The sequence below is a fragment of the Platalea leucorodia genome (assembly GCF_965183815.1).
Source record: "Platalea leucorodia genome assembly, chromosome: 14".
NCBI classification, from domain to species: domain Eukaryota; kingdom Metazoa; phylum Chordata; class Aves; order Pelecaniformes; family Threskiornithidae; genus Platalea; species Platalea leucorodia.
Window position 1 is genome coordinate 11,805,770 of NC_138836.1, and position 245,932 is coordinate 12,051,701.

The 245,932-nt window shown below is 52.0% G+C and overlaps 2 protein-coding genes across 7 annotated transcripts; one reads left to right on the forward strand and one right to left on the reverse strand.

The window, feature by feature from the left end:
* The first annotated feature begins 5,067 nt into the window (after positions 1–5,067).
* Positions 5,068–112,661, forward strand: STX8 (syntaxin 8). 6 transcript variants are annotated; one of them, XM_082326672.1, is made up of 8 exons: positions 5,068–5,120; positions 5,560–5,659; positions 9,219–9,313; positions 11,032–11,142; positions 21,189–21,313; positions 22,800–22,892; positions 72,795–72,896; positions 111,665–112,661. In XM_082326672.1, exons 1-8 carry the CDS (start codon positions 5,104–5,106, stop codon positions 111,730–111,732), a joined length of 711 nt encoding a protein of 236 aa, XP_082182798.1. In that variant the 5' UTR covers positions 5,068–5,103; the 3' UTR covers positions 111,733–112,661. The 6 variants fall into 6 exon arrangements, with proteins under 6 accessions (XP_082182798.1, XP_082182797.1, XP_082182796.1 ...); XM_082326671.1 differs by lacking the exons at positions 72,795–72,896; positions 111,665–112,661 and adding an exon at positions 64,044–65,269; XM_082326670.1 differs by lacking the exons at positions 72,795–72,896; positions 111,665–112,661 and adding an exon at positions 50,670–52,371.
* Positions 112,662–119,904: 7,243 nt separating this feature from the next.
* Positions 119,905–225,849, reverse strand: NTN1 (netrin 1; the record flags this gene model as incomplete). The annotated part of the gene is made up of 6 exons (XM_082326521.1): positions 119,905–120,233; positions 129,544–129,618; positions 149,794–149,847; positions 153,067–153,216; positions 170,022–170,210; positions 224,826–225,849. 6 exons carry the CDS (start codon positions 225,847–225,849, stop codon positions 119,905–119,907), a joined length of 1,821 nt encoding a protein of 606 aa, XP_082182647.1.
* Between the last annotated feature and the right edge of the window lie 20,083 nt (positions 225,850–245,932).

Genomic DNA, 245,932 nt, shown 5'->3' on the forward strand with positions numbered 1-245,932 from the left:
GTCCCCTCTTTGAAATGGTTGTTATTGATTGCCTTTTACCTCAAAACCCTTTGCGGAATTACAAACTGACCTCGTACTTGCAGGCAAAACAGCTGAGTTGGAGGAGAAGCACCCTCCAACAGCTGAGAGATGCTCCCAGCAACATCGCACCCATCTGACACTGCTACCTGGAGAACTCACGGTTCAGGCTGCACTTAAAAGAGGGCACTTTTATGGGCATCTTAAAATTATTTAAGATTTTTTTTTCCTTAAAAAAATCTGTTTTTTTCTCCTGTGCTAACAGCAACCGCGGGTTGTTCCTGCCTTGCCTCCCTGCCTGCGGGCTCTGCCTGCTCCTGCAGCGCATCCCTGAGCATCCGCCGGCACCACCGGTCTCGGGGCATCGGCCGCCGAGCAAGAGCAAACCCTCTCCTTTCTGGATGAAGCACCTCCTCCGTGCCGTGCCAAAATCTGAGGGGAGCGGCACGGCTGCCCTGTCGTCCCTCTCCTCCCTTTGCTTGGGGCAAGCCGGGGGCCCAAGGGAGCGGGGGCGAGGGGCTGTGCCGGCGAGGGGCCCCCCAGGGTGCTCTGCTGGGCGGGTGGGAGGCGAGGGGCTGTCCCGCAGCGGGGGGCTCCCGCTCCGCACCCGCAGCCCGTCCGTGCGCCGTGGGCCGCTCTGCTCCACGCGCCGCACCCGGAGGGGCGGGCGATGGCCTCCAGCTCTGCTCCTGGGGCCCTGGGGGTCCCCACGCTGCACCCTGCTCCGCTTCCCAGTGCCGAGGGGTCGCTTATGCTCTCTCCAACTCAAACCCTTTGGCCCGGGCTCTTACAGCAGCGGGTCCTGCTGCCTTTCCCCAGGACCTTGCCGGCTGCCTTCTCCTCGGTTCCTTTTTCTGGGACAGCGGACGCCTCTCCCTGCCAGACTGAAGCAGCTCTGAATCCTCCCGCAGCCCCCCCGTCCGACGCTGTGCTCCGCGCCGAGAGAGGAGATGGAAGTGAATTAGGGACGGTGCGAAACGGATCATCGCTTCATGCGTTTTTAATGGCAAAAAAATTAAATATGTAGAGGCCGCGCCAGCTCCAGATGAGCAGCGCAGCTGAAGGCCATAAATGTTTCATGCTAACCGCCTGCGAGAGGAGCCAGCCCGATTCGGATGTGCAAAGAGACAAGGGGTCACCCCGGGGCTGGAGCCCGCACCGGGGGGCTGCCAGGGCCGGCGGGGCTCCCCGAGCCGCCCCACGCCGCTTGGCTTCGTGCCCGGGACACTCGGGGCACGTGGGTCCTCCTCGGCCGTGCCTTCGCGGTCCCGAGTGCCCACCTGGAGAGCAGCGGTCCCGGCGCGCCTGCGGCAGCCCCGGGCTGTCCCCCTGCTCGCCACCCCGGCGCGTCCCCTCGCCCTGCAAAACGGGACACGGGGGGCGGCCGGGGGTGCTCCGTGCCGCCCCGAGGCAGCCCGGGGGTGGCATCGCTCCGCCGGCGCTTGCCCCCGTTGCACGTGTGGCTCCTCTTGCTCCTCGCTCGGAAGCCGCCCCAGCCCCAGCCCCGGCCAAACGGGCTCCCAGTGTCCCAGCGCCCACTGGGAGCACAGCGGCCGTTGCAGCCGCCTGTAAATATGGAATCACAGAATCACAGAATCGTTAAGGTTGGAAAAGACCCATAAGATCATCGAGTCCAACTGCTAACCCAGCACTGCCACGGCCACCACTAACCCATGTCCTCCAGCACCACGTCTACCCAGCTTTTAAATCCCTCCAGGTATACGGCTGCGCTCACTCTGGCGGCACGCCCCAGCAGCGCGGTGGCACCCCCGCATTACGAGGGCAGGAAAACATCGCTACCAGTGCCTTGCTGCTGCTTTTCGGGCACCCGTACCGGCGTTCGCATCTGCATTGATTTGCGTCGTCAATCACACCCGAGAAAAAGAGGGGAGGCCAAATCCTGGCGGATCAGGTGTGGGAAAGGCTCCCGGGGCTCGGACGGAGGCTGCTGCAAAAGCGAGGGCCTGCGCCCGCTGGCCGGTGGCCGCAGAGCCCTTCGCAGCCACAGCACTGACGGTGGCAACACCGCCCAGCGTCAGGGCGGCCTCCCCGCAGCCCGGCCCTGCCTGCTGCTGCTGGCAGGGGGCCAGGGGCCAGGGGCCAGGGACGAGGGGGCCAGGGCCAGGGGGCCAGGGGGACCTGGGCGAGGGGGACAGGGACGAGGGGGCCAGGGCCAGGGGGCCAGGGGGACCTGGGCGAGGGGGACAGGGACGAGGGGGCCAGGGCCAGGGGGCCAGCGCGGCGGCAGCGCAGGAGTGTCATAAAGCGACCCTGGGACATCAGGAGCTGCAGCCCAGGGTGGGAAAGGGACGGGGGGACCCGCGCTTGGCCCTGGGCTCGTGTGGCGGCGGGGAGGGGAGGGAGGGAGGGGAAGAAGGGAGGAGGGAGAGAGGAAGCAGGAAGGATGGAGGGAGGAACAAGGGCGGAAGGAGGGAGGAAGGAGGGTGGAAGAAGGAAGGAAGGAGGAAAGGAGGGCGGAAGGAGGAAGGGGGAAGGAGGAAGAGAGGAAGGAAGGAGGAAAGGAGGGAGAAGGAAGGGAGGAGGGTGGGAGGAAGGGAGGGAGGGAGGAAGGGAGGAAGAAGAAAGGAAGGGAGGAAGGGAAGGAGGGAAAGCAAGAGGAAAAGAGGGAGGAGGAAGAAAGGAGGAAGGGAGAAGGAAGGGAGGGAGGGAGGAAGGAAGGTGGGAAGGGAGGGAGGGAAAGGGAGGAAAAGAGGGAGGAGGAAGGGAGGAGGAAGAAAGGAGGAAGGGAGAAGGAAGGAAGGGAGGGAGGAAGGAAGGAGGCAGGAAGGGAGGAGAGAGACAGGAGGGAGGCAGCAGGAAGGAAGCGGGGGGAAGGCGGGAGGAAGGGGCCGGGGCGCTGCGGAGAGGTGCTAACCGGGCAGGCAGCCCCTGGGAAGACGCGGCACGGGGACACGGGGACACGGGGACATGGGGACACAGGGACATGGGGACACAGGGACATGGGGACACAGGGACATGGGGACGCGTCCCGCACAGGGCAGGACAGCGCGTCTGCGGGCTCGGCCCCAGGAGCGACCCCGCGGGACGTCAGGCGCGGGGGCTCCCTGTCCTCTTCTGTTACACTGGTATTTAACGCTGGCACAAAACCCCTGAATAAGCAACAAAACAACTTTTTTCCATAAAAGACTCCCCTCCTTTCGTAACTTGCAAATCACTGTAGTGGGTCCTGGCGTGCAATCACACAGGGTAACGCTGCTGGGATGCAGAGCATTGATTCCCGCTTCCCAGCCCTCGTCTGGTCCCTCTGGACTCCACCGCTCAGCAAGGAACTGCTCTGACACGCAGAGCTGTTATTTCAGAGTTACAGAGGCCGGGAAAATTGCCTAAGCACTGAGCAGCTGGTCCTTGCGTTGGGCTGGATCTTCGCATCTTCCAGGGCACTTTGTGCTCCTCTGGAAGATGAAAAAGAGCTCCTGGAAAATCAGGAAGAAGCAATGGGCTCGGACACGGCTTTGCCGCTGACCCAAGCATCCTCCTGCCGTTCCCAGGTCCCCGAGGACGCGGGGGTACCCAGGCGTGGGGGACACCGGCTGCGTCCCCGCGCTTTCTCTGCCTCCTGGTTTTCTCTGTCCTTGTCCAACCCACTGTACCAAAGCTCCCTGGGCACAGTTTGGGCTTAAGGCTCCCCTGCTGCTGTGCTTATAGCTGTACATTTTAATCCAGACCATTTATTATTACCGCAATAGCAAGATACAGGTGCCCCGGTGGCATCAACGCACCTGAGTTGGGTGCAAGCTGCACGAAGAGTCTCTCGGTGCCCCGAGGAGCTGCCGCTGCGTTCAGAGCTCACCGTCGACACACAAAATTGAAATATAAAGGATTTCCTTCTTCCTCAGCAGCGGAGGCCGGAGGCGTGCAACACCCCGGGCCCGGCCTGACACACGATCCTTCGTCCCTCCCCATGCAGCAGCGTCGCAGAGCGCACGCTGCAAAAATCCCAAATCCCCCCTGGGCTTTAGGAAAAGCATCCAATACTCTGGGGTCCCAGCAGCACCCCAGACATTACAAAGGTTTCCAAAGGTTAAATGCGATGCTATGGAGATACGGCCAGTGGAGGAGACGGCTGGGGGCGAGGGGTTTCAGTTGCCCCAGGCCTGTGAGGGCTCTACCCCTCCTGCCCGGCCCGCGGTGGCCTCGGCCCACGGCGTGGGCAGCCGAACCCAGTGCCGCAGCTGAGCTCGGGGCTGGCAGCAGCCCCAACTCTGCTACCACGTCCAGCAGGGCCATGCCAGCGCCCAGGCCCCTGCAGACGGAGAGGGAGGGCTGGGGCAGAGGTGGGGACACCCATGGGTGTGCACCTCTGCAGTGCTATGCCCTGCACCTATGCACCCTGCACCCATGCACCTCTGCACTCCTGCACTGCGCACCCTGCACCACGTACTGCATTCCTAGCACCTCTGCATCCTACACTTCTGCACCCTGCACTGTGCATCCTACACTTCTGCACCTTGTACTGCACAACTGGTACCTCTGCACTCCTGCACTCTGCATGCTACGCCGCTGCGCTGTGCACTTCTGCACCCTGCACTTCTCACCCATGCACCTCTGTACCCATGCACCTCTGCAGCCCTCACTGTGCACCTCTGCACCATGCACCCTGCACTTCTGCACCCTGCACTTCTCACCCATGCACCTCTGTACCCATGCACCTCTGCACTGCTGCACTGCGCACCCTGCACCTTGTACCGCACACCTAGCACCTCTGCACCTTGTACTGCACCGTCTGTACCTCTGCACCCGTGGACCTCTGCACCCTGTACTGTGCACCTTGCACTCTACACCCTGCACCTCTGCACCGCTGCGGTGTGCGCTCCTGCGCCCTGCACTTCTGCGCCCTGTATCTCCGCACTGTCCGCCCCCGCGCCCTGCACCCCCGCGCCCCGCACCCTGCACCCCCGCGCCCCGCACCCTGCACCCCCGCACCGTGCACCCCCGCCCCCCGCGCCCTGCACCCGCTCCGCTCCGCCCGGCGCCTGCGCGGGGCGGGGTTTGGGCCTCGGCGGGCGCCGTCGTCAGCTGACCCGGGCCGGAAGCGCGGGGCTCTTCCGGGCGGCGGCGGCGGCGATGGCTCCGGACCCCTGGTGAGCGCCGGGCCGGGCCCTTCGCGGCTCCCCCGGGCCGGGCGCCGCCGCCGCCCTCCCGCCCCCGCCCGGGGCCCCCGGGCCCGGCCTCGCGGTGCTGGGCCGCCCCCGAGCCCCCCGTGCCCGGCAGCCTGCGGGCCCGCGGGCGGCTGTGGAGACCCCGGCGGCGCGGCCAGGGCCGGCTCTGCGCCCTTGGCGGGGGTGTGGGGGGGTACCCTTTCCCTACAGAGTGCTTTTTTCCCCAAAAAGCTCCTTTTGGGTCAATCTACAGAGCAGGTGGTGATGTGCCGCTGGCTCTGCCGCACGCTGGGGTGAAGCACAGGCGGTCTCCCCACCGAGCCAGGCCAGAGCAGCGTGGCCAGAGCACCACAGCCGGGGCCGGGAGGGCGAGGGCCCGGGGCGGGTGGCGGGGACTCAGCCGCTCCTCTCCCCTCGGCAGGCTCTCGCTGTACGATGCCGCTTGCCAGATCGCCCAGGAGATCGCTGAGAAAATCCAGGAGCGTAACCGGTACCAAAGGAACGGGGAGAGTTCGGCCAAGGTACTCTGCTGCCGACTGCACCGGGGCCGTGAGCGTGGCTATTTTTAGCTAGGTTTTGCTTTTAGCCGTTCTAAATACTGGTTAAGCATTAAATCTGCAGGAGCCAGCTGTGTCCAGGAAGCTGTCAGTGCTGGATTTCCTCCCTTGCCAGCTGCAGAGGGACGTGGGTGCTGCCGGGGACGGCGGTCGGCCAGGCGATGTGGCCGGGCGCGCTGCGGTGATGGGGTGCCTTCGCCCAGGGGCCGGGCTGTGCCAGGCCATCGCTGCTGCCAGCTGGCAATCTGCGGGTTAAAAGTTGTGTTTAGTGGCAGGAACTTAATATTGGCGGTGTGTTCTTGAAGATAGCCATAAAGAAAACAAGAATATGATTTCTAAATTAACGGCAGCTTTTCAGTGTCACAAAAATAATCTTGGATTTAACAGTAATGAATCTTTTATGCATGCACTAACGCTGGTTTTACAAAAAGAGCAAAGGAGAGGCCGCGGGAGCGTTGGGCACACGCTGCTGGCTGCTCAGGGCTGTCGCAGCCAGGACCAGAACTGTTGTCAGAGATCCTGAACCGAAAAGATGTTGGGATGCACGGCAGCTTCTGCGTACTCCGTTCTGTGTAAATATTGAATAGGTATTTTTTCCTCGCAAGGCTGGCTTGCTTCCTTTCTGTAGTGGCTGTAGATCAGATGAGATATGAATTTTTCAACCTTTTTTCGCTACGTTTCTAACAAACTATAAGATCAGAGTTAAATATGAATGAGAAGCAGCAGTTGGAGCTTACCCAGGAATATTACGTTCTCCGCCTTTTCACACTTCCTGTTTAAAAAATAAAATAAAATAAAAAGATTCTCAGGAGGCTGCTTTCTTTAGGGCTAAAAGCCTCGTCGTTTCCTTCGAGAAGCGGAGGAGCCTGCCTGATCGCACGCCCCAGGGATCGTGCCATTAACTTCTCCCTTGGCTGCGTTAAGATGAAAATGCGTGCAAGCCCTTGAGTTAGTCTTGTATAATAATTTGCATAATTAAAACCCCACTGATGTGTTTTGTAGGCTCTGCCCCTCTTTATAGCAGGGTTGTGATGCGATGCGTGATCACTGAATCTTCTTTGCCAGCCTCTTTGCTGATAGCCTTTACAATAAAATGTCATTTTTGAAATGTTTCCTTTGAAGAAATGTTGAAGAAAACTGTGTAGGCTTTGTACAGTAATCAGTGCTTTTTAATGAATGACTCAAATTTGGCATGAATTGAAAAGAGGTTTCAGAAGGCCCAAATAAGTGGGATTTGAGAGAAATATTTTCTCTAGCTGTAGAATTGAGAGGAGCGTTTAGAGGTGGTGCTTACACTCCCTGCTTTCAGGGCAATAAAGTATCAGAAATTGTACAGATATATACTCAAGCAATAGAAGGCTAATAAAAAGATTGCTGCTTAATCCATCTGTATTTATAGAGGACAAAGTTCTCTATTTGCATCAGTGCAATCTGTGATGTGTTCCAAAAATCCCCAACAAAGCGTTGTGTTAGTGTTGTTTGGAGCCCTTCTTGTACCGTGGCTCTCCGAGGCTGTGTTTTATGGAAACATTACACACTTGACTTATTTCTTCATAAAATCATTTGTTCCGTGCCCTGTGTTTTCCAAGCGCAATTTCCCTTTAATCCATTAACAGTTAAAGAGGAATATTTGGCAGTGTTTGATTCTACTATAAACAAGTTTCCAACAATGAGAGAGTTGTTTTCATAACAGAAATGCATGTTGAGAAATCCACGGCTGAGCGGTCATGTATCCTATGACTCCTGAATGTTTTAACGGAGAAAAAGTCTTTGTACAATATTTCCTGGGTAGGGAGAATGTAAACAAGTTTTTTATTTTTATAGTATTTTGCCATTAGCATGGCTAAAAAAACTTATTGCTTATTGCTGAGTAAAAAATAGAGCATAAAATTTAAAATGGAAAAAAAAAAAAAGCCCTGTAGGGAAAGATTTCAAGCCAGCACTTACAATCTGTGAACTCTGCTCTATTGAGCTGATCTTCAAACTTCCACTGGTTTCTTTTTTACTTTTTTTCTTTAATGGAAGTGAAATCTTTTGTGATAGCGCTGCAGCTTCTGGCCAGAGGAGCAGAGGGAGTCTGTACGTTAGATGACTTGGACGTGTATACCTCTGCGTTACTTTGCTGTTCGGGGCCGATGAAATGCAGCGTTCTCCACCTGGACACGAGTGCGGGAAATGGGCACGTGAAATGAAAAGACCTTTTATTACCTAATTGCAGAGCTAGAGGCTATGCAGCGGCTTGAACTTTCCTAAAAGCATTTATACCCCATCCTGGCTTTGGAAACGTTGCCGCAGTGTTCGGCGGCTTTGGGTCTGAAGGTGGATTTTGCAGCTCTTTGCTCGGCTCCGTACTCTCAAGACTGCCTCAGCGTGGTTGCATCTGCTCTCTGTCCTCGTATTTGGTAGTGTTTGAGAACAAGTCTCGTTGAGTCAGAGAGATTTAAACTTCTGGGGCTACCAGGTGGGGTTTTTTGGGGGAACTCCTGCTCCATCCCTCTGCAGATACCGAGTGCAGTTTAGCTCTAGGCAGCCCAGCGATCAGTCAGTGAGACGTTGGTGTCTGGCTGCTGCCTCTGTGTCTTCAAGAACGCAGGAATCGGAGTCAAAGCAAATCTTCCTCCTCTGTTACTAGCTCATCACACAGAGCATCTGAGGTTGCTAACCATTGTAACCCACAGCGGGGCTAATATCTTGTAAACAAGAAGCACATAAAGTCTTAATTAGGATGACTTGCACAGTTAATTGCAGTTACAGCGTTTTTTCCTAGTGTGTTCTACATCACTGGAATGAAAAGAAATAACATTTAAGGAGGAAAAACCCAGAGGAGAATGTCAGCCTAACTTGGGAAGGGGTGGGGAGAGAGGGATTCCCGCAAACCTCGGGCTTGCTTGCAGCAGGGAAGAATGCGAACAAACTAACTACATTTTTAGTAAGAACAGACGCGTCTGAATCTGGGGCAGGTCGGCTGTGAGAAAGGGTCGGGAGTCAGGGGTGCTGCTGAGAGGGGAAATGGAGGAAATCTGAATTTCTCTGGGATCTTTAGTTTGAAGTCTGGGGGAATTCAATGGAGGGAATGTCTGAACCTGTAGCAGCCTTCCCTCTAATCCTGGGAGCTGGGAAAGAAACCTGGTGGCAGAAGCAGCTGGCGCCTGTAGTTGTATTAAAGATCAGAGGAAAGAACTGGAAAATGAACTGGAAAATATTAAAATGTGCTGAAATGTTTTGCCCATATAAAGGAGTGTGTTTATAAAGACTTGAAAGAAAGCTCTCCGTATTAAACAGCATTAATGCATTAGAATTGTGTTTGCGAAACTAGTGTTATTTATCTCATTATTTTGTAAGCATTCCAAACCAGTTAACTGTATCGTTCCCTTTGCGGCTCTGAGGCAGGCCGCCTTGGTTCAGAACGGAGTCCTTCACACCAGTATAGCTGAAGCTAAATATGTTGTCAGCTGCATGTAGTATTAAATTTTATGCAACTATAACTCAGACTGAAAAAAACCCCTCTTTTCTTCCCCTTCAGCTCAATGTGATTATCAGATCGTCGTTGCAGAATCTGAGAGAGAAGATCGATCAGCTGAAGGACTTACTGCTTCGGGCTGTATCAACACGCCAAATGTATCTGTGTAAACATCAACTCGCTGACCTTTCTGTATTGTGGGAGAGAGTGGAAAAATGTGCTATAATTGCTCTGCCACGCAGTTAGGGTTTTTCCCTCCTTCCATTTTTAGATGACTTTGTCACTAGAACTTTGTTCATGCTGCTGTTTAATATTTTCATTGCAGCTGTAGTGCAGGAAGAGTTGGGAGCCCAGGCATCTCCAGTGTGGTGGGCACGAGGCTGGCCTTGGTTACGTCTGCGTCAGAGAGAAGCTTAACAAGGTGGTCTGAATAATCTCAGAGCTGCCATCGCCTTGTCTGTGCGCTGTGCCGACGCCGCTGGTGGAGTGGCTGGTTATGAGCTAAGACTGCTCCTCTAGCAGAAAACTCGCTAATCTGTTATTTTCCCTTGGCTCAGTCGCCGGCTGCGCGAGTGCAAAGGGAAGGAGGAAGCCTTGTTCGGGGTGTGGGCAGGGATGTGGCAGCCCCGACTTGGACTGACTGAAGGAGCAATGGAACTGCGTCTTCAGAATGATGCCAAAATGCTTTAAAATATGCCATAGGAAGAAACCACAGGTTTTCTTCTAGGAGCATTACCCTGTGGCCTGGCTTGGATTTGCTGCTCTTTCCATATGCTGGGATAGTCAGGCTTAAAGAGTCAAAGTATGTCCGTTTCCCTGAAGATATCTATCAGCAATCTGATTTAATGAATGAATATTTAATTTCAGGCTTACTATAGCAGAAATCCCTTCTAAGCACGGGCCCCCTGAGTGCTGTGCTGATGGCCAGGAGTCAACTTTCCTGTCCAGTCAGTGCTTGAGAGCAGATGAATGCTACTGCTGTGGCAGAAAACATAGACAAACCAGTTCAGCTATTGCATAATCTACTGAAGAGTGCTTGGAAGAGGGTTAGTAGTCCTTCAAAATGTCACTAAGATTAATTAAAAAAAGCAAACACGTCCTCTGTCGAAGCTGCAGCGCTTCAGGGCGTCTTGTCTTTCAGAGATACTGCATGAATTGTTTTTCTGCTGCGTGAGTGTCTGTTGGGGTGTTCTGCTGATGAATTGCAAATGGAAACAGATGCTCAAAGTAAATTTGTGGTTGTTCCCTGATCACTTGGCTGGGAGCTACTCACCTGGTCTGCGTTACGAGCCTCCAGTGATACAAGATGTGAAGTACCCTGCTGATTTTAAAAGCTCTATTGGGTTTGGACCTGCCCTGTTTATATCATAACAGTATAAGTTGGGGCTCTTTTAAGAAGACTCATCCTTTCCTGAGCTTAACTCCTGCGGTCCTGTTATACACTGTCAGTGTTCTGGAAGAGATCAACTGCGTAGGACTTAGTAATAAGTGAAAGAAGAACTATGTTGGATTTTGGAGGGGGAAATGCTATTCTTAATACTTATGCTAATTTGGCAGGAAATAGCCTTCCGGTTCTCTTCTTACTTTGAGATGATGACCTGAAGGTCACTCTGTGGTCACTGTATAAAACTTTTCTTTGAGATATGTAAACTTAACAAACACATTTAGAGTAACAGCGGATTTCATTCAGAAACGTGACCTATCCTTCTCTTAGATGTTACAGCCTTTTCTTGAGTTACAGTAGTTACTCTAATTAATTTTCATGATCAGGAGGTCTGATTTATTTTAAGAATAAATATTTATTTTAAGAATTTTATATAATAAAATTCAAGTTTTTCAGTGTTTTTAAGTTTGGTCCTTAACCAAGTATCATCAGCACGCAGCTGGAGGGAGACAGGAGGCAGAACTTGGTGGATGACCTTCTCACACGACAGAAGCAACTTCAGGCATCGTATAAGAATGAAGGCCCAGAACCCGACGTGATAAGGTATGGCATTGCCACCTCAAATGAGCAACGTGATTTGTGCTTTGAGTATGTCTGAAGATAATGTTAAAGGCATCCATTGAACTCATTTATGTGTAGCAAACTGCGGTTTCATTTGCTTAGAAATCATGTTTTTTTGGTGCCAGTATCATGTATGTCTGCAAAGCTGGGGAGCGTGAGGGCCTGGAGAGTTGCTCGGAAGAGGTCGTGCTGAGTAAGCGATCTAGCAGAGCCGGTCACTGCGTTGGACTGATGGGTGCCGCCGTACTCCGCGAATTGTTGGAAACAAAACGGTCAGGATGAGGCTTAAGCTTCAGATGGTGCCCAGTGATCGTACTGTGCAGCAGTCTGTGGGGGCCTTCAAATTTAAATTTCAATTTTGTTATGTCCTTCACAGCTGGGAAAAATAATTATGGTTAATAGCCTGCAAGATGTGCTCTCCTTAGGTGGTTCTTCCCTTTCTAGTGGAAGGAGTTGTATTTGTCATCTCTAACGTGTTCTTCGAAAGAATCCATCCCTGGTGGTCTCTGATCCGGGAGAAAGGCAGGGCCTTTTCTTGAAGTGTGACTTTCAGGCCTCTTGCCTGAGTGAATAAATTATTAGCAGTGCATGAGTTGGGTTTGGTGGGAGTCACACAGGTGCTGTGTCCATAACACACAAACCGTGTTAGGCACAGACTTGGTCCTAGTTGCATAAAAAGACAGCTTTTACTGCAGATGTTGCAGTCCTGCAAACTCAACGTGCAGTGGAATAAGGAAGGATGGGCTGTTTCTAGTGCTTTGTTAATGGCCTTTTGGATTTTATCCGTTTCTAGTTAGGTCAGCACCAGCTTTTGCCTATGGAATTCCACTTGGGAGTATTTGCTCCCCTTGGCTGTACTCCAGAGTTTTTGGTAGCTTCAGTTCCTGCATGAGCATGCATGTGGCTTGCTGAGGAGCTCCTTGCAGCTACTTTACATCCAGGAGCTTTTACATCTCACTAAAATACTGAGTTAAAAATGCTTGCTGAGCAGCAGAATGGAGAGATTCCTGTGAATTTGTTACCCTTCCCTTTCCCAGTTCAAATAGCGTAACCCACCCTCCCTTTTCTCCTTCCTCCTCTTCCCCCCTGTGTTTTCAGTGACATCCCCGCCGGTCGAGAGGGAGTATCCTGGGTTCAGCCTGGAGCTCTACACGTGCTACAGATGGTCTAAAGGCTCTGCTAACGAGGCTCTGTCTCTTCTGCCTCTTCATCTGTGTTGTAAAAGCCGATTTTTCTTTGAGACTCCTTTTTCTTTCAATGTGTTTAAACTGCCCAATGAATGAATTGCTGGAGGAGAGAGAGGAGAAAAGGGGTAGCAATAAATAAGCCTTGTTCCTAAGCTGGTAGCCAGACAGCAAAATGGAGCTGCCGTTTCCTCCTCCTCTGCAAGCACATGGGCAGTAGGTCTGCCACCTTCGCACAGGATCAGGGCGGTGATGTGTCAGAACTGAAGTGGCATGTGTTGAGGGACAGCGTCAGAAGGGTCCTCGTGATTCACGGGGTGATATGCTTTGATCTCTATTAGCCCTGAGCCAACATTCATGCAAAGAATGAAAAGCCCCGCTATCCAAGAGCGTGACTTACCTGTCTCCTGACCCCCTCACTGAATACTGCTCTGTGTGAGAGTTACCATTTTGGCTAAATTCCAGCGCAGGTAACTGCATTTGCTCTCCCTAATTTTTCCTTTGCAGATTCTGGTAATCTCTCCTGCAAAATGGCGCAGAAGAGAAGCGGAGCTGCAGACTCTTGAGTTTGCAGAGCGTGTTCTATTTCCATGGTCAGTGAAATTATTCTGGAGTGTAGACTGTAATTGGTAAAACTTTGTTTTAAAGCCTCATACTTTCAAAAAAAGTGTACATATGTTCTCAGGAGTTTTATCCAAATCACAGCTGTTGGGCCCAGGCACGTATTTTGTTGATGAGTGAGAAGCTTGAATGCAGCAGACGCAGACTTGTTAGGCCGGCTGTGGGTCACGCACGGGGCCGCGAGCCCTGCGAGCCCTGCACACGCTGCCAGTGTGGTCTGGGTCGCACGCCGTGGCCGAGCAGAGCTCCCTCAATTCTGCTGCCCCGCGGTGCAGTGACGTCTGCCTCTGAAGAGCGCAACTGTGCTTCTCCAATACGGACATGCGATAGAAATACATAATTTTAAAATTTTTAGCTTGTGTTTCTAAGCAGCAGGCATTTTCTAATGCACTACGTTTACTGAACCTTTTCTGTAGCAAATACGCGGCATTGCATTTTATACCTGCACATGTAAGGTTACTTGTGGGAGGGAGCACGTTAGAGCCCTCCCGAGAGAGTTTCTCACCTTTCTGCAATATGTCAGCCCTCACTCTTAGAACAAAACTTCATACACGTTTAATTCCTCACACTTTTGAAGAAATCTGTGAGCCTTTTTGCTGATGTTCTTTGAGAACCAGTCCCTTTTCAGCACTCTGCTCTTGAAAAAGGCAGAGACGGTTTCGAAGCTATTGTATAGTAAAAAATTGGGTGCCAATGCGAGCATTGTGTCCTACCATAACTGTTGAAAGTAAGATTTTTTTTTTTTTTTTTTTTTCCTAGCTTGTTGACTTTGTGTGTCTTGGAGCAGGTATAAGAGATACTCAAAGCTTAACTGATAGTTTCCTGTATTCACGTTTCGTGAGGGTTTGCTCATGGTGTAGAGGTTGGTTTCTGCTTGCTTTTGTTCTCCGGTGCGGTGTTTGGTACAGCCAAAGCACGTGATTCACTTCATGGTTTGTTGTCTTTGCGTAACCAGACGTTGTCAATGCAACAGCTGCTGCGGGTGGTAAAGCTGTAGACTTTGATCGAATCCGTGAAATTGTTCTAGGTTTGGCATTCTCCAGAGCACAGTGCAAACGCAGCTGATGCACTGCTCCTGGCTTTTACACCTATCGCCGAGTCAACTGAAACATGTCAAATAGCAAGAAGGCAAAACGTCTGCGGGGACTGGCGGCGTGGGAAGGCTCCTGCGTGTCGCCCGCTCGGAGCAGCCCATGAGCTGACGTGACCTCCTGAAGCGTGGCCGTCCCCGCCGCGGCGGGGCAGCACGGGGGGCACGTTTCTGCCATGGAGCAGAGGGCGAGGATTCAACCTAGAGCTGGCCTGAAGGTGTCGAGGCAGATGGGAGGAAAATATCGAAATCCCATGATAATTTCAAGCTCCGTTAGAAATGATCAGGGAAACCAGTATTTTCCAGCACAAGATAACATCAGAGACAGTATTTATTTGCAACACTTGCTAGTGTTGCAAGGCTTGAAGTTTTATAGTTCTCTTTTAACTTCTTTAATTAAAAATGGGTAAAACTATGCCAGCTATTCCCTGCCTGGTGAATTCACACCCCTTCCATATTCTCTCTTGTAGGTCTTGTTTTCAGTGGTGTGGGCAGAGACGTAGCCAGGGCCTGAATCTCGTGCCAATGAGTCAAACCGTTCTCTCTTGCCGGAGCCTGGCCCGCACGCGGGTCGGCAGGGAAGGAGCTCGTCTCCCCTGCCTGCCATACTGCTCGTAGGCACAGAAGACGACAGCTTCTGGGAGGGTTAAGCTGCTATTTACAGCACTGGGTTTCTCTAAAATTGTTGCAGGCTTCTGGAACAGCCTGCTTTGGATTTCAGTAGGTGGCAAAGGCCGCTCTTCAGCGTGCCTGAAGCCTGAAAGTCAGCTTTTCCCGCTGCATTAGAAAAATCAGCACATGTTGTTTGATTAAGTTCTAGCAGTGACACTTTTCTCTGGTTTTGTATTGGTTTTCTGTATCTAATCCATCCCTGATGTGACAGCACACATTTTCAGAAGTCTTTTTCTTTCCAGCAGTCATTCCTTTCATTAACCTTCTTGCACCACTGATCACATATTTATTGTCCCCATGGCCTATAGCTGTGAAGGTTTTACTAGAATTAATCTTCGTTTATATTTGGTCACCATTCAGTGAGTTTTACATCCTTTGAAAACTGCTGTAAAGCTATTTCTGGTTGTGAAGTACAGTGGCCTTAATGCTCTTGGTATTTATCCTAACTGACAACTTGGGCCAGAACACAGGGCAGGACGCTACATTACTCCGGTATAGCATGAGTTTACCTTCCGGCACTGTCGGCCTTAATTAAGATGCAACTGGAATTTTCCAGGGGGAAGGTTGCGCTGTTTACGTGACTCCGCTTGAGCAGGGTCAGTTAAATTTTCTTTAATTGGTTTTCAATAGGCGATTTCAGTATCTTCTCCCCTCTTTTCGCCTTGGAGAGAGAGCTGTGCAGGGTGTTCTAACAGAGACTTTAATGGAGTAGAAATCCCTGTGGTTTCACGCTATTTGAAAGCGAGAAGTGAACAAAGCAACTAGAATTGTTGACTTTCTGGAAATCACAATATCAGAATTTTGTGAGTCTTTAAACATTTGTGGAGGCAAAGGAATCAAGAATATTCCTCCTCTTGCCTGACCAGGTAGTCAGTATGTAGAAGTATGTGTCGATCAGCAGTGAATAAATACATTGTGTGTACTTCAACATGCCTTTCTTGGTTTCTCTTTGAATTTCTCAAAAATATAGAAAACTTTTGATAGCTGTGGGACACAAAACACCTTAAGTAATAGCTACCCTAGATAATTTTTAGAAGAGTCCATTTTTTTTTAATGTGGGTTACCATTTTTTCTGCTTAAATACTTTTCTGTCAGATGTAGGGCATTTAGGGCTTATTCCAAACATTTGCCTAATGCCAAATAGGCACCGAGTGTCCGACTTCCATCAACGAGCCATTAGGTGCTTAAATGCTTTGGTGAATCTGGTTGTTGTTTATGGAGGAGCAAATGCTCTTTGGAAAATAAGATTAAAAACAGTTGTTTAGGTGCATTTAAAACTCCTTCCTGCTGTCCTTCCTCCCTGCCAGTAACTGGTGGAAGCCCTCCCAGCTGCAGCTACGGCGTTCCAACGTCGGATGCGATTATCCTTGTGTCTAGGAGATCGATGGACAGGGTGGAGGAAGAGGTGTCCATCCAGAAACCCATGCTCGAGAACGCCTGAGGCTTGAGTCATAAGATCAAATCTAGGAGCTGGGGCAGGATTTTCCAGGATTAACGTGTCCTTGGCCACGTAGTCACGACCCAACGTGGTTGTCATTGTCTCAACACCCTCCTCGTCCACTAAGCCGTGGCTCTGTACCCGGGTCGCCTCCCGTCGTACCGCTCGTCGCCTGGAAGCACCCTGTAGGTTACCGCGTGTGCAGCCGTCAGTGTGCCCTCAGGCAAGCAGCAGGTACAGCGCCTGGTAAAAACAGGGAGTTCTTGTGCCCACCCCAAATTTAAGGACGATTCCAGTACGATAGTGAAGTCTCCTTGGTTTAGTCTGTGTTCAAGGGACAGGTTGCATGTCCCTTCGGTCAGAGCATACCAGAGGTTCCTTGAGGACCTCGCTGAAGTCAGGACCGTGGTTATGAGAAAACTGCATATACTTGTATTTATAAGGAATAACAAAGAACAGATATTTAAACACAACTGAGAAAAGTAAGTCAAACCCCGTAATTTTAGGCATTGTGCTTCAGGTTGTGCCTGCATGCCTGTTATTAAAGCTTATCGCTCATTAGCCTCAGGAAAAAATGCCAGTAGGAGGGCAGCTTTCAAGGCTGAGCTCCATCCTTTATGTTTTGCCTTCTAAGTTTGCTCAAAACTACCAGAAGTTTCCTGCCCAAGGTTGTTTCTGTACCAGCAGCGTCCCTGGGTTCTTCTGGCACGGGCGTGCTGGGGCTGTAGGGAGAGCAAATGCCAAGCTGAGACCTGCCTGGAGGCTCGCGTTCCTGTTGCTCGTGGCCAGGCAGAGTTCAGCCGCCGCGTGGGGAGCGAAGGTTCAGGCCTGAGCCTAGAGCTGCGTCTCGTCGCGACAGCGGCCCTCTGAACGGCACCGAGGGGGAGTCCATCGCCGCGGGCGCAGGGACGCGGGTTGCAGGTGATGGAGTTGTTGAGCGTTTTGTGAACAGGACAAATAGTCTCACAGGAGTAGATTTCTCCCTTCACCTTTTCTCTGGGTGTAATTATACAAGATGCAGAAAGAATTCTCCTTTCTAGAAAGAATTCTCCTTTCTTATAATTCTCTCACTCCTGAGGAGTGCAAGTGAGCTGTAGAGGCAAGACTGTTTCGATGAGGACGATATAAGATGGTTTACAATATATTTAGTATTGTGCTGTGTCCAATCTTGCATAGAAAGTAAGGGATGCTGTAGAAAGAAGACGATAATATTTGACAGCAAGATTAATCTCTGATGGAAATGTTTATCGTGGTATATATTTTGAGGGTTTGTATAGGAAAGTGAGACTGCTGTGAAATAAAATGTGAGTGTAAATGTTGTTATAAGGGCAGCTTCCCTGGGGACGCTTACCCTCGTGTAGGGGTATCTCCTCTGCGTAGTTTCTTGCCACAGCACCACCATCCAGACACTCAGCGTTTGGAGTGGGTGTGTTATTCCAAGGTGAGGGCGCCCGTACAACTGTGCAGCACCCTTCCAGCTTGTTGCTTGCTCTGTGCTGTCACTCTGTGGGCACCTGCTGTCCCGTACGAGCGCGGGGTGGCTGGGAGCCGCTTGTTCCGCGGTGCGAAGCTGCCGTGCCTACGTCGTGGGCAGGAGTTAGTGATCCTGGTGGTGCCGCAAAGTAGCCGCGTTCTGCAAATCGGCCGCCCGGCATCCCGTGTGGCAGCTGGCTGGTGCAGCTTCCAGTCGTTGAAACCAGTGGGACCAGTTAACTGAACCGCAGGGAAGTGGTGTCAAGAGCAACACGGCATTTCCTTGAAGATGAGATAGGCTGCTCTTGGTTCTTGTGCTGGTGGAGCTGGGGGGTCCTCTGCCAGCTGCGGGGAATGCTGCCCCTCCTGTAGGCTTCCCGTCCGGAGCGGTTCTTGTGGGGAGGTCACCTGGGAAGGTACCTGGCGGGGATTTGGAAGTGCTTGTGCTCATGTAGCTTCCCCTGGAATTTTTTGGAGGGGGAGAGAGCTTTTGTTTTGTATGTTAAAATTATACTTGTTTTATTTACTAGCTTGGAGCTTCCTAAAACACACAGCCTGCCGGTGGGAGCAATTAGATTGTAAGTGAGAGAATACCCCCACTTCTTCGCCATTGCCTTGGCGATTGACCTGCGAAGCCAAGCTGAGGTGCTCTGGCCACTTCAAAGAGCCCCACCGTACAACTGTATCGTTAAGGGAATGTCCAAGTGATCATCCAACCAATTGTCATATGACCCAGGTTTTGTTTGAAATTCAGTCTTGCTGATCAGTCTTCTAAAGCCGTAAGCCGTGATGTGTGGCCTTGGTCTAAAGTAAGTGCTGGTTGACTAATCTAAGTTACTTGGGAAGTTTTATAGGAATTATCGGTGAAACAATGCCTTCTGGAAGATAAGCCCTCCCTTGTTAAGCAGTGACATAGCTCCCTGATTTTAAACCCCATCATCTTTTATACTTGGGTGCATTGCTAAGCCTCGTAATTAGTTAAATCTGCTCCTATAATCAAAAGCTATCCGCACACTCCACTGCTCTGTGACGGTTTCAAAGATTTACGTGATTAACTTGGCGGAGGCAGTGGGTGGCTAATTGGATAAGCTTTAATCTTCACACCACCAAAGCGAAACATGGTAAGATCAGAGGAAGTAGGAAGTTATGCGGTGTTGTGTGGGAAGGTAGTTACCAAACATGTCAAAAAGATTATTGTAACGAGCAGGCCAGTTGTCATGACCCAACCTACAGAACAGGGCAGATTATTAGGGGGGAGGGAGAGAGCGAGCGGTGCAAATTATTTCAAAGTTGCTTGCCTTGGCTTTTTTATTTTAACAGGCAGAAATAGTTGTGCTCTTTTCAGCAAGCAGAACGCCTTATGTTCCATTTGCTTTATTTAAGCAATTTTGTCAGATGTTGTTAACCCTAGGTTTTGCGTGCTTGCTAATTGAACTGCTGAACGGGGTGAACTGTAATGATCTGTGCATCTTCAGAAGTCTGGCGCTGCCATTGTGGTTAGGTTTGTGAAACTGGTAGAGTGGCTGTGAGGCTAGAAAATACAAGGGTGTGTTTAATCCCCCAAAGCAATGACGGAAGTTGGTAATGTGTAAAACTGTATTTCAGGTGTGTGCATCTTTGTCTAATCAAGCCTGATTCCCTGCCTCGATAAATATGTGTAAGTTTTAATGGAGGTGCAAAGGACTGGAATACAGAAGAATCCCAGCCCCTCTCTTTCTGAGGTTGCCCTGGAGGTTGCCCTGGAGGTTGCCCTGGAGGTTGCCCTGGAGGTTGCCCTGGAGGTTGCCCGTGAGGGCCAGCTGGTTGGCGGCTGGTCGTTCTCCTCTGGAGTGGTGTTCCAGCATCGGCAGGGTGGTTAAGGGAGATGTTGTGATTTACAATAAGCGCTTTTTAGTCCTGTAGCAAAAGAATTCTTTGTTTTGGTTCTGACAAATCCATTACCTTGAGATGAAGTTGAAAGAATATGTTAAAATTTTACATGAGAAGAAGGTAAGCGTTCTCCAATTTGAGTGGCTGTGAATGCGATATGAAGTGCGAAGTGGGCTGCACACGGACGAGGGCGTATGTGCCTGTAATTTATGGATGGCCCGAACCTCACGTGGGGGAGATGAATTATTTTTCAGCAGCGTTGATTCATCTCACGGCCAGGAGATGTCTCTAGTTCACCACAATTCCTCCAGGAACTCCTAGACACAAGTTCTGGATTTCGCTTGGATACCCTTGCTGTAAGACTTCAGTCCTCCCTCCGCGGAGCTGAGCCCCGCATCGGCCGGGTGCGTTAACTGCTCCTAGCTCCACTGATGCTTGTGCAGAATTAACTTCTTTTGATACGGGGTTTTGACCACAAAATGATTTTGAGCAGATGTGTGTACCGTACAGCGTTGCAGTAGATCGCATAGAGAATGGACCGGGGCTGAATTTAAAAAAAAAAAAAAAAAAAAAATTTAGGTCTTAGTGTAATTAAAAAATTTTGAGAATTTGAGAGATCCTAAAAATACTCTCTGTTCTTGTTTTGTTTGTGGAAGTGCTTTGGGAAAGAACAGGGCAAAGGTAAAATGAGAATAAAATACAGAGTTTACAAAAAGCAAAGCCGAAAGCGAAACCTCTTACTTCTGTACTGCTCTTGAGGAACCCATCCTGTGATGACTCTTACCCCAAATCTGAGTTGCAGTTGTGGGTTCCAGTGGCTCACAGTCTGTCATATAATGGTTTTCTTGCAGGAGAAACCAATGAAAAGCTGAAAGGCAGAAACCAGAAATCTGGTATTGAGAAAAATATTTAAGTGGCATTTCACTTTACTGCTCGAATTTGTGCCCTGGACATGAAAAACTTGTTTTCCGTTGTAAGTGGGGAAGTGTCTATAACGTGAACAACCTCAAGTCGTAATTCTTTTAAAAGAAAACCCATAACGTGATTACTCTTTCATTTAAGAGCGTGTGTACTTGGCCTCTTGTTCGTGTTGATGCCAGGTGAGGAAATGCACGAGAGTAACGGCGTGACTTCCACCTACAGTTTTTGAAAAGCAGAAATGTTCCCTTGTAGATTTGATCAAGGTTGCAGAAAATTAGTAGTCTTGTCTGATTTGCATCTGTATTCATGTGTTGATCCTTTTACTGTTGGAAGCTTCCAGACTGTACTTCAGTGTTTTTGCATTTTGATCGCATAGCAAATACATGAATAACGTGTATTCCCAGTAACCCTGTTCTTTTTGTAGCAGCGTTGAATGCTGTGTCTTGTACTTGCAAACAACATTTAATATGGATATATTATACAATGTATGATACACATTTCACCATGTAGCCTAACAGTTCACTGCAAAATTAATTCTCTCCCTGCTTTACCACTTCTAGGCAGTGGTATGGAGCCTGCGAGATGTATTTGTTATTGGAGATCGTTGGATTCTTTTTGGCTAATTCCCTCTGTGATTGCAGAGAATCACATGGAGTGCAACAAATACATACGCTTCTGTCGCTGTCAGCCAGTCTTGCAAGCACAAATGATACGATGAGTGGGTTTTGTGTTGAAAATTATTTACTGAAGTTATTTTCAGATCCAGCCTAATGACGGGAGGGGTCAAACGAGGCGTAACCAACCCGTGGCTCATGGAAGAATCTGAGGAAACCCGAGGGCTTGGCTTTGACGATCTCAGGCAGCAGCAGCGAAGGATCATAGAAGGTACAAGAGTCTTTCTGTTTTTTATAAGCATCGCCAAGATTCTGAGAGGAGCCCTTGTTAGAAAGTCAATACAATAACCTGTGCTGAAGTTTTATTATCTGAAGAGGTCAAACATAATAGCTCTAGGTGGTTGTTTTATGTATTTGCAGGAGCAGTATTGTGCTTGCAATATTCTTAACTGGCAGCATCTTCTTAAATCAAATTCTCAAAGACCTTACAGGGCATCCCTGGTTTTGACTGTATTCATGGTTTTGGTTTGCAGTGGAGATCTCATCATTTGCACTGAGCGTAGTGGTATTACTGCCGTGCTTCAGGCTGGGGTGCGTTGGATGTGTTGTTGAATTGGAAGGAGCTAAGAATTAACTAATCTAAAAAGGGTCTTTAGATGTTGGCCCTCGGCATCCATAAGGAGTCTCTAACTTTGGAAGTGTTGGAGAACCTCAGCCTGAGGACGTCAGGTGGTTAATGAGGTAGTTTCTATGCAATTAAGGCATTGGAAGTGATCAAATGAAATCAGTCTCCAGATAAGGCCCGCTTCAGTCCGCATCTGAAACAGCATTTAGAGCTACAGCGCAGGAGAATGGTAGGAACTGTTTGGATGGTCCAGGAGAGACCTCAAGCTCCGGTTTTTGATGACACCATAGGTATCCCTTGGGGAGGCTGAAAGAGGTGTTGGGGGCCAGACCTTCGCCCTGTTGAAGGGAAGGGGGTTCTGCCCATCCTGTGTAATTTCTGGCTCCCAGACCGCAGCCGGCTGGCAGTCTTGCTCTGAGCACCATCACTGCCTTGCAGTTTGTCAGACCGCTGACAGTCCAGCCTCCAGCATCTTCTTGTTCTACTTCTTGACGACTTGGGGCAAGGAGAGCTGCACGTTTTGGGTAAGGTGCTTACGAAGGACTGCGTGGTACCTGCAAGCTGGAATAGCAGAGGTGATACGGATCTTAATAAAGGAGCGTCGGCAGAGCTGATGGGAACACGTCAAACTTTAGCTGCCCCCGCTGTCCCCGCTGTGACTCAGGCTCTCTTCCATGCGCTCTGTATCCTCTTGCAGCTTTAAAAATCTATTTGAATTCTTTGCTGTTTGCATCACCTGTTTGTCTTTTATTCATGTTAAAAGTTTCTTGGAAAATTTAAAAAGGCTAATCAGGGATCTCTATGCGTGTGCCAGAAAATCTCCTGCATTTATGATTGAGTAACAGCTGAATGTTGAATTCTTGAATTTTTTTTTTTGGGGGGGGGGGGGGGACGGACCCTCAGCTGAATGTCCCAGCCAGAGCAGACAAATTAATTACCCATCATTCACATTATTTTGAGTGCTGTTGACATAAGGATTCATTTTCATGTCGTGTTGATGTATTTTTCTCAATACATTTTAACTCTTTAAGCACAGAGTAGATCTGTTTGTTCACTTCTACATCTTGTACAGTACATAGCCTGGCATATCAGCAAATTTTTTCATGTATTTTTATATATCTTTATGGTGCAGAGCAAGATGCTGGACTCGATGCTCTTTCTTCAATCATATCCCGGCAAAAGCAAATGGGGCAGGAAATTGGGAACGAGCTGGATGAACAGAATGGTAAGAACAAGACTCATAGAGGCTCATTTTGCCTCATTTTTATGTAAGATTGTGATTTTTTTTTTTTTTTTTTTCACTCCTCATGCAACTGCACTGTTTTTTGCCCACCAACTAACAAGACAATACTGTAAGGGTTTATGTACGAACAATCACTATGGATTCTCTCCGTTCATGACCTGGTTGTTTTATTGTGTTTCACTACCTTCCCTGTTGTGCGTGTACAATGTATAACACTCGGTATATTTTTATCAAGCCTGCCTTTTGAAAGAAAAGATTGGTGATTCTTTGTACGTAGTACAAAATTAATTTTGTACTCGATCTTCTGCATTTTTCAGTTTATGGCAGTTTTTATGGTAAGCTGTTATGTGTTGCTGGGCTTCACTTGAGCATTCTTATTCTTTGTCGTTCCTTTTTAACTAAATGGAAAAGTCTTGAGCCAGCGACTAAAGGAGAAGCGTTGCATTGTTTGCTACAAATGATTTGGATTTTGAAGGTTTCATGGCATTGAATGTAGGATCAAATTAAGTGCAATATTGAACTAGAAGAGTACCTCTTTTCTTTAAAATGAGCCACTATCCAAACGGTGGAATTGCTCTCCTGTTAAATATGCTTTGTTACTCACTTAATTGTTCGCATGACATAAACTGTCCCTAGGAGAGCAGATCCTCCAGCCCTTCTGACTTTTTCATTTCTTACAATATGGTAATAGTTCAATTAGAGCCGTGGAACCCTGCCAGCTTTCTCCCTTGCACAAAGACTTGAGCCATATGGTTTATCCTTGGGTTGTGTTGTGCTTAACCACTGAGAAGGTAAATGTCCTTTTACTTGCTAATAAATGATATGCTTAAATCGGCTTCTTCCCGGACCTGTGGGTTTTTTCCCCTTGTGTTTCTCTGCATGCCTGCTCAGAGCGAGGGGGTTCCCGTGTTCACGCTCACGTAACGTGAAGTACTACTCGGGAGCTCCGTTCCAGCTGAGAGTGAAGCAAGAGGACGGCTTTCTCATGTTTGCCTTGCATACATGGCTAAATCCAGGAGGGATGTGAAATGTCTAGAATATGTCTTTGTTTATTAATCTTAAGATTGTTAAGAAATGGTTTGCGCAGCTGCGAGAAACTATGCTTAGTGGTCTTGTCATATTTTGATCCTCTGCCTCGTGTGAGTAAAGACATTTTCAATTAGAAATCTCAGTTTCCTAAGTTTCTTCTATTAACCATTGTTTAAAAAGTCATATTAATTGCTTTTTTGCTCTAAATAGAAAACAGGTGGGAAGCATGAGCATGTTTACTAATTCTCTGTGAAACCTTGGTTTCTCATCAGGAAAATATATGATCTGTGTCCCATTTGCCTCTGTTGGGGGTAGGGGAAGGTTCCCCAAATCCTTATGTTTTTGGGACCCTCAACGTAATGTGTATTGTACCGTTGCATTTCTGCGTGACCACGCCAGACTTTTTCTAGCAACGAAGCCTTGAAACATCTGTGAAATTGGGAATGCATTTAACCCTCCTTTTCACAAATAACGCAAAATAATGCCAGTTTTGTTTGACTTGCTTGTCTTACAGATAGTTACAAAGACTAGAGCAAAATTCTTAATGTTTTCTTGTGAGCTCTTTTTTGAGCTACAGGCAACTCTTTCTCAAAAGATGGAAACTTTCCCGAGCACTCTGAGTAAAAAGTGGCGAGGATTGCCTGTTGCTGACTGCGGGCCAGATCCTGGGGGAAGAGAAAACGCTGAGTTGCTTCTGCTTCTCACTGCCCTAGAATCAGGAGAATAAAACCTGCCAGCCATGTAGAGTGCGTCGTTTGTAGATCTTTAAGCAGCCTGAAAAAGGTGGGAAATAGTCCGATTCTCACAGACGGGAGACCGGATCTCTCAGCACTTGGCTTCGTCACTACCAAGCAAGTGGAACTCCCATGCTTTCTCTGACTTTATGCAATCCTTTTTTCTTTTTGCGGATATAGGGCGATTTTTTTGTTTGTTTTTGTGGATACAAGGGCATATGTTCTGGTGTCTCGTTGCCACTGGCACACTGGAAAAGCTGAAATCCCTAGCAATATTTTCCAGGGGCTACTTTCCCTTTACGCATCTTATTTTATGCCCTGTGCTTAACTATCTCCAGACTTCTCAGGCACGCTGCCAATCTCGTGTCACTGCTCCGCAGTCAGGTTGATGAGGATAACTGCCTTGTAATTTCCCCTTACTGGGAATCTCTTTCCTTCCTAGTGCTGAGTGATAATGGCATGGTCTGTATCGTGGGGCGGCAGGCGAAGTTCATCTTCATTAAGTGCTGCATCAATGTGTCTTTTTATTCAAGTCAAATTTTCCATCAAATTGCCCGTTTCTGCGGGAAGCTTGACTTCCACTTCCCCGACCTGCTTTGGACGTTCCCACCTTCTGCAACTAATCAGGTGCCTTTAGCTGCTGCTGGTGTTATGAGAAAACATGGCTTAATTCAGGAGTAGCTGATAATATCTGATAGTTAATGAAACGGACTTTAGGGAGCTGAGTAACTGTACTTATTTTCCAGACAGCTTGTTCTTCAGGCCTGCTTTTTTCCTTCCCTAGCAGCTCAGGCTGTGTTCAGTTGAGGTATTTGCACTTCCCAGCTCTTTGAGGTGGCCTGAGGCATTTTCCCTTGGGTGCCAGTTGGTGTAGCTGTGCATTTGCAGATGCACAAGTATCAGAGGCATCCCGATTAATTATGCAAAGTTTACTTCTCGAGTAGAGTTGGTACGTGTAAATTCTTTTGTGTTTGTTAAATGACTGAAAAATGATTAAACTTCGCTTTTAGAAGGGTAGTTACTTGGCGGTATCTATTTTTACTTCACTGGTGGGCTGACAGGCAGTGCCGAGGAGTAATGTTTGAGGTTTGCAAGAGGGCATCCCGCAGACGGGCCCGGCTGCGGTGGCTGCTGTGCTCTGCAGGAGAGCCGGTCCTTCTCCGGTCCTTCCCCTCGGGCAGTCGCTTGCCTCCGCGTCCCTGCAGCGCCCGTCCTTCGGCCGATCTCTCCGAGCTTCCGCCGCAGCCAGCAGGGATTGCTCAGGAGCGATCCCTCCAGCCTGCCTCCGTCCACCTCGGGGCAGGCACAGCGTGTCCTGGAAAAGCCCATTTTTCCCCACTAACGGCAAAGCGAGCCTGGGCCCGGATGGAGGTGGCTGCTTGGCAGACGTCTGCCCTGAGCAGATGAGTCCCATCCTTTGATTTGGTTGTGATGCGTCCAAGTTTTAATTGGAGTCTCATGTCGTTCTTTACTCAGATTTTCAGTATAGCTCTGTCCTTGCGATTTTATGGCTCTGCTCAAAGCCGAGGGTCCTTTTCAAACCTCCTGAGCGCAGTATTTTGCACTGATGAGCAAAGTAGAAGCAGGGTACCAGCAGACATTGGTTTTTTCCAGCCTCAGGAGTCTGCTAGCAGTGGGAGAGATGGGGGATTAGCAAAAGAATTTTCCCATCATTAATTCCAAATTTGGCCCCAGAAAACTTTCTGTAATCCTTTCATCTGTTACATTAAAAAAAAAAAAAAAAAGAAAATAGTGTAAAGGGCCTCTGGCCCTGTTGATGAGGCAATCTAATCTAATGCAATAATTCTGGAAGAATGCTTTCAGAAATTCTGAATGCTGTTTATTTTACCCTTATAGAGATGATGTTTTCTCATTGTGGCATGCTTGCATGAGAATATAGTACTCTGTGACAGATGGTAAATATTGGTAGCTTGCAAAATTTGTAGTGTTTGGCATTTGTACCATGTTGCTCTCCATTTGGTGTACACCATCCAGGATGGATTCTTTTGCTTCCGACTCCTTTAAAATTTATGTCAGAGCATAAATATGTTCATAAATAGATAAGCTGCAAACCCAGACCACTGTTTACGTCCTTTTACTGGTCAAGAGAATGCTGTATACAGAGTGAATATCCGGGGCGCTCTTAACCAAAATGGCTCCTTTCAAGTAAACGATCTGTCATAATGATGCTTTAATTACAGGGTTATGTAACATTTTTAATTTCTTGTCAAAATCAAATTTCTAAAACCAACCAAAAATTGAAGCATTGTGTATTTTTATTTTATTAGCTTTGCAAAGCAAGGTTGCTGTGTCACCTCTGGTCATCGTGGGTGGCACGCAAGCCTCCGAGGTGAACGCAGCTCAGCCTTTCCTTTGGTGCCAGTTCAACGCTCGAAGCCTGGTGTATGATTTTTGTTAACCTGACAACGCTCCCATCAAATTGCAATTTAGAGACTCCACCCGAGACCGGAGCCCTGTTCTAGCTGTTGCTCTGTACACACACAGAGAAGTATTCTTGTAAAATCAGAGAAAGTGAGTGAAAGTGGTCTTGATGATGCAGAGACTCGTTGAAAATAACATCGGAAATGATAGTGCAGCAGGGATGTGATTCATCTCTCCTAGGGCAATGTTCAACCACAAGCCCATCTCTTACAGCCCAGTAGGTATACGTACAGTAAAAAACTTCTCCTAAAGATTGTTTTACGTGGCTATTGCATAATCAGAAAGGAACCCTGAAGTCGTTTCACATTTCTGTTTATTAAGAACATTTTTTGCTCTAATACAAACTAATTAGCCTTGTGCAGGGAATATGTTTGAGTTATGAACCTAAACCCAATGGGGCTGTGGATATATTACCTCATTGTTAGGATTAGTTTGTAAATAAGAAATGATTAAAGATTAAATTTTAAATTTTAAAAAAGGTTCATCATCTTGTCTAAACAATATATGTTTTCATCATATAGAGTTACAATCCTGCACGCTTTGACCCCCTTCTGAGATGGCTCAGGTCCTCTGCTTGCTGGGATTTGAAGGTGTTCAGCATTCCTTGAGAGATGCTGAGCGCCAGCAGGTTCAAGTTTTCTAAAAACCTCTACAGAGAAGTATGTTTTTAATATTCAGATGTAAAATAACCATCCGTAGCCTGACTGACCTCATACTATGCAGACAGATTTTTATTTTGCTTCCCGAGCTTATTGTATGGAATAGAAACGACTTCAGTTTTATTCTAGAAATGTTCTGTCTTTATTGCATGCTGTTTAGCTGGAGTTGACCCTTCTTAGGGGAAAAATTAACAGCCGCGTTAAAACGTTGCTTTTTGTCACGAGCAATCTGAACAGTGGAATACTTAGTCTGAATATGGACACTCAGAAGTTGGGGAATGCCAAAATGGAGGTTAGATGGCCCTTCTTGCCTGTGTTTCTAGGCTGGAAGCAATGGCACGTTCTTTTCTGCAGGTCCTGCCTTGTTTTTTGCACAGGACTCGATCTCTTCTGGGGTTGAATTGAGTACACGTGGTGACAGAAACTATTTGTAAGGTCTCTGCCTCGTTTCTTTCAGGTGTGGGAAAATGCTTAGTGAGTGAGACAAGGGTTGTGAGAGGTTTTTGTGGTGGCAGCAACAGCTAAATGTTGCCTTGGAGCATAAGACGATCTCTGCTCTTGCCCAGGAGCTCCGTGTGACGGTGGTTAACCCATCGTAACCAAGCTTTTTCAGAAGCGATTCCCTTCTGTGTGTCTGACCCGGCATCGTAGGGTCTGGTTTGCAGAGGTTTTGAGCATTGGCACTTAACAAAAATTGGTGCGGGCTGTGCGCTGGGTGTAATGAATCACGGGATGGTTTGGGTTGGAGGGGACCTTTAAAGATTATCTGGTCCATCCCCCATGAGGTACTGGGGAATACGAAGTAGTGTTTGGAAGGAGAGATGAGGCTCGGTTTATATGTGGCTTTTTAAAAAGAGGTTCAAACCCTCTTTTACTGAACATCCAAAATAAACCTTAACTATTAATTTTCTTATTTTTCCTTCTGACTTGGGGATGATAGTGTTTCATCTCCCGAGGAAGCTGTCAAAATCAAAATACCCTCGTACTTACTGTCAGGAGGGCCATCGATGGAAGGCCTGGGAGGAAGCTTTTAACTCTTGAGAGCAGAGTTGGGGTTGTATGCAGCCCGTAAGGAGTGCAGCCTTGTGCTGGGTGATGAGGATAAAACAAAATATTCGGTATCTGTCAAGGAGGGAAGCGCTGCCTGTGCTGCCTGCTGAAGGAGCCGTGTAATGAAAACCAAGGTTATGCTGCGTTTGCATTGGATTGAAAAAATGTATCTACACAAAATAGTATTATTTATAGCATTTCCTAACCTTTTAAGTACATGACTTTGCTGCTTCAGTGTTTCCAGTGTTTATTTATCTGTAAATTTTCCTGGTATTCTTAAAAAGAAAACTGAAAAAACCAGAGAAGCCACTGCAGTATGGATCTGTCTCCAAGGCTGGGTCAGCAGCCAGATGAGAACACCTACACAGGGACCTCTGCAGCGTAGGCTGACAGGGTAATTTTACCGGTGTTGGGTGATGGGGAGCAGCATGAGAGAGGTGAGACGTCTTTCTTGTAGGCTTCATGGATGGTTGCTGACAGCAGAGGTTAAGAATAAGGAGTAAGCATCTTTGTGCTCCCTTTCGGGCTCTGGTGGGATGGGTTTCTAGCAGTCAGACGCTGCTGGGAGAACTCCGGTACAACAAAACAAACTATTTGTAAGTATTGATGAGATGACAAGTCTGCAGTGGCTCTCACGTAAGTCCTTGTTAAGAGTCACTTGTGTGAAATGAATTTGGACTTACTCTGCGGAAGAGCCTTACGAGTAGGGGAAAAAAATTAGATGTCATTTTGATGTAAGAATGGCTTTGATACTGTCTCCTCAGACTTTCTTATAAGTAGTCTATGGAAGCATGGGTTCAAATGAATAATGTTCAATAGATCTGACGTTGATTGGAAAATTCTACTCAGAAATTAGGAATTCATAGTTGGAATAGCAGGATGTATTGAGTTGGGCTGTGTAGGTCTATCTGGTTCTGTTAGCATTTTTGCTAAGGAGATGGATGATGAAGTACACGCTGTACTTTTGCAACTCCCGTGTAATACAAAAATGGGAAAGACCGCAGCGAGATTGGGAGTAATGCTAGAACTCCTCCAAATGATCTTGACAAACTAGAGGGCCATTCAGTCAGGCTACCTGCAAGGGGTGGCTCTTCTGTAAGGGTTAATCAAATTACAGATGAGCCCTGCATCCAGCCCGGGGGTCCTCAGCACGGGAAGGACATGGAGCTGTGGGAGCGGGGCCAGGGGAGGCCACCGAAATGCTCCGAGGGTGGCCCAGCTCTGCTGTGAGGCCAGGCTGAGAGTGGGGGTGCTCAGCCTGGGGAGGAGGGGGCTGCGGGGAGACCTCACTGCGGCCTTGCCGTGCTTAAAGGGGCTCAGAAGAAAGATGGGGGCAGACTTTTTAGCAGGGCCAGTAGCGATAGGGCAAGGGGGAATGGTTTTAAACTAAAGGAGGGGAGATTCAGACTGGATATAAGGAAGAAATTTGTTACGCTGAGGGTGGTGAGACACTGGCAGGGGTTGCCCAGAGAGGTGGGAGCTGCCCCATCCCTGGAAACGTTCAAGGCCAGGCTGGCCGGGGCTGTGAGCACCCTGCTCTGGGTGAAGATGTCCCTGCCCATGGCAGGGGGATGGACGGGATGGGCTTGAAAGGTCCCTGCCAGCCCAAAGCGTTCTGTGATTCTGTAACGTATAGGGTCAACCCTTAAACATGACTGGATAGTGTGATTTTGTGGAAAAGGCTCTGTACAAGGCAGTGTTGTCTGGAGAATATGCGATCCGTCGTTACGCTTGGGACCACGCAGGTTGGGCCAGAACTCTTGAAGATAACGTGGACCTGGGGAGAGGGCCCAGAGGGGAGGCAAAAGCATGATTTAAAGCAGGGAGGCGTGACACACCAAGAAAGATGGGTTAGCTGGGGTAGCCGAGTTTAAAGAGGAGAAGGCTGAGGTGGGAACACGAGGTTCTTGAAGAAGGAAACAAGCTGGTTCGAGAGGGGAGGGAGAAGGTAATGGGATCGAGTCAAGAATCAGAAGGAGCAGGAGAGTCATTCCAGGAGCAGTGAAGTGGCCCATGTCAGGAGGCTGGGAAGTCCCTGTCCTGGGACGTCTTTAAGAACGTGCATTGTTCCTGACAGCTTGAGCGGAGTGAGAGCAGGGGATGGGCTAGACAACTCCTTATTCTCTGTTGTGACCTTCTCTAGCTTGCTCTTTCCTATCTCTTCTACAGCTTGGCTTCCTTAAGCCTCCTCATTCTGCTGCTTTTATTGAGTTGATCTTTAATCTCCTCTTCTGAATGTCTAATCCTCACTTTTGAAACTGCCCGTCAGTATTCCAGCATTCTTGCTCAACTGGTTCCCCTTCTGGGTCCTTTTCCATCTCCCTCTCGCTTCTGTGTGTCTTAATGTGAAAGCGTTGGGGTACTGTAGCTCCTGACGCCGCTGGAGAGTCTTAACATGGAAAAAACAGCATTGTTCTGAAATGGCTGAGATATTTTGGCTGAAACTTGAGTTTATTTTTTTTTTTTTAAAAATTCATCTGGAAGCAGACATCCAAGTTGGGAATCTTGAGCCTGAGTCGTTAAAGTTTTTCATCGTTTTTAGCAACCGAAAATAGGGCCTTCTCATGGGAAGCAACTAATGGCCTTAATAGCGGGTCATGCTACCGAGCCCGCGTGTGTATTTTGGTTACGCTTTATGTACACATAATACTGGGAGATGATACTTTTTCTTTCAGTATTTTTTTACAGCTTGACGCAGCGCTTACAGAAACAGATAAAGCAGCAAGGCACAACCTGGATGAGGATGAAAGCGTTGCACTTCTGCGATCTGACTGGGCTCCTACATAGTCGCACACACACACAATGAGTCTGGCTGGCCTCTTGGCACGCTTAGCGTTTTTCCTTGAATAGTTCAAGCCGTAAAATAACTGTTCAACATTTGTCTTCTCAATTATGTGGATTTTTCCACAGTTAGTCAATCCCTACCTCACCCACACCGCGGTGGGGAGGGGGGAAGCTGTCTTCCTTCATCCGTCTTCACGGTGATCAGAAACGCTGGAGAAATTACTGCTGAGGAAAAATGAGCGTCTAACTTTTTTGAAGCCTTTCCTGATTTCTCGATAAGAATTACGATCTTAAACATCTTGTTTGTTAAGGCTCGTCTTTAGTTTTCTAGCAGGGCTTATGGAAAGCTCGAATAGGCATATAAGCCTCAACTTTTAGCAAAAGAGAGTTCTTTTTCCCATCTGTTTCTCCAGCCATTTGATTTAAACTGTTTAAAAAGAAAACAAAACCTAGCTGTAACTGTAGATATTTCAACACTCTGATGATTTTTTTCCGTGTTAATTTAGCTTTTCCCCCCTGTTCAAAAAAATCTCAAATTGAGACCATAGAGAAGGGGATTTATTTTCCTAGCCTGCTTTCCTGCTTTCTGCGGGTGGCTGGCTGTCATGCCTCGTAAAGAAGCAGAACGGCACAAGCCCGGTCTATTCTCCTTTACAGCCCCTTTTTGGTAAATCACAGAGCTGTCTGCGAGCAGCTGAAATTATAGATCCTGACCTTACAGTTGCTGCTTGCAGAAAATAACGGCAGGAAATAAATTGTCCTGTGCAGAACAGCCTTTGCTGGAAGATCTAGGAAACTGTTGCGGGAGTTTCTGTATAATTTTATTTATTTTACCCTCGTAGATAATACCAAGGCATTATATCTGGCTCCTTCTCCTTGAGTACTGCCCCTCTGGTTTTTGGCTGAACCAGGGAAGGTTTTAATTGCATTTTGGAGACAGGGTCCCAAGCGCTTTCTCGCTTGCTCCCTGTGAGCTGGTCTTCAGTGTGAACAGGACACGTCTGCTTCAGCGCTTTCAGATGCTGACATATCGCTGTCTCTGGGCAATATTTTATTCTCGAATCATTAAGCACCACTTAGGCTAAAAATAATGTTTTATTTTTAAATATTTGCTATTTGTGGCAATGAAATGCGGCTTGAGAGTTGATACTTCAGTTTATACTTCAAAAGACACTAACTTTAGTGCTTCCTCTGTTCCTTCCCCTTCTCAGAGGATTTTTGGAGGATTTATGGGGGGGAACGTAGGTGGCTGCTCTGTCCCGCCTCACTTGATGACTTGCTTGCCTAGGCATTATTGGAAAGAAGGTGATGTTCAGCCTTTCTTTTAAGTCATGCTTGGTAGGAACCATATGCTCTTGCGTCATGGTGATTTCGGTGAGTGGGCTGTTGGATGCTTAATAGGCTTTTAATAGACTTCCCAGAAAACTTGTAGGGTTGAAACCTGAACGGTTACAACACAAGAGAGAATAAGAAACCCATGTTTCTGGGCACGTTATTATCGTGAGGTATTGCTGGAATCCGAAGAGTGCTTTGAACTGGATTTATTCACCACCGAGTGGGTTGGTGAGCGCGCTCTAGCAGATTCTCCTGGTTTTCCCATTACCTCCGAGCGTGCTTCCAGCTCGTCTCCTCCTGTCCGTGCACGGAGATACGGCCCTCGCTGTTTCTCTCCCGTTCTCCTAGGCACTGAGTAGAACATGTTGCTTCTCCGATGCTTATGTCTTAGAGTCCTTTGGTGATTATGGCTTATGGTGCCTGAAATCACTGCTGCTGACTTGTTAAATATTATACTGGTGTCCAACACAACTCGAAATATCAAGCAGTGTTCGCTGCTCCCGACGACGCTGGGCACAGCTCGTAGGTGCGGCACTGTGGGCGGGTTTGCCTTGCAGTTTTTAAGTGTTGGATGTTGGGTTTCTAAGAAAGTTTAAGTGCCAGAGTTTTGCCTATAGGGTTTGCGGGAGCTGGGTTTTTACAGAAGGATTTTAGCCTCTACTGTGTTGGACCTTCTTTAATGCCAGGGAGCTACAGTGTGAAAAGCAGTTTGGATACAGTGGTATGGAGTTGAGGTGAGGTGGTAGAGCGGGATATACTGTTAGTTATAGAATCATAGAATTGGTTAGGTTGGAAAAGACCCTTAAGATCGAGTCCAACCGTCAACCTATCACTGCCAAGCCCACCACTAAACCATGTCCTTGAGCACCACGTCTGCCCTTCTTTTAAATCCCTCCAGGGATGGGGACTCAGCCCCTGCCCTGGGCAGCCTGGGCCAGGGCCTGACAGCCCTTTCGGGGAAGAATTTTTTCCTAATACCCAACCCAAACCTGCCCTGGCGCAGCTTGAGGCCGTTCCCTCTCGTCCCATCGCTTGTTCCTGGGGAGAAGAGACCGACCCCCCCGGCTCCAGCCTCCTTTCAGGCCGTTGCAGAGAGCGATGAGGGCTCCCCTCAGCCTCCTCTTCTCCAGGCTGAGCCCCCCCAGCTCCCCCAGCCGCTCCTGGTAATTACGAGAGCTCAAGTTCTGAGTTGGGTTGAGATCAGGGCAACCTCCCGTGGCCTTGGAGGGGCTGCACGTGATGTGCAGTGAAACGCTCCAAGCGCGTGCAGCAGCAGGAGAGAGCGCGGATGGATGCGGCGAGGAGGCTGATGCCATCCGCTCCCAGCGGTGCCGGGAAAATCCCTTCAGACTGGTGCTGAGGCCGCTCCAGCCCCGCTTACTGAGCAGTCCTGAAACACAGATCTACTTGGCGCACCTGTATTGAAAATTGATAGACCCTGGCACATTTATCAGTCGCCAGGCAGTTTCAGTTCTTTGCTGATCTGTTCTGCAATAAATAAACTTAACATATGGAATTGCTTTGGTAATCAGCACCTCTCAGAACCAGAAAATGAAATGCAACATCTTGCAATGCTCTGACCATAGCAAGAACAGAAAGCAGGATAAAGCTGGTTGCTCTAAGTGCTTGCGTGCAGACGGATTTCTATTGTGCAGTATTTGAATGGGAACCATGGCTTTCTTGCTTGTTTAAATACTGCTTAGATATTTGTAAAATCTGCTGTTAGATCCAGCCTGGAAGTGGCAGGTGATACTTGGCTACGCTCAGATGTTGAAATCGGCCCCAGGGCTACCCGTTTGTAGGATGCGTGTACATGGATCATCCCTACTGGAAGGAAGCAGAAATAAGAGTGGTGGGAGCAATTGCTTGCTCAAAGCTGTGTTTCGGTCATAAACATAACTAATGTGACATGAACATGGGATGCTTTTAAAATGGTGAAGTTGATACCTTAAAGCATCCTGAGATCACTTAAAAACGAATAAAATGATTGTACTATAATTATTATTATTATAAATAAAAAATGAAATAATAACTTCCTTGCAAGCTTGGGTAGAATAAGTCTTATGAGCGTAACCTTTTTTTTTTTACTTGCTGATGTATTAAAATGTATTTTATCCCTATGCATCCCTAAAAAGATAAGATGATATAGGTATTATCCTGTTTGTGCCGTGTATTGTGAACAGTATTCTGCCTCGCTGCCTGACCCTGGTCCTTTTCTATTGCCCCGCAGGCCTCTGGGCGGGGATGTGATCTGCTTGTTGCCCCCATGAACTGCTTTTGTTGTTAGGCATCAAGAACCAGAATAATCCTCCAGTGCGACAGTAGGACAGGTCTTAGACATGGAAGCAGGCAAGATTCCTCTTTACTCTCTCCCGACAGAGCTTTGTAAGAAACACTTTAGCATGGAGTAAATCACATACTTGAAAAAAAGATGCCGTAATATGAACCGGCTGGCGTGAAAGTGCAGGGGCACTATCAGCTATGTCCTTTTGGCTACATAGATTGCATTGTTCTGAAATAACTCCAGCGGTGTTTGATCTCAAAATTTTGTTGGAAATTTTCTCATAGAATCAAGTTTTGCTGAAAAATGCTGGTTTGAGTCCAGTCTTTAGTCTGAAACATCTGGGCCTGACGGCTTTTTTTCCAAGCTCAGGGCAGGATTTCAAGGGATACCTTTGTCTGTGATAAAGTGATGAGTTTGGCCCTGGGACAGCGAGGCCGCGGGGCTCCCAGTTCTGAAGCGGGATGCCTGATGGATTGACCCGGGGACCAGAGACTCCGGGGTTCCCCGCGGCCACCGGGCTGCATCTGCCTCCCTTTGGAGTTAACAGAAACGCTGGAAGGAATATTGGTTTCAAGTACTGCCAGCGATTTGAGAGGGTTGGGTTTGGTCTGGTTTGGGCAGACCCTGCGTAAAAGTAAGATAACATTTGGCATAAACTCCCAAAATGTTTTTCTCTGTATAACTCTGACCCTTGTGTTTATAGTGCCGCATTGAAACGAGAGACAACAGCGACTCAAGACGACCAGCTGCCGTTGACAGAGCCGGCACCTGAGTGCAAAGGCACGTGGTCGTGACGGCCTGCAGCAGCGCTGGGGAGAGGCGATCGGTGTCCAGGCCCTACCTTCGCAAAGGCTGCAGAGCAAAGTCATACTTTGGGGGGTAGAGAGGAGAGAAGATTTTTTGTTTCTTACTGGTTGCTTGTCCTTTTTTTTTTTTTATGCAAGAGAATTGTAGCGGGGAAAAAAATGGTGATTTTGGGAAGAAACTTGTGAATGATTTATCTTACTGTGTTGAAGCTCTTCTAATTGGTTTTATGTTGCAGAGGTCTAGTATCTCTGCTGCAGCATAGAGATGTAGTGCTGGAGGGGACGGATGCTAGCCTTTGAGATGGTCCTTAGTTTAAGCAAAAAAACCTGTCGTGACTTGGCTGAGCTGGACCTCTGAAATCTCCTTGAAGACGCTCTGACAGAGACCTATTCGGTTGTCCGCTTAGTCCAGCTAATGTTTCCCTGAGCAAACCTTGCCTTGGGCTTGCAGGGGTAAGTAGCACTTCACCCTTTTCCGGGGTTCAGAGGCCGGGGTAGGGCCCTCCACGTGGAGGGAAAGCAGGAGATGCCCGTCGGCACCGCGGCGGTGGGCAGGAATGAGCTGCGAGCCAGGACAGCATCTCGGAGAGGAGGGATCATTCCAGGCTGGAGGTGTCCGGGACAGTGCCCCAAGCAAGCCGGGGCACTGGGGTGGCACCTCTTAATTTTGCTGTTCCTTGCCTCTTGAACTCCTGCATCCCACCCGAGTATCTTACTGATGTAGCTCTGCGTGCAGTTGGGAAGTAGCTCTGTTACCTGCTGTTATTTTGGAATATCAACATTTTCCATATCCCTGTGTTATCCAGTTGCTATGCAACAGGGTGTGGGTATCACATTACTGTAATTGAGTTTTCAACCAATGTTTGTAGATAACGTGGGTTTTTGCCAAAGAAAATTAGCAGTGTGAATTGAACTCTAAGGTGGCCTTCCGAAACACGATATTTTAAATGAATAGAAAATCAGATAAGCTGGGAGGAAAGCTTCCTTCTGGTTGAGCTTAGGACATAGACTACTTTTTATGTAATAGTTCCCATTATAAATAAGTATTTTCACTTGGAAATTATTATTGGGACCAAGCTGCCTCAGGGCACCAGCCTGTGGATAGAGAGAGAGGACTGCAGCATGGTCCACATTCATGTGCTAATGATGAAAGAGCTTGTGCAAATTTGGGCTGGATTATGCATTTGCTGGTACTGGTGCATCTGGGTGGCAGCTGGGGTCAGTGCTGACCAGTTGGGTTTTCCCCGCTGTTTTATGGTACGTCACTAATGATAGGTAATTGTAGTGGTGCTTGAACTTGAATAAAGCCTGTTTAGCTGAAGTGTAGTACTTTCCGCTAGTTAAGCTGTTGTGACTTCACTTCTTACGGAAAAACTCCATTTGATGCTTTGTTACAATAGGAACTATAATAGTTTTGCTTATGGGTAATGTGGGTGGTGTGTTTTCAATGAAAGGAAAATTACTTTCATAGTTGGAGACCACAGGACTTTCGTAAGGGAAGGTCTGAAGGTTTGTGTGTGAAATCAGTGTATTCCTCCTTTTTGTTACAGGGCTGCACCTTCATCCACAATCGTTTGTGCTTACTCTTAAAGCAGAGAGGTTGAATATTCAGTGATGTTGAGCATGGAGGAGGTAGAAGAGCGCAGATAGGAGAGGTTCTTCACATCTGGGTGTTGTGTGGACTGAAAATGACTTTTAGTAAATGACTCTTAGTAACCTCCTGTTCTTCCCGAGCTCATTGTCATTCCGGAGACTCGTCTAATCCCTCCCCTCTGGTTCTGTTCTCCGCTTTCTGAAACTTGTTTTCAAAGTTTTCTTGCGCTGGACCAGGACTAGAGACAACAGATTTAACCTGACGGTTGGTTTCCCATCCTGAGCTCTGTATTGCTTCCCGCCAGGCCAGGCCGGGCGATGGTAGGGTCTTTACTCGGCACCCGTTTGTTGAAATCCCGGCCTGCCGATGTGTAGGTGCGGCAGGACTCGGGCGGGGTGGGCGGCTGCAGGGCGCACGGTGACGTCTGTTGGGAAGGGTGCTCTGGTGCTGCCTGTTGAGTGTCGGCACGTGGCGAGGAGAAGCCTGCTGGGGCTTCTCCTGGCGCGGCACTTGACAGCCCGCTGGGCTCGCTGCGCCTCTGGGCTGCTGCTGGCAGAAAATGGGCTCGTTTTGCTCGCCGTGGGGCCGCTTGCGTGATGGGGCGCAGAAGGCAGATGGGAGAGACCGACGTCTGAGTCGGGGACCGATTCCACCTTCCCTTAACGCTTGAAACAGATTTGATCTTTCAGGCAAGGTGCGGGAGAAGGGAAACCAGTGTATCGAGTCGCCTCCTGCGCTGACCCGTGTCCGCGTTCGGGGCGGAATACCTCCTGATCTGCCTCCCCACGCTGCAGCGGGGTGTTGAAGAGGCACGTTTCTTTTTCACTTCCTAGCATAAGGGAACTCTTTGAAATGGAAAACCCAAATCTGCTGTGTGCTTCCTAACCGGCTCTGTATCAAACCGGAATTCACGTTGGAAGAGAATGGCAAGAGAGGTTTTCAGTGGTGGAAGGTTGCACCCCTCAGAAGCAAGCATAAATCAGAAACATAATAATCAAAGCTGATTTAAAAGAAATCGTATTGCCTTACTATAAGCATAAGACAAATTTCTCACTCTGCTTTCTGTTGAGCAGTCACAGTGCAACTGTGATGGCATCTCAAACAAGATGTCCAGGGCTGAGGGCTCTCCTTATAACAGGCTGCCCTTGCAGGAGAAGTGCTGGGCCAGCCCGCGCGACACTGAAACGGTCCGTGCTCGGGGCGGCTGTGCTAGTTCGCCGCTTGCAGCAGGACCTGCCTCGTCGCCCAGCCGCGGCTGCGGGTTCCTCCGTTGCCTGTCGTGGTACGCAGGCTGCCGATCAGCGGCAACCGGCAGCTCTTCAATATCTGCGTGTCCCTGTAATAAGGTAATATTCGTTCCTCCGTCCCTGCTGAAAGACAAGGCTTTGGGTTTTTGTGAATAATGGAGAAAAAATGTTAATACGGGGGAGGGAAGCCTCTTAAAGAGAGCATATGCCAGGCTTGCTCTACTTCACACTGTTTTCAGCTTGATAACAAGCTGAACTGGCTCATTTGGGGTGTGTGTGGAGTTTTGCCTGTTTGATATTTTTAAAGGTGGCTATGTTTATTTCGATCATAAAAATCTGTATGTATTTAATGTGAAACTGAATCGAAGGATGATCGACGTTCTTACCCACAAAGGCAAAATGCAGGTGTGAACCTGGCCCTGTCAGACAGCTACAGGAATCATCCCTATAGGAAGGTAAAGTTCCAGGTACAGAATGCCCAGGAACTGTTTTCTGTTCTGCTCTACAAGTCCCGGTGGACGTTTGCTAACATCATCTGCTTGGTGAAGAGGACCTTAATTAGTAGATACGAATTATAAATACTGGCTGCAGATGCCCGGCTGTTCTGCGGGACTCGGGGACGCTTGATCTGCCAGAGCGCGTCAGGAGACCTTGTGCGAACGGCGACCGAGGGAAGTGGTGTGGGACCCCCGCCGTTTTGTGGCCTGGCTTCTTGTCCAGCTCATTAACGTCGTCCACGCTGTTAAACTGTGGCAGCTGAACAGTTTATCCTCTGAAATTAGTAGGAAGATTAAGAAAAATAGTTTCAGAGTTGCCAGGAGCCTTTATAAGGAATATGTTTTAAGCAAGGCTCCCAATACAATGTTTAAAAAAATTTGAAGGGGAAAAACAGTCTTAACAGGGATTAAGTAGAGCAGCTGGGCACTCAAAGCAGCAGATATTGTCTGGCTGAAGTCCTACGAACGTACTGACGTCGCCAAAGCACAAGCGCAGCAGAAAAGCTGTTCGTAGTTGTGGGACAGAAACGTTTCATAAACTGACTGGCACCATTGACTTCGGCAAGAGATTTGTTTTCTGAAAGGGGGGAAGCTTTCCAATAGTTCTCGCTAGCGGTTATTATATGAAAACAAGCTGCCGGCACTGCTCGGCTGCAGGCCTGCCCAGCCCTCCTCGATAGCTCGGGCTGTTGATCGCTGCTCCGCTGAAGCTCCCATCAGATCCTCTGGTGTTTTCGAATCAAAGCAGGGGTGGTAACCGCTGACATTTCCAATCTTAGCTTTGCTCGGAAGATCCGAGGTAAATTAGGAAGATGTATCATTGCTGGCAGCGGCTGTCAGCCGCCGCTTCTCCTCTTTCTGCCCGAAGCTGAAAACCGATTAGCTGCCAATACCGACGGCCTAGAGCTGTCGCGAGTGCTGCAGCGATCGCTCAAGTACCAGTCTGCTTTCGTGTTTCTTCCCGCGGAGGGGCCGATGCTCTCGTTCTTGTACTCCGAAATGAATTTTTTTTTTTTTTTTTAATGCCAGCAAAAGGAGCTGGGGGTCGAGCTGGATCGCTGCTGTGAGCGTACGGCAACTTCTGTACGGTGAACGGGGGTTCAGAGGGGTAAATGAATTCAGTGCTGGCTGATGCTATTCACATGCAGGCTGCTTTTTTGATCTGTTTTAGGGATTGGAAGCCTCCCTTCTTCTGGAAAAAAGGGGGAGGAGTGGGGGAAGAGAAATCCAACAATTTAATACATTTCCATGTTCCTGTGTGCCTTTCCCCACATCCTAAACATGAAAAATATCAGTAAGTTTCCCTTTGGCCCTGGGGGAAGAAAAAAGGAGTCTCCAGCTGGAATTCATGAAACTTTGTTGAACAAATGAGCGGTGTCATGGGTTTGTGGCAATCTCGCTAGAGCACAAGTGGCGTGCTGAGAGCGAACAGCCGTTTCATGCACACTTAAACTGTCCTGAACCACTACCCTCCCCAGTAATTCTTCATCCTTTCCATGTGGGAGAGAAGCACAGAATAAACCGTTTAAAGAGGAGAGTTAGAAATCAAAAGGTATATTTTATCCCTTGTAAAAAGAAGGCACTGCTTTTCTTCTTGCTTTTAATATTGCCTGAAATAATGTGTATATGTCATTTCCGAGGCGCTTTTTAAGCGTGGGGTCAGCAAGTGGCTACAGGTTTGATGATCCTGCAGTCCGGTGCCTGGCAGTGATGCTGTTTCAGAGGAATGTGTTTTTTCTCCTCCTAGACTTCTCCTTACAACAATTGCCCAACTGTTTAAAAAAAAAAAAAAAAAGTGCCATGTGAAGGGGAGGAGGAGATGGAAGTGTTCCTTCCCAACCGCAGGGCTGCGCGGCAGCGGCCTCGGCAGGTCGGGCCCATCCAGCTGCTGGGCAGGGAGGAGTCGCTCCCCTCCGGCCTCGTCCCGGGAGCAGGGTCCCTGCCTCCTGGGTCTCCTTCTCCATCCCGGCCATGAGAAGCACTGAACGCACCTCGGGCGTGTTTTGCAAGGTGCCGAGCCACAGTTCTGGCATCGCTGTAAGGCTCGCGTCTCTCTCCAGCACTGTGGCTCAGCTCCTCCAGAAGCGAGACTCTGCTCGTTTGATGCCCTCGCTCCTGAAAATGGCCCCGAGTGCTGTGTTTTTTTCCTTAGGTTGACTTAAGGCTGTCGCCGATGAATTCTTCTCCAATGAGAAAACGCAAGAAAGTAAATAAGGGAAGGCCTAATGTTCTGCATCCAGGTCTTCTCATTTAACCTGCTCTCAGCTCGGGGGGGCTCCACTGATGGGGAACAGCAGTCGCTGACCAAGGGAGGAGGGACGGGGACACCCAGCACCGCGTGGTCCTGCCTGTTCTTGAAGCAGCCGTCCTAAGCCCGTTCCTGTGCTTAGCCTGGCCCTGTCGTGCTGAGGTTACCAAGGACAGTGTTTGACCCCTGTTTTGCTCTGCTGAGTGTGCTTATTACCCTGTTTCTCTGGAACTTATCTAGTTTATTTTAGTTATCTCCCTGCTTGTGCTTCCTTTTCTCAGTAAGTGAGAGGGAAGTTGGTATCTTAACTTTTGCTGGCAATGAGTTCCCTTCTTGGCATTTGTGTAGTTGGTGGTATTAATAAAAAATGTGCATATGATCTCCAAATTCGGAGAACGAGGGAAAAATGTCTTGTGCGGGTTTCTGCATTTAGTAACCAAAGCCCTTCTTAGCAAACAGCTCTGGTGCTCGGGTTTGCTGTTTTCAAGTTGTTGAACTCGTTACAAGAATAATACAGGCATGCCTCTGCCTTCCCCGCAGAAGCACGAGCTGGCCGCGCGGTCTGCGAGCTGAGGGGCCGGGAACCTGCCGTGGTCGTACGGCACCAAGCGCGGTACCGGCATCGAGCGGTCCACCACGCCGCCGGGTCAGGCAGCTTCTCCTGGGGATGCTGAGCCCCGGATGGTCTGGAAGAGCCGTCGAGGTGAATTCTTTTCCCGAGCCCTCTCCGTATGCGCAGGAAAGGGAGTCTGCCTGCGCCGAGCAGGCGGTAACCTGGAAGCGAGGCCAGCGGATCACGGCGCGCTGCATTCCTCCAGCTACTCCCCGTGGGCGCTGTGCGAGATGATGGATATTTCAGCATCTTTGTTCTTTGTTTTTCTTCTAACACTGGAGGAGTTTAAATCACTGGACGAGAGGGCTTGCCGCTTCTCCAGTTACACAAACAAGCGGTGCTGCACTAGCTAAAGCTGAACGGCATGTTTTCGGGAGAGGTGAGCGGAGACCTCGGATGCCGTTCTTTGGGAAAGGTCTTTCTCCAAGTCACAGCTGTGACATGGGCGTTAAGCTTATAGGTATTGCCAAAATCGGGACGTTGTTGCGGAGCCTGGGATGCCTTCCAGTAACAGTCTGTGCCTAACGAGGAGCTTATCGCCATGTAGTGTTCGGGCCTAGATCCTGAATAAAATATACTGTGTGGTGTCAGATGCTTAACTAAAAGAAAATAGAAGATGTTGGCTTACCTTTTAACTTCTGCTGGTTCTTTCTCTTGAAATAATAATTCTCAGGGAAATATTAATTTGTTCCAGCTTCCATGGAGCAACCCCCTGTCCCCCAAACCTCAGCGAAGCAAAATATGACTGCGTAGGTGCGGCTTCACCAAAGCAGGAGCTATCAAGTTGCACATTAATTTCTGGTTCTCCGCAGTAGCACGTGTATTCAGAGAAACCCAAGCTGTGGTACCAGAGGTGCTCTCTCCCCTACACCTAGGAACCGCTCCGTTCGTGGCTGCTGTTGTAGTTGGGGTCTGGTGGTTGGAACTCGGGGCTTTCATTCGTGGCTTGCCCCAGGGCTCGCGCTGTGTCTTTGGGCAGGGTGCTCCACCTTTCTCTTTGTTTCTTGCCTCCCCAAAAAAGGTATTTCCCCTGTTCCGGTGCTTGTGAACCTTAGGCGCTCTTCTCTGAAAGTTTGCTAAAAGTCTGTGGGATTCTTTGAAATGCCATGAGATCCCTTTTGCCTGATCCTTCGTGTTTTCTTCAGCACGGTTCAGATCATCGTCTGATGATCGCGGAGTTCCTAAAATGTGGTCGTGAGGATGAAGCCCTGAGGTTATCTTTGATCCAGTGAGCTGCAAACATCGACTGACCCTGTCCTGAGCTTGTCCCAAATCCAACCAAGCATTTGCTGGTTTGATGGGGAGAGAAGCAGCGTGACGTGGAGCAGGTGCCAAGCGTGCTCGGGGCCACCACGGCGCTTGGAGTCGCTGCGTTGTGAAAAACTTTCTCTTAATTTTCAGGTTCTTGTTCCAGAAGAATGAATTTGAGGAGAAATAGGCCCAGAGAAGACGTGGAGGCTGTGGAAGGCAATGGAATAGCACAGAGAGAGGCTGTGGCGTTTCGGTTGTGTAGTCTGGCCCGATGGGGGTGGATAGGAGATAGGGTTTGCTTTCTGTTCGTGTTTTGGCAGTAAAGTATCAGGGCGGGAAAACAACTGTTGAAGCTGAAGAGGAATATTGGTTCAAGAAAAAATGGGAATAAATTGACCACAAATAGTACAGGCAAGAAAATTACCTTTTTTTTTTTTTTTTTTTTTTTTAAATGAGAGAGGAAATTCCAGAGTAGCTTCCAGGAGAAGAAATGGGAAAAAAATTATCTGTTTTTAAGGTGGAGTTCAGTTTATGAAAGAGTTTGTGTGACTTGATAGGAAGGGAACTGGCCTGGATCTGCAAGGTTTTCTGGGGTTTCTATCTGAGAATATATGCTGCTTCTTCAAAGTAACAAAAAAAACTAAATCATGTTTTAAACTTATTTTTAAGTGTATCATACAACAGTAATTAAAAAATCAGCTGTATTTTGACTCTATAGAGTGGCAAAACCATGTATCAATTATTTTAATGCTTTTATTCTATCAAAAAATACGTATATTTTTACGAGGCCACTGGATTGTGTCATGCATAAAGATGCATCTGGGAAAAAAAATTGCGGTCCAGGCAGCCTTGAAGAGATCTGTGCAGTCTCGTTGCAAGCACTGGGGGGAGTGAAGGAGATTACCATTAATAATTTTTAACCTACATGAGCATGCATTATGCTGCTAATTTTTTCCTGCTGCTGAATTAATGTCAATGTTGAAACTATAAACAATTCCCTGAATAAAATTTTGTTTGGTTTGCCTTGTCCCACAGATTAACAAATCTGATTACTGCATTTAAATTTAATACCCCAAAAATTCCCTAAATGAATGATTCACTGTGAGGCCATGAGCAGATGTAATTATCTATGAAAACTAATGAATCATATCGTTAGGATATTTTTCCTTGCAGCTGTCTCCAATTAATATGTCCGTCAATTCTCAGGGTAACAACGTCGTAATCCCAGTGTATAGGTACCGCCGGATCGCTGTTCTCTTCAACAGCCGCACTGAGGAATGAGGAATTCTCCGTCGCTTTTTTGGTTGTATTTTTGGAAGATGAAAAGCAACGAGATTGTGTTTTGAAAATATTCAGGTGATGGAGTGGTGTTTGGCTTGACTGCATCCCTTTCACATTTCCCTAAGCAGGGAAGCCTTTACAGAAATCCGTTTTGGCCAGGATCTGAAGCTTTTCCGTGCTAATTTTGTCTGTCAATGTTCCTAGCTGAGATCCGGATGTTCACGTGGGAGGCTTTTGCTGAGCAGCTATTTTCCCGTGTAAATCGAGTCCTGGTTTGCTCAGGGTGGTACTTCGGTACCTACAAGAGTGGATAAAGCAGTTTTTCCACTCTCGGGTGAAGTGGTAGAAGATGTTGAGTCTTTAACAAACAGCTCAACTATCCTGTAAACAGCGGAATGAAGAGATAAGTAAGTTAAGGGGTCGGTCTCTTCTCCCCAGTAACGAGTGATAGAATGAGAGGAAAGGGCCTCAAGCTGCGCCAGGGCAGGTTTGGGTTGGGTATTAGGAAAAACTTCTTCCCCCAAAGGGCTGTCAGGCCCTGGCCCAGGCTGCCCAGGGCAGGGGCTGAGTCCCCATCCCTGGGGGTGTTTAAGGAACAGATAGATGTGGTGCTCGAGGACAGGTATAGATGGACTTGGCAGTGCTGGGTTAACGGTTGGACTCGATGATCTTAAGGGTCTTTTCCAACCTTGACGATTCTGTGATTCTATGATTAAAGGAGACTTCCCAAAGCCTGGAGAGGAGGGACTTTCTCTGGTTCGGGTTTTACTGGGTTGGTACCCCGGTGGCCCTGCATCAGCTCGTCCTCCTCTCCTCTCCAACAAGGGATTCTGCTCTGTAATTATTTTCATGTTGATTATTTTATCTGTTAATAACTTAAGTTTACCTAGGATGGGGCGACGGAACAAAAGAGTACTAGGGCAAACGTAGGTGCCTGACATGCACCAGTAAGCTGGTCGCTGTTGGCTTTCTTGGGTGCTGCCGTTGGGCCGTGTACGGCGACCCGAAGGGTGCGCAGCTCTGGGGGGTGTTGGTGGCAGCGCGGGGAACGCCTTTGAATTGAACTGCAGTCGGTGGGGAGCGGAGAGCTGCTGAAAATTGCGTGAAAATAAACTCAACGGGTAGTTTACCGTATGGCAGAATAACCAACTCAGAGCGAAGGCACGTGGAAGGAGGGATGCGGTTCAGGTTTCCAGGCTGCGGGTTAATGTGGACAAAAACCACGGCCGCAAGACATCTTTTCCCGTGACGTGGTCCCTGATCAGAGTCGAGAGGTGCCTGCGGGAGGTGAGAAGCTGTGGAAAGGCGTCTTGGTTGAAGACGGGTGCGGGAGGAGGGGAGACGCGTGTGCCTCGCTCTCCCGACCTGCGGAAAGGGAACGGCAGCCTTTGTGTGTCCGCTTTTCCTAGCTGCCCATATCCCAGCGAGGATATTTGTTGTCGCAGGGCGTCTGGCTCATTTGAAGTGGTTACCCCTGCTAGAGAAGAACTCGCTGGTTCCTCGTACAAATTGATTTCCTGCTGGGAACCGAGCCGTTCCACCTCGGGCTCACAATAACATTGGCTTTTTTCCGCATTGTTTGACTGCTAGGGACATATTGATATGATCTCCTGCGAGGAGAGGCTTGGTTAAAATGAGGATTAAGAGGGAAACCGAGCAGATTGCAGGGTATTAACAACTTGTTCGCATTCCTGGGGCAGTAGGAAGAAAAAAAGAAGTCAGGCTGCTATGATTTCAGAAGAATGTTTGCTTTGTGATCCCGGAGCCCGCGCGGTGCTGCTGGAGAGGCACGGTCCGCAGCGAAGCGCTGGGCTGCGGGGATGGCATCTGAGGTATGAGGCATCTGTCAAGCTGCTGATTTCTGAACACCTGTAATTGCAATTAGCGGCAATAAAACAAAAAGGCACCGGGGTGGATGAAAGCGGGGAAAAAGTTAGAGTGAATGGGGCTGATGGGGCGGCGTGGACGGCGTGTCCTCTCCCTTCATACGAGGATCATTGTGAAAATACCAGAGTTAATTTTCAGTCTGTCTTGATGATCAAAGCCAGACAATCCGGGATTTTCCTGTGGGCTTAGTGGGACTTCCTATAAAAAGCCTGCGTGACGTTTGTTTATGAAAGCGCAAACCTACAGAATTACAAAGAGCAGGAGTTTACAAAGGAGCAGCAATTTTTGCTTTTCCCAGTGAGAGTGCGATCGAAGATACACGTACGATGTGACCTCAAAAATAACTTTAGTCACCATGTACAGAAAGTAGGACGGTTTGTTGTACCACCTGTACTGCACTGTGTTCTCTTAGCTATTTTAATAGCTAATTAATCTTGATTTGCTTGGATTTAAGAGGGTTTTTTTCTCTTTTGGCACATATGTGCAACCTATTATATCATAAATCCCACACATTTCAGCAAATGTCATCCTGATCGTTCCCTACAGCACGGCATAGTACTAGTAAAACACTCAAGGTCAGGAACTTGGATTCTTTAACCACTGTATTCGAGGAAGCCAATTTATTGTTCTGTCGCAGCAGAAAAGGGTAATTTCTTTTGGACCTATATCATATTGGCAGCCAATCTAGGGAGGTCAAAATTGTCTTAACACTGTCGGTTTTGTGGGTGCATTAATCTGCCTTAATAAATTAACTGTTGCACCCCACTGCTGCCAGCACAGGGCATTTCTGAGTATTTAGTGTTTCTGTGTTCCTCTAGAAGCGTGACTTCTTTTTGTGCGCTCAGTCTTTGACCTGCCTCTCGTATCCTAAAATCGATAAAAGTGTTCCTTGTACTTTTTACTTCTGTCTGTTAAAGGGTTTAAAGCAGTTTGCCTGGGACTGGGGGAAATGACCTTCATATCAAATAATCCTGACTTGGCAAATTGGGGGTTTGGGTAGCTTTCTTGTGGCTATTTGTGCTGTGAAAGCTGAATAAAAATTTGCAACTTGAAGTCTTCAAAAGTGAATTAGGTGTGTGTTGACTCGAAAGAGCCATTAGCGTGTCCTCAGTGTGGGATGTTTCTTGTTTTTCATTGCTGCTTAATGTATAGCTATTACACAGTGTCTGACCTTTTCCCTGGGTTGTTTTGGTGGGCCTGTGAATGGGATGTCAGAACGATAATGTGAATTAAAACATCTTGCGTAAGAGAATGACTTTCCTGCTCTTTTCCAAAGAGGAAAAAAAGCTTTAAAAAAAATTAAAAGAAGAGGGAGACTCCTCTCTCAATTTGCCATCTCTCTAATGCTTTTATTGCATGTTTTCTCCTGCTTTATTCTTAATATTTTAATTTTTTCAAGCGTGTCTCTTCGAGTGGGGCTGCCTTGTGCCTGGAGCAGTGTCCGGTGGCCGTCGCCCGCGCGGCCCTTCTCCGCGTCGCTGCCCGTGGCCGTCTCGCCGGCGGGCAGGGCGGTCTGGAGGTGCTGCGCCCGCCGCTGGCCTCCCAGCCGCACCGTGGAAGGGTGGCTGGTTCGTAAGGCGCCTTTTGCCCACAACAGCTGAGTGGTCCCCGTGGCGGTCATACCCTTCCTAGCTAAAACAGGGCTTATTGAAAATGTTTTAAGATTGGCTAAACCAAGTGGCTAAACCAAACTGTTGTAGATATTCCAGTCCTCGTATGAGCTCAAAATCTTTTATTTCCTTTTTCAGAACACTTTGGAGTGTTTTTTCTTCCTCGTAGTCTGTATCAGTTTTTCAAATCCTTACTGCTGATAGACAGGCCTGGCTTTAGAATCAAGAATCGCTATTTTCAGCCCACCTAAGAAGCTCCTGAGAAGTGCCGTGTCCTGGGCTGCGCAGAGCCGCGCTCTGCAGCGTAACGCCTTGTTGCCAGGCTGGTTTACAGCATCTCCCTTTCATAAACAGAGTAGGCTTGTGGTTGTGTTGACAGCTTGACGCTGCCGTGGCAGGGATTTGTTCAAACCTCCTCCAACGCTCCTGCGAGCAGAGCAGACAAAAGGGCGGCATGGGCAGGACCTCCCGTAACGAATTGGGGATTTGAGAGGAGGCTCAGTTGATAAAGAGGGGCCAAACTTGGTCATCGCACGTGCTAGAAATTAGAGAGTCGTATTTGGCATCAAGATCATCACGCTTGCATAACAGAGATGCCTGTATGATATAAATTTTGTATTGCAAAATATACTTTTAGATACTGGTTTTTGGATAGTGAGCTATCGTGCAAGACTGAGGAATCTTACTGGAAGAGAGCAGGGAGTACCGGCACTGTAAGGAGGAGCCGTAAAAAAGATGGGAGCTTTAGCAGTAGATCCTGAAGTGAAAAGAAACCTCTGAAGTGGGTGAAGGCAGAGCGATACTCGGTGCTGGGGGTGTGTAGGAGGGCGAGCGACAGCTCTGCCGAGCTCGATGCAAGCCTGCAGAGCGCCGCTGGCACACCGCCCTGCCTGCAGAGAGAGGCTGGTAAATCCCCGGAGTCCCGGGTGGCTGATAGAAGTGTAACCAGTGGCCACTTCAGTCTTTAATTAAAAACAAACGAACCCCTTATACTGTGCAGATTGTCAGCATTTAGCATAGAAATACTAATGAACCGGACCAGGAGGTGGACTTCTATTTGTTCAGAGTTTCAAGGACTCCAGTGGTAATCGTAGCTGGGGAAGAACCTGATGATGTGATCTCTTTGCTGAAATACAAGATTAATGGAAGTTAAATGGCACAAGCATAGGGAGAGCACGGGTTCTCCACAGGGCCCTGGCAGGAGGTCTGCAACTGCTCTGGGAAACATATTACATCATGGTTTTTATTAAAAGTGTGATAAGCACGCATAGCGTTCTGCAGAAATTTTGAAAGCTGACACGGATGCGTCAGTCCTAAAAGCACGTGAGCCAGTATTACAGACCAGCCTCAACGTCCTTGGCCTCAGTAAGACTGGGAGTCAGGAGGTAATCCAGGCAACAAAACCGATTTAAGCTTGAGTGGCTCGGTGCTGGGGTCAGAGGGTGAAGTGCCGTCAGCTCCCTCCTGGCCTGAGCAAGTGCTAAATTCTGCTAGTGCCCTGAATTCGTGGGGCCTGACTCCCACCAGCGATGGGAGATGGGAGCCAAAGGGCTGTATAGTGGGTATAGGTGAACTGAAGGAGAAAGTGTACCAAGTGTACCAAAATACTCCATTTTTCAAAAATAAAAAAAAGGCTTGTGAAGAGAGGAAAAAAGATTTATCAGTTTGGAGTGATGGGCTCAGTTTCACTCGGATGAACCCCAGAATTTAGATGGTAAAAGTGGCTGGGGCTGTGTCCTCGCAGCCCCTGAGGTTTGGTGCATCTGGAGGCAGCAGGGGAGGGACCGAAATGGGGGAGAATCACAGAATCGTTAAGGTTGGAAAAGACCCTTAAGATCATCGAGTCCAACCGTTAACCCAGCACTGCCAAGCCCACCACTAAACCATGACCCTAAGCACCACGTCTCCCTGTCTTTTAAATCCCTCCAGGGATGGGGACTCAGCCCCTGCCCTGGGCAGCCTGGGCCAGAAGCTGCGGCTGGTGGGAGGGCACGGCGCAGCCAGCGTGCAGCACGCTCTGGTTCCGCTCTCTTGGGGTTCTTGTGCTCTCGAGGTCTTTTAAACCGTTCTCCTATTTGTTTATTATTCTCTAGACACCACCCCGGACAAGCAAGGTGCTGTGCAGCGTATCTTGGTTTTGGGAGGTGGTTATCGCAACGTGAGCTCTGCGCTCTTCCTCTGAGCTGTCTCACGGGGGGCTGCGGAGGGGTGGAAGCTGCCGGCCGTCGATGCCATCTCAGTGCGACAGCGCATCTCTGTGGCTTGCAGCTCCTTGCTGTCTTCCAGCCGCTCTTACAACTTCCCTTGTAGCTGTAACTCCTCTCTACCTGCTCTTTCATACCCACATACCAGCGCTTTACGTTAGAAAACTGACAACTTTGAAAATTCCTTCTTGTTTTGCCTCACAGATGGGCACCAGGGGTGCGTCTTCGGAGGCAGCGGTCCTCATCCCCCCAGAGCCAGCTCTGCAGGGCTCGGCCGGGCGGCACGGCCGGGCCGCGCTGGCCGGCAGCGCTGCCTTGCCCTGGACGAGCCGCAGCTGTTGAACTCAGCACCTTGGTCTTCCTCGTCCGGGGGCCAGTCAGCGGGTAACCACCCCCAACGAAACCCGTTGATGCTGGTCTGACAGCAGGGGCCAGTCTCACAGCAAGGAGCTCTTGAGAAACTGTTCATCATTCTGCGGCTGGAGGTGTAGTCCCTGTGCCGTCCGAGCTGCGTGCTTTCCCCGGCATTCCTCGTACGCCGCGTGGGACACGGCACCGAACCTCGGGAGTCAGCCCCGCTAAGCTGAAGTCACCAGCGCTGAAGGAAAGCATCGGTTTGATTTAGCCGTATCACACTTGCAGGAGTTAGTTATTTAGGTTAATTTATTAGGGAAGAGCAGGCAACAGCACTAAGTCATTTCACCTGGCTGCTGCTTACCCGTGCTGTACCGGGGGCAGAAGGGAGAGTAACCGGTAGGCAGGGACACTGGAAATCAGTGCTTCTGGTCACGTCAGTCAGCCTTTTGCACTACAGGCACATGCAGACCAGACATCTCAAGTGAACCGCTCGGTGTTGCCGCGATGCTGTTTTAACACACTTTTTTTTTTTGTGCTTGAGTGCATAAATGACAAAACACACCAGGGAGAGCACCGCGCAGAACAAACGGCTGTGAATGCCGGCTCTTTGAAAGCGGGGTGCTCCCCTGCCTGCCCTTGGGGTGCCCCGGCCGGGGGTTGTCTTGGAGGGACGCTTCTTGCCAGCTTCTGGTCACTCTTGTGGCTTGCTTAAGGGTAGAACTTTCTTTAACAGTTTGCATGTGACAAATACTGATTTGTGTGAACGCTGCTGATTTATTACTCATTGTCCTAAAAGTAAGAATCTGATAATGGAGTTTGGGGATGTTTCCTTAGCTTTTGATGTGTAGGCAGAAGGTAGAGGTGCGTTGCTAGTGGCCTCCAAACTGTATCCTACCATAGCCAAGCAAATATCATCCCTGCAGTACTCTTGCTGAAGCACTGTGACTGCAGACACAGTGCTCGTTTAGGTGACCGGCGGCGAGGAGTGCCTCTGGAGAATGGAGGATTTGGGCTCAGGAGCTGATCCGTAAGGAGACCTGCTCTTGGGGCAGCGATGCGGCCTGCCCTGCCGCCTTCTTCCTCCGGGCAACGCAAATTGTCCCAGAACTGCTGACCAGAAAATGAATTCACTCCTGCTAGCATTATATTGTGATTATTGCCAGGGACTCATGGGTTTTTTTTCTTCTATATCAGTCCCGGTTTGGAGAAGCAGTAGTGGGCTCAGGTCTTCGCGTCCCGTGCTCCACGTGGCCTCCCTCTGTCCCCCCGGGGCTGCAGCCTGCCCTGTCTGCTCCCGGGGTGCTCCCTCCCTCTCTGGACACAGCTGGAACAGAGTCGGTGAGCACGAGGGGCAGCTTTCCTTTTCATGAACCGCTGGCCACCGGGTGTTTTCTGCTGACGGCATCCGAAGCGAGTACACGAGGACCTCTCCTATCCCTGTTTTCAGTCAGGAAGCGAGGCAGAGACCAGCTAAAGAATAAATACTACCTCAGATGAAACTTAATCTGTTTTTAAAGAACTCCCTCCCACTGAAATGGAGCTTTTTTTCCTTTTTTAACAGTCCTACTCTGAAGAGTCTCTCCTGGGGTGTGTCTCATCCTCACTTAACTATGTTGAAGTTTTTTGGTTTTTTTTATTCCGAGTTTCTGGAAGCTCCAAAATGCTGTTACGCATTTTTAATTCAAAATGCCCTAGTGAGCCTTTCCTTTTCTGAATCTCCAGAGTACTCCAGGGGGAGAAATTTAAAAAATAACATGTAAGCTTTAAATAATTTACTATGAGAGTAATTGGGTTTATACAGCAGTTCATAAACCTTTAGCTGGTAAAAATCAAAGTACCTTAATCTGAAAAGCAGATGGGGGGGTTGTCAGGGTGAAGGCTTATAGAGTTTTCAAAGACAAATTGTTTAATTCCATCACTGGCTAGGAAAATAAATAGTTCTGCTGCTCGATTGAAAACAGAAACATCTTAGAAATGAGACTTTCTTAGCTTTCAAGCATTGTTCGTTCTACAACAAAGAAATCAAAAGAAACTTGGTGGAAAGATGTGATGGAGTTCTAGTTTATGAGAAATGAAAGGCGAAAGCTTCTAAACCACATTTTACTATTCTTACTGAATTTTCAAGTGCTTTTCCTCCCCTCCATTCAGGGGCTGACACTCTGTACAAGGCATCTGTTCCGTGTGAATCAGCGATGCATATGATGTCTGTAGGTCATTTCCTTCTATCAAGAGAGGTGGCAAGACTAGCCATAGTCTCTGCCTAAATACCGGAGCGGTAAGTGTGAGACGCTACTCTAAAATCCCACTTTTCAATACAGCGAAACTGTTTGCAGCAGATTGAAAGCTGGGAGCCATGCCTTGCCTGTGTAATGAAGGCTGCATTTGTACCCCCATAGTAATGCTACTCACAGGCCAATCAGTAGTATCTAGCCAGCACATCCCCTCGCAAGTGATGGTCTTGCTTTAGTTGGGCTAATGGACTGATGAGATCACCTCTAATTTGTGTATCAAGCTGGTTTGTATCACATCGTTCAAAAAAAGAAGGAGGGGAAAAAGCCCCCCACACAAAACAACAAAACCCTCTTTATTTTTTTTTCTTGCTGGACTTCAAAAGCTTGCATTATAAACAGTGTGCTCTGCCCTGTGAAAGCGACGTTTTTTGCTCGGAGCCATTACCTCAGCCAATAAACATCAGAAAATGAGCGCTCGTTTCGCCGTTTGGTTTTCATTTACTCCGGAATTATGACAGGCCGGTACGAGCAGCGCTGTCGGTCCGTACGGGAGGAGATGCCGGGGAGATGGCTCGTGGGCTGAGCTAACTGGCTCGCCGATTCGGGGCTTTAATCTGCTCGCTGCACCCACAGGTGCACGCATCATTCTGCTTTGGCCAAGAGAATGAAGCAAGCTTGAAGCAAGAAGGATGCTTAGAGCATGTATGATATTTTGCTAATTGTTTAAACACCTGCAGCCTGAAACCTGTAAGAATAAAGTTTCAAAGACCTCCGAGGGCATATATCTGGTTATTGGGGGCTGGATGGAGCGGGGGTCCCCAGGCTTGTGGTGGTGAGCTCGGAACGCAGAGACGTGGTGCATCCGGCTGCATCGGCACCGCTGGGGCGGATGCGGCTGGGTGCGGGTGCGATGCGCCGGGGCCCGGTCTCCGGGTGGTGGGGCAGAACTTGCTGGAAGTGAGAACAAGCGACTTTAAAAGGCATTTCAAGTAGCTGAACCCCACACGCGAGGGTGACAGTGGCATCGAAGAAGCCGGACTGGACTTTATAAGTGTGCTGAGGACAAGAAAAGGAATAAGAAATTTCTGTCCTTCTGTGATTTTTTTTTCTCTCGGGGGCTGCTGAAGCGCCCTGAGAAAAGCAGCATCTTCTGTCTGGCTCGGGCTGTGCTCTCGCAGGTTTTTGTGTTGCACGTTAAAACGCTGACAGCAGAGCAGTTCAGCGCACGGCACGTTTTCTGTGTCTCTCCTCTTGTAAGGAGCGTCTCCAGGACATTCAGAGTTTGGAAAACAGGCGATAGCAGGAGCGGAAAGGGAGGCTGGTGAGCTGAAGGTTTTGTTCAGCCGAGATTTCGGACTGCGTTGGCTCTTACCCAGGAGCAGCGTGTTTCAGGCTGGCCGTGTGCTCAGGTGCTGGTCGGAGAAGGGTGTCAGGCTTCGGCAGGTGGGTTTTCAGTGCTCTGTTTAAGCCTCCTTGAGAAGGAGCTGATGCCTAGTGATCACAGCTTGAGGCAGAAAATCGAAATGTCTGAGCCAATCTGGGCGGTCGGGTTCGGGGTCAGGGAACAGGACTGACATGCCAACTCGCCAGGCCATCCCTTTTCTTTCTGCCAGCATATTTGCTCTCCTCAACCCCCTCTTCTCTGTTTTACTCCGAGCTTCTCTCGCTGTTTCCCATCCCTTTGCTCTCTGCCTTGTGGCGTGGTGTATATACACCTACCAGGTGGGACCTGGCGCTCGCCTATCTAGTACAGTAAGCGTTAAACCTTGGCAATGACAAGTTTTTAGGCTGGGCGCTGAATACCACCGCAAAGGTGGTATAGACGTGGTGGTATAGGCTGCTGGTATAGGTGGTAAAGGCTGCTGGCGTAGACGTCCTAGCCTGCCTGAAGCTCCTGGCCTGGAGGGCTTCCCTGAAGCTGCCGTGGCTCTTGGTTGCGGTAGTGCAGTGCCCTATAGCGGACACAGGAGCATAACCCCACGGCGACGTTTGCACTGTTTGGTCAAATTCTTGTCTGTTGTTTATTGTCCTTTGCCTGTTGTAACGCTTTTCGCCCTGTTTCAAGCATTGATTTGAACTTTTGGATAGCTGCTTCTGGACTGTAGGCTGGAGCGGATGCTCTTCTAGTGGCTTATCCGGCTTTTTTTCCATTTTCAGACCTGTGCCAGGAATAAGCCACGGTTCTCCGGTGTCGTGAGCAGTGAATGGGGTATCTGTGCGTGCTGGATGGCAGAGGTGTTGTGATAACCAGGTTAATTATGCTGAGCACTTGATATTAAGTGATGAAGGAGAAACGTGTTACTCTAACAAAAATATCTCCCGGAACATGGCGGTGTGTCTTGTTTCAGCGTGACAAAAACCAGGTGAGCAGAAATAGTCGGCCGCAGCTGGAATAGCTATTAACAAACATGCCTGGCCGCCAGAGCCTGCTCTCGGAGCCGTGAAACCTGATAAGACTCGATCCACAGCCCTAATAAAAGGAATTTCCATACGCAATTATTTCAGCTAGGTTTTAATCTTATAATAGTGTCTTTTGTTGAAAGGTCTGCAGGTAGAAGACACTGGGTAATCCTCCGGCACCTCCCGGAGAAGGGGCGCAGGCAGCGCTGTCCCGGCAGGCTCACCGCCGGGGAGGGCGAGAGTCAGGTGCGGCGCGCGTGGTCTCTTCCCCCGACCTCGCTTCTGATGCCCTCGGGAGCAGTCGGACACGGATCCGCACGGAGGTTTAGCCTGGAGCTTACCGAGTCAGCGCACAGGAGGTGGGGAGTGCGAGATGGGGAGCGGAGGGGGAAAAGTTGGTAGGTGATATCACCGAAATAGCAGAGGAAGCCGTTCTGGTGGCCCAGGATGCTGATGGCAGCGGTGGGGGTAGATAACAACACGCGCCTACACAATGTTTGTCCTTCGGGTATCAACGTACAGGTATCATAGTACTTGTAGCGTAGTACTTAGTTTGGGGCAAAACTTCTGTGTTTTCTTCTTCATTTAGGAACCAGACAGGAGGGAATCGATGTGGTTCTAGGCACTGTACACGTTAGCAAGCTGGCTACGTTACAGTTACGGTCGTTACAGGGTAAGGGTATTTTTTGGCAGACTTTGTGCAGCAGCAGAGCGTTGCGGTAACGCTGTTAATTCAACAGAAGAACAGGTTTGCGTTGATCGTGAAGAGCGTTTGTCCAGTTTTTGGAAGAAGTAAGAGGACTCGGCCGTGGCGTTCAGCGGCGAAGGTGAAGAGATGGACTCGGAGGTGGTGTGGCTCCGATCGGGAGAGACACGCTCAGGGAACTAGAGCTGAAAGAATGAGATAATCGTAAGAGCCTGGCACACAAAGCTCCACATTGTATGTTTGGTAGGAAGAGAGAGTTAATAAAGTACTTCAGTAGAAAGCAGAAGAAGTAATTGAGTTAGACTGTAGTGTGTTTTGTGAAGTGAGTGCTGACAGAAGAGTTAACCAAGCAGAGCGTTGTTGCTTAGATGTCTTCCGTGGATCAGCCAGTCCTTTCTTCCAAGCTGCTCTAGAGCCGAATTAAGCCTGAAGTTGTTTTTTTCCAAAACTGCTTTCCCTCTAAAGGAAAAAAAAAAAAAAATTAATAGCAAAAATGGAATTCTTTTTAGCAGCTAACTTATAAATCTAAAAATCTGAATAAATAAATGGCGCAATGATCAAAAAATGTTACATTAACACTTTTTTATTACATTAGCTGAGGCACTTCAGTAACATGCCGTTATCCTGGGGCGCTGGGGAGATTATGATTTTTCTATTTTTATCAGTTTTACTGTTCTACACCCTTTTGCCGCCGGTTCCACTTTGCATCTGCGTTGCTGGCATTTGAATTTCCATGAAGTCTGGCTGGAAGAATTTAATTTTTGGAGCTTATCTTGTTGCTTTCTATCTTACTGCGTGTGTCATTCATAGCCAGGAGAGAGCCATTGGAGGTGGCAGTCCAAGGGAACGAGGACTTCGGCTCTCTTGGAGCTCATGGGGATTGAGCATTCAACTCTCACAAGGCGTATTTGAAACCTGCCGTCTTCTCATCAAATTGGGGAGCTGGTTGTAGAAAACAATCTGCAAAATTCAGCTACGTAAACTGGCAGCTGCTCGCAGTGGGCTCTTATGCGACTGGTTCAGATGAAAGCCGGGTCAGAGACGCTGCTACAAGTCTGGGTTGGTTCGGTTAGGTTAGCTCGCTCTCTATCAGACAGCAGGATTCATTTTCAAAGTTGTCTTGGGGCTGCCCGCATTGTTTGGGCTTTTTATGTTGGCTTTCTTGCTGAACTGGGCTCGTAGTTAATGCTGAGTTGTGATTTCCATGACAAGTCCTCTTCTTGGAGATTTACAGCTCAGCTGCTTTAATTTGCCAGGCTAATGCTTTGGAATGCAGGTTGACAGTCCAGATGTGAAACCTTTCTCCTCGGAAAGAAAACAAAGGATTAAATGTGTTTTAAGAGGGTTTGAAAAAATAATTTAAGATTGAGGCCCAGAACCTAACATCTGAAGTCTTGAAATACTGCTGCTAGCTGGTGATGGGAAACTTCAAAATCCGGAGACTTGAAAGCGTGTCATCTTTGGCCAGGCCGCCGGTACCGCTTGGCTTTGGGTGCACCTGTTACTGCCCCTATCAAATGTTTTGTAAGATTTTACAAAATGTCAAATAATCAAATCATGCATTTTTAGGCAATTAGTGCAGGTTACAGAATGGCTGGGGTATTGCTTCTGCTAAAACGTGTGGTGATGGGGGGATGACAGCGGGTGCTCGCTTGGAAATGACAGCATTTCCCCGATATTAATTGGTAAAGACAGTAGCTCATGCCTTCCGATTTGACAAGCTGCCCCCCCCATTTTCATGCAGGGGCCTATAAATAGGATTATTCTTGTTTTCAGGGTGCGTGGAGGAAGGCCCAGGTGGTGCAGGTCTGCCGCGGCGGCTGTTCACCATCGTCCCCGTTGCAGGGTGAAGGGTCTGACCAGAGTACGGGGATTCTCTAAAGCATGACTGAATTGGAAAAGGGTATAATAGTGGTGTTTAATGTCCAAAACATTTTTTGTAGAGAGAAACATAATGGCCTCAGCCAAGCCATTGAATCTGATCCTTTGTGCTCATGAAGATTCGTACAATGCGTCTATCAATTAATATCCGTTTGGGTTTCAGAATTATTTGGGTTGGAAATGATGCAGCAAGAGTTCTTTGTCCTTTCAAAGAAAAGACGAAAACATCTATAACTTTCCCCCAGCCCACATGGAAAGAGCAGACATTAGGAGCCTGTACTACCAGATGTCTTAAAATTGAACTCCTAGCCTCACAAGTTGAAAAGGGCAGATCTTATAGCGCAGGTCTTTCTCAAGTTGCCTTGAGAAATATAACGGGGCAGAGATGGCAGAGCTTTGCCTTGTGATTTATTAAAACTGGGGTTGTAAAGTAAAAAGCTTGTGGCTTTTTATTTGGAACTGATAACCCGATGGGTGTTCTCTTCTGATCAGATTTAGGAAGTCCCTGTAGACCAGTGATTTTGCAAGTAGAAGAGGCACGTTTTGTATATTCAGTTGATATTCGTTCTTGTCAGAAAGATCTCTGCCTTGTTACCATGTTGTGGAACAACACATCGGTACAAGTATGCTAAGAAATGGGTTTAACAAATGACAAAAATGGCTTACATTTTTCCTAGTTACAAATTAGGGAAAAAAAAAATTAAAACCCTCGGCTGAGAGTGCCTTTTGTAGTATCAGTGCATTTTTTTTTCCCCAAAGTTGGGTGTTGTAGGTTGAGTAATTAGAAATAATGACTTTGAGAATGCACACACAGAACTAGGAGTTAATTTTTTGCCCTGTATGTATTCACATTCTTTCCCTTTTTTTTGGAAACAGAGTAGTTTGGCTAGAGAAGACGTTGTTTGATGTTGCTGCAGTAAGGTAGCGTGCTGACTTGTTCCCATACATTTGAGAGCGATCGAACAGTCAGCTTCTGCAAACAGTTGCAGCAGCGGCACAGTAAGCAGCAGTAATCTCTTCAGTTTGATAAACTGTGTATTTGTGTAGCTTGATAAAGTGGAGGCTTAAGGTTTCCTTCCTGCGCTGGGGTTCGTCACACTGGAATTCAGAACTCGTGCATCGAGATCAAACCAGTATTTAGCCACGGTCTTCTGAAGTGTCTTACAGACACGTTGCTTAGTGGCACTAAACCCTCAGCTTTGTGCAGCTTTTGCCAATTAATCACTTTTGGTCCTTCCAACAAATGAACTGTAGAAAGGAGAAAATCATAGAGGAGCGGAGCAGCTGTATAAGGGCTCCCTCTGTATAACAGCCTTTCCTTGCTCTGCAAAAATCCACGGGCACAGAGCCACGCTAAACAGTAAGTGTTCAGCCACATCTGCAGAAAATCCATGGGAGGGCATGTGGAAAGTTGGCACGACTTTTGGTGGAAGGAAGTGGGAAGAAAGAAAACCATTAGCTAAGGCTAACCAGGATTCGTAGACTTGAGGTCGTCTTATCTGTGGAAGTTCTTCTTCCACCCCTTCTGTTGTTTTAACCACTTCTCTGAGTAATCTGAACTTTTTCCATGACTGCAGGCTTGGAAGGGAGTATTTTTGAGCCATCAACTCGGGAGACATTTTTCTCTGCTTTTGGTCTGTTCAAGCTTCTGGGCAGGTGACCGGGCAGGTAGGACGCAAGTAACTCCGGCAATATCAGAGGAGTGCCTTCACTGCAGTTCATCTTATTCCTGGTATTTGCTCAGCCCTGAACACGTTGTTAGATGATGTATTCCTCTTGCTAATTTAGTCAATTTACCATTGATTCCAGTAGAGCTTGATGAAGTATGTCAGCTGGAGATTAGTCCCAGGTGCCTGGGTTGACCTTAGCTTTATCAGCTGCTTTCAATACTGTAACCATGAAGCACTTGCAAGTTTTCTGGTTCCTCCCATGATTGATAGACCAATTCTAAAGTGGCTTTCCTCCTCGTTTGTGATCCAAGAGGATAATACCATGCAGCTGTCCACAGCATGATGCTCTTGTGGTGAATACTGGGATGCTCTGTTGGCTTATTACCAACCTGAATGTTTATTAAAATGGCAGTTGTGTTTTGCAGGCTTGACAACTCACTAATACACGGTTCTGCATTTTCCTCTTCTCTAAATACCTCGAGCAGAACTGAACAAGTCTCTTAACGCTCAGTTGAGACTGAGTTATTTCAGAAGAGGTTTAACTGCGGATGTATAGAGCGGAGAAGACTGGTACCTGTTGGCTGGCAGAAATAAGCCTTTGGCAGAGGTAGTTGGTTGTTTTGAGTGTGGTTTTGGTGAACTTTTCTGGAGTTTTTGTCAGCTCCTAGGTGCAGAAGGGACAGGCTGGTGAAGAAAAGCTCTCCACCTGGCCTCGTGGCCCCTTCTGGTGTGTTCCCAGCACGCTGGCACTGGTCTTCATCACTTGGGTATGGGCATGCTGAAGGGTGTCTTCCTTAGGGCAGTACATTAAGATTGCTCCAAAGATTGTGTGAGCTCCTAGCCCCATTTGAGGCTAATGGAAGCCTCCACATGTTTAGGGGCCAGGACTTGACCAGTGGAATTTCTTTTTAAACTAAATTTTGCATCTGCTGCTGCATGACATTGGGGTTCTGCAGAGGTTATTGATGAGGAGGAGCTCACGGCGTTTGAGCCGCTCATTCAGACTGAAGATGGGGTTAGGTTGGCCTGTCTGGGGGAAGGGTGCTCGTCAAATTTCTAAAGTGCATTTTCATTTAAAAAAAGAAACAACAAAACCCATCTTCCTTTGAAGGGTGAGGGTTAATGGCTGGGGATGAGCTCCTACTGTGCCCGTCACCCTGAGAAACCCCCCGGAGCGTGCCAGGTCTGCGTGTCCGTGCCACCTGAGCGGCACTGCCCCATCGTAAAATGAATGAAACTGGAAGGAAAGGAACACCCCACTTAAGCTGGAATCGCTAAAGTCAGCATCGCGTCCGCACGTTGAGCTGTATTCCCTTTTTGCTCCTCAAACTGCAGTCCGTGTAATATATTCTTGCTCTCCAGCTATGCAAGAGCACTGCTGGTCATTTTTTCCAATCTTGCTTAATCTGCTTCGAAACCGAGAGCACTTAATCTCCAGTTGTTGAATAATTCTCAATTGTAGGGACCATGGCAGCAATGAAGTGTTTCACTAACTTTTAAGCTTTTTAATGTGAAAAATGTGGGACGCTCTCATGGGTTGGAAATAGTGTTACAGTTAACACTTCGGGGATAGTTCGGTCCTGCTTTTTGGATGGAGTTTTCTTTAATTTGAGTAGGAATGAGTTTATACATCCTGCGCAGCCTGCTAGACATCTCAGGAATTTCAGGGTTTCTTTGAAGGCGCTTGCGGTGGAGCGGGGCGATTCTGCTCGGCCGCGCTCCCAGCAAAGCCGAACAATTCGGTGATTTTTCTCCTGGGGACAAAATGACATTAGCCATTTATAATCATCGCTTTAAATCGCTTTAGAGCTGGGGCTGTCTCGTAGGCAGGTTTTGAGAAATGAGGTTTTTTTCTTTCGAAGGTGCTTGGGAAACTTCTGCCGGGACTCCCAAGTGACGGGGCCTTTGTCCGGGAGGAAGGAGCCGGCCTCGGAGGGTTATCCATCAGCGTGCGGCGGCATCCTTCACAGCCCCAGTTCATCAAAGAGACGTTCACAGCCCCGTCTCGCTGGCCAGCCCGGGGTCGGGCAGTCGTGATGTATTGTTGGGCTGACGGATGGCATGCAAGCTGAGGGTGGATTTATGGGGAGCACCTCGTGCGAGTAAACCCTTAGTAGGCAACGTGCTGGCTTTTAAGAGAGTCCTCCCGTAGATGCATTAATTACAGTTACTTTCAAGGTCGTGAAAATGGATGCGAATTGATTTTCATCTCGTGGAGGAAAGGTGTATATCTGGGTCGAGGTGGCAGTGACCCAAGTACATGAGATGCTGTCTCACTGTTTCATTTTATTTCTTTTCAGTGGGACTAAGGCCTGGTTCCTTGCTACCCACAAGGATTACATTACATTTCTGCCATGGGTCCACAGTTTAAGTAGTGCAGAAGTAGGAATTGTCAAGTAGATCTTAAAGTGACAACAGCTCCGTGGAGTATAACTGAAGTGGGTTTTTTTTTTGGGTTTTTTTTTGGTTTTTTTTTTTGAGACATGGACTGGAAACCTAAACTTGCAGTGTTCAGTAGCCAAGTGGTGTTTTACGGGGAATTGCTATGCCTTCTGCCCTAGTGTAATTGTGGCAACTGATGTGTATTTGTAATTAAAGCTATTGATATCGCTGGAAAAGTATGGCAATGGTGTACAAACCTGGGAAAATTAGAGTTACCAGAAGAAAGTAAGGGTGAATATTAAGAAGAATTTAGGAAGGCAGTATTTTGAAAATCCTGCTTGGATTTTGGATAAAGGGAAAACAAACAAATGCGGAGTCTGAAATAGCTTCTGTCCTTTCATTTTCTGCTGTGAGTTTGCAGAAAACAAACATATCGTAACAGGAAAAGTGTTTTAATTGGCAGGGTCTTGTTATACAAATGTAAGTAGGCTTCCAGTCTCTCAGTGCTCCGGGCTTTCCTGGAGATGCAGAATTTGTGATTATTTTATCTATTAGCAGTATTTCCTTGCTTTCTCTCCAAGTCAAGTCTGTAGAAAAACAGTTTAATACCATTGTCCCTATAACTTGGAGATTTTGCTGGAAGTTTTAATAGTCTGACCTAAAAATCTCTACGTTTGTGTTGCTAGAGCACTCAGATTTTGGATTTGAATAAAAATAAGCGATGATTACAAGTGCAAGGAGCCCGTGCGTGCCGTGGGCTTGGCGTGCCAGCGTACCGAACAGGGTGCGCTGGGTGTACGGCAGCGTTGACTTCGGTGAAAGCTGTAGGTTGGAGACAACCTTTTATAATTCTTACAAGAGGATTTGGTGTTGGTTTTTTTTTTTTTATATTAATGTCCATTTGATAACTAGGTAACTGTGCTGGTCTGCTTTAAACACAGTAAATAAAAGGAAAGGTCACTTGGTGGGAGTAAAGGGGAGGAACGAATGACCTGGCTTTACACTCGAATACTTCTAGTGAAGGAGACTATTATCTCCTCCCAGATAACTGGGGAAGGATACTCAAAATACTATATCATGTGAATATAGTTATTGCCTGCCTTATATCACTGCAAGTTCTCAACACATCTGGACTGAGAGTAGTTCCAGTAACATTAAAGCGTACTATTTTGGTTGGCACACTGACGCTGTGGTATATGCCAATTAGTAATGGCTCTTGGAAACAGGCTGCTTTAAAACTCCCCCTGAACTATTCCCCAGAGAAATTATTCAATTAAGTACAGCTAAAATTAATGTCCATGGGTTTTGTTCGAATAAAACAAAATAAGCAGCTGGAAAAGGGAAAACTTCTCACTGTGTGCTTTTAAAATAACAAGTCTAGCTAATAACTGTGTTTGCTGGAATCGATACCACTGTTTGTTTTCCCAGCGTTGCTCTTTGGCTGCGAGTGATCCGCTGAGGGCTACCACAGCTGATGGCCTGGGACGGTTCTTTGTCACTACCATGTATTTTCAAACCACCATCTGCTGCCTCCGGACCTGCTTTCGAGAGGATGAAGTGTTCTGTATTGCTCGTGGCTATGAAAGTTTGACCCAGATATAATCTGGGATAATATTTTGGGATGGATGAGCGAGTCTGCTTGGCTGCGGTCTGAAGGGTGGTGTGTGGTAGAAACAGTGGTCCTGGACGTGTCCTCTTAGTCCTTGGAGCAGATGGCAGGGTTTTCTGTAGCAGAACAAATAGCCTCCTCTTGTTTCAGCGAGTGTTATCCTTAAAGATGCTGAAGGTTTGGTCAGCCAGTGGGAAAGGGTTGTGCTGGAGGGATGTGCTGGTCCTTGGCCTTCTCAGCTGGGCGCTCGGGCAGCTCTTCACTGCCCAAACGCCCGGCGGAGGCCGTAGGACTCTGGCGCAGTTTGTTCTTTCCAGTCTGTGCGTTTTTCACTGTTCTCAGGAACTCGGAGAGCCGGGAGCAATCCTGGGCCTGCAGGAGTTGTTCCTCTGCAAGGATTCCTCAGGGCGGAGAGCTGGCATGGCCTGGAGTCCACAGGGAGTTTCCACGCTGGGAGAAGGACGACCTTCTGCTGCGACAGCCGAGGCATCATCGAGTGCCTCAGGCCGCTAACCTGAGCTTGGAGGGCAGGCTGGGGCCGCTGACCAGCTTCGTGGGGAAGAAGAGCTGTCCTTCCCTGCCTGCTCTCCTGGACAGAAAGCAAGTCTGCCCGCTCCTGCCCTACTCTGCCTGGGGATCCTGCAGCCCAGCCGCCCTCCGCTTCATCAGCAGAGCCATCGCCCAGCAGGGCAGAAACAGGGAAAGGGAGCAAGGTTTTTGTGCCACCCGGACCCCAGCAGCGCTGCAGGGGAAGCAGCGGGAGGTGGGATCCCCTCTTGCCTCCCTGTAGCGCTGGGACTGCTACGTACACGTGGCACGTCGTAAAACGCGTTCCCGACAGAAGGCCAAAAGAGGTCTTCTGAACCTGACTGTCTCCAAGGACCACCAAGCCCCTGTAAATTAGAAGAGCTAAAGAGTGAGACAGCTGAAACACAGAGGAACGAGTTGGTTTGCTCCCTTGGAGAAGTTGGTATTTTGGGTTTTTTTTAATACTTTTGTGAAGTTCTGCCAAAGAAGACATTAAATGTCATCAGTTAAATTTGGGAAGGTGGGAGGAGGAATCTTGGTCTTTGCTTGAAATGCAAAACTCATCACAGCAGAAAGGGTCGGTATCCCGGCGTCCTGAGCAGCACAGAGCTTGGATCAGCACGAACACCAGTGGGATTTTGAGTATTACCTTGGAGCTGAACAGCGAGGAGCAGCCCATGACTGCACTAACACGTCGCCTGTGGCACGGAGAGCTGCGCACATCAGAGAGCCTGCAAAAACCGGGCACGGCTAGCAGCGATGGAGAGAAATTAAGATTCTTGGCTTGTATTTTTTACTGTGTTTTTCTCTTTTCACTCTGCCTTGACGTTACAGCTGGCACATCGTGCTAAGGTTCTTTAGGTTTCTGATGTACTTACATTAGTTGCAATCTTCATTTCATACCACTGGCATTTTGAACAATGCTTGCTTTCTTATTAACATGTAATTATGGGGTTTGGACGTATAGAGGTTGGCATTCAATATATGATTCATTTCTTTGGTATCTAGCTCTTCTCCTGAGGCACCAGAGACCTGAAGGAGGGAGGGAAAGCCTGCTTGGCTTCTCCACTAAATTCCAGCCTTATTGTAATTTTTTTGCGTAGCATAAAATGTTATGGATTTTAGTTCTCTATATGTTTTTCTTAAGGCTGACTGCAGTCTTCCATGACTCACAGTGGGGTATACTGTGGAGATGCATTACTCATCAATAAATACTATCGAGTGATCTGTAAATTTAAATCCACGGAAAATCCAAACAATTCCAAGGAAACATTTGGTCAGCAATGCTGTTCTGCTGAACTGCAACCAAACCCCAGCTTTGTTTCTCTCTGCCTGGGCCGTATTTCATGTGGCCGTTTTCCCTTGGCTTTTGGGTTCCCTGCTCCAGGGACAGAGTGAGGGCAACTCGAAGGCAGAGCTGCCAAAACTAAATGAGGCTTTTGACGTGTTTTAAATAAAACAGAAAATCAATTAGTGTAAAGTCAGGTATGAAAGCAGAACTCTGGCAGCACAAGAGCCTGATCTGGATGTTCCTCTTTCCTAGGGACTCCGTGTATGTTTAAGGAGAATTATTAAAAAAAAGTTCCCATCCCATCAGAAAGCTGGTGCAGCTGTGTGGGACGTGGGTAGGAACAGGGAGACGCAGCAGGATGGAAAGGCAACCAGATCGTTTCCCTGCTCTTGAGTGGAGAAAGAGTAGGAAAAAACCCACATGGTTTCCTGCAAAATAAACCATAGCGTTCCTCGAAATGGCCCGGCTCTCCGGCTCCGCCACTGCCTGGCTTTCCCTCCCTTAACGGCCTGCTCCACGTTTCTCCGTAACGAGTTCTCCTTCTCTCTCATGAGCTCCTTAATGGGAGAAACAGCAAGGAGGGCTCTGGGGTTCGGGGGCTCGGTTCATGGTGCCCCGGTGAGGACAGCATCCATAGCGGTTGGATAGGATCATCTCCTCCGTCTCCACGTGCTGCACTTCAGGCTGTGACTTGCAGTGCTGTAAGTTAGGCCTTTTTTGATTAAAACGCGCAGCGCTGATGCATGCCCCGTAACTCGGGCGTAGCTTGCTGCTGTGTGGTCCCTGCGGAGAAAGATGCAATATGAATTTTGTGTCTTTAGTAGGATCTCATGACCTAGCAGTTGACTTGCTGCGCTGTCTTCAGTGTTGCTGGAGCAGAGCGGGGCTGGCCGGGCGCTGGGGGGGTCTTGGCACTGGGGTCGGAAAGGCAGGAAAGATGGAGTGGCTGAACGGGCTGGAAAAGGGGCTTTTGGTCTCTGGAAACGTTTGGGCTTCTCATTTTGTTGTCAAAACTAAGAATTTCATTTGCAAGCTGAAGCTGGTTATTCGCTTCAAGCTGATCAGGGATGCGTTTCAGCATAAAGGGCATCGTCAAGGAGGTGAAACGCCGCAGGTCCGGGCGTGCGGAGCGCTCTGGGACGTACTGTTTTTATCATCTGTCAAACGGTTTTCCAGTGGAAACTGTTCCCTTGGAAAACTTCTGACCAGCTGTAGAAAGACTTGATGGCTGAGTTGACACAGAAGATGGGGCTGCCAGAGAAGTCCGATTTCAAACCCATAGGAAGCGTTGTTAGAAATGTCAACAGAGAAGTTGGGAATACGGGAAAGGCAGCTGGCGGCCGTGACGGAGGGCCTGTGGTCTCAGGTTATGCTGCTCGACAGGACTGCGGGCAAACCCAGTGCCTGAAGCTTGCAGCCTGTTTGAGGAGGAACCGAGGAGAAAAGCAACAGGATCCGGCTGGACACAGCAGACGGCTCCAGCGCCTGGCTTGGGTTCAGCTCGGGGTTTGCTTGCCCATCCCGCGCGAGGCCTTGGCGCTGGAGCACGATGTGCGGCCGCTTCCCGGAGGGATGACGGATGGGATTCCTGTCTCGCGGGATGCTCTGAAATTAGCCGTGCCCTGGCTGGAGGGAAGCAGAACCAGCTTTTTAGGGAAGGCATCGGTGTTTTTAGGAATTAAAACAGACTGTTTCTGATTTTTATTGCAGCGGCAAAGACTTTGAAGCAAAAAGGATATGAAGAATGACCTTTTTTCCTGAGAAATTCCTAGGATTGCATATAATTTCTTCTGCTCAGTTTTTTGTCGTCTGTCTTCTATTGGTGTCCTTTGCATAAATCTTTTTTTTTCTAGGTAATAGCAGATGTGATTTTCACGATGTATATAAATACACCCTTACTGCTGCTACCAGGCTGTTGTCCCACTGCGATTTCAGGCGAGGTTTTTATGTTCCGGTAGTCACTTCTAGCACAGTCCTTCTGAACACACGCTCGTGGACGGACCCCAGAAACCAGTGGCAGCAGGATGTGATGCTGGTGTGACTGATACTGCGACCATTTCATTCAGAGATATTAGAAAGATCATCTTTCTCAGCCCTTACTGTATCATTTGAGATTGCGAAGCCAAGCGCGATAGAGCAGAGTGGAAAGCGCGTACGATCCAGGGCTCAGACCAGTTGCTTCACTTTTCATTTTCTATTTCAATAACACTTGGAAAAGAAATATTTAACACTTACGTGCTCGCATCTCTGAGTCTTGTGCTGGTCTGGGTCAATCAACCCATTCTTGATTCTTTAAAAGCTGGCTGTAGGCACTGATAGTGCCTCAGCTTGCTGTGACCAGCAAAGCGATTCAATGAGCAATTTTTTTAAAACGCTTTGCGTTCAGCTGTGGCTTAGAAGCTTTCATTTTCTGGCTGTGATAGCTGATGCAGCGACAAGTTCAGATCTGATTAAATGGTTTTGGTCTTTGTTTTTATGGGCAAAAATATTTCAAGTTTAATGCAAAATATTAAACAGACCCAAAATTTATTTGGTGCTTGTTTCTTAAAAAAAATAAACAGAAGGAACTTTTCCTCACTTGGCTCACGCTTTCCCCAGTAAACCCCTCTCTGCTCTCCAGGAGCAGGAGGGAGAGCTAACGTTGGAACCGGCGAGGCCGACCGACCGTACGGCTGCTGTTCCCAGCCTCTCCCGCCTTCCACAGGGATGCTTCTCCCACCTTTTCCGACCTGGACCCGCGCTCAGCCTGGCTGCTCTGCATTGCTCCAAAACACATCACCCGACATCAAAAACCGCTGCTGTGGGGGTTTTTTTTAAAAAAAAAGGTCAAATATTTCAGAATATATCAACCTACATTTTGTCCGTCACCTGCTTGCTTTGCTGTTTCCTCATTGCGCATTTTCTTTGCTTGTAAATCCCCCGTGTGGACTTCGTCCCCGTCCCCCCAGGGGCTGCCCACACCCTCTCCATCGCGGCTCCCGTAGCCGGAGGAGCAAGGGCAGGACTGCAGACGGGCTCGTGTCCGCAAAACGGAGACCGTCCGGGACTTTTGTCCTGGTTTAAGGTGTGCACGTATGGATCTCAAATCAGTAAAGCCCACTGCTGTTTTTGCCGTGTGATAGATGCCAGGCTTCTGAAGGAATCCTGCCCTTTTGAGGGCTCCAGCCCAAATGTTATAGCTTGGATCACCGGGAAAAGCATCCAGATTTCTAGAGACGGGTTTGTGTTTTGCTGCTGCAGCCTTGTGGGAACGAGGAGAACTGGTAATGCCCACGCAGCTGCCTGTGCTGCCCCACGGAGACCGGCCGCTCCGGTGCTGGGCTGCCTCGGCTGCCGTCGGCTCGAGAGGCGGTGAACCGGCCTGGCTGATGCCCTGACCCTGCAAAGGGGCGCGCGCGCAGCGACCAGCGAGGCTGCCGCACCCCTTTTCAAGTCCCTGCCGGTACAGGAGGTCCTGCCTGAGCTCATCTCCACCAGAGGAGCAACCTTCAAACTTCTCCCACTTCAGCCGGGCTTAAATTACTCAGAGTTTAATACTGGGGTTGTGCAGTAGGTTTTGTCTTCTGCTTCAAGATCCTGCTTCACTGCAAGAAGACCGTGGCTGGATTTGCGTTACCGGTGTGGATGTGGCGTGCAGGGCAGTGTTACCGACGCGTCTTTTGTAAGGTGCCGGGCAGCCCTTCAGCAGTCAGCCTGCTCTGCCGCGACGGGGGAGCCTCGCTCCTTCCCCGTTTTCAGGTTTCTATATATTTTTTTTTTTTTTTAACTTGCTCCTTGCCTAGCCAGGTAAATGGGAGGTGACAGAAAAATCTTTCATCCCGAATGCAGTCGGCGGCTTGAAGGGCAAAAGGGGCCGCAGGTGGGTCATCTGTCAGAAGCGCGGTCCTCGGGAGCCGGCCGAGCGCCGAGGGAGGGCTGCCGGTGCTCTGAGGGCTTCCTTCGCCCTGGAGTTCGTTTTCTCTGGCAGCAGCTCTGCCTACCTTAGAAATTCATTACCAGTTTTCAACTCTGCCTTATTCAGCACGTATTTCCACTGTGTTTCCTTGGCTTTAGAGTGGGGAGAAATTCTTTAATTTACACGAAGGTCGAGAGCTGCTCTGAACCTGAGTGTGACCACAGCAGGGTGTTGGTGGGGCTGGAGGGGTGGGTGGGTGGGTGGTTCTGTGCAGGGTGTTGGTGGGGTGGGTGGTTCTGTGCAGGGTGTTGGTGGGGCTGGAGGGGTGGGTGGGTGGTTCTGTGCAGGGTGTTGGTGGGGCTGGAGGGGTGGGTGGGTGGTTCTGTGCAGGGTGTTGGTGGGGTGGGTGGTTCTGTGCAGGGTGCTGGTGGCTGCAAGGGCACCCTGGCCTGGGAAACCTGCTGGTCCAGGCTTCTGATTGAAGGGGTGATGGGGTAAGAACCTCCCTGGGCTCTCTCCCCACGCCAGCCCCAGCACAGCGGTGGAGGGGAAGATCCTACTCGGACCTCGTGGTTGTGCCATGCACACCCCAACACTCCTGGTCTTAACCACGCGTTACATCAAAGGGCTGGTTGCTTGTGGAGCTTTGGGCTACGTGCTTGGCCTGCTCCCCGAAACCTGCCTGTATCAAGGGACACACAGACAGGGAGGAAGGCTCCTCCCGAGCTGTGCAGCCCAGTCCTCTGGTTCAGAAAGGGCTCCTGCTGGTTGGGCTGACGGGAATGGCTTGGCAGGGGGATGGGAAAGGAGAGGCTCTAGATATAATCCCAATTGCAATGCCTTGGGCTTTGGAATGATGACAGAAAATTTTCCTGCTCGCATTTGTTCTCATTGAGCTACAGCTTGTTCACCAGGATGTTTTTCAAGGAGGGTCTGGTCAGCATTGACAAAGGAAAGTCTCTTATTTCCCAAGCATGCTTATCACTTTGTCCTTGACAACGATGGGAACTTTCGGCACTTTTTTTTTTTCATTTAGAGGCAAACATGAGAAAGCGTGCCTTTGCAGGCAGCTTTGTACGGGCTTTCCAGTGTGCTGAATCACGCCAGACAGACAAAGTTTCCCCAAAGTGTTGGTGGCTTTGCAGATGTTGGACCTGGGGAAGTTGGGTGGGAGGCAGAGGAGAATTAGTATCTGAAGTTCAAATAAAGTACCTGCCATCGCTTGGGGAAATGTGTTTTGGTGTAGGATGAACACTAAAATCTTGAGTATTTTAAACAACTTCACAAATACGGAGGGTTTGTGCCTGGAAGAAGCAGCATTGGTGGGGTGATGCTGCTTAACCACAGGAGCGGGGAATGGTTTGGAGCTGCAGGATAAAGCTGAGGCTGCCCACACAGAAGCAGCTGATGTTTGCCCTCTGCCCTCCCTTCGTGTGAATACTCAGATGGTTTAGGCGCAGGGGCGTGAATCAGGAGCTCTTGTTTTAAGATAGATAGATATTTTCAAAGTACAAGGTTTTTTAGATGCTGATATCGTTTTACATAGGGATTCGCTGGAGATGATGGAGCGCTTGTGGGGCAGACTTAAAAAGCATGCATTAAAAGGATGATTCCTAAATCTCCCAGCCCTCTGGGAGAGTAAAACCTCCGTGCTCCGTATGCCTTTGAAAATTTCCTTTTTGTCTTCAGAACTTTGATTATTTTATATTTGTTTTCTGTTACCCATATGGATCCTCAAAGTGGTTTTATCTCTGTATCTAGAGCAACGCCTGCTACTTGGTAAGATTTCAGGACATAAGCACCCTGCATAGCGAACGTCTCTTGCTGCAGGAGAGTGAATTGCGGAGGAAACCGTTCCCTTCCAAGCGCTGGTGTAAAAGCGACGGCCAGCGGAGGTGTACGGGTGCTCTTGAGAAGCTGCAAGACCTCATGTCACGTATTGGCACTACCCTTGCAAGCTCAAGGCCTTATTCTAGTGTCACAGGGAAGTTTTGCAAGTACAGGGAATCCCCTCTTTAGTGTCATCCCTTTTCCTAGTTGAGGGATTTGGGAAATGTCTTGTTTGAAGGAATACAGTCAGAACAATAAAGGCTAATTAGTAAGGGCCCTGTCCTGTTGATGGGACTTGTTTTCCTTAACCCTCAGCCAGCATGCGTACAGGGTTATGATGCATAAAAATGGGCAGAACATTAGTATATCTCACTAACTGAACGCTATGCGCTCTAACTTTTTCTTTTGCTTACGGTCTGTCAAACCTGGGGGTTTCAGCAGCGCGGCAGCGGAGAGATGCAGTGCCGGGATCTGCCCGGGTGCAAATGCCTGGAGGGCGCCGCACCCAGCAGCTGGCACGGCCGCTGTCCCCCGCCTGGCCCAAAAGGCAGACTAGATGTGCGAACACAGTGATCAATAGCGGGGAAAGTGCTAGAAGTGTAACCAGAGCAAGATGCTTTGCAGTCACATTCAGGTTTTGGCTGCTGTCCTCCTCCTGATTTATCACGCCCCAAAAAAGCCGTTCCTACCTGCAGAGTAGAAAGCAACTCAAACGCGACGTATTCATACACCCAGCAAGAAGCACCGGCTGTGTATTTCAAGAAAATTAGAGCGTAACTGTCAGCAAGAAGAAAATTTGGTGCCTGAATGTGGCTTTTAATTTTCAGTGTTAAAAAACCCCAACCCAACAACCACTCTTGGTGTAAGCCTTGTACCCGGTCCGATTTCCCTGGCAAAATTTAAGTCATCGGTAACATGAGGTTGCGGGTGGGTTGGCTTGAAATTTTCCTTTCCCCTCTGTTAAAAATAGATGTAGAAGAAATGTTGCTCGCTTTCCTTTTCCCGGAGGGTCGCTGGAGCTGCGGGCAGAACATCCCCGCGCATCTCGGGGATGGAGCCGAGGCGGGCTGTGTCTCCTCCGCGGTCGCTTGCTGGGGACGGCGCCGCGTGCTCGCGAAAGCGTTTATGAAGATAGTGATCCCGAATGTGCCGTAACGACTGTGTAACAGCCAAGTGTGGAGACGCTCTGTTCCAGGGACTGAAATTTCAGATTTCCTAGAGCATATGCACCAATTCTCTTACTTTGGCTAGTGTTTTGTGGCTGCCATCATCTTATACTCCGTGGCTACCTAGACTGATCCTGCAGTTGCAGGCTGTATTTTTTTCCTTCACTCTTGCAGCGGAGGAGTGCGCTGAATCTGAAGTTGAAGCCGCTTGTGTGGCATTTCCCAGGATTTGGACCTTTCAGTGCGTGGGGAACACTGGCCTGTCATACTGGAAGGCAGAAGGATGCAGCTGGTTTCCATTTGGGAGCTTCCAGCAGGAGCGTGCTTGTTGAGCAGTGATGTGCAGGGCTCAGAGATTAATGCTCGTGTTTCTCTTTCCCCAGAGATCATCGACGACCTCACTAACCTGGTTGAAAACACGGACGACAAGCTTCGCAACCAGACGCGGCATGTGAAGATGGTGGATAAGAAATCAACGTCCTGTGGTAGGAAATGGCTTGAGCACAAATCCTCCCCTGTTATTAAATGATGAGAAACCAGCCTAGCGCTCGGAGGCTGGGTGCAATCTGCTCCCCGCCAGGACGGCTTCTTTTAAAAGTTAAAAAACCCCACCTCTCCAAACTCAAACGTGACCTTAGCTGCCGCTGCAGGTTTGACTCACTCAGTGTTGACACAGTTAACTTCCTGAAGCCGTTTGACTCCAGCATTGCACAATATTCTGATCGGAAATTGTAGAACGGTATGAAACGAGTGCGGTACGCGTTAATTAGGTTTAAAAAACTTGCTAGCTACCAGCTCTCACAAACCAGTCTCAGCGGGGATCGATGCCGCAGGGACATTTCTGGTGGTGTCCTGCAGGAATGTGTTCTCAACCAAGTGGCATTCACGCTCTGCCAGCCGTGAAATCCTTGCTGGTGACTCTTCAAGCCACGAGCAAGCTGGTAAAGCTCAACTGGACTCCTGTTGCATGTAGCCAGAGCGAGGTTATACATCTCAAGGGGCTGAGTGCAGGTTTCCTCTCCAGGATGAGGAGCTGGGGGGTTGCAGTGGCTGCGGGAGGGTGCCGTGGGGACGCAGACAGTGTCGGTATCTTGGGGGATATCACTGAGGAGTGGCGGGGGGAGGGTGTCCGTGGGGAGGTGGTGGTGGCCGGACACTTCTGCAAACAGCATCTCCGCTTTTGGTGTCTGTGGCTCGGTTTTGGCACTCTAGAGGACTCAAAATGCTAACAAGATTAATTTCTGCTCTGTAGAAATTTGACTTATGGCCAGAAGTTAATGAAATTTTGTGTTTTTTGAAATTATGTAGGTTAGTATAGAGAAAGTTGAGAGCTGACTTGGTCACACATCTGGGTGGAGAAAAGGTTTCTGGCCGGTGGGGAGCTTTTATTCCATGGAGTGATGATCTAGCAGCAAAAGCAACTGAGCTCAGACTGGCAATGAGATGTTTTTCAAGCACTGACGATCTGTTTCAGGGATTTATTTGGTTCTTCATCAGTCATAACTTTTTGAAAGCTTCGTTGATACAGGTTGATGAAAATCTGTGGCCTCTTCTGGAGGTTAAAGCTGACTTGTCAGAGGTGTTTGTCTCTGATTTCTCTCGTACCAACTACAGATAGAATTAAAGGCGTGACTGCGGAGTTCACGACTGACTTTTTTATTTTACATCTTTAATGTTGATGCAAGGTGGATTTCATCTAAAAACAATCGCACTTGAGTGATGCCAAGTGCCCCTGTGTGCCTTTGGAGTCTCCCCTTCGTTTCTGCGGTTTCGTTTTCTGCACGAGTACAGGGAAGCACGACGCCAAATGCCTGCGCAGGGCAGGCAGTGAACCCCATTTCGTCCAGGACAGCTTCTCCCTCCTTAGGTATTTCTCCCCCTTTTGGGGTTCCTCATGCAAATGCAGCCCCCGGACGATGTTGCTGGGTACTGAGCCTGTCTTTTTAACTCGGAAGCCCATGCTGGCTGTGCTGGGGAATTTGAGAGGAGGAGGATGGGAGAGGCGAAGGCTGGGAGGATCCAGGGCTGGATTCCTTGGGGGTGACCTCTCTCACCCTTTCCACATTGAAAAACATTTTTCTGCAAGGGGTGGTGAGAAGCGCTGCCGCTGGTGCCTGCTCCCTCTGCTCCAATAGGTCTTCCCGTGTTTGCATAACAATTTGGGCATATGTAAACAGGCTATTGCCTCAGATAGCTGTTTTACTCGGCGTGAGCATGAGTTTTAGAACAATAACGCTGGAAGACACAGCCTTTAACGGCATTCTTCCCATCCCTTTTCCACCCTTATCCCTGGCGCTGGAAACATCTCGCATATTAAGATCAGAAAAACCCTCTGTGTACATACAATTATTCCTTGAACAAAGCCAAGCAGCGGGAAAACTGGCACCTGCTAGGTAATTTTTTCAAAGTGCTTTTTTTCTCCCCTCCAACGTTTAAATTGATAAAATCTTTAGTAACTCTTTGGTTTTTGCACTGTTCCTTCGGATTTAAACCGGGGTGAAGTGCTCAGTCTTGCCCTTGCCCACCCCTTCCTTCCCCGGGATGCAGGCGTTGGCTTGGACCCAGTCTGCAATATTCCAGCATGTGCCTGTGTCCGTGGTTTTGCCTCATTTTTGAAATCAGAATGTCTTTTTATTTTTCTGATGAGTGCCTGTACTGGAGCCGCTGGCTGTGGATACAAGCAGAGCAGCCTGGCGTGAATAGTGGAATAATCACCCTTTTACGAGCAGGAATGTAACGCATTAATGGGTGTGTCTTTGTTAGCGGCCAGTATAATAATAAAATCAAAGTATTGCTGATGAAATCCAACTTTAATCAATATTTCAACGTCTCGCTCTCATGCAAACATCATTTCAAGCTTTGGCGGTTGTTTCCAGTGACCGGCGTGGTCTGTGCCGCGGCCGGCCCTCGGTGCTACCTGCTCAGCGCAGGCGTCGCTGGGGGCAGAAGCGCTGCAGAGAGCAGCGCCCGCACCTCTGCCCGTGCTCGGTCCCGGCAGAAACCTGCAGGTTGTTTCGGGTGGGTTGTTTCGTTTGCAGCTTCTTTGCGATGCCGTTTCTCTTGCTGACCCCAGGGCTGTTGGCAATCCCACCCCGTGCTTCTGCCCGGTGAAGGCTGCCCCGGTGGGAGCCCGTCTCCCTTGGTGGCCCCGGGCAGCCCACGCTGGCGTCGGGGGGAGCTCCCAGCCGAAGAGTAATCGTGGGATATACTAAAGTCTGCTGCATTTATGAAATTATTGTTGAAAATCATCAGTCGTCTGCCGGCAAGTGTTTGCACGCCGCTTGGCATTGTCTTATTCCCTTTCAGCTTATGCAGGGCATTTAGGAGGGATGTCAGGACATACATATTTCTTAGATTTCAGAAATTCGCATTGAGCTTTCACCAAAATGTACACGCAAATCATTAATCAAATGCTAGGCTGCTTTACCACATTTGCTGCAGGAATGCCTGTGTGCACAGCCCTGACCTTTCAGTTTTACCACTGCTTCTCTTGGGTTGGTTTGTCCTCGCTCTCTCCCACTTTCCATACCTTTAGGTGGTTTTTTGTGCAGAGTAACACTCAGTAACCATTTCTCACTAACTTTTTAATTAGGAATTTTAACCTTCAGAATGTCCTCTTAAGAACTGCATTTAAAAATAAGCAAAGAAATGAAAGTATAACTAAGGTTGAGATGCTGGGGTGGGGGGGAGGAACACATTTGCCCCAAACAAACCCTTGAGCTGGAACAACCTGATGATATGGCAAATACCACAACACCTTAATGACTGATGCCTTCAGTATTTTTGGTGTTCCTGGGTAGAGATAGCCTAACTGTGATCCCATCCATTCCAATTCCAATCGGAAAAAATTTCCACATTTTCCAAAAATGTTCAATATTTCCGATTTTGGGAAAAAAAAAATATTTAAAGGAAAATGTGTGCCCTGAAAAGAGACCCCCACTGGAGCCCAGGCTGTCCCACCGCGTCACGTCCCCGAGGGCTGGGGGTGCAGCCCAGTTCAGATAAGTGGGTGCAGGTTTTGTCGGGGTGCCCAAACACGGCCGCTCAGTGCAACATGCACCGGTGTGGGTTGGTTTTATTTCTGTTCATCATCAGGCTCAAGCATTCAGTGCTAGTCAGGAGTCTGCAAAGACTCCGCGATTCTTATTATTGAGAGCAGCCCTGCCGAGAAGGGCTCGGGGGGACTGATAGATGAGAAGCTGGCCATGGGCCGGCAATGTGCTCTGGCAGCCCAGAGAGCCAAGCGTCTCCTGGGCCGCATCCCCCGCAGCGTGGGCAGCGGGGCGAGGGGGGGGATTCTGCCCCTCTGCCCCCTCTGGGGAGACCCCCCTGGAGCCCCGCGTCCAGCTCGGGGGTCCTCAGCACGGGAAGGACACGGAGCTGTGGGAGCGGGGCCAGGGGAGGCCACCGAAATGCTCCGAGGGTGGCCCAGCTCTGCTGTGAGGCCAGGCTGAGAGCTGGGGGTGCTCAGCCTGGGGAGGAGGGGGCTGCGGGGAGACCTCACTGCGGCCTTGCCGTGCTTAAAGGGGCTCAGAAGAAAGATGGGGGCAGACTTTTTAGCAGGGCCGGTAGCGATAGGACAAGGGGGAATGGTTTTAAACTAAAGGAGGGGAGATTCAGACTGGATATAAGGAAGAAATTGTTTACGCTGAGGGTGGTGAGACACTGGCAGGGGTTGCCCAGAGAGGTGGGAGCTGCCCCATCCCTGGAAACGTTCAAGGCCAGGCTGGCCGGGGCTGTGAGCACCCTGCTCTGGGTGAAGATGTCCCTGCCCATGGCAGGGGGATGGACGGGATGGGCTTGAAAGGTCCCTGCCAGCCCAAAGCGCTCTGTGGTTCTGTGATTCTCTCTCCCTGGCGGTGGCTTGCAGATCATCGTGGAGAGGAGAAAGTCTGTCGTTGTCCACAGCTACATCCTGGCTTACCTGCATGGTGCTTTTTGGTAACTTTCCCCATCCTTAACTTCTGTAAATTTGTTTGGTTTTTTTTTTTTTTACCTAAAGACTTGTAAGTAGGCATCTCCCTGCAGAGAGGATGGTTAAACCAGGCTTTGTTTGTGATAAGAATGAAACACAGGGATTTTAGTGACGCAGGACACAGCTGGGAGCCTAAGGGTCAGATGCGATGTATGCGGAGGTGATTGCAGGCAAGCTGTGCGATGCGTGGAGTCAGAAACGTTCTTCAGGTCTTGCTAAACTATACCGTGGGCTGGGGGGGGCCCGGGGGCTGGTGTGGTCCTGCTCCTGATCCTACCCAAGTCATGCTTTTTGGTGGCTCTCCTGTAGCCGAGGAGAAAGGCTGGTTTGCTGGGGCAGCAGCACAGAAGGATGTGACTTTGTCATAGTAAAGGCTAAAAATAAGTAAAAAAGAGCAAACTCTTGTTTCGGACAGGCGTGTCCATCCCCTTCCCAGCGAGTGCGGGAAGCAGACCACGTCTCTGCAGTTATCGCTGCGTGCCCCCCTCTAGCCGTTCAGAGAAACGAGGAAAATGAGAAGCAACCACCGCACAGACCCTGCTGGGCCAAGATCTATGTCCTGTAAAATAATATACAATTGCAAAGTAGCGGCCGAGCAACTTTTTTTCATTTTCTCCTGTTCCACAAGATGGCATTGCAATCTAATCGCCTTCCTCTGGCCCCAGGTAGACGCGCTCATCTCCCCTTCCGACGGAGGTCTTGGGAGATGCCGAAAGCAGGGTCTGGGCTGCCGTAAAGTTAGTCGGTACCAGGTAGGTTTTTTTATCTTAGCAAATCACCAAAATACCGGAATTAAAGACAGAGCTTTGCCAAACCTATTAATTTGAGTTTTTGGAAGGTTTAATTTGTTTTAAAACAGAGTGGCTTGGATTATATAAGGTTTCCTCTAGAAAATAATGATTCACTCAGGCTGGGGCCTTTTTCTGCCAGATTCTACGATAGCTCTGTTCTAAGTTATGGGTATTTTTGCCATGGATTCAATTTGTTTTATAAATTATGGATGGCAGTTACTCAGGTTTGTTCCTCTGACGTGTGCTGGGTGTTCAGATGAGTCTAAGTCCCCACCGATTTATTTTTTTCTGAGTGGAGTGGAGAAGCTGGTGTAGCGTGCCATTAAATCAACCTTTCCTGCAATCTGACTCTCGGAGAAGTTACACCGATATTCCTCCCCGGTGCTGCTCTGACAACTGCGCTGGCCCTGAGTCACCTGTCCGTGCTTCGGCGGGATGAGTTTTCTTGGCCTGACAAGTTATATATTTTCCTGATTTTTTTTTAATTATTTTTTTCCCTCCTTCAGTTTCTTCCATTTTAAGCAATTGAATTGTTGAAAAGTTTGTTCTGAGCTGTTACCCCTGCGAGAAAGCTTTGAAAAGAAACTTTAGCAGCAGAACGATGAATCTGTTGGTTAAACTGGGCTCGTCGCTGCCGTCTTCGCTGATCGCTGGTGTCTTAAATGCATCGGCATTTCCATCCTCCCAGGACCAGAGCAGCCCAGCGAGGCGGCCGAGGGGCAGCCGTCGGTGCTTGAACAGAAGATGGAGTTGCATCTGGGCTTTTCTGTCTCCTCGTTCCCTTCTCCTACAGCCCGCGCTTGCTGCCAGCCAGCCTGCGGGCAAATACCGGGAGCCCAACAGATCTCGCTGCAGATTTTAGCTTTCCGCTAGCCTTGCTACCTTGTGCATCGTCCTCCCTCGCGCTGTAGTTCTCGGCTGAGCTCTCTGAAGGGTTTTCTTCCTCTCCTACAGCTCGTTCTCCTTCACCCTGAGGGCGCAGGTCTGCCGGAGGTGAGCCTGCTTTGGGGAGGAACCGGTGGGTTCGCAGCCCCGTTGGGTGTGCGCGGCCGTGCTCTTCCTCCCACCTTGCCCCACTGACTTCTGAACCCCTTGGCTAGCTGAAGCTGAAATTAGTTCGAGATAGAGGTCGGAAAGGTAAGAAGTTACTCCAAGCTTACTTGGGCATCTACCCTCATTAGAGAGACCCAATTAAGGGCCCTGTTGGGGGAGGGGACGCAGGGTGAGCTCAAGTTTCATTAGACATCAGAGAAGCCTCAAAGCAGATTAGCTTAGGGACATAGTGGGAAATGTGGCTTCATTAATTATGTTTATAGAACAACTTTTAAACAGGCAGGTCCCGTAATTTCAGCACTTTGCTAATTTAAGACTTCCAGTTCATTTGTCGTCTTGGCATCTTGTTTCCCCGTGATATGAAACCCTTCTCTGCTCCGTTAGCTCTGAGCCCCCGAGGAGCAGGTGAGGCGCTCGCGGGATGCGAATGGGACATCCCAAACCGTGCTTTCCGACCCAGCAAATACACTGCAAAAAAGGTCCCTCCAGGTGCTGAGACGATGCCTTTGCTGGTAGCGTGTGCCCAGCAGCCTGGGCCTCTCTCCCCCGGTGCCGTTGTGCCCTCCCGCCGGCTCGTGGCCTCCCCGTGCCTCCTCCTCCTCACGCATGCTCTATTCACAACTTCAGTATTTGGCTTAAAATTGCTCATGCTGAGGTGTTGAAATGGATTCAGCTGATGAAAGAGGATGGACCTAAGCAGTCATAAATAGTTTTTGTGTTTTGTTTTGTTTTGTTTTTTTAAAAAAGATGTTTTGGAGCTGCTTTATGAATTTGGTTCCAGGTGAGGAGCACGGTGTTTACTGGTGGTGTCGGCTCTGTGCATGTTTAGCAGGAAGGGATGGGAAGAGCCTTCTGGGTCACAGGATCCCTTTAAGATAAATTTCTGAGAACAAGCTTGTTTTTTCCCCCCCATTACTCCTATTGGAAGGCTGCAATGGTCATAAACTTATTTCCAGCCTAGACTTGTCAGGGATACTTCATGGTGCCCACGTGCAACCCTTGTTCTGGTGTCTTGAATAGTTCTTTCCCCTTTTTTATTTTAGCCCCCAAATGTGTGTGTCTAAGAGATCACCCAGTGTTCCCTCCCAGCTTTTGTTTTGTGGGGCTGAACAAGCATCTTTACATTTTAATCTCCTAAATTAATCTCTCTGTTGTCTGATAAACCCTTTTTAACACTTCTTCCTACTTAAACTTTTTTTTAGCCGTGAGAACCGACCGCAGCATCCCCAGAGCCTTCTCACCATGGCTTGCCCGCCGGCTCTAGTGCTTCCCTGGGTGCTGGAAATATTTCAGTTACAGCACGTTGGTGCCTCAGTCAGTTTGAGGTTTGAGCTGTTTGCTTGGGCCTTTCTCACTCTTGAACGTTTTCCGCCTGAGTTCATTTTCTTTCCAGCTCATAGCAAAAACTATTGTCCGTCCCAAGAGCGTGGCTTCCTCTTTCATCCCGTTGAATTTCAAGCTTCCTCCATTCGTCTTCAAAGTTACCCATTTTTTCCCTGTATGCTGTCCCAGCTTTCCTCTCTGCTGATGCTGCTTTCCAACTTTGTGTCATCAGCAAATTTCATTAGCACACTTACTTTTTGTGCCAAGGTCATTAATAAAAATATTTAATAAGATCAGCCTCCTGACCATTCCTTGAGGAGCTCTGCTCGTGACCTCCATCCGTTCTGATCCTTCTTTCAACGCCCCTTCGCCTTTCACCATTTTCCTGGCCTTACAGTTCTGCTAATCCCCATCTTTTTCATTTAATAATTTCCCACGTGGCACTGTATCACATGCTTTGCTGAAGTCTGCGTGGATGGGATCTATCACGCTTCCTTTGTCTAGAAAATTCATTATCTTATCGGGCTAACCTGATTAGCTCTGTTGGACCTGATTTCCCTTCAGTACAGTCCCTGTGTTTTCTACCCTGTTTACCATTTAGTTCCATGTTCTAGTAGTCTGTCTTCAGTTTGCTGTAGAGCCTCCATCCTGCTGAGGTTAATCGGACAGGCTTGCGGTCGCTCACATCACTTTTTCCCTCCCGCGGCGTGGTTGTGCGGATGCTGCGGTTCCTCTCCGGTGCTGGACAGGCGGCCGCAGCTCAGTCCCCCTACTTTTGGGGTACCTATCCCAGATAACGTTCAGTTTGAAGGGAAAGACCTGGAGCTCTGTGTGCATCAGCCCTCCAGCTTGCTTCATTTAGTGAGAGTTCGCCCTGTGGCACTGAGACCCTCCAGAACCACCGCAGCCTTCTCCATCCTCCCACCAAGCCCTGGCTTGGTGGATTCAACCAGTGATCGCTCGTCTGGGTCTTCTGCACCCGTGCCACCTCTTCCCACGTGCCTTTTTCTGGCTGCGGTGACCCCCAGCGTGTCTCCCTGGGTAACTCTGGCGGGCAGAGACACGAGTGAAATGGTTCACTTAAGGCTGCACAGCAAGTATAGTATAAATAATCATAGAATCATAGAATCATACAATATCCTGAGTTGGAAGGGACCCACAAGGATCATCGAGTCCAACTCCTGTCCCTGCATAGGACAACCCCAAAAATCACACCGTGTGTCTGAGGGCACTGACCCATTGCTTCTTGCATGTTGTCAGGCTTGGCGCCGTGACTGCCTAAGGGAGAAGGGCAGTCGCAAGCTGATCGGTGTAACCTGAGGTGGGGAAAAATTACTTTGCTACGTTATACTGCCAAGGGGTTTGCTTTTCAGGTGGCAGTGGCGATGCGTGGGCATCGAGGTTGCAAACTAATCAGCTGTTCAGTAGCTGAGCCCTAAATTTAAGGACACCCCAAATGATGGTCAAGGGGGCTGGCGAGTGGCAGTTCTGGGACTCGGCTGTGAGACGTAAGTCAGGCAGGGGTTTGAGTCCGAAGCTATGAAACGGCGTCCCTCCCCATTAGGAGACAGCGTAAGGGGAGAGGGAGAAGAGGGGGGCATGGATAGGAGAGCAAAAGGCAGTCGACATCTTCTTAATTACATTTGCATATGCAGCTGTTCAAACAGACTGAACTTCATCAATGCTCGTTCATACCTATCAGGAGATTTAGAGCAGCTGTTGTCAACCCATGGAGCGGGATTGTACAAATCTGGTGGTAAAATAAGCCTCTGGGCACCCTGCTCACCCAAGCTGTCCATCACTTCAAAAGGGCAAGCAATTAGTTGTATTTGAATATTGAAAAAAAAAATTGGAATTGTGTGAAATATCCAAGGGCGACTGCTTACAGCTTGGTTTCCAAGGATACATGTTGCAGAACTAAATCATTAATTTATATTTCTGAAAACGGTGCTGAAATGTGTTAATTTGTACATTACCAAAGAGGCTCAAACTTGCTGCCTTCTGCCTTTTCTTTCCTAACATGCTCAGTGACAAAATAATTGCTCTACCCGATCTGGAGTTGAAATACAACGGTGTTCTGGCCTGGGGATTTCGTGCCACGTTAAAACTAAATTAGGGGGGAAATTATCTGGGTTAACTGTTTGTATTAATTCTGACGACTTTGAAATTCTGCCTTAATCTTTGGCTCCCAAATACCGTTCCTAGCCTCTCTTGATCCCGTTACCCTAAATCCACCCCAACCAGAGGTGCTGTCCTGAGCGCGACGCTGCTGCGAAGGCAGTGCCCGGGCAGGGAGAAGGTCCAGCATCTGGAATTCTGCTTCCCAGGCCCCGGGCGCTCGAGGGACACAACAATGCACGGAGGATGTGGTCAGTGGAGAAATCAGTTTGCTGGGGACCGAGTGGTTATGCTGTCTCTTCAGGGCTTTCTGAGATGCATAGAGGATGTTGATCCCACCAGAAACTGGGGATATAAATCAACAGGGGCCATGATCTCCAGTCTTTCTTGTTTTGCAAAAATACAGTAGGATTCCCGCAATTGTGCTAACTCTGGCTGGAGGAAAGCTGTCCTCGGGCAAATGGGAAGAGCAGTAAGAAATCCCTGCCCTTGGGATGGTGGCTTGGCAGGTCTGATGGGGGATGGCCAGCCTCTCCGGTGTTACTTTAAAAGAAGTATTTACTTAAGGTGGAAATCAAATATGTTCACGCAGCGTTCGTCTTGAAGCATTCAAATGGCAGGAGTTACGCTTCCAGCAGGAGTGTTAATTAAAGTGTGTTGCACATCTGGGATTGGTGGTTTCGTATCGGGAAAGCATATGGGAGCCGTGCGTTCGGTCATGCCAACAAGCTGCGTCTGCAAGAGCAGAGTAACCGGAGCGTCTGTGCTCCAGCCCCGTAAACACGGCGCTGCTGAAAGCAGCTCAGCCTCGCGTTGGGGCTGTGGGGCTTGGACGGCAGAAGCCCAGAGAGATTTTCAGAAGCACGGGCAAGGAGGCAGGTCTGGGCGGGCGTGCGGGTGCTGAAGGGTGCTGTTTCGCACAGTGGGGTGCAGGTACGGTCGCCGTCAGGCACTGTCCTGCTGCCTGCCCCGAGTGGGACCTCGCACTCGTGTCCCCAGGGCGAGCTGCAGAGGAGACGGAGGTTTCCGCTGGATCGGGCCGCAGGAGCGACTTGTGCTATTGCTGCGGGACGGCCGCACCCAGCGCGGAGGAGGGCGGTGGGTTGAAGGGGACCACCCCCTTCGATACCTGCCTCCTAGCAGAGGCGAGGTGCCATCTGAAGGAGCACCCGTAGCCACCTAACCTCCTGCTAGGACGCCAGGGGAAAAGCTTCTTAACTGACTTAAGCTCATAAAAGATTGTACAGCTACGGAAAGGGCGGTTTCACGTCTGGCAACGATGAGCTGGGCTGGAGTCGCTGCCACGAGCCGGTCCAAGGGCGCGTGCTGCCTCTGGAAGGTGCCTCACCGCCCTCCTTTCGGTGGAACACGCAGTCGCAGCCTAATTTGCTTCTCCAAACTCACAACCGTGTGAAGCGGGGTTTTAATTCATGAGCTTAATAAACCAGCCCCAGTTTTAACACTGTTTTTAAATGTAGTTTTTGCAGATTACAGTCCGTGACTTCGGCATCACTCTGACGCGGCTTGAAGCTGCGAGCACGGCCCTGGTGAACGTAGCCTTTAAGGTAGCTTTAGCGTGGGCTAGCTGTCTGCTTGCCCAAGGCTTCAGGTAGGTTTTGCATCTTTTGCTCAGCGTCAGGCTGGCGGGTGTCACGCAGAGGCGATACACACGGGGCTGGCGTTGATGCTGCTGTACCGGTGTTGGATCTAGGGTTCGCAGTGACTCCTCAGCCTTTGCAGTGAAAGCAGAGATGTGTCACTAGAGCATCACACTTGTCTGCAAACCGAGCGGCGGTTGATGGCGGGAACGCTTTCCAGCGCGCAGGTCTGCAGCAGCAAAGTGGGATTTGCTGTTTCAGTACACAACCTGTCTGCTTCAGAAATCATTTTTGCTTTGGGGTGGAAGGAGGGAAGGGGTTTGTTTCTGCAGGATGACCAGCTGGTGCTAGTGACTGTGCTGTGAAATTCTAGGGAGTACTGGGGTTTGCAGATGAGTTGCAGGTGCGAGGTTTTGCCTCGCGTGGCTTTCGGTGCATTGTGGTTGTCTTGTACCACATCCCCGCTCGGGCTGTAACGCACAGCGGCTGCTGTGTAATACTTATCTTCTATATATTAAAAAAAATGCAGCACAACATTGCCTTTTTGGCAAGGAAGACAGTGCCACTAGCTCTGTTTCAGTGGAAACTTCACTTTCCAAGCCCTGCTTTCTAAAACCGTCTGGTTATTACATTTATCTGTGAGATACCTTGGGAAACGTAAAGCGTTTTTGCTGCAGTAGCCTTTTGCAGGAGGTGCTGTAGGCCTGCAAATCGCCCGTCATTGTTGTCCCTGGGCCACAGTCTGCCTGATAATTAAATTAGGTTTATCACTGTGGTTCCTGGAGCTGGGCTAAGGAGGGAGCGGTGCGAGGTGTCCCGTGCGCTCTCCTTCCCAGCCCTCCTTGCGAGACTCCTCTGTAAACATTTTCCCCTTGATGCTTTCTTTTGTCAGAAGCCTGAAAGAACACGCTGGTTTTAAACTTCTTTCTACTTCCATAGATGGACAGTTTTATACGATACAGACAGTGCCTGCTGTGATTTTTATGGCCTATAGTTTTCTGAGCAAATGGTTTTGCTCACAAGTTGGCTAGGCTAAAATGACCTTCTCTTGTTCATTAACTGTCTGTTGAAAAATATGCATGCGGTGGTAGTTACAGAGCCTTGATTGGGGTTATTTTAGGTGGTGCGGGGAGGTCTGTTCCTTTCCTTCCCTCCTCATTATCAAGCAGAAGCGACTGCTTAGGGCCTGGTTTATTTACCTAATAAACTGCCTCTTGTATCGTCTAGGAAATGCTCACATTTTTCAGCCGAGAAATCCTAGTAACAGGCAAACAGAGGTCTAGCAGTCAGGTCTGGAGAAACAACAAAATGAAGGTCAGCTAATATTGCTGTTATTCTCTTTCCCGGTGGCCATGACAGCAGGGGTGGTTTATTTGAAGATCCCAGACTCGGAGTCATTGCTTGCATTGTTGGTCCCCCGAGCATTGGAGGCTGTGCCAACACTTCGGGATATTAATGTATTCTACAGATCAGTGAATGAAGAATTCCTCCGCACTCCTTTCTTTTTAAAAAAAAAAAAAGAAGAAGAAGAAGAAAAATCCTCTTCTCTCCCCTTCCCCCCTTCTCCCCGCACTTTGTTTGCAGTGGCTTTGTCTGCGGGATGTTGCTGGGCATTTCTAATGAGAAGGGGAAGAATCGCAGCGCTGGGGGCCGGGGCGGTGGGCACGGTTCCCCGCTTCCAGCGCCCACGGTGAAGCTGTTCGAAGGAGCTCAGGTGTGTTGCCGCTCTGCCGGTGGCAGGGTTTGGGCATGCAAATATCCAAGGAGGGGGAAGAAAAAGGCTCATTTTGGACACGTAAAGCTCACTGATTTGCTTCCTCCAAGGAGAAAATCCTACCCCGTCACCCCCGGCGCGGGACGCGATGCCTCAGCGCTTCTTTAGTATTCATCCCAGCTCCGTGGCCGCAGCCATCTCCCAGCCCTCCCCGAGCAGCTGCTCAAAGGGACAAAATTAAAGCAATTCCTGCTCCCGGTGACTTACTGCCGGGGAATAATTGGGTTCTGTTTGGGAGGAACATAGAGCAACCCGGTCCCGGCGATGGAAAAAGTATGGGGGAGCGGGGGCTCGGTGGGACGGATCTGTGGAGACTTTTGCGGGGTTCAGTGGGAATAAAAGCTGGTTTCATGAAGAGACAATTATATAATAATAATGCAATGGATGAGGGAAAGGCATCTGAGCAGATTTTTTATATATTCTCGTTTCATAGCAGGAATTGTACTTAGATATTTTTTTTAAATATATTCTTTGATCCCTCATGGAAATGTTAATGAGACGAAAACTGCTAAAGAGCTCTCCAGACACTGCCCTGCTTTGGAAAAGGGTGGACTGAAACGCAGACCCTCTGGAGGGCTTCTGACACACAAGCAGTCCCTTTGTTCCCTCCTCTGTAACCCAGAGACATGTCTAAAATTGGAGGGAAGATGAGAGGAGGCTGAAGAGGCCGGGCTGAAGGCACGGCATTCCCCATTTACAAGAGAAAAATCGTCGCCCGGCTATTAAGGCCGCGGTTTGACGGGCAGTGCACTGCCTGCGTTTGAAGTCCAGACTGAAGGTACTCCGAGGATGTAAGTGGGATGCTTTTAGGCCGTCTTTCACTTCGACTTAATTAAGAAACTCGCGGGCTTTGTCTCGAGGGGGCCCGTTAACGTGTGAAGCTCCGGCCCCCCGCGAAGAGGGGCCGGGGCGGGAGGGGGTCCACACATGCACGCCGCTTTTGTCCCGTGTTGCCAAACTGAAGACAGTAGCGAGCGCGAGGCGGGCATTGCCCGAGGTCATCCCTTGTGCGCGGCGGCGAACCCGCCTCCCGCCGCAGAGAGCCTTTCTTCGAGACCCGGAGCCGACCAACCTTCCTGCGCCGCCTGTATGGGGAAACAAAAATAACTGGTGGGGGGTAGGAAGGGTTTTGTACGTGTCCCGCAGCATCCTTCGTCAGTCCTAATGGGGGGTCAGGGGTTACACCAAAAAAGGGCAAACACTATTTCGTACGTAGCTGATGCCCGTGTGTGTACTTCCACGGGGAGAAAGATAAGCTTTGAAATTTCATGGGTTGGCCGGACGATTAGCTGTTGGAGGGACGGCTTGAGCAGTGGGGGATGCTAATGGCCTTGGAAATCACCTAAAAGAATCGAGCCTACCCAAAGTAACGGGCTTGTTTTCAAGTTTGTGGTATAGCAAATGTGCCCGCCGTTGCCATCAGCGCCCTGTTTGCCCAGAGTGGTTGCAAATAAACGCCACAGTCCTTTGTAGTATTCATCGCCTTCAGATCTCTTGACCATGATGGCCAACACTGATTTGGTTTGCTTGTAGCTGACAGCCAGAGAGAAGACTTGAACGCTGGCACGGACGGGAGCAGCGAGCAGGCTGGCGTCAGGTCAGGCTCTCCGCACCAACAGTCAGCTGCTAAGGTTCGAAGATGAGGAGCAAAATATGCTTACCTGAGGCAGAAAACGCAGGACTACTAAACCAAAGTTTTTTATAGTCTTTGCACTTTTGCAGAGCTTAACAAGTGTCTAGTGAAGTGTTTCTTCCACCCCAGTTTGAGTGTGTCTCCGAGCCTCGTGGTTAATTGGGGCTGCAGGCTCTACAGGTGTGGCACGGCCTTGGGTCCCAGCCCGGTGGCCAGGTACTCTTGGTGCAGCGGCTGAAGGTGGCCTTTGGCGTGCGTCTGGAGAAGCCTCGTGTCGCTGGATCCAAACTGAAACCTTTGGTCTTCATCATGTTGCTCTGCTACTTTTTTGGAAGACTGCAAATTAACCCAAGGAGAAGCCTTGGTACCCGTTTGGGATGGGAGAGGGAGATGGCCGGGCTGCCTGGAGATGCAGAGCCCAGGCGGTAGTTTGTGATGGATGTTGGGACTGAGGAACTTTTCACGCACGTTGGAGAGCACCCAGGTAGGCTGTCGGGGCTTGGCAGAGGTGGCTGGGGACGACGACTGGCCAGCTGTGATTTGGGGGTGGTGTATGAGGCAGGGTGGAACGCGGTTAGCCTTCACCTATCAGTAATTTCCGTAAACTTGTTTTAATTCCTCCGCTGAGGAATTCCGGGATCGTGGCTATAATTCAGATGTGATATACGTCCTGTGAAGTGGTTCCCTACGTGTAGGTGATAACTGCTTTCTCTTGCCCCCCTCCCCTGTGCTCCCGCGTAGGCAGGAGCTGTGTGAATTTGGAGTTCATACTGGTATTTGTATCTTTGCCGCTTTGCTTTGTCGCTGGCTTCTGGTTGCCCATGAGAAAAGGTGAGTATTTTATACAACACGATGCCATACCATGAGGGTTAGATTTTTAACATAATAGGCATATTTGCATAACTCTCCCAAATCTACCAAGTTCAAGGAATTTGGAAAGTATAAACTCTCTAGAACCGAAGAGATTCCCGGTTTTATTGCTTCTCCCTGTGCTTGGTGATTTTATTTAGCGCTGTAAGATTTCCAGCTCCTGCAGGGTTATGTGGTTTTTTACTACTGCAGTGTTTATAAAGTCTTTGGGCATCCCAGCAGACAATATTTTGTATTTAGCTCTAGAGCACTAGCAACGCGACAGTACTGCTAAAAAGTTTCGGAAAAGCACCTTATTAGAGCCAAAGTGACTCATTCCTGCTAGAGAAGCAGCAAATGTTTTTCTGGCATTTAAATAAAATGCAAAAATATTAATTTCCCACCTTGATATTGAATTAAAGACTCAAAAGTGAGGGAAAAAAGCCCAATGTTTAGGCCTTCTACAAAAACACTAGCAGTGCCAAATGATTCATACTGAGTATTTTATGGCATGCTTTCAGGGGGAAGGCGGCATTATAAACAGTAACAGTTCCAGTTTGCTGAGATGAGAGGATTTGATTTCTTCTTGTGAATTTTGCATTCTCTGCTTTCTGATTCAGAAATATTTTAGGGGGGGGTGGTGTTTTGACAAGGTACTCAAATAGTCTGGGAGCTGGGTAAATGTTTGTTTAAAGCTGATCTCCAGTTGTTAGAACTTCAGGTATGGATGGGAGATGAGGTGGAGAAGTGGCTTTTCAGACTTCAGGTTGCACCTCAGCCCTTTGCTGAAATTAAAATTCTTTAATTTCGGCACGTCTTTCCCAGTGTTGCTGCTTCTGCTTTGCTGGTTACTTTGGTAATCACAACATTATTAATATTTCCGTTGGACGCATGGCTGCTTTGCCACGTCCTCTGTACTACTTCCTACGTAATTAAGTGTTTTATGCTTGTTTACCATCACCGTTGGTATTTCAGAGATGCTCATTGCTTTGGTAGCTGAATGCAATTATGTAGATGAATGCAGAATAAGTTCTGTTCTGCTGTGTGCTTAGCTGTCTGCATTTAAGCATTCATATCATATTTGTGCATGCAGATTAGCGGTTAATGGTCTATGAGAGAAACTCTCCTGCAAAGGAATATCTTGAGTTTAGATCAGTCAGCCTTGCCCACCGATGAAAAGCTGTTCCTGTGCTGGGATCTTCCGCTGGGACTTCCCTGCGACTGGAATTGCTCCAGCCCGGACCGTATCTGCTGTGAGGAGGAGGTAGTCTGAAGGCTGTGGTGTGGTCCATGCAGGAGGGAAGTCGTGCTTTAGGTCTTGAAATTCTGCTTGAAATAAAGAGTTGGTGAATTTGGAGGCTTGCTCTGCTGTATGAGCCCTGTTGAGATAAGGAAGGTCGAATCCTGGTACTTGGTAAATTCATGAAATACTGAATTTTCTCTTGGTATGTCCAGGTGGCTTGCTCCCATCGCAAAGATGCGTGCTTTATTTTGGCTGCCAGAGGAACCAAGCACTAGCGATCATCTTCCAAGGAAGGAAGAGTAGAACTGATTTTCGTTTGCTACTGCGTAAATGAGAAGGTCAAGGGGTGCTGATGGCTTTTTGGTGGTCATCTTTTGTCCTGCTAATTCTGGTAATAAGTAGATGGTTAAGTCATCAAAGGGCTTGGAATTGGGGAGTATTTGGATGTTAAATGGCTTAATAAGCCGAGGTGGTTGTAGCCTGACTGGTGTGGTAGCGCCCAAAAGGGAGGCACGGTGTGTCCGTAGGTGGGCATTCAGGTATTTTTATGGGTTATGACTGAACAAGTTTTACAACGTACAAGCTCCAGTCGTCTGCTTCCTTGCTTAATTTGGCAAGGTTCGCAGGAGAGCCGAGCGTGAGGTAAGGGGTAGTTTTGGCTCCGTTCTGCTCAGTGGCTGGTTTTAGCGGTGGTCTAGCTCACCTGAGACACCAAGTTGGCTCCATAACTCCGAGATAGTGAGGAGGACCCCCATCTCCTTTTAAAGCCTTCGTTCAGCATTAGTCAAGAAAGAAATGGGGCGTCAGGAAGGCAAGAAATGTGTTATTTCTAGGCAGGCTTCCCATCTTTGTGGACTCATGTGGCTGGTTCTGCCTTCCCTGTAGGGTTTGTGCTCTTCTGCCAAGGTTCTTGGAAGATGAGGGCTAAAAAAGACCTTGTGGCCATAGGGGATGAAGGGAGGAACTGGGAGTGACAGTGGAGTGATGGCTGTGAGGGATTGCTCTCCTTTGCTGCCAGGCCAGCGCTGGCTCCGTCCTGCAGTGGTTGACCTGTCTTAGTAGCTCCTTAACATATATACCGTCCTTTGTGGAACAGGGCACTGCTCTGGTCCCCATCTGAGTGCCTGCGGCTTGGCTCTGTCCAGGTCCTCCCTGCCTGCCTGGAGCATCGTCACTGTCGGCCTGCTCTCAGACCGTCTCAGTGCAGCTCTGGCTTTGAGGTGCTAGAGGGATTGGAGTTAAGCTGCTGGATTTTGGGGATGCGATCCAGAATTTGTCATGCTTTGCTCAGATGAGCTGTGAATTGCTTCACAGCGCCTTGCGAGGTGACCTGTCTGTCCTTCCCAGGCTGCTCTGCACAAGTGGCTGCTCAGGGGTTTCTTCTTGGTTCACTGACACAGTTCTCTTTATGCCACCTGAGGTCAAGGCGCGGATGCAGCAGGCGAGAACAGAAGAACAGCCCCCGGGCGCTGCTGCGCTTGTCACATGCAGGGTCTGAGATCAAAAACCCCCTTTGGCTGTTGCCTGTAGCCCTCCGCGTGGGGTGGCAGCAGGTCCGGACGAGGGGATCCTGCAGGTTGGGAGCACGGGGGAGGCAGGTGGGCTGAGGATGACTGGAGAAGCCGTTCCTTGGGGACCTGGTGCTTACCAAGCCCCTGCAGGTCAGCAGGCGTCACTTTGGGATGGGTAAGCTGATGCATTAACAGCTGAAGTTTATCCACAGATGTGTGGACACGGCTGATGGTCAGGGGATCGGGGCTACCCTACTTAGTAGAGCCTGCTGGTGGGCTCCTTTCCTTGCTACATTGCTGAGATGACTTGAACTGCCCTTGCAGTGATGGAAAACGTCTTGGTCACTTCAGCCGGTGACTTGGTAAACCCAACGTTTGTCAAGTTGGTTCCCAAGTGCCCCCATCACCGCTGAGAGATCCTTATACTTTCCTTCTTCATAGCCATCGTACCTCTCACCGCTTTCTGAGAAGATCGGCCCTTCTCATCAGGTTGATCATCTGGTTTTCTGCAGTTTATCATGGCCTCCTTTGAGATACGAGGGCATGAAATGGTCTCTTGTGGTGGAGTTTCCCTTGATCGAACTAGACTGCACTTCAGTAGTCCTCAACTGTCTAACTTCTTGCATAAGAGACTTTCTCTGAGAGATATTTTTAAAGACATCTCTTTGATAAAAATACCTCAGGTAGGAGGGAGAACTCTCAGCACACTCTCACCTTCTCCAGCGTGATGGGGTTACGCCCTTTACTTTATATAGATCAAGAAAATAGGGAATTTGTGATTCTTTAGATAATGGAGGGTTGCTGAATAATGCTGTATAGACTTGTGTTAAACTAGGAGTCTTTCATAAAGAAAACGTTATAAAGCCACCTCTGAAGCCTCTGTGCAACAGCCTCTCCCAGAACCCGCCGCTACCAGCAGTGCGCCTCCCAAAATGTCATTTAGCGGGGAAAAAATAACGATTGCTGCCCGTTTACCCGGTACTCCAGGCAATTAATTTCCCAACCTCAGTCCCCGTACTCTGGTGAAGTACCATCACAGGTCAGAGGCTTCGCCATCTACCCGGAGGGCAAACGGACCCCAGTAGGGGAACTCGCAGCCTTAACTGGCTCCTGCAGCTCCCGCAGAAGGCGCAGGCCGTTCCCTGTCGCTGTTGCAGCAGCTGGCTCTCTTGCCACAAATCTGATTTCTTTTTTCCTCCTTTGGGTTGCAAAAGCTGCTCTGCTACGTTGGATTTATTAAATGCACATGACAGATAACTGCTGCTCTCTGTCTTACTTGCAGACACCCCTCTGCAGTCCCTGGGTGCTGCTGTTGGCAGCGCGTACACCCACAGAGCAACGGCATTCAGTTTTTTAACGCTTATGTTGATGACGGTGCTGGTAGCATCATTGCTGCAAAAATGCTCATGCTTCTCTGAAAAAAAAGAGTCATCTTAGTGGCGAACTGCTGAGTTGCTAAACACTGCTGCAACTTTTTCCCCTGTAAAATTTTAAATATAATCTTCCTTTTTTGGGGGAAAGCTAAATGAAAGTTCATGGGGAAAAGAATATTTAATGCTGCCAGAGAAGGTTCTTGATTGCGGTTGATCCTGAAACTGGTAATGAATGTGCGCTATCAGGGCCTGGGGATTTGGCGTATGAATTTCCCAGGGTCTAATCATCTCATAAGGCTGCTGAGTGTGACTCCTTCCCCAGTAATCTACTTAACGCAGTAATTTCCCCCTCCTTTTGCCTTGCCAGGAGAATGAATCTCACAGGTTGTTTGCATGACAAGGAGCTCGGGATTGTCTGCGTCTTTGAAGAAGATGCTGGGAGTTAATTGTAGCAGCTTGAGTTAATGGTTTCCCATGTTCACTGGCAGGCTGGCTGCGGAGCAGAGCTGGAGAACGGTTTTTATGGGGGGTACCGTTCTAGGCTGCACCATGTGTTTTGATAGCTAAAATGCTAAAAAAAAAAAAAAAAAAAAGTGTTTTGCCTTCCAAAGGATGTTTTTCTCCACCAAAACTAATCTCGGGAAAATTATGTTTGGTAGTTCTAGGATTATTGGATTTGCAGATAGAAACTGCTGTGCTAACAGCAGCTACTGACTGATGACCAAAGCAGCTAACTGGGAGATGTTTCTTGGCAGCTGACCATACTAAAAATCTCCCTTCAGTCCATTAAAACCACAGTGGACAATGTTTGAATAAAAAAAAAAAGTTGCAAGTAAGCAAAAGCTAAACACTGCACCCACGTCTTCATTTTAAAAGAAACTAAGGGTGCTCCATCAGAAGTGTCGACCTGTACATTTTATTAGGATCCCCTCACACCAAACCTTCGTTGTGCTAAAAATAAAAGGCTAAGCATTCCTTCATCCCTGTTTTTAATTTGCCTCCTCCTAAAGCCAAACGTTGTGAATAAAACCCCTGCTTTGCGATAGGCTCCGTGATCCGTGGTCAGCTTCTGCTAGCTTGCGCCCGGAACAGAGGAGACAGAAAGACAGCCTGTGCTGGGAGCAAGGGGATGGGGAGCTCTGGATAAACTGTACGGGTTTTGTTCAAATTACCGTCCTGTTCTGTGGCTTGCTTGAAATCAAACACTGCCAAGCAGCTTACTGCAGTCCCAGTGGTTTGCACCTAATATGCATTGCATTAACCGTTTGCAGATGACCTTGTTTCTGCTATCGTGCTGCGTGTGCAGTCTGAAACTTTTGGAGGGACTGAGGCGGGATTTGATGAAACCTTAAAAAAAAAAAAAATCTCTTAGCGTTATTTTAGAGTTGTTCATGCGTGGCTGTAGCTGGTGACACTGCGCAGGAGTCATGGTGTAGATTTTCCCCTTGTTGGTTGGGAGGTGAGATCACCTCCGAGAGCTTCGCGTGCGTGCAGAGCAGCAAGCACTTCTACAGCAGCATCTGCCTCCTTAAGCCACGCTCTAGGCACCAACTCAGGGCTGCCACAAAGGTCGGTGTAGATGTTGAGGTTCAGCCCCCTCTTAACATTGAGCTAGCTTGGTTTTTCTGGTTTTCAGCCTATTTTTGATTTGTTGGTTCTGTTCTTGTGCTGGACAATTCATCGACACCCCAGCTGAACTCAGCTGGAGTAGCCTCACTTCTGGCCGCTGTCCTCGGGCTCCTCAGAAGCAGCCGTGGACCACAGGTGGAAAGTCCCTGGTGAGTTCTCCAGCTGAAGGTGGTCTGATCCTCTACACAGATTTCACCAGTCTTCAGGGCTTTGCCTGTGATTCCCACTGGGAATGGCTGCATCCGTGCGGAGTCCATCTGACCACGGCTGGATGCTGCCCAGGCTGCAGGGTCGGGCGCTGCCTGTCCGTGTGCAGCATCAGGGCCTGGGGAGCAAGGGGCCTCTCCCTGATGTCCTGTGCCCAGATAAGCCAAGCTTTTGTTAGCAGAGCACTGAGGCGATTTGTGTTTTTCATGGGGAAAGATAAACATGAAAAATAATTTATCTAATCTTTGTATAAGCTGGATGGAAATAAGAATGAAACACATGTTGCAATTATAAAAGTGCATTGAAAGGCCTGTTTGTTTTCTGACTCAGAAAGATGTAGTTGGCTTAAAAGTGTAATTTTAGCAGAATGGTACCGCTTGGTTTGAGTTAATGTTTTGCAGACAGCAGAGGCCCCAAACCAATGTAAAATCTAGGGGAGAAATGAGGATCTTCCCAATCATCTGTACAAAGCCGCAGACCACGTGTACTCGGTCTGAAGCTTTCATACCTAACATTTTCTGCTGCGCTGCAGAGACGGCGTTTCGATCCGTTTAGGCCCATCTTTAGATCTGAGATAAGAAGCTGGGGACTGCCCGCGCTTGAAGCAGCAGAGCTTTCCTGCGGGACCGGCTGATCCGTGGCACGGGCGAAGCCAAGGCGGACGGGAGCGGGGCAGGGTCTAGTGGTCAGCTCAAGCAAACTCCATCTCCTGAGTACTCCCGGCCTCGAAGCAGGGACCTTGTGAAGCCCAGGCGTGGATCTGGATTTCAGCACCGCTGCCGAGCTGCCAGAGGACACCCAGATACTCTTTTGCTCTTTATAGCCCATCTCGTATTGGACAAGTTTCTCCTTCCCGTGTCTGGTATTGTGAAGGGGTGCATGTTGCCGGAGTGGGGAACACGGGATGCTTTGCAAAACACTGCCTTTATTCTGTCAACCAAGTGACTGCGACTTTCTTAATTGTGGATTCTTTTAGTTAATTAGAAATGTTTGGAAACGCCTCGCACCTCAGCAGGGTTCAGTTCTGCGGGGTGCCAAGTGCTTTGTTCTTCATCCAGCAAAGCACTTAAGCATGTCTTTAAGAACACTTTACAGGCTGAAATAAGCTCATTGATTTCAGGGCACTGAAGGCTTGAGCCAATACCAAATTTCTTCCAATGATCTCGACTCAAATAGTAACATCCAGGAAAGTGTTTCTTGAATGTTAATGCTACCTTAAATAGCAATATCTCAGGCTTCACGACTCGAACTGGTCAGAGAAATGTAACAAAGACTGAAACAGCATGTTTGGGGGCAGTTTCTTCTGGGGAATAGAGGAAAATTCATGGTTAAAAAGTCATTTTTTCCCCCTCTCCCCCCTTTTTTTTTTTCCTTCCAGTTTTGTAGTAGCAGAGGTTAGCTTTAACTATGGTCATCTTCAGCGAGCTTTTAATAAATTAAGAGAAAACTGAAACAGTTTGGAAAAGTATAGAATAAGCAAATACTCCAGGGAGCCTTTTAGTGGCAACATGATTAATAAGGGACACTCCTGGTAATACTATCAAAACAGAGCTATTGCAAAAGCATATGGAGCGTCCCTCTTTCGGGGCAGGAGCAGGATTCAGACAAATGAGCCAGGGCGATTTATATGCCTCTCTGCAGTGTGGGTTTTTTCTCCCCCTCGAAGTGTGAGGGGAATAAGCTCTGTATATTTAACTGTGGGATTAGACGAAAGGAAAAAAAAAATATTTAGTAAATCAGGCAACTTCTTTTTGCTCCCAAGTATTTTTATCCTTGTTGATTGTTTGATAACAGGCTACATTCCTTACACAGACCTTTTTTTTTTCCTTAATTTTACATATTTTTTTTTTTCTCTGTGTCAACCCCCGCACGTATCTAGTAATAACCTTAAGGAGCTGAAAAAGGGAAACGTTCTCCAACAGGAGAATATGATGCAAAATATATGAAGACGGCTTTCCGAAACATCTTGCCTTCTGTAAGTCCTCCCGGTGCCCTTCTGGTTTTGCTGCCTTTCTCCCTTACGAACAAAAGTCTCCGCTGGCGAGCGAGCGCGTGGGGAGGTCGCTCCTGGCCGTAACCCGCACGCAGCCGCTCCCCGGCTGCGGCCGCTCGGCCCGGCGTTGCTCCTGGCACCCGGTTTTTCCCCCCGCACTTTGTTCTGAGAGCAATTATTTCTTTCCTTCCTTTGAAGACGTTTACTGTGCAGCTGCTGGGGCAGCTTGTAGCTGTCATCTGGGAAGGCAGAAGAAGAGAACTGGAGTTAAGAGCTTATAAACCTCTCAAGTTTTAGGAAGGTACTGAGATGAAATGATATTGTGGTTTTTCCTCCTCCTTTCTCTCTCTTTTTTTTTTTTTTTAATACAACATGAGAGAGGACCTCTTGTGCTGCACTTGCATAAATTGTACAGGTTTGGCTCTGCTCAAGTTAGAAGTTAAAAAATAAAATAAAATAGCCATCCTGACACGAGACAATGCAGTCTTCCAAACCCAAAATAGTTTTGTGTAGTACACCAGCATATAGGAGTCAAAGATCTGTGTGTGTGGGCTTTAAGAGATGCCTTGCCTTCTTTTTTTGGAGAAGAAACTTCTGTTAACATCTAAATGATTTCAAGAATTCAGCAAGGATTGAATTCCCTAGATCATCGGTATGAAACTTTCGCATTGCTACTGAACTATGTTATTTTATCAGCCTCCTGCTCTTCAGACTCCATTTACCAAAAACTTTTAAAAGCGATTATGCAAGTCAAACCTAATTTCTTATCACAGTTCTGTATTTATTGGCTCAGTTGTTTGCGAGGGATTGTTTCACCCACCCTGTTTCCCTTGGCATTTTTAGGAGGTTCTTATAGTTGTTAGCAGCTGTAAATGGTATTAATAAGAAGTATTTGGTTGCTGGTTTCTGCAGTTTTGTGTGCTGATTAGGTTGGATTGCCAAAGGTTGAGCAAGTTTGTAAAAGAAGGATTGTTCTTTGAATTGTGAAAACACTATTCTCAACAAAAAAACAGCTATATCTGTGTCAAGGATTTTACATGCAGGCTGCTACACTTGTGCAGAAACTAGGGTGAAACACTTTATTTGTCTAAATTGGTATTGACTTTAAAATCAATGAAGCCCTATCTAAGGATCTTCTTAAATGTTAAAAGTGCCAATCTGAAAGACGTCAAGGCTTCTTTCCTTTCTCTCAGCGTTGTGTTTGAGACGATAAGCACTTGCCCACTTCGGCGTTGCCGCCCTGGGATGTCCGTACTCTGCTGTCCTTCCTGAAGTCGTTTTAGTGGGTTAGTGAGCAACTTTCCCGGAGTAGCACAGCCTGTTTGTGAAAATGAGCGGATCTTCTGGTGTGCTTTCATCTGGGGAGAGTCCCGCGTGTGTGTGTGTCCTCCCTGAGCAGTGGTGCATCCCTAAAGCTTTACAAGACTCAGGTTGACAAAAGCCCAGAGCAACATGGTCTGGGTCTGGTCTTAGAATCATAGTGTATCTCAAGTTGGAAGGGCCCCGTGAGGATCGTCGAGTCCCACTCCCTAGCTTGACCCTGCGTGGAGCAGTAGGTTGCACTAGAACCTGCCGTGGTCCCTTTCCACCCGATGGTTTTATGATTTATGATTCCAGTTGTCTTTTCTTCAGTCAGAAGAGCATATCCTTGCTGCGGTCACCAGTTCTTGCTGTTGGACTACTTAATTCACCCAGATCAAATTCATGGAATGAGTCAACCAAAAATAAGTGGAGTTTCCTTCTGCAGACCCTCCTGTCTGAGACTCGCTGCAGGCGGGGAAGGGCTCAGTGAGGTGTGATGGATTTATCCAAGAAAGAGAAGCTGATGCTAAGGAAGGCCTGTTGCTGGCTGCATCCCCTGGAGCAGAGAGCCTACCCTCCGTGTGACAGCAGTAGGCAGGTAGTGAGACTATCCAGCCACAAGCACGATCAAAAACTAGTTTGCCAAGAGGCAAAGTTAGGTTCACTTCCCTCTGGGACTTCAAAAGTAGAAAAATAAGCATCTCCCACCTTTATTAGGCTTGTGTTCAAGTGAAAGCTCCAGCTTCTATTTCATCCAATGTGTGGGGCATCAGCCTGTGGCTGCTGAGCTGCCTGTAGTTTGTGGAGTGACTTGAGGGCAATTGCTGTAACCGAGGTATGATGTGACCAGCAGCTTTGTTCAGTGAGGTCAGATTTCCCAGCAGACTCCCTTAATGTGGAAAGAAGTAATCGTGCTGGGGCCGACACTGCTGGGTTGGCCCGGGAGCCACTTGGTCACCTTGTCCGGCCAAACCTCCTAACAGACAGATCGATACTCGGGAAACCCTTCTCCTCGCCCAGCGCTGGACCCGGTGTGGAGCCTGCGTTGGGGCTCTGAGTTATGCCTCTGCTGGCTCTTGACTACATGGAAACTTTGATGTTTAAGGCTGAGGAAGGCTGGTTGCATCCTGCACTTAGCTGGTCTTAGTTCTTGAACGTGATTGCGCAACCGCTTTTACTGGAGAAGCTCCTCGGCTCAGCCAAGAACGTTAATGATACAATTGTGGTTTTAGCCTCCTCATCGTGTACCTGAAATTATCTCTTTGAGCTATTCTCCGAGGTCTGTAGCAGATGGAGAGAGACATAACGAGCGAAGCAGTTGGGAGAACGGTTCAGACTTTTAAGTCAATATAGAGTGGAAAAACAAAAGGAGCGTTAGGTGCGTGTAACCAGTTCGGCCGTAGCGTGCAATTGATCTTCATTTGTGGCTTTTAAAATCAGCAACAACCAGAGTATCCCAGACTTGAACCCCGTGTTTGTTCAGATGTAACGGATGTGTAGACAATTTTTTCGGGACTTCACCCCACCAAGCGTCGTCTTCCAGGTAGGCGTACGTCAAGTGAACTGACTGCAGCAGCGCTGCACAGTGCGGCTCTCACCATCGCAACAGCCCTGTTTTACAGGGTCATCCCAGTAGTTTCGCGTTTACAGTTGCCAGTCATTTAATTCCTGACTGTTTTGTACCCATTTTTAATTTTTAAAAAGAAGAAGAAAATCCATGCTGCTTTTGAGCTGGAGTTTCTCATACTTAAGTCTGTGTAAAGATGATTTATGGTGCTAGTAGGGGCTCCACTGGAAATGCAAGATCTATTATGAAGTGGATTGAACAGCCCATGCTGAAATGTTTATTGCCGTCTTCAAAATAGAATACATCAGGGTTGATGGTGCCTGTCCAGGAAAGAGAGAGAGTGGAGTGGAGTGGGGCTAGTGGGGTATTTTTAGTATTCCAATAAAAGACAAGGCTTTTAAAGGAAATCACTTATTGCCATTTTGCAATCAAGAATGCAGGAGTGTTCCAGGGACTGCAAGAAATATGCTTCAAGAATGTCGGAGCCATAAGGAACTAATCATTAAATATTCTCTCGTTTCCACCCCCGTTTCTTGCTCTGAGGAAGCCATTTAGAAGCTTCGCAATTTGTATGTAAATCTCAACCCTCCTGACCACGCGGTCAAGTATCCAAGTGACTTAGGAGCCAGCATCCCAGTTTCAAAAGTTCTTAAAATTCCTGTGCAAGCAGGGCACTTTTTTAAATAGAAGACACATGGACCAGACTTCAAGAACACTTAATCTGACCTTAAATGACTTGGTATGAAGACTATATGATTGTTTTCCCCCCTGCTATAACTTTTTCTCCTCGATCAGTGTCTTGCTCGTGAAGTTCCTCTTGCGGGTTCAGACAGACCAGTAAAACTGCAGTTCTGTTACTGCAGCTTATTCCACTCGTTTGACTGAGCTGTGATTATTTTTATTTCTTTTTTTTTTCATGTGTAACTCTAGTTGTTGAGGCTTTAAACATTTCGGAAGCGTTCTGGCACTGTAATATATCCATCTAACTAGGGAGTGAGTAATCCCAGCATTTGTTCGAGGGAAAAACAAAGGAAGAGGCAAAAGATAATACTTTCTCAAGTGATTTAAGAGCCTAATGGGACAATTTACTGATGCGTCTAAGCAGAGCTAGTGGTTACCTGCTCCCTCTCCCCAGGTTCCCATCTTTTTCCTTGTACTGGCACTGGTGTCCTGGGGAGGCGGTTCAGGGAGCTATAATGGTAGAACACTGACCCTACCAAAAACAAAGACCGGGGTGTCGGGCTGATGGCAGATGGACGCGGGCAGATGTCCCCTTCTGTGCCAGGCCAGCAGAGCCGTCCTTTCATTTTATTATTTTTTTTTCCCCATTTGTTTTTACTGGAGAAAGTGGTAGAGGAACAACAGTCCCCTGCTGAGATCATCTGTCGTGTCTTCTGCCTTTTCCCTGCTTGCTGCAGGTAGCGGCTCCGGGGTGAGCTGCTGCCTGGCAGATCCTTTCTTTCAGGAAAACCATTCTGAGGTTGCCAGCTGGGCCGCAGCTTCTGCGTCGCTCGCTAGAGCAGGGGCTGGTGGGTGAAGCTGAGCTGGAGAAGGTGCGTGGGTGTCCGTGTGCGAGGAGGAACGCCGGCCGTCCGGGCACTGCGGGAGGCAGTGAACGCCCCGTCCCTGGGATTTGGCTCACCTTAGCCCCAGGCTGGTGCCGCTCCTTGCAGCCCGCGCTGCATCTGGCTGGTACATCTCTGAAGTTTCTCATGCAATGAGAATCGTAGAATCACAGAATCGTTTAGGTTGGAAAAGACGCTTAAAATCATCGAGTCCAACCGTTAACCCAGCACTGCCAAGGCCACCACTAAACCATGTCCCTCAGCACCACATCTCCCCGGCTTTTAAATCCCTCCAGGGATGGGGACTCAACCCCTGCCCTGGGCAGCCTGGGCCAGTGCTTAAGAAGTCTCTTTAGTGACCTGTGCTGCTGAAGGACCACCTGATGGTAGGTAACCTTTGGATTTTCTAAGATCAGTGCCTTCGTGCAAGGAAAGCTTCACCTGGCTCTCCTTCACAGCCTCTAGCTCCCGGCTGTTCTCTCCACCATGGTTCATGAAGCTGTGGTCATAGAATCGTTAAGGTTGGAAAAGACCCTTAAGATCATCGAGTCCAACCGTTAACCCAGCACTGCCCAGTCCACCACTAATGCTTCTTCTCTTCTTCATTGCTCATCTCCCTCAACGGCTTGGGGAGGATAACTGCTGGCAAGCCTAGAGATGGGGATGTCCCAGTGAAATCTGTGCTTTCTCACCCTTTCCTCCTCATTTTTGCTGAGCTTATGCCAGAACAAAAGGGTTCAGGAGACACCTATGGCTTGGTTGGGCTCACTTGGGTGAACCTCATCTGGAAGACAGGGATTTGTAGAACTTCTGTGATCCTGTTTGGGCTTGTTTTGTTTCCTTTCTTCTGGGAAACCTTTAGTGCACATTGAGGTTTTTGAAACTTTCACAAGTCCCGTTCCAAGTTGTAACACAGTTGTTCAGAAATGCAGCACATTGCTTGACTGATCTTGTTTCTTGGCATCGCTTATGTCAGGGAAAGGATGCTAGAGAGTCTGGAGAAGGGAAAATTGGAAAGTGTGCGTGCTTATTTAATAAAAAAAAAAAAAGAGTGGGGGAGAAAAATAAGCCACATGCAAAAAAATCCAGAAACCATGTCTGCCGATGACCTTTGGGGTTGGAAATAGTTTGATAATAGCAGTGTGGGGACAAGCAAGGAAAGTCTGTGAAGTCACTCTAGCAAGAACAAAAGGAAAAACCATGAGAATATTTCCAGTTTCTGGCTGGCTGGGAGCTGGGTCCTGCACAGCTCCGGACCCTGCGCCTGGTGCTGCCCCAGCACGCCCAGCAGAAACGGGCATCGGACCGGGATGAGGAGTGGCTTGAAGTCAAATAGATGGTATGTGGGAAAACACCAACAGAGACTCTCGGGGAGACTTAAGGTCTTAAATTGTCAGCTTTGGCTGGGCATGGGTGCAAGGTCCTGCACGGATTTACCCCAAAAGACAGCTTGTGCTCCGGAGGGGCTTTCTTTTAGCCTGCCTTTAGCACTGTTAACAAAGTTGGAGAGAAATTGCTGCAGAGTTAGTATCGCTAGTTAAACACATCGGATCTTTTCTGCGGTACAGCAGCGAGGAGAAGGGGTCCAGTTAATGTTGGGGGGGTTTGGGTAGGCAGTAGCTTGGGTAAGCTGTTGCCTCCTACATCTGCTCTTTGTGCAATGATGAGTCCAGTAAATGATTTTATTTTCGAGCATTTTTGCAGAAGGGTATTATTCAGGTATGTGGATAAATTGCTTTAAAGCTCTTGGGTTCAGTAATTCTGTCTCAGAGGTACCGCAAACCATTTCTCCTAGGTTGTCCTCTGTGAACTACCTTCTGCTATTTAAAGTAGATACAAATTTAGCTCGAAGCGTTCCCTTTGCCGCAGACTTCTCTGAAAGTTAAAGCTTGTGACAGTTTCGTTCTTGCTGTGCTCTTGACTTGTCTTCAAATCCAAACAAATGTCTTGCCTGTCTCTGAGCTTCATTTCTGGTGGCTCAGAAGGTAAAATGTACTTATATTTCTTAATTTCCTTAGGAAACCTTCCTGTCTTTCAACTGCCCTTCTTCTAGCCTGCTTCTCAGCTCAATGCAAGAGGTTAATGAGTTGTGTAGACTTAGAGACGTACAGTCAAATGTATATTTATGCGACGTCTTAAACTGTTGGATCGAAACCTTCCAACCGCTGCCAGAGGTAGGCGATTACCTTCACACAGAGCAGCGAAGCAGCGGAGATGTTGAAATGTGAGCAGCGGTAGAAGGCCGCGAGCAAATTCACTTGAGCTGTTCCTCTGGCTGTTGTGGTTCGTGTGAGGTTGGGTTTATGCAGCGTATATCGCGTTCTGAAAGAAGACGGGATTTCTTTGCAATTGTGCCTGGAAGTAGTTCAATATACTATCTGGCGTGCATTTATAATTTGAAAAATAGATTAAAAAGGAGGCAAATTGAAGTACAACAATAATGGATTAAGAGAAACACTTATCTCACTTCCTTTCGGAGGGCTGCGCGCGTGGTTTGGGACCCAAACGCTCGGGATTATTCGGTCGCTGAAGCAATAAACGTTTTGGATGTAAACTCGCTCCATGCTGCTTCTGGGACTGAATCTGACATTTATTTTCCGATAGTGGTGGTTTTTATCTTGCTGTTATTTAGCCACGCTTTGTTTGCCAACAGGTCTCGCTGTCAGTAACGTAAGGTATCTTCGTGTCCTGATGGAAGGCCTATGTTAACGACAGGCTCGTCTGTGTGCCCGAGAGGGAAGCATAGCTCCAGCCCAACATGACAAAAAACCCACAAAATTGCAATTTTTTAATATGTGAAATAATGCTGACTGAGGAGTTAATGTGTATAAACAAAGCCTATACCTTTGACTCAGATAACTTGTTTCTTCAGGTTAATCTAGCGTTGCATGAATAGCTCCAAATGTGGAATAACTCATAAAATAAGAGTTTTTTCATCTTACATAGGAATGACCTAGGTTTTTCTTTCTTCCAAATAAGGAATTAATAATGCAATAGTTGTTGTTTCCAAAGAGCTCGGCTTTTTTGGGCAGTGTCTCTTTTTTTTTCCCCCCTCCTCTAGACCCAATGAAACACATGGGCGTTTGGAGCCTTTAATAACTGTTTGCAGAGCCTGTTCTTGATTTCTTTGAGAATTGCCAATGATTTTGATGTCAGAGTTGAGAGGTACAATTGTAGTGTTAAATTTCTCAAGTCAGACCGGTTGAAAAGGAAGGTCAAACGCAATAACGTCCAGGTTCCGCTGGGCGGGCGGGGGCGTCGGATAATGTGCGATCGCAGCGTTTTACGCAGACGGATCGCCCAAGAAAAAGTTTGGCTGTCACAAAACTAATAAAGAACAAGCCTCCGGAGAGATGGTTTCAATGATGCAGGTGTAGGAATCGAGGAGTGTATTTACATACAAGCCAGCTTAATAGCGTGGGATTTATGCTAAAGTGGTTCTTAATGCAATACAAATTGAATACCCCGTCTTGCTCAAAACGAGGAAAATGTTAGAAGGAAAGATTTTTTTATGGCTTTTGGGGGAGAAAGTGTTTGGCTTTTTTTAGGGAACGTAAAGGACAGCAAGATGGATTTCTTCGGGTGCTTGCCATGTTAAACTAGTGCTTTAGGTATGCGTGTTGGATTCGGAGCCAGCCTTCCAAGTTGGTTCTCTGTTGCCTTGAAAATCAAAGTTTTGAACAGATTTGGGCAGGGTTTCTGCCATGTATCTGGCAACACGGACTTAAAATTAACTTACTGAAAAAGCAGATAAAGTTTGTTTGTTTGTTTTTTTTTTTGTAAACTGTGACATTAAAAAGAAGTCCTTAAAGAGAGCAGCTATGACTCTACAGCCTCTTGCTGAAACTCCCATCTTTTCCCTGCGTCTCTCCTACCCTATAAAACAACTATTATGTGTTTATAAGTTAGCGCTCCATGTCACTTATAAAAGAAGACTTATTCATAAACTTCTGGATAGACAGTTCTGTGGGAATATAACTTTATTGGCATAAAACAAGCCGCTTTTTCCAGATAATGTAAGCTATACCAGGCTCTTTAAAGTCATAGCGTGCTATTTATTATTTTATAACCTATAAAAGACACCAGTGCTGAGCCTTCAGTGTTATTGAGAATGACACTACGCCCACATGGGCAGAAAAGATAAGACGAAGCCCAAGCGAAGCTCCCGCTCCCCGCGAGAGTCGCCAGCAAGGTGCCGAGGGCTGCTCGGGGCGCGCTGCAGGGCTGCCCTCCCCGTGCCCCCGCTGCCGGCGGCGAGCGCCGGGCAGGTCGCGGGTGGGCACCTCTCGGCTTTTGGGTGGGATTTGCTGCAAGTTAGAAGGTCTTAAAACAGACTTGGATGTAGTACCTCAGCTTTTGAAGTCAGGGCAGATGATTTGGACACAGACGCACACACACACGCCTTAGAATTTTTTTTTTTTAATGGGCTGAAATCAGTATTTACTCCACCATCCAGAAACCAGCGAGCAGCCACCGCGGGGTTGTCTTTGCTTTCTGAATACGCTCAGTATTTGGGAAGAGCACTGAGCCCACAAAACCCTACAGCTCACCCAAAGGACAGCCACTTCCCAAATCTCCAGGTTTCCAGCTGCCGTGGATTTGGGGATGACAGATGGGGATCGCGTCGGCCAAGTCCGTGTCCAAAAGACTGCTGCTGCTCCCTGCTTGGGAGGAACCGCCCTGCTGCCAGAGCGGGCTGCTTCGAACCCGACCGAGAAACCGTGGCTGCGCACCCCCGTGAAAAGGAGGCATCAGCCCTTAGCATATGCTCATATTTACTTATCCTATTTATAAGGACCATCCAGTACTCTGCGCACTAATTATAGCAGCAGGGACTGGAAGAGATTTCCTTGCTCATTGAGTCCAGGCCTCAGCTACCACAGGCAAATTCCCTCTGCACTTGCTTTCAGGAAGCCTCCAGGTATGCTCTGAAAGCACTTAGGGTGATCTCCCTAGCGTCTGGGTATTTCCAGTGGCAGCCCAAGCTGGGCTGAGGCTCAGAGAGACAGCAGTGGGTATCTTGATGTGGGTATCTTGTGTCCAGTACTGACGGGCTTGGGGTTAAACAAAGATAGAGTGGACCTGGTGCTCAACTGGAAGATGCCTCCGAGGCTGGAGGACGGATCAGCATCGCCACTGGAGACCTGTAATGTGCCCTGCGGAGCCCTGGGTGCATCAGCCGCTACCTGCTCCTTCCCATCCCTCCCTTCAGTTGGACGGGGGCGCTGGGCTGAGCGTAGGCATCGCTCTTGAGTTTTGGGGTTGCGGCTGGAGCATGTTGGTGATGACCTGCCTGCTGCGCTAGCCTGGGACGCTGGGCAGCCCCGCGAAGCAATGCCGCGTGCCTGCTCCGTGTGCGCGGGAGGGCCTGGCTGCCAGGGGGCTGGAGGAGAAGAGCTGAAGCATTGCCGGCGTTACTCGCACCGCTGAACAAAGGTATCCTCAGTCGCTGGAATACACCTTGCCAGTGTGCATTTATAGAAATAAAACCCGTACCTTGGTACTGGAGCAGGGGATGCCAAGGAGGAAGGTGCAACCGGCTCCTCCGCAGGGGCTGCCCCGCGTGAAGTTGTAAGGCGAGGCACCTCGTAGAAACCTGCCTGCTCTAATTGATAACACATTACGTCTCAATGGCCAGCGCTGCGTGGCCGGGGAGCGATTTTAATGGTAAATCAATAGTCTGATAGAAGCAGACCAGAAATCTTTTGACAGTTATTCAAGAGGGACTTGTCAAAACACGATGTATTTATGACCGAGTTCCTGCCTGCCTGTTCAAAGGCACTTGAACCCCTGCCAGATCCTAAACACGCTCGGATTCCCAGGAGTTATATTCAGCACAATAAGTGGATATTTCACAGTAAATATTGCCTTGTCAGAAAGCTGGCATAAGCACCCAGTTGACAAGCAACAATTGGCTGCTTTGTATGGGTGCTGCGAGGGCTCGTCTCTCCGTCGGCGGCAGTGCTTGGGAGCAGAAATTTCTGCCCAGCTCCAGCCTTAGGAATTAAAAATGCTTTAAAGAAAACTGCAGATCGTTGAGTCTCAGCGGCCTCCATCTGAACAGTCAGCAGAAGGAATTGGAAAGGCTCGATGATTAATCACAAACACAAAAGCCGGCTGCTGGCTGACGGTAGGTATCCGCTCTTCTCCGAGGAAACCAATTCATCAGCGTTATTTGTGATTCATAACACTTATGTGAGGCAAATAGGCTTATTTAGTACACGGCACCCTGCGCTTGCATGAAGTTACGAACCAGAAATGTTAATTATTCTCCGTCCTCTCGCCGCTCGCAGCCCGTCCGGGATTTGGGCAGCGCGGTGTAGGCTGCGGCGGCGCCGGCGCGTGGGCGCGGTGCCGAGAGGCGAGGGGTGCTCCCGGGGGCAGGGCTGTGCTCTGTCCTGGGGTTTGCACGGTGCGCAGCGTGGTGCGGCTCCAAGCCACCTCTGGGCTCTGCGACGGGAGAACGGCAAAGGTTGGGATGAAGAGAGGGAAATGAAACGATTTATTGGACTTGTCTGTGTGACTGGTGTTTGTCATCGCCGAGGACGGCTGGCAGTGCACCAGGGAGCACGGGCTTTAAGTGTGGTCTTATTTCTAACAAGAATTTACACCCTCGAGTTACACAGTCCCGACCGGGCAGGGGTAGTGACTATCCGGCTGGATAGACACGAGGGGATACAGTCCTCAGCCATCACCTGTATTTACCCAGATGGTTAACTGCCTGGAGACTGCGGTGCAAACCGGGGTTGGAAAATCATCTTCTGGATGCCCAGGCCCCTTCAGGCAGATGCAGACCCAGAGGAATTATTTGCATTTCCACGTGAACCCCAGCTGGGAAGTTGTTCGTGTAGGAGTAAATGGGGTACGGTGGGAAGGGTGTCCGTGACGAACCCCAAACCCGCGACCCTCAAAGCTGATAAATCCTGGGGAGTGGGAGTAGATTTGGGACTTGGAGAAGGGCTGCCCCAGGTGACCCCAGGAAGATGGGGTGTGGTGTGAACCCCAGGTCCTCTGCGCTCACGGCCGGACAGACAGCAGGTGAGACAAACTAAAGAGCAATCTTAACCTAGAAATCAATTACGTATATCGTAACCGTTTCTTCCCATCTTACACCTGAAAGTTTGATCTTAACTTTGTTTTGGAAAAGGCTTTGCTAGGTTTTGTATTGAACCCCCCGGCTGCCCGGGGGCCGGGATCGGGGTGGTGAGCAGAGGCGCAGCTGATCTCGGCAGTAAGGTTAAAACCCGGCAAGGCAGCGCCAGTGCCGGTGCCGCCGGGAACGGCGGGGAGACCCCATGTCCTGCCGGCACGCCGTGCCCTGAGACTCGGCGTGAGCTGAGGACGTGTCCTCTGCCTTCCTGCGCCGCACCTCCGGGCTGGGACAGCAGCACCGTCTCAAACTCTTCAGCAGATAGAGCTTCAAGAGCATCGCACTTTCTCCAACCTGCCTTAATTAATTGCTCTGTAATTGCACAGAGACTTCTGCTTGTGCTTCCCACCTTTTCCCGAGAAATGCATTTGCAGTCTGTATTCCTGTCACTGTTCCCTTCTGCTTTCTGATCCTGTTTACTTTGCTAGTGGCTTTGATTCCTGAACTTCTCTTTGAGGAGTTCGTGTCGAGGGGAATCTTTATATTTCATAGGACTTGAGCAAAAAAAGGCGAAGCAGGCGGGGAATCTAGCATGCATAATTACTGTCAGATGCTATCCGCAGGTTTTGTTAGGAAAGTACATTGTACTCTGTGAAACACCCAGGTTTAAAAGCTTCACAGCCTTCTAATCGGCTGTTCTGTAGTATAGGGGGAAAAATGTGCGTGACATCTGGTCTCTATCATGCAAGAGGTGCTTTGAAATTTGTGTGCTATTGTCAATTTATATCGTCCTGTTCTTTCTGTGCGCGTCGCAGGGATCAGATAAGCCTGTAGTACCGGCGGCTTGCTGAGTCCCGTTGCACCGACACGTGCCACCTCTGCCGCGCCGTCTCTCGCGCGGGGAGGGAGTACTCGACCGCTGCTTTTGGAAACAGAAGAGTGGCTCCAGGTTTTTAATACCAGTCTCTTTCCAGGAATAAAATGAAGTTTATTTCGGTTCGCTGTCCTGCTCTTGTTGCCCTGAACGTCCTCTCAAGTTCCTATTCATTCTGCCCTTGCCCATTAGCAATACTTTATTAGTCCCCCACCTTCCCCTGCTCCTGCTGGGTAGCGATTCTGGCTTTCTGTGCAGTTTTTCTTGGGAGTTGTCAAAGAATAATTACGCCCCATTAACTCCACTTTGTATCATTACTAATTCACACCTATAGAGTATTTTCCAAGCAACTGATCTCAGTTGTCTCTTAATTGCTGGAGTCCATAAACTCTATTAGGCTGAAACCGTGCTAAGGATTTGCACCCTCTAAAACGTTTCCCTCCAGTGCGAAACATAACAGAGAATGTGAGTGCGGCAGCTTTATCAGATCTTATTTCTTCTCAATTTAAGCAAATTATTTGCTTCTGGCTCTGTTGAAGACTACAAAATGTGTATGAAGATGTAAAAAGTGAGAGACTGGAAGCACGGTGGAAGTATAGATCATGTTCCCTAGGGGTTAATCTACGTTTGTGTCGCTGGGTGATGTTGGGTGGTTGGCTGAGGTGGAAAACCGAACGATATCCCTCTTGCACCCATTCGGTGGGTCGGAGCCAGCAGCCTGCGTATGGTCCGAGATCCAGCTGTGTCAAATATGCCTGGACTTGCGTTGATACGCACTGACCCAGGATGAGGATCTGGAGCTCGGCTAGGCGCTGCGGCAGCCCAGCGGCCGGAGCATCCCCTGGGATGCTTCCCAAAGGGCTTCACCTGCGAGGGAGCTGGCGCTGGTGAGCGATGGTGGGAGAAACCCGGTTTCCCGGCTGCCCCGCGCCCAGCACGGCGGGCGATAGCCAAAAAGGCAGCGTTGTGCAGCACGGAGCCGGTGGCTTCTGGAGGCAGAGCCGAACCCAAGCCCTTGCCAGGGGCGCCAAGAGGGCGGCAGGAACAGGCAGATGCGTTTTTACCAGTTTATTCCATTTAATGTGATTAATAAGCAGTTTCATCCAGGTTGAGCCTGAAGCTTAGCGTGCTCTAAAAAAATCACCCCCAAACCCCCTACCCCAAAGGGAGCAGTCGGTGTACGCTCATCAGCTAAAGCACTTGTCCCTGCCTGGCCAAAGAGCTTGTCCCGCACCCCGCCTCAGGGCCGGCTCCTTGGGCGTCCCGGCTGGAGCGGACGGACAGACGGACGGACGGAGCTGCTGCCATCTCCGTTTGCCGTCAGCTGTTTCTGCGAGGAAAAAAAAAGCTCAATATCCGAGACCTGCTTGAGCCAGCGCAGCGAAGCGCTGCTCAAGCTCGCTTCAGATAACAAATGGTTTCAACTGAGCATAAAAGAAAAAAAATACTGTTGGTGGCAACCCTTATTTCCCTGGAAAAAAATCCCAGACCCCTGGCAGAGAAACAGTTTCTGCACAGAAAACATGACACTATTTACAAAAAGCGATGTCTAATATCCTTTTCCAGCTTGGAAAGAGGAGTTTGTTTTAATACATCCTTTTTTAATTGCCATGAGCTGGACTTGTAAATATTGTAAGTGGTTGAGTAATAGTCATCTGTGAGCGGACCAAATGAAGGGACATTTTTTCCGCTCTTGGAGCCCTAACACATTCCCACAGCCCTGACGGGGGACAGCATGGAGCAGATATTAACCAAAACAAAAGCCTCCTAATTAAAAGATCGATTAAGCCCGGAGGACGCCTACGTGCGTGATGCCGGTGCCCAACGTGTGCCGCGGTCCGGCGGCCGCGTCAGGAGTTCACGTGTTGGGGCTGCGTGGGGAGGTGGTGGAGTGGACCACAGCGATCCAGCCCATTTTCAGAACAAGATGCCTTTCCCTCCTCGAAGAAAGAGGAGAGAAAGGGGGGAGTTCTCCCTAAGAAAGGGGAGACTAAGGAGAATTCGTTTTCTCTAGCAGGCGCCCGACAGCCGTGTCGCCTTATTGCTATCGTTTAGTTGAGAGAGAAAATCTGCTTTGCTGGTTTGCTGGATCAGTCTTCAAAACGATCCATAACTTATGTTTTTTTAACACTGTCCTTCTGCAGAGCAGCATGGTGTGCCCGAACTCAAAAATAGTCGTAAAGTTTTGTAAGACGGTGTTAGTCATTCATTTCTGCGTATCAGCCAGTACGGGTTTGGGGCAGGACGGAGCACGCTTGGGCCGAGCTCTGTTAGACTCTCGTTAATGCTGGCTGATCTTCATTTTCCCAAGTCAGGTACATACCCGAAAGCCCTGCTTTTGCTCTGCAAATAGCTTTGTCTGAAAGCAGGAGTAGTTTGTATGGGAAACAATTTCCTGATGCAATTTGGATTTCCTTCTGAATAATCCTTTGCCCCAGTGGGATGGTACAGAGGGATTCTAGGAAAGCTTAACTGGCCTTGCCTTGAGTTAAACATATCCCTTAATCTTTGCGAGGCAGATGTTTAAGTAGGAAGATACCCTGCAGGCACTGTTAAAAAAAAATTAATTTGAAGGCTCGGGAAGAGAAAGAACTGCTCTACCAACGTGGGGTTTGAGTGCACGTCGCTGTTCAGGTCATCGGCGTGCAGGGATCTGGTGAGAGGCTGGTACGGGGGAAAATCAGTCTCAGGGAGGAGGAGCAGGACTCAGAGGAAGAATTTAATTGCAAAAGACCAATTGTTAAAGGTGAAGGCAGCAACCTTAACGTCGTTTCATCTTTTCCAGGAATGCTGGTGGTGATCGTGCTGCTGCTGATCGCGATTGCTGTGGTCGCTGTCTGGCCGACGCACTAACGCGGGTGCGGGGCCCGGCGGAGCTGCGGCTCGCCAGCTGAGCGCGGAGAGCTCCGGAGGAGAGACCGACTTTGTGCAAGGACCTTCTGTGCTTTCAATAAACTCGACAGTATGAGAATGAAGCTGTGTCCGCCAGACGTCCGTTCGGCCTTCGGTGCACGGCTGAAGAGCGCTGCGTGATTTGGAGGGTTGGCACTCGACAAGGACTCTTCCCACCTTCATTCGGCCTTCGGGAGGCTGCAGCTGGCTGTACAACAGATGCGCTCGGCGCATCTGCGTCTGCGCCCGCGCTGGTGTCGGGGCGCTGCCTGCCCGGCCCGCCGCCGCTTCTGTTGAGCGGTCCGTCGTCCCCAGCACTTTAAAATACTAAAATAAAGGTGCGGTTTGGGAGTAGAGCGGTGGCACTCCTCTGCTTTCCGATACCTTCCTTCAGAATGAAAACTCTTACTTGTTTCAAGGAATAAATGTTTTTGGGGAATGACCGCACCTGGATTCTGGCAGGATGGGACGCGAGAGCACGCGGAGCCCTGCGGGGCGGCGCGGGACCCCGTGAGCTGCCCAGAACCGCTGGCGAGCGAGTCGGTCCTTGGCCCCCGGGGGAGAGTTACCGGCGTCCATCTCCGTGGACAGAAATGCACCCAGCAGCGGGTCTTGAAGCAGCGGAGAGCCCTGGCCGCCGTGTGCCCGTGAGGAAGGCCTGCTCTCCACGGGCCCTGCCGTGCTCTGCCTCATCTACGTACTACGTACTAATCTCGGCGGTCGAGGTCTGCCTCTTTCTTTTATAACTTTTCACACACTGTTAAAACTGAGAGGAAGGAGTACCTATTTAAAAACTAATGAAAAAGAAGTATTGAATGTTCGCTTCTGGCCAAGAAAATCATTATTTTGTTATACGTGCCAGTTTGATTTCAGAATTGATAGAGCAAGCAATAAATACTGAATAAAAGCCGATCCATTTATATACAACTTATCTGCCTGGGTTTTTATTGTTTCCTACCATCTCGTGTTCCACTTGAATGATTCTCCAACGCTTCCATTTCCTGAGAGCTGATTTGGAGAAGGAAAAAAGCAATTCCTGTCAGACTTCGTGTGTATCATGACATACGTTTCCTGGCGGATCTGTAACACTTGCCAGCCCTGGGCTGGTCCTCATCTCTCTCCATGGCTCTCACCGGGCTCTCGGCACTCACGTCCCTCTCCCTGCTCTCCGCCCGCACGGCTGGGGCGGCGGCACGTCGAGCAGGTCTAGCGCTGGTCTGGGAGGTGGGAAGCCAGGGTGCCCTGGTGCTGCGTCCCTTCTTGAGCGACGCGAAGCCGTTTTGCTCTGCTGGACTCAGTTTCCCCATCTGTCAGGTGGGACTGAGCACTGGCCCCTTGGTTAAGTGCTTGGCGATGTGCAGATTGGAGAGCAAAACTGCTCTTCTCCTTGCAGGTGTTGGCTGGAGCTGAGGCTTTGACCCAGTCGCTCCCGGCTCCGAGGTGGGACCGACAGAGCTGGCTATGACGGGAGAAAACGGGGGTTTGCAGGAAGCCGAGGCAGGGAACTGTTGAGTACCCCACCGAATACAGAGCACATCGATGGACAGGAGCCGTTCCCTGGAGCTGAAGAGCACCATTGCCCCGGCTGCGTGCTCCTGGGAAGGGCAGGGGGCGGGGGGGAGCAGAGCTCGGTGGAGAAAAGCCCAGGTAGGTACAGCTGAGCCTCATGGCGCGGGGCACGGGGCTTCAAACGGGGCTCCGTGCTGGTGCCCAGCCCGTCTTCGGGCGCTCAGCATTGAAGGTCGGAGCTGGAGGGAGACCAGCTCCTCTGGAGGGACTCGAAAGCTTGGGGCAAGGCGGACTGTGCTCTGCTGTCTTTGGCACCCTCGTCTGGTGTTCGCAGCCAAGGGTGGGAGACCCAGGCTTGGACTTGGTGGTAGGTAACTAGATACCACGTTCTGCCTGCGAAGCAAACGAAACGGTGCCCGTGGCTGGGAGGGAGCCGAGTCTTCCGTGCATCTCCATGTGCTTTGCTAGAGAAAATCCTTCTTGAAGCGTTTAAAAGTCCTGTCCGGGTTGTGCCTGCTTGCTCGCTTTTCCCTGGAGAGATGCTTCATCTTACAACCTTCAAAGGAAGGGAGGGGAAAAAAAAAATTGTTTTACGTTCTCATGGTTTTCAAAAGGACACAACAGGTTTTTGATTAGCTTATTGCTTGATCTCAGATTAGAAACGGAGCTTTCAGCAAGGCTGCTCCAGCTGGAAACAAATAAAGGGCAGCTTTGGAGACGTGTTCCAGACTTCTGCAGTCCTGCGGTTCGTGTGCGGAGGGACCGACGCTGGGAACTGCTGGAGCTGCTCCTCAGCGGCAGCCCGCACCCGAGCCCCGCAGCGGGGTTGCGCTCACGGCTCCGGCGCAGCCTCCCGGGTGTTCGGTGACAGCAGGCGAACAACGGCGCCGGTTGTCGAGATGAGCCTACGGACCTGGGTTTCTAATTAAATCTGTCGTTCACGGAAGGAATTAAGGTTTTGTTTGAATTCCCAGGACACGCGGGATGGATGTGTAATTCATCCTGATCAACGTGTCGTGGTAACTCTGTCCTGATAGAGGCTTTAAAAAGATGTTTTCTGACCTGGTGGGTCCTCAAACACATTTTTTCTGTTAGTGCCTGGGGAAGGTAGAAACGCGAGGCTTTGCTCTGCTGAAATGCCTAACAAAGGGGTTCTCAGACTTGCCCTTTAGGTAACATTTAATGTGTCGCGTGGGTGAGGAGTTTTATTAAAAAGAAGTGGATTTGGCAGCGTTCCGCCATGTGTGGAAAGCTTTTCTGTCTCCCTGCCCCGCCGAAGAAAAAGGCAGGTTGCAATACCAGAGCTGGTTGCTGGCGCTGAGCAGGCGGGGTCGGAGGGCCCGGCTCGCCGGGGTCCGCCGCGGTTTTGCCGCGCTGCTGCCTGCTCTGATCTGCGGGCACGGGGCACGGGGTGCTCAAGCTGCCCCATGAACCTGCGCCGCGGGGCTGCTGGAGTCGCGCACCCGCGGTGGCTTCCCCAAGCTGAGAGAGACCGCGTTTCCCTGGTGCCCACCCGGAGAGACATCCCCGGCTTCGCCTTGCCTTGCACCTCCGCCATGTCTCTCGAATGAGGACGTGCCAGGGAGTTTAGCCGCTTCCAGTTGTTATTTCATCAAAAATACAAGTGCTGGGGGAAGATCTGGTACGTTAGAGGTTCTTACATGTCCGAGTGCCCTTGGTAAGAAGTCCCTAGCTCCTATGTAAGGATAAAGATGATCTTGAAAGGCTGCTGGGCATTTTCCCGTGCCCTTATTTCTGGAGGTTGGGTGTGAGCTTGGTGCTGGGCTTGACACGGTAGAGAGCTGCTCTCCCGCGCTGCCCGGCGGGACCAGGCTGAGAGCAATCGCTCCGGGTCCAGCCCGCAGTGGGAATCGCCTCTTTCCCCTCTTTTCAGAGCCACCACGTCTTCTTCGGACACCCGGCCACTTGCCGGGAGGACGCGGAGCCAGAGCGATCTGGGAAACCCATTTGCTTCTCTGGGGAGCCGCAGGCGACAGCCCCGGAGCAGAGGTGGTGGCATTCGTGACCCATTTGTCTCCGCAATAAAGATCTGAGATTTCTGACCTCCAAAATGCTTTTGAATTCATAAATTACCCGCGACGCTAAGGGCATGGGTCACACACGCTGACCCCGCGGCAGTTTGCAGGACCTTTTGCCTGTATTTTTCTCTCTGGAAGTGTTTTGCTGCCTCAGTTTCCCCCCGCCGCCAGCTTTCTAGCGTCTCTGTACCACCAGCCCGTGCCTGGCCTCGAGCACCGGCTGCTTCAGCGGCGCCTGGAGCCGCGGGCGCCCCGTGGGAGCTGGGTGATGGCGCCCGGACCCCTGCGGCGCGTGGGCAGAAAGGGACGGCGCTGGCAAGCAGCCTGGGGATGGGGGCAGCAAACGGGTGTGGAGTGGGGCTGGCGGCTCCCCTGACCCCGTCCCCATGCCTGTCCCCCGTCCCCACGCCTGTCCCCCGTCCCATGCCTGTCCCCCGTCCCCAGGCCTGTCCCCCATCCCCACGCCTGTCCCCCGTCCCATGCCTGTCCCCCGTCCCCATGCCTGTCCCCCGTCCCCAGGCCTGTCCCCTGTCCCCACGCCTGTCCTCCGTCCCCATGCCCGTCCCCCCCCTCTGCGCGGGGTCCCGCAGGTTTCGGCGTGCCCTGGCTCTGTCCCACTGCAGGGCACGGTCTCCTCCGGCGGCAGAGGAAGGATGGGGATCCCGGCGGGATGTACCGGTGGGATGTACCCAGTCCAGAGCTCACAGCAATCCCAAAGAGCCCAGAGGTGCCAGCGGGGACCCCCACCCACCCGCCGTGAGCCTGCGGTGACCCCCCTGTCCCCGAGGGCTGCGGCCGCTGGCGGGGAGGGTGCTGGGAGGGTGCTGGTGGGACAGACGGCAGGGACAGACGGCCAAAAATCTCTGTGTGCCACCTCGGCCCCTGCCAGAGGGACGCTGGCAGAGACCTGGGGAGGTGGAGGGGACACCGTCACCCCCCTGCCCAGGTCCCCAGCCCTCGGCCTTGCTGGCCTGGAGGAAGCAGAGATCCTTGGAGGTTTTTACAGTTTACAAGAGTTTATTCAACTGGTTTCTGACTTTAGTTCTACCGGGTGGGTGCTGAACAGTTACAAGCTCCTTCGGATTCAATTACAGCCAATCTAACGAAACAAACAAACGAAGAGGCAAAAAAAAAAAAAAAAAGAAACAAAAAAAAGAAACAACTTGGAAAAACAACAAGAAAATCCACAACTTTTTCACGTGTCATTAAATATATTCATATATAATAACCATAATATATTAGTATGCATTGTAAAGAAACATCGCCCAAAGCAGTATGCAATGGTCATAACTAAACAACATTTACAGTTCAAGATATTAACAGAAATAATCAAAAAAAAAAAAACAAACCAAACGAACCCCCAAACGAACACAGGTTTTGTGAGGGGAGAGGAGGCGGGTGTGCGGGGAGAGGGCACGGACACGACGAAACGAACAGAAACGAGACGAAACGACTTTTGTCAGGTGCTACCGTCGGGTGATGATTGTTTTGGCATTTCAGCTGCTCTCCGAAGCCGCGCTGAAGGCGCCGCGGCCCCTTCCCCGGCCGCCCCCTCCGCCCCCAGGACCTCGGGCCGGGCCCCGGGGCGATGGGTGGGCGCTTGGGTTCCTCGCTGGGTGTCACGGGGCTGGTACCCGGCCGCCCAGGCTGATGGTTAGGAGTGGCATCTTGTCCCTCTTCGGGTGACGGGCCAGAGGTCTCCCCCCAGGAGATGTCCTGGAGCAGGGAAGAGTCGCATCCCCAACACCCCGAAAACGGGGCTGCTCTGCCTTCCCCAGCAGAGGAGGGCTGTGTACCAGTTACACCAGCTGCTCCTGCAGGTCGAGGTTACTGGGAGCACACGAGGGGCACTGGGGGACCATGGATGGAGCAGACGGGCTTCTCTAGTCTGGTTGGAAAGGGCAAAACTCCAACAGGGATCAAGGGGCAGGGTCCTGGTGGGACAGGGATGGGGACTTTGCTTCTGTGGGTCGCTCTGGCGGGCTCCAAGTTGTTTCATGTCTTGTGCAAACTCTGTTTCTTTCTGATTTCCCAGGTTGTGTCGGTGCCTGGAGGGGTCCGGCCACGGGACGGGGTGGGCGGCGTTTCTTCGGCAGCCTCCCGACCTGGTGGGATCGGGGAAGGGGCCAGGGCTTGTTCCCGGGGGGCTTGGGGGTGTCAGGGCTGTGCTGGCAAGGACGGGCGCGCTTGCCAAGCTTGGAAAACGGGAGCGAGCGTTGGGTGTCCAGGAGTGCTCGGTGGGCAGCTCCTGAGTCCCCACGTCCCCTGGCCTTGCCTTCATGCTCTGGCTTTGGGTCGGATCCAGTTGCTTTTAGGCCATTTGGTCTCCTGCAGTTCAAGGGCATCCTGGCAAACCGAGGACAAGCTGTCCCCAGCCGGCGCGGGCTGTCCCTGCCATCAGCTGATGCTAGCTGCAGGAGAGCATCCAAGCCCTGCTTTGGGGCTTTAAGCCTCCATTTAGACACTTGAGATCAGATTTTATCCTTCAAAACTTGGTGGCTTGGATTCCCTTGACTGAAAAACTGTTGGTTCTCCTTGAGCTCTGAAGTAAGGAAAACCGGGCCGGCTCTGGGTAAGGGGAGAAAACACAGGCTTGGGGGGTTGCTTGGTGTCCCGGGTGGGATTTCTCTCCTAATACCCAAATTAACTTTGGAGGGGCCTCGTGGCTGCAGGGGGAGGCTCAGCAGAGCGCCTTCCCTCCGGGTGGTGTCTCCAGCAGCCCGGGGCTGGCCAGTGCTTCCCTGGGAGCCCTCCGCTTTACACCTATTTACATGGCTGCCTCGCTTTATGGTGGTTTATGTCATTATATAAATATTGTCAATTGCTATAAAACAAGGCAAAACCACTGGAAAATGTCATAAAATAGATGTTTCCAAGTTTCCTAAAAGGAAAAATATCAGGGAGGTTTTGCTTTTCGTAGCGACTAATGTTTGCTTCTCCTCCAGGTACCCGTCCTGCCCTCCCTGCCTTGCCTTTCCACCCCGGCTAGCGCCGGTCTCCATCGGTTAGGTGAGCTCCGATACCCCCGCTCCTCGAGGGCCGGTGTGGCGGGGGAGCAGCCTGGCAAGGGGATGCGATGGCAAACAACTGCCCATGCAGCGCCCCGGGGGAAGACGCTCCGGCCCTCAGGCTGGGGCCTGGGCTGTGAGACGGAGGCGAGGCAGCCGCTACCTTGCTTCGTGCATTAGAGACTGGCAATTATAGATTTGCTGGTTTTCACCCCCAGCAGAAGGAGGAGAGCAATTTGGGGAGCTCCGGGTGGGTCACACTGTGCTCATCCCGCCCCGGCTGAGCCCTTCCCTTGGAGCAGGTCTCTGCCAGGCGTTGGGTGTAACCTGGCCAAGGCTTAGAGCTCTGCGCTGGCCCCGCTGCCCGCGGGGACGGTCCCTTGGCACCCGCCGTCCCACCTCCTGTGTCTCCCAAGGGGGCTGGCCACCTTATGCAGGGCTGCTGGGGAGCTCCAGCTCCAGAGGGAGCGAGGGCAGAGCTGGTGTGGGTTCAGGAGAGCTGGATGAGTTTGGGAGCGAAACCGCTGCCAGCCAGGACCTCGGTGTCATCTGTGCGGATTTTCTATCATGTGAGGGTTCATCAGTCTGCTGATGGAGGCACCACGCCCATGAAGGAGGTCTCAGGGGTGGCCGCGGTGGAGACCCAGGGGCTGCGAGGGGTGAGATCTTCCAGGGCACCTACAGGAACTGGACGCCAACTTATTTTTTTGCAAAGTCTGGGTGTTTCCTTGGGGATCCTGGTTATTAACTCCTCGGCTGTGAATCGGTGGCTGGGAGGTGGCCAGGGCATCCCATGGGCTCACGCTCCTTCGGCTGGTGGGGGGCAGCGCTCCTCGGGGCGTGGGGGCCGGAGCAAGGAGTCGCTCCCCAAGTTCTGCCTACGCAGAAGGCGCCCGCTAACGTGGGCTCCTCGTTGCTGTGCCTAACCTGGGATCAGCGCATCGCCACGGCCGGAGGCCTCGGCCGCTCCTCGGTACTGTACAGCGGGCGATGGTTACAGCTATCGGATACCAAAGAGGCTTCAAATAACCCACATCAGTCGATCCTCGGATCTGTCCTCAGTGATAAGTCTCTGTTTAGTTTCCTCTATGATCACCTTCTTGTTCAACCTAAGCTGAGAATACGTATTTTGGGGGATGGGGGGGGGTAATTTCCAGCATTGCCATTGATTAGTTCCTTACAGGTTTGATGGTCCCGTGCCGTGCTTTGGAAGCAGCAGATGTTAGCAGCTGGAAGGCAGTTTGGTGTCTCTGATTTCTTCAGCCAACAGGGCAGAAAGAAGCTGGGGGGCACCGGCTGCCGCGCGCCTGCACCCACCCTCCTCTTGTTTTATATCCACGTGTGCGATTTTTTTTTTGTTGTGTTTTGTTTTGTTTTGTTTTCTCCCAGAATACAAGGTACAAACCTGGCAGCCCCACAGCCGCGATCGCCATCCCTCCCGTCCCCCCCAGCCCGCCCTGGCAGCGCGACGTTCCTCCCACCGTCCCCATCGCCGGTCCCTGCCCGCCCCAGCTCTACACAAAGCAGCATGCACAGTCAGTCTCTCCCTCTCACGCGCTCCGTTGCCTTCTCCTCCTTTAGGCTTTCTTACACTTCCCCTTCTTCTCCCGCTGCTGGAACTTCCTGAGCCGCCGAGCCCACGTATCCCGCCACTGGATCACCAGGCTGGTTTTGTCCGCAATGATGCCGCTCTGGTCGGGAGAGTCCTCGTTGTTGCCCAGCAGCAAATACTTCTTCATGGGCTTGATTTTGGGGCACTTGCACGCTATGTCCTTGGAGTGGATCCACAGGGTCTGGTCTCCGCGCCGTATCCGGTTGCTGCCTTGTTTGTAGACGGAGATGATGTTGACCGTGAACTTCCACCAGTCGGCATTTTTTTCCGCTTTCAGGATGTGGATCTGGACAGCTGGAAAAAAAAAACGAGGCAAGAGAGGAAAAGATCTTACGGTTTGAGCTGGCGAGAAGAAAATTAATTTTAAATCTTACCTAATAGGCTGTGTGAGGAAAAGGGATTTTGTCTCCTGAGCCCAGGCTGGGGGAGAGCGACCACGGGTGGTGATTGCACAAAAACTGCCTCTGTCCCCAGGCCATCGCCGTGAGCAGGAGTAGCCAGTGCTGGTAGCAGAGGGTCTCAGCAAAGGTACTAAGACCACCATAAGCTTGAGAGATGCTCTCCAGCTCTGCGGCCACAAAGGCAGCCCTCTGGGTCCCCAGCGAGCGTGGGCATGGTTACCCAAGGCCCCCGGCGGGCTGGGAGCAGCTGTACTCCGGGAACCATGGCACTCCGTGCACTAGGAGCCCTGGGAACGGCACAGGGCAACCTGGAGCGCCGGTGGGGAGCAGGTTGCCTCGCTCTCCTATCCGTGTCCTAGGGAGGACCATCATCTCCCAGGCTGTGGTTGTGAAGCAAACACAGATGGAGCAGTTCCACAGGGCTGTTGGTGCAGCAACATCTGCCCCAGCACCTGCGAACACTTAAAGTGATCAAAAGAATTTTTAAAAATCAGGTGGATTCATCTACACTGGACCCTGCCTTTTCCCTTGAAGCAGCAAGCACAGAGAAGATCAACAAACGCAGGGCCAGGTTGTGCCTGCAGCCCCGGGGGTGGCGGAGCGCGGGGCAGGGGTTCTGCGCACACAGCGTGCGTTGCGGTGGGCACGGCAGGGAGGTGCTGTCCCCATCGGCCGTGCCAACGCCCCGGGCTGCGCCGTAGGACCCGGCACAAGCTTTCTTCCTGACCCACGTGTCCAGAGAGCAGCACGTGCTTCAGCCAGAGGATGGGTTTCTACGCAGGCCGTTTCTCCAGCCCCTCTGCCCTCCCTTCCTCGCCTCTCAGCACATCTGCACCAGGACTCTAAGCAGCCCCAGGCTTCAAGAGAAGATGAGTCAAAATCTGGAGCAAAACACTGGGACTGGGCCATATCTCCAAGCATTTGGCATCTGGAGGTAGGAAAGACCTGTTAGGGCCTCCGGCACGTCTGCCTGGGGCCAGCCCAAGGAGACAGCTCTCCGTGAGCGCCCAGCCTCGGAGCTGGACACTGAACGGGTTCAAACCTATGAAAGGATTTGGAAATGGGGAGATTCACTGTTGTGTGTTTCTAGGAGACGTTCCTGAGCCAATACTGTTCAGTGCTTGCTGTGGAAGATGACATTGCTGGTTAAAAGCATGGGTGAAGGACTGAGGGTAGGGCTCAGTGATCTTAAGGGTGGATGTCAGTGGCAGCACCCAACCTGACTTCTGGGTCTGGTGGACTCACTTGAGCTTCTCTGTAAATACTGAATAGCAACATCGGGCTTCAAGGGAGTATCTTGGTATGCAGCGTCCTGGCAGAGAACTGGGAGATAACAAGCTCCCAAAGCAAGACTGAGATGAGAGGATGACTATGAACCATAAACAAGAGGATGATGTTTTCCAAACCCGTGGCTGATGTTGTGTAGCCCATCTGTAGCCATATGGACTGAGAAAACCTCCTGAGAAAACTTTGTGAGGACTCAGCCCTCCACTGCTCCACCCCTTGCTCTTTCCTGAAGCACGGTTCATGCGTTACATTATCCCTGCACCCACCAGCATCCGTGCTGGAGTGGTGGCCCGTGATCCCGCAGGGCCAGTGAGGAGGTGACTTGGCATCATGAGCTGGGCAGGAGAGGACTCTCCGCAGGGTTGTCCACAAAAGTGCTGGGATGGCGATGGACACTGGTTTGCTTCCAGTATGCTCGAGGGTAAGGCTCTGCTCACGGCTGATTTCGGGAGCCCCCAGAGCCACCATGGTTTTGTCCCATGGGGTAGCCCAGGCTGCAGCCCGGGTGGCCCTGAGCAGGCTACGGTGACCTCTGCCAGCCCTCCTCCTCCATCCCTACAGCAGGTGCTGTTGTGTCCTTTCTGGGTGACATCCGTGGACTTGGGTTCAAACCACAGTGAAGGATGGATACCTGCGTGGGAAAGGGAGAGTTTGGCCCCACAGCATGGCAAGGAAGAGGAGATGATAGGAGCCTGGAGGAAGCTCCTGCTGCTCCGGTGGGCTTTCCGACGGTGGTCCATCACGGCACAGAGACGGCAGAGGAGGCCGGGAGCAGCAGTTGGCTGAGATCGCATCCTCCAGGGAGGTTGAACACATTCCTCCTTGCTAAAAATCAGCTTCCAGGAAAGTATCTTCAGCGGGAAGTGACGGCCCAGCCTGCCCGGGTTGGTTTGCTGACTGTGAGATGAGTAGTCCCCACCAGCAGAGACAGAGGGAAAAACCCGTGTGGTGATGCCAGCCCTGGCCAGGAGAGCAGGCAAGGCCAGCGGCTCTGTGCAGGCTGGCGCAGTCCAACCCAAACCTGCTTTTTGACCAAATCTTCAAGCCTTTCCCTTTTTTTTCCCCCTTCCCCTCCATGCCCTGTGAGCTCTAACCCCCTGCCTGTCCACCTGCCTGTCCCAGCCATCTGGCCAGTCCCCAGTGGGTCCAATCTCGATTGCATAAATTATCAGAGGGAGAAGAAACCTCAAAAAAACCCAGGCAAAACTCTCCCATTTGCCTTGTAACAACCCAATTTTAACCCCCCCGGATTAGCAGTGGAGGAGCATCATGCTCGCTTTCAAACCACAACGTGCAAACTGATTTCAGGCTATGGAAGGAAGCGGGGCTCTGCAGCCCAGCACGGCTTTTTAACACGTTGCAAAAATACATGTGGGGTTTTTTTTTTGGAGCATGTCATGGACGCCAGATGCTTTCATTAAAAAAAAAAAAAGAAAAAAAACAACCCTAAGCTCTGACTGTGTATTTCCCAGTCTGGTGTGAAGGTAGCAAAATGTGAAGATTAGCCAATTTTTATTTTTTTTTGAAACAAATTTTTCCAAAAAAGCTTAAACCTTTGACCTGCCTGGGTCCACACTGACAAAATGGAGAAAATGAATGAAAAGGAACCGGAGAGAGGTGGTTACAGGAAACTCCGCTCTAAAATACACAGTCTGTATTTTTTTGATGTCAAGGCCCCCGTCTCTTATTTTTTTCCCCTTTTATTAATGAAGTGGAAGGAGTGAAAGCCTCGGTGAAGGCTTGGCTGGCATGGCCGCAGCTGCCTTCACTGACAGCGACTTTTCTGCCCATAACTTTGCATCCAGGACGCATGGTTTCCCCCGAGCCTGGTTTCAAAGCCCAAGTTTAGCGGTGACTTGCCTGGGTATTCTGGTGGTGATGGGGTCTCCAGCATCTCCAAGGGACATGAGATGTGCGGAGATGCAGAGAGGTGCCAGGAGGAATTTTTGGAAGCACCTAAGCTGGCTCCCCTGGGTGAATCCCCAGGGATTTAGGGATTCATTTCTCATGAAAGAAGGCTTCCGTTCTGTCATGGTTTTGGGGGGACTCAGCTGCACCCCACCACCCCAAAGCTGGCTTTGGAGCTTGATGTTGTCCTTCACCTGCCTTTTCCTAGGGCAAAGCTTGGCTTTGCCTGTGCCATGGTGACCTGCTGGCACTTTGCTGATGTTCACTGAACCCTGTACAGATGCTGAGCTGCACTGGGGACCATCCCTGTCACTGCATCCCCAGAAAAATGTCCTTGTCTTTGGGGCAGCCAGATGGAAGGATGCAATAGGGGATGATGGATATTCAAGCGGGTGGCAGAGATGATGCTCCCCTGGCTGTGGTCTCCTGGGAGGGGATGGTGACCCGGAGCGGGAGAACAAAATGAAATGAGCAGCAGCTTTCACTGTGTTACCATTCCAGTCACACTGGTTTCCAGTGGCTCTGGTCCAGGTCCTAAGCACAGCGGTGCCTTGGGGTTGCCCTCAGCTTGTGCCCGCTCCTCCCCATGCTTTGCAAATGGTGGGCAGCCAAGCCCTGAGGGTAATTTGGGGCTGGCTGCACCCCCCAGGTATCCTCGTAGCACCAAGGATTTTGCTCCAGGCTTGCTATTTTGCGCCCTGCTCCCTGTCAGCCCCAAGGGAGCCCCCAGTCATCCAAATGGGTGCTGAGAGCCGAAGGACAGGGGCTCGAGGGGTGAGGGAAAGATGCTCAGTCCTGGTGAGTGCATGGTGCTGCCCCGTTAACTGCATCCCACCTGACACGGATGCTGCTGAACCGCAAATCCTGCCTGGATGGTGCCTTACACGAGCCCAGGCGATGCATTCAAGTGTCTCCCGAAGTGTCTTTCTAAAGAAAAAGGTGGCCAAGTGGTCCCTGGACTGTGGGAGGGGATGGGGGGTCCCTGGTCCCCTCCTGCATCCCCCGGGGCTCAGCCCTGGGGCCCATGATGCTGCCCGGCTCCTCCAGGCTTGGCTGGGAGCCTCCAGCCACAAGAAAGACCTGACGGCTTGATGTTGCAGATGAAAGCAGAGGGGTTGATGATTTGATGTTAATAAAAACAAAAACCAACCCCAAACCCTCGAAACAACATGTTTGAGGGCAGCTGCGTAAAGGCTTAAATAAAAGCAGCGCCTCGCAGCATTCAGAGACTGTGAGTCAGGGGCCCAAAAATCATGAGATTGCCATGAAAAGAGTGAGGCTGGAAAAAAATTATATTTTGGGGGGTTTTTATTTACTTTTGGGGTTTGTGATAAATCTCCTGATTTCAAGCTTTCCGCTGCCAAAGCTGAGCTGGGACTGGGCTACATGGACAAACCTATGCATCCTATGTGCTCTGGGAGCTGGAGCTTTGTGGAGCTTCCAGTGATGGGGAGCGTCACTGCGCTGGCCCCGGGGCAAGATCCCACGGGACTGCGGGGGTGGCAGTGGGAGCAGAGTGGTTTGCAGGGAGAGACAAGAGGGTCTTTAATATGGAAAGATGGAAACGGGTACTGGGGACAGCGGTTGTGGATGCCGGTGTCCCAGCCTGAGCCGGGGCTTTCCGAAGGCTCCGGTCCCTTCTCACCGCACAAACAGAGCAGAGCCCGTGTGGATTTTACTCCAACCAGCAGCAAAAGGTGACCTCGACACCATTCGGGTTTGGGAAGGGAAAAGGCTGGCTCCTCGCTGGAGCAAAGGGTTAAAATGGGATTTTTTCCCCCTCCCCCTTTTTTTTTTCTAATGTATTTGGCGGTGGCTTTGTCTGCCTCCAGTTGCCAATTTCCTACTGGTTTAATATTGGAGATTTATGACCGCTAATCCCGGCTGGCCTGGGTGCGCCCTGGCCCGGTGCAGTCCCTCCCCGCGGTGTCGGGGGACCCCTCGCTGCCCCGGCTTGCTCCGGCTCGCTCCGTCGGGACGCGGTTATGGGCAGGGATTGCTCAGCGCTTCCCCGCTCCAGGAACGGGATTTCTCCACCATCCAGGGCGGTGGAAGGGGCTGTGAGCTGGGGACAGTGCTTCTCCCCCGCCTTGGGTTTTTCTGTGAATTTGGGTTTTTTCTCCCCCCTTCTCTCTTTTCAAGCTGCCTTTTGAAAACACGTTTTGCTTTTTTCCACCGGCCCCTGCCAAACTCCTCTCGACAAAGGGGGTGACTAAGTGAAGTCTCCGCGAAAGGAAGGACATTTTTTTTTACTATTTTTTTCCAAGAAAGGGCAAAGTGAGCAGATGATCTCACCTTTCAGATGAGGATCCCATCCCCTCCCCTGTGCTGCACCAGGGCCATGGGGAGGGCGTGGGGGCAAGAGCTGGGACCACAGTGCTGGTACCCAGCAAAACCCTCCAGTATCGTCTGTGCAGGATCGGGCCCCGGGGGAAAGATGGGGGTTAAAAAGTGCCAGGTTTCTTTTACCACAGCCACTCATCCCACTGGGATTAACCACAACACACAGACAGCAGGAAAAGCCCCAAAGATCGGGCTGAAGTGGCAGCACCCAAGCGAGCGAGGGATGCTCCTGCATCATCTGGAGCAGCATCACCTGCTCTAATAAAATAATCCCCGCTCCCTTTGGGCTGTGGGGGAGTTTCCATCCTCCGCAGGGCTCAGCGGGATCCCCCCGCTTCCCCAGGCTGATTTTAACTCTCCCAAACCCAGCGACCCCCTCCTCTACCCCCAGTTTTCTGGGAGCCGAGCAACCCCTGTGCTCTACCAGGCAGCCAAAATAAACCCAGAGAAAGCTTTTCTGCTTCTGTTCTTGCCTGCTCCCCCCGAAATCTCCCAGCCTGCCCTCCCCACACCGTGTTTCACTCCAAATATTTGCACGAAAACCCATCTCGCGGGAAAGAGCCCAATTTAAAATAAAAAGAAAAAAAAAACCACAGAAACCCAACAAAAACAAACAGATAAGAAAAATAAATAAGGGAAAATATCCCCTTTGAATCGCTGAATGAAGCGGGGAGCTAAAAAGCCCCATTGAGGAGCGCAGGGCGGATGATAGCTTCCCGATTGAGCCCGCGGGAGAAGTAACTCTGTTCAAGCTAATTAAGGCCTTTTAGGACATTCAGTCCAGCGATGCTGGCATAACGGTGAGGAAAAGAGTCTCCTAATTGGCTTCCTGCTGGGGTGTCAGTCCCAAAGTCTTTATTATCCTTCCCTACACCTTTTCAACTCTTTCTTCCCTCCCTGGCCCTGTCGAAAGCATGGGCTGCCCCGGCATGGCCGGGCTGTGCTGCGGCATCGCCTACCCTGCTGCCTTGCCAGGCTGGTTTGCCCTCAAAAAAGCAAATTTGCCATGGCTACGGGGCTGGCTGGGGCCGTGGGGCTCGTTGGGGCCATGGGGCTGGCTGGGAACCCCCCTGGGGCCAGGAGGGCTTGGGTGGGAGCACCATGGTTCCTGCGCTGGGACAGCCTGCGCCTGCTTGCCCTGAACCAGCCCCAGCAAGCGGCTTTGGCTCACTTGTGCTGCTGCAAAGTGATGCTATGTGAGAAAAGAGACAACCAAAGGTCTTTCCAGCACCTCTATTCATTGCTCCAGGGTTTTCGCCTGCCCGAGACAGCTCTTGAGCTGCCCTCATCTTCCTGGGGTCTGTTGAAGCCCACATTACAGCCTCAAACAAAACCAAGCGCAAGCTTTCACCTGAACTCCCAGAAACATCTCCCTGGCGAGACTGGACAGGCCAAGGAGTGAAACCAGCTGGGGCCACCCCTCCAGCAAAGCCCAAGTGCTGCCACCATCGAAATATCACAAGCCTTGCCCTGAAAGCCACAGGGAAAGATAACGCTGCTGAGCTGGGAAACATGCTTCGAGGGGGACGCACGTGCCTTCTTTTCTTCCCTACCATGCACTGAGCCAATGTGGATCACGACATGTATAAGTTTCCTGCAATCAAATGGCTGGTTTCTCGCCTCTTCAGAGAGTAAATGCTCCAGTGCATGCTCAGCCCTTAGGAGATGCTGGAGAAGCCAGGTGGGAAAATGAAGGGGTGCACGTACCACGTGCGGGAAACGCATTTGTACCTTATTAACCAGCAGAGAATCCACGTGCGAGAAACCCAATGGCTTTAATAGCCTGGTGGTCAGCCCCACTCCTGTTTATAGTAACCTCATGTTCTAGCAGTGACTTTCTCACGTGCAATTTAACCCTTTTCTCTAAGAGAAAACGCATTTTTTTGACCTTTCCAACATCTGCTGAACCTCCGGCAGCTCCTATGAGCACGGCCAGACTTCAGTGCGGCCTCGAATATGGCCCCAGCCTTGGCAGCTCGTCCTTGCCGAGGGATGCTCTCCACAACAATTTTGTCACTTGGGTAATGGAAGAATAAATGGGAATGCAAATAAAACATTTGCCTCTGAGCCCTCTTCCTTCCCCCAGGCTGGTGGGGAGGTGCCGGAGCACAAAGCCAGCGTGGAGCATCCGTCGGACAGCCCTGCCGGGAAGCGCCGTGTCCGGGGAAGGGCTGTTGAATGGGAATTCGTTCTGCTCTCGCAAACACTTCCCAGACACGCTGAGCTGCTGCTGTGAGCGTGTTCGAAGGAGGGAGGAGATATCACCACCTCTGGATGCTTTGATGCAGATGGGATGGGTTTTTTCCCTTGGCAATTTGGTGAAAATATATATATACACACATAACTATATGCATGCATATACATATATATATGATGTATTCCTCTACTGTGGAGGGGAAGGGCTGGCAGACACTGGGGTAATCGCAGCCCCGGTGGATGCTAAACCCTGCCCTGCAGCACCTTGGCATTCCCTGGTCGTTCCATGTTGGAAGGCTCAGCCCACGGCCAGGCTCACCCACACACAGCCCACTGCCAGCCCCGGCTCAAACCCAAAGCCTCGCGTTTGGTCCCACCTGCAGACATTTTCCTCCCTCCCACTACAGTCTTTGGGGGAGTGAGAGAATTTCCAGCCCCTACATATGCTTAGCACCATTTCTACACATCCCCCAGCACAGAGCACCTGTATTTAACCAGCTCTACCTGATTTTTCTGGGTTGGTTCCATTCCCGATGCTTGGCTCATCCCAATAGCCTTGGCACCGCTGGTGAAGGAGGGCAATCCTCCCGGCAGGCGGGACCGCAGCGGAGCCATCCCTCCCCAGCTGCCCGTGCTGGGGCGGCTCAGTGCCGGTGGGCAATGGCCAAGCCGAGGTGGAGAGGGGTGCTGAGCCCCAGGGAGGGCTTCCAGGGGTTTCTTAGTATGGCCTGAAGGAAATCCCCTCCCAGGGTCACCTTGGCCACCTCCTCCATGGACCTACTGGTGACGATGTTGGGAATGGACCCATGTTAAAAATAATCCCAGCAGCAGAGAGGTGGGGTGGGAGCTTGGGACGTGCCTGCTCCAAGCTGCTGCTCCAAGCTGGAGCTATGGAAGGGTGCTCAGGACCTCGAGTACCAGCAAGGATGGGGATCCCACAGCTTCCCTGGCTTGTCCCGGGGCTGCACCATCCTCTGAACTCGCCTGGGAATTACAAGGGGGATGGATCCAGATGATGGGGAACCGCCTGCTGCTTGTCCCCACAGCAAAGCACAAGTTTTAAAAGCCGCTGCACGTAACAGCACAGTGAGAAGAGAGAGGACACTGCGTCAGTGTAACCCAGAAGACACCTTGGGATGAAGACACTATGGACCCCGATTTGGGGGGTGTCTCAGCATCTGCAGGGGGACTCATTTTCCAAGCATCACATTGCATCGCTGCTTCATTGAGCATCACTCCCCAGGACTCCCTCTCCAAACCCGGCAAAAACCATGCCCCAAATTGCCCGGCGCACAGGGTTACTGCAGAGCAGAGCTGGGCTGCCTGGCCCCGGCATGGCTGAGACCCAGCCGGCAACTTGCCCCTGGGCTCGGTAGCCTTGGGGACACCCTGGGAGGGAGATGCTCCGGCTCTGCATCCCTTTGCAACCGCTCGTCCCTGGGAAGCTGCGGCCGAGAGGGAGGACTCACCATAGTCTTTCTTACAGTACTTCTTCATGTTGATCTTCAGCTTCCCCTTGGAGGCTTTGCAGTATGAGTCACAATCTGCACAGGAGAGGGGGAGGGCAAGAAAACATTAACAAAACAAATTAGCCTTAAAATGAATAAAAGCCTGGGGGAAGGGGGGGGACGGCTCAAAGCTGCAGCCTGCCATGAATAAGCAGCGTGCCTGTGATATCCATCTGCCAGGCCCCGATTGGGTCGTCTAAGGGGGCATTCAGAAAAACCTTCCTTTCTAAAGAAAGCTTTTCACAAAGGAAACCATCCTCCCGCCCGCCTCCCCCAGCCCGGCTTCCCTGGGCTGCCTCTGTCTTCCTGGGAGACCCCGGGGCCTCCCTTATTGTGCCACCCAGAGCTTTTGAGAGCCACACAAATTCCCCCTGTTCTCCAGCTCCCAACTGGAGCCTGCCCGGAGCCCACAGAGGCCCCATTGTCACCCCTAACCCGGGCCGGTGTCAGCCTTTGGCATTCATTGCCGAGAGATTCGGGCTGGGGTCACCCTCCGACAATGCGGGTCAGAGAGGAAATTAGCAGCCCATGAAGCATTAGCAAAGCCTTTTGGTGTCCACTCTACTGAAGTGTGCAAATAAAATACCCCAGTAGGAACATTTCATTTCTAATGGGCCCCCACTGCTGGGACACGCTGGCTTCGCTCAGCCGGCGCAGCGGCCGGTGCGGCGGGCAGGCAGGAGCGCTGGCATGGCAGCCTGGCAGCGCCGGCACGGCAACCTGGCAGTGCCGCTGGGGCTGGTGGGGCTGGAGCCCGGCCATGGTCCCGGGCGGCTGCGGGGATGCTGAGCCCTGCTCCGGTAGCTGCTGCTCCCAGGGAACCGCTCCTGTGCGGGATGCAGATGGATGGCATCGTGCGGATGGATGGCATCGTGCGGATGGTGCCCTCCAGCTGCTGCTGGACATCCCAGTGGCACCGCGGCCAGGCAATGACGCTGTGGCTACAGATGTGCTACCCCATGCCAGCATCAGGACTGGCTCATGGACGTGCTGTCTGTGCACATCCCATGTCTCCTCAGCACCCACGGGTGCTAGAGAGAAGCCCCAGGCACCACGGAAACCCCTTATTTGGGGGAAAATGGGACACATCTGGCCCCAGTGGAAAGCCTCGGTACAGTGATAGTCCTTGGGCATGTCCACCTCTCCCAACTGCCCATCGTTCCTCCACAGCCACCACTGGAGACCAGGTGTGAAAACCTGCTGAAACACCACAGTGGAGCCCCGGAGCTCTGCGAGCGGGGTGGGATGCTGGGGATGCTGCTGGTACCCCATGGCCAGTGGACACGGGGTGCCCGTGTCCTGCCCCAAGCCACATCGGCAATGCCAGACCAGAACCACACTTGCCCATGCAACACCCCAAGCTCCTGTCCACGCTCTCCAGTGGACCACGATCTGAAACCCTGGGGGAGAAGCTGTGCAGTGTCCCCCTTAGCACAGCTGTGTCACACACTGGGGTGGCCTGTGCCACGGCCTCAGCAGGGCTCGCGGCCCCATTTCTTATGTACCGCAGGAACACATGCAAGAAGCAGTTCCTTCCTAGAGAAGCTCACACTAAGCAGGCTGGGAGGGGAAACTGAGGCACAGAGCTGGGAGGTGGCTGCACAGCTATAGCAACTATGGCATTTCCCAGCGATAGCTCTGCTTGCAGCTCTGCTGTGTACACAGGGGCTGTGGTAGGAAGCCAGCTTTGGTCCCAAAAACAGCCCCAGGCCTTGTTGGAGAAGGTGGTCTCCAGTGGTAGATGCTCAAAGCCAGCCCAGGCAAGGAGGGCACCGATGTCTCCAGACATGCTGCACAGGGTGCTGTGCACCCTCTCGGCTAATCAGCCTCAGTGCAGGAGGTGTTCCTGGGGAAGGAGGTGGGTTAAGAAACATGGGGAGCTTCCTCAGGTGGAAAGGAGATGCTCCAGGAGGTCTCAAGGACCCCAAATGCAACCTTCCCCATTAGCAGCAGAACCAAACCCAGCCTGAGCCAAGCAGCAGCTCCTTTTTCAGCTTGAGAGGGGGAACCAGCAAGAAAAGGAAACCCAGAGAGCTGAACACCCACACTTCCCAAGATCATCAGGTACCACCTCAGTACCAACACCTCGGATCCATGTGTGTCCCAGCCCCTCTCACCATGGCCAGGCAGAGTCACCTCATCTCAGCACCATCCTCCTGCCCCGCTGCTCCCATTCCTCAGGAGAGCACCTGCAGTAATACACAGCTTCGCGCTCTTTCAATATGACCTAGCCAGGGCCAAAAGTGAAAGCTATGATATGAAGCGGGGCACCTTCCTCCTCCAAGAGGCCTGGCCAAGATCCCTGCCCAGCTCCGACTGCCCAGAGCCCTTGGAAAGCCAGGAGCCAAGCCGATGGCTCAGGGGTTCCAGCAGTTGATGCCTCCCCTTGGTGTTTCTCATCTAACGTGACCCTGAACACTACACAAAACTTGAAGCGCACTGAGAAAAGAGTGGATATTCCATAAAAGCTGTAGTTCAGTGGATAGAGATTTGCTAGCAAAGCCCCAGCCATGCCTACATGGCAGGATGCCACCATGCACTGGGACGTGGCTGCCTGGTGTCACCGAGCCCAGGGAACAGAAATGTTCCTGATCCAACTCACTGGTAAGATGTTCCTGGCCATAGCCATGGAAGGAACAGTCTAAGGGAAATAAATGTGCATGCAGCAACCTCACAGCCCAGGGAGGTTTTCCCTCACCTGCTCGGTGGAGCAGAGGACTGACAAGAGACAGGGCATCGGGCTGCTTCGCCAGGCAGCCAGCGGTATTCTGCTCAACTGCAGATTGCTGATGTTTTCAGGACACTAGCATGGTTATGGTAATCATGATGATGGTTCTCCTCTGGCATGAAAAACCGGGAGCGCTATAGATATTTATCATTGCTGTTGCATCTCATCCCCTATGCAGTAGCTGATCTGAAGAAGAGGCTGACCCAAGGGCAGGCAGGGAGCAAGCAACTGAGCAGGGACAACACTTGGGAGCTCTGGCTGCAGATTTCTCCTCCCCTGGACAAACCCAAGTCAGACAGATCCTGGCAAGCCGCTGGCTCTGAGCACTGGTGACAGGCAGGGGTGGAAAGCAGCTCCCACCTGTATGCCTCATGGCTCGGCCCTGGGATCTGCAGGCAGGTCTCCACCAGCTGGGCTGGCAGAGCCCACCAGGAGCAGATCCTCCTCCAGCCCCGCAGTACTGCTTCTGGGATTCAGCCCCAAGAAACAGCAATCACATAGAAACCATCACTCTGGACTTCAGTCCAGACCACTCACAAGAACAACCCCAAGTCTCTTCAGCAACCTCTCCCCAAGGAAACATCCCGAGCCACACCTGAGCTTCCCCATCCCTATGCTCCTGCCACGATATTTCCAGTCTGCCTGAGATCACAGACCTGCCAGAAACCCATCCCAGCAGCATTTCCCAGCCAGAGAGGCTGTGTGACAATGGGGCATCACCCAGCTGCCCCCCAAGCCCTGCAGGACAGCACCCCATCCCCACAGCCTCTGCTTGCTCCCTGGGTGCAAACCTAAAACCAAGTTCATGGCTCAAGACACCCAGCTACAGCCCAAATCTAATCCTGCTTTTACTAACACAACCCCATCTGCCTTTCCTTTCTCTTTCTTTTTCTCCCAACCCCATGAGCTGTGCCAGAGCCTCAGCTGGTTTAAATTGAACTTGATGTGGCCAGAGCCAGCTGGTGTAAATCAGTGTAAATCACCAGACGCCAGGGCTGATTTCCATGGGTGGAGGATTTGCCCCAGTTCATTTCCTTTGTCTCCTCCGTGGAGAGCCCTCCTGCCTCCTGGGTGACTTGGAGGTCCTCCGGGGCCTCTTTGGGAGGGCAGATGAAATACCTCAGAGCAAAGCCTTGAGTTGGTGTTTGCTGGTAAGCAGTGCTACGTACGTGGGGTGATGCTGCAAGATTGCTGCTTGCTCAGGGAATGCACACAGAGGGGATGCTGCAGGTTATTATTTCAGTGCTGCCTAACGCCTAGAAGAGACGCTGCTCTTGTCCATCAAGTGACGTTTCAGCAGTTTAGGCTCTGGGGGAAGGTTTGCTGGGCTGCCGGTCCCTTGATAGAAGGTGATAGTAGAGCCAAGCTCAAAGGCTGGGGAAGGGATGGGAGGAAGGGGCAGCAGGCTGAAATGGGAGAAGAGGATTGATTTAGAGCCTGGAGTGCGCTAAATGCTGTTTCAGTGACTCATGCATGCGTACAGGAGATACACATGTGATGTGCGACTCTTGCAGAATTTAGCCCCAAATTCTCCTGTTGCAAACCTCCAGAGTCCCAGGGCACGTGTGCTGTCCTGGCTGCATGAAAAGCTCGGGTCCCGCAGGTCCCTCTCGCCCATCCCCACGAGGCTGCAGAGGATCAGCTGGGGGTAACCTGCCCTTGGAAGGTGATGCCAGAGTCTGACCCAAGACAAGGCTGAGAGTAAAAGCAGGCTGTCTGAAGAAACGAAGCCCCCTTTGAGATGGGGAACAACCTGGTACCTGAAGCGTGGGGTGGTAAGTGTCCACGACGGGGTGGACGCCACTTGGCTCTGCTCTACAGGACTGGCGGATGGGGTCAGCCCCAGCTCTCTGCCCCACCACGGGGTGAAACAGATGTCCCCTGCGCACAGGGGTGCAGAACAAGGGTTGGTCCTCACCCCAGTGCTGTCCTGCCCTGCTCCTCCTCCCGGGCAGACCTGCCCTCTTGGCCTGCCGGGCCACAGGCAGGGCTTGCCTGCCCTCAGCAGACCCTGAAACCTCTCTGAGTCCCTCCTAGCCTGCATTTGGCCTGGCCATCCCCCTTCTGAAGGACTCAAACACCCCTGGCTACAGCACCGTGGTGCAGGAGAAATCGAGTGTTGAGATCTGAACGCCCTCCTCCCCCTGCTCCCAGTGCTTTCCTCCTTGAGTTTGCTCAGCTGCACAAATATTTCAGTGCAAATCCCCATTTCAGCGATGCAAACCCAAAGCACAACCAGACCCCAGCACTTTTTTTTTTTTTTTTTTTTCACCACCGCATCCTAACACGCCGCGACCCGCGCCGGGGACATCCTACACCTCCCCGCCGGGTCCCCGGGCTGGCAGCGACCGGCTGCTTACCTGCGAGAAAGCACAAACTTTCCGCGTTTCCCGGATAAACAGAGCGGAGGGGATCTGGGAAGAGGCGGTTGGCGCTACTTGTTCGCAGAGGGCTGGGAGCAGGTGGCGGGCGGCTGTTTCGTGTCCATCGCAGCTTAGTAAAATGTGTCAGCATAGCATTCAGCAGCTTTGCAGCTCAGCCCATCCCCTTGATATAACTAATTCTCTGGCTGAGCAGAGAGTTTTCACAGCTAAACACCTTCTTTGTTTTGCTTAATTTTTTTTGCAAAAATTGCATTTTTTTTTTTTTTTAATTTCTTCATTTTGGGGGCGTTGTTTGAGCGGGGCTGGAGCTGCTAGCATGAGACTGAAAGCTGTGGGAAGCTGGGGCCCTGGTCACCCCAGGCTTTGCTAATGCCCCCCACTCTTGCCAGAGTGCTGATGCTTTTGGGGTTGGGCAGGACGGAGGTGCTGGCAGCCAGAGCTCGGGGCGCTGAGCGGCATTCCCGAGAAGACGCTGCACGAGACCGCGTCTTGCTGCGCTTGCAATTCCAAAATGAGCTTTAAGCCTCTGCAAAAGCCACATGTTGGTAACGGAAATTAAAGGCCCCTTGATTCTGACATGATAGAACGATTAAAGCCACATTTCTTGGCCTGGGTACCTAACTCGAAATGCAGATATAAGGCTTAGATCCTCAAGGGGATTCAGATTTCTAATCCCAATTTATGCAGCTAAATTCCCATTGATTTCCCCCAGGTAGGGCCCTAAATACCTTTGTGGGCTGAGATCCAAAGTGGAGGTGTCGTGGCTTAGAAGGGGAGACCCAGCCTTGACAGTTTGGCCTCAGCATTTCAGGGGGTGAAGGCTGCTTGCCCGCTTTCTCTCTGTGTGCTCCCGAGGGGCTGCGCTCCTCACTGGGGCTCTGCGGGTCTGGGTGTCCCCATCCCCTGCTTGCACTGGGTGGGATGTGCAACCAGACTGAGCTGCAAAATGAGGGTGTAGGTCCAAACGTCAAATCCTAAATTTGTGAGCCCATCACTGGCGAGAGCGGGCCTGAGAAAATAGGAGTAGGGGTCTGCTTGGGGTCCCAGATACCCTCAGCACTGGCCAGTTGAGATCAATGGGGCTGTTTTGATTTGCTCTCGTGCAAGGAGGCCATGGTGATGAACAGCTTTCACCTCCTTTCCTTTTTTCCTTCCTCCCCAGCATTATCAGACAGAAATCCTCCATCGGCGCTGCTCACGGGCTGTGGCATCCCTGCACAGAGCTGGTGCATGAGTTGCCCCTTGCAATGGGGCTGTGGGAGTGAGCAGCGGTGACCACGGGGGAACACGGCAGCATCCAGGTCCCCACTGGCTCCGGGCAAATCCGTGCTTGGAAGGGGCAGCTCTGGTGCAGAACAGCTGAACCTTTCCTCCTCAGGCACCCCAAAAACCTCTGGTCCAGTGTTTGCATTGCTGCTTCTGGCTTTCTAACAGCTCCTGACGTTGCGGGGGGGCTCTGCCCCACCTGAGGGACCTGACTGTCAGCTCAGCACTGCAAAACCCACACAAGTGCCCACGGGGAGGAAGGCAAATGTCTCATTGATGCATTTTTGTGATCTCCAGCATCACAGAGATGCTGAAGAAGGACCCAAGCAAATGCTTCCTTTGCTGGGAGTTGGGGAATCCCAGCTCTTGGCTGTGGTCCATACCCAAACCTCACATCTCAAGCAAAGCCCCAGTGTGGGTGCTGTCTGCATCAAGACATTTCCTGTGCCCATCCAGCAATGACAAAACTATTCCAGGTGCTCCAAAGTACTGCTACAGCCTGTAGTCCTGTGGGAGGTACAGGACAACGTGTACAATAGCCTACAACTCCATGGGTCTGCAGAGCTTTGCACTGCCCCATCCCCGTGGGACCACGTGCTACTCCAAACTGTTCGGACTGCGGAAATTAATCTCCAACCCCTTTACAGGCAGCAATCCAACATCTTCAGCTCCTGGTTCAGAGCATGGAGGAAAAGCACATGGAGCAGAAGGGGTGTGGGTCGGGGACCCAGCCTTTGGGGAGGGCAGGGGCAGAAACATCGTGTGGTCAACGTGGTTGAGCATGGGCTCAGCTGGGTGCTTGATGTGCCCAAACTGGGCATGAAAACATTTCTGCAAGCCATCTCAAAACATCCCAAAGGCAGTTGGAAGCCACGCTCTCAGGGGACACAGGGTATAAGGTGCCATCCACCACGGCCCAGCACCAGGACAGGAGATGATGATGCTGTACCAGGGTTGGCTTGCAGCAGTTACAGCAGAGATGCCTTTGGCTTTTGGACTTCTGAACAGTTCCCCAGATGACCATGAAATCCTGTTTTGCTTCCCACAGCACTGAAGCTGCCCCTTGCTTCTGTCCCAAAGAATTATTTTAACATCTCCTTCATCAGTCTCAGCGAATGACTGTTAGAGTCATTTTGGAGAGTGCCAGCTCTGCCAGCCACGCGTGCTCACTCCAAGCTTCCAGCGCCTGGCCTTTGCTGACCACACGTCCCGAAGGAGGGGATGCTCGGGAGTAGCCCTTTCCTTGCACAGGGAGCATGGATGGGCTTCTCTCTGTGGGATGAGCGGCAGGGACTGCCCCAGGTGCAACGTCTCTGCCTTGCAGAGCACATGTTGACAGCGAGGGATCAGTGCTGTAATTTAATTTGGGCTGGACTCCAGTCGGAGTCTTTGTCTCAGAGCAGCCTTCTTTAATATAAAAGCAAACTTAAGGCAGAGATTCCCTCCCAGGTTATTCACTTTAGCAGTGGGATTGCTTCTCCTGTGCTCTGCTGCATCCCCAGCAGCCTGCCTTCCTCTGTCCAGCTGTTGAATGGAGCAGGGGAGCCTGTTATGACTACGTTGACTCTTCTTCCCCCCACCAGGCAACAACCCAGCTAATGTGCATGATGCCCTTTGCAAATATAACATGCAAATTATCACTCTTCATTTTGGGGCTAGCTGCAGGACGGCCGGTGTCTCTGTCTGGGTGGTCTTGGCCATACCTCCAACATTGGTACAGGGAGGCACATAATTTGCAAGCTTTGGACTTGGGATGAGCTAGGACTGGGCTGCTAAAGTCATGCATGTTGTCTGTTCTGCAAAATGGTCCCCAGGCTTGAAACAGTCCCCTTAGCCTGTGGATGAGGATCCTGAGGGCCTGGGTCTGCTCCCGGGTCTGTGCAAAGTCTTGGTGAAAAGCAGGCCTCTGGCATGGGGTTGCATTTAACCACGTGGCCATGTGACTTTGTTGTCTGTCCTTGGTCACCTCCTAAGCTGGCCCAGGACAGTTGGCCTCGGAGCAGCAGTCCCCACAGTGTGCCCTGGGAAAAGGAGCTGGCAGGGATTTGGCCCATCAGCTGCAACCCAGCCCCGTCAGCTCCCGGGGCAGCCTCGGAGAGGGTCTGTGACCAGTCTGCTCTGCGTGTAAAGGCACCTGCTCAGGCACCCAAGCATCTTCTGGTCTCCAAAGCAGTCTCAGGAGCGCTTTGCACCAGCACATGTGGGCATGCGGTGCTGGGGCCAGCCCTGCCCTGTAACCAGCGCAGCCACTGCGGCAGCGAGCTGCGCCAGCCCTGCCTGGGCAGGAAAAGTATGGTGAGCTATTTTCACCTTTTTTTTTTTTTTTGGTGCTCTGTAGACCCTAACATTTCCCTGGGACCCTATTGAAACTCCTGGCAATAGATACACAAAATCTTTTCTGCAGAACAGCCCCAGGACTCCCTGGGACCGCCTGGCAGGAGTATCCTGACCCCTGCCTGCAGCCCTGCCTGCAGAGCACATCCTGGGCCACCTCCACATCGCTGGCTGCAAAGGATCCTGACAAGACAGCATGTTACAAAGACATCCTCAGGCAGCGGCCAGGCTGCTCTGTGCCTGAACTGGGGACTTGTTGCATGGTCCTGGGGAAAGGGATGGCTGGAACCCACCCGTGCACCAGGCCAGGCAGCCCCTGCAAAGGGGGAGCCAGGTCCGCAGCCCTGCAAGGCATCTCCAGCGAGGATAACTGCCATTAACCTCTCCCTTGGAACAAGAAGGTGCAAATGAGCCCACAGTAGCCTCCTTTCTTCTGGCTGAACAAGATTGATTGAAAAACAAATTGGCGCAAATAAAGCATGTAATTAGATTAAAGCCTCTCGCCTGGAGCGGGTGGAAAGCAGCGGTGGGGATCCCACAGCCCTCTTCCCACCTCCGCAGCATCCAGCACAGCTCAGGGGGTGGCTGGCACCGGCTTCTCCGGCAGGACCACCAGCACCCCGCAGAATGCAGCTGGGGCTGCCCACCACCTCTGGGGAGCTGCCTTGCAATGGCTGCTCATGTTCAGCTTCCCCGTTTCAAGCCGTGGCCCGATGCAGCATCCCAGCAGCTGGGTTTGGGCATGGTTCGGATGCCATCGGAGCACGTGCGTAGTCCTGCCTGTTCGATCTGGCCCTGGGACCCCTGGACGCTGCATGCAGAGGGGTAACCACCCCCAGGCACCACCCAAGCCCCACTGCAGGTCGGGGTGAGTTTTCTCCCTGGCTGCTGCCAGTTTTGGGATGGGGGGGAATGGGCCTGAGCAATTTTTTTTGGTGTTTTGGGGCATGGGTGCCCATAGCAGCTGTGGCCTCATCGGCATCCCAATTTTTCCCAGCTATAAAGGGAGTGAGCAGGCTGGCTGTGTCCACTAGTGACACAGCGGGGACAGCCCAGCTGTGCCAGGCACTAAAGCACTGGAAAACACTGCACGAACATGGGACATTTACGGCGCATCCAGCCCTGCCTCTGCACCCTCCTTGCCCCTCTCCCAGGAGCAGCCGGCAGCCGGGCCTGGCAGAACATTTCCTACCCGCTCCCTGCAGGACCAAACCCAGCGCTGAGCCCCAGGAGACATGGGGGACGCGGGGCGCCAGCCCTGACAGCGCTTCATCCCCACCCGGCGCTTCCCCACCGCAAACGTGTCCCCAGACTCCGACCACTGATGAACTCCAGGGTTGCCGCTCCCAGTGCCCCCAGGGACACAGCCCTGCCGAGAGCCGCAGTCGACATGATTAAATACGTTAATAGGAAACCATCTGTCTTCGGGAGCGTTGGCCACCCTATAAATTCCCAGCCTGACAGCAGCTCCCCGGCCGAGCGGACGCTGCGCAGGACGTGGGGGCAGGACGTAACAAGAGCCGGGGCAAATCAGACTTTCCGCTCTGGGGGAAACACTGCTGGTGCTGGGGACAGGCGCTTTGTTTGGCCAAGGGGAATCAGCATCTGGAAATGTCCCAGGAAGGGGAGAGAACCAGTTCTTTTAACTTCAAATCATCATTATTATTTTTTTTAGATGGGTTTGACAGTAATGCTGGGCTTGCAAGAGCTTGCTCTGAAGCTTGTGGCTTGGCCATGGTGCCCAGGGCTTGTGGGCACCCATGCCCCCCCAGCGTCAGAAGGATGGTCCCCAAGGTGGCAGCATCCCAGAGCTGGGGATGTGGGGATGGAGGGATGCAGAGATGGAGGGATGGAGGAATAGAGGGATTTGGGGATGCAGGGATGCAGGGATGGAGGGAGGTGGTGATGGAGGGATGCAGGGATGGACGGGTATGGGGATGAAGGGATGTGGGGATGGGGGGAAGCAGGGATGCAGGGATGTGGGGATGGAGGAATGGAGGGATTTAACGATGGAGGGATGTGGGGATGCAGGAAGCCCTGCAATGGGATTATCAGAGCACAATGCAGTTGTGCATGAAGCTTATCTGCATTTCAGCAGAAGTTTTGTGGTGGTTTGGTTTTGGTTTTTTTTGTTTTTTGTTTTTTGTTTTTTGTTTTTTGTTTTTTTCCACAGACTTTCTGAAATATTTCGAAGTGACCAGAAGTTTCCTCACTGGAAGCCCCTCACCCCTATTGTGCTCACAGCCATTCACTGCAGATCACCATGAGAAATCTCTTTTCAGGAGGGAGCTGGATGCTGCGGCCAATCAATCAGTCAATCAATCACGCAGTCAATCCATCACCTTGCTTACAGCCTGAGACAAGTGAGAGAATACCCATGCAGGGCTGAATTAATTACTCATTTGGATGGGTACAAAGCTGGAGACCCCCAGACTGATCTCAGATTTACACCAGGGTGACTGAAATGAGAATTTCATCTCCTGATTATACCGCAGGCAGCTGTGCAGAGCTTTATTCCCAGCCTGTGGGATGCTCCCAGCTCTCCACAGATCTCACGCTCGCTGTTAGCGCTTCCTCAGAGAGAAGAGCTGTGATTTTTCTCTCTACCAGTGCAAATTCCCCCCTGGCCATGCCCCATCCCTGGCTCTGAGAGCATCCTCACTGAGACAGAGCAGGCACAGGCTGCTCACACACATGCACACACTCCTTTTCATTGACCATCAGTGCTGGGTGATGACCAAGATATGTCACTACTTCAAATCTGGAAAAAACTAAAGCTAGGTGGTACTCTGCTTGCGATTCTGCAGAGTTAAGACTTTGTGATTTCCTTTGTTGGTCTTGAGACAAATTTAGTTTGAAATCAGACACCTCCTCAGGCTTTTCCCTTTCAATACATACTGGCTGGCAAAAGCTAAACTCTCTCTTATATCTTCTCGATAGTCCCTTTCACATTAAATTTTCAGGGTGCTACATAAGTTGGTTTTTTTGGTGTATTTTTCAGTTTGCCTCTGGTAAAGGAGATCTGCCCAAGGATCAGCCTTCCACAGGAGCTTGTGCTCCCTCCGCTGAGTGAAGAGCATCTCTCCCTCCTCTGGAGCACAGCACCCGGCCGGGCAAGCCGCCCGGGGGGCTGACAGGAGGCTGGAGGAGGTTGGGTGGCTGTGCTGTACCCAGCAGCTGAGGCTCGTAGCCAGCCAGCCTAGCTGAGCAGAGACCTGGACCTGCTGGGGTGACTGTGCTTGGGGCTGCCCATCTGAGATTTGGGAGGGTTGCAATGTTCAACGCATGTTGGCAGGGTTGGTTTGGGGCCAACTCTGAGACAAAACCACGGCACAGGGGGAAACTCCAACCCAACCACCACCCCATGGGGGCCCAAAGCCATGGGAGGCAGGGGAGATGGAGTTTCAAGGGACATTCCCCCGGCCCATCTGACACAGCCTCCGAGTCTACATTGGCAAGACGACATGGATAAGTGCCACCATGCAAACACGACGACTGTGGTGCAACCCAGGCACAGAGCTGCCCCCTTCCCTCCCTGCTTGCTCAGTGCTCTGGGAAGGAGGGAATACTTCAGCATGGTGTGGGACCTGCTTCCTCCAGCCCTCCGAGAGCCCACCTGGGAGCCGTGTTCACATGTCCGTGCCCAAGCAGAGAGTGATGAGCCAGGTCCTCTCTGGCCAAGCCAGTGGCACCCATTGCATTTGCCCCTCTGGGTACAGCACTGGGGGGAGATTTGCCACTGACTTCACCCAGGGATGGAGCTGGTCCAGAGGTTTAGAGAAGCGTTCAGGAAGGGGCTGGGGAGCAGCGGTTTGGCCCTGCATCCCGTCCTGACCAGAGGCGCTGCGCAATGCCAGCGGCCTGTCCCCACGCTGTCATTTTCCAAGCAAGCCTCGCACCCCTTGCAGATGTTGTGGAGGCAGCTGGCGGCTCACATGGTGTTGACTCCTTGTTTCCAGCTGCTGCAGTTCATTAAAAGGAGCTACGGTACATTTAATCCTTTCCTAATGTCACTCTTCCCTTGAAGCTGTTGCTGCAGTGATGATCACAGTGTTTATGTGACCATGAGCAGGGGGGACAGTGGTCCACAGCCTCTCCTTGGGAGTGGAGATGTGAAGCCAAAAAGACCACGTTCCCACAGGGATGCACGGGTACAGGCTGGCCAGGAGGCTGGAAATAAAGAGGTGGCTCCCAGCTGCCCGAGCCGTGAAATTCAAGCACAGTCCCTGTACCCATGGTGGGAGCAAGTGATTTAACTCATCTTTGAACGGTGCCTGGTGAGGTTTTGCTGGGGTGATGCCAGTGCTGATGGCAGTGGATCTGAAGGACCTCTTTTCTTCCATGTCCATCTACGAGGATGGCTGTGAGCCCATGGCCACCCTCTGAAATCTGCACTTTGCTGCTGCGGGATGGACAAGTCCCGTTCCTGCTGCACACCCCTGGTGATTGCCCCAGGGTGGCCTTGCATCGCTCTGTTTCATCTACACATGGGCAGGCAAAAATTAAAGCCTTTGACCTTCAGACAAAAGAAAAACAACTCTTTTTTAAGGCAGGACTACCAGCAAATGAGGCTCAGACAGGAGCACCAACTCATCAGAGAGGCCAATTTTCCTCATTCCTGGCTCTTGGTGGAGGCTTCTGGCTAAAATTTGGAAATTTCACCCCAAAGCCCAAGGCTGTAAGTAGTGAAAAGCCAGCTGCAGCCTAGGAAGGATGCACAGCCTCCAGCTCTGCCATGGGATGGGATGGGAAGAAACCAGGGGGTTCTCAAAGCTGGGACATGGAAGTGGGGTGGCGGAGGGGCTGGGGAGCACCGTGGAGGTTGCAGGGGGAGGTTTGCGTGGGGCACGTGTGTGCAGGTACGCACGTGGTGCACAGGGAAGGAGTAGGTGGCACATGGGCGGTGGCTTGTCCCAACTGCTCCCAGCGATGCGTGGCACGGCGGTGGGGGGTCTGCACCGTGACAGCACGGGGGGTGCCCCGGCCACGCAAGGCGGATGCAGAGCTCTCCCCCCCCGGGCAAGTATGTTTTCAAGTGAATGTTTTCTACTATTTCCTACAAAGTTTCTATTTTCCCGGACTGAAGCCATAACCTTTGCATGTGTTTTTTCCAAGTGAGACACAGAAGCAGGAACAGTCTTGAAAGGCTCAGACAGCCCATGGGATTGGGGTTTTTTTTGAGTTTTTTTGTTTTTCCTTGAGACTATTCCAGATTGTTCCAGAGCGGAGACCTGACTGCCCATCTCCCTTCTCCGAGCTGCTCCTGGAAGGTATTAATCATCCTCGCATACCACAGCATGCGTCCACCTCTGCGCTGCGTTGCCTGCATGCTCTGGGAAAGCTGCAACCTGCAGCAAAGCTGCTTCAGGTCCGTGCACATCCGAGGGAGCCCCAGGGATTGCTAAGAGTGCTTTTTTTCCCTTTTCTGCACTTACATCCAGCCTCACCAGCCAGGAACAAAAGGGCCCAAGCAACACCTTGAGCCCAAATGACTTTTGGAAAGTCCAGATCTGGTTTTGAAACTGCGGAGGCCAATTTCCAGGGGAAAACCATGCAAAGTTGCATCAATCCAATCACCTGTTTTTATTTAAGCCCACTAGCTGAAATCATCCACCTAAGATAATAATTTCCAAGCCAATCTGGATTCGATTCAGATAAGACAATGACTGACTGGCAGGTTTGTAAACCTTTTCCCCCCACTGTTATTTTTTTTTGGTCTTTCACAGTGGCCCCTTCTGCATCTCTGAACGGGACCAGAAAAGGACAGGGTAGTAGCAAGAGCTTTCCTTGCCTGGCCATGAAAATGAGAAGCACACGCTCCTCATCCTCCAGTCTCCCGGCATGGGAGAGCATGAATGCATTTCATCTAAACAATTCAGTTTTGGACTGTTTCCCCAGATTGATTCGGACCTTTGAGAGCTAAGTGGAGCCAGGCAGGATCCCCCACGCCAAAGTTGACATTGTTCCACCCCTTGTACAAGGCCAGCTTTGGCCTTTGCTCTTTTGAAATTTACCCCTCGTCAGCTCACAGCGGTGGTGATGCTAACTCGGCTCTTGGCAAGGAAGGTGCTTTCTGTCCTGCGTAGCTATGAGCAAAGGAAATAAAGCAGCATCTCTCCCAGAACTGGCTGCACCCAAAGTCTCCCACTAACTTCTTTCTCCATCTCTATAACCCTTTTGTTCCCATATCATGGGAGCCTTGGCACGCAGACACACCAATTTAAGGGTTTGCCAAGAAAACACCACGAATTTCAGCAGGATGCTTAAGGGTGGTGGTGGGAGATGAGTGATGCCAAGACCCAGGACTGCCTGATGCTCCCCATCAAGGGGAAGGAATGAAATATGGAAGGTTCAAGCTCCCTGGACAAAACAGTGCTTAAAAAGTCCAATAAAAATCACTGCAAGAAGAATTATGATCGGACGCTGGGCCCAACAGATTGCTCAGCTTGGCTCAGCCTCCACTAGGCTTTCACGGGGAGGCGGTGCGAGCAGCTCCTGGCGAGATGGATTGGTCCCCGGTCGCCCCTCCAGGCAGGAGTGGGGAGATCCAGCCCTCCTGTGACATAGGGATCCAAGAGATGCTATCGAGTCATTTCTCATGGCTTGCAGGCTGTCAGGATGGCCGCCTCACTCCCAGCCCAGGGATAACCCTCTCCCAGCCTCCAGCTGGTCCCTTTACTGAAGGGAGGTCTCTAACCCTGCTGAGATGTTCTCAGTTACAGGCTTTATGCAAACCCAATTGGGCTTGGGCAGATCCCTAAATAACCCTTCTCTCCAGGACAAGGATGTACAGTTATGGGTCTTGCTCCTTCCCTGACAGGGCCATTTGCTGCCCCGATCTGCGGGGGCTCAGGGCTGGAGGCTGCATCCCTGCCAGCAGCACCAGGGAGAGATGGTCCCTTTGTAGCAAGGTTGGAAGGTGTTTCAAACACCTACCCAACGCCTTGGTCAAAGGTGAGGTGCATGTCCTGACCGACATGCCTCTGACCCCCACAGCCATCCCTATAGGCACTCCCCTATATGCACGGGTGACAGGGAGCACCCAGCTCTCCCCACTGGCTGCACAGGGACCTGCTCTTCACCAAAATGTCCATGTTTGGTGCCCAAAATAAGCTGTGCACCCCCTTGTCCTGCTCAAGGGTCCTATTGCTGCAAGCTCTATGTAGGTTGCTGCATAAGCTGCTCGCTGGCCAGCTGAGGGGCCACGGGGGCAAATAGCCCAGCACCGGCCCCAGCCCACCTGGCACAGTGCCTGGCGCTGAGCTGGTGGCCATGACTCACAGCCTGGGGCTGCTGCGGGTCACACTGCCAGAGCACATCAACTCAGGGCAGGCGCTGACGAGGGCTGTGGCCAATCGAGGTGGCACGTGGAATTTGGGATGACCGAATGCAGCTGCCCCAGTTGGCATTTGCCCAGGACAGTGCAGGGAGCCCACAGAAAGGAGCTGTTTCCCTGGCTGTGTTGGTATTCGCGTGGAGCACACAGGTGGGAGATGTGTCACCCCCGAACCACTCCGCACCCGTGAATCATGGCTGCGGGGCTGGGGCTTCAGCAGCACTTTCGTTTCAGCCGGGACGTTGCCTGATGGATGTGGATAAACGCTGCTTCGTCCAAGCCCTCGCCTGCATTCAATCCCTCTTGTGGTCACGCTCTGGGAAGATGCGAGAGGACATAGGGACTGGCAGGGAAAAGACTGTGAATAATAGGGAATGTCCTCAGAAAGGCCCTTAGGGACTGATGAACAGGGAAAACAGCAGCAAAATGGCATTGAGGGATCCCTGTGGCCGGTTCAAACTGAGGGACACTGCTCAAGTGTCACCTCTTGCCACCAGCTCCAAGGCTGGTAGGTGACTTAGCAGGGCAAACTGCCTGCAAAGCTGACCTGAGGGATGCTTGCCACCATGATTATAGGGCAAAGCAATAGTTTACTCACTCAGAAATGCACCCCCTGCCCTGCAACCTGACCTCGAGCAGGGGAGGGAATGGCATGAGCCCGGTCCTGCCTTTGGGAAAGGGCTGGGGCAGCTGCACGGGGTGGGACATGCCCTAGCCCCGGGCAGGAAGGAACCCAAGGAAAGGAGACTCCACCAAGGACCACAGACACCCAAGGGTGACTCGGAAAAGCCAGCATCTCCCCCACGCCCCTAATGACCCTCAGTGGGTCAGTAGAGCATGCCAGGGCAGGCAGATGCAGGGTGGGATGAATGTCCCCATGGGAAGGCTCCCACCAAGCAAAGAGTCCCTGGCAGGGACAGACCGCCTGGTGCTGGGGCTGGATGGAAGGGACAGGACTCCCCAGGCTCCTGGGGTCTCTGTAACACCAGCCCACAGCACCCTACGAAGCTCATCCACACAGAATGAGGTTCAGGCTGGGAGGTGCCCAGTGTGCTGGGGCTGCTTCAGCTCCCAGGGGCGGTGAGGAGACCCCAGCACCGAGCCACTGTAGCTCCGCACAGGGCTCCATCTCAGGAACCAAGGTCCTTGCAGAAAGGGCTGTGAGAAGCCATCTCTGCATCTCCTCGTCTGCCAAACATCCACATTCGTTGGCGGAATCTGTGATAAACCCAGTGGCATTGTGGTACGAGAGGTCTGCGCTGCCATCCCTGCCACACGCTGGGAACAGAGCGGGTTTGGGAGGCTATGGGGGGAGGAACAGACGGATCCTGGTGTGGAGCATAAAATCTCAGTGTTCCCAGGCCACGAGACAGAACATTTAGTCTGCAAGTTCCTGCTAAATAGCAGGAGCTTGTGAGAAATCTGGTATTTCATCTGTTGAGCTTTGTATTTAAGCGATGCTCGGGTTTATTATTACCTGAGAGAGGGTGAAAGCACTGCCCTGCAGGGTAAATGGTGATGCTAGGTCCCAAAGGCCCCATCCCCAAAGATCGGTCAGTAAATCAAGCAGGTGAAGATGCACAATTTAACATGATGACACCATGGAGCAGAGCTCGCCCCAGCAGGATCCAAGTAAACCCTTCAGATCCTGCTCTGCTGCCATCCACCTTCTGCCGCAGAGGGGACCGGTTGGGATGGAGCCTCTCCTGCAGTGCACAATCAGCAGGGCAGCAGCCACATTTTTCTGGAGGTCCCACTGATCCTTAAACTACTAGCTGATATGTTGTAGCTGCCTATAAATCTTCCACGTATCAGCAGCACAGTCCCTGTGGATGGGAAAAACCCACCCTCAATTAAGCATCTAAAAGTCTCAGCTAGACCCTGGGCTTCCTTTATAGCAAGGGGTGAAACAGGGAGCTGCAGACATAAATTTGTCTCCCACAGAACAAGATGGGGAGAGTGAAGCTTGCTCTACCCCACGCATCCAGCACGTTTAGCTGGCATTGCTGGGATGCCACTACAACGTTGCACCAAACTGCAGTGTTGGGATAAATGAAAAAGTTGCAGAGGCTGCAGGAGCTGCCAGCTCTCATGGTGCTTGTGAGAAGACTTGGGGTGTCCCTGCCGGTCCCAGGGGCTTGGCCACGGCAGGGACATCCCCACACTGAGTCCTCTTGCAGGACAAGATGGGAGGTTTAATGGCAGCTTTGGGGCAGAGCTCTCTGTGGCTGAAAGAAGATGGTGAGATGCACTATGGCATGTAATTAAGCTCCTGAGGAGCTGGGGAAGAAGATTTCTCCTGATGGAAGCGGGTAACAGAGGCTGGAAACAGTGTTGTAAGGAAGAGAAGACCTGCCCCTGCTTGGCTTCAGGTTAGGTAGGACAGTCTCTGTTCCTAACAGCTCAATACTTCACTGTGATGGACTCACCAAACCTCACATCTCATGTTGGCACCTAATTAATAAGGCAAAGCAGCAAAAGGGCTGATCACCTGAGCTGGAAGCATGCTGGCTGGGGCAGGTTTTTGATGTGTCTTCATGCTCCTCTCAGCCCTGCAGGTCGGTGGAGACACTTTAAGAAGCACAGACAAAGCAGTAGGCACAAACCCCATGCTGCAAGATATTTCTTCCTCATACCAGCCTAAGACAAGACACTGAAACAGAGTCGCTGCTACTGTGTTTACTGGCAGCAGAACTTGTCCTTTAAATCAGTCCTACAGAACACCCTGGGCTTCACCTTCCCGTGACACAGGGGACCGAAGACCTTGTCCCTTTGCTCCCTGGGTTTCCCATCCCGGGAAAAGCTCCTGAGCACACAGCAACACCCACAGCCGGTGTGAAAAGCCCTGCCACGGGGCGAGCCTCGGCTCAGAGTTCAATTCAAGGTGACGCCCATCACTTTTAGTACAAAATCCTTAATTTATGAACCCTCCTACACTGGTGAGACAAAAGTAAACAGCCTTTACACCCTGTGTCCTTCACAGCCGCGGCACTGTTCAAATACCCCGGGAATCTGCAGGCAGCAGGACGGAATAAGTCACCGTTTCCCGGGGCCCTCCAACTCCTGCCGTCATCCCCTGCTCAGACCCATCTGACCCCGAGGGAGCTGGGAACAGGGAAGTCCCTCGGTGACATGGCGGGGGCAGGTGTCGATCCCTCTGGGGGTGTAAATCAGGAGGGGAGGATGGTGGGGTGTCAGCGCAGTTGTGGTGGTGGAGATGGAGTGTACGAAGAGACGCGTTGAGCCCCGGGTCGGCATTGCACAGGTTGTATTTGGCACAAGGACAAGGGAAGGGAGACGGGAGGCTATACGCAGTGTGATGTGCCAAAGCTTTCTCAGGATGAGCCTCAGTATTACAGCTCGCATAAATACGGTGATGCAAACCCATCGGGGCCGCACCGCTGCCCCCAGGCTACAGAGGCAGGACCTTTACTGCAAGATGTGCTGCTGCAGGACCTCCTGCGCCGAGCTAAGATGCCTCCCCCGGCTCTTACAGTCACTGGCCTGGAGACACATCGGAGCACAACCAACACCACCACTAACCACAGCCGTGTCCCACCCTGAGGTCCCGCAAAGCCAGATGTGAGACATATTGCTGCTAACGTACACAGGTCACATCAGCACCTAAGATTGCTCAGCACCAGAAATACGCGGATATAGGCAAAAAACAAAGGAAATGCTCATACGCAGCAGTAAACAACGCTTAGATTTTTGTTTTCTTTTGGGTGATTTTTGGTTCTCTAGTCCTTCTCCACCAGAAAAACTTGGCTGGGATGTTCTCTTACCCTCTTAGGGCTCTCCTACTTGAGTAGGTAACCACTCAGCTTTAATAATCAGCCAATAGTGGTCTTGAGTCCTTATCTCTTTTCCATCAAGCTTTGGTCCCACTTTCGGTAACCCCTGTGTGCTTATAAATTCAGCCACCTCTGGGAAAATCTTTCTGCATCTTTCCTACACTTCCACATGCTCCTAGAAACACCCATCTCTCTGGATGCTGCACACATGTTTCAAACACTTGGACATTTTGGGCATAAAAGGAAACCACTTGTCCCAGTACAAACAACAAAGGTTTTATGTATTAATTTAATGCAATTTCATGTCAGGCAAACGATTGCTCAAAAGACATTTACCATCAAGATGCTTTAAAAGAAGAGACAACATACCTGCAGGTTCCTCTGTGCTGCTGGCGGCGGTGGTGGGGGGAGCGGCGGGGATCTCTGTGCAGGACAGCGAGAAGCAGGCAGGAAAGGAGAGGAGATAAAAGAAGGAGGCATTATTCCAGATCCCAAAGAGCCTGGCCCCTGCACACACCATGTTTGCCCTTTCCAACCATGTCTACCAGCAAGGGGTGTTTCCCAACCATGTCCTCCAGCAAGGAGCCTTGCAAGAGCCCAAGGAACCAGCACACCAGGACCATACCCTCTGGGGAACTGGGCATACCAAAAGGGTGTGGGAAAGGTTTTTTTAACCCCAAATTTTTGGCTTGTGGCTAAAAATAAAAGAAGATACAGCCAGCTAGGTAATTGATATGGTGCTACAGCCAGCAATTGCTATGGTGCCCAGACACAGCCCGCTGCAACTGCTAGGTCGCGTTTTGTACCCCCGGGCGAGGGATGCTCCTGCAGGGGCTCCGAGCGTGCGTACCCAGGCAGGGCGGTGTGGCCGCCTGCCGTGCGGTGCCCAGCCCCAGCAGGCAATGGGAGCGCTGCTGCCTCTCCCTGCCCCTGGGTTGTCCCTTCCAGCTGCTGTTTCCATCCACAGCTGAGGCAGTGCTACCACTCCTCTCGTGTGAGATGGGATGCAGGTGAAGTATTGCATCTATCTGCTGGGATGCAACTGTTATCTCACATATTTAAAGGAAACACAAACATATCTGGTGCCAATGCAATGGTCCCTAGTTTTGATTTGGGGCCGGCTTTGCATAGCTGAAACCACATAATGTTCTGGATCTGCATGTCCAAGTCTGACTGTGTTTGTTGATGTTAAAGAGGATGGACTGCAGATGGAGTCCATTATATGGTCCCAACTTTGGCAAGACAATCTCTTTTCCCCAGTGTGCATACGCAGCTCTCATGACTGACATCTTTTGCGCATTTAGGGAACAGTTCTGCAATTTCTGTGCATCCCTGGGAATCCTGGCAGGTGAACACCCTACCAGTTCATTTTGAAAGTGGAATTTGCATACTAGCCGGGGTTTGGCACCTCCCTCCTTCTGCTTTTGCTCTTGGGAACCTGCCTGGCCACGGAGGCAGGGTTTGCTTGGGTCTGTCTGCATTGCAGTGACGGCAGCTCATAGGGGTACAGCCCAGTTAGCACTAGATGAATTTTTGAGTTGTTCACCCTCATGTAATTAAGCACAGGCACAAGCCCCTGTGAAACACATGCTGTATAATCGGTCAGTAGATGAACAGCCAGCACAGCCGTCCCGAAACTGGTGGCTGGCTGGGTGCTTGTGCCTGCCTGCGTGGGCTGCTATGCAGACAAACTCCACTTGTCTTGTTTGTTCCCCACGAGGTGATTTTTGTATGGCTATAAGTTTTTCAGACTTGAGCAGTGGTAAATCAGAGAGTAACTGTGCTCTTGCAGATAAGGTGGACGGACCCTTGCTAGGTGCAGTGTACCTGTGCGCTCCCAGTGCCAGGCGGAAGAGCAGTGCAGGTAGGGATGGAGAGCGAGTGCCCTCCACTGCACATGTATGAAATATGTGTGAAATACATCCCCCTGCCATGTAGGATATGCTGACTGACATTTTTCAAGGATGAAAATGTGCTGGCTTGGTTTTTTTTAGATGAGAGAATTGTGAGTTGCTCATATGCTTATTTTAATTGCTTTAGCATAGTATGTGCAGATCAAACTCCCAACAACTTCACAGTGGTTTGGTAGCCAGAACAGAGCATTGCTTGAAAAAGGTTTTGACCAAAATTTTTGGCCCCTTGGAAAGGATGTTTTGCAGTGACACACAAGTAAGGGGCTCTCACGAGTGTCGGGACAGTGCCTGGGTTGCAGGGCCAGAGCAGGGCAGCCCTGCCAGGCTCACACCAGCGGGCAGCCTTGAGCACACCAGTTCGGCAGCTGGCGTGAGCACAGCCCGGCTCCAAACGCCTGGTCGGATCGTGTTGAAATTCTGTGTCTGTCTTTATTTAGTGCAGTGAATCCCAAGGGAGGTGATGCAAGGAACAATTTACTCTCTGATTTACCATGGCCCTGGGGAATGATTAATGATAAACCTTTGCGCATACTTGCTGCAAAGCATACCGGAGCCATGACTGTAGCATCTTGGGGAAACAAGCATCTGGTTTGAGCTCTTGCCGTCCCATTGCGACATGGGGAAGAATGAATCTCAAGTGACCAAAAACCACCCTGGAATGTGTGTTTTCTTCAGCAGGAGAAGGTGGAGAAAGGGTATCTGCCCCATAATTTGGCAATGGCCATCCTGAGAGGCAGATGTTGCGAGGGGACAGTGTGGGAGCAGACTGTGGGTTCCCAAAAAAGACTTGATTCTTTCAACCTTCACTTTTCTTTTCCCATTGGGCCTTTTTTCCCCTTTTAGCAGCAGGGATTCAACCTCGAGGGGAGCAGCCCCTCCTTCCCAGCCCATCCCAGGCACCATAGTTTTGATGCTTCCTTTCATTAGGGCAGGTGGAGATGTCTCTCGCAAGGTGCATGAGCTACTGAATGATCCAACAACAGCAAACACAGCAGGCAGCAGAGAGAAGCACGGGGCTAAAGGACACCTTGCCTGAGCAGTGAGCACTCGCAGGGACTGAGCGGGGATGTGAGCAGAACAACTGCTTCAACGGAGAGACTTTGGGAGCCGTATCTGGTGCTTGCTGCTGTTGTTTTAAGAGCAGAGGATGAGAGCAGCCTTGGGAAGGCAAACTAAAAAGCAAACCCAAGGAAGCAAACAGTAAAACAGCCCATGTTTCTGGGTGGGTTGTGTGAGTGTAAGATCCCCTTTAGCCATCCAGGTGCTATCGACTGTGTTACTGTGATGGCAACTCTATCAAACCAGCAGCTCCTCTGATTTGAGCTCTGTGCCAGTGCAGCACAGACTGATTTTGGAGAGAAAAACCTGTTTGTAGCAATCTGCCTTAGCATCCGGACCTGATGTGGTACCCCAAAGCAAATGTCCTCTCAGGGCACCTTTGCTCTGTGAAGCAAAATCAAATTACTGGCAAACTGGGCTGTAGATGCACTCACACAACCCACCCAACAAGGCAGATGAGCTACTTGGAAGCTAGAGGCGAATTTTGGACTACATGCCCTATTGTGGGCAGTGCGGCTCCAGGGGTACCCAGGTAGCTCCGTTCCCTGAGCACTGCCCATTGGCATGTATGCGGTGGCGTTAGCAGCTGCCCAGCCTGGGCAGTGGCTCCTGCGGGTTTATAAAGGTTAATATCTCTAATCTACAGACATCGAAAGAGCGATCCACCTACTTATGCAGGGGGCAATGGGAGACCGGCTTTGCTGGTAGCCTTTGGCGCATCGATTGCATGTGATGCCGGTGACACCGTCTTTACAGGGACATTGGCCTGTGGTTTGGTTACAGGTTTGGCCGGCGGCACCCACGGGATGGCAATCGCACTCTGTGGGGGGAACACACAACAAGAGGGTCAGGGGGAGAGGAGAGCGGGCGCAGGCGGTGTTGAGGCGTCGGTGGGGAGCGGGGCGAGCGCCCTGGGCTGCCGGCAGCTCTTGTGGCACGACTCCACCTTCTCCGCAGCTGGTGCTGGACCTCCGGCAAACGTCTCATCCAGCCAGCGACTGCACTGACCTGAAACAGAGGTGGCATTTGGCAGAGCATGTGGCCATCGCTTGGGCACAGAGGGGATAACACTGGAGAGGGGATGGCCCAGCCAGTCAGTCTCGCTGCGGAGCTGGAACTGCAGCCAGGATGTCTTGCTCAGGGCAACGCGTGCTCTACAGCTCCAGGGAGGCAGCATGGGGTCTCCCTGCTCAAGGATACCCACCCATGGACACTGCAACTTCCCCATCCCATGGGTGCTGTGATCAAGAGTTTGCAGGATTTCAAGAGGAGGGGAGCAGGCAAGGCAGCACCGCTGGAGGATGCCGATAGCCACAGCACCTGCTGCCCCCACCCCAGCCGGCTTCAAACCTCCTTGGGCTCCCTGGAGCAGTGGCGGGGCTGTAAGGAAGAGGTAAAAAATCAAGGAGCATTTCATCACCCCTTCAGCACACAAGATCTCAGGCAGGAAGCAACTGCTTTCAGAGATGTTGGGAATTCATTTCACGTGCACTACAAAAAAAAAAAATTACCACTCTCCTTTCAGTGCTTTCGCTCGAGCCCTTCCCCGCTGAGCAGCATCCCTGGCAGCTGGCACTGCGGGCGCAGGAAGGAAATGCCCTTGTGGGATGCAGGCAGGCTGGAGGACCTGCTGTTCCCAGCCAGATGGATGGAGGCTTGACGGCAGAGCTGGGCAGATGTGAAGGGTTTGGCAGGGGATGTAAATACTGCACTTGAAATCATTCACCATCTCATTTCCCACAGTGGGACTTACCGGCGCAGCTGTTTGTTAAAAAAAAAAAAAAAAAAGCCAAAAAAAAAAAAAGCATCGGGGCTTGTTATCATCACTGCTCCAAAAGGATTACGGCCTTGCACATTTGTTAACAGCCCTGATTTCTAAGAGCTGCAAGCACCGTGCCAGACTGCGGTCTGCCCCTGCTGAGCGGTGGCAGGGAAAGGCAGGAAAGCTTTCCTTTTCTTGTGCAGCATCCTCGGGAAGGAGCCAGCCAAAACCCTCCCTGGGGAGCACTGATCCTGCTCTCCTTCTGCCCCTCAGGGGCCAGAAAGAGGGTTTGGGGAAAACCTGCCCCACTGCCCAAAACCTGGAGGGGGCTGGTCTGTGGGTCAGGACCAGTGCGAGTGTCTCCACGGGCTCCAGCAGCTGGGCTTGGCTTTCAACCACCCCCAAATCCCCCAAACTGAGCATACCACTCCCATGAGGGTTTGTGTTGGACCCTACAATGCTTCTTGATTTGTCTTGCACCCCTCTGGGTCTGAGACACCCTAAATCTGCCTCATTTGGGGATGGCAGATCACATCCCATGTTCATTTGTGTTGGGTCTCCAAGTTTTGGTGTTTGGCTGGACCCTCCCTCCAACCTGCCCCAGCACCATCCTGCTCCCTGCAGCAACAGCCCCCAGTTTAACTTCTACTGGGCAGCAGCTCCCAGGCTGGTCTGCCTTGCAGCAGGGTTTGGATGGTGCCTGGAGCTTCCCTGCACTGGGATGTCCCCTTCTCCCTGCACGGGGCATCCCGTCCCCAGGCAGCCCACCCCAGAGCACGAGCAAACACCCGCCATCCCCCGGCTCCACCAGTGCCGGACGGGAAGATACCAAGCCTTGCCAAAACCTGATAATTTTTCATATGGGAGGGGAAAAAAAAACCCAGCAACAAAGCTTTTGCTTCTTTTCTCCTCCTTCCCTAACACTTCCAGTTTGGGGTTTTTGATTAAAAGTCCTACTCTCCCCCTCTGCCTTGAGCTGCCTCTGGGAGCCAGTCGCCTGCAAACCTGCCCATAGCGGAAAACTTGCTTTTCTATCAAACCCAGTTTTGATTGAAAAAGTTTTAACACTAAATCAGTGTGGCCGGTGATGAGCACAGAGAGCAGAGCGACATTTAGGTGGGAAAACCTGCACGCTGCACTCCCAAGGGATGGCTTCAGTATTGCTGGGGGAGAGGAAATAAAAATACATTAAGCAAGAGCCTGAAGAAGGAACAGGACCAAAAAGAGTTAAAGAAGAGTAGAGAGGCAGGAGTTAATACAAAAATAAGCAAATCAGGGAAGGGTTACACAAGAAGAGGCAAAGGGCAGGAGGATGGGGAGGAACATGCCTCATGTTTCAGGCGTTCCCTCTGGGGCTGCGCGTGCTGGTTTCAGGCATCGCCTGCAAACCCCCATCCTGTGAGTAATCCTCCCCCATGTGAACGGTCAGTGGGACCGCTTGGATGAGAGAGGGAGTAAAAAAAGAGGAAAAAAAGGAAAAAAAGCCTTCGTGATGAGTAAGATTTACAGAATCAGGCTCTTGGAGGACAGGCTGCAGAGCACAGAGCACTCTTTTGGACACCACATAAATAAATAGCGATGCTGCTGCTTCCTTCCCTCATGAGGTAATGCCTCGGCACAGCTTGTCCGAAGCTGCCGTGGTTATTTTTACAGCCGTATCTGTCTGAGGTTGTCGACTCTCTCCCCAAGCCGGGCTCCTGCAAGGGCTCTGCAGCATGGGTGTTAGCCATGTCCCCATGGGCAGGCGTGATGTGCCCAAGGTTACAGAGCAGACAAGTGGCAGAGGAGCTGGGAATCACCAGCCCTTGGTCCAGGACCTCACCAGGAGAAACCCCTGGCTGATCTCTGATAGCTCCCTCTCACACGCCGTGGGGTAAATCCTCTCGGGGTGTAGGGATGAGGTTTCTGCCACCGGTCCCCAACTCTTCATCGCAACACAGGACCCTGCGAATCCGGGACGACTGCCCTGAGCAGCAGCACTCCAGCTCCTCAAACGCCTGACCCCATTTTGACTTTTCTGTCTTCCAGAAAACTCTCTGAATCAGCAGCAACTCAACCCTCCTGGCGCGGGGAGGTAGGAGGTGGTCTAAGCAGTGTCTGCAGATGTACATTTGCCGTCCCTGTCCCGGAGGAACTGAACCAGTGCCAGCAATTAGGAGCAATTAAAGGCAATTTGCAGTTCCCTGGCCAGTGCAAACACTTGCAGCCAGCAATTACAGGCTCTTCTCCTTCCCCAGCCATGGAGTAGCTGGGCTGCTGGTGGTTAATGCTGATTTTTCCAGTACAGTTCAAATTCCTTTGGGTTGTAACCCCAAATTGAGGAAAGACTGCACTAGCGTCGCAAAGGGGGGGTGATTGTTGCAAACACCCCTTTGGCATCCTCACTGCCTTTCTGATAGGCATTTTTTGATTCATAAAACATGTTTTCATGCCCAGACTTCCCTGGGTGCAAGTGTTTGTCCGTCACCCACCGCGATGCATAACATCAGCAGTCCTCTGCACTGAGCAAAGCAGAGACCATGAGGCACCAGAGCTGAGAAAACCTCACTGATCAGGAAAGGAAGGTGCTTGGGCCATCACTGGAGCTAATAAGGGGGATAACAGCTGATTTATCCTCTGTATCCTCATGCCTTGCTTAAAGAATCACTCCACAGAGGAGGATGCAATGGTGCGGTGAGTGAGTTGGGAGAGGAGCAAACAGGAATGACATGGGTGCAAGAAAACGGCGTGCCTTTAGTCTGTTAGTTCACACAGCATCGGGGGGATGGAAAGTAACTGTCATGATTTAGTTCTTTCAGAAAGTCTTCAAGAAAAATCTTCAATGAGTGTCTGTGGCAGAGATGACCAGGAATTACTAGTCAAAAATGAAGTTATTTTGTGCTTAAAAATCTGGCTGTGGAGGAGAAAACAAGGAGCAGGAGTATATGGTGAGGTTTTAGTGGGGAATGAAGGTAGCAATGGGGGTGCCTCTGCCCACAAAAGCTGATTTTTCTTATAGAATAACCATGACCTGGAAAGCAGGGAGCTAACGGCATTTCTACGTGACCACCTTCAGCTTGCCTAGTCCAGACATGAGGAGACCACGTAGGTCTTCTGTGCGACCTACCCCCACTGGCCGAATGGGAGAGGGGATAGCAGACAAAAACCAGCGTGCAGAAGGAGGCATAATTGGAAGGAGGGAACAGGATGGCTCATACACACTGAAGGGTCCCAATTAACTGCAGCCACTCCAGGAAAAGATCTAGGAGTCAATGAAACATCTGGCTGATTGCAACAGAGCTCAGAAGAGCAACAAGATAGTAGGTTGTATTATGAAAGGGGTAGAGAGCAACACTGAATATAATATCATGACACTATAGAAATCAATAGTACGTCCTCAGCTGGGAAACTGGAGTGAAAGGCACGGAAAGGCACCCATCTGAGGGCGATGGAAAAGATTAGAAATGCCTTGCCAAGAGACGATGGAGGGATGCCAAGTAATGCACAGCGCCGAGAAGGTCAGACAGGTGCTCCTCTTCACTGGTCCTTAAAATACAGGAACAAAGGGACATTCAATGCATTTAAAAGGCAACCTTTTTCAATGATAAAAGGAAATGCTTCTTTGCACTGCACGTAATTAACTCGTAGAACTCATGCTACGAGACACCATGGCAAAGACCCAACAGGATTAGATAGGCCTATGAATGAGAACATCTGTAGTTACATTAGCTGGGATTAATATATATACGGATATAAGCACTCCAAGCCAGCTACTAACTGCCTGCAGTTAGGAAGAAATTTCCCCTGGGGGCATGCTATTGCAAAACTGTCTGTCTGTAGAGTTTTATATCTCTGTCTGAAGCTTCCAAGACAAGCCACTATTATATGCATGGGTGTGCTGAGGCAGACCATCCTCCGCTTGCGCATAGGCAATGGTGCATTTCTGTGTTTCAGCTGAGATTTGGCCGGTTTAGGACTAAAAAAATACCTGAAAGCAAATCTTAGGACCATGCATGAGAGGATGCAGAATGCCCTGGAAAAGTGGCTGAACTTGCTGGGATGTCTCTGGCCCACCGAAGGTTGACAAATAGCATGACAAAAATGCAAATATTTTTCCACCCCTGAATTTTGGTCGGAGGTATTCCCAGCTGCTAATCTTCCCCCACACACGTGTGTTGAAAGGTAAACAGAGGGATAAATCTCCAGGCTTAGCTCTCTTCAAGTGTGACCTTTTTTGAGAAGGTACCTGAAAGGACCTGCATTTTTGGAGAATTAGCATCTTCCTGTTTTCAGGGAAGCTGTTTCCTTGGGAGGTTTTCAGAATGATGAAAAATCCATTTGACTGAACAACAGAAAAAGGCTTGATTTCACGGGGTGTCCAGATTTCCTCGTCACACTGTATCTGCAACGATAACATACGTTGTGGGGCTCCTAGATGTAAAATCCCAAAGCGTGAGCGCTTTACCTTGCGTTGTGCACTAAGCAGTAAAACAGCAATGCATTAAGCTGGAAAAAAACACTTTAATTTGCAATAGTCATTGATGAAGGTTCCTCTATGGAGAAAGAACCTTCTCCAGGAAATCACGCTCAGTTCTAACTATGAATTTAAGTCCCACATAGCCAATGTGCCTTAGGTACACGTTTATATTTAACCATGCTTTTAAATGCTTTTCCAGAATCATGGCCAAAATCGCTTCCCTTTGGTTGCTTTTCTTCTTTCCTCCAAAAACTCCAACAGGAGTAAAAGCTGTGGCTACTGGAGCTTTCTGCTGGAAAAAAATGCACCAAAATCAAGCTTCTTGTGTGGACACTTTGATTCCGACAATATTTTAAACAGCAAAATGTCAAAACAGCTCAACTTAAATTTGCCTGTTGCTTCAATAGCGCAGCCCATGTCATCCTGATGCAGTAAACATATTTCACTTAGTCTTATGTTTTAGCATTTAGAGGTATGGTTCAGACATCACTACTTAAGCAAGCTTTTTTGTAGTTGTAGAGTTATTTTTTTCCTGCTCCACTGTCTTTAGTAACTCGGATACTTTAAATCCTGCTTCCAGTGAACACATCTCTCCGGGGAACACAAGGTGTGAGAGACTCCTGGGGTGGCTCCAGTTGTCCCCCCATAGCTGTAATCCATCTCAAAGGTGACCCCAGCCTTGAAGCTGTCCCAAAGACCTGACCTGGGCAGGTTTTTTTAGCAGGTTTGCTTTGGCTCCTATGTTTGGAGAAATAATTCAAAACAAGCTGGGATCCTTCCTTTGGAGACCTACCCTGGTTATTTGTCCATGGGCGAGGGGAGTTATGATCTGACATCTATGCACCTGAGCAGTGCAGAGGGGTTTATGCTGGCTCTTGGGATGGATCCTGCAGGGATGGGCAAGACCATATTTAATGGCAGAGCATCTCCACCATGGGCGGCACGTCCTGCAAATCCTGCAGATTTATGTCATGGGGAAGCAAAACTGTGGTATTTAATGGGTACCCACCCAGTCTGGCCCCAGCTAGTTTGCTAACCAGAAGCAGAGGTTGAAATGTCTCTGTGTTAACTCTGAATACTAATAATGGCTTTAAATATTAACTGTTAACTGCTTTGCAATGAGATTGTCAGCTTGTCTGTGATATTGTGAACTGGATTTAATTCTCCAAAGGATCATGTTAACGTACAATGTCCCTCAGCACATTCTCCTGGAGATTTAAAGGTTTCTTGCCAGCAGAAAATGAATTCCCCCTTTTATCAGGCAAAGCCAAATAATCTCTTGGTGTTTCACAGTGTCCCTCCTCCTGCGCCGCTTCTCAGGGCTCTCCCGTTTCTTCCTCCCGAACTGGCACTTGGGGAAGCCAAGGGCTTTGGCGCCCTGTGGTTTGGGCCAAATTTCACAGATTAAACCTTGTCTTTGTCTTCTCCGTAACAAGTAACAGACAGGGCCTACAATGCCTCCACTGAGCGGGAGTCGCCGCTAATCCGGAGGGGGCTTTGAACCACGGTAATAAATTCACTTTTTGGGCAGGCGCACTATGGGCAGGCATTAGTGATACAGACAATAAGACAATTATGGCAGCACTTTCCAAAACGCTTGAAAATCCTCTTGTTAAAAAATTGTTAAAAATTCCCCTGTCGTCTTGGAGCTCCACCTTTCGGGTGATTGCAATGGAGCTGGAGAAGCTGCCAGGGAGAGTGGTGGGGATGCTGAGACACCCAGGGAGACACTGGGCCTTCCTTCTCCCCGCTTTGCTGGCAGGACTTGGGTTTTGTCACGGAGGATGTCATCCCTTTTATTTTTCCATTGAAAAATGTCAAGTCCGGTCAAAGACCCCTGAGGGGCAGCTCTGGCCAGGCAGAGAGCAACTTAGTGGGGCACAGGCCCTGGGCATGGTGTCCTCGCGGCTCGAAAGCAAAATAAGGCTCAACCTGCTCTCGTGGGAGACATTGTATGAGAAAGAGTGGACTGGAAAATACTTTTATTGCGGGGAAAAAAAAAGGCAAACATTTTCTCCTCCTGATGCATTTTTAGCCTGGCTCCTGAGGAAATGAGGTTCCTACAAGCGTATTCTCCTACTAATAATATTTCAATCAAATCTGGCAATGGAGCAGAAGTCTCAGAGATAATGAGGTTGCCACAAGCCTCATGAAATGAGGCAGTTGGGTAGATGTGATAGAAACCTTAGAAAAAGCTCAGCAGAGGGGGATCCCTTTGGGGTGCACAGCCCTTATCAGACACTAGAGCACCCACAGTGGGGAGAGCCCCCCTAATGCCCCAAGTGCCCACAAAAAATTGAGCGCTCCTGGGGCACAAATCGAGGTCACTGATTTGTGATGCTCCGAGAAGCGCACGTTTAACTGGAAAATATCTCTTTGAGAATAAAGCCTTTTCATTTTAGTGTGCTTAAAGTCAGAACAGGGCACACGGGTGAGCGGGACTGAACTTTGTTTTAATGTTCAGGACCTGAGACCTGGGGGTCTTTTCACTCTTGAGAACTGATCTGAAGCAGGAAATCATCTCAACAGTTTGAAAATATTTATGGGGAAGGCAAACGATTCCTTTTCTTTCCCTTGTCTCAGAGATACGCAAAGGTCTGGCTACGCAAATGAATTCAGCAACTTTTGTTCTTAGTCTGAGACTTGTGATGGAGAACTGGGTTTTAGTCTGTTTTTTTTATTAATAGGGTGCAAATTCCCGTCTATTGTGTCGCACCCTGCCACTTCTGAAAAACCACAGTCCAGGCCTGCCCTTCAGGATTGCTTATGGATGTATTTCTGCTGAAAAACCAAACCCAAACAGTTTTGAATGTGGTTGGCCCCAAATTTAGCCCGTAAAACTCCTCTCAGGCACCATCATTGCAAGGATGGCATTTTTCAGAAATGCAGCGCTTCCACCAGGGAATCAACACTGTTTAAATTTTTCTGATAAGCCAGATCATCCAAATTTCTAACATGGATTTGGAACTCAACTATGAGTTATATCTCCCCTCTGAAGGTGCTGGGAGATAGGCTTCTAGGCTGCAGTGGAGAGCTCCAGGTCCTTCAGAGGGGCTCTGGCTGAGCCTCCTCCATCGCATGTCTTCGCTCCCTGGAGTCAGCAGAGCTTCTCGCCCTGACCTCTGCAAGCCCCACACAGCGCTGGTGGTTTCTGCCACAGCTTTTACCCTGTCTGGGGGCTCTTTGTGTGCTTTTTCAGCTCATTCTTTTGTGGGGCTGTTCCTCCCTCCCACGCTGCATGTGATGAAGGTCTCCCGCTGCAGCAGAGATGCGTCTCTAAACCAGCTCACCTGGTGATGTCCTCCTCCTGGGAGATGGTGCTTTGGGTCCTGGTTTTGCTTATTTGGGTGGAAGAAGCAACCAATCGGTGCTTTTGTGGTAGAGCATCCATGGGAGCACAGCACGTGGGGCATTGCCAGGGCCCTGGGCGCATCTCCTGCAGGAGCTCCTGCAGGAGCTGGGCTGGGGATGCCTAGCGGACACATCAGAGCTGTGCTCCAGGGTTTGTGCTGCAGGTTAGGCCCCTGCCCAGTGAGATGCTCTCTTGTTTACGTCCAGATGTCTTCCCAGCCCATTTGAAGATATGTCAAATGCCCCTTCCATACCTCCCCTTCCCTAAACTGGGTCTGTTTCAAATTTGCCTTTAAATGCAAGCTAGTCTCTACTGATTCAGCAAAGTCCAAAAGACGATCCTAGAAGAGAGGGGAGCTTTGCTGAAGAGGGCTCTGGAAGTGCCAACATGGCTTTTTGGAGGAGAATGGAGGGCCCAGGCTAAGAAGCAGCCCCCTCCCTCCGCACTGCAGTGGGGCTGGGGTGCTCAGCGTCTGCTCAGCCCGGCGGGAGAGCCCAGGCTTGCTGGGGAGTCGAGTTGTGTAGTGAAACGCGCCTGGGTGGGAGCAATATGTGAAATTATTGACTTCCCTGGAGCTTGAAGACAGCTGCAGCTTAAGGAAATTTTTGGCATGGAGGTGATTTTGCTCTGATCTTATCACCAGGCACAAATAAACCTCTCTCTCTTCTTGTTTTCCTCTCTTTTTTTAAATTTTCTTTTTTTTTTTTTTTGGTTAATGACCTTCTAAGCCAACATCTGGAGACCGTAGCGGACCAGAGACCCCCGGCATGTGCAATTCATCTGGGCTGTGGATGGCAGAGCCTCCTTGCCCACGGTGATGCCCCTTGGTGCTCTGCCAGCACCCAGAGTGGGGGTCTCCTACCAGTTCCTTGTGCTCGCTCTGAGCATCTAGGTTTCAATCCCAGGCTGCCTAAAATATATTCTACTGAAACCAAATATCTGTTTAAATGCTGCTGTATGCTGGGAGGTGGACCTGATCGTAAGTCAGAGGGAGAAGAAAGTCACTGATGAAGTTCTGGGAAGACCAGACAGCAGGATTTTACCCTTGTCCCAGTTAACTTGCACCGAAATGGAGAAGTAACACCAATACAGGAGCACTTTCAGGGGGAGATATGCAGAGAAGCAAGAAGTACAACCGCTTCGGATCACCAGTGGCTCCAAACAAGAAACTGGAACATGACATTTGCGGTCCCCAAATGTGTCCCTCAGTGCATGGCACCATCCCCATGCACTGCGTGGAGGTGGTGGAGCTGCCCTGGGCTGGGGGAAAGGGCTGTGCACGGCTCCGACAGTTGGTTTGTTCCTCGCTGATGCCTCACATAGATCAGACTTAATTAGAAAGTCCTTGGAACTGGAAGAAACACCAGGAAGGGAGAGCAGGGTGAAGGCTGGCACATGGAGCCCCATCTGGCTTGAAACAATTAGAAAGTGTCTCAGTCCCTGGGTTTGCCACAGGAATATTCCACTGCTGCGACGGAGCAAACTTCCCGCTCTGGCCCGCACAGAAGCAGCTGCTTAATTTGATGCAGCTGCTCACGTGTCATTAAAATCGTGGATGTTTAAAAGGTGGCATGGCCAGGTAGATGTGCTGCATTGAGCTCAAGTCTTCATTAAAAAAAAAAAAAATCATTCCTTTTCCATGTTTTCACACTCCAAACTCAAAACAGTTCAAGAGTGTCTGTAAGAATCGTGTCCCTACTTTGCTTTGGGACTCTTCCAGCCCAAGTGGGTGAATGGTGCAGCTCTGCCCTAGGCCGTGGCAGTGCCATGGAGGTGGTGACACTTGGTGGCAGTGGCACTCAAGCCTCCTGTGCTGCCCCAGGACACTTCCACACAGTCACCCGTGTGCGTGGGACAGCTTAAAGCTGCATGGCTATAAACTTTCTCCGGCTGGTTTGTATGTGCCTGGGGGTTGCTGATGACAAGTTTTAGATGTAGAAACCATACATCAGTGCTCAGCACTTAGAATAATATCGATAGAAAGAATTATGGGGCCTCGGGGAAGGGGGTGACTGAGGCATAGCCACTAAAAAACACAGTATAGAAATACAGCTAGAAAATTGTTCTCGCGGCAGTGGAAGAACATGCCTGATGGAGAAAATAAAGTCTGTGTTTGGCAGATCATGCCTTGAAAGTCTGGACTTTCTCCAGCAATGTGATTTCTCAGAGTTGACCAAGCCTTGATGCAAGAACTCGATGCAAGCCCTGCCAGCACTACGAGTTGGCTCATCTCTCATCTAAACGGTAGCTCCAGCTGGTCTTCAAAGAGGAAGAGAAAGAGAAAAGGAAGGGAAGGAAGCTTGATAATTAAAGACAACTCCCTGGGGGGAATTCATAGAAAGTATTTCCTTGGACTTTTTGCCTTGTGAAATCACAAATGAGCTGGACTGGAGATGGGCATCAATGTGAGGTTGCTCTGGGGAGAGGAGCATCTCTCTCAGGATGCACTTCACCTCCTCCTAAGGTGGACACCAAGGGTAGATCTCCTGCACTGATGTCCAGCAGTGACCGGGTCCCTGCAGTGATGGAAGGGAGCCCGTGGGACCCACCCAGCTGGGACACTTGCTATGGACAAGGAAGGGCTGGGGACAGGAGCCCTTCCAGGAGCCACCACTGGTGGCCACACTGCCCCAGGGAGCCCTGGGTTAGGGGTTTCAGCCAGGCCAACCCTATGTCTCTGGGATGCGTTAGCTGTGAGCTTGTCTTAGCCCACTTAGCTGTGGACTGGGGACCGTGGCGGCAGGGGACATCTCCAAGGCTGACCACAACTGAACCCTGCAGACATGCACCACGGACAGGCTGGTCTTCCTGTCCTATACTGGGACGTGGCCCATGGGACACCAAGGGTGGGACACCAGTACGCTGGTGGCTGCAAGCCTGTCCTCAGCCTCTGCCATCTAACGTGGGTTTTACCCCGGCTGCCTCCTGCACCCCAGCTTCTCAGTGGGGCTCCAGGCAGGGGGAAGAGGCTTCATCTCCCCTGGCTTCAGCCTTCTGGAAATGAGCTCTCTGCTCTAAGCTGGTCATGCAGCTCCCTCTATAGTCAGTGGAGAGAGACGGGGGACTCGTCCCACTGTCCCTGTCACCAGGGGCTCTGCTCTCCTCTCCAGGCAGCACAAGGAGCCAAAGGGGTTCAGCTGCGTTAGTCCCCCCCACACTAAATGCCTGCAGCTGGGTGGGAAGAAAACCTGCATCTAATCCATTAAATCAAGGACCGGAGGCTGAGCCCATGGGGATGGCACTCATCGTCTCTCTGCTTGAACCCAAACTGTCTCCAAAAAGCAAATGTCAAAGCCTTGAACATTCGCGGGTCCAAGCCAGGATGGGCAGGTAGGCTGGGAGTGCTTTTTTTTTTGCACAAGCCATTAAATAATCCTCCAACACAGATGGAAAAGTCTGCCAGGCTCAGCACGGGCATGGGGCTGCAACAGTGTGGGGGAGGCAGGCGATACCACATTTTACCAAAACACCAAGTCCTAATGAATGTGACCTCTCCAGGTGCCAAATCCTGCCCCTCCACAAGAGGTTTACCCTGGCAGCTTCAGCACAAGGGTGTTCATAACATGTATCATTTGTCATCTTTTCATCAAAAAGTGTGTAAATCCTTTCCCCGAAGTGCAGAGCGGTTTTACAGCCAGGCTATAAAATCCTGCAGAGTCTCTGTTCCAATAGAATTACATTAGTGCCAATAATCTGGCAAATATCAGGAGTGAATTTAATCAAAAGAACTAACACCAGGGCCCTGATTTACAGCAGCCCATGAGGAGTGGAGTGGACGGAGGTTTGCAGGACCCAGATGTGGAATTTCACTTGCAACATCATTTGGAGCAGAGGGGAAGCAGAAGGAATGGGAAGCAGGGCTTCAGCGTTTTGGGAGCTCTTCATGCTCTCACAAAAATTAGCGAGAAAGGAGGAAAAATTTGCCCTTGTTCTGAGTTTTAAAAGATTAACAGGCAAAATTTCTTATGTCTGGGTTTTTGTTGTCTCTCGGGACAGCCCACACACCTACGGGGCGTGCACAGGACCCAGGGGTTTGATATATCTGCCACAGCAAAGGGCATCCTACTCTGGCGCCCGCTGGCATGAGCCCATCCATCCCCCATGGCGGAGGACCGCCGCTACCACCAGATTCCTCCAGCCCCAGAGTCCCTGCCCGGGGCCACGCAGAGATCAGATGCGCGGTCTGACCTCAAAACTCCAGGGGAGCCCGAGCCCTTGCTTGAGTAACTGGTGTCCCTGGGCTTGCCTGACCACCCACCCGCAGCAGTCACAGCCCTCCTTCAGCTCCCAGCTCCAGCCTGGCAGGCTCTGGCACGCACCCAGCGTTGCCACTTCATGCAATATCCCTGCTCCATCTGTCATCAATTCCTCTGCATGTGGTTTGCAGACTTCATGCCATCCCTGCCTGTTGCGTGGCTCTGCAACAGGGCATCTCTGATCACTGACAACTTTTTTGCTTTTATTGTTTTTGCAAGAAAAATAACTGGAAGCAAATGCACGGGCAAGGGACATGGCATAGCTGCATCACTTTTAACCATCAGGGTAAAAGTCATCCTTAAAGCCCGACTTCTTATGCCTTCACCTGTGCTGCTAAAACAACTTCAGATCATTAAAAAAAATCTTTTAATTAAAAATTATTATAGATTTGGCTATTAGAAAACCAATGAGCCCTCCACCTGGGCAGGAGAGCACTGCCCAGCTCCGCTTTCTGGTCACCTTTTGCTGCCCGAGCCTCACACCATGCCCTGCAACACATGCAAAAGTTTGTAGCATTTTCTTTTTCTCTGAGTTAAAAAAAAAGTAGACATTGTGCAAACATTTCTGCAATGTGACATTTTTGCATAAATACCAAAACCAACCATTTAAAATAATGCAAGTCATGCCTCTATAATTTTCTGATGTTAGATGCATTATGAATCGAGGTACATATAGCCTAGTGCACAGGATGGAGTGAGAGATGAGAAACACAAGTGAGAGGAAAGGCAGTTTAGCTGGATCTGTCTGTTAGGCTGAATTAATGAAGTTGAATTAATACAAAAATCTCTTCAAAAGCTCTTTCATGGAACATTTGCTGTGAGTTCGCCCGAGCTCACGCACCCTTGCCAGCGTGGTTAAGAGTGCTGCATGCTTCCTTGACAGCTCTCTATCGGCTCACAAGGCACCGGTGCTCTATTATATGCATTTGTTTAAATGTGTTACGTGTAGGACATGAACGGAGCAATGCGATGGTTGAAAGAATCAAGTCTTATAGAGAAAACACAATCTGCTGGGTGAGATGAGACATCAGGCAGTTGTGAGGGAGATGGCAGATGCTACAGGATGGTTAATTCCTTAATTCTGAACACATTCAGTCGAGATGAGACTCTGGGAGAGCTTTGCCCATCGGCAGATGGCTTGGTGAGATGATAAATTAATATTGTTATCAATGGAGAAATGGCTGAAGTTGTTAGATGGTAGGGTTTGTTTTTTAAAAATGCCTGTTTTCCACAATTATTTCAGAACAGTCCCTGAATCAGGGAAGAAAAATAGAGGGAACATAAAATCCCCTGTGTCATAAACAGAGCTCAGGAAAACGAGTTTTCAAAGGAATGCCTTTGCTGTAGGAAACTTCATTTCACCCGCTTTTGTATAGGACGATGGATTACGCCAACAATAAACCTTTCCAACTACTGTGAAATTGTGCTAATAGCCTGCGAGTCGGGAAGCTGTTCATGCACCAGCATATTTATTACATACCTTTGTATCTGTTAGCTCCAATAGCCACATTTTTGTTATAAACCATGGGGGGTTGGAGAAGTATTTAAATTTGGCGATCTCAAATTTCAAGAGCAGGAGCGGTTCGAGAAGGCAGGGGGATGAGAAAAGGACAATTGCAAAGAGCGTTTAATAGAGTGAATGACCCAGCGACTGGGAAATTCAGCCTTAAAACCTTGCAGTGTGCCTCGCGAAGGCCAGCGCACGTCTTCCTGGGTGCTCGCTTGGGGAAACTGAGGCACGGCATGGCTCTGAGGTTTCCCACCTGCAGGTACCACCTGCCACTCGGCTGTACGTTTTGGGTAGGACTACTGTGCTATCAGCCACGGAGAGGTCAGCAAGGGCGAGGGGCCAGGGCACAGCAAGGATAAATGGGCAGGGCAGGGGCAGCAGGCTGCCTGGCCGGGTAGGAGAGCTGGGAAAAGCAGGAGAGAGGAAGGTCCTGGGAAATGCCGGAGTCAATGAGACAGAGAGGGTGAAATGTGGACATCACTGCCAACACAGGGCAGGGACTGCCTTTTCCCAGGATGGAAAAGCTGGGGATGGCCAGGGGATGGGATCTACCCTACCCTCCAGCTGAGCATCCCCTCCCTGCTCCGTGCTCCCTGTGCTGATCCCAGAGGAATCCCTGTAGATGCACAGTGACCCCATGGCTGGGAAAGAGCCCTCTTCTCCCCCAAATCCCACCACGTCCCCAGGAACCCCCGTGCTGGGGAGGCAGCCGGGATAAACAAGAGCCCTGGGAAGGAGTTCAGTGTGCTTGGGGAGGGCTGGGAATTCCCCCCACTGCCCCAGCACTCCAAAACCCTTTCTGGGGAGCAGGAAGGTAAATGAGAATCAGGCTCTGGACATCAGCAAATGCCTCTGCGAGCACACCGCTGCCGGGGGGAGATGGATGCCGCAGTGCCCGGCCCCGCTTGAGGAGATCCCACGCCTTCACAATTTCCCTTTGTTTGCATCAACCTAATGTGCTGTTACTTCGGCTGCAACCCGGCCGTGAAAGCAGAAATATGAACCTTATTACGACACATATCCGCTCGGGAACGGGGAGCAAGGTGCGGCTGGGCACAGCAGGCAGCTCGCTGCCGGAGCAGGGATCCGGCCGGGATGCTGGGTGTTGGGGCTGGCATGGAAGTGGCTCAGCCCCCTGCACCCCTGCACCCCTGCCTTCTGGCTCCTTGGACCCCGAAACGGCAGCTCCTCTCCCCGCCAGAGCCGCGGGCTGGGTTTACATCCCACCATCCCGAGCCTTGGCTGAAGCCGTAGCTTGTTAGCAGCCTCAGCGCAGGGTGGGTCAAAAATGTCTTGTTGAAATAGTTTTTACAAGGTAAAAAAAGGGGGAGTAGGGCTGTCTAAAGAAGCTATTTCTTCTTCTGCTTTGGCAAAGAGTGTCTGTTTTCAGTGGGAAAAAAAAAAAAAAAAACAAACCATGAAGAAACATTTTCATTAAAAAGTTGAAAATGCTGAAGACCCAAAGCTTTCCAGCCAAAAATACCCATCTCGGGCCAAAAAGCTTTCATTTTCTTGTTGAAATGAGTCCTTAGAGAGAAAAGAGATGAAGTTTTCTGCGGGAAACCCCAGCATCTTCTAATCTGGCTTTTGCATGTTTGCTTGATTCCTTTAGCTGCGTCTCAGGTTCAGGATTTGTATCTCTTCCACCAGACAGCTGAGAGTTAAAAAAGTCCATTTGCAGGATTTGCTCTTATTGCTGCTCCCGCCCCAGCTGAAGCCCCGCTCGCCTTCCCAACTGAAGAGGAAACCTCAAAAAACTCCATTTGCTGAGCTCAAAATAAAATTCTTTCCCATTTTACTGTTCTCGCCTCGTCCTGAGGAGTGAAATGTTTTGTGCGTGGGTTAAGCGCTGCCTGTGCCCCCCGCAGCGCTGGGGGCGAGGTTGGAGGGTGGGAGCAGGAGAGAGGCGTTTGGAGGAGGTTAATTTACAGACGCTACATCTACCCCTGTACCTGCAACTCTGCCCTTAAGTATGTGATGACAAAGTTAGCTGTGGCTATTGGAGCAGATGAAGCATGATTTATAAGTAATAAAACCTGAAATAATGTAAAGTCATCCTCAGCAGTGAGGACTTTTCATATTTTGGTGGCCTCATCCTCACCAGCAGGCTGAGGAGACCAGGGAGAGGTGATGGCAGGGAACATGTGGGCAAGAAAAGTCATTTCAAGGGCTTGGTTTGGGTGAGGGAGGAGTTCGGCGAGAGCAGGAGCTGTGGAAGCAGGAGCGGCAGGAAGGGGCTGGAGAAGAAGGAGCCATGCACTCCTGACCATCCCACCCCCGACCCGGTACCTTTGCAGGCCTTGCGGTGGGAGATGGGCTTGCTGAGGTCCCGGTAGAAGCCCTCCTTGCAGTAGTGGCAGTGCCGCCCCGCAGTGTTGTGCCGGCAGTTCAGGCAGACGCCGCCGCTCTTGCGCCCCGACAGCTTGTAGAGCTCCATGTTGAAGCGGCACCGCCGGGCGTGGAGGTTGCAGTTGCAGGCTGCGAGAGGCAGAGAGTGGAGACCGTCAGCATCTGCGCCCGGCCGCGGAGGTGCCAACCCCAGGGGAACCTGGGGAACCTGCGTGCATGGGGCTGGTCACCCTCGAGGTCCTGCCCGGGGTGCCCTGCCGCAGCGGGGCTGTCACAGGATGGGGTGCTCTGGTGGCACCTCTGCCTATGGGATGCCAACTGCTAACCCACATCCCTCCAGTTCTATAAGGTGAGTCCAGCTCTTTGGAGGGGAAGCTGAAGTCACCGAGACCTCATTTCACCATTGTGACTTGCAACAAATATGGTTTTTGGCTCTCCCTTCTCTTAATGTGAATTAAAAGCTGGATGCAGCCAGGGTTCCGAGGGCTGGGAGCCCATCCGTGGGTAGGAAACAGCAACGCGCTACCCCCCGGCTGCTCCTCCAGCTTTGTCGCAAGCGCTTTGCCCCATGCGAGCACTGCTTGTCTCCCTTCTCGCCTGCTCTCGCACCGTGGTGCTTCATATCGTGCTACTGCTCGGTACAAAGCCCACCCCAAACTGCTGCGAAACCCCCTGCTTCCCAGCACCCCGGGAGCCCCCTCTGTCTGCCCCCGGGGGAAAGGGTGTTTCCAACATCACCTGCCCCACCTTCCCAGTATTCCCACTCTCACCAGTCCTGACACATACGTGTGTTTGAGCTCCAAATATCATTTCAAGACCTTCCTAGCTAGCTTCTTCCCCAGCTTCCCTTCCCGTGCTTTGCACCTGTAGCACCAAGCTCTGTTACACGTCTGCAGCCCTGAACATGCCGATAAAACCTCACCTCTGCCTCCGCATCTCTCATCCTGCCGCTGGGACAGGGCCAGCCTGACGCCCAGTTAGTCAAATACCAAAAAGTCCCTCTCTGCTTTGATTGCATGTGCTGTGACTGAACCTGCCAGGAGATGTCCAATTTCTCCACCATATGCAGCCTAATGTCAACAGAGGGACTATTTTAACAGGAGGCCTTTGCAAAGGACAACTTAAGGACTTCAAAAGCTCGACCCCTCGCCTGCCTCTCCCCAGAGCTGTCACGGGAACATCAAGAGGCAGTTGCTGGGGCTCTGTGCTTTGCCGAGAATTTTATAGCTTGTTTTCTTTTCCCTTTGCTTTTATTTGCTCTTCACCCCCGAACAATGCATCTGTGCAATGCCAACCCACAGCTGGGCCTCTCGGCTCGGCACGAAGGTGTCACGGCTCTGGGCTTGTCACCTTCCTTCAGAGCAGAGACATCTTAATCCCTCATTCCTTCCTGTTTACCTTATGGTGCTTGCCCAAGACAAAGACATGCTGTATTTGCTTAATTATCAAATTTCAATCCAGAAAATTACAGTGCAGTTCCGGATTATTTATCAGGAACAATCCCCAGCTAACTCACAACGTGAAAGCAAAAGGGAGAGCAAAATCCTCTGGACACGTCTGACCAGCGGGATGGAGACCACTCTCTCTGTGCTTTGCAATCTGAATTCCTCTGGCTGACGTGGTGAGGCCCAACCTCACGTCCCCACCAAACGCTGGCAGAGCAGGAGAAGCAGCCACCAACGTGCTAATGGTGAGAAGAGTGGCCCGAGAGCGGTTTGCCAGCCGTGAGAAAGTGAGATTCCTGACACCGAGCGGGGCCAAGACTTTGAACCGTGGTTTGCCTCTCCTTAGATGAGCCCACCAGCCTGCGGGTACATTTGTCATCTCCCAAAACAGGAGACAACCATCAAGGAGACCGGAGACACGGCTCCTGCCCGCAGAGGGAATTGCTGCTTTTTAGATCTGGCCAGTCCCACAGACACATTTGCTGAGGCTGCAAGTGCACTTAAACAGCCTGTTTGCATCTAAAAGAAGCACAGGAGCACGCACCAGATGCTTTCTGCTTCCCCCCTTGTAGGTTTTTCCACTTCCATCTTAACCTCAGGAAAAGCACTTTGTGCTTTGCTACGAGCACCCCAGCAGCCGCTCAGCTCTGGTATTCTCCTTTTCTCGCAGCGTGCCGACCAGCCCCTGCCAGCACAGCGGCTCGGCCGCAGTCGGCACCGTACAAATAGGGGATTAGAGGTGATTCTTGCCCTGCAGAACGCACGAGCTAAGCTTTTGGGAAGGAGGTGGTGTTTTTAAAGTCCCAATCCTTGTTTTACAGAGATGCGAGATGCTGAGATTAAACGCTCTTCCCTCTGTGCAGGAGGCACAGGGCTGAGGGCTGGTTCCTCTGCTCAGGGCAGAGCCTTCCACCAGGCATGAGAGGCTAGATGAGAGGTGCACCAGGGCTGCAACACGAAGGGCGTCCTCTTGGCTGTAGCTAACCACCCAGGCAACACCTGTATCAATGGCACGGCCTCAGGACTCAGCTCAAACAGAGATAAAAAAAGATTTAAGTCCCTCACTTTGAGGTCCTGTCTTCCCTGCTGTAGCCTGTGACCATGCAGGCACATCTCCATCATTCAAAGACGAGACCCACTAGCAGCTCTGCCTTTGGTGCTACAAACTGCAGGATTTAGTCCCTGTTGACCAAGATGAGGAGACATTTCTCCAGGGGGTGGCATGGCCTCCCAGAAGACCTAGTTCTTCCTTGAAGCTGGCAGAAATGCATGTTTTCCAAAGAGCATGAAACCTCACCTCCTCCTAAAACTTGTATTTTAGGAGAGCTGGACTCAGTACTCAACTTATTTTGCAAGATTGCATTGGCAAATCCCTTTTTCAAATTCAAAGCTCAGCCCACCCGAAGAGTGAGTGAAAAATCTTCGCATTTCTTTGGGTTACTTGATAAGCAAGAAATGTTTTTGCAAAGCCAGAAAAGCAGAAGTCCTGGGATTTTCTCAATATCCTTGGAAATATTTCAGCTGGTCCCACCAGGGCAGAGCTGCGCGGGAATGTGGAGGAATAAGTGGAGTGTGCAGAGCTGCTTGCAGCCCTGCTCCCAGGATCAATTTTACATTGATCTTCCAGGGACAGAAAAATCCAGTGTCTGGAGAAGGGAAGAAGCTGAACCTCACAAGAAGCTGTAAGGAGCTCCCCGCAACAGCCGTCCCTGTCCTCATCCAGAGCAAAGGACCTAAAGATTGTGTATGCCTCGGGGTAGAAACCCTCCCAGGAGGCAGAAGATGTGGACTGGTCGAGCCCCTCTCCATGCCCAGTGTCCCTGCACTTAGCCTTCCTGCGAGCTCCTCACAAGCACCACAAGCAGCCAGGGAGCGACGGCCGCCCCTCCACCGTGACTTCTCAGTTTTTTTTGGCTCCGTCAGCTTAGCCTTGGCTCTGTCCCCTCCTTCCACCTGCACTCCCAGGGCACGGAGGACATCCGCAGGACATCGATTGCCTCCTAACCCCATGCACATGGGTGCTTTTCCATCATCCGCCCCCTCCCGATCCACCTGTTTATGCAGACAGAAGGGGTCAAACTGACCCAAGGAGAGTGGTTTTAATTGACGTTACTGTCTCCTGTGCTCGCCCTGAGTGCCTGGGTCCTGACTGGCCAGTGCTGTGCACCACTGGCCACCAGCAGGACTGGCTGGCAGCTCCATCTGTAGCCTGATGTGTTTGCAGATGCCCAATGGGAGAGGCTTGGACTGACCGAACGAAAAATCGCCATCCTATTTTTTCCTGACAATAGCGCATAGGGATGGAAGAATTAGGGCAATGCAATAAATGACCCATCTAGGCGTCAGAAAGTCTTTGCTGGGGACGAGGCTGGGACACGTCATGATGGGATCCATCATGCTGGTGCTACAGCCTCGGAGAAAACTGGTGGTGGGGGCCTCGAGATGCCGAGTGCAGGCAATGCTTGGGCACACTGCTATCGCTGGGAGCCGGCTGTTAGGACCGACAGGGACCCAGCAGCAGGTTATGATGCTTTTGGATCCCAGCTCCGAATCTGTGTGCGGTCCCCGGGTGCCGCGGGCAGGGCGTGTGGCTCGCCTGGCCACATTTTCCCTGGACAGAGCCGCTCAGGAAACGCAGCTCCCGCCCACCCTCTCCCTCAGCCGACGGTTAATCCCCTGCTGTGCTAAAGCATTTTGCCTCGTTCCTAACATGAATTGGCCTGGCTTTAATTTCCAGCCAGTGCTTCTTGGTTTGAATTTCCCTGCCACAATAAGTGGCTCTTTAGCAATCCGTCTTTTCTTTCTATGAACGCCTTCACTGGCTGTAATAAAAATCACCTCCCAATATTGGTATCACCTATGCTCTCCATGCTTTGCTTTTCACCCAGTAGAGAAGACACCTCTGCACGGGCTGCAGACCCAGCACGGACCCAGCTATCGGCAAAATATGTGCCAGGTGCTGAGACCTCTCCGATGAAAGATTTTGGCTCCAGTTTCTCGACTAAGCTCAGTGCTGCTGTCTCCTGCTCTCTTCTTTCTCTCATTTTGCCAAGGACCTCACAAGCCTTTTATTCACTGACTTTATTGCGCACAGATGTACAGAGCTTCATCAAACAGTCTCTACCTGGGCCGCCAGGCTCCGATATGAATAACCAGATATCACTTAAACGCAGATGTTCAGAAACCTGGAGAAGGCTGGAGCAGAAAAGAGGAAAGCTGTGGTTTGGAGCCAGGTGAAGAAACTACAGCAGAAGCATCTCCGCATTAAAAACAGTGACTTGGTCAAATGAATCTGTCAAAGAAGGTCAAGGCAGGCAGGATTTTCCATTTGGGAGAATGAAAGGAGATAGGTGAATGGGAGGCACAGGCTGGAGCTGTGTGGTGGGAGCTGTGGTTGTGGTCTTTTGTGCTGCCGCCGTGTCCCCTGGGCCCCGCACCCCAGCGCCCTGCGTCTCCCAGGACACATTCCTTTCCGCGGTTTTCATTCAGCAATGACAATGCTATCCTTTCAAAAGACCCCACCCTTCCAAAACTTATATTTTGGCAATTTTCAAAATGCAAGTTGCTTTTTAAACAAATGAAAACCCCAAAACATTTTGTTTTAATTTTTGGAAACAATAATTCGGGAGAAGGGGGAAGGGAGAGGGGAGGATAGAAGAAGCCAGGGACTGAAAGTAATCTCTAAATTTGACTTGAACTTATGAATAGTCTCAGTCTCCTTAAAATTGTCCTTTTCCCAGATAAGTTTTTTTTGCCAGAAAATTGCTAGCTCAGCCTGAGCCATTATTTCTCTTCCGCAGGAGCAAGCCTCGCGGGCATCGTCCTGGCAGCTGAGAGGGGAACCCTGCCCGTGTCCATATGGGGAGGGGCTTTGCTCCCAGGGGACCCCTGGAGATATCTTCAGGGATGTTATTTTTGAGGGCCATATTGGTCAAGGAAACAGTCAGTCTTAAATCAAGGAGAGGGGACAATGGAGATGGAGCAGCCAGATCCAGTGGAGACCTGTCTGCTTGCTGGACTGGGAGGTAAAAAGAAAGTCCCTATGGAGACAGCGGGAAGGCGTCCCTGCTTCCCTACAGCATCGCATCCCTTCAAGCCTGCTGCTGGCTGGTTTGAGGCTTTGGAGCAGCTGGGCATGAACCTGGAGCTGCCGGATGAGCTCCCACACGGCGGTGTGCCGCCGGACCCCTGTGGTCCAGCACGGGCTGTGGTGCGTTGGGCTGCCAGGGCTGTGCCCAGTGAGTGATCCCAGGTGGTGTGGCCCTGCAGGGATGTCCCCGGGGGGGCATGGATGCTGCCCGAGCTGGGGAGGGGGTTTCTGGCCATGCTTACTGGATGGATTGCATGGATGAACACCGGCCATGGCAGCAGTGACATCCTGCACAGTACAGCCACCGCACGTGGCCCCGGGAGCCTGGAGCCATCAGGACGGAGAAGCCGGATCCAGCTCTGCTTGCAGGGCAGACGGCCCTGCGCCCTTCCATGTGGCGCGGTGCCACCCACCACAGACCCAGTTGGCCGACACTAAACGAAAACGTTTGCTCGGGAAAATTCATTTGTGTGCGCTGCTAAGTCTGAGTAAGGAGGAGGATCGGAAATTGGTTTGGTTTGCTTGAGCTAATCCACCGAAGGGGAAATCCATCAGGGTGTTGTGGCTGTGAGGGGGAGACACAGGGTCTGCGCCAGGCCCCAGGTTTTCCTGACAGTTGGAGCAAAAAGACGGAGGAAAGTGTGCAGATGCACCACAAAATATGCAGCTATGGCTGGCATTGCCCACGAAACCGGAGCCACAAACCTGGCTTGCAGCAAAAGCAAGTGTGTACTGGTGGTGGGCGGAGGAACACCCCATCCTTGCTGATGCATCCCAGAGAGCCCCCGCTGCTGGGACTGAAGGCTTTTTGGGCAGCCCCTCATACTCCGAGCTGCTCCCCATGAGGCCAAATGCCTCTCGCCCCTCTCCACCCATGAGAAACACCCCTGAGAGCAAGAAAAGGCCAAACTGCAACTGTAGGTGAAGCAAGAGAGAGGGGTCCTGGGGAGAAACACGCCGAGAAAGTCTTTCCGGTGACATAAAAAGGGGTTGGGGAACAGAAGATTTTTCCATGCACGAAAAACCTGAGGAATGGCAATTCTGCAGAAAAGCTCTAGACAAGATGGCATCAGAGTGACCCAGGACCTCCCTGGGCATGCTACACACCCCAAGTGCCCATCACTTTGCCCAGTTCCCAATCCCCAACGTGCCCCAGGGACCAGCAAGCCCTGGAGATGTCCCCCTGTCAACGTTTGTTCTGCAAAGTATAACAACGCTCTGCCATACTGAAGCCCAAGTTGGTAACAGCAACATTTAGGCCTGCCTGACATTTCCAACGATAAGACCCTCATTTTCTTTTATGTAAAAAAATGCCAAACTCACTGTTTGGGCTGAAATGTTTGAGACCGGTGTCTGACTCAGGCTGAATATTTCTGGAAAAGTTCCTGCTAAAATGATTCAGCTACTAATGAGAAACAAGGCTAGTGAAAAATAGGAAGTTGTGCCAATGTTAACAAATTTGGGGTTTTCTTTCCTTAAAGAAAATCTATTGCCCTTATATTTGAAGCCAAGGCTTAAAAAGAAAAACATTGCTCCCTTGTAGGGATGTGTCTTTTGCTGTCTCTAAGAGAACTGCTCAAGCTTGGCTGAGTTTCTAAGTCACTGAAAAATGGGGGACATGTTCAGTTGAAGCTGATGGAGTTTTGCAGCTAAATTCCCTGAAGATCTTATTTTCACTGACCAAACCAAGCTCAAAACCAAGCTCAAAACCAAGTCTGTAGAGACAGGGCAGTAGATGCTTGTCCTGCCGGTGGACTCTCGGGTGCTGAGCACAGCAGTGCCAACCCACAGCGCTCCTCCTGCCTTTGGTACGAGATTCAGCTCCGTACATCAGACCTCCCCAACAGTGATGGTCATCGGCAGGCTCATCAGCAGGAAGGGTGAAACTTCAGCACATGCTAGGGATTGGGTAGGAGAAGCAATGCTAAACAGCAGAACTTGACGGATTCAACCCATGAATATGTTTTGGGGATTGCCCTCAACCCAGCAGACAGTAGGGTAAACCAGGCACATCCATGGTAAACCAGTCGCCCATCAGCACCTGTAACCAACTCAAATACTGGCTGTCAAAACTGGGCAGCAGACAGCTTGGCAGAGCCAACAACCAGTATGTGGTCAATGGCATGTGGTTTTGAAAACAGATACAGGGAGAAAGTCCAGAGCTGCTCACAGATCAAACCCAAAAGAGGAAAGTATAAGTCCCATCAGATCAGCTACTGAGGATTACTTTGTCGACACTCACAATTATCAACTTCTTTCCAGTGCTGTGAGACCAAAGCTCTTCCCAACAGCACAAGATCCCTTTGGAGACCACCCAGCAGCTGCTGCAAACCAGGCACAGTGGCTGCCCACCCGTCCCTCCAGCCCCTCATGCCATGGGAGCTGGTTGCAACAGTGACAGACACTACTCGCGACTTAACCTGTGATGTGAACCTGTCTGACTGTGGTCTGATATATGTTTTTATTAATTTCAGGGAGGGAGATATTTTCATAACTGCTCCCACATTTATTAGTTCCAGACTGGACTGGAGCACCGAAATCTCACTAGGTATTTCGTGGCTGTCCACACAGTGTTTCTGGCCCTGCAGGAAGCATCAGAGGAGCAAGAGCAAGACTTATTCCTGGGAGATTTACAGCTATGAGATGTTCAGATTATGAACCAGATTTTAACAATCTCTGAGCAGTGGAGATCTCCCCATTGCTAGCCGGCACATGTGGCAAACAGCTGCTCGCAGCCAGCAAGGTCCCACTGATTTGTGTATTCCTGCCTTGAACCCTCGGGGACATCTCCAGTGACATGCGATGGCTCCTTCAAAGCCACCAGGCAGCTGACTGTCTATCAACCGGCAATGAGGATGGACCTGTGGGCCTGTTGTGTTGCATTGAAATGTTGAGATTTGTGGCAGCCTCTCACCCAAGGCATTTTATCCCAAAACAAAAGCTGTCTTACTCAATACAGGATGCAAATCATAAAGCAAGCCTAGCCCTGGCACAGCACACACGGTTGTACTCAAAGTGCCTGGAAATGGGCTGCAAATTGCCCTTGCTTCCTCCAGCGAGTGTGCTGGGAGGGGACATCGGCTGCTCTCCAACAGCGACTGGAGTAGAGTCTTCTTCCATCTAGAGTATCTCTGAAAGCTGTCTGCAGATGAGGGCTTCAGCCTCGTAGCCTACATCATGAGTCTGCCTCAACAAGGACTGGAGGAACCATCTCTGAGGGGTGGGATGAGAGCTGCAGGTGGACCTCACCTGGGAGCTGACCTGTGGCTGGGAAGGACAAGTGCCAGCCTCTCCTGTCCTGCACTGAAACTGCCAGCAGATTGCACCCACATTGGGTCCCAGCACGGCCAGTGAAGCGATGGTGCTCGCAGGCACATCCTGGGTGATCTAGCAAGAGCTCCCTTCTCTTCAGTACCTGTGGGATTTGACCAGGAGATCTTCTCTGCAAACCAGGTATTGTGCAGGAAGTTTGCAGGTAAGCTTCAGCCTGGAAAGAGCTTAATTAATTTATTTTTTTGAGAAAGGAAAAGTCAAGAAGTGAACTCTATTTCAATCTGGGAGATGATACCAGGACGTCATCAGCTCTCTTTATTTAATTGCACCATCCAAATCCAGCCTCCTGAGGTTGTAAATACTTTGAAATGAATTGTTTGCATCTCCTAATTCATCCAGATGCCATCCGAAGGCAGGAGCTAACGGGAGAGCTCACCCAACAACCTCCAGGTTATCAGAGAAAGCACACAGCCACCAGCCCCAGCTCTGCCCACCCCAGCCGAGCTCCGAGGTGCTCCTTAAGGGTCGATGTTTATTTAGAGTCTGAGGGGAATCCACTTGGGAACAATTTATCCACTTAGGCTCTGGCCTTGTGGTTTCCCTCTTATCTAGTACAGATCTCAGCAGCAGCTTTCCTCCTACCGCTGCGGTACTTTGCCAGAAGACCTTTCTCCTCTCTCTACCCCACGCCATGGTGCTTACCTCCTACCTGTCCAGTCTGCTAACCTCAACGGGCAGTTATGAACTGCTGCAGGTTTAGCAGATACTTTTCTAACTGCCAAAATCAGCATCCCAGTCCCTCAGTGCTTGGTCTCATCAATACTTCCGTGTTTCTGTAAAACCAGAGCCCCGCAGCTCAAAAGGAGGGCACATGGTGACAGGGATCTGAGCACTGCAACCTCAAAGTGATGCTCCAGCCCAGGCCAAGGGGCAGGAGCCAGCACGCCCAGCGCACAGGCCACCACTGCCCCAGCCCAAGGCATTTTTCTGTAAGTTTTCCTACATTTCTGATGCAGGAGTATGTCAGCCACTTGAGGGTTAATGTCCCAGCAGAAACAGATACTGAAAGAACTTGCACATTCAGAGCAAAGGTTACTCAAAATGCAAAAGGCCTGATAATGCAACCAACCCAGCAAAGAGTCAAAAGATTTTAAAATCTGTATTAAAATTGCTCAGTCTAAAAGGACCAGCGATGCAAACAGCCTTAGCTCTGCTCCCATCGCTGCCCCAAGGAGCCAGGAAGCTTGGCCATGGTTCCCTGACAGCCGAGGGCTGAAAGCAATGCAAAGTGGTTTTAAACCAGCTCAGGCTGTGATTCCTCCAGGGCAGACCCAGCTTAAAATGATGCCACTCATGTGCCCAGTCACTGCCTCTACGGTTGTGCTAATTCAACCGCCTGTGAGGTTGGGCTGTGCCGGGCTCTAGTTTAAAAACAAACAAAGCGTGTTCAGGAACATGTTGTGTTTTTTTAACCCTAGATCATTTCCCAATCTTGTCTGGAGCAGGGCCAGGGGAATTGTTAAACCAGGCCCAGCCAGACCCGCTACCGAAGGGACCCTGCGGCTGGGAGCTACGGGCTGCTGCCAGAGCCTGTCACAAAGCCGTGCATGATCCCTGGCTGGTCATCTCCCCCCAAAGCCAGTGGCATCCCCTCCGACGTGACACGGAGTCCAGGTCTCTGTGCCGCTGTACCAGAAACACCTCTCCAAAGACCAGCTCTTGCAGGATTTCCCTTTGGAGGCTGCCGGCACCATTTTCTCCTTTGAACGACCCTTTTGTCCTTCCCTGGCCATCGGTTTGATGCTGCCTTCCCTCCTCTCTGCCAGGATCGCATCGCCTCATCACCCCGGGCAGGGCCAGTGGCTGCATCTGTGTATTTACACCTCCCAGGCCCTCGGACCCCTGTGCCATCAAGGAAAAGGGGACCCTTGCCCAGAAGACAGCATCCTTTTCGGAGCTGGGAAAGGATGCTACCCTGCAGGCAGCTCCCATGAGTGACCCGCGGAGCTGCTCTGTTATTACACGGACAAAAGCCCCAGGGAGAGGGACTTTCCAAGGGGATGGATCCCTCCGTTCTGTTCCACATTGTAGGCTTGTCTGGGAGATGGTCATGCCTGTGCCTGCAGATGCTGCTCCAGCCCCTGCCTTGTGCTGGGAGATGGAGCACGGGCTGGCTTCGGGAGCTCTCGCCGCGGCCTCCTCCCCTTCCCCATGAATTACAAACCTCAGCTTGGCCACTTGACGTGCCAGACAGTAAAACAAGCTTGACAGATGACGGCTCTTGGGAAGGGTTTTGGTTTCTCTCTGAGGCCGAGCTGGCTCAGGGGAGCAGTTGGCAGCTCAGCGCATTCGTTTCCACCCAGCGGAGCGGGGCCGAGCGTCTGTGCTGCCACGGAGAGCCTGGCCGTGCGGGCTGTCCCCGCTCCGTGCAACACAGCCTGGACTCGGCCACCTTTGCTCGGTGGCTCTTTCCCTGGCGAGGAGATGCTCCCCAGCACAGCTCTCCTTCCCAGCCCGGAGGCCAGACCAGGAGGGGCAGAAAAACTCATCTCTGCCCGTGCCATCCCCAGCTGCAAAGCCCAGGCTGTGTCGAAAAGGACACACAGGTGAGAGACCAAAAGCCTTGAGCTGTGTCGAAAAGGACACACAGGTGAGAGACCAAAGCCTTGAGCCACTCTAAGCTGCCGGAGATAAGATTGAGTCACCCATTTTTTGAAAGCATTTTCCAACCCTGTTCTATTAATCAATGCATTTCAAAATAGATGAGTGCTTCATGGGACCGGTTTCTTGCATCAGCTGTTGTGCAGTGAAGAACCAGTGTCTTCAAAAGCAGATATCAAGCACCACTGGTCCAAAATAAGTCTTGCTCTTCCCTGCATGGTGGGTGTCTCTCTGTTTTTCTGGCAATGAGGTTCCCTAATCCCTTTGGGCTCCTTCAGTTCACGAGCAAACAACCCTGAAAAGGGCCTGAGCCGCTGGAAATCTGCAAAGTGCTCTGCTGAGGCAGGTGTGTACATGGGAAACATCATTGCAGGAGCCTGGGGCAAGGCACCAACACATCGCCTCCCTGTTAGGCTAATAAAATGCAGTAGATATTGCTGCAAATTAATCCCCTTTCAATCAGTCCTACAGTAGCTATGAAAACAAGGGCCACCCATTCCCCATGCATGGTTGGAGGAAGGTGGGAAGCTGACCACTGGCACATGTGTTTGTTCTCTCTGCTCTGCCCTTGTTCCTGCTCTAGAAACACCCCAAAATTCTGTAGCTGTCGATGCCAAAGCAACCAGCAGAGTCAGCTCTCCCCTCTTCCAAGCCCATTCCTGCCCACCCCTGCCTTTCCCAAGGCACGCTCTGCCAGTGCATGGGCACCCACTTCCCTGGGCCATCACAGCTGGTGACAAACACAGCTGCACCATCCCCTTCCCTGCACTCTGGCACACAAACGAACTCCACCAGATGCAGAGAAGGTCCTGCCATGGCTTTGTTACTGAGCCCAGTGTAATCCTGGCCAAGCCGCCTAACACCGCTGGGCCTCAGTTTCCCTTTCTGGAAGCGGGCACGTGCCTCAGATAAACCCTGGGAGGGTTTTGTGGTGGGAAAAGCTGAGAGCTCTGGGTAACAGGAGCCAGAATTGTCTATGGGTCTGCAGAAAGATGTTAGATGAGTTACAAAAATTCAGCTCTAGCTGGGAAACTTCAACAGAGATGGATTTTAATTCTGCTTCCAAGACTTCCAAAACCTGAGCTAATGCTGTAACCACACAGTCCGGAACACGAATCCCAGTGGTTGGTGGGGCAAGCATCCACCAACCATCCCACATTAACCTGGACCCCGTACCGGCTCTGGGCTGGCTTTCGAAACGCCACGCAGGTGTGAAGAGTCAGGACGCCTGTGTGTGCTCAGCGATATTCGCACCTTCGGGGCTGTGGACAAAGCTCTCCTTTGTGGCCGCGGCTGAGCCTGGGTAAACAGAGCTATCTTATCACTGGGACGTTATCGGGGGATCTGAGAAAGAAGGAAAACTCTGGCTTATGTGCCTGACCTCCCAATCAGCGTTATCATCGGCAAGGACATGAAAGTATTTCACCGAGGTGTTGGGACAAGCCTGTCTGCCCTGCTACCCCCACCGCTGCAGGACGGCGGCTTTCTGCTCCATGCTCCCCGGCCAGGCTGGGCAGTCTCAGGACTCCCCTGCAAGGCACTGGTGTATTTTCTTTTCCTGGAGATTGGGGTTTTATCAAAAGCTGACAGGTTTATCCTGCCTTATCAGAGGAGCAGTGCTACTGTTAATGGTTTTCTGTAACAGGCTCTGGGCAAAAATGTTGATTGCTGCCTGGGCTCGAGTAGGTCGGGGAGGCCGACACGGATGAGCACAGCATCCTCTGCCCACTGAGGAGGTCCCTGCGCAAGGCAGCACTGTGATCCCACGCGTGAACGGGACCGTCCTGCACTGTCCTGCAGTGTTTAACATCAAGAGCCCAGCACCTGTGAACATTAAAAGGTCATATCCCACCCTCTGCAAGGGAAGAGCTGTCAGCTCAGGTGTCCCACACACATGTCCATCTGGAATACAGTATTTCACCTTCTCACTTTCCCTCCGATTGCCATGGGATACGTTATTTTTCCTTTCACCTGCTTCGCGGCTGACTAGTGGCAGTCTGCACTGGCTGAAAGCTCACCCCAGAGATGGGTCTGGGCTGCTGTGAGCGATGGGCTATTACCTGATCATTCAGCAGCCCTGGTGCTCCTTAGATGCCAGCATCTCAGGAGCCTCATGGTCTGCGTGTGCTCATCCTCACAAGCAGCTATTATCCACTTTTATAAATGGCGAAACCAAGGCATAGAAAGGTTATAGTGTGGGATCGCAGAGGCGTTAGGCTCCTTCTAGAAAGAACTGATGAGCTGGAAATACAAGTATCTTTGGGGTCATGGGACCTGTTGGGCAATGTAGGGCAGGGACTTCAAGCCAAGTGCTTGAGCATAGTCCTGAGGGCACGGATGGCAAAAATGTTTGGTGGTGCAGGTCAAGGGGAATGGGTGGGCATGGACACACCCTGCCAGCACCAGAGGACACCCCATGAAGGATGCTCAGCTCCTGGCTCTGCCCAGCTCAGCCCAGCCCTGAGGTGGTGTGGGGCTGGGAGCCATCTTACTGACATAGCATCCCCAAGGATGAAGCAGGCAGACATCTACCCAATCCTGAAGCAAAGCCACCAAATCTGGCCCTACAGCCCGCCTCGGGCAAGGACGATGCACCTGGAAATGCAGCAGCGCTTCACTGCCCAGCCCAGAGCCTGCGGCTACCTGCATGCTTTTAAGGGTCGCTTAGGGCAAACTTTGATGGCATAAAGTCAAAACACACAGCCCCAGCCTTCCTCTGTTTCTCCCCGAGGGATTTAATCCAGATCAAAGCTAGTCAAACACAGGGATTTCCCAGCTTTTCTGCTGGCGTGAACCTCCCATGCATGCCACAGCCCTGGGACACTGCCTTGGCCCTCGCTGCTCCTTTCACCCAGGCAGGGGGGCCAGGAAAGACCAGAACTGTTTGAAGAGGATGGTTAATCCCTGGACGTGACAGCATTCATGGCACCTGGGCAGGTCTTTGGAGAAGAGCTTGACATGAATACGTGAACACATAAAGCTGCCTGTGTTTCAGGGAAGCGAAAGCTGTTTTCGGCCATGGAAACTCTTTGCTTTTCATTGTAGCCAAGACTTGAGGAATGGACGTGCCCGGCAGTGGGTTCCCTGGGGGTTGGGGTTAGGGTTAGGGTTAGGGTTAGGGTTAGGGTTAGGGTTAGGAGGATACTGGGGTCCCCCCTTTCCTAATGCCACATCACCCACATTTTCCAAGCTCTCTGCTCTCCACTGGGCTGTCGCTATGAAGCCCCTGCCAGCATCCAGCGCTCTCATCCGTAACCACAGGGTCACTGCCAAAAACCACCCTGGGGCAGAGAAGGGACTGAGCAATGATGAGACAGCCCAGGCCCAAGCAAAGGTGTTGACAACCTCTTGAGGGCAGGGGAGGAGGAAGGGGGTGGGTGCAGGGGATCTAATGGAGCCTCCGGTGTCCCAGCAGCCACCTTCTCCCTTGCCCTCGGGGAGACCGGGGCCAACACACGCTCCTGCGCATGCCAGGAAGATTTTATCAGAACCCTTTAATTAGCTTATCACGGGCAATTAGCTCCACAGCTCAGACTGCCCCTGGCAGAGTCTGCAGATCTGGATCATTTCAAACGAGGGCTACAGATGTGTAGAAATCCCTGGGAAACCGCAGGGCGGAGCGGCAATGCTGGCGATGGTGAAGACGATGCTCTGAGGTGGCCTTGTGCCACTTGACCCACTTTGGCCCTAAAATTGCCCATCCCACCACCTCAAGAGAAGGCTTCATTCTGTCCTGGATCTGAACCTGGTCCATGACCATCCCTGCAGTGACAGCAAGGAGGGAGCATGACTGGGTGCTTACATGGACATGGGTCCGCCTGAGCATGGGTAGGAGTTGAGCCACATCCCCACAAATCCTGAAGCCAGCCATGAACATATTCCCATCCAGAAATACCCTGAAGTTATGCCTATAGCTTGAACCTAACCTGCCAGGGACACTTCTCAGCTCATGTCCAGACTGTCCTCCCTCCTGTCCATCACAAGTGCCTCGTGGGAAGCGTCTCTGGATGCATGACCCCACATTGAGGCTGGAAACTCAGGGAAAGCTGGTCCAGGCCAGCCTCACACCAGGGATCACATCGTGCTAATGGTGCGGAGAGCCAGGCTTATCTCTCATGGCAAGAGGGTGGCCACAGCATGATGGTTCCACGTGTTGTGGCTGCTTCTCGGGTCACACCTGGGGTGACATCTTACTGCTGCAGGATGGGGTTGGAAAAGCCACTTGACCTGGGCTGAAAAACTAATGATGTGGAAGGCAGGGTGACAGGCCTAATCCCTTCATCTTGTTTTTTTTTTTTTCCTTCCTTTTTTTAAGTGATCCCCACTTTTCTGCAGTCCCAGCTGCTGTGCTAGACTTAGACCAAGTCTGTCTTGGTGGGAGACCTGCTCCGGGCTTCAGCTGAAGTTCACGAATTTTGCCCAAGTGTTGCAGGGAGGAGATTGCATTTCTTTTAAGGAAACTGCATTTCCTCCAGTTACAGCAACCGTCTGGGAGCGAGGAGTCCTGTATTTTAATCTGGCCTCTGCTTTTGAGTCTTGGACGCTGCTCTGAGCCAAACCTCTGATCCTGCTGTGGTTCATTTTCAGGCGCGTGTGCCCCAGAAACTTTTTTTTAAATTAATTTTTCATACAGAATTCTTTTGCTTGATGGATGCAGTGAGAAACTATTTCCCAAACAGGAAAGAGGACCTCCCTCCCCCCTCCTCTCTCTCGTGGATGTTTTTAATAACAACATCAATTGTCTGCAAAAGCCTTATTCCTTTCTGACCTCAAAACAACTCCTGGTTAGTGCATTCCAGCATGGCCACAAAACGAGTCTGAAGGACTTCACAGGGCCCGGCAAGAGGCTTTCCATTACAATACACAGTTAGTGAAGGGTCTGATCCTCGCAGATGGGAGCTGCCTTGGCTTTGCTGGGGGCTGAGGATGCTGAGCACCTCAGCAGTGGACCCCGAGAGCTGGGGCCATGGTGCTGCTGTGCTGGTGATTTCTCTGGCGTTTCTATCTTCAGCTGCTCCCTTTTCCCCCAAAGTCTCCATCCATGAGGACACCCTTTGTCTCGAAGCCCATCTGAGCAGCTTGGGCCAAGAAGCATTTCTGGTGTGGGCGATGGGCTCCTCATGGCCCGAGCCAGCTGTGTGTGGCATGAGACCTCCCAGATGTCTTGCTGTTGAACCATGAAGATCAAGGAGGGTTTATGGTGGAGTGACAAAGGGACGGGGAGCCTGAAGCCCTCCAGTGCCACCCCTGAGGGTGGACACTTCCCCCACCATGCAGCAAGCTATGCCATCCGCAGCCCAAGGCTACACAATGACAGAGGTTTAATGTACTAGTGCAGACACAGACCAGCATTTAAACCCAGGTCTGACCTGGGAAGTGGACATTTTGGGGTCATCTTCCATTTCCAGCCCTGGCTTCAACAGAAAGCGCCGCGTAATGGTGATGTGGCCATCACAGCACCGGCTGGCTGGCGATGGGTGAGATGATGCATCTCACAGCCACCTCCCATGCTGGCACATCTGGTCCTGCCCCTGGCTAGGTAAAAAAATCTGCCATGCCCCTGATGCAACCAGACATGCTCAGCCCCAGCAGCCTCGCAAGCACTCCTGGTTAACAGGCTCCTCACTGGGCATCGCACATTCACAGCCGTTACAGCCCAATTTTCAAATTTGCAGCCCGGCACAGCTGGACCGCAGCGATCGTCACAGGACCCAGACCCACCAGCCCCGAGACTGCAGGATCCCAACCCGGCCAGGGGTCATTTTCCAGCCAAGAAAATTATCAATTGATTAAAGCAGCATGGGACCAGCTGGAGCTGCTCACAAAGTCATGGTGACTGAGCTGTAAAGAAACACTGATTTTCCTGTTAGGTCACTGGAAATACCCATCTGGGCATTTTTGAAATGCAGCATTTTGGTTTTCCGCTGTGAAAGGGCACTGCAAAGCCAAGGTCACCTCAAGGCAACCAGAGGAGGGAAATCAAGCCACAGGCAATCAAACCAAAGGGAGTTTTGGGGTGGGGGATCAGATAAAACATTTCTATGGTCTGAAATCCTGGAAGGAAGGGGGGGAAGGGAAGTGTGCAGGACAGCAGATGCTTTGGCAAGAAAAAGGAAACAAGCTTGAGCTCAAGCCCACCTCCGGACAGAAAGCTTTTGCAGTTAGTTCCCAGCTTGGCCCAAGCCGCAGGCGCTCGCCCACTCTCAGCTCCCCTCCCCAGGCGTGCGGGGCCACACAGCTACGCCCTGGGATGGGAGATTGCTCCAGACCAGAGACGGCCGCCCGAAACCCACCCTTCCCACCCCAGCCAGACGAGCCAGAGCTGCCTGAAGCAAACCCCTGTCTCTGCCTGTGCTCGCCCCAAAGCAAACCTGGAGGTCTTGGGGAGACCCAGACACACATTAGTTCCAAAAAACCTGACTGCTGCAGGGGCTGATGTGCAAAATCCCTCCCACAGAAGGTTTTTTGGCTAGATTTCCAGGCCAGCTGCTATGCGGACCACCAGCCATCTCCATGGGGAAGCCATCCATGTCCCCAGGGGTGATGGCTGCCGCTGTCCCGCCTGGGCCAGGTACCACCCCACCGGCCACAGCCTCAGAGCCAAGCACGACGACCATCCCCATCCCACACCCAGTCCCAGAGCAGCTCGGGGCACTCCTGTGCATGTCAGTTCTCTTGCCTCCCTTTGGGCAACCAGTTTCCCAAGCCAAACCTCTGAAGTGTCTGTGGTTTGCCTATTGCTGAACACAAAGCTTTTAAGTACTTGTTTGCCACAGTTTGTATCTCTGGCACAAAGCTCACCGCAGCCCTGGAAATAACCCTGAGCTGAAGCCTGATCCCCACAGCAGGAAATAAACATAACAGGCAGCAGAGTACCAGCAGGAATACGCGGCATTTCCTAGGAACCCAGATGTTTGTAAACCGACGGGCTGCACCGTGCTCGCGCTGATGTCAGGGAACGCTCAGGGCCTAAAGGGATGTTCCTACATTAGGAAACAATGTCTTTGAAAACCACAGAAACAGGGACTCTGGGGTTGAGACAAGGAAAATGAACCTGTGACACCCATCAAAGTATCACCTTGCTGTCAGACCCAGAGGAGAAGGAGCAATCAGGAGCAAATGCCAGCCTAGCAAGGGTGGTACGGCAAGGAGAGGTTGAGGTGCAAAGGGGACATGGCTCTCAGCCCTGTGTTAGCGGTTGAAGCTCTTTTAAGTTTTTACAGGCTTGAATTTGGCCCTTAGCATTTTCTGGCTGCCATGCAGGGTGTTGGACTGAGGTTCTGGCAGTCAACAGTGGGATGGTTGCTGACTCCACTTGGAAAACAGACATGTTTTCACCTGAAAGACCTGGGAACCTCCAGTCACAAGCAGAGAAACAAACTTATCTTCACCAGGACAAACATTGCTTCTTTTAAAACCAGGCTTAGACAATCAGCCTAAAGCTCTCTCTGATGTCCCCCTCCCCAGGAGCTCAAGTCTTCACCTATGGCCAAGCACGTTCCCCCAGAGGGACAAAACCCTTCTCCCTTTGAAAGCAGCAAAGCAGATTCGTTCCAGCTGCATGATTTCGGGGAGTGCAAGTGAGAGGGATTTATTTATTGCTTTTGTTGACAAGCTAAACTAAACTGACACTTGTAATCTGAAATCGGAGTATCTACTGCAGCCTCACACTGAGATGTCTGTGGGTGAGAGCTGAAGTGGTGCCATCAGCTGGGCTCTGGGTACGGCTCAGTCTTGTCGCACGTCCAGCCCTTCCCGCGACGCTTCCCCTCCTCCCTCCGACCAGCACGCAGGGCGAGCAGTGCTGGAGCTGGCAGCACGCATGAGGCCCTTTGAGCTGTGTTTGCCAGCGAAGGGGAGACATAAAAATTGAGTTTTTCAAATGATGTTTCAAATGCAACTTCAGAGCCCTTCCCCAAGGATGGGATGGGGATGTTCCTGCCCAGGGACCAGCGGCGGGTGGCGGGGAGTGCTGAAGCACAGCTACTCTCTGCTGGCTGCTGCCTGGGCAGGCAAGCTTCCAAACTGCTGGTCTCTGGGGCATAATTTTCCCTGGATTAAAATTGATGGCACACAGCAGACCTCTCCAGCCACACAGCTCATCCCAGGAGCTGCTCCTGCAGATGGACCAGACCACTGTGGGCATGGTGTGGTGCTGGCACTGTAGGCAGAGGGGTTGGAGTACCCCGAGTGTCCTGGGGATGGGGCACCCTCATAGCACGCCAGAGACTGGGCAGAAGTCCTGCCCATGCCCCTGATGCCTTCCTGGGTGATGGGGGGTATTTCTTCAGCAGCAGCATGGACAAAGGCAGGTCCTTTCCCCTCTGTTTGGACAGCTGCATGGAGAGCGTCCCAGCTGAGAAACAAGATTTTGGTCTCTCTTTATTTTTTAAACTTCTGCTGGGTCATTTATCACTGGTTCCGGTCCTGGGTCTGTGCACTGTGTGGCTGTGGCTGGTAGCGCGTGGGCAGGAGAACTGCCCCAGGAACTGTGAAACCGCAGCCTGCGCAGCCCTGGCTAAGGAGGGGAGCATGAGCCTCCCTCTGCTGCTGCAGGCAGCTGCCCTCCATCATCACCCACTCAAGCAACAGACATTCCCCAAACAGGCCATTTTCTTTGGGAGCCCTTTGAAGGGATTGAGGACGAAGGAGCATCAGCGCTGGGGGGCTGGTGGTGTTGCTTGCCCTGCTTCTTGTCTCATTTGCCCTCAGCAGCAGAGCTGCAAGGACTTTGCAGGTATATTGCCCTAAGGACATAGGATGCATGCTTCTAGTGAGGTTCCATCAGCAATAAACCCTTGAAAACAACCTTCATATTCACTGACAGCTCACATTTTTAATAAACCAAAAAGCCTATTCTTTCAGGCAAAACAGCCCCAAATAAACATTTTTCATACTGAAGCTCAGGGGCTCCACCTGGATGGAAAAACCATTGCTTTCAGAATGGCTGGAGGTGAGAAGGATGGCCATGGGTATGGGATTTTCAGCTGGTCTATGAGAGAGGGGGATTCAAGTTTCCACTCTGTGATGGCCCTTTGGGATGCTCTCCATTGGCTCCAGCAGCACAGGGAATGGAGGAGCACCGCCTGCTCCCCCCACCCCAAGGCGATTGGGGCAACTCCATCCCGCCTTGTAGGACGCAGAGACACTGCATCTGGGGATACATCAGCACGGAGAAGAGACACGGTCCGTAACACCTGGCTCTACGTCCTGATGCCCTCCAGCATTTATCCCTTCAGCCATAATAACATCCACATCAAGAAACAAGGGCGAAGGGGTTTTTTCCCCCAGCCATACAGGTCTTTAACTCAGCCCCATCAACCTTCAACCTTACTCCTTATGCAATTGTCTTTTCCTCAAAAAATGTAGGAGATAGTTTCCTTTAGAGGGGTCTTAAGCTCGATTTCATGCCTGCATCCCACTCAGGCCCTCGCTGCAGCGAGCTGCCCCCTTGACTGTCTGCAGCTGACGACACCAAACCCTTTGCTAAGAAACCCAGGCAGCGCTGGCCGGCATCCCCGCGCGCCCAACACGTCCCCCTGCTCCGGGTGATTGTTCAGCCCGGATCCTGCCTGGATCATTTTTAACCTTCTGCAACTTTGGCTCTGGCAGAACTAAGGCTGCTCGGTGGGTAGCCTATTCCAACCAGCACTCCCTTGTATTTGCCTCTCCAGGTGGTAACGGGCTGAAAAGCGCCTGTAATCCCTCTGAATGAACCGCACAGCACAGAAACAAAGTCAAACTCTATTGTATTATGTTCATCCCCTTTTAACACAGGCTGGTTCAGCCACCCAAGATAAAGCAGGCAAGGATCTCACAGCTCGCTGTGCTGGGACCCCAAAGGAAGAGGTAGGAAAGGTTCACCAGACCCCAGCATGGCCCCGGGGCGTTTGTCTGCAAAGCTGCCAGTGCTTTTGCCACCCTTATTCAACTACATCAAGAAAAAAAGTCTCCTGTCCCATCCACTCCCACAACTGTTCCCTTTCACCACTTTTTTTGGCAAAGTTCAATCTGATTTTTTCTCTTCAGCCTTAGTTACATTCCCCATTTAACTATAAAAGCTCCCTTTAGGACAGTAGTGCATCTCCGTGGCTATAAATGGGAGGAACCTTGTAGGCTTCATCTGAAAGACATGGGGGCATAGCTCTGAGCTCGACTGACCTGCTAAGACAGCGTGTCACTTTGCAATTTCAAGGTAGATGGCGAGCCTTTTGAAATAGTTCACTCGGCAGTGGGTGCAATGTATTCCCTATGCCAAGCATTGCATTTATGCCTTGTTTCTTCAGTTCAGGTCTTCTACAAAGATTTTAGACAGCAAACTCTCGATAATCCTTTGCTGATTGATCTGGTTTGCGGATCCGCTGCTCCGCACCCTCCCAAGACATCCGACATGACCAAAGGCCTCTCGGCAGACGTGACTGCTGCCCCGAGGCTGAGAGGCTGCACTGCTCCCAGCGTGGGCAGAGGATGCAGGGGCAGAACAGGCAAAGCTGAGCCCCAGCCCCAAGAGCTAAAGCTGAGCCCCAGCCCCAAGAGCTGCACACCAGCTGCATCACAGAAGGATGATGCTGAGTATGGAGGTGGCCACACACCCACCAAACCCAGCTCCTGCTGCGTTCAGCTGCCCTGCTTATATAGAAACTCCTCAGTGTGGCAGCCAAAAGAAGAGCTATGCGCACCCTTCTAGCCTGTCTCTGTGTTAGGGGTAATCCCTTCTTGCTGCCCATGACGCTGGGCGCTGTGGCCCCCCTGCCTGCAGCAGCCCTCATGCCTGCTCACCCAACCGTGCTCACGAGGACTCACTGTGCCGAGCAGCCAAGCCAGGGATGCTCCACCACCTCCATGTCCAGCTCCTCCTCATTTCCAACACCTTCAACTGGTGAGAGCCCTGATGTAGTAAAATTGGCTCCAGAGCATCCTCTCTGTGCTGGAGGCTGAATTCAGCTCAAACTTATACCAGGGCAGTGCTGGGAACCCTCTAGCTTGGCTTGTCTGCAAGGGATCCTTTGAGCTACCAAGGTGGGAGTGACTGGGATCGGGAGGGAGAAGATCAGGGCAGCTGCTGGACTCAACACCAGCTGGGACTGCCCTGCATCGGCCCCAGCTGGACCCTGCGTTGGCAGCTCAGGAGCCAGCAAGGGGCCATGCCTGCTCACGCCAGATGAGTTCCCAGCTCCAGCAACGTGGGCTGCTCTGTCCTGCCCTTTGCATCTCTCCCCTCCCGCTGCCTCCCCTGCAGACAGACCACAGCTTTGCCTCCCTGACCCAGAGCTGCTTGGGCCAAAATGAACAAGACCTCACCGAAGAAGAAGCCATGAGCTATGTTCTGTGTATAGCTCTGTTTAAGTGAAAACAACTGCCCTGTGCCAGTTTAAATACAACTCTCCTTTTCTTACTTATATAACATGGTAACCTTCTTTCAACAAATTCACTTTATTCCTGGCCCAACAAAGCATTACAGAGCCCTTATGTTTCTTGGCCACAATGGCCAAGACCCTCCGAGAAAAGCAAAGCTGTTCGGAGTCAGCACCGGGTACATCTTGCTGGTACATGTCAAGCCTTACGTGAAACACTTTGTGCATTAAGGACTGGATGTTTGCTAAGGGCAGGCAAAGCTGGCAGGATGCGAGAGCTTTCTTCTGATGATTTTCTGCCTTGTGTCGCTGTGGAGCTGGGTCCAAGCGGAGAAACGTCAGCACAGCTCAGGCTGCTCGGCATCTCCTGAGCAGGGTCTGCCCTCCATCCAGAACACCTTGGGTGGCCCCAGGCACGTCCTTGACCCAGTCTGGGAACATCCCGGGTTCTTCCTTTCTACAGCTGGACAGGGATCTTGGTTTCCAACAGGAAGGGGCAGAATTAGATTTCAACTTCAGGTTCTCACAACACTTAAACTGGACCTGCATCCCAGGACCTTCACAAGAAGTCAGGTTTGGCTTGCAAGGAAACTAGTGGAGAAGGGTTTGGGGTAAAAGTAGACCTCCCCATCGCCAAATCCAGGCAGTGATGGGGAGAGGTGATGACATGAGATCCAAGGAGATCTACCTCGCTCCCATTTGCTGGGGAATCAGTGCCTGCTAAGCCAATGGCCGGCTGGTTCGTGAAGTCAGCTGTTGTTCTGGAAAGGCGTCTCGTTAGCCCGGTGTTTTCCAAGAACATCAGAGCTTTGGCAGGGGCCAAGCAGCAGTCTGAGGTTAACAAAACAACCTGGTGTAGACAGGCGCTCCGGTGCCTTGGAGAAGTCCTCAGTCAGCAGCTCAGTACATGCCACAGGGATCTGTGCAGATGCCAGGGGTGTCCATTCCTCATCTTCCCAAGCCCTTCCGGAGGCTGGGAACAGCCTATGTCCACAGGACGACAGTCCATGAGATGCATCTGGACAGCAAAGTCTCCTAGGCCTGCCGGAGAGACAGCAATTGCCTGGCTCCCGCAGGCATTTCTCCACTACAAATGAATGCTGCAGCCAAGAGCAACCTTTCCGACGTCCAACACGCTGTCTCCTTCAGTGGTACTCAGCCTGCAATAGCAGCCGGCGTCTCAGGGGACAAGCCCGGCTGGAAATGTCATTAGCATGTGTCACCTCTGCCTGCTTGGAAGGATTAATCAGAACGAGGAGCTCACTTTTTAATGAGCCTTTTCATGGTGCGTTACTGGGGGAGAAAAAACAATAAACCCCCCAAGCGAAACAGATTTTCCAATAAAATTTATAGAGCATGAAAAGGGCTTCTGGTGCTGGGGTTCAGAGGTGGCTGGCCCTGTGCATGTGGAGGCACCACCCTCCTCGTCCTCCTCAGAGGATGAAAACAAAACAAACAAGCAGAAAAATCCCAGGAGCAGATAAGTGAAGTCATGTCCTTCGCTGGAACGAGTGAGTTGCCCTTGTTGGCAAGTGACCCTCGGATGGACAAACTGAGCCCTTCAAAGCTCACCTTAAAGGTGGCATGGCCCACCACCATGGCCAGAGGGGCTCAGTTCCTCCAGGAACCCCCAGGACATCTCTGTACACCAGGAGCAGACCCACAGGCTTTTCTTGCATTGAAGTAGCACTTAGAAACCTCAGCCCAAGCTGGGCCACGCTGTGCTAGGCACCGTGTGTATATTTAGAAGATGCTTATCATGGAGAGCTTGCACAAAGTGCACTAAGTGGATAAGCAAACTGTGGACGTGGTGAAAACACACACGCCTTAGAGTCTGTGTTTCAGTAGCCATGTGGGTTACATCTGAGCTAGGCACACCAAATTCCCTTTCGGAGTCACAGGGGAGAAGCAGCCACCTCCGGGGTGGTGCACCTCACCCTTGGGCAGGTGTCCGAGGGGGTGCAATGAGCTGCTGTCTGCAGTAGCCGTTCTCCACCACTCTGGGTGAGATGCTCAGACTCAATATAGACAGGACCAGGGCAGCGGTCGTCCCCCTGTACTGGGCACTGGTGAGGCTGCACCTCGAATCCTGTGCTCAGCATTGGGGCCCTCACCCCAAGAAGGACACGGAGGTGCTGGAGCGTGGCCAGAGCAGGGCAGTGAGGCTGGGGCAGGGGCTGGAGCACAAGGCTGGGGAGGAGCGGCTGGGGGAGCTGGGGGGGCTCAGCCTGGAGAAGAGGAGGCTGATGGGAGCCCTCATCGCTCTCTGCAACAGCCTGAAAGAAGGCTGGAGCCAGGGGGGTCGGTCTCTTCTCCCCAGGAACAAGCGATGGGACGAGAGGGAACGGCCTCAAGCTGCGCCAGGGCAGGTTTAGGTTGGGTATTAGGAAAAATTTCTTCCCCAAAAGGGCTGTCAGGCCCTGGCCCAGGCTGCCCAGGCCAGGGGCTGAGTCCCCATCCCTGGGGGGATTAAAAAGCCGGGAAGATGTGGTGCCTAGGGACATGGTTTAGTGGTGGCCATGGCAGTGCTGGGTTAATGGTTGGACTTGATGATCTTAAGGGTCTTTTCCAACCTAAACAATTCTATGATTCTATGCTGTCACCCTTTCAGCCCTGGGCAAGGGGCAGGACTGTCCCCAGGTTACCATTCACTGGGGTTAGCAGCGCCAGGGGAAGGGGATCACCCTGTGTCAGGCATTTCCCAGCCCCCTGGCTGGCAGGGAGCAGAGCCGGCTCTGGCCAGCCTTGGGACAGAGCTGCAGCGTGCAGGACCTTGGGAGCCAGCATCCCCTTGTGGGTGAGGGATGGGGGGCAGGAGGATGGAGACCAGCGGAGGGAGAGTGGGATTTCCATGCCCAGTCAAGAGAACAAATTATTCTTGCATAGTCCACCCTTCCCTCCAGTAGTGAGTAATCCTTGCAACCATGACAGCCACTTCTCTTTGCCCCGGAGAACTGTATAAATCAGAGCAGAACAAAAGTCCTTTGCTGGAAGCTGGGCATGTGCGCTGCGTTTCAAAGGGTAGGCACATTTCTCTATAGATCTGCGTTCTCCAGGGACTGCAACTCTGACAGCAGAGAGATTAAGCAAAACAACCCACTCAACCTACCCTTCTCCAAGATCTCTCCATGGGTGGAACAAACCCATCACAGTCAAACCACAGGGCAGAGCCATAATTCACACTTGTTACTTTTCTTCTTAGTTGTTTAATGGCCTATTTTTCCTACTTAATGTTTTCAAAGTTTTGAGTAATAATTACATAGAATACAGGCTCCTTTGGCGTTAGAGCTGGAAAACTTAGAAATAATGAGGAAAAGCAAACCAAATGTACCAATTATTAGAGTCCTCGGGGAACCTGCAGAGCTCTAGTGAGCTCTATCCAAACCTTCAGAGAAGCCATTCAAACTACATTCCTCGCTGGACTGGTAAACACGCACACACGAACCCTCGCCCACACACCCCGAGTGAAAAGCTTTAAATCAACCCAATGATACCAGGCAAAATTTTTAAGTTAAAGCAACCACAGCTTCTTTTGTTATCAGCAATATTGCACGTCACAGATCTGCAGGACAGTGCTGCTGATGGTGTCCATCACTCACAGTAGCAAGGGCCAGATAACAAGAGAGAGGGAGCACTGATTTCCTCCCATGCTCTTACAGACCAAGATGTGTTTTCTTGCAACTTTTCTAAGCAATCAAGGCAGCAACCTCACTTCTTTTCCAGTTGTATTTGCACCAGTGGAGACCTGGGCTCACGCCAGCTGAATGAGGTACTGAAAATGAGAGTCACGGGGAGTTTAAGCCCTTCTGCTCCTCAGGGGTTTCTCGGGAATGGGCTATTTTTCTGTGAGCTCCTAATTATACAGCTATTTGCATGGACAAATTTTGGCTTCTGGGTTGTGCCTTGTGTGCCTACTTCAAGGCTTGGATGTTGGTGAGGTGTGGGAGTGTGACCTCCGTCAGCTGCCATATCTCTCTGCCTGCCCCAATGCCAGCAGGAGAAGCTCTCGGTGCAGTCTGCGCCTGTTACCCCATCCCTTACCTGCCTCACGTCTCCTGCAGAAGACTGTCCTGGAGCTGGGGACCAGTCCCCAGCTTGCTGACATTGCTGGAGAGGAGATGAATATCTCTTAGGTGGCAGCTCTCTGCAGAGGGGACATGGCATTGTGGGCGAGGGACCCTCAAAAGGTCCCTTGAGCCACCTTGGAGCCACCCAGCACCTCCATCACCCTCCAGGCACAGCAGAACCAGGGGCAATAACTGCTCTGCAGACAGACTTCCTCCACCTCAGACAAACGTAACTGAAAACATGGCCTGGAAATGTATTTGAAGGAAAAAGAAGTATTAAAGAGTAAAAAATGAACATGTGAACATCATTATTCATACAAAGAAGTGCCATCCCCAAAATCTGTGCCAAGAAACCTACTGCCATGAAGTTCCTCTGCATAGGAAATAACAAGGAATTGTGCAACTGCGGTTGTTGTCAGAGCATACAACCAGAGCTGAGAAGCCGAGTTACTGCTTTTGCCAACCTGCCTGGGTGTCAAACCTAAAACCGATTACACAGTATATGTGCTTCAGACAGAAATCACAGGGGTGACCATTTTTTTGGAGACTCTTGGAGGAAGCATTTTTGTTTTTCCAATGAAAAACATCTAAATGTAGTAGAAACATTTTTGGGTTTATTTCAGATTGAAATGGTTTCATTTGGGGTTTTGAAAGCCAAGCCAAAAGTTTAGATTTAAAACAAAAAAGGGAAATATTTCTGTCCTGTTTCGAATTGCCTTCCATCAGATAATCAAAAACTTCATGGAAAGGGAAGAGTTTCCTCCAAACATTCAGATCCAATTTGAAACAGTAAATTAAACAGCTCCTTTATTAACAGCAGTGTAACTTCCTTCCCACCAGCATCAGGATACAACCTCCTCTGCTTTGCCTGCTGTCATTCCACTAAGGCTGGGTTAGTTTTAGGGAGCCCGGTTTGAAGCTCAATTGTCTTCATCTGGTTTCCAGGGGACTGAGCACCCCCTTCCCTGCCCACCCTGCCTGCACCCTTGGCATCACTGCATCGGGGGCACACAAGTCGGTATTTGCCTGGCAGTGCTTTGCTTTCCTTCTCATGGCTGCATCTGATGACCACTGCCATAGACACAGGAGCCTGGCTCAAGGTCTAAATCCCCCCAAAATTTGGGTACATGCACAAAGAGTAAAAGACACCCTGTTCCAAAGTGCCTCCAGGATGTAAAATGGGGCTAAATATCATTTACTCTCTTCAAGCTCTGGCATGAAAAATGATAAAATGAGGCTAAATCTCTGCGTTCTCTTTTTTTCCTCTTTTTAATGTAGGGAAGGTAAAACTCCTGAGCCCTGGGGATTGCCTTTATTTTCTCTTTTATGATATTTACTAAAGACTTAAAGATGGGAAGAGGCAGAAGCCTATGCAGTGTATGGGCTGAGATGAAAAGGTCCCGGATCCCCAGCGGGATAGGAAGGCTTCCAACAGGAGGCACAAGCTGCTCGGCTTTGTTTCTCAATTCAAACATGGTACCATGCACAAAAGGAGGCGAATAATATCGCTCTCCCAGGCGGCGAGCCCACGCCTCGCTGCTGGCCATAATAATAATAATTCAAAACAAAAAAAGGATGCCAGCAAGAAAAATGATTTGGGATTAAGGGTTCCTGTGTCCCACCTGCTGGCTCGGGGTATTCTTCTGCTGAATAGACCTTCATCTCCCCCAGACCTCGGGCACCCCGGGGCAGGGTCCATCCCTTTCCGGGCCACCATTGACATGCTGTGGGATCAAAATGCCTATGGAAAGATTCCTGGGGAGCTGATCGTGTGAATAAAAGGGCAACCCGTCAATGACTCCATGCCGGCACAAATGCTGGGGTTATAGGGAAGGGGCAGCTCAGGTTTTCCTGTGAGGCAGAGGTTGGGAGGAATGGGCAGCACAATGCATGCTAATGCCTGAGCTGACCAGGGCTGGGCAGCTCAATGCCACCCCAGGAACTCCCTGTAATCTGCCATTATATCCCCTCTTTGACGTGGCTTTCCTCCGCTTAATGGTCCTCTTTGGGCTTTGCTCCTGAGGAACAAGGCTGAGCTGGCCGGCCCCTTCCCCAGTCCCAAGGTGTGCGGACAATGCTCAATTTTCTCCTAACAGCACAAACACAATGAGACAGTCAAGCTAGCCTTAGATGCCAACAGAGCATCTAAACACTCCCCCCCCACACCCCTTTTTTCCCCACAGTCTCTCCTTGGGGCCACAAAAACCTCTATCATCCACTGCATCCAAGGGTGAGGAGCTCCACAGCTTGCCCACAGTGCTGGAGGAATGATCTCCTTCCATTTGACTTGGCTCAAGATCCTACTGACTTCATTCGTCCCCTCCTGCATGAAGTCCCATGCATTCCCACAGAGCTGCTCCATCAGCATCCACCCACCCCTGTGTCCCACTCCAAGTGGTGGTAGGGGACATGGCTCAAAGGCTCAGAAATGAGCTCCCCAGCCACACAGACTTTCCCTGACCCATTCGCTGCACAGATCAGGCTTTGCCAAGTGGGTTCAGGGGCTGTGAAACCCTCCCACCCACAGCCACGTTCAAATCCTGCTGCAGGGGCAGGACAAGCGGCTGCTCCCAAGTCTCCACCATAGCCGCCGGAGGAGCATCACCACCTGCATGGGCCAGGCTGGAGGAGCATCATCACCTGCCTTGGTTGGCTGGAGGAACATCACCACCTGTGTTAGCTTGGGCTCGAGAAGCACACCCACATTGGCCGGGCTGGAGGAGCATCACAACCCACCTTGGTCAGGCTGGAGGAGCATTGCCACCCGCCTTGGCTTGGCTGGAGGAGCATCTCTGTCCTTCCTGGCTGGGCAGGAGGAGCACCACCACCCGCCCTGGCTGGGCTAGAGAAGCATCGCCGCCCTCCTTGGCTGGCCCCAGAGCACCTTGGCAGGCTCTGAATGAAGGTCCTCGCTGGCCTCACCAAGCCAGAAGGTCAGCGGTGCTGACAAGGCACCACAGCGGTACGGAGAGTAAAAGCTAAAACTGAAGCTGGAGGGAACCGAGTTCTGACTAAGGCTTCCTTGGAAAATAAAACCACTCTGTCGAGACTCTCAGCTGGCTCGGAAACCTCCGCGGGCCACCTGGAGAGCTGTGTCCTTTGCGGTTTGTGCAGCAGGCGCTGCTCGGACGCGTCGCTCTGTTTATCCTTGGCATGGTGGGAGCAGCGCAGGTAACCCAGCGCTGGCATTTTCCCTTCTCTGCCCTGCTCCCACTGTGATCAATGGGGATGCTTCAATTAACTCCAGCGAAGAGACTGCCATCAGCTCTCCCGTCAGCTTTATCCAGCACGGAGCAAGCCCTTAGAAACCCATAAATAAATAATGCCATTTTTATATTGTTTTGCATCAAAGCTGGTAGGATTTTTAACTCATTAATAACCGATGCGCCGTGCCCTTCATTTGCCCAGCACATTGCATGAGTATCGAGTGCTTGATGGCAAACTAAATCGATCCTCCCACAACTTCACACGGTAGGATGCCACTTCTGCATGTGGGAAGCTATGGATGACCCCCCGATGAGACCACACAGAGGGAAGCCCAGCTTTGTCCTTTCAGAGATGAGGGACCATCTGCAGGGAAGCTTCAGCCCTGCCCAGGGCACAGGGTTATGGGGCACCTATAGAAAAAATCGCCCTGAGGGAGCTTCAACACCCAGCTGGGCCCCTATTGCATCCTCAGGTGTTCAGGACACACAGCCCCAGGCAGCTCTTGGATCCAAGGCTGGCCAGGTGACGGACTGATACAGGGAAGAATAGGGAAGGCCAAGATATAGGAGTAAGCCTCTACCTATAGTAATATATATATATCTATAGGGAGCTGAGGGGTCCTGCTGGGGCAAGGCCACACAAAGAGCAGTAAAGAGAAGGGCTGAGGAAACACTGTGAAAGGAGTGGTGCTGGGAACAGGAGAGCCTCAAAGCGAAGGGAGGGAGGGAGCTGAGGTACAAGAGCTGCTCCTGGCCTCTGCCCAGGGTCTGCGGTACGGATGGAGCTGACAGACGCAGCACTGAGTGGTGCTTTCAGCTGGGCTGAGGTTTGCTGTCCTTGGAAGGATGTGGCCACAGGGCTTACCTGTCCAGGCAGGGGTGGGAAACACCACAGCCATGTCACCCTGTTATGGACTGACACGCAATGATGCCGATGAGATAGCCTCCTCCTGCCCTTGCCACCCTTGCTTTCCTCCGACTCCAGAAGAAACATTCACCATTTCTCGCAGACAAATTATACCAATCAAACCAATCTCACCCAACACAAACCAAGAATGAATACAGCTAGCAGAGTGGAGAAACAGATACCCAGGTACCCAAGCAGGGGCTGGAGGAAGCAAAGACCCCCAAAAGTCACTGGGAGCTGTCAAACACCGTTGGCAGCCTGCTGCCCACACTGCGCTGGGGTATATAACAGTCCGTGCTTTGGCTGTTGATAATTTAGGGGGTGCTTTCAGCTTTGTACAGGTATTCAGCATGCAGAATTTTTCCCATTTCAAAGATATTTGTTTCTTCCATAGCTGTTGCAGGGTGAATGCCTGAGCTCTAGCACTGTCTCTGGTGGTAGCACCAAGATACTGCTCTTCTGGCAGAAACTTCTGAACCAGGTACCGAAACACAGAATCGGAGGATGTGCCACGCTGGCCTAACCCTGCTATGTCTCGTCCTTTCTATCCGCTGAGGCCTTTTGCACAGATTCACAGACTGTTAAACACCAAAGTGGACTCTGGGACTAAATCGAAAGGCAGAGTCCCACACCACAACATCTACATCAACCCCACAAGGTCTAATGGAGCCACAGCAAAAGTATCAGTCAAAAACATCACCTGCCTCCATTTAAAGACTTAGGATGAAGGAGAATCAGCCTCAACACTAGAGGCACTTTCTTCCTATTTGCAAAGACTTTCCTGGTCACGGCTTCATATGGGCAAGGGCAGGATTTGTTGCACTTCTTTGAAGAGGTACGTCAAAAGGCATTGGCAAAGACGACAATTTGGGGGCATTACAGTCACAATACACCATTGCATCATTCATCAGTTATGTGTCAAAGCCCAGCTGAAACGCAGCTTTCAGTACGAGACTGTGATGAAGTGAGAATCTCACCCACATCTATGGAAAAGGACTGCACCACATTTATCTCAGTGAGAACTGGGAGCCTCTGGTAATTTTGCTTAATTTTTTTATAAGAGGTTCTGAATTTACAAGAGATTCAGTCTGGGTATCTGGCCAGAAAAGGAAGCCCTGGCATCATTTGGGTCCTTATGTTCTGTGGTGTTGTGACAATTTCTACAGCATCTCCTTGGACTGGTAATTTCGATTCCCAATAGGGTGTTGAATTTGGAGTTGTCTAAGAGGTTTCAGTTCTCCGTCTAGCATTACTCCCTCCTGCAGGGTTGGGAATTGCTGTGAATTTTACTTTGTTTTGAAAGAGAGCAGTTCTTGACTCCTGTTTGCTTCAGCCTCCAGCTGCTTTGCTTATGGCTTACAGTGCATGACTTCTACGGGCTTGTGGCACCAAACCCAGGACCTGCTGAGGCCTGGTCATGCTTCGTCATTGCAATCCTCAACCTGCCCAAGCCCAGCCTTGAAAAGAGAGACCCAGACCAGAGCAGGGAGAGGGGCAGGATGGCCTCTCACAGTGCACTCCCTGTTCCTGCTGTCCCAGTGTTTCTCCTCTAATAGGGCGCCTGCTCTTGAGGTTCTGCACTTCATCTTGTTCATAAAACTGATGCTAGGCAGAATATTTGGCTCAGCTCAAGCGTGACCCACAGCTATAAATCTGCACTGCTCCCCCTACTTACGCCCCCACGGAGCTGCTGTCACTGCCCATTTTGAGTTGAAAAACCAAACATGACATTTCCCAGGTGCAGATGTGTTTGTCTCCCCTCCCTTCCAGACTTCCTTGCCTTCTCTCTCTTTTTGAAGAGAAAGAGATTTAGCAGGCTCTCCTCCTGGATGGAAACGTTGAGGCAATGGCCGGGCTGGGCCAGGGCGACTGCTCTGACACCCGGGGGAGACGGCTGGCTGTGGCACTCCAGCCACCCCATCAACCATCCAGGCTGAGGAGCGGGGCTGGAGGTCTTGCCTTGCCCCAGGAGGACTCCAGAGGAAATGAGTTTTCCCTATCCCAGCACTGAGGCGGTGGGGAGGATGGGGAAGGTTTCCTGGTGCTCAGTGGCTGCAAGAAGAACTTCATGGAGCAGAGAAACGGGTTGTGAGAGGAGGATAGTGGGGAGAAGATCAGACAAGGTGGAAAACTGATGCTGTGGCAAGACACTAAACTGAGCTCCAGTGCTTCTGCCCTTCCTGCATGCGCCCCATACAACCACTAATCCAGGCTCTGCGCATAGCCCTGTGGGTCGCTCTTAAGGTTGATAACGTCCTGAGGCCTTCTGACCTTTATGAAAGGGTAGACAAATTGCAGCACAACTGAGGATCAAGGTGTTGGACTCCAAATGGTCCCAGCCACTTGTAAACCCCTATCCAATACTGGTTAATTCATATAAAGAACTTGAAATTGTCCCAGATGTGTGATCCATAGAAGCAAGAGATATTAAACTACTATTACTACTAATATGCTACTAAAACTAATTACAAGGATGCCATCTTTGGTTCAGAAGCCCCTAAATTACAGAGAAGACACCAGCCAGCTATTGCCACATGGTTGCCCCATACTCAAACACCTCACAGGGAGTCTGGTGCTGCTCAGGTTGGAAACAGGATCCTGCACTAATAGGTCCTTTCTTCTGACCAGTATGGCCAGTCTAAGGGCCAGGTACAGAGCCTGAGGCTGGGATTTGTTCCCAGTTATTGCTGGCATTTTAAGTGATGCCCAGTTTAGGCACCTGGCTGCTCTGGCCTTCAGTAGCAGCCATGAAGGGAGGAAGGATTTCCAAGAAGGAAATTCAGAGTGCAAGGGGAAATATCTTCCCACTTCCCAACCAACATGTCCATGATTCTGCAACCACATCACCATAAGCACAGGTCAAGGATGGCAGCAGTCATTTAAGTGAGTGTTACCTGGAGGTGGTAAGCCCTGACCACACACCACTATGAGCTTTCTAGAAGAGCGTGAGTCCCTCAGGGGACTGCAGGTTCTTGGGTGAAGGCAGCAGTACTAAGCAGCCACATCCTGGAGTAGTGTCCATACAATGTACTCTGGCTGGCCATATGCCCCCCAGATCAGCTCACAGGGACAAAAGTATTCCCAAACCCTGCTCCTGTGGCAGCCCTGTGTGACTTTTACAGCTCATTGTCTGCTCGAGTGCCATATTTTCTTCTATCTCAGTGCTATGGGGAGGTGGGTCTTATTTCTGCAGCTGGTGCTAGAAGACTCCTCTTCAGATTGCACAGTGATAAGAGGTGACTGGGGCTCTTTATGGCATTGCTTAACGAGCTGATGACATTTTTATGAATGAAGAAAGTCCCAAGACGATTAGACTTGTTCAGTCTTCAGAGATGCCAAGACTCTCCCCTGACTAACAAACTCTGTTCACATTCTTCTCAGTAGATGAAATCTTTGCAGTGAGCTTTCTCTTCCTGCCCTCCACCAAAATTGTCCTCTCTTTCTGACCAGCCTGAAGTCAGATGTGGGAATAACCTTGCTTTCCTTTGGTGGGAAACTTTGGCTTCTCTCCCATAGGATGGGAAGCTCCCAAAACGGAGGTGTCCATGGCACTGTGGCTTGGATCCTCCCAGGCTGGGATGGGAGAACGAGTCTGGATATCGGCTGATCTTTTATTAAGGTCAGGAGAGGGATGTGGGATGAGGTGTGCACAAAGGCACTACTGTGTATGGCTTTGCAAGAGCCAATCCTGCCTCTTTAACGGATAAGACGGCTTTGAAAGAGCGAGTTAAGTGTGCCAGGGTATATGAAGACTTTGTGAGGGGCTTTTCTAAAATCCCACACAAGAGGCTGTTAAGGAAACCTGGTAATCAGAGGATAAGAGGCAAATTCCCATCTTAAAACCAGCCTCGGGTAGCAGAGACAAAGAGTTTGAACCGTGCAAGGCTTGGCATGCAGGGAGGTGAACAGCGCCTGGGGCGCAGTCATAATTAAAAATAATAACACTGAGCACTTTCAAAGCACTTGGTAAACATGATTAACTAATTAGTCAACTCTTTACTAATTAACCAGTCACAGGACTGGTGTTGCTCAATATGTTTAATGATCCGGAGAGCGGTTGAATAGCTGGGGGCAACGTCTGCGGAGGACGCGGTAGCTGCGTAGGGGATTGACGGGGAGGCTGAGATGAGCTCACAGCGGGAACGGGGCTCGGACAGGAGGGGACGCTTACCCTGGGCATGGGCTCTGATCGTGCCAAAGACAGAGCTGTCGTCTTCTCCTCTTCCCCTGGCGATCCCCTCACCACCTCTCGCCTCCTCTCGGGACAGGGGACTCACTGTGCATCTCCCATAGATGCCCGTGGTTAACGTTTATAGCTATTTAGGCACAGCAAGAGGCAGATGGAAATTTTCAGATATACCTAAAACCAGTTCAGTCTGAGAGCAGGCTGAGCTAAACGTGAACCCCCAAGAAATGCCATGCACCTCAAGCTTCACATTAATGCTCCCCAGCACAGGGAGGATGAGTCTCCTCTCTCTTCCCTTCCAGTAAACCAAGAATTGGAGTAACACCAGCTCAGGATTGGGGAAAAGAAGAGAGAGGTAAGACCAGGGAGCCTCTCTGGTTGCCACTGCATTGCTAATTGGTCAGTTCCCCCACTCGTGCCTCAGTTTCCCCAGGGCAGGTACTGTATGTGCGGTGTGATGTCACACCAGATGTCATGCTCAGATACCCTAGCATCAATTTGTTTTTTAATCAGGGCTGCAGTTGGAAGCTTCCCCACAAATTGAGTGAAAAACATCTCCCCAAAAGACACATGGGGCTGGTTTTAACCCTACTGCTCATGATTGCCCCGCACTTTCCTCCCCCTGCGTGAGCCCCTGCCTTCTGCCTGCACATGCTAAGCCCAGCAGGTTGGTCTTAAAGATGCTTCTGGTGGCCCTAGGCTGCCTCTATTGCCTGTGACAGCTATCACACCCGAGGGAAAGCTGCTCCTGGCTGGCGGCTCCAGCACATCCCAGAGCCCTGCAGGGCACCTTCACCCCCCTGCCATGATCCTGCTAGTGAATGCCAGCTTTTGTGGCTGAGTTTAAGTATTTCCTAGCTGTAATTTGGGTATTTACTGTCCAGGAGTCTCAGAATCCATGTCGTCATGTAATTAAATATTTCATTTCACAGCATCACAGATGCATCTAGAACAGATTTGTACGGCTGTGCCCATAGCTGTGATTAAAACATCTCATCACACAGATGCTTCTTTCCCAGCACCAGGATGAGTTTATTCCCTGCAGGAGGGATCTGCCAGGACCAAGGGTGCAGCCCCAGAGTGTGCTGAGCAGGGCTGAGCCATCAGTCTCCCAGCGTCGTTTTTCCTGGAGTAGCTGGGAAGCGCTGAGCTTTCCCTGGAACCTGCAAACCTGCAGCACCCGCGCGCTTCACCCAGTGCTGATGGGATCTCACGGCCAGACAGAATTTCAGCCACTGCTACAGCCTCTTACAGGACGCCTGCCAGAAAAACCAAGCTATGGAGAAGGTCTAGACCTCGGGGCTGTTCACTTGGAGCTCCATTGGCTGGATGGGCTTTGTCCCTCAGACATCCCCAGGGAGTTGGGGAAGGGCACCCAGTGCTTTTCAGAGAAGACAGAGGACTGGGGCAGGACCTGGCAGCTCTGCATGATGTGATCGTACTGGGTGCTCTGCTCGTGGTGATGGAGCATCCCACCTTGCTGGAGTCATCACAGAGTGCTTGAAAAAAAGCATCGTCTCCACTTTCTCCTAGCTGGCCCCCGGACCTTGAGAATGAAGACCCACCACTGGGCAAGCGGCTCCCGGCTGAATTACCAGCTTGCCGTTGCAGTAGTGAAAGTTTCCAACTGCAAACACTTGATTCTGCAGTTACCAAGAGAGAAAGAAAGAAAATTCTCCCATGCAGAACAGTGTTCCGAGGTCAATAGAGAAAACCCTGTGGCCTGAATACCCAATCTGGGGAGACTCAGGAGGCTGGCAGGGAGGCTTGGGGTCTGGGTGTCTGCGTTGTCACACTTGTAGCCAGGTTACCATGGCTCATCCGCAGTGCATCCACACCCCGGGGGTCTGCTTCTTGCCTGCATTCAACGGGCTCTGCTCTTCCAGCATTGAGAAGGACAGTTGTTTTGCAGAAGAAAAGCGAGTCCTTAGTGGTCCTGTCATGTCATCACCCCGGGGGTTCACAAAGGAGTGTGGGTGCAGCCCAGAAAGGGGCTGCCTGCGCTGCCCCGCAGCCCCCGGCACGGCCTGGGGACCGGCTGCCTGTGGGCACTGTGCCCACTCCCCTCCCCAGGAAGGGGTGCTGCACCGAGGGGTGAACGGGCACCCACTTCGTCCTGCTCAGCCAGGCTCGGACACAGCTTGGTCCCCTGGGTGGCCTCTCTGGGTGTCCCACAAAGGGGACCTGAAGCACAGCAGCAAGTGGTGAGGACGCAGAAATGGCCACGTTGCCTTAAGTTGATGGATTCAGTTAGCACCACCCTGTGCACGGGAGCATCTGGGTGCCTGATGACCGGGCAAAGGGAGCACTGGGACCTCGGCGCCTTCAGAGACAGCAGTCAAAAGCCACCAAAGCAGCCAGGAGGGACACGGGGACCCTGCTTTTTGGAGTTTTCTTCCCAAACGCTTGAGCTGAGACCCAGACCAGGGTATCCAGCAGGGATGCTCGGGCCATGGGTGCCGCTCAGTCTCTGCAGGACACCCCGACTGCCCCATCTGTCCATCCCGCGGACGGGGACCCTGGCTCAGCTCTCTTTCGGGGCTCCCCTCCACCAAGCCCTGCTAGTGTTCGCAATTGCGGGGCTGCTGCTGGGGGAGGGGAGCTGGGTGCTTCGTCCTGTCTGCCCACCCCTTTCCCCTCCTCCCAGGGGATGAAAACTGAAATAAAAGCTCCATTTCTTTAGAAAGCCAGGCTTGACTATGGGAAGGGTCCCTGTATCCATGCAGCTCTCCCGGCCTCCCGCTCCCCTGTTTAGTAATCTCACTTCTGGGCCTGAATTCATTCAGACGTTGTGAAGGATTAGCTGACCTTTCTTTCAGTGCTTGGTAAGCTGGGGATGTTAAAGCTTCCCAAAAATTAAACTCTCAGGAGGCTGTCTCCAAGGCTGGGAGCCTGGAGAGCTGCTCAGTGGCTGCGGATTCTTCCCCAGCATCCTCCCCAGGGCACGGACAGACCTGGGACTGTCCCTTCGTCCCCGCCGAAAGCACTCAGATCCATGCACAGCCTTAGCACCCAGCTGCATGGTCCTGGTGTGGGGTGAGACCAGCTAGTTTTCTCTCCTACGAGATAGTTCGGCAGTTTTTCCTCTTTGCCATACATGGGTTTCAGCGCCTGCTTTTCCTGGCTTCTCTCTGCCACCATGAGAGGGTGGGATATGGGAAAATGTGAGCCCGTGAGCCTGGGAGCTGAGGTTTGGGGAGGTGGGTGAAAGCTGTCTGAGAATGGACGATGCTGTCACAGCTAATGGGTGGCACAAGCTAGTAGGGACAAGCTGCTCTCGTCTTTGTGAGGGAGTGTTCACTCTGAAACCTAACAATGACTTGTGGCTTGGGTAGCATTTACTGCCTTAGGTCTCTGGGACTGAGCATGAGGGTTTATTTTAAGCTCCGAAGCAGACATGACGGAGTGACATGCTACTCCCCACAGAGGTGGAACTGGGTATACAACAAGGCTGCGCTCCCCTGGCCAGGTGAATCTGATTCTCTGAGCTGCTCTTTGCTGGATGCATGGGAGATGCAGGAAAATTTCCATCTTTTCCCACATTTTTGCTATTAATTTTCCCCTGACAGTGAATCTCGGAGCTGGGGTCTATACCTGGGCACGAGCAGAAAGGGCACCACTATCGAAGCGCATTTTGTCTCCCTGCAGCCTGGGACACAGAGCTGGCCCCAGGCACCGGCAAGGGAGGGGAAACTGCTGCTTCTCCCATTCGAGGACCCTGAGGAAGCAGCTGGAGCCGCGGTGGGAGCTGGCGGCTGTGTGGCCCATGCCTCAGCACCCTGCATAATGCTGGTGGCTGCCTTTGGGGGAGCCCTCCTGCTGCAAGGGGGTTGCAAGGACAACCCTGCACCCCGGCACTCAGGGCAGCCAGACTCCTGGAGGCAGCACCTTCCCTGTTTGGTTTCGGACTCTGCCCTTCAGGGTTATGTTGTTGCATCTGGCAGAACAGGAGCAAATTCATCAGTGCGAGCAAATCCCGCATGCAGCCAAGCCCGACCTGCTGCCCAAACCCCAACAGGGTGAACAAATTGCACACAGGGAGAGCAGGGCTTCATCCAAAGCCCACGGAAACCAGTGGTGAAAGTAGGAATTATTTCTCCTCTTCCCACTTGCTTTCTCTCTCCATCTCATTTGAACTGAAGCTGTTTGCATGCAGAAAGAAGCAAACAAATCCAAACGCTGCCGCAGCAGCAGCATCTGAGCCACACAGAAGCCTGACTCAAGCAAACCCATTGCTGTTCTCCTCTTCTTTCCGTCCACTTAAACTCAGTTATTTTACAGAAGCTGTGAGGGGGGCAAGGGGATGCCTTTGTTATCCATTTAAATTGCTTGTTTAAATGGGCAGCCAGCTTCTAACGGGGCTAATTTTATAGGCACCATAACCCGATGCGAGAAGTTTCTTTTACGACTCTCCACTCCCCATCTCAAGCAGGAGCAAGGGCTGCGGCCGAAGCCCCGGGGAGTTTGCACAGATCTGCCAGTTCACTGGCAGTAAAAGGCATGGGTAATTCACAAAAATAAAACTGTCTTATGAGATATAAATTAGATTATTGCTCTGGGGAGATGAGCTGCTCTGCTCACCCACAGGGCTGCCGCCGTTGGATAGCATCTGTTGCAATTACAGGTTCTTCCAGCCTGCTCGGCAGAAATGACCTCCCAAATATTTCAGCAGCAGCTGGAGCATGCACAAACAGTTGATAGTCTTTCTACAGCTGAACAGCAAGTGCTTGGTCTCTGTTAAATTGCTAGTGGGTCACCCCATCTCCTCTGAGGACTCGGGGGGGGGGGTCCAGAGTCCCCTCGCTGAAGGTAACCGGGTCCAGATTGTCACCTTGCAGTAGGTGCTGGAGGCTGAGCTTGTCTCTCTTCATGGGTTTGTACACTGCAAAGTGCACCCTTGGCACTAGATCAGCAATATTAATTGCCCATGAGAGGAAGCGTATAATCAGCCTTCAATGCTGTATAATTACACAGAAATTACCAGAAGAAATTAATTCCAAAAGGTGAACATATGGGCCGCAACGCTGAAGCCGAAGCTGGATTTTGCCTCTGGTTACTGCCACTCATAACTGAGGGCAGAATCTAGGCCAAAAGTGTGTTTTCTAGTTCGTGATTTATTGTACCAAAATGGAGCTGGTAATGAAAACCGTGCTCCACTTAATACACAGTCGACTTCCAACAAAAATGCCAGCAGGAACTCTTTCTTCTCCTTCTTGCCTTACAGCTGCCTGTCAGCAGAGGATCTATGAGCTTGGCTCTCCTGCTGCGGCCACGGGGAGAGGCACCACCACGCCACGAAACCCCAACTCTCCCTGGCACCAGGCTCGGCAGACGGGCACCCCGCCGTGCCCCTGCCAGCCCCTGGCCAGCCCTGCACCCTCCTCTGCCTCTCCCCCATCTCCCCCATCCCCTCACACCTTCCCCTACCTGAGCAGGGCTGAGCCTGAATTGCAGATTATTTCAGCAAGCAAATAAAAATCCACCTGAATTGCAGATTATTTCAGCAAGCAAATAAAAATCCACCTGAATCGCAGATTATTTCAACAAGCAAATAAAAATCAGGCTCTATGACTATGTATTTTGGCACACCGGTCTCCAAAATAGCTCCCAGAGGCTGGCCCCATCGTGCCGAACCTGCCCCACTTTGCTGCAGCATTGACCCATTCAACTCAAACCATGCGGGTGCTGAGCACCCACTGCAGCACCCAGAGCCGATGGAGCCGTATGGGATGAGAGCTTTGCTCCTTCCTGGCCCAACCTGCTGCTTTCTAGCCTTAAAAATGCCACTTTTTTTTTCTGCGTGCATGAAACAGTAGGCCACCTCCCTTCTCCTTGTTGGAAGCAGCAGGTGGAGAAAGCTCCGAGGAAGGCCAATGGCAGCGAAGGGACCCTACAGCCCTTCCGACCCCCCCTTGCAAACACGGGGCAACCTGTGGGAAACCGTTGGGAGATGGCCGAGTGCCACGGCTGAGCCCCTTCGCTGCAAACGGGAATTCATTTGCATGCCAAAGTTGTAGACGGGCGCTTTACAACACAGTGCAAGCATATAAATGTATTTGAATCTTCGATATCGCCCAGCCATCGCCCGGCTGCGCACTCCCCTTGGAGAAACTCCCTCCATGGGGGTTGATGGAAGGGGGTCCCAAATAAAAGATGCCCAAATGAAACCTCGTGTCCCAAGGGCAGCAAAATGATGGAGAGCTGAAACGCACCGAATTCAGGCACACGGCGTATCGGCAGCGGAGTTTTCCCAGCCAACAACGTGCGTGCCAGTGACAACAGGAAACTCGCGGGCTGTGTGACAAGTGTTGTGGCCTCTCCTTAGCTCTCTTACTGCCTCAATGGGTCCCGGGTGACTGCAATCAAGGTCCCATTCAAGCCAGGACGAGTCAAATCCCAGGGATATGTGTTAGGCCAGCACTTTCCCCTTCTCTTTCAGTTCATGGACACCTATAAATTTTCCAGGGACAGTGGTACAGTACATGCCTCCGCTGCAGCCACTTCCAGAGACTCCTTAAAAGTAGCCCAGGCCCCTGAGAAATTCATTATATTAAGCAATTAACAGTGATGCATTTGAGTCCATGGACCTTCTCACTGCCAAGTATTGGAGTACAAATTATATCACCCCTAGTCAAGGCAAGCGAGTCAAATTATTGGCAATAAATACATTTTTTCCAAATGTTGACCCACTTTACATCCCTTTATTTAACACGGCTGCTCTAAAGGGGGGTTGAAATAAAGGGAAAATAAAGTCTGTGAGTCTTCATGCCTCCCTGGTTCTCTCAGCAGAGCTGGCTGAATTCTTGTTACTATTATTAGTGTTGCGAGTGTTGTTGTTATTATTATTGTTATGATTCTATGCATTTCATTCTCTTTTGGGTAATGAATAATTTATGACTCCGTCTCGATCCCCTTTCAATGGATTCACTATCCAGGGAGACTTGCTGAATAATTTGGATCATTCGTTTTCAAGTGCATGGGCTGCCGACAAATTGTTCGCTTTTCATTACTGGGGACATTCATTGGTCACCCAAATCAGGGGATTTCTTTGGTTGCCCCAAGCACGTGATGTGCTGTCTGGGGTTTTGTTGGGATTTTTTTTTTTTTTTTTTGATTGGGTGAAACTTTCTGAAGTGGAGACTAACAAATAGCTCATTTGGGGGGCTGGATTTCTGGAGGAATCAATTTGCCAAATTTTTGTGAACATTTAGTGGTTTCGCAGAGGCTGGTGAGAAGCAAATGCTATGGAGCATATTAAACATTATTTAATGTTTTAAAGGCATTGCTAATTTTGCTGTTTGATTTGAGCAAAACTATTAAACAGCTGATTATTAAGCTTGTGCTTACGCAGTGCTAGCTAAAGAAATATTGCGGTATTACATCTGGCTAAAATTCTTTGCCTAGAATCCTGGGGGCAAGTGAATTTTCAAGAGGCTTGCGTCTGGGAATCTTTTTCCCTTAAAATCAAATGAGCGCCTGTATTAACCTGGCTGTGTCCACCAGGACTGGTTTGGGGACCCTGCAGTGCCCTGATCCTGCACACGTGGCCCGTCCCACGAAAGCAGCATCGCCCCAGCCCCGGGCAGGCTCCCAGCTCGACAGAGACACAGCCCCGGGCACGGACACGGCGCAGCGAGGGCCAGCGCTGCTCCTCGCTCTGCTGCTGGGCCACGGGATGGAGGCTGCCGACACATCACTGCTGGTACCCACGGTTTTTCTGGGAGGTCCCCACTTGGGCAAATCTCAGCAGATTTGCTGCCAGCTCCATGAAAATCATCAGGACGTGCCATGCTCAGCTGCAGAATGAACCGATAGCAAAGCTGCGTTGGACCACAGACCCTCTTGATCCTCCCGCTGCTGGCCCAGACCACACGCCATGCCCAAAAATGCCACGGGCTAAATCCAGATTCACCTGGGAATTACCAGGGCTGTGCATCACCGCTCCGGCTCAGACCTTCCTGGCACAGCGTGGTGTGATTGCGACTCCATAGAGGCAAAGCATCCAAGTCCCTGCACCAGGACGGCCGCAGAGGACAACCTCATGGTCCCCAGGGCCCCGAGCCGAGGGGCTCATCCCCTGCCTGCCCCGCACTGCCTGCTGCCTGCGCTGCCTGCTTAGCCCCGATTTACGAGCAGCGTGTGAAGGACAGACACTGGGCCGCTGGGCTGAACAATGCGGGAATATTAGCCGAGTTACAAAAACAAACAAACCAAACCCCGCCGGGAGCCCGTTTCATTTATCTTCTTTTGTCCAGTTTTGCTTCAGCGTGAAAGTCGCCTTTTCAAGTCCAGCAGTTGTGTTCCAGCCCCGGCGGGTAGCTGATCCAAAGCGTTACACTGAGAGCTTCCCAATGGCATGTTTGCACAGTTCAATTCATTTCTAAATATTCAGTGGAGTTTCCCTCCCTCCTACCCTCCCAGGACTTTTTGCCCAAGAGCCGAGGGTGTAAAGTACAGGGCCGGGGATACTGGTGCACAGAGCCTTTGTGTGCAAACACAAGCTGCTGTTTGTATTTGCCTTCACACTGTCAGAGCTCAATTGTGTGCGATGCAATACTGGCTACCAGTCTGCTTTCAATATCCGCTCGGCCATCCCTGCTGCCAGAGAGACGCTCCCCCTCCCCGGCCGCTTTGAAGCAAAGTGATTTAATTTCATGAGACTTTCGGTAATCACGTTACAATCTCCAACATTAACCAGAACTGACTCCCTATTGCAAAAGGGCGGGCGGATGACTGAGTAAACAGCCTGGCTCAGGACAGCCTGCAATGCCAGAGGAAGGCAAAATGCACGACGGGCTGCCCGGCTGGTTCTGTGCCGCTTATCTGATGAGGCTGGAAAACAACAGCCTCTTGCCAGCACCGGGAGGGAGCAGCCGGCTTTGGCCATCCCAAGGATGCTCTACGGGCTGCTCTGCTGTCTCATGTACCACGATGGCTGATTTTTAAAACCAGACTTTTTTCTCCTATCTGTAGCTCTACCCATCATTTACCTTCCTTCTTCCTTGTTCCGTTTACAGCGTCCTGATACCTCTGTCACATCCCCCGGGACTGGAATTGCTTCTGGCACAGGCTCCTTCTGGTTATGCATTACTACACGCTGCGGTGCCAGGGCTCCAGGAAGAGCCAGGGCCTCCCTGCGAGGGCAGCGGGGTCTAGGGAAGGTCTGGCGTGAAGAAGAGGAGGCTGAGAACAGGCAGATTCAGGTCTCACCTGCCTGCACTGTCTCTCCCTCACCACCCTGCACGTGTGGCTCAGCTCTTCCCAGAGCATCTCCTCACCAACCAGACATCATACCCTGGTCCCTGAAGAAAAGTCCTTCTGGGGCAGGGAGAGCAAACCAAGGTGGTGGACCGGGCTGCCGGGCACTGGGCAATCCCCAGCAGGTGTAAAAAAAATCCTTTTTTCTGATCAGATGCGTTGTCCTTACTCTCTGCATCCACTAGGTTCTGACTGCCTAAGACTGGACCCTAAATACCCAGATGGCTGACATTAAGGGGCATTAATTTGCCACACAGAGCTGCTATGAAAATAGTCGTACTCGCTCAAAACGAAGCACGAATCCCAGTAACACACACGGCAACACAGAGTGCAGCCCAGTAGGGATCAGGGTGATGGATGGCTCCGAACTACCATGGGGAAGATGACATGGACTCCTCATCCATCTTCCCATCCAAATCTGTGAACTTAGAGTACACAGGCGTGTGTAAAGATGGGGATTGGGGACGGAACAGCTGGGCTTCGCCTCGTGCAAGCTGGGAGCTTGCAGACCCAGCACCGATATGGCATGCAGCCCGGAGAGCGAGCCGCACAACGCAGGGACTGCTGAGCCAGCAGCTCTCCTCCTGCATTTCTTCTCTAATTCCTACCTGGGACAAGGGGGGAAAGAAATCCCCCTGCTCCCTGGTGCCCTGAGAAACTGGGGAATGCTCTTCTTGCTCCATCACTCACCATCATTGAATCTGTGCCTACTTCTCCGCAGTCAGAAAGCGTTTCCCATCCCAGCAGTTCCCCACAGCAAGTCAAAAAGAATAAAGTTGCTGTAAAACAAACGCACAGATCCTGGCTGCTCACAGCCTGCATCAGTGCCCTGGCTGCTCCTGCCCCTCACGTTGCCTTTGCCCTTTTCCAGGTGAATCTGGGGGTGCTGGTGTAGGCTCCTGGCTCTCCACCCTCCCCTACCCAAACAGAGGAGATGCAGCAGCTTGGACCATTAATCAGGAAAAAAGTTTGTCTCTGAGACACCCCCAAGGGTGCTCGCCCCTACCTGCGCCAGCATTCCCGCTCACCTGCACCAGCATTCCTGCTCACCTGCACCGGCATTCCCGCTCACCTGCACCAGCATTCCTGCTTACCTGCACCGGTATTCCCGCTTACCTGCACCAGCATTCCCGCTCACCTGCACCAGCATTCCTGCTCACCTGCACCGGTATTCCCGCTCACCTGCACCAGCATTCCCGCTCACCTGCACCGGCATTCCCGCTCACCTGTGCCGGCATTCCCGCTTGCCTGCCCACACAATCTTTCTTGCTGCTCATTTTTGGCAGAAGATGGCAAAGGTCTCCTGGGCTCGTCCTTTGCCTTTGCCAGCTCCGCCATCCCCGGGGGCACATCACAGGAGCGGGGCTGGGGGCTGCGGCTCCCCACGCAGCACCCCGGGGCACTGTGCCCCTGTGCCCGGCTCAGCACAAGCGGGGATCCCTCTCCGGGTGACAGCACAACCAGGGTGACAAGGACCAGCGGGCAAAGCCAGAGGTCCCTGCCAGCCCATAACCCTCCATGAAATAATTTAGAAAGACCCTGCGCTTCAAGGAGAGTGTGAAATAGAGGCTTTTTCCTTTCCCAGCCTCCAATCCTGTATCAAGGAGGGAGACGCAGACAGGATTTTCAACCCTCCCATCATTTATAAAAGACACTTTGAAAAAGTTTGAAAGGAAAACTCCTGCCTGCACCCTCCCTGCTTTCACAGCTGCATGTGGGACAGCAAACTGGGCTCTTGCCCTCTCTCCTGCTTTCTTTGCTTGCTGCCCTCCCCAGCGATGCGGACGTCACTTTGCACAGGAGATGCACATTGTGAGCAGCAGCGGTTTCGTGCCCAGTTTGCGCTGCCGATGCAGCAGTCCCTCCAGTGCCCGCTGAGACCTCGGGATGCCCAGCACCATCCCCGCTAAGCCCCGGGACGAAGCAGTCTCTCTGGCAATATCACTCCATCAGATTTTAAACTCCAGTCTTCACTAAAACCAGTGCTGTTCAAAATAAATCCATAAATCATGCTCCCAGCTGAGCTGCATGCCTCCTCCAGCCCCAGCCCTCTGCTGACATGGGTGCCTGTTGCTCTCCTGGCTCAGAACTCATTTTTTTTAGTATCTACCTTAAAAACCACAACATTTTTTCCTCCCTGCCAGTTAATCCCCTGCCTTCTGATGAGCCTAACGCAAACTCCCGGCCGGCGTGCGGCTGAGCCCCTTCGTGCCGCTGAGGTCTGCTGCAAACCCAGGCGGCTCCCGCCTGGGACGGAGCGAGAGCAGCCGAGCCCCCCGCTCCGCTCCCCCAACAGCCTCCCCGCCTGCACCGGCTCGGAGCAGGAAAAGCCTCCCTGTCTTCTTATCAGTCCCCAGGGCATCCTAATCCCCCTATAAATGAAAGCTATTATACAGATATCTTTTTAAAAGCCTGTCCGTCACTTCAGCCAGGCAGCCCCATCCCAGCCGTCAGGGGACTGATTTTTTGGAGTGTGGTTAGCGGGGGTGAGGCGCTGCCACCGGACAGAGCCGGGTTTGCACCGGGTGAGGATCTGGCCTGTTTCTTTACGAGCTGTGCTTGGATTCCTGCTCAGGTGCAGACCCGTGTTCCCTGTAATGCCGGGCTGCGGAGCCAGGCTGAGCCCCACGGCTGAGCCAGGCTGAGCCCCACGGCCGTGCCAGGCTGAGCCCCATGGCTGAGCCAGGCTGAGCCCCATGGCCGTGCCAGGCTGAGCCCCACGGCTGAGCCAGGCTGAGCCCCACAGCCATGCCAGGCTGAGCCCCATGGCTGAGCCAGGCTGAGCCCCACGGCCATGCCAGGCTGAGCCCCACGGCTGAGCCAGGCTGAGCCCCATGGCCGTGCCAGGCTGAGCCCCATGGCTGAGCCAGGCTGAGCCCCACGGCCATGCCAGGCTGAGCCCCACGGCCGAGCCAGGCTCCCCGGCTCCGCCACGCTGCCTTGCGGGAAGCAGCGGGGATCTGGCAGGGATGCTCCGGGAGGAGAGCTGGGGTCATGCAAAGGAAACGTCCCCCGCTGATCGCAGCAGCAAATGCCAAACAGCAGCCACCGCTCCAGAGGCACCCTGGGGACGGAGCAGATGTGACCGCTGGGCTCTGCCACTGTCGAACCCTTTTCCCAGGTCTAAGCTGTCTGCACGGGCTGATCCTAGCAGCAAAACCTCTACCTCCCCTGCTGCTGCCTGAAAAATCAGGGGGACCTGTTTGGTGCAATCATGAACACATTGAAAATAAATGGTCCAAGTGGGGGTGAGTCTGGGGGCTGTGAAGCCCCCCCGTATGCTGAGGGCTCAGCCCTGCCACGGCGAGGGCTGGTGTGTCCTGCACCGCAGGCAGCTGTGTCAGTGCTTCCTAGGAAAGGCTGGACGTTGTATTTGGTGGTTTCTGGGGCTGGTTTGGGTTTATTTCTGCTGTTTGGCAGCAACATGGGGCGAAATAACATACAACCTCTGCAATGCTATGAAGGTAATGAGCTGGTTCCAGTCATCCTGACCCAAGATCTTCGCCTGCATGTCCCCCAGGGCAGAACTGGCTGGGGAAGAAACTCATCTCAGGACCCCAAAATCCTCCGGAAGGTCCCCAGGAAAACTCTGCTTGCACAGCCCAACCCCAGCATGCAATAGCCTATAATAAGCGCAAGAGCCTCCAAAAACACTGTCCCAAAAAGCAGGGCATCCCAAAAGGGAGGCAGGAGAGACCTAGGGCCAAAGAAGGACACAACTGTCCGCAGTCAGAAAATCTGTCCCCCATCCCTGAGGATGAAGGGGAGATACATTAAGAATATAAAGACGGGCTCGTGCATCCCAGCTGCCCCCACTGCACGGGCCAGTTAGGAAAACCAGAACCCTGGGAGTGTTTTTACTGGCAGGATCCCTACAGGCAGCAGAGATTCAAGAGCCCTCGTGTGCTTCTGGCTCCGTCCTCGGAGAGGCAGCACGTCCCCCCGGGCGGTCACGGGGAGTTTGCCGAGGAGAGGACAGCCTAGGCTGAATAAGGATGACATGCTTTGGCCCAGAAAGAGGAGGGCAGAGATTAGCCGTGGACAAGCTCAAGGGAAGGCAAGTGTCCAACCCAGAGTGCCAAGCCTGGTTTTGTTTTAGCCTTAACTGCGCTTTTTTGTTTGTTTGTTTGTTGGTGTAAAAACCTTTCTGTTGGAAATCAGTTTAACTTTAAGCTTCCTGAGAATAAAAGCCTGTGAGAAAGCTCTGCCCATGCAAGGCCCGCTTGGGAGGCTACAATGGGAGTCTCAGCAGCTTACGGGCCCATATTTCTATGGCTACAGCACCCATCTGCTCAGCAATACAGCGTTACTCACAGCTCGTGCAATTCCCCATGCAGAGCCACCCGCCGGGAGCCGAACCGGGGCTGGGGTGCAACGGACCCGCGGCTCCGTGGACGGCACACGGTGCCACGAGGGGTCCAGCCCGCACAGGGTCCGTTCCAGTTGCTGGCCGGTGCCATGTCGCTGGTGAAGCTGCCCCAGTTGCAGTGTTCCCCTAGACACAAGGATGCTATGATACTAATTCACACCTTTCTTACCCCCAGCCCAAAGCATTTTGCGCAGGCTTCCTTTACTCTCTATAAATGGGGAAACTGAGGCACAGGGGGACAAGACAAGCCTGGATATCAGAAATGATGACTTTTCCTAATATCCTCAGAAGGTAATGGGTGGTATCAGCACACAGCAGCTCCAAAATCTACCTGTCAGCCTTGCCTGGCTGGCTCAAGCTAGGGACATAGTCGTGCTGTGCTGCCCGGCCCCAGGCAGCAGCACCCATCTCAGGCAGGAGGAAGGTGCTGCACCCTGGGGATCCTACATGGGCACCCAGGGGATCCTGCATGGGCACGCAGGGGATCCTGCATGGGCACCCAGGAGATCCTGCATGGGCACCCTGGGGATCCTATATGGGCACCTTGGAAATCCTGCTCAGAGCCTCTTTGGTAAGATAAGAAATGACTCTGCTTCACACGGTGAAAAAAGGATGCTTGCAACCTTCCCCATCCCTCTGGAAGAGATAAGCAGGGTAAACACCAGGGACACCCAGATGCCCCCTTTTCCTCACAGAGGGGTTTACAAAGCCACTGAAGCCCTCTGTCTGACTCCCATCCCGCCATGGTGCCAGGAACCGAAGGGACAGAGGGTGTGATGGATGTGCCCTTGCCCGAGCAGGTCTCTGCCAGCTCTGCTGGTTCTACCCATGCTCCTTCCCGCTCTGCTGCCGACAGAGCCCTCTCTTCCTCCATCCCTCTCTGAGATGGACCATTTGCAAAGCCCTGAATCGCCACAGGAGGGGAGAAGCCAGAAAGGACATCTCCCACCATCCCACTCCTTGCTGGGCTGATGGATCTCAGCCGCTGTGAGCCATTGTCACCCATCGGTGGCCGCAGGACTTGCCCTGACTCCCCTGCCTTGACCCTGCGAACAGGCATCAGGGGCTGCTCACCCAGTGAGCAACCGCTGCAGGCACACACCGGTGGACCCGAAGCTATCAGTCACCACCAGCTTGACTCCTTGTCCCGTTCAGAGACCAAGCGGAATGGGAAGGAATTATCCCGTAGGACTGCCCAACGCCCCACGGAGCTGACCCTGGGGAAAACAGTTACAGACAGGACGAGAACCGCAAAGGCTTTTCAGGTGGAGATGATTAATGCAGGCTAAAGAAAAGAGATCACCTAAATTTAATAAGGGACGCCAGGAGCTCTCTGAGGAAATCCCACGGTCCTTATTCTGCAGGACCAGGGCAAGACAAGCTCGCTGCTGTGGAAGGGTTTGACTTCCCTGGTTGTGACGAGGACGGAGGGGAGCCCAGCGGCTGTTTTAGTGAGCACTGCCCTGCAAACACCTCCCTGGACCGCCACCGAGATGATAAAGCCCCAGGTTTGTCTGGAAGGAAGTTTTTCGTTGGGAGCATTTGGCAGGCTGTTCTCTAGTAGTTCCCAGTCCCCTCCTTGTTTGAGATGAAGTTTTCTTTTCGCTGGAGGAGAGACTTGCTCGCGAATTGCTCTGACGTGAGACACATCCCAGCCTGGGAACCCTACTGCAGCGCACACCGTGGAGCAGAGCCTGCCTAACACCCGGCTTCGCGCACGGCTTGTGCCAAATCCTGTATCTGAAAACACAATGTGTTTCCTTTCTCCCATTGCGATCGCACTTGTTATTGTTAAACACTCTCTCGGCATCGCACGGGGCCAAAATGCGAGAGGCGCCCAGCACCTGCAAACACCCCTGACGTCAGGCGCACGTGCAGGTGCCGGGCGCATCCCCCGGCCCCGCGGGGAAAGGGCTGCGGAGCCCCAGCGCCGGCACCGCGAGCGGAGTCTGGAGCTCGTTCTCAAAGCGCTGTCAGCGAGCCGCAGCCTGGGTTTGTCTAGTAGCGCTTTCGCCGGCCAAGGCAAATGCAAAGGTATTTTATGCAAGCTAAAGGGAGTTTTCAAAAGCAGTGCTTGCCCGCGTTCATTTCCAGCACTCAAAAGAACACCAGCATTCGTGAGAAATTGTGAAATGGTGTTGACTGCATTTTATCGATGTCGCTAAATCTGGTCGAAGCCCCGGCCTGCATTTTCCCGTGTCCGCACAAGCTCACCAGCAGTCGAGCTCTGATGATATTTTAGTTAGGGCTTTTTCCAGCTGCGATCTGCTCTCACAGGGGAGCTGGAAGCTTCATCAGGACAAACTTGGTTGGAGACGCAGGGCTTGGGCTGGACCAATGCTGAGCGAATGGAGCCGGCCCGCCGGCGCTGGAGAGGGGGAGGATGGAGAACAGACCTCCAAGCTTGTCTCCAGTCTGTGTCCTCCCTGGAGCATGTTAGCTCCCAGGCGCCCGGCCAAAGCCAGACTGCAAGGCCAAGCTCTACGTGGATGAGCTATTTGCCAGGTGAAGCTGATGGGAACCTGAATCTGTGCAAAGCTCTGCTGGCCGGGCTCCTTCTGCAGGAGCAGATCCCTGGAGAACATCTCCTTGGGCCAGGCCCTGCGCGGTGCCTGGGCTCTTGCAGGCAGCAAGAAGTGATAAAGAAAAATTAGATCTGGCTGACGAAAAATGTTCCCGTGGGAAATTTTGACTTTTTGTCAGAAACTCCAGCGCGTTTCTTTTTCAGCCCCAAATAAGCATGAATAGGAACAAAGATTCAGTTTTGGCAGGGGGAATGGGCTTACCAAAGAAAACACCCAAATTTTTAAGCAAAGCAGACACATTCTATCATTTTTGTCCCTGGTTGAAAAAAAACACCAATTTTCCAGAAAAAAGGGCAAATTCAGTGAAAAATTTATGATCAGTTCTCGCACCATTGCCTGGGCCAAATTCAGCGAATTTGGCTCATCCACCTGGCCCTCGCCTCTCCGCTCAGGAGGGCCTGGCCTCCTCTGGCTTCTCGCTCCAGCGGTTGAAGATCCCTCCAGCGTGCAGCCGGCACCGCCACCACCTCACTGCTCATCCCCTGCCTGGCGAAGGCTGGCTCCACAGCCCTCGGGTGCCCGCAAAGCCTGACTTTCTGGATTTAGGAGAGAAACCAGGGTGGGCCGATGGTCATGAGCAAGTGGGTGGGAGCTGAATAGGGTTATTGTGATCTTTATCTGGGGGGATTATTCCAGGCAGTGTGGGCTTGGCAGGGCAACGCCGTTCTTTGGCCGTGGTTGGTTTTGCAGACTGATAGGTACGGCCCCAGGGACTGTGCAGCAGAAACGGGCTGGGGAAAATTATTTTATGGTACCTTCATTCTTGCAAAACATTCGCTTCCCAGCAAAGTTGGCAGAAAAGGAAAAATATGAGTGACTTTCGTTTGCAGAAGTCTGACGCGGCTAGGAGGGCGCATGGTCTGAAATGCAAAGCCTGGCCCAAAATTCACACGTTTTACTGGAAACTGGGAACTTGTTTCCTTTTTATTGGAAGTAAATCGGAAGAGAGAAGGATGGTAAGTGCACGGGGCTAGCATAGTAGCTGAACAGAAGCATTTTCAGGCGCATTTCAGGACCCTGCAGAGGAGACCAAGGGTCTGATAGCGCCCCGAGATTGCACCAAATTTTATGGCATCACCGATAACGGTGACGCTCTCCCTGCACGCAGGGAACTTGTCCCTGCCTGTGAGACAGGACTGGGGCCTGGGGGGAGCCGAGCCCCTCCTGCTCCCCTGGACCTGCTGCTGAGGAAGAGGCCAGTGGTGGGAAATAATCACGATGTGGACTCCCATCCCCAAGTGCTGCCAGACAGAGGGACCCTGCCGGGACAGAAGGAAAGCAAATCCGGAGATAACCCCCGGAGGCTCCGGGACGGGGCAAAGCATCAGAGCAGGAACCGGGACCCCTGCACCTTCCCCAGCACCGGCCCCCCCTCTCCCCACCAGATAACCGGGCCTTGGCCGTGCCTCGGTGTTGAAGGCGCCGGTGAAGCAATTGCGCTCTCTGCAAGGGACACATCTGATTGTGATTTGGGGGGGATAAAAAAAAAGGAGGAGAAGGAAAAGAAAAAAAAAAGCCCAACCCCGGCCTCCCGGCGAGGTTTTTTTTCCTATCGTCGGAGCTGCCAATATTTTGGAAGACGGGGCCGTGTTTTCCGTGTAAACAAGGCGGCGGCGGCGGCTGCCGGGGACGCGCTCGGGGGGCCGGGGGTGCCCGGCGCGGAGAGCCGAGCCCAGCCGAGCCCGGCCCAGCCGAGCCCGGCCCAGCCGAGCCCAGCCCAGCCGAGCCCAGCCCAGCCCAGCCTAGTCCGGGGCTGGGTCACCCCCGGCCACCGGCACAGGGCTGATCCCAGGGGCTGGCACCGGTCCCCCAAACGGCGGCGAGGCGGGGACCGGCAGCGCTGGGGAGCCGGGGGTGGAAGATCGGGGGAGCGGGGACGCAAGGGGAAGAGACCCCAACCCCTTCACCCCTGGCGACCCCGGGCAGAGGCGAGGGACGTCCCGCCTCCCCTCGGGGACAGCCCGGAGGCTGGGGCTCGCTTACAGCCGGGACGGCGCGGATTTCTCGCCCGAGACGGAGCGAACCGGCTGCTCCCCGCTTCTCCATTTGGCCCTGGGGCTCGTTCAGGTCCCCGGGGCCGCCCGCACCCCCTGAAGATGCAGCGACCGGAGCTGCGGGCTTTGCCGAGCTGCCCTCCCTGGCGCCCGGCCGCCTTCTCCCGGGGCGGACCGGAGCCCGTCCCCGTCCCGTCCGGGCACGGAGCCTCTCGGGCGAACCGGAGGCTCTGCGGCGAGGCTCTGAGCCGGTGGCCCGGGGAAGGGAGCAGGGCTGCCGGCGAGCTCGGGCATCCCCGGACCGGGCCCCGCTCCGTGCGCTGCGGGACCCCTGGCCGGGGGCTGCCCGGGACGGGAGACCCTTCCCAGCCAGCCAGGGCTCCTCAGCGCTTCTCCGGAGACGAACGGTGTTTTCCCGGTCTCCCGAGTGTCCCTGCTCCCCGCTCCTGAGCTCCTTGCTGTCCCCTGCTCTGCGCTCCAGAGTCCCCTGCTGCCCCCCGTCCTGCGCTCCCGGGTCCCGCCGTGTCCCCTGCCTTGCTCTCCCGGGTGCCTCCGGTGGCCCCCGCCCCACGCTCCCGGGGCTCTCGGTATCCCCTGCCCCGAACCCCTGTGCCTTGCCGTCCCCTGCCCGGGGGTCCCCAGCTCCCCGTGCCCCCCGCTCTGCACCGCGGGGGCCCTCGGAGTTGTCACCAGACGCTGCGGGCGCCTCGGTGTCCCATCCCCTGCGCTTCCCAGTGCCTTCACGTCCCCTGCTCCGCGCTCCTGGGTCCCTCGCTGTCCCCTCCTTTGCCCTACGCTCCCGGGTACCTCAGTGTCCTCTCCCTGTCCTGCTCTCCATCTCCCTGCGTGTCCCTGTCCCGCTCCCCGTGTCCCTGAATGTCCCCATGCCTTTCGCTCCCCGTCCCTGAAGGTCCCCTGCCGGGTCCTGGATGTCCCCATGCCTTTTGCTCCCCGTTCCCTGCCGGGTCCTGGATGTCACCATGCCTTTTGCTCCCCGTTCCCTGCCGGGTCCTGGATGTCACCATGCCTTTCTCTTCCTGTCCCTGAAGGTCCCTTGCCGGGTCCTGGATGTCCCCATGCCTTTTGCTCTCTGTCCCTGAAGATCCCCTGCCATGTCCTGGATGTCCCCCTGCCTTTGGCCCCCGCTCCCTGCCGGGTCCTCGATGTCCCCATGCCTTTCACTCCCCGTTCCCTGCCGGGTCCTGGATGCCCCCTGCCCTTCCCTCCCCGTCCCCTGCCGGCTCCTTCGCTCTCCGCTCCCTCTCCCTGCCCTTCCGCGGACCTCACCCCTCTCCCCGTCCTTCCCCCCGCGTCCGCCGGCGTGTCCGTGCCCGCGGCGTGGGACTCACCCACGCACTCGTTGGCCTCCCGGGCCGTCGCTCTCTGCCAGGGCCGGTCGTAGTGGAAGGGCTTGCAGCGGTCGCACTCGGGACCGGCCGTGTTGTGCTTGCAGTCGCACACCAAACTGTCGTCGCGATCACGGACGCATCGCGACGCGTGGCCGTTGCACTTGCATCGCCCGCCGACCTGCAAGTCGGAGACGGCGTAGAAGTACGAATCGCGGGCCAGCTCGGAGTCATCCTCGCTCTCGTCGCCGAAGGTGTGGAGGCGGCTGAAGGTCACCCTGATGTCGGTGGCCGTCACCCAGTCCTGCAGCACGGGCGAGTTGTCGAAGTCGTGGGCGGTGGGGCGACCGTCCAGGGTGCTGAAGGCGATCAGGCCGCCGGAGAGGGGCCGCACGTCGGTGTGCGAGTCGGTGCAGACCGCCTCCTGCTCGTTCTGCTTGGTGATGGCGGCGCGGCTGGGCTTGTTGTACATCTTGCGGCACTGCGTGGAGTAGAACTGGAAGGGCACCCAGGTCTTGCCGTAGTCCATGGACTTGTGGATGGCCATGGACTCGGGGCGCGGCGAGCAGAACTGCAGGCTGACGTAGGTCACCTCGAATTTCTTGCCCAGGGAGAGGGTGAGGGTGACGTTGTGGGGGTACTGGACGTAGCTGTCGGACTGCCAGCAGGTCAGGTTGTGCGGGTTGTTGAGGTCGGTGAGGAAGGAGGGCGGGTGGGCGCGTTTGGGGTCGGAGGCGTTGCAGAGGTGGCAGGAGCGGACCTGCTCCTCGCCCTTCTCCGTCACCACGCAGTACCGCGACGGCGGCTTCCCGCAGGTGCTCGACACCTTCACCTCCTTCCCGAAGGCCGAGTTGACGAAGTCGGGGATGCAGCGGCGGGGCAGCCCGTGCTCGTCGTAGCAGGGGTCGGGCTGAGCCGTCTGCACGGCGAACATGCTCACGCCGTGGTAGCCACCGCGCAGGGGCTGCGCCAGCCACGCCGCCGCCAGCAGCAGGGCCAGCGGCCCCTCCGCGCCCCTCCGCGGCATCCTGCGCGAACTCCGCGGGGCGTGGGGACGGGAGGGAGGGCGGGAGGGCGGGAGGGAGGGGAGCCGCCGCTTTGGCGAGCGGCTCCGCGGGGGCGACTTGGCCGGTGGACGCGGTGCGGCGGCTCAGGGAGCCCGGAGCACCGCCCGCCCCGCGGCCAGCCCCGCGGAGAAAGGGGAGACGGCGGCGGCGGCGGGACCACAAAAGTGGGGCTGGCGGCGGGGCTGGGTCCCGCCTGCCTCCCGCCCCGGCTCTCGCACGGAGAATGACTGGCGGTCCCAGCCCCCGCCGCGTTTGAGGTCATGCTAAAGGAGTGACATCGCGCTCAAGGAACAGAACAACGACATCCACTGGCGGCTCAGCCAGAGACACGCACGGGCCTCGGGGAGAGCGGGGGGGGGATGGGAGAGGGACGGAGCCCCCGCCCCGACACCGCGGCGATGGGCGCCAGCGCCGCCGCGGGGCTCCCGAGCCGCCCCGAGGAGCCGGGGATGGGCTCTCCTTCTGCCCCCCGCCCCTCGGTGTCCCCAGGGGGCTGGGGGAGGCCAGGGCGAGGCAGAGGCTCCCTGGGCGTGGGGCGCGGGGGGGGGGCGGCCGGGAGGAGCTCCCCCCGCGCACCTGTGGGGACAGGATCGGGCCCTCTCCCAGGTGGTCGCCGCTGGCCTCCCCTTCTCTGCCAGGCCAGAGAGGGCCTGGCCCCCTCAGCTGGATTGGGCGGGGGGTCCGGGGCAGAGCCACGGTCCTGTGCAGGGGCCCGGGGCCCGCCTGGGCGCCGGCCGGGTCCGGGGGGGCTCCCGCGGGTCTCGACCAGGAGCCTTCGCCCCCGGGAAAGAAAACCCGATGCCGGGGAACTTTAAGTGGGGGAAATCTCGAGTCCCTGGGCACGACGCGGGGGCTAAGGGGCCCAGCAGGTTGTTTTAGGGGCTGATCTCGGGGAAGGGGCGGTTTCCCCGGGGCCAGCCCGGGCCCAGGGGCTGCCCGGCGCCTCTCGCTGCTCGCCCTCGCTTTGCAGCTTGTCGGCGCTCCCCTTAAAGGCAGGCAGGAGTTAAAGGGCGGCACTTGTCCCGCACCGGGCCGTGCCCCAGCCCCGGGCCCCCCTTCCCGCCCGCCCCCGCGGATCCCCGGTGCCGCCGGCCGCGCCCCGACGGCTGCTTCCCTCCGGACCCGCTGCGGCTCGGCTCTGCCCCCGGCCATCCCGGCCTCTGCCCCGGCCCGGGGGCCGGTACCGGCATCCCGGAGAGCTGGTCCCGGGAGGGAGCGGAGGGGTTTCCCTCCCGCGGCTGCCGGCCGCCCTGCTCGCCCCCCTTCCCTCCCTCCTTGATTAAAAGGGCACTTTTATTTTTCCAACGGAGGTGCCCTCTCCCGGAGCGCTGCCCACGCCGTGTCATTCAAGCGGCCGGGCCCTGGCACGGCGGCCCCGTCCCCTCCCCGGCGAGCCCCGAGGGGACGGGGGCTGCCCGGGCAGCGGCGAGCCCCAGGCCGGCCTCCGCCCCCTCCCCTCCGCCCGCCCCTCTCCCCGCTTTGAATTCTTTGCCACCGAGCTGAATAAAAGTGGTTGTTGTAAATTGAATTAGTGCCTGATTAATCTGCTCCCGGGCCTGCTAGCCCAGCGGGGCGTCTTTGGCAATGCAACCGCCTTCCCTGCAGGGCAGCGGGGCTCCGCAGCCTCCCTGCCCCCATCGCTCCCCCCGGACCCCCCCACCCCCAGCCCCGCCGCTGCCGGGATTTGTTAACTCTTCCCCGGGAAACAGCCTCTCCGTCCTGCTCCCGACGCCCTCGCTGCTCCTTCGCCGGAGGAGGGGGGGGGGGGGGGGGGGCGTATGGGGATGCCATCGGCCCCGGACTGGGGGGTCCCAGTCCTGCTGGTCCCACCCGAGCCGCCCAGGGACCCGCGGGTCACACACACCCACAGGCCCGCTGTATCCCAGCGCCGGAGGGATTTTTTTCTCCCCGCTGTTGAATTGCAGCCCGATTTGCAGGATGGGGGGGGACCCTAAGGATGGAGGCGGGGAATTCAGACCAAAGCGTCCCGGGCCCTCGGGGCCAGGCCGGGGCCGCGGCCGCGGGAGACCCCCGGGGACCCCGCCGCCGCAGGCGGGCTCTCCCCGGCCGGGCCCTGGCGCTCCCCGAGCCCCCCCGGGTGTCACCCACCGCGGCCGGAGCCTCTGGCGGGGACCGAGGGCCGCTTGGCCCAGCCAGGCGCCCCAAACCCGGACCCCTGAACCCCCCGGGTGCCTGCCGTGACCACCCCCGCTCCTCGTGTCTGAGCCCCCGCTCTGCCCACCCGGAGCGTCCCCTCCGGCCACGCGTGTCCGAGACCAGCCCTTCCCCACGGGGGGGGGTCCGTCCCCCCGCGTCCGGGCCGTGCGGGGCCGCCCAGTGCCGCCGTGTGCGGGCTCCTGTGGCCGGGGGGGGGACACGCGTGGCCGGGCTCGGAGCCCAGCAGGTGCCGCGGCGAGGAGCGGCCTCTCCCCCGGGGGAAGATGCGGTTTGGCTCCGGCTGCCCCCGACCCCCCGCGACACCCTCGCCCACAAATTTCAGCATTTCTTTAAAATCCGGGTGGGTTTTTAAAGGGCACCCCCGACCCCTCCAGCCCACACTGGCCTTTACCGTCTCGCAGCAAAAAATGGAGGGAGGGGGGTGTCTAAGAAAACCTGGCCCACGCTAAACCCCCCTCAAAGCCGGGGTGCTGCTTGGTCCCGTGAGCAGGGTGGTAATGTCACCGGCACCGGCGCTGCCCACCGCCGGGGCGCAGGCTGCGGCTCTCGCCCCCCGCCTGCCCTTCTCGCCGGGTTTATTCCGTGTTTCACAACCCCCGGGGTTTGTAATGGCTCTTGCGGTCATTAACGTGATTTACTGAGGCTTTCCTCTAATTACCTCGCCCTCCAGCTATTAAATGCATGTAAGCAGCTCCGGGGGACAGAGGCGCAGCTCCCCAAGGGCCGGGCCCGGCTCTGTCCGCCCCCTCCGGGGCAGGGGCGCCTGGGGCCGTGCCGGAGGGATGGAGCCGGGGGGATGCTGGGGGCACCAGGCCGTGCCCCCCACCCCGGCTCGCCCCCCACCTCGGATTTGATTTTTCCCGTCATTAAACACCAGCTAGCCTGGCCCTGCCCTGGCTCGGGTGGGGGGACACGGATCCTTGCCGGCTCCAGCCCTGGGGCCACCCCGCTGCGCTCTCGCTCCCACCGGGGCCGGAGCATCTCCGGTGTCTGCACCGGGAGCGGAGCATCTCCTGTATCTCCGGTACCTGCACTGGGACCGGAGCATCTCCAGTATCTCCGGTGTCTGCACCGGGAGCGGAGCATCTCCTGTATCTCCGGTACCAGCACCGGGGCCGAAGCATCGCCGGTACCAGTACCGGGGCCAGAACATCTCCGGTACCTGCACCGGGAGCGGAGCATCTCCTGTATCTCCGGTACCTGCACCGGGGCCGAAGCATCGCCGGTATCTCCGGTACCTGCACCGGGGCCGAAGCATCGCCGGTACCAGTACCGGGGCCAGAACATCTCCGGTACCTGCACCGGGAGCGGAGCACCTCCAGTATCTCCAGTATCTGCACCGGGAGCGGAGCATCTCCGGTATCTCCGGTGTCTGCACCGGGGCCGGAGCATCTCCAGTATCTCCACTACCTAAACCAGGGCCGGAGCATCCCCGGTACCAGTACCGGGGCCGGAGCATCTCCGGTACCTCCGGTACCTGCACCGGGGCCGGAGCATCGCCGGTACCTGCCCTGGTAGCGGAGCACCTCCTGTATCTCCGGTACCTGCCCCGGGCCCCGCATTTGGCCGGGGAGAAGCCCCGGGGAAGGAGAGAGGAGAAGGGCTTTATGTCAGCCCCACCGGGGGCTGCGGGGAAGGCGGCCCCGCCGCTCAGAGCCTGTTTTAAAAGTCAAATGGCTCCGGGTGCCGGAGCTCGTCCCCCTCCCCGGGAACAATGCGCTGCCCCGGGCCCACCTCCCCCTGCCATCGCCCGGCCTTGAGTTTGGGAGAGGGAGGGGGAAAACCCGAGCAGATCTTCCCCTCCTCAAATCCCTGAGGGCCGTCCCCCGGCGGGGACCGGGAGCGGCTGGAAAAGCAGAGAAGACCCGGGTTGAAATAATCAGGAGCGATTTATTCCCCTGGAGTGACAGTTCTTTTGAGCAGTTGCCGAATGGCAGTTTCTGTCTTTCTGAAAGCTTTTCTTCCAGATTCTGTTCAGATTAGGCTGGGGAGATGAATGAGGCCATTATCCAGCCCAGTAGCTATTCTGAAATGCCAAATTAATTACCAAGGGCTAAATCAAGGCGATGGGGGCTGGAGGGGAGCGGGGGGGCGGCGGTTTGAGGTGTGAAAATATCTCCGCGATCTTTTAAACCCGGGCACGGGGGGCGGCCGGGGTCTCCCCCCCTCCGCAGGTGCGGGGGGCAGCGGAGCGGCCGCGGCCGGGCCCCGCGGGGTCCCGCTCCGGCTCCCCCGGGGTCCCGCTCCGGCTCCGGCTCCGGCGGGGCGAGGAGCGCCGTGGCCTGGGCCTCCGGGCAAGGGCTGAGCCGAGCTGGTCCCCGCTCGGATGCTGACGGCTCTGGCCGGAGCCCTGCGGGCTCTCCCGGCGGGGCTCGCCGCCCCCTGCCCGCCGGCCCCCGGGGCGGAGGAGGGAGCAGCCCGGCTCCCCCCGGCCAGGCTCTCCCCACGCTTTGCCGGCAGCTGGAGGGAGCCCGGGGGCTTTCATGAGCCCCTGAGCTCCAAAGGGCCGGCTCGGGGATGCAAAAAGTGATCAACCGGTGGCTTCTTGCGGGCGGGTGGTGAGAGGGGGAAGGAGGAGGGCGAGGGGGTGCGGGCAGGGATGCTGTTCCAGCGCTTCCCGGCGCACAGGCATACCTGGCACAGCGGCATTGCCCGGCTTGGGGGTTACAAAAACACCCCGGAGAAAGGGAGAAGAGGGAAAAAGCCTGGCCGGTCCCTCCCTGCTCCTTGCAGGGACCTGGGAAGCTGAGCGATTTTATTCCAGCGTTCATGGGAAGGCGCTGGGGAGCGGGGCTGGCTCCCCGGGATCTCCCAAGGGAATTGGGCAAGAAGGCACCGCTGGCTCGTCCCGGACTGATGTCTCTCTGCCAGCAGAGATCACAACATTTGCACATGCCATTTAATCCTCCGCCCAAAAGCTCTTTGGCTCTCGGCAGGCAGTTATTGTTATTACTGTTGCTCTAATATTTACGCTTTGCTCCCAAGCAAGTGTAATATGCACATAAGTCCCCGATCGCTTTGTAGATCCCTGGCCCGAAATCCAGTTTTCTCTTCAGTTCCTGGGAAAGCACACCTCTGGGTCCTCCCATTTATGCAAAATTGGCGCAAATTTTATGCAAAAAAATTGTTTAGGGAATGGTGGGTAGAGCCTGACTCTCAATTTTTGGTGGGGGGAGAGGTGGGCATGTGGCTGATGCTGAAGCTTCTGCAGCAAAGGCACATGGCCAGCGACATCCCGGCTCAGCCTGCCGAAACCACGGGCAGAACTGCTGGCAGCAGCGAGAGCAGGGCTAGGCAAGACTTCTCCTCACACCAGACAGCCCTTGCAAAGGAGGAATAAGCAACGAGGAGATTTCCCAGGGGCTGAGAAGTGGGCTGTAGAAGGAATCAAGCCTTTAATGTAAATTGGCCGTGGCTGGCAGAGACCACTGAACACTGAGCTATTCAGCATCTCTGTGAACCTCTAATGATCAACTCGGTTTTCAATTCTACACCCAGAATTGCCACCAAGTGAGATAAGCCTCTGGAATACTATATTTTCTCTTGCAAAATGTTTTCTTTAGGGCAGGCAGACTAGAAAGCTCTGTGTGTAATATTTGATTTATTTTCAGCGGACCAGCCTGGCCCCCAGCAGCCCAGAGAGCTCCCGGCCGTACCGAACGGGTGCCCAGACGGCTCCCGCGCTCCTGGGGACGCGCAGGTGGATTCAGGCACCGTAGGGAGCTACAGGCGCGCAGGTACCAAATACACCCAAGCAAACAGAGGAGCTCCTTGGTGGTAAAAGTGCTAAACCCTGTGATTTATTTGAGTGCTTCTCTGCAGAAACAAGGGTTTCATTTGGATGGGTGCAGATGTAGCAGAACAAAAAATAATGCAGCTTAGCCTGGAAAATGGTGCCATGTTCTGGACATACCACCGAGGTATCGTCAGGGTGAAAAAGGGGCTGTTACACAGCATAGCCCAGAAGCATGCATGGCTCCTCCAAACTTCAGTTGCTCACGCATCCCAGAGATGGCTACCCTACATTTTCAAGCTATTTCTGAGGTTAAATTACTTTTCTGAGCAATATATTAGAGGGAGTGGGACAAGAGGAGCACAGTGACCTTACAGCAATGTGCTGAGCTCAATGGGGAAAAAATACCAGAAGGGAACTGGGAGCTCGCTCCGCTGGGAACGCCCCAGCCCAGCTGAAGAAACCTCGCTGCAATGAATTGATGGAGGCCTGGCAGCACCACCTGCACCCATGGAGGGAAGAAACCCCGCAGGTCTCTGGGCACTGGCGGTGGAACCCCAATTTCATGGATCTGGAGGACTCTGCTGGAGGCTGAGATATGGGAGAGGTGGGGTGAAGAAAACAGGTTTTGGTTCAGGGGAGGCAGATTCTTGTACAAACTTTGCTGGGGATCTGCATGGGGAGGAGGGGATCCGATTTATGCAGTAAAATGTTTCATCCAGAGAGACTTCTGCTGAGTTTGTGGGGCTTTGGGAAGGCACGGTGCAGTAAACTGCAGGACAAAAATGAGCAGCATTTGTCCTGCAAATCTTTAGCGGTGCAGCAGAAGCCATTCTGCAGAGCTTATTTTTAGATGATCAAAGCATCCACCGGGATCTCAGGGGACCTGGGAGCAAGTCCACCCTTTGCAAAGGTCTTTCTGCTGGTTTCAGGACTATTCTCTTGATATCAAGTCTTGGTGGCCCTGACTTACAGAGGGACATCAGAGCAATTCACAAATTCCCACTGTCCCTGGTCTCTGGACGCTGAGCTCCCTGCGGACCCCAGGCTCTGCACCCACCTAAGACAGCACCCAGCTCAGCTCCCATCCCCTCCCTTAAGGCTGTTTGGGACTCGGCGAAGCACCCCTGCCCTGAAGCACCCAGCTCTGACTGCACACCACATTTTGCACAGGGGTTTAGCGGCTCCACTCCAGCTGCCCCTCCACTCCCCGTGGAAGGAGGCTTTGGGGCTTGCTGACACTCCCATCGGAGCTCTTTGGAGACAACCCAGCCTTGGTGGGCTCAAGCGCTTTCACAGCAGCCACTGTCCCTGGCTGTCCCTCGGGCAGAGGGATGCCACCGCCCCGGCACCCGCTGCCTGGCGCTGACCACTGCCTTCCCGCGCCGAGGCAGAGCCTGGAGGGGATCCCGCTCCTGTCCGTCCCCGCTCTCGTTTACGGAGCAGAAGGGAAGAAACTCAGGGTGGGATCCTTGGGTGCAACCTGACATCCTCGGCCATCATTTGTCCTCAACATCTCTTTTTTTTTTTTTTTAATTATTTCTACTTTTTCTTGCAAGTGCTGTGGCTCTGCAGGGAGCACAGAAAAGTTTCCTTGTTTCCTGCAGAGAAGGAGCAAAGCCCAGGCGAGGGCTGAGCGGGGCTTCCCTGCCTGATGCGGCAGCTTGAAGGAGTCCTGGGCCCTGTGAGCTGCCTGCTGCTATTTCGGGAGGAAAACCACCTTGATTGGGAAGCATCTGCCCCTGGGCCCTGTTTGGGGTGGGGAGATAGCAGCAAAGTCCCTTCCTCTTGAGTTTAGACCAGTATTACTCAACGAAAATGGATCCTTTTACTTGCTGCTTTGCCTAGCTTTAGCGAAATCTGAGCAGCAACTCAAACACAAGCGTTCTGGTGCCAGGGGAAGCCAGATGGCGAGGGAAACTGGTCCATGTTAGGACAGCGGCCAAACACTGCCCCGAGCAAAGAGAGAGCAGCCAGGGCAGCGAAACCACAGCCTTGCTAGGGGCAGGGACATTGCAGCGAGCAAGGTACAGAGAGCAATGCCACTTCTAAATAACTAACGGTCCTTTAAAATAACTAATGGTCCTTTAAAATAACTAACTGGAGCAGAGACAGCTCCTCACCTACATTACAGAAATGTTTGGTGGGCACGATGAACACTCTTGACATCAGCCCAGTGTGGGCATTTCTTGGGCTCTGGCATAAGAAAATGGCCCATGTAGAGACTTTCTACCATTTAAGTGAACCCGAGATCACAATTTTATACAGGACCCGTGAAAGGCCGGGGAGCTGAAATGCTGATCATCTTGCTGGGAATTTTCCTCCCCGCTGATTCAGAATAGAGCTGTGAAAAGGAATTTGATCTTCTTAAGCTGGTGTTAAGGTAAAGATTGAACCTGGGCAGAGCTTCGGGGGGAGAGGGAGGGCGCGTGGCTGAGGCTGGGGCCGTGGCAAACAGGACCGGGCCTATGTCAGTTACCTAAGGAGCAGGATTATTGAAGCCTGGGTCCCCAGAGCTTCTGAATTCCCACCACCTAATAACTCCTTTTGCCAAATAATTAACTCTTCTCCAGCATTTGTTTTGCAGTGATGAGTGGGCTCATGGAGCTCAGCTCCGTTTGCAGCTGTGGCAGTCCTGGAGCAGGCTCTATTTCAGCACTCCAGACAAAGTGGGTGTTTTGTTCCTTTCTTTGTTTAAAAATTAAAAAAAAAATATTCCAGAAAGCATCCTGTTCCCTTAGGGAAGAAGCCGGGGATCTGTAGGGACTGAGCCAGCAAGGCTGGGTTTATCCATGGGTCTGGGCAAAGAGGATCACGCAAATGGCCATCCAGGTTTGGGGTTGATACCTTCCTTAAGCAGAGCATCCTCCTGACACGAGACGGGGCATGGCCAGTGCTGGGGGGCTTCCTGGCACCCCATCCCGCGATTGCAAAGGGAGGCTGCCGAGAGCGTGCCCGGCCCCGTGCGAAGGCATGTCACCCTGGCAGGACCACGGGAAACGTGTTTTTCAGGAGCCTTACCCAGAGTGCTTTGCAGCATTCGGTCTCTTTTTGGCAGCTGTCCTAACCTAATTATAATTAAGTATGTATTAAGCTGGGATGAAGTGGCCTTCAAGTGGCTATAACCTTTTAATAGGGGAACTTGCGGTAAGGCAGCAGGAGCGCGGCTCAGGCCGGGCAGCAAGGCGTCGTGTGAGCCCTGGACGCAGCGTGGTGGGGATGGGGCCAGCAGCTCCATCAGAGGAACCCGCCTGTGTCTCTCTCCTGAGGACACAGAGCCCTGGCCCCGCTCCATCCCAGGGCTGGGGTGTGCAGAGACCCTGGCTACAGAGGGCTGCCCACGCCAGCGCTGGGGCAGAGCTCCGGAGCCTTATCGAGGGGCTGCCTCCACCCTTCCAGCCATTATCAGTGTCATTAATGGGTGTTGCGCCCATGCGAGGGTCGGCAATGGGGGACGGATGCATCTGAGCGAGCACAGTCGATGAGCGCTGTGCCTGCCCTGGCACGGCACTCCCTGGACATCGCCCCTGTGCTTTGGGGGGTCCGCACCATCCCAAGCCCATCTGGGAGACCCCTTGCCCAGGCACGGCGGGTGCCAGTGCCCAGCGGCAGGCACCACCCTGTCTCATTCGGCTCCCTCGCAAGGGCAAAGCAGCTGGGGAGCGCTTGTTTGCCGAGCTGAATTCCTCGCTGTCGACTGCTGCTCAGCGGCACCGTCGCCTGCCTGCAAGCTGATCCCCGCTGCGTACGCCCCGGCATGCCTGAGCACCGGGACTGCCGGCGGGGAGCAGGGCTGAGAAGCGTGAAGGAGGGGGATTGAGGGAATGGCAAGAGAAGGTGAGTGGGTGACTCTGGGTAAGCCTCAGTTTCCCCAGACATTCAGCAGGGGAAAGATGCTCGCACCCTTTATAAAGCTCTTTGCTGTCCACGGCAGAAAAGGCTGCTATAAACTTATGCCAGGTGGTAGCTGCAGTTCCCATCCCTGCTCCCTGATGCCTTAGTAACGAGGGGTAGGAGGAGGTAAAAACTTCTTTTTCTGTCCTGGCATGCCAATGCCCCATCCCTGCCCTCTATGGCTTCAATAATCTCCTGTTGTTTTTCAGCGTTCATCATGTGCTTGAGAAAAGCAAACCCATTCTCCCAGCACACGGACTGTTTTGATTCTGCTGGAAAACAGCCTTATCTCCAGGGTCCTGCCTGTCCCCATCACCCCTGTTGATGCACACAGGCGCTGCCCATCGGAGGACGAATTCCAGCTGTGACCAACTCACATCCATCAAACGCGGCACCAGGACCTCACTGCCTGTATCACTGCTCCCTCCTTCTGTCCCTGACACGGGTCTCCAGGTCACTTGGTGGCATCGATAGGTATGTGGTGACAGATGCAATAAAACGTGACTGCTGTGAGAGCAATATAGGGTGTAAGCTGTTCCTGTGCCAGCCCAAAATGCACAGATGAAGGTACACAACTCTGCACCGCCCGAGACCCGGAGAGCACAGAGATACCTGTAACACATCCACCCTTGCTGGCCTCCGACACACCAGTGGGTTTGGTTTTCTAATAATCTCATTTAAACACATGAGGTTGCAAATCTGAGCCTAGAAACACCAATGGGACCTCAGAGGATTTTCTGAGCATGGAGTGGCTTTACTGTAAATGTGAATTAGAGCATCAGAATGAAATTAGCTACTGGGAAGGATGCAAAGTTGATTGAATTTTAAGGATTTAAGGACAGCACAGTGTCCGTGGGGGTCTCCTGCCCGGAGAGGTCCTGCAGTTGCTGTGATCCTTGCTCAGGGCTACCTGCTGCCCACCCGTGCATGGCCCCTCGCCCTGCCCGCTCCGCCCCTCTGCCGTGGTGCCCCAATGGAGGATTGCCGAGGGGCTGCTCCAGGGGTTTGCTGGGTCACCCGGCAGAGCCAGCTTTCTGGTATCTGTATAAAAAGCTCCCCCCTAAAGCTCTGTGTTCCCTCGGTGAATGGGATGCAGTTTTGTAGCCCAGGAGAAAAGTTGAATGGTGTTTCCACCAGGGCTTGGGAAAACGCCATGGTTATGGCTGCTTGCTCTGGGCAGTGAGGTCTCCCTGGGAGAGCCCTGCTGTGGTCACCACCAACTTGCGGGCAGCTCCCCAGTTGGGTAACTGGCTTGCTGAACCTGGACTGGCCATGGCAACTCTCAGGCATCCTTCGCTGCCAGCTTCCCAGTCGGCACATCCACCTTTTCCCGCCCTGACACCTGCAAATCACTGTCTGCAGGGGATGGGGCTGCCAGCCCCGTCCCCTTCCCCTGCCCTTCGCTCCCTCCCCAGGAGTTATTCCAGCTCTGAAGGGACGCAGGCTGGGGGGGATCGCTGGAGGGTTTGTGAGATGCTCTTACTCACAGTTTGCTTTCCCCAAAGCTCCCAGCATCCTTTAGAATCATAGAATCGTTTAGGTTGGAAAAGACCTTTAAGATCATCACGTTCAACCGTTCACCTGCACCCCTCCAGAAAAGCCCTTAAAGCACAAGCTTAACATTAAACACATGGTCGAAGGCATGTTGAAGTCAATGAGATTTCAGCAGCGGCTCATGTGCTGCAGTGGGAGCTGGATTCCCAGCACGGGGGGGTCTCGCCGCCCGTGGGAGGTTTCCCCTGGGGATTTTGCACACCGAGGGCATGTGCTGGGGGCTGCTCAGGAGATGGGCACCGGCATTTCCCTGCCTCCTGCAACCCCTGCCTATTCCCAGCCACTGTCAGGTCAGGTCCTCCCCAGACCTTTGCTGAAAGCATCTCTGGCTGATGCTGGCATCAGGACTTTGTCCTGCTTTGATGAAGCAGGACGGCCCCAAACCTTTCCCATCGAAGACAGCAGTGACCTCAAAAGGCATTGCTGCTACCTCGGTCTCTCCTTTTATCTGGTTCACCTGGCTCTGTGCAGCCAGTTTGCTCCTGAAGGCCGTCGGGGCTACCCCTGCGCCGCAGAGACCTCCCCTGGCTGCACAGGCCAGCTCTGCCCTGCTTTGGGCTTCTTTTGGGTGGGTTGGGTGGGATGGCGTGTCCAGAAGGTGAGATCTCTGTCCCATTTTTGCCATCTACCCAAGGGTGAGATAAACCCTGCCTACAAACACTGTTTTCTCCTCACCGCTCATCTGGGCACATAATTTAGATGCCTGCAGAGGACGTTGAGTTTGTCACCTGGATAGGTGACTGACCCAGCTGATCGGGGCAAATGTCCCTCTCCCAGTTCAGCTTATCTCAAGATATATCTGCAGTGGATTTGCATGGGGTAGCTATTTTTATTTAAAACAAACAGAAAAAAAAAGAAATTCATGAAAAAAATTCCGTCGAAGCTCACCCTGAGGCCCTGCTGCCATCTACCGGGACCTGAGCACGGAGGGACCCGCGCCAGCCCCGGGATGGGGACAGGGCCTGCCGGGGCGGAGGGGCCCTCCAGGGCGCTGGGAAGGGAGGGAAGCTGCCGTCCTCGCTGTCCTGGATCAGGCCCTCTCCTGCTGCAGGCTCATTTGGCAGCAAAACCTCTGGAGAGCCCCAGCAGCCCCAAGCATCCCAGCTGAGGAGCTTGGCTGTCCCCTGCTCCTCCAGGCTGGGACTTGCAGAAGTATTTTGGCACCTGTATTTGGGGACGCAGCTCCCAAGGGATGCAGGCACCTGTGGTTTCTACTCGCTGATCTGATTTTCCGATTTACACCTGATGCCTTGACTGTCCATCATAAAATGTGCTTCCAAAATGTGCCTCTCCCTTTGGGCAACAGGGATGACAGGGACGGGGGCACAGCTGGGTGGGCACTGCCTGGAGGACCTCATGGCTCCCCGGGGTGGCAGGGCTGTGAGCCGGGGAAGAAGCAGAGACTGCAGCTGCTCCAGGCTTGCAGCATCCTTCGAACGCTGCCACCTCCACAGCTGGATGTGTGAGCTGCCCGGGAGCGCGGCACCAGGCCTGGGGGTAGCACAGCACATTGCTCATGTGCAACCAGCTCTGGTGGTTTCCCAGAAGGTTTACTCAGCCCCGTCATGACATGGAGCAAGGCCCAACTGGTTATGGCCACGTCTTCAACTTCCAGTGCCCAGAACAAGATCCCAAATCCAGGCTTTGACAGCTGAAAGCATTGATCGCTGCTGAGGGGTTCACTGGGAGCTGTGATGCTCTGGTGTGTGGAAGGTGGTGGTGGCTCTCGAGGCTCAGAGGTGGCTGGGACAGAGGGTGCTGGGCTGAGGGTCCCCAGGGTCACAGCTATCATGGTTCTCATCATCCGCACGCCGTCTCTCCTCCAGGCTGGCCCCAGGAAGGCTGCTGGAGGCAGAGCCCTCCCTGGGAAGGTGCTCTCCAGGGGTGCATGGCCCAGCTGGGTGCAGCCAGGGCCTGAACTGCCCCCCGAGCGGTGCTCAGCCCCAGCCACCGCTGCAGTTCTCCGGCAGGACACAGGGTGGAAACCTCAGCCCATGCGAAACCTGCTCCCAGCCCCGGCTCCTTCCCAGGGCTGTGCCCCTGCCCGGGGACACCTTGCCTGGGCTACTTATGGCCCCGGGGGGATCCAGACCAAGAATCACCCTGCTGCAAAGCCCTGGGGAAACTGAGGCAGGAGAGGAAGAGCTGAAATATGAAGAACGGGGTATTCCAACTTCGGGAGAGAGGTTTTTGTTCAGGCAAGGTTGGGACAAGGCCAGCTCTCTGCATGTAAGCGGACCTTTTTGCAGCAGCATCTCACCTCAAGGAGCCATTGAGCAAAGCCAGGATGCAGCAGGCAAAAAGGTGGCAGCTGGGCATGCACAGCTGATGCTGGAGCAGCTGAGCATCTTCGCCTGCTAAAGTGTGGTCTTGTGCAAGGGGGCAAATACCCACCAAGCTGAAAGGAGAGGCACGATGAGGGATTGTGCAAACCAATCCCCTGACAGCTGGGTGCTGGGGAAGGGTCCCCATGGTGCTGCATCCCATCTGGGGGCTGTGGCTCAGGATAAGGCAGGCGAGAAAGGGCTGGGAAACCCAGCAGCGCTGGGGCTGCGTGCTTGCGGGAGGACCGAGCCACAGCAGATGTTTTGACACAAAGAAAAGGTCGTCACGGAGCGTGATGAAGCGGTCCTCTCCATAACCCACCAGCAATAAGAGAAGTCATGGGACTTGGCATCAAGGAGGTTAGGACTGGCACTGGGAAAGGCTTTCTAGCAGTAAGGACAGAGCCATGCTGGCATTGCCAGGGATGCTGCAGACCCCCTGTCCCCAGCGGGCTCCAGAACAGGGCAGACAAATATCAGGGATGGCTACACAGCAGTTCTGCCGTGGTGCAGGCAACAGTCCCTTGCATCCAGCTGTCCCCTCAGTTTCCATCCCAGCCCTGATTTCTGCATCCCTTTCTTGTCCTTCCCTGTTTCTGCTGTAGGAAAAGAGCTCCCCATCCTCTTCCACAGCTCTGCCTCACCCACTGCCAGCTACAAACCGGGTCTTGGAAAGAGCACCGGCCGCTTGCATCGCGATGCACAGCTCACTTGGAAACCCAAACCCCAGCGTGATGTGGCTGTGGGGGCAGGAGGAGAGTGCGGCTCCTTCTCATACAAGTACCACTATAATTGTTAATGTTACAGTGGGGAAAATGTTTGCTTTTACTGCATCAAAGTTTTACACAGACTTTTACTCATCTCGCTTCTCCCTGTGACAAGCGTGGATGGCTTCCAGCAAGCATCCCTGTGGCTTCGAGCATGCAAAAGTCAGAGACTAAAATAGAAATGGCCCTGAGGGCTGCAGCATGGATCAACCTGCTGCATCGCCCTCTCACAGGTGGGAAACTGAGGCATGGAGGGCTGAGTGACCTGCTCATGTCCCCCAGGGCATCAGCGGCAGTGCAGGGAGCTGAGCCATGGTCTCCCAAGACCAGGATCAGCCTTTCTCTGTGGAAGAAGGCAGCTGAGAAAGGAGGTGGAAGAGAGCCAGGAGTTAGTGTGGGTTTGGTCCAGACACCCCAAGCTCTTGCACGGGGCAGGAGAACAGAAAAGGGCAGCTCAGACAAGCATTTGCCCGCCGAACGTGTGACAGCTCTGGAGCCCTTCCACCCCCGCGCCGGCCGGGAAACCTGCAGCGCTTCGCCAGAGCGGGTCATTTAAGGTTGTATTTTCACCTCCCGCATGGGAGGTGGAAGGGGAACATCTGGGGTCAGATCTGCCACCACTGAAGTCTATGGCCCATTTTCGTTTCTCAAGGGTCGGACTCAGGTGGTGTTGAGCAATCTTTCAGTATCCTTTGAGTTGTACCAGAGAAATGAAAAACACAAGTAGTGGGGGGAACCAGTGAGAAAAAGCAGGTTCCCTTTTCAGTGGATCCTGCTTCCCCTTCCCTCTGAAGCTGCACAGGCAGCGGGGAGAGGCCACAGAGCCGCTCTGCCGGGGCTGCGAAGCTCCGTCATTACGTGAACACGGGGAGAAGGAAGTCATGAGCACACCTAAAGCCGTGGCGGCTGAGCCTCTGCAGCCACCGGCACAGCAGCACGTGATGGCCTCAGCGTCTGCGTAAGGACAGACTTAGCCAGCCCGAATCTGGGGGAAACCCACAGTCAGGACAGCAGTGAAAGCATCCCAGGAAGATGAGCCAGCTGCAGTCTGCAGCCATTGGCCCATGCCTGGACCTGATGCCTTTATGGCATTTTTGGCGAGCTGAATTACCAGATTTCCAGTGTGTGGCTCGGTCTGAGCCCAGCAAGGACACCCCAGCACCTCTCTGCCTGAGAGGGCAGCCCGTAGCTGGCCTGTTTTGCTCTCTCTTCCTCCCCATTCCCTGGATGATGTTCAGCTGAGTCCTGCATCCCACTGCCTACTGCATCCCGGGAGGTGCTGCCGGGCTCCCGCGCAGTTTCTGTGCCTCCTGCCCAGGTCTCCAGACAGCAGCGTATCCATGGGGAGGGCAGCGGGCCGGGGTGGATTTGGGGTGAGGGAGAGGTTTCAGGGCAGATGTGGACCCGCATGGGGGAATTTGACCTGGCCAAGGGAGATCACAGCCCAAGGAGGGAGAGTTTCTCTGTGCGGCCACCTCTGCAGAGGTGCTGCCCGGGGAGAGGGGATCTTCCACCGGGCTTCCTGCAAAGGGTCAGCGGGGCCAGAGACACAGCGCCTGCCTGCAGAAACCCGGTGGAAAGAGGGGGAAGCCTGCGTGGGAATTTTTGGGCACTTCCCAGCTCCTGAGCCTGCTGCTCCCCCCTTGTTTAGACACAGGGACCCCTTTGCTGGGGGACAGATAAGTGAGGCGCACTGACTGAGGCAATGCTGCAGTGTGAAGGGGTTACCCCGGGTCGGCTTTGCCCCACGGCCTCCCAGCACGTGAGAGGGGCCCAGCAAGGAGAGAGCCGGCGCTTCTGCAAATCCCTGGGGAGACGGGAGGTTGCAAAAGGAGCTTCCTCCCCACGGGCTGCAGCACTGGCTGAAGCCGCCGGCAGAGAGGCAGGGTCGTCATCGCAGCTGCAGCGCTCCTTTGGGACAGCGTCCCCATCCCTGCTGTCCCTGAGCTGGATGGGAGCTGCTGCTGGAGGGGCTAAGGAAAAAAAAAATCTTTGAAAAGATGCATTTGCAGAAAGTGGTAGTTGCTTGGTTCGTAACCTCACAACGTTAAAGCCTTTCCTGGTGTTGCTGTGGAGGATGTGGAGATGGAGAGCAGGAGTTTGTGAGCCCTCCAACGATGAGCTGGGCAATGAGTCGTTACCCACAGGCTTCTTTTCTGCCTGTATTTTAAGCGTTTTTGTCAATGGGACATTCCCAAGTGAGCTAAATACTCTGACTGACGGCCATCGTACCCCGAGCATGATTCTATGTTTGGCCTATAAATATGGTATTCTAAGCAGAAATCCATGTTGTGAGATTTGAGACAGAACTCTGTTCTGTCTGGGAGCAAAACCCAAGTCTTCCAGGTATTTATCGTAGAAATCTGGAGGTACTGCACTCTGCTAAGCCTGACTCAGCACCACGTTGTTGTTCAGGAAAATGTATATGTATATTGTACAAATACAGGCTTTAGAAATGTGTTGAGTAGAGAGGAATGGGAATGTGACCGTGACGAATTTCTGAGCATCTCTGTGAGTTAGGGGTAAGTCCCACTTTCAGCAGCCATCTAAGAGGTGCCTTTGTGCTGATTTGGAGGAAGAGGAACGAAAATAGAAGCTGGGCAAAGGAGATTTGGGTTTGTGAGTTCACATTCCTGGAAATGAAAAAGGATTTGACTGAAGCTGAATGACTGGTCTCATGGGAAATGTTTACAGCCTGTCGCCCTCGTGCACCCCGGTCCCTTTGCATACATCGGAAACCTGATTTGCTTAATGTTCTCTATGGAAATCACTTTTTATCACTAAAGGGGGCTTTGTGTGGCACGCGCTTTGCTCATCTCCTAACCCAGTCTTTCCACAAGACCTTCTGCAGTTGCTTGTGGAAAATTTTCACTTGTACCTAAATAGTTTCCAGTCCTGTATGGGCTGTTGAGCACCCTTCGGAGCAGAGGTGGTGTCTCCTGGGTGCGTGGAAGCAGTGATGCGGCCAGATCTCTGCCCTCTGAATTTGCACGGGCGTGGGCCTTTCTGCCCAGTTAACTGGAACTCGCAGTTGGGTGTTTGGTTCTTTTTATCTTGCTGCATGAGTTGTGGAAGGGCAAACAAGACGGGGTGAGCACGAAGGCAGAGCAGTGCTGACAGCTCACGCGTCTCTGGTGCGAAGCTTGCCCGTCACAGCCAGCCGGTCCCACGTTTTTCCTGGCAGAGGGAGTTTACCCCAGGTCAGCGTTTCGCATCCCGTGCCGCTGGCGTGTTTACTCCAGTACCGAGAACGCAAAGGTCTAAATAAGCGTGTTGTCAGAGCGCAGCCTCAGCTTCCTCCTCCCCTCGAGGGGAAGGAGCCGAGCTCCGGAGCCGCGCGGCTGAGATGCGCCCAGCAGGCTGCCGGCGTGCTCCAGGCACTGCGCCGGCTGGAGCTCCTTTGGCTTTGGCATCACTGCCGGTGTCACCGCAGCCACTCTGAACGCAACCCTGCCGTGTGCGTGGGAGCGACTTGGGCTGCCTTCCCTGCTCTCTCTGCGGCCCCTAATAGCCACCTGGGATCCCTTCCTGCTGCCCTGCTGTCACCCCAGAGCATGGCACTGATGTCCCCAGGATCTCCTGAACTCAAATGAGAAAAACTGAGTGATAAGGCGGAGCGCAGCGCCCTGCTCCCAGGAGCTCCCACGAGCACGCTGGTGTCAGCAGCCCTCGGAGGTGCTTCTGCTCTGGAGCCCTTTCCCCGAGGTGGCTGCTCCAGCCCGGTGGCCGCCACGCTGCTGTTTGTCATTCTTGTCTCTGCAAGCTGCAGCCGCCTCCTTGGCGGCGGCTGGGGCACGGCACGGCACGGCACCTCCCTGCGCTCCTCCGCTTCCTTCCGCCGGCACGAGCCCCCTGAGCCACCATTTTTGGTAACTTCCTTAGGCCGTAGCACGCCCTGGGGAGCAAAACAAGCAGCTCACAGTACGTCAGGTAGGGAGGGCACGGGACGGGAAGCGACACGCCGCAGCTCCCACACCCGGAGAAGTTTGGCCTCGGCAGGTTTAGCCCCTCTGACACATCCCGATTCCTCTGGTTCAGAGATATGCCTGAAAAGCTGAGTCTGAAACCAGGAGGTGGGAATGGGGCAGAAGGGATGGGAAAGATCAGGTTGGCATCCCAAGAACTGAACCCAGTCTTTAAAGTTTGCATGAAGAGCCCAAGCCGAGGGGAGGCTGCGGCACAAAGCCTGCTCCACCTGAATATTTGACTATTTTGCAGCATAGTGCCTCAGGGCAGGTGGCACCACGGCATAGACACGAGACTTTCCCCTTCCTGCTATTTTTGCTGCCGGAGGATTTCTTCTGAATTGCTGGTGGCCGCTCAGCTGGCGATGGTCGAGCCCACGTCCCCCCTCCGCAGGGGTTTCACCTGGCACAGGGCGATGCCTGGCACCGCAGCCGGAGCGGGAGGCAGCCGGGGCTCTGGGCACCGGTGTCCCATGCGGTTTGCACGGCGGGCGGTTGTCTCAGTGGGTCACCAATTAAAGGGGATTTTGGCTCTGACTGGGTTTGCTTTTTTTAAAATTCACTGGAATCTCACTGCGAAACCCACATCTATTTCAGCCCCCGAGCAGCTTTCAAGTCTCGGAGCAACAGTAGCAGCGGTCACTCTCTTCTGAAAAACCGAAACCCGCAAAGAAACCCAAAGCCGGATTCTTGCCCTTGCCCATGATATCAGCTGGGCTGGATCCGGCCGCAGGCCCCATGTGGCAGATGGGTCAGCGGGAAGGCCTGGGGGGCCAGCGATCGAGTTGGCACAGGCCCTTTCTCCAGAGCAACCTTGAAGGCAGCAGGAAAAGGCCATTCCCAGGTGCCACCCGAGCAGAAAGCAGCAGCATGTTCCCAGTCTGGTGTCACCCAGCCCAGGCTGTGGGTGGCTTTGTGCTGTCGGGGAGGTGCTGAGGGCTCTTCCAGCAGAGACAGGGTAAAGGGCTGCGTAGGGAGGGAAGGAAAACAAGCTCACGTAATACATGGGGTGGAGGTGTGGAGGGAGGGAGAGAGGGATGGAGGAATGGAGAGGTGGATTGCTGGAGGGATGGACAGATGGATGGAGGGATGGAGGGAAAGATGGAGTGGTGGATGGAAGGTTGGGAAGGTGCATGGATGGAGGGAAAGAAGGAGAGATTGGTGGAGGGAAGGGTAGATGGATAAATAGCAGGATGGTGGGATGGATGAGTGGATGGATGGGAGATGGATGGACAGAAGAATGGAGGGGTGGATGGACAGGTGAATGGAGGAATGGCAGGAGGAAGGGATGGATGGAGGGGTGGACGAGTGGAAAAGTGAAGGGTGGAAGGGAAAGTAGTAGGGGGACAGATGGGATGGATGGATGGATGGATGACGGATGGATGGATGGATGGATGGATGGATGGATGGAGGGGTGGGTGGCTGAGGGGATGGCTAGCTGGGTGAACGGCAGGGTGGTGGGATGGATGGATGGATGGATGACGGATGGATGGATGGATGGATGGATGACGGATGGATGGATGGATGGATGGATGGAAGGGTGGGTGGCTGAGGGGATGGCTAGCTGGATGAATGGCAGGGTGGTGGGATGGATGGATGGATGGATGGATGACGGATGGATGGATGGA

Bases quoted from the DNA above. Each gene is read 5' to 3' on its own strand.
- STX8 (XM_082326670.1), top strand. The intron at 5,660-9,218 runs GTACTCTGCTGC...CTTCCCCTTCAG, and splicing joins ACGGGGAGAGTTCGGCCAAG to CTCAATGTGATTATCAGATC. The intron at 11,143-21,188 runs GTATGGCATTGC...AGTTATTTTCAG, and splicing joins CCAGAACCCGACGTGATAAG to ATCCAGCCTAATGACGGGAG.